General features: G+C 39.1%; 5 protein-coding genes and 1 pseudogene across 10 annotated transcripts; 2 read left to right on the top strand and 4 right to left on the bottom strand.

The window, feature by feature from the left end:
* Positions 1-5,002: 5,002 nt before the first annotated feature.
* PRPF38B (pre-mRNA processing factor 38B) lies at positions 5,003-12,815 on the bottom strand. Its single transcript, XM_007169488.3, has 6 exons — positions 12,253-12,815; positions 9,350-9,418; positions 8,866-9,017; positions 8,725-8,785; positions 6,460-6,683; positions 5,003-6,212 (listed from the first exon to the last, which is right to left on the bottom strand). The coding sequence occupies exons 1-6, from the start codon at positions 12,526-12,528 to the stop codon at positions 5,360-5,362; spliced, it is 1,635 nt and encodes a 544-aa protein (XP_007169550.2). The 5' UTR covers positions 12,529-12,815; the 3' UTR covers positions 5,003-5,359.
* A 30,445-nt stretch (positions 12,816-43,260) lies between these two features.
* HENMT1 (HEN methyltransferase 1) lies at positions 43,261-54,006 on the top strand. 4 transcript variants are annotated; one of them, XM_007169489.2, is made up of 9 exons: positions 43,261-43,387; positions 43,691-43,767; positions 44,346-44,436; positions 46,240-46,368; positions 48,098-48,210; positions 49,926-50,060; positions 52,016-52,195; positions 52,758-52,932; positions 53,458-54,006. In XM_007169489.2, exons 3-9 carry the CDS (start codon positions 44,416-44,418, stop codon positions 53,866-53,868), a joined length of 1,164 nt encoding a protein of 387 aa, XP_007169551.2. In that variant the 5' UTR covers positions 43,261-43,387; positions 43,691-43,767; positions 44,346-44,415; the 3' UTR covers positions 53,869-54,006. The 4 variants fall into 4 exon arrangements, with proteins under 4 accessions (XP_007169551.2, XP_007169552.2, XP_057412165.1 ...); XM_007169490.2 differs by lacking the exon at positions 43,691-43,767; XM_057556182.1 differs by lacking the exon at positions 43,261-43,387 and having other exon boundaries at positions 43,454-43,767.
* Positions 54,007-54,506: 500 nt separating this feature from the next.
* On the bottom strand, positions 54,507-162,593 carry EEIG2 (EEIG family member 2). Of its 3 annotated transcripts, none has more exons than XM_057528333.1 (11): positions 162,082-162,593; positions 124,952-125,072; positions 112,809-112,838; positions 107,062-107,178; positions 103,849-103,895; positions 77,702-77,805; positions 74,288-74,383; positions 73,656-73,845; positions 73,426-73,553; positions 72,549-72,618; positions 54,507-54,989 (listed from the first exon to the last, which is right to left on the bottom strand). In XM_057528333.1, exons 1-11 carry the CDS (start codon positions 162,219-162,221, stop codon positions 54,908-54,910), a joined length of 1,125 nt encoding a protein of 374 aa, XP_057384316.1. In that variant the 5' UTR covers positions 162,222-162,593; the 3' UTR covers positions 54,507-54,907. The 3 variants fall into 3 exon arrangements, with proteins under 3 accessions (XP_057384316.1, XP_007169554.1, XP_057384323.1); XM_007169492.2 differs by lacking the exon at positions 54,507-54,989 and adding an exon at positions 63,377-66,540 and having other exon boundaries at positions 162,082-162,589; XM_057528340.1 differs by lacking the exons at positions 54,507-54,989; positions 72,549-72,618 and adding an exon at positions 63,377-66,540 and having other exon boundaries at positions 162,082-162,592.
* On the bottom strand, positions 117,272-118,854 carry LOC103018252 (pleiotropic regulator 1-like; annotated as a pseudogene).
* A 36,700-nt stretch (positions 162,594-199,293) lies between the features above and the next one.
* On the top strand, positions 199,294-203,318 carry LOC103013861 (mitochondrial adenyl nucleotide antiporter SLC25A24-like). The gene is made up of 2 exons (XM_007169632.2): positions 199,294-199,483; positions 203,170-203,318. Exons 1-2 carry the CDS (start codon positions 199,294-199,296, stop codon positions 203,316-203,318), a joined length of 339 nt encoding a protein of 112 aa, XP_007169694.2.
* A 43,959-nt stretch (positions 203,319-247,277) lies between these two features.
* LOC130708749 (mRNA cap guanine-N7 methyltransferase) lies at positions 247,278-249,074 on the bottom strand. Its single transcript, XM_057551850.1, has one exon. The coding sequence runs from the start codon at positions 248,994-248,996 to the stop codon at positions 247,563-247,565; it is 1,434 nt and encodes a 477-aa protein (XP_057407833.1). The 5' UTR covers positions 248,997-249,074; the 3' UTR covers positions 247,278-247,562.
* Positions 249,075-273,243: the final 24,169 nt, after the last annotated feature.

Here is a 273,243-nt window from a genome sequence, read left to right as displayed (position 1 = left end):
TGTAGGGGAAATAAAAAGAATTGTTTAGTGATATAGAAGGAATACAGAGTAGACTTGATTGTCCAGGAAAAGACTGGACACTGAGATTTATGGTTGCCCTCATTCATACTCCATTCTTCCACTATACCTGTACCTCCCCCTTTTGCTTTTGGGGAGACCATTTCTACCAAGGAAAAGGAATTGTACCTAGGACTTCTTTTTTGACTTCCTTGCCAAGTCCATTCAAGTAGATGACATTTTCTTACTGGTGTCGAGCGCAGATAAGAATTAAATGTCAAGGAAATTGACAGGAAGACCTTCACTGATCAGGGATCCCTGGTGGTTACAATAAAACAAACTAGAGTTAGGCTCATGGTTCCAAGGAAGAGAAACTCAGGCTATCTTATGGGAAACAGAGAAATTGCAAGAATACCCACTGACCATACTGGAAAACAAAAAACATTAGAAAGCCAGCAAGAAGCGAGGCAGCTTCCGGGTAGTTATTTATCGTGGTATCTCTTTCACATGAGCCTCTTCATATCACAACTATACAAGTCTTGTCCATTCTTCTAAGGACTGGACAATTCTTAGCTCTCAGTCAAAATTCTAGAAGGGGCCAGTCTGATTCACTTACATAATTCTCAACAAACTTACTGGGTTGAGTCCTTTATACCGGACTACATCAGGGGTTATCAACCAAACTAATGAAGTGGCTTCCTTATGATTGGTATCTTAATCCACTGTATCAGTCAGGGGGGGATACAGAAAACACACAGTAATTTGAACAAGGAAAATTTTATATAAAGCATTACTAACCAGCAACAGGGGATTAATTACTAAGGGTAAAGAAAGCTCTTAAGAATACAGAAATAGCGGCTATAGGAGCAGCCACTACCTCTAGGACTGAGGCAGAGGACCCAACGAAGGAGCAAATTTTGAAGTTTCCATTGCAAGGCTGAGATTCAGATTTTGTTGGAGAGGGTGTGGCTGTGACCCACTGAAGCCCAGGGCTGGAGAGGAGGGCGTGTCAACAAAACTAGTTAGGAAGCCACCCCACTGGGTGTGCCGAGACTTATTGGGAAGTTGCCAGCTGGTGCACCAGCAAGACATGCTGGGAAGCTGGCAGGGGGACCAGTGGACCTGCTGGGAAACACCCTCTTTTGAGGTGCCACTGGGTGTCCTACATGCCACTGGCCCCTACACACTGCAAAAGTACGAAAAAAATACACCGAAAAGAAAACACACAAGAACCAGGAAGAGAAGCTCCTTTCTTCTGCAGCATCCCTGCAGCATCTTCTGACAAGCTTAACAAAACTTGCCAGCAAGCAAAAGAGAAATATTTAAAGGGCTCAGCTCCTGTATCACAAAGCAGAGCAATGAAGGGTGGACTTAGGAGCCAAGAAATAGATAACCGGCACATCCACAAATCAGTGGTGGTCCCTACACAAGGCTCAGTATAATGCAATTTCCCAGAACAGGGGTCAGAGACGGAGCACTTCATTCCGGAAGAAATGTTCACTGGATCAATACTTGGATTGGCTTAGATGAGTCCAGCATCGAAGAAATTTCCTCTTTTGGTACTATTGAATATCAAGGACACTGGTGATTACAGAATTTCTAAATTAGGAGGGAAGGAGAGAGGGCAAGAGTACTTCTCTTGCCAGCAAGCACTGTCATTTTTTGTTTTCACTTAGTTTATTCAAAATGTTAGGAATTTATTTGTGGGTGGTGGCTAAATCCACTGACTCAATAGAGAAATAATTTGGCTTCAGAATGGCTAGAAAAAGTACTGACAAAGGAAAACAAGCTTTATAGACGAGCGGACTTTAGGTGCTTGCGTTATCAGGGAAGCTTACATGAGGATTTTCCTGATTTTTTTTTTTTTTGGCCACACCACGCGGCTTGTGGGATTTTAGTTCCCCGACCAGGGATTGACCCCAGACCTTCGGCAGTGAGAGCAAGGAGTCCTAACCACTGGATTGCCAGGGAATTCCCTACTTTTCCTGATTCTTGTAATAAAACATCATGGCTTATATGTTACATGAAATGCAAAAAAGATCAGCTGTTTATCTTGAACAAGTGTAACTCATTTTTCCAGTAGGCTGAAAAGACACCACCCCCCAAACCTGAATACATTTTACCTGTGCAATACATTATGGATCATGATTATGTAACAGAAATTCAACTATCAATGCTCTGAGAAACAGAATAATGGATTTCAAGTCAGCTACAATGGTAAAGATTTCCAGTTGATTGTATTCATGCTGTCATGTTTCCTACAGTTGGCAAATGTTGATGGCCAATGATCCTAAAGTGAAAAATGCCACTTCAGAACTATTTGCAAGGTTCAAGGAGATCTCACAGGATATGATGAAGGAATTTCAGAGACTATCAAGAAGTGTTCCTTCCCTATAAATTCAGCTCTACCTTAGATGCTGTCATTGGGTTAGCCATTCAAGGCTGAATCCAACATTAACAAGATGATAGAATCAGATCAGGACCAGAACCAACTTAAAGTCCACCAGCTGAACAATATAATCAGTGAGAACTGACCAACTAGTCAGTTTATATCGAGGCTGCACACTGGAAATCAGCTGAAAAACTTTTAAACTGCCAGTGTCTGGGCCTCATTTCCAACTGTTCAAATCAAAAACTACTTCTATTCATGAAGAATAACTTTCAGGGGGAAGGGAATTAAGTGAATTACATTAGCTTTTTTTCCCTCCCACTTTGTCTTTTAAGTAAAAAACACCCCAGCAGCTATTGCCTTTGGGACACTCTCAGGTCCCAAATTTGCTGTTTATTCCTAACTACAAAATACCTAATCACAGATTGAAAAATCTGTAGCTTTCATTAGATTCCTAAATAGGGGCCTATAACAGGTTAAGAACCACTACCTTAGAAGAACTAAATCCAACTGATAGATTATAAATTGGGGAGTATTAAAATGCAAATTTTGTATTTAAATCTCAAGACTGATAATATACTAGCTCATGTATAGGATTTAATTGTAAATTGAACATTAGAAAACAGATGAAACATACTGATACATGGAAAGGTGAAATCATTTTAATAAGTTGAGAAAACTGGATGGAGGCTGCTAGTTATATTAAACTATCAAAAGCTTTTTAAGTTTTGTCAGATTGCAAGAAACAATCCTGAGACATCTTTCAGAGCCACTTATTTTTGCAGTCTCTTAGAAAGCTACTCTCCAAATTAAGTCATGCATATAACCGGCATTAACTAGTATTATTTACATGTTCTATATACCAAAATGCTCCTCAAAAGCAAACTTTAAAAAAAAATCATAGGAAATCAAATGCTGTGTGATATTTTTGCTTCTATTTAAAATAGTTTCCACTTTTTACCAAAACACACCACTGAATTAATTATATTTCAGGTAGAACTATATTCAAAGGAGTAGCACCATCCATTCAGGTATGCTAAGATTTTCAAAGATAAATCTATTGGCTTTCATCACTCAGGAACAGTTTCTAATTTCTACATGTGTAGTGTTAATTCACTTGATGCTCAGTTTAAAAGATGACTGAATACTCTTAAAAGAAAAAACATAGCATTTTCATAGAAGAATTCCTTCATTTAATGAGATTTTTCTGGAGTTAGGTAGGTACAAATGTTAAGCCCACATATGAAGGACTTTTCCAAATGTACTCCTTTGTTCCATTTAACACTTTTTGCAAGGTGGCTTCTGGGTGCCCATCAGTTGGCCAATATGAACAGTGAGATAAAAAAAAATGTTAATATGGTATACACTGCGAGGAGACTCACTTTTAGTCCTAGCAATGACTGAACAAATCACTTTGGACCTCTATTTCTCTGTTCAAAAAAGAAATGGATGAGTTATCTTTTAAAAGTTCCTTCAAGTCCAAATTTTAAATGATTCTAATATGTAATCCAAGTGCACAGTCCCTCATTAAGGACCTCTGATGTGAAACTAAGTAATCATCCAAAGAACAACCTAGTGACACACATAACACCCAAGGACAAAGGGAACTGCTATTAAGAACTGTAGTAAGGATTACTGGCTATCACATACATCCAATTCTATCTACACATTTAAAATTCACTTGTCATCTGGGCACTAAGATATCCCTCTACACAAAGTGTGACTCTACTAACATTCTATTTCCACAGTAAAAATACCTTATAAATGTTAACAAATGGGGGAAAGCCAACACCCAGGATAAAGGATTTAATCCAGTATTTATTCCACACTCATGATCCTTCTCTGTAATCAGAATACAAGTCATAAGAACAATCTATCAAATAATTTGCTGATTATCTTAAATAATGCAGCATAGCATTACTTTTAATACTTCTCTGTTCTAGATTAAGTTTAAAAACTCAAACAGCAAACTTCATTATCAATAAAAAAAGTTTTGAATTTAAAAAAAGGACACTATATCAAGCTGTTTCATAATTTAAGTATTTTCCATTTATAAAAATGCTTTGGAAGCTTGAGGCTTACATCTATTTCTCTACTTATCTGCCCCACCCTCTCCCAATTTCACGTTAGTATAGGGTTGCTGCAAGAATGCTAGGCTTTAGACATTAATTTCTCCTTTTATATAGTACTTTGAACTCTGAAAAATTCAAGAAAAAGATTACATGTCATGTATTTTTTCAAATAAAAAAGGAAAACTAAGTGAATAAATTTTAGGCATACTAATAGTGTCCCTCTGAGGTAGAATGCTAAAAGGACTTTTGATCAAATCACAGCCTAATTGAAACCTCTGCATCAGAAACTAACTTCTAAATTCTCTCTAAAGTTAACTGTGGAGAATATTAGGTTTAACATATTAACAAGAGCCTTCCAAGATAATATACAGTGGACAAGAATGTTAATCCTACAACTGCTGCCTTCATGTACACTGAAAGCACGAAATTCTCCTGTAATAGACATCCAAGATCCATTTTCATAGTTTTTAGCATTCTATTATGAAAAGCACAGTCATGCTAACTTCAGTACACAAACCATAATCCCACACCTACAAAACAAAAATAGAATTAGTGGCATTTTATTGCCTTATACAAATTTAACCAACATGGCAACCATGCCAACGGAATTAAAACATTTTCAGGACATATGTACAGACTGTACATCTCAAAAACAATTAAACAATAAAATGCAGGAACAATCTGTGCATCATGTATCAAACTCAACAGTTGGGTGAAAACATCAATGCAATAAATGGGATTACAAAGGCACTTCCCTACACAAAAGAGGAAATGAAAATGCAGCCTACAGGGAGCTTGAAGAGTGTGTAACTACTGCACAATCTCAACTTGGGAGGAAAAAAAAAGCAGATTTAACCCAACATTTATAGGATTCAATGTGATCCACTTTTACAAAAAATTTTCACACAGTCTCATCTTTGTTTTTATGTTGTTTTTCTTGGCTCTCTGATTCTATACTTTGGCTCCTTCGGGGATCATGTTTGTCAGACTGGTCCTTACTATCACTGTGATCTCGTTTGTGGGAACGTTCTTTGCTTCTGCTACGCTTCCTAGACTTTTCTTTGCTGGGGCTATGTTCCCGTTTTCTTGATTTTTCAACACTGTCAGTTCTTCCTTGACTGCCACTTCTACTCCGTTTATTTGATTTTTCTTTACTTTCATTTTTATGTTTACTTGATTTCTCTTTGCTCCTGCTTCTACTTCGTTTCCCTGCATTTCTACTTCTACTCCTACTTCTATGTTTTCTTTCTCTGCTTCTACTTCTACTATGTTTTTTCTCTTTCTTGGAATCTTTTTTGTCATCTCTATGCCGCCTATCATCTTTGTCTTCTTTATATTTCTTTTCTTCTACCTCACCCCTACTTCTCCGTTCCTTGGACCGTTCTCTTGATCTCTCCTTTTCTCGGTCATTACCTCTTTCCTTATCATAGTCACGATCTCGTCTTCTACCTCTCTCATTTTCTTTCTCTCTTTCCCGATCCCTGTCCCTTCTATCCCCTTTCCTATCACGACTTCGACTACGGCTTCTATGTCTTTCCCTACTCTTGCTATGCCTGCGTTCTAGCCCCCGATCAATACTTCGGGATCTTCGCCTTTCTTTTTCCCTTTCTTTGGCTTCACGCTCTAGTCGCTGGCGTTCTTTCTCTCTTTCTAATTCTCGGTCAAAACTAGAAGACCCATGGCCCTCCCGATGATGGCTTCTACTTCTGGATCTTCTTGGGGACCTCCGTGGACTCAGTGATCTCCTTGGAGACCTAATATTTGGGAAAGTGGGGGAGGGGGAGAAAAAAACTTGAATGAATGAAACATACCATAAAAATTTAACTTCCATCATTGTTACATGTTAAGAATAATTAAAGCAAAATATTTGCCTGTTCTCATTTACAGATGCATAATTTTGTTGAAAATGCCCTGAAGGGCAGAAACTGGGGAAAAGGTGACAAATAGAACCTTTGTGTAAGGCATATTTTAAAAATAAGTGTAACTCAAGAGTTACATCACCTTGAACGCCTGCGTTCAACATGTCTGTCTATTTCCTCAGCACTTTCCTTTCCATCTTTCTTGATTTTTCTTGGTCGGGTTTTAATCTGTTGATCGATATTCTTCTGAACTGGAACCGGAATTCTTGGAAACAAGGTAGAAAACCACTCCAGTTTTGTGAGAAAAGACCGTAGCATTTCTCCAATGGTCATTACACAGCCTCCACCAGCCTTCACATCTAGGTCCTACAGAAACACAAAAGATACCCTGGCCGTCAAAAAAAATTATCTCAATAAACACAAGAATACTATAAAAATATAACCATCTTTGGAATCTCAAATACAAAAAAATTCTAACAGAAAAATTTCAATTTGTGTACCTTTCTAATCTGGTAATGAATGATACAGAGAAATATCTGGGCTTAGTGTGTGCATGCAGGTGAGAACAAACCCTGCAGCCTCATGGACAGAAAGAGAAGTGACTTCACTCAGTTAACAAGAATATGAAACACCCCCCTACATTACTAAACTATTTGGAACAATCAACAATTTACATTCCACATACCTACTAAGTATATACTTTATTTCTGTGGACACGTTTGCACACATCATTCCTAGCAGTGTAACCTAGCTACATATGAACTACTTCAAACAATTCCTGTCTAAAGATTATCTTTTAACAGCTCTAATATAAAATGAAGCCCTAATAAAACTGGAAGCAATAGCAAACCAACTGCCATGAAGCAGTGAGGTTTCTAATTTAGAGTTATGTAGAAAATAAATAAATGAACAAATAATTGGAAACGCATAATCCATGATGACCATTGTCTCTGAAAAGGGTCATTACCGCATGAAGGCCTTCTTGCTATGCCCTCTCACAGCTCAGGACATGTTAGTCAGCTATTGTCAGTCCCAAACCTATAGTGCAAGCACACAAGGAAAGTGAGATTTGTTATCTAAACAGGAAAACAAGAGCTAAAGGTAAAACTGCTTGCACTCACACACATTTAAGTGTTCAGATATACAGTATTTCCAAATATAATCGCTGCAGATATCTAAGGAAGAAAACAATAAGTTAGCTTAAACAGAGAGCCTCAGGTTTGTAAACACAATAAAAAACAGATTAAACAGAAGCATTCAGAAACAAGCCTAATACCAATTACGAAGCGGGACATGCTTTTTAAATATAGAAGGGAAAAGTGCCTCAGCCTGAAAAATCTCATCTAAAAAGAAAAAAACTTTATAGATTGTGATTTATCACCTAACACACTTTTGGCCTCTTCTGAGATATTAAACAGCTCGTAAATAGGCCAAAAAAACGCAGAGAAAAATTCTCCATGTCTACATGAGTGAGATTTTTTTAGCTATGCATGTAATAATAAAAACACACCAGAAAGATTTCCATTAGAACTATCCTTTAATTCAACCAATTCTTTGGATAAACGTTTTAAACAGGTCGACTAAAACACCACTCAGTTTACTTTATGAACCTTAAAACATAAAGTAGTGGTGGGGATTGATATATGGACAACAGTGCTCATTGTTAAGATCCTTTTGAGATCTTGGACTTTAATACATGTATGATTTAAATCTGACACAGTAATGTTTTCTAACGTAACTTTCTGAACATATGTAACAAGCTCAACCTTATTAAGCTTGAATGGCAAGCTAGTTTCATAATTTAAAAAAAATTCTAAACTATTAAAGAAGGTTTCCTTCTAACTTTATAAAAATGTATACTATAAAAGAGTTAGAAAGCTGGAATTGAAATATTTTGATCACCTCAAACAAGTCATCTAAACCCTCAGCCTATTTAAGTTCCACCCAGCTCCTCAATTCTGCATCCTTATGCAAGTGGGAGTATTAATGTTTGGAAGAAGTTACAGGATAAAGAACTGAAAAGTTCCAGGAAAAAAACCAATAATTAATATTTCTATGTGCATGTCTTACCATCTCAATCTTGAGCATGGCCAATTTTAAAAACTCACTATCAACTGTACAAGTCAAGATCGGTACAATACACAGAACACAATTAGGAAGAGAAAATTTTTAATAGTTACCAAAATACATCTAAACAATTTTGAAATGTGAAAATCAAACTTAAGAAATTTAACCTAAGACATATAAAATCCACCCCAATCTTAGTAACAGGACATTAATTCCAAAAGTATGTGAGTGAAATAAATTTAAGCACAGAAAATTCTGGAAGATGTTAAACCACCAATATATAAAAGATTATTAAAAAATGAGAGTAATCAGAAGAAAACTATTACCCTTGTTGACATACCTCTTCATCATCAAGGAAGGATTCAAACCAATCCCATAGATCTGTAGGGGGCTGTGTGTACCTAGAATTATGAAAGAGTGATTAAGCTTAGGTCAATTAAAATGAGATATTTATTGAAAATGTAGAGAAATGCAGGCTCACCTTATATACATAAATCCAAGGGCTCTAATATATGGAGAGTCTGTGTGTGTTATAAGACCCATCACTTGCTTGCGAGTTAACTTCAGAGTAAATAATTTGTATAACAGGCAAAAAGCTGTAGAAACAATTCCTCCTGTCCCAACGCCTCGAACCTTTAAGGAAAGGAATTAAGAAAGAGTTGTAAAATAATTAACAAAGATACTTAAAACCAACTGATTAATCCTGTTAGGTATTAATAACAAGAACTGAAATATAATATAATAAATATTATATTATAATCCAGAACTGAAAATAAATATAATCCAGAACTGAAAACAGAGCATAAGAAAATGTTTTTCTAACCCCACGGAACACTTGAATTTAGATTTTTAAAAAACACAAACTAATTGTAATTTGGTATGAAACTGAAAGACTTTCAGTTTTCTGAACATAAACTTAATTATCAGACACAGAAAAACTGAAAAATGCACGTACTTCTACTTACCCCTCCGCACATCCCTGTTTGGCCAGCTGTTTTCCTGCTTCCTTTCTCCCATGGTTCAACATGTGTGACCTGAAAATAGAAAAGAGAAACACAACAAACATTCATACTTCGAATTTTTTTAAACAGTATGATTCGAGTAAACCCCAATCCATAATAGAGCAGCTCTTCTAAAAGTCTGTAAGTTGGGTATTTTGACATGATGTATTTTGTTTACACACATTAAGTATGTAAACCATCTTTGAAAACTGCTTATTTAAATAGCATCAATAAAGCTACTAGGGTTTAACAAAACCTCAACAGGCTTACAGCAGAAATCCCATTAAAGTAGCTTTGTAGAGAGCAGATACATGTGGAGACAGGAAACGTCTAGTCTCATACACTTGTAAAAAAAAAAAATGATAATAATCAATTTTGTATTTTATTATGAATTGCTTAAAAAATAATTCTCATTTTAAAATGGATTTAATGCTCCAACTTAAAGCAAAAAGTATTAACAAAGTTTAAGTATTTATTCCAAAAAAACCTTTCAAATAAGCTTAATATTTCAATTTTATGGTGATTTAAAATTCCACATTATAAAATAAGGAAGAAACTTGAAGAAAGCATGCTAGAACAGTACCAGAAATTACTTCTGATGTAAAATCATGGAATCTTATTCACACATTTTTTTAAAACCACAATCAGGCATTATGTTCATTCCTGATTGAAGATGAAGTTACAAAGGCCATACCTACACATGTCATTCTTGTTACTGTATACTTTATTTTCAGCCTAATTATAGGAACTAATTCAATTTTTTCCCAGAATATAAACTGTATCAAAAACTGAGTAACTGTGACTTGTTATGTTGAGTATACTCAAAAATACAGGTCTTTGCTAAGGTGGGGCACCCTATAAAAACCACATACTTCACCTAAAAACAGCAAAGAAAGAATATTAGCTCTACAACAGATATGACAAAGGTATTTTAGAAAGATAAGATCCATATTTGTTTCTCAACTTGAAACAACAAAAATGAAATCCTGTTTGTTCATTATGTATTTCTAAAACCTTATTTCCACCCACCCATGATTACACGCCATAGTCTTTTTCAGTGGCTTCAGACAGAAAAGCATGCACTTAAATGTAAGCACTACACTATTTTGTTCAGTGTACTACTGCACTGCTTTACTGTTTCATCTTCTTCCCCCAGCTTGCTGTAAAAAAGATGTTTCAGTTCCTTAAAGGCTAACCAAAGGGGTGGATGCCATACAAAATCGAGTTACAAAATTGGAAGCCTACGTATTTCAATGATTATTTGATATGGACAACAAAACCCGAGTCTTTAGTTTTATAACTAAATTTAAGTAATTTGTAGTAGAATCTTAAGTGTTTCAAAACACAGTATGTGAAATTTGAAAACAAGCTTTTCCTCTATCGCATTAACACCTGCCTACGTTATTAAACAGAACCTGCCACAAAAAGAGCTGGAACCCTATTTTCAACTGATTGAAGTTTACTACATAAATAAAGCTAAGGGTTAAATATTCGCCATATTGTATCCATTCTGAAAAAGGCCTTACCTTTTAAAAAAACTAGTTCCCAGTATTACAATTACTTACAATACTCTTGTAAGAGAACACCAAAATTTCAGTTTACTTTATATACCCAAAGTTGAACTGTATTCTCAAAATAAGATCTTCTATCAAAAGTAACTAATATCTCAAAATCCCTCAGTAGGCCTTAATTGGGGAAAAGGTGGACAAAACAAAACCTAAAAGCAAATAAAGAAAATTTCCTTAACACCTCTACAGATATATTCAGGTCACGGAAAATACTTTATGTGGTCTGTCAAGTGTTTTTAAGAGTCAATACAGGCAAAACGTATTGTATTACATCAGATGTCCTAGTTTAAGTATTTAAAGATTGTTAAGACTTATTAATATCCTTTAAAATATAAATTTACCTTAGGAGGCCTGGAATATATTTTTAAAACTACATAATTTGCAGGTAAGTGGAGAAAACCTACCAAATTCGTGAGGAAAAGACCAAAACCAATGGCCAAAAAAAAAAAAAAAAATCTAATTAGCCGTTCATTTAACCAGGGAAATGCATTTATGGCGATTGAGCATGATTAATAATGCATACCTCTACCTGCGACCCTGGGCTGCTCCGAGCCTCGCTGCAAGACTGAGTCAATCCTGCTAACGAAACAAGAACTGAGACAAGAGTGCAGTGAGGAGGCGCCAGGTGAGCTCCCCAGCACAGCCAAGCCAGCACCGACCCTGCCGCAGAAGCCCAGGGCCCAGATAATTCTAAATAAGCCCAATGCACAGGTGACTGAGACCACTTACTCCTGACTTCCTGCAGCGAAAATTTCCAGACCTTCGGTACATCTTTTTCCACTTGTACCTCTCCACCCTCAACCCTCCCACCCCACCCGACAAACACACTGACCATTTCCCTGTCTGGATCGGATAGTGAATACCAACAACACGAGGCCAACACTGAAGTCAATACACGCCCTGGCCCGGGGTGAGCGGGAGAAGCACCAACAAGTTGGCGCCGCCGAGTAGATCCACGTCAAAATAAATAAATTTAAAGCTGTAAACTGGAGAGACTTCAGTTACTCGTTTCTCCTCTCCCCCACTCCTCCCGTCCAACTCCCCCCCAGGGGCGGGCTGGAGATTGGGGGAGGAGAGATCAATGGCGGCGGGCTCTCCCGGCCCTAAAAATCTGAAAAGGAAATGAGAGGGCGGCCCCAGTTTGACCCCTCCCTGGCGGACTACTGGCCACAGCTTCCCCCTCCGCCCAACCCTCCCCCACCTACAAATGATCAGACCTCGGGGGCCGCCTCCGCCCGTTTCCTCCGTACCCCCTCCTCGGAACTTAGTCCCCACCTCCCAGGTCCAGACGCTTCGTACCTTAAAGTAGATCTCGTCCACCACCTCGTGGTAGGTCTTGAGCTCGTAGAGCTGCACTTTGAAGTAAGGCGACGACAGGATATTGGTCAAGATCATGGGGTTGAGATTCATAGTCTTTTCGTTGCCCCACAGCGGCAGCACATTGCCCTGCTTGCCCGAGACTGCCGGCTTGGTGGCGCCACCGCCGCCGCACTGCTGCTGCTGCTGGGCCGCGGCTGCGGCCGCCTGGTGCTGCGGCTGCGAGTTGCCTGTCAGCGCGGGGCTGTTGTTAGCCATGTTGCGGCGGAAGGAAGGAGGGAGGGAGAAGGGAGGGGGAGGGGGCCAAGCTCAATCTCGCTCTTCGGGACAACGGTCCGGGACCCTACTCCATGGAACGCCGTCGGAAGATGGGGCCTCCTCGCTGTGCCCCAGCCGGGTGAGGGAAGGCAACCAGGACACCGACGAATGGACCCCGGATCGAGAGCAGAGGCCGAATCGCGGGCCGCGAGAACTCCAAGCAGAAAGCGAGCCGGCGGCCTGGGAGCGCGATCTCTTCCGCCAACTGCCCCTGGGAACAAGATGGCGACCCCGGCGGATGTGACGCCACACGCCCCAGAGTTCCAAGCTTAGCCGGCGGCCAATCAGTGACGCCCAGGGGGCTGGCGATTCCTCTTCCTAGTTCCGCACGTTTAGTGCAAGCTGTGGTCGCGGCGCTGGCCTCAGCTGCTTAACTCTTAGGACGTTTGTGCTCGGAATTTGGGGGCCGGGGTGGGGTTTTTGGGTCCAATTTGTATGTTTTAATGTTTGGACTGCGGCCCCGGTTTCTCCTGTCGGAAGCCGAGCAGGGAAGGCGTTCGCATGGCTGTGTGCTGGCAAATTCGTGACTCTTGACTCCTGTGGAGTAACCGAGTCTCCTGGGTTCACAGTTTTCGTATTCTCTGGAAGGGCTGATAGGACCTCACACCTTCATGTGATTCCAATGCAAAGTCTTTCTGTCCTCCGCTAGGCTGTAGTGTCCGACTGGAGATCTTATTATTTGAGCCTAAATTTATTCAACAGTAAGGGGATAACGTCTTGCTTGGCTGTTAAAAAAGCATTTTAGCATTAAAAGAGCCACTGTACCTGTAGCGCCATTTGTTACATGACTTCTTTTTTTTTAAAATTTATTTATTTATTTATGGCTGTGTTGGATTTTCGTTTCTGTGCGAGGGCTTTCTCCAGTTGCGGCAAGCGGGGGCCACTCTTCGCGGTGCGCGGGCCTCTCACTATCGCGGCCTCTCTTGTTGCGGAGCACAGGCTCCAGACGCGCAGGCTCAGTAATTGTGACTCACGGGCCTAGCTGCTCCGCGGCATGTGGGATCTTCCCGGACCAGGGCTCGAACCCGTGTACCCTGCATTGGCAGGCAGATTCTCAACCACTGCGCCACCAGGGAAGCCCATGTTACATGACTTCTTTCCTCCCTACTCGAGTACTTCCATTATGCGGATGCACTCTGAGTGAATGGGGATAGAGGAGGTGGAAGAAGGTGGTGGGTACGAGAATGAGTCAGGATCGGTCTCATCTCTCAAAAGCTACTGTTAACCTAGAGAAGATTCATGGTGTTTGGGAGCTAAGAGGAGGCTACAAAAGGCACTGAAGTTTCTGCAGGTATTCATGGACTGGGCAGTTTTATTGACAGCAGCCTGAGTATATATAGAAGGGAAGATCAGGCTTGTTAGAGGGTAAATAGTCTGGTTGACAGGAGCCAGGAAATATGCTTATGGGGGAGTAATGACTAGAGAGGAATTGGGCCACCTAAGTGCCTGGAATGCCAAGATGAAACATTAGGAATTTAATGACATTTAAACCCAAGGGTTACATCTATGACCCCAAAGTCACTTTAAGATGCTAATATTCATAACATTCTCTGGCTCCAATTCATTCTTCACAGAGTGTTGCCAGAGTCATCATTCCAAAAGTGCAGAACTCCCTACTCAAAACCTTGGATGGCTCACTCAGTGTTATCCTAATTGCCAAAATCCAATGACGTTTTTCATTCTCCATCCTATTTGATTGCTCATCGTGGCACTTTCAATCATTTATTCTTGCCTAGGAACTGTTGAAGTAGGAAGTTTGAAGGTAGAGATCTTAATTTGTGGCTTATACACAGAGGAGGGGAAAGGGATAAGACAGAAACCTTAGGGAAAATCCACACCTGCTGAACTTGAACCAGCAGGAGAGAAGAGACAAGCAGAGAGGTAGGAGGTAAACCGGGAGACAGTGATATGACAATGCAAGGAAAAATAAATGAGAAATAAATGAATGATTGGAGTGATTAATATTTATAGCTGGGCAGTACAGAAGTGATCATCCTGTTTAGTTCCTTTTACATTGGAGAACTAAAGCTTTCAGAAGTGGTTTTTAACTTCCTAGTAATTTCTTGTTGTTCTATACATTAGTTTATACCAACTTACTTCCCAAGGAAAATAGATGATCCAGCCTCTAATGAGTTACTAAGTTAAAAATACAATGAAGGGTCTTCCCTGGTGGCGCAGTGGTTAGGAATCCGCCTGCCAATGCAGGGGACACGGGTTTGAGCCCTGGTCCGGGAAGATCCCACATGCCGCGGAGCAACTAAGCCCGTGCGCCACAACTACTGAGCCTGTGCTCTAGAGCCTGCGTGCCACAACTACTGAGCCCGTGAGCCACAACTACTGAAGCCCGCGCGCCTAGAGCCCGTACTCCACAATGAGAAGCCACTGCAGTGAGAAGCCTGTGCACCGCAACAAAGAGTAGCCCCCGCTCACCACAACTAGAGAAAGCGTGCGCAGCAACGAAGACCCAACACAGCCAAAAATAAAAATAAATTAATTAATTAAAAAAATTTTTTTTGAGCTAAGTTCTTCTTCCTTTATGTGTATTTTTTGCCTTGGTAATAACTTTATTGAGTTTACCCAGTGACACTAATTGCCAAATCCTACTAATTGCCTAAATCTTTAAAAATTCATTTACCCCTACACTCTGAGTGAAGAGCTTAGTAGAGAGGTTGAATTTTGATATCTAAGTTTCAGTGGCATCAAACTATGTATCAAACCAGGTAGTAGGATAAAGTGTTTGACATATTCAATGAATCCCTAAAACATTCTGAATATATAACTATTATCCCCATTTTAAAAAGTTATATTTAACTTAAGAATACTACATTGTACATAGATAAAGCTGGGAAGTTTTGGTTTGCTTTGTTTTGACGCATGTACCCTCATTGTCTTAGTCTTTTTGGGCCATAACAAAATACCACAGACTGGGTAGCTTATTAACAACAAAAATTTATTTTTCACAGTTCTGGAGTTCTGGAGAGTCCAAGGCCAAGGGACAACTCTCTTCCTGGTTCATGGCTGACCCCTTCAAGTTGTGTAATCACAAGATTATAGGGATGAGGAAGCTCTCTGAGGCTTCTTTTATGAGAGCACCAATCCCGTTGGTGAGGGCTCCACCCTCATGACTTAAGTACCTCCCAAAGGCCCCACCTCCTAATACCATCATCTTTTGGGGTTAGGGTTTCAAATTCTAACTTCAGGGGTTAGAATTTTGAGGGAGGCTCTTAGGTCTATCTCAGTACACATTAAACTATCACCACAATCAAGGTAACAACCATACATCACCCCCGAAAGTTCTCTTGTGCTCTTTTGTAATCCAATCTCTCCTTCCATCTCCATCCTCAGCAACCACTTTCTGTCAATATAGATTAGTTTGCATTTTCTTGAATTATAATAAATAAATGCAGTCATACACTAGGTTCCCTTTTTACCTGGTTTCTTTGACTCAGAATAATTTTGATATTCATACTTGTTGCTTGTATCAACAAGTTGTATGTGTGTTTGTTTTATTTTATTTTTTAAAAATATTTTTGAATTTTATTTTATTTATTTTTTTATACAGCAGGTTCTTATTAGTTATCCATTTTATACATATTAGTGTATATATGTCAATTCCAATCTCCCAATTCATCACAATTGGGAAATTTTTTTACTGAGTAGTATTCCATTGTATGGAATTACCACTATTTGCTTATCCAGTCATCTGCTGGTAGGCATTTGGTTTTCCAATTTTCCGCTATTCCAAATAAAGCTTCTATGAACATTTGTGTACTAGTCTTTGTGCAGATGTTTTTGTTTCTCTTGGCTAAATACCTAGACATAGGCTAAATACCTAGATATATGATAGGTATATGTTTAACTTTTTAAGAAACAGCCAAACTGTTTTCCAAGGTGATTGCACCATTTTACATTCACACCAGCAATGTATGAGAGTTCCAATTGTTCCATATCCTCATCAACACTTGGTATGATGAATTTTTTTTTTTAATTTTAGTCATTCTTAAGGGTGTGCAGTGGTATCTCACTGTGGTTTTAATTTACATTTCCCTTATGGCTAATGATGTTGAACAACATTTCAGGTGCTTACTGGCATTAGTATATCTTCTGTTGTGAAGTAACTTCAAATCTTTTGCCCATTTCCTTATGCGTTTGTTTGTCTTATTGAGTTGGAAGATTTTTTTACATGATCTGGATATAAGTCCTTTGATACATGTGTTGCAGGATTTTCACACAATCTGTGCCTTGCCTTTTAATTTTATTAATGGTATCTTTCAAATAGCAGTTTTTTATTTTAATGAATTGCAAGTTATCAAATTTTTGTTTTGCTTATGATTTGTGCTTTTTTCGTTCTAAGTGCTGCCAGCCTTAACGTTACAATGATATTCTCTTATATTTTCTAAAAGTTTTATAGTTTGGGATTTGACACATTTTGAGTTAATTTTTGCCTATGATGTGAGATAGAGTTGATTTTCATTTTTTTTTCCACATGGATATTCAGTTGATCCAGCACCATTTGTTGAAAAGACTTATTTCCCTATTGAACTGCTTTAGCACCTTTGTCAAAAATCAGTTGACCCACCATGTATGGATCTACTTCTGGATTCTACTCTGTTCCATTGATCTTTATCTTTTCACCAATTCCAAACTACCTTGATTACTGCAGCTCTATAGTAGGTTTTTTAAAAAATTTATTTTATTTTTGGCTGCGTTGGGTCTTTGTTGCTGCGTGTGGGCTTTCTCTAGTTGTGGCAAGCAGGGGCTACTCTTCGTTGTGGTGTGCGGGCTTCTCATTGCAGTGGCCTCTCCTGTCGTGGAGCACAGGCTCTAGGCGTGCAGGCTTTAGTAGTTGTGGCTCGCAGGCTCAGTAGTTGTGGCACACGGGCTCTAGAGCACAGGCTCAGTAGTTGTGGCGCAGGGGCTTAGTTGCTCTGTGGCATGTGGGATCTTCCCAGACCAGGGTTCGAACCCATGTCCCCTGCATTGGCAGGCAGATTCTTAACCATTGCACCACCAGAGAAGCCCGCTGTAGTAGGTTTTGAAATCAAGTAGGTTAGGTCTTCCAACTTCATTCTTTCTTTTAAAAATATCTTTGGTTAATCTAGGTCCTTTGTGTTTCCATCAACTTCTTTCTTTCTTTCTCTCTCTCTCTCTCTTTTATTTATTTATTTATTTATTTATTTATTTATTTATTTAGGCTGCACCAGGTCTTAGTTGTGGCATGCAGGCTTCTTAGTTGTGGCATGCATATGGGATCTAGTTCCCCCACCAGGGATCGAACCCAGGCCCCCTGCATTGGGAGCACAAGAGTCTTACCCACTGGACCACCAGAGAAGTCCCTCCATCAATTTCTTTAAAAAAAAAAAAAAAAAGCCTGGCATGTAGAAGGTGCTTGATAAACATGTATCATCTATGACTAAATGAGTAAAGAATTAAAATAATTGCCATGTGTAACTAAAATAACATAAATTAGATGTTCTAGTGTTTTGAACATTTTATTGTTCAAAACAAACCACAATTCTAAAGTAACAAAAGAAGCCATTGACTAAAGTACCCCTGAACTAAAAATCTGAAACAATTCGTAGGTTGTAATAACAACAGTCAAAGATGTTAGACAAATCTACCCCTGTTTCCTTGGTTATGATTTCAAAGTACTGAATCAGATGAGGTATGAGTTGAGATTTAAGAACTTTAGGTGTTAGCTGAACCTATTTTAATCATTTCACAATATATGTAAATGAAACCATCATGCTGTATGCCTTAAACTTACACAGTGATATATATCAATTATTTTTCAACAAAACTGAGGGGAAAAAAGAATTATTAGGAGTTATCTAGGCAAAAAATTATATTTTAGTTAGAGCTAGCCTATGCAAAGGCTTCTGAGGCATGAAAGAAAAAAGTGTGTTTGGGGAATTGTTTGTCACCATTATAGTACTTAAATTTTTTTCCAGGGTGATATGAAAAATCAGTACAGCCATACAAATGCATACTGGCCAAATGCTAGTCCGAATACACTGTAATTATCTGTTTATTTGTCATCTTCAGTGACCAGAGAGGGTCTAAGTCTTTCAACTAATTATTCCCAGCAGTAGGCAGTGATTGACACCTTGAGGGTAGTAAGTAAATATTTAAAAGAAAACTGACTGCTCACAACACATTTGACACCAAATGTTTGAGGTTTCCCCTGCCCCAACCAATCAATTTTCCAGCTCTTTGGACATTAACTGCGTCTCCTATAATTTAATTAAATCCTGACACTAACTACTCGGAGTTAGTACACACTGCACAGGTGAAGGGCTCAGTCCCACAAAACTGCCCAACTTCAGGCACCAGTCACAAGCAGTGGTGAAGTGGAGCAGGACGCTGCGGGGCCCTCCTGGCTGCAAGTCCTCTCTGTGCCCCCTGTTTCTTGTTTGTAGGAAATAGGCTTCATTCAGCCTCCTTGACCTTCCCTGTGTTCCTATCGCAGCTCACAGAACTCAGAGAAACACTTTACTTACTATTACAAAGGATATTATCCTTTATTATAAAAGACTAGCCAGATGAAGAGGTACATAGGGTGAGGTCTAAAAGGACCGCAGTGCAGGAGCTTCTATCCCCGTGGAGTTTGGGGTGCACCAGCATACGGGCACATGGATGTCTTCATCAACCTGGAAGTCCTCTGAGCTCCATTACTTAGGGGTTTTGTGAGGTTCTATTACATTGGGATGCTTGATTAAATCATAGGCCAATGAGGTCAGGGGTGGGGCTGAAAGTTTCAACCTTCTAATTACCTGATTTGGTTTAAATGACAACCAGTTAGAATCTGAAGCTATCTAGGGGCCCACCTAGAGTCACCTCACTAGCATATAAATGACACTCATTACACACACACACAAAAGACGTTCATCATTCCAGAGATCTGAAGGATCTTAGAAGCTCTTGTTTTTGGAACTGAGGACTAAGACCAAATATTATACAAAAGTTCTCCTATCACCCCTATTACTCAGGCAATTTACAAGGGTTTAAGAAGCTCTAGTGCCAAGAACTGGGGATGAAGACCAAATATATATATTTCTCAATATATACAATATTCTTTTTTTTTTTTAATTTTATTTATTAATTTATTTATTTATAGCTGTGTTGGGTCTTCGTTTCTGTGCGAGGGCTTTCTCCAGTTGCAGCAAGTGGGGGCCACTCTTCATCGCGGTGCGCGGGCCTCTCACTATCGCGGCCTCTCTTGTTGCGGAGCACACGCTCCAGACGCGCAGGCTCAGCAATTGTGGCTCACGGGCCTAGTCGCTCCGCGGCGTGTGGGATCTTCCCAGACCAGGGTTCGAACCCGTATCCACCGCATTGGCAGGCAGACTCTCAACCGCTGCACCACCAGGGAAGCCCTATACAATATTCTTGAATGAAGAAACAAATGAATGCATTATTGGTTCTACTTGGTTGGAGAGTAAGACTGATCCAAAGTCTTCAATGAATGTGAGGACAATCCAGGAAGTCAATTTATGCCATGTCAGAGAAAGGTAGACATGTCTCTCAAAGATGCAGCAGTTTTATTCAAGGGTGGAGGAGTAACCACAATGTAAGATAACATATTCATAAGAATGAACCTGAATTATTTAAATTATGGTTATTAAGGCATGGGATTATTTTAGAAAAGGCATGTAAATTTCAGAAAAATTTACATAAAATTATTAAAGTTATTTAAGTTTTAAATTATTAACTCCTAGTTATCTGAAAACACCTTATCTTCATCATTTCACATAATTGGGATGTTGCTGTTAAAAAAGGAGCATAGTCAGTATAACAGTTGCTAAGAGCACAGACTCTGGAGTCAGAATACCTAGATTTAAATTCTGGCTCTATCATTTTAATTTGGACAAGTCACCTCATTTTTCTCTGCCTTCAGTTTTCTCTACCTTTTCTCATCTGTTTAGATGAGGATGTTATTATTGCCTACATCATAGATTTTTTTTTTTTGAGTGTAAGCAGCTTTGGGTAGGAAAAAGCTCTTTGCAGGAAAGAGCTCACTCCAGGAGGCACCCTTTTGTCTTGTCACTAGCCGTAAACCAGGCACCCCCATGCTATACTCATCTCTGGCCCTAGCACACCTTTCAAATCTTTTGATCGCACAGTACTTTGCCTAACCTGTTGGTTCTTTCTGTAGATCAAAGAAGTAGAAATGAAGAATAAGTGATTAACAGATGACCAGATCTCTTCCCTACCTTCCCCTTCAGTAATCTCGAGAGAAAACTGTGTGAGCAAGATAACACCTAAAGAAAGATCATGAGGCGTTGACAAGCCTGCACACAGTGGGGGATGGCAACGACTCTGACCCCCTATCTCAATGATTAACTGAGGTTACTTCCCTGTTTTCCCGTTAAAAGCTTTCATGGCCGAGCAGAATGTTTGGAGGTGTTTTTTGGGGGGACGTTGAGTCCACCATCTCCCCAGATTGCTGGCATTCTGATTAAAGGCAACTTTCCTTTTTATCAACACTTGTGAGTATTGATTTTGTAAGAGTCGAGCATTGGGACCCGATTCAGTAACATGAGGATCAAATTTCTTGATATCTATGTAAGTGCTCAGAACTGTAGCGCATTCTGTGGCATTAGTGTTTGCCATTACTATTTTCTAAATAGCATATATATATTTTTTAATATTCTGAATTCACCTTGAAAATGTTATTGCAGTCTTACTTTCTTCCTAAGTCTCTAAGTTAACTTTTTACTTCTCATTAGGAATCTAAATTCTGATACAATGTTTTGTCAGAGACATTTCTGAGTGGTTGCCAACCATACAGCATGGCCATGGTTACAGATGGGAATGATCTACTCAGCAGATGGGTCATAAGCTTGTTTTTTTATTTGTAATAACTTTTTTTTTTAGAATTTCCAGTTGCCTTTCTTCTTGCAACATCTTTTTTTTTTTAATATTTATTAATTTATTTGGCTGTGTCAGGTCTTAGTTGTGGCATGCGGGATTTTTTTTTCATGCGGGATCTTTTCGTTGTGGTGCGTGGGCTCTTCATTGTGGTGCACGGGCTTCTCTAGTTGTGGCGCGCAGGTTTCTCTCTAGTTGTGGCATGCAAGCTTCTCTCTAGTTGTGGCCCATGGGCTCAGTAGTTGCGGCCCAAGGGCTCAGTAGTTGCAGAGTGCGGGCTGAGTTGCCCCGCAGCACGTGGGATCTTAGTTCTCCAACCAGGGATCAAACCTGTGTCCCTACGCTTCCCTACACTGGAAGGCGGATTCTTAACCACTGGACCACTGGGGAAGTCCCTCATATATTTGTTGATAGCAGATTTGTTTTAAGCTGTTAACAAGAAATAGGAATACTTAGGTTTTATCTCAAACCTTTGAAACTCATACAAGGGGTAATAACTGTCAGGATCAGTCCTTTCCCTATTTGGTCTTTGCACACACATTGCCCCTTCTAAGTGAAATACTCTCACTCACAGTGCTATTGATGGGGCAACCACATATGGCCATGATTTATACCCAGCACCCTGGCTCTCTGGCCACAGCCACTGGACCAGAGGTGGTACTGATCCACATGCAGCCCAGTGACCCATGACATGGCTCACTGTGAGTGAGATGAGCTGGGGCTTCCAGATCCTCCTAGGAATTTGAATGGGGAACATGGAATCAAGCGGTTGGTGGTAGGCACTAAAGCAAAAGGAATGGAATGAGATAGGGAAAAAGCCATGTGGATTCACCCAAGTTCATACTTAGGTTCTGAGAGAGCAGTAACAAAGAATGAGCAAGGACCTATGAGGCAAAGATTAAGTATGCAGTGGGTGTACCATGGAAATGCAGTATAATCAATATTACCCTTTAAAAATCCCTTTAGTCAATAAATATGCAATATATCAATACATGGTTTTATGAGGTATGCCTGCATACAGGACATTCATATTGTTTTAAGGGATTTGCTTTCCAGATCCTCAACTTCTATATCTGTACTTTCCTAAAACCAATCTGCTTGAGATCAATGGTGTAATACTGGTTCTCTCTTCCCTTCTCTCCCTGTTCCATAATAGGACTCTTCTCCCAGTTTGCAAAAGAAAGGTACAGTGGGGGAATTCCCTGCTGGTCCAGTGGTTAGGACTCAGTGCCTTCAGTGCTGGGGCCTTGGTTCAATCCCTGGTCAGGGAACTAAGATCCCACAAGCCACGTGGAGTGGCCAAAAAAAAAAAGAAAGGGTACAGTGGTCCCTCAATATCTATGGGGGATTAGTTCCAGGACCCCCTGCAGATACTGAAATCCACGGATGCTCAGGTCCCTTTTACAAAATTGCATAGTATTTGCATATGCTCTGCACATCTTCCCTTATACTTTACTTTTTTTCTTCCCTTATACTTTAAATCATCTCTAGATTACTTACAATACTTAATACAATGTAAATATTATGTAGAGTTGTAAATACAATGTAAATGTTCTGTAAGTAGTTGCTGGTGTTGCAAATTCAAGTTTTGCTTTTTGGAACGTTCTGGATTTTTTTTTTAAAATAATCAATTTCATTTATTTATTTCATTTTGGCTGCGTTGGGTCTTTGTTGCTGTGTGTGGGCTTTCTCTAGTTGTGGCGAGCGGGGGCTACGCTTCATTGCGGTGCACGGGCTTCTCACTGCGGTGGCTTCTCTTGTTGCGGAGCACAGACTCTAAGTGTATGGACTTCAGTAGTTGTGGCTTGTGGGCTCAGTAGTTGTGGCGCACAGGCCTTGTTGCTCCGCAGCATGTGGGATCTTCCCGGACCATGGCTCGAACCCGTGTCCCCCACATTGGCAGGCGGATTCGACCACTGCGCCACTAAGGAAGTCCTTTCTGGAATTTTTTAAAGAATATTTTTGATCCATGGTTGGTTGAATCCACGGATACAGAACCCCTGGACATGGAAGGCCGACTGTATATATATATCTCACCCATCCAAATCTTACAACAGTGCATTGACCTGGGGTGTAAAAACCTCAGGGTGCCTAACAAAGTGCCATTTCTAAATAATGATGTTGGCATTGGGGTTCAGAAAGTGAATGATTCTAATGACTAGATAAAAATTCCTTTTGTAAGTTAAGTGGTTTCCAACATACTGCTTTCAACAAAGTAGGAGGAGGACCTAATCAAATTATCTACTTAGAGAGCATTAAAAATCATTTTTGATGAAAAATCACCAAGTCAATTTGGCATATAACTTGGAAGAAGTTCAAAGAATCAAGTTACAATGCTATAACAAAACTCCTTTCAGATACATCTACTCATTTACATGAATGAGGTTTTTCAGCACTTATGTATATAAAAATGCAAAAATAGTGGGAATTCCCTGGAGGTCCAGTGGTTAGGACTCGGTGTTTTCACTATGGTGGCCCGGGTCGGGGAACTAAGATGCTCTGTGGCGAGTCCAAAAAAAAAAAGGGATAATATTGATACGATACTGTATCTCATCTTTTTTTTTATTATTATTTGGCTGCACTTCGGGAGACCTTAGTTCCCTGACCAGGGATTGAACCTGCACCCCCTGCAGTGGAAGTGTGGAGTCAACCACTGGACTGCCAGGGAAGTTCCCTGTGTCTCCTCTTAGAAATCAGTAATATTCATGAACAACTATATGTACTAATTGTTTAAAAAGATATATATCATTAAAAGATGTATTTCCAATAAAATGTTACTTTTGTGTTTAATAATCATTTATCAATATTTATAATATATACTATTTTGATCAGTTGTGCATTAATAGTAACTGTTAAAACAGTCATATAGAAGAAAAAAGTTAATACTTAGAGGCTTATAAACCTCTAAAGGAAAAAAAGGAAATTAAACCTTTTTTTCCTTAACATATATTGTTCTGTTTAGAGAGAAGTACAATAATGTGATCACTAGGAGATGTGTGAACATAAAAATATGTCATTCAGAAAAAATTTTGTAAGTGGAATGAGGGACTTCCCTGGCAGTCCAGTGGTTAAGACTCCGCACTTCCACTGCAGGAGGTGTGGGTTCGATCCTTGGTCAGGGAAATAAGATCCCGAATGCCTTGAGGTGGGGCCTGAAGAAAAAAAAAAAAAAAAAGACTTGGAGCCTTTCATATAAGTGGAATGAAAATACTGGATAAAGGAGGAAAGAATAATATAAAACTTCTCACTTCAAATGGAGGTTTTTCATGTCTTTTTAAAATGACTAGTTGTATCAGCTATAGTATTAAATTTCATTGAATATATTTTTAAAAGTGGTGTAAATATTATTTTCAAATGTAAATATTTATAATACATAGCAAATTACATCCGTTACAACCACTTAAGCATTTGATGAAAAATTTGACATCAATTTAAAAATGTGTGAGATCAAGAGAACAAGAAGACAACATGAAATTTCTAAAAATCTTATATGTTCTGGTATAATGTTATAAGTCATAATTCTAGTTATTACTTTAAAATGTATATCTCAGAAATAACTAAATTTCCTTGTCAATTGCATTATTATGAACTTTCATCAAATCTTTAACTGTGGTCATTTTTAAATCTTTTGTCATTTACAGACAGTTTTGGGTGTACTCTGATGCTTTTGCAAATATGTTCCTATAAAAGCGTTTCATCTTCAAGGAATTCATGGAAAAGACTCTGACAAGTACAGGTTTCTGGTAACTGATTGTACTGCTGAACTGAATGAATAAGCATTTTCAGAACTCTAATTAAAAACTGATGAACTCATAAAAGTGCTAATAAAAGATCAAGATTAAAAAAAAATTAATTACATGGGACTGAGTGAACTGATGAGGATGATTATAATTTTTGTGACTTTTTGTTTGAATTAAAAAAAAAATCCCACAAGGACTCAGAGGCAAAGAATATACAAATCAATTTTCACTGCAAAGTAAAGGAGCTGTTACAGTGGAGGATTACTGGACTGAATGTCTATATTATGACATAGTATGAGTGTGTTTCGTGTTTGGTAATTGCAATCATTGTTGCTTTTGTTGTGGTCATCCATTTACAATGCTTGGTGTCAGTCTACTTATCTCTTGTAAAAATAAAATACAGTGTGTGTGTGTGAAAAAATATATATATTTTTGAGGTATCTGAACCAAAAATGGCAGAAGTTTTTAAACTCCTGGTAGTCAGTAAAATGTGATTGTTGCGTGATTTTCTAGATAGTTAAAATAAATAACAAAATAAGAGAAACAAAAGAGAAACAACCAAGGAAGATTTATACTGGCATAATATTGTTAAAAAAAAGTTTAAATCAGACCAGCCATGTTTATCCATCTAATGTGACGACTGTCAGTTTCTGGCTGACTGAAAGTCTGTAACCTGCTGTTGAACCTCTCCACTTGTTCTGTCTGTGGGAATACTCGTCTGTGGGAATACTCTTCTGTAGGACAAGCCAAGGCAAGTCTAGGGGATTCCTGTACGAGAGTTTAGGACTGACTGTAATTTAGGAAAGTCCGAACTCCCAGCCAGGCAGTGCAGTGCATGCCCGTTAGGAAGGAGAAGCATGGCATATGATGGATGTTCTCTGTTTCTCCTCCCTAGTAACTCGTTAGCCTGCTTCTCCGTACTTTCATGCCCCAGAAGGCAGCCCTTGTAGTGAACTTAAACAACTGGAGCACCGTTGTCCTCTGGAAAAGTCTATTAAGTCAGAAACTCAAGTATCCTATTAAATTTGATAGTTCTTGTAAGGTGACTATATCCCCAACAAGGCTCAAAGATATTCTGCAGCAATACCTTTAACTTGGGACTTAAGCCATGGAGAGTGTGAGGTCCAATTACTGAAAGTACTAATTACCTTCATAAACTAGTTGGGGTTCGGGGCGGGAAACCTAAGGGTAGATATAATTTAGTTTCTTTCCATTGGCGCATGTAAGGCCCAACCTGGGAAAATATAAGCTAGGCATCAAGTCTCAGTGGGTCTTAATATTTCTTTCCTGATCCATAACTGCTAATTCACTTAAGTAAAAACAATATTTGGTCTCACAGGTGCCAACCCAAGTAAGCTATTGCTTTGCTTGGAGTGGCTGAAAAAGTACAATTACATTACTGTCATGAGCATTTCTCCTTCTTGAAAGAATGCAGTTAACATTGGAAAATGACTTGCTGCTGGATAATCTCTGTCTCTTAGGTGTAGGAAAAAAATGTCAATAATAAGACATACGTCTCTGAAAGCACAGAACCATATCACATAGAGACCTGGTCTAGATATAAAAAAATCAGTATTAATCATAACTTTGGCCTGTTTTAACTGAAACATCCTGATACCTCCTACTGCAGTAATTTGTGAATGCATTGTGTCTGCTCGTCCACTCGGTCCAAAGAAACATCCACTCTTTTAGGAAACAATTTCCCTCAAACAACAGCTGCTCCTATTAGTACTCTTACGGTAGAAGGTGTTATATTGCCTTTAGCACATGTCCCTAAAAGTCTGCATTTTATAAGTTGTATCACTTCATATGATAATTGGATCTGAAGTAAGATTGAGCAATAACACTAGTATTAGTTCCTGGGTTAATAAAGCCATTTTGGAATTGGCATTCACAGAGAGGGAGCCAACATTTTAAAATAAGAATGTTTAAACAAGTTTGCTTGCTCTATTTTTAGACTAATACAGTTATGTCTGTATTAAAACTGCATCTCTCATTTAAAAAAAAAAAAAAAAGAACAAGAAGACAAGCTACAAACTGGGAGAAAATACCAGACACATCTGATAAAGGACTATTATCCAAAATACACAAAGAATGAAAATCTCAGTAAGAAAATGAACAACCTGATTAAAAAATGAGCAAAAGACCTGAATAGACACCTCACCAAAGAAGATATACACATGACAAATAAACATGAAAAGATGTTTAACATCATGTCTTTAGAGAATTACAAATTAAAACAATGAAATACCACTACACACCTATTACAGTGGGCTAAATCTAGAACACTGACAACACCAAATGCTGATGAGGATGAGAAGCAGGAACTCTCCTTTGTTGCTGATGGGAATGCAAAATGCTACAGCCACTTTAGAAGACAGTTTGGCAATTTCTTACAAAACTAAACATACTTAAGGATTCTGATCACCCATTACAGTGCGTGTGGGGTGGGTATTTCTCCACACCATCAAGCAATGCTCCAGACACCAACTTCGTGTCCTACAATTCAAGTTAATTGTGACACTATCTACCTGGAGATAATATCAGATCCCACAGGTTAAGGGCTCCATCCTACAAGACTGCCACCACTCCCCTCAGTAAGACACTGGTCAAAAGTCTGAGCTGCCCCTGTGCTTCTGACCAACCAGCTATATAGACTGTAGGCTCCAATGACCCCCTCCTCTGGTTCTATTAATTTGCTATAGTGGCTCATAGAACTCAGAGAAATATTTTACTTACTAGATTACCAGTTCATTACGGAAGAATAGAACTCGGGAACAGCCAGATGGAAGAGATGCATAGGGCAAGGTATGGATAAAGGGCATGGAGCTTCCATGCCCTCTCATAGCTCGTGAAGTCTCCTTGTGTTTGGGTTTTTATGGAAGCTTCATTATACAGGTATTTTGATTAAATCCTTGGCCATTGGAGATCAGTACACCTTTCAGCCCCTCCTTCCTCTCCCTGAGGTGGGAGGGAGGAACTGAAAGTTCAAACCCTCTAATTACACAGTTGGCCCCCATGGCAACCAGCACCTATCCTTAGGTGCTTTACAAAAACTACCTAATTAACATAAAACCAGCTTCTGTGGAAAGGAAAAACAAGACATCCAATTCACCCCTTATGGCTCTACAGGGTTTTCAGGAACTGAGGACAAGAGACCAAATATTATTGAAACTACACAACTCAGATGGGATTTGAACCCAGCCAAAATTCAGATTGGAACTCGAACCCACTGTTTTTGTTTTTTTGGTGTTTTTGGTCACGCTGTGTGGCTTGTGGGATCTTAGTTCTCCTACCAGGGAGAGTCCTAACTGATCTCTAATAGCCTTGGCCGGCAGCATCTTGAAGCAGGATTTCCGTTCCATGGCCAGAGTCAGGCTGTGGCAGTGAGAGCGCTGAATTCTAGCCATTAGACCACCAGGGCCAGTGTCCAGTGTCAAGGCCCTGGCCCGTTGGCTTTGTAGAAATGAATTCCCACAAAGAGACAGAAAGTAGTGAAACAAATAAAGCGTTTATTAGGAGGAAAAAGGGTACGTGTGAATAGACTCACACGGGTGGGCTCAGAGATAGAGTTGCGCCCTCGTGGTAGTTTGAATCACTTATATGGGGCATTTCTTCCAGGTTTCCTCTGGCCAATCATCTTGCTTTGCCTGGCTCTGAGTCTGTATTTGGTATACCTCAGGGTTCTCCCACGTGTGCGGACACATCCCTTAGCCAAGATGGATTCTAGCGAAGAGGTCTATGGGTAGGTTGACAACACCTACTATGGGGTGGTGCCCCCTCACTTTTTTTTTTTTTTTTTTTAATATTTTATTTATTTATTTATTTATGGCTGTGTTGGGTCTTCGTTTCTGTGTGAGGGCTTTCTCCAGTTGCGGCAAGTGGGGGCCATTCTTCATCGCGGCGCGCAGGCCTCTCACTATCGCGGCCTCTCTTGTTGCGGAGCACAGGCTCCAGACGCGCAGGCTCAGTAATTGTGGCTCACGGGCCTAGTCGCTCCGTGGCATGTGGGATCCTCCCAGACCAGGGCTCGAACCCGTGTCCCCTGCATTGGCAGGCAGATTCTCAACCACTGCGCCACCAGGGAAGCCCCCCCCTCACTTTTTGACCTTCAAGGAGCCTTTCTGTGCATGTGTAGTTGGGAAGGTCTCCTTGACCTTGAGAATGAGAAATATGTGGTCTCTTTATCTCTTACCTGGGCAGGGCTCAGCTTCTCTCTCTTGCTATTGTCTTCACACTGGAGTCTGTCCACAGGGGACAAACTCCAGCTGCTCAGTCTGGGCCCATCTATCTCCTGCCTCATAACCACTGACCACCAGGGAATTCCCTCGAACCACTGTCTTTTAATTAAAATCACTCATGGGGTGTCAGGACTTACTGAAGTTCAGGTTCTTTATGTCTCAGTGCAGAAGGAATTCAGTGAGAGGCAAAGTGATAGGTAAGAAGTGAATTTATTAATGTAGCATGCTTGTGATGGATACAAGTGAGCAGGCAAGAGGCTCTGCCCCAGGGCTAAGTGGGAAAGCAGGTTTATTTAGGGAGATACACACTCCAATAGTCAGAGTTTGGGCCATCTCGGAAGGCGAGAGGTCCTGGGAGATACACATTCCAAGGACAAGGTTGTTAGGGGAACCACTGACCAAAACCACCCGCCCTGGCCAGGCACGACAGTAACCACTTGCATGAGTTATCCTACAACAGGAGGTCCTGGTAAGGAATGCGGAACTAACAAGCTACCACCAATTGGAAGAATTTGGGAAAGGTCAAAAGGAGAGAGGCGACGCCAGTCCATATTTCCTACCAACCTCCCAGAATCCTTCTTGCTGGAATCCATCTTGGCCAAGCAATGCGCATGCTACCAGGAAGGACCCTGAGTCAGAATGACTGGCCAGAGATAACCCGGAACCTAACCCCATTACCATAAAACCTGAGACTGTGAGCCACGTGGCAGAACAGTTCTCCTGGATTCCCTTACCCTCCTGCTCTCTGCCCGGGCGACCCTTCCCAGTAAAGTCTCTTGCTTTTTCATCATGTGTGTCTCCTTGGATAATTAATTTCTTTTTTTTTCTTTGAATTTTTGAATTTTATTTTATTTATTTTTTTATACAGCAGGTTCTTATTAGTTATCTATTTTATACATATTAGTGTATATATGTCAATCCCAATCTCCCAATTCATCACACCACCACCCCTGCCGCTTTCCCCCCTTGGTGTCCATACGTTTGTTCTCTAATCTGTGTCTCTATTTCTGCCCTGCAAACTGGTTCATCTGCACCATTTTTTCTAGGTTCCACATACGCGCGTTAATATACGATATTTGTTTTTCTCTTCCTGACTTACTTCACTCTGTATGACAGTCTTTAGATCCATCCACGTCTCTACAAATGACCCAATTTCTTTCCTTTTTATGGCTGAGTAATATTCCATTGTATATATGTACCACATCTTCTTTATCCATTTGTTTGTCGATGGGCACTTAGGTTGCTTCCATGACCTGGTTATTGTAAATAGTGCTGCAATGAACATTGGGGTGCATGTGTCTTTTTGAATTATGGTTTTCTCTGGGTATATGCCCACTAGTGGGATTGCTGGGTCACATGGTAATTCTATTTTTAGTTTATTAATGAACCTCCATACTGTTCTCCATAGTGGCTGTATCAATTTACAGCACCAACAGTGCAAGAGGGTTCCCTTTTCCCCACACCCTCTCCAGCATTTGTTGTTTGTAGATTTTCTGATGATGCCCACTCTACTGGTGTGAGGTGATACCTCATTGTAGTTTTGATTTGCATTGCTCTAATAATTACTGATGTTGAGCAGCTTTTCATGGGCTTCTTGGCCATCTGTATGTCTTCTTTGGAGAAATGTCTATTTAGGTCTTCTGCCCATTTTTGGATTGGGTTGTTTGTTTTTTTAATATTGAGCTGTGTGAGCTGTTTATATATTTTGGAGATTAATCCTTTGTCCGTTGATTCGTTTGCAAATATTTTCTCACAATCTGAGGGTTCTCTTTTCGTCTTGTTTATAGTTTCCTTTGCTCTGCAAAAGCTTTGAAGTTTCATTAGGTCCCATTTGTTTATTTTTGTTTTTTATTTCCATTACTCTAGGAGGTGGGTCAAAAAAGATCTTGCTGTGATTTATGTCAAAGAGTGTTCTTCCTATGTATTCCTCTAAGAGTTTAATAGTGTCCGATCTTACATTTAGGTCTCTAATCGATTTTGAGTTTATTTTTGTGTATGGTGTTAGGGAGTGTTCTAGTTTCATTCTTTTACATGTAGCTGTCCAGTTTTCCCAGCACCACTTATTGAAGAGACTGTCTTTTCTCCATGGTATATCTTTGCCTCCTTTGTCATAGATTAGTTGACCATAGGTGCATGGGTTTATCTCTGGGCTTTCTATCCAGTTCCATTGATCTATATTTCTGTTTTTGTTCCAGTACCTTATTGTCTTGATTACTGTAGCTTTGTAGTATAGTCTGAAGTCAGGGAGTCTGACTCCTCCAGCTCTGTGTTTTTCCCTCAAGACTGCTTTGGCTATTCAGGGTCTTCTGTGTCTCCACACAAATTTTAAGATTTTTTGTTCTAGTTCTGTAAAAAATGCCACTGGTAATTTGATGGGATTGCACTGAATCTGTAGATTTCTTTGTGCAGTATAGTCATTTTCACAATATTGATTCTTCCAATGCAAGAACATGGTATATCTCTCCATCTGTTTGTATCATCTTTGATTTCTTTCATCAGTGTCTTATAGTTTTCTGAGTACAGGTCTTTTACCTCCTTAGGTAGGTTTATTCCTAGGTATTTTATTCTTTTTGTTGCAGTGGTGAATGGGATTGTTTCCTTAATTTCCCTTTCTGGTCTTTCGTTGTTAGTGTATAGGAATGCAAGAGATTTCTGTGCATTAATTTTGTATCCCGCAACTTTACCAGATTCATTGATTAGCTCTGTAGTTTTCTGGTGGCATCTTTAGGATTCTCTATGTATAGTATCATGTCATCTGCAAACAGGGACAGTTTTACTTCTTCTTTTCCAATTTGTATTCCTTTTATTTCTTTCTCTTCTCTGATTGCTGTGGCTAGGACTTCCAAAACTATGTTGAATAATAGTGGCGAGAATGGACATCCTTGTCTTGTTCCTGATATTAGAGGAAATGCTTTCAGTTTTTCACCATTGAGAATGATGTTTGCTGTGGGTTTGTTGTATATGGCCTTTATTACGTTGAGGTAGGTTCTCTCTATGCCCACTTTCTGGAGAGTTTTTATCATAAATGGGTGTTGAATTTTGTCAAAAGCTTTTTTCTGCATCTATTGAGATGATCATATGGTTTTTATTCTTCAATTTGTTAATATGGTGTATCACATTGATTGATTTGCATATATTGAAGAATCCTTGCATCCCTGGGATAAATCCCACTTGATCATGGTGTATGATCCTTTTAATGTGCTGTTGGATTCTGTTTGCTAGTATTTTGTTGAGGATTTTTGCATCTATATTCATCAGTGATATTGGTCTGTAATTTTCTTTTTTTGTAGTGTCTTTGTCTGGTTTTGGTATCAGGGTGATGGTGGCCTCATAGAATGAGCTCAGGAGTGTTCCTTCCTCTGCAATTTTTTGGAAGAGTTTGAGAAGGATGGGTGTTAGCTCTTCTCTAAATGTTTGATAGAATTCACCTGTGAAGCCATCTGGTCCTGGAATTTTGTTTGTTGGAAGATTTTTAATCACAGTTTCAACTTCATTACTTGTGATTGGTCTGTTCATATTTTCTATTTCTTCCTGGTTCAGTCTTGGAAGGTTATACCTTTCTAAGAATTTGTCCATTTCTTCCAGGTTGTCCATTTTATTGGCATAGAGTTGCTTGTAGTAGTCTCTTAGGATGCTTTGTATTTCTGCGGTGTCTGTTGTAACTTTTCCTTTTTCATTTCCTGTTTTATTGATTTGAGTCCTCTCCCTCTTTTTCTTGATGAGTCTGGCTAAAGGTTTATCAATTTTGTTTACCTTCTCAAAGAACCAGCTTTTAGTTTTGTTGATCTTTGCTATTGTTTTCTTTGTTTCTATTTCATTTATTTCTGCTCTGATCTTTATGATTTCTTTCCTTCTACTAACTTTGGGTTTTGTTTGTTCTTCTTTCTCTAGCTCCTTTAGGTGTAAGGTTAGATTGTTTATTTGAGATTTTTCTTGTTTCTTGAGGTAGGCTTGTATTGCTATAAACTTCCCTCTTAGAACTACTTTTGCTGCATCCCATAGGTTTTGGATCATTGTGTTTTCGTTGTAATTTGTCTGTAGCTATTTTTTGATTTCCTCTTTGATTTCTTCAGTGATCTCTTGGTTATTTAGTAATGTATTGTTTACTCTCTATGTATTTGTGTTTTTTATGCTTTTTTCCCAGTAATTGATTTCTAATCTCATACTGGTGTGGTCAGAAAAGATGCTTGATATGATTTCAATTTTCTTAAATTTACTGAGGCTTGATTTGTAACCCAAGATGTGAGCTATCCTGGAGAATATTCCATGTGCACTTGAGAAGAAAGTGTAATCTGCTGTTTTTGGAAGGAATGTCCTATAAATTTCAATTAAATCTATCTGGTCTATTGTGTCATTTAAAGCTTGTGTTCCTTATTAATTTTCTGTCTGGATGATCTGTCCATTGGTGTAAATGAGGTGTTAAAATCCCCCACTATTATTGTGTTACTGTTGATTTCCTCTTTTATAGCTGTTAGCAGCTGCCTTATGTATTGAGGTTCTCCTATGTTGGGTGCATATATATTTATAATTGTTATATCTTCTTCTTAGATTGATCCCTTGATCATTACATAGTGTCCTTCCTTGTCTCTTGTAACATTCTTTATTTTAAAGTCTATTTTATCTGATATGAGTATTACTGTTCCAGATTTCTTTTGATTTCCATTTGCATGGAATATCTTTTTCCATCCCCTCACTTTCAGTCTGTATGTGTCCCTAGGTCTGAAGTGGGTCTCTTGTAGACAGCATATATATGGGTCTTGTTTTTGTATCCATTCAGCGAGCCTGTGTCTTTGGTTGGAGCATTTAATCCATTCACGTTTAAGGTAATTATTGATATGTATGTTCTTAATACCATTTTCTTAATTGTTACGGGTTTGTTTTTGTAGGTCCTTTTCTTCTCTTGTGTTTCCCACTTAGAGAAGTTCCTTTAACATTTGTTGGAAAGCTGGTTTGGTGGTGCTGAATTCTCTTAGCTTTTGCTTGTCTGCAAAGGTTTTAATTTCTCTGTCGAATCTGAAGAGATCCTTACTAGGTAGAGTAATCTTGGTTGTATGTTCTTCCCTTTCATCACTTTAAATATGTCCTGCCACTCCTTCTCGCTTGTAGAGTTTCTGCTGAGAAATCAACTGTTAACCTTATGGGAGTTCCCTTGTATGTTATTTGTCGTTTTTTCCCTTGTTGCATTCAATAATTTGTCTTTAATTTTTGTCAATTTGATTACTATGTGTCTCGGCATGTTTCTCCTTGGGTGTATCCTGCCTGGGACTCTCTGCACTTCCTGGACTTGGGTGGCTATTTCCTTTCCCATGTTAGCTAAGTTTTCGACTATAATCTCTTCAAATATTTTCTTGGGTCCCCTCTCTCTCTCTACTCCTTCTGGGACCCCTATAATGTGAATCTTGTTGTGTTTAATGTTGTCCCAGAGGTCTCTTAGGCTGTCTTCATTTCTTTTTATTCTTTTTTCTTTATTCTGTTCCATGGCAGTGAATTCCACCATTCTGTCTTCCAGGTCACTTATCCGTCCTTCTGCCTCAGTTATTCTGCTGTTGATTCCTTCTAGTGTATTTTTCATTTCAGTCATTGTATTGTTCATCTCTGTTTGTTTGTTCTTTAATTCCTCTAAGTCTTTGTTAATCATTTCTTGCATCTTCTCGATCTTTGCCGCCATTTTCTTTTGAGGTCCTGGATGATCTTCACTACAATTATTCTGAATTCTTTTTCTGGAAGGTTACCTATCTCCACTTCATTTAGTTGTTTTTCTGGGGTTTTATCTTGTTCCTTCATCTGCTACAAAGTCCTCTGCCTTTTCATTTTGTCTGTCTTTCTGTGAATGTGGTTTTCCTTCCCCAGGCTGCAGAATTATAGTTCTTCTTGCTTCTGCTGTCTGCCCTCTGGTGGATGAGGCTATCTGGATAATTCATTTCTGATTGTTAGACAAGAGCCCACTCTAGGGCCCTGGAAGGTGTCCCCCTTCCTGCAACAGAATGAGGTCCATCTCAAAAGGCTTGAGACTTGCCTGAAATATGGGGGTGGTTTGTTTTTATGGGCTGGGTAATTTCATAGGCTAACAAGTGGGAGGATTATTCCAACTCTTTTGGAGAAGGGGGGCAGTTCCAGGAATTGGGCCACTGCCCACTTTTTGGCCTTTTATGGTCAGCCTCAGAACCGTCATGGGGCTTGTGGGTGTGTCATGTAGCTAATCAATTACACTGAACAGTATAATGAGGCTCAAGGTCTACTGGAAGTCAAATCTTCTGCGATTTTGGGCCTAATTGGTTCTAAATGGTTTTTGTCATATCCTCAAAGGATAAGTCATTCTTTTAAAGGTTGTGCCCTGCCCCCTTCCCTCCTGTCTCATTATGACAAAAGATGCTCCCATTGCTCAGGAAATTCTAAGTGTTTTGTGAACGGTGAGCCAAGAACCCTGGACACAGACCATATATGTAAGCATGTAGAGTGGGGGGGGGGGTCCCTGGAGAAAGAGAACCAGGCATGGCTTTCTTAACATAAAAGAAGCCATTTTTGGCCTAAGCCATTTTTGGATCTAAGTCTGGCCACAATGCTTGCCCTTGAACAGTTCTCAGTAATTAATGACCTTAAGGGAAGTGAGGGAATGCAGGAACAAAGGGAAAACAGTCAAGAAATAATAGTTCAAGGTAAAACAGAGTCCTAGTTCCTCCTCAAGGATATACATTACAATCTGATGCAGTCTTTGAGTTCTGCAGGAGCTAAGGCCCCCACCCAGGTGGAGGACAGAATGATGGTGTTGACATTCCTGACTTTAATCAACTAAAGTTTGGACTCTGCTGACCTTTGCCCCAATTCTATGTTGAATTCTCCTCTGCTCAAGCCCCTTCATGAATATGCATGCGCCCTTAGCTTAAAACTTCCCCAACTTTGCTGTTTGGGGAGACACAGCTTTGGGAAAGGTCCCCAGTGTTCTCCAAGTAATAATAAGTCCCTCCTTCTCCCGATCTTTGGCTTCATTGTGTCTTTTGGCTCGACAACCACCAAGAGGCAAACGCAGTTTTTGGGTAACAGCCTGGGAAATGATATCATTCCTTAGGTTCTGATCAGTCTGGGGTCTCAGCCTGCAGTTACCGTCCTCCACCTGCATGGGGACCTTAGTTCCTGCAGAACACAAATATAAGTAACAAGCCTCTTAATATGGGAGGTCTGGGGAGTGGTAAAAAGATTGGTGGGTTTTGGATTATTTCTGGAACTACACCTCTGGTCCTATAAAGACTAGATTTGTAAAACAAGGAGAGTTGCTTTTAATTCCTCAAAGAATTGGGTGGCCACCTCAATCATATCAAAAGACTGACATACCTTTCACCTATGTTGGAATGTTTTACTTTCCCTCATTTAGCTTAATATATTCCTGTTGACCTGGGATGGGCACCCCACTGTAAGATACGTCATCAATCCTGTCACCACCAAATGTTCTCATAGACCTATGAGGGGTGCAGGTGGTGCTTAGGGATTCCCACACAAATAGAATTCTGGCTGTCTGAATGATACCCAGAACAGTTCTGGGATTGGTGAGTAAATAAGAATTCTCTGCACTCATGACCTATATGTCTTTTTCCTTTTAAAGAAACACTGGCATTTTATCTCCTCATGTCCTGGAAACTGTCAACAGACTCCCAGGGCAAGAGTGCATTCCAAAGAGACACAAAGGAAAGAAGTTGTTTTAGGCAGTATGTTAGGGGTCCCCAAGGTCCCCCTCAGGTTGGGTATCTCACTAGGAGCACTCACAGGACTCAGCATATGGTGGTACTCATGGCTCGTCCTTATTCTAAAAATGTTCGCCCTCAGTGCAGCAAAGCCAACCTACTAACACCAGGTTGTGCTGAAGGAAAGTACGGAGTTTTATTGCATGGCCCCATGCAAGGGAGTAGGAATGTTCATCCTCACAGCATGGCATCTGGATTCCAAGAGACAGGAAGTAGAAGTTGCCAGTTTCTTAACACCTGGGCCTGAAACTGACACTTCAGTATTCCATTCATTGGCGAAATCACAAAACCCAGCCAGATTCAAAGAGACAATAGACCTCACTTCTCAATAGGCTTGTCAAAGAATTTTGTACACCTTAATCTGTCACAATCTTCCTCCTGGCCACAAACTGTTTACATTCCTTTTACATGCGAAATACAATCACCTTCTTTCAAAACCTTCAAATATTTCAGCCTGTTTTGAGCATCAGGCTCAAACTGGCATCCAGGATAACTTTTGGTCATTTATTTCATGTCAGACATCTATACCTGCTGGAATAGAAGAGCCATAAAAGGGACTTCCCTGGTGGCGCAGTGGTTAAGAATCCGCCTGCCAATGCAGGGAACATGGGTTTGATCCCTGGTCCAGGAAGATCCCACATGCCGCGGAGCAGCTAAGCCCGCGCGCCATGACTACTGAGCCTGCACTCTATGGCCCACGTGCCGCAACCACTGAAGCCCCCGCACCTAGAGCCTGTACCGTGCTCTGCAACAAGAGGAGCCACTGCAATGAGAAGCCTGTGTATCGCAAGGAAAAGTAGCCCCTGCTCACTGAACATAGAGAAAGCCCACGCGCAGCAACGAAGACCCAAGGCAGCCAAAAAATAAATAAATAAATAAAAATTTTAAAAAAGAAGAGCCATAGAGAGGACCTTTAACTGTCTTTTTCATTCAAACCAGTACTTGGTGCACAATAGGTACACAATATATACTTATTGAATAGGTAATCTTATTTATTTTTCATTGTTCAACTGAAAAAATTGACAGAGAGGGTAAGTAAATTTCCAAAGTTTAGAAAGTAATAGTCAAATTAGGATTTAAGGTCTATTTGACTTAAAACTCATTCTAAAAAGGTATAACGTGGCCTGTGTCTCAGTGGTACTTAGAATCTAGTGGAGGAAGGTAAGATTAGGTATGATGAGAAAATGAGATGACAAAGGGTAAGCTACAATATTGGCTGTGGGAAGGAACAGATGCAACTGACAGCTTGAAGAGGTCAAGGTTTGGTGATTGTCCAAATGTGGGAAGGGTGGAAATGGCTAGAGCCAAGTATGATGTTCAGGCTCTGAGAGAGTAGGAGACCAAGAGAATGATGAAATAGGCAAATGTGGAGAGGGAGCTGAAGCTGGACATAAGAATTCAATTGTATAAATGAGCTAACCAGTAGGCAAAGCAACACCTCTAAATCCGGGAATCCTATACAGACCATTTATTAACTTAAAAATTTTTTTTCTTAAAATATTTTAAAATTGAGGTAAAATACACATGAAACTTATCATTTTTAAGTGTATAGTTCAGTGGCATTAAGTACATTAACATTGTTGTGGGACTTCCCTGGTGACTCAGTGGTTAAGAATCCGCCTGCCAATGCAGGAGACACGGGTTTGAGCCCTGGTCCGGGAAGATCCCACATGCCGCGGAGCAACTAAGCCCGTGCGCCACAACTACTGAGCCTGCGCTCTAGAGCCCGTGAGCCACAACTACTGAGCCCATGTGCCACAACTACTGAAGCCCACGCGCCTAGAGCCCGTGCTCCACAACAAGAGAAGCCACTGCCATGAGAAGCCCGCGCACTGCAACAAAGAGTCGCCCCCGCTCGCCGCAGCTAGAGAAAGCCCACATGCAGCAACGAAGACCCAACACAGCCAAAAATAAATAAATAAATAAATAAATAAATTAAAAAACCGAAAAGAAAAACAAAACACCCCACATTGTTGTGCAACCATCCCCATCATCCGTCTATAGAACTTTTCCTCATCCCAAACCGAAACTCTGTTCCCATTAAATAGCAACTCCCAATTCCCTCCTCCAGCCCCTGGCAACTACCATTCTTTTAGGTAGCTAGTCAGACGTGAGCACGTCCCCACCCCGTCCTGGACGGGGTCATCTTTCCCTCCCCGACCTGGACACTGGTGATCAGAACATGCCCAGAGATCCTCCCTTCTATGGTCAAGGACTGCTAGGTTTCCAGCCTTATTAGGACCAAGCTAGATAAAATCTGCCAGCATAGGTTGGCACAGGAGCACCAAGACCTAAAACATGACTCAAAGTAACCCGGGTTCATTATGCCTTATTTGTAATAAATTAGCATTGCGATTTTTGCCCCCCAACGCCCCCCCGCCATGAGTTTCACTTGGGTGCTTAAGTGTAAGCACCTGCACACAAGGAGAAAAGTTGTATAACCTAAAGCTGTCAATCAACTTGTCAGTCAAATGACACAGGACACAGGGAGCGACTTTCCACCACTCTTAGAAACAAACTCTACCCCCATTGTGGGCTGCTTCTGGTTTCCAGACAGTCTTCTCTCATCCTTTCCTGGGAGTGTACTTTCACTTTGCTTAATAAAACTCTTGCTACTTAAAACTGCTTTATGTCTCTTGTCTGAATTCTTTCCCTTGAGAGGACAAGAACCAAGGAAATCGCTGTTCCACTGGTGACAATTCTACTTTCTGTCTCTATGAATTTGACTATTCTAGGTATCCTGTAAAAATAGAATCATACCAAACAGGAGGAAAAATAATTTCTCCTTTACGCTTCTTGAGTTCTTGGCTGAGATTCCCTGTAATAAAAGATGGATTAACAAGAGAAAAACAGATAGAAGTTTATTAACCTGTATACCTCCTGTACACTGGGCTATACCCAGAAAGAATGAGTTACTCTCTGAGAAAGCCCAAGCTACCATCTTACCTACTGTCTTCTGTAAAGACAAAGGAAAGATGGAGTGGGGGTGGGGAGAGGCCAGTTATGGGAAGTTACCAGGAAAAAGCATGGTAAAAAGGGTAACATTTGTTTTGCAGATTTAAATCAGTGTCTTCTCCCCCACCACCGTGGCATGCGGGATCTTAGTCCCCCAACCAGGGATCGAACCAGCTCCCCTTGCAGTGGAAGCATGGAGTCTTAACCACTGGACCTCCAGGGAAGTCATTCAAATCAATGTCTTCTTTCTCCAATGATAAGATTTCATGTGATTTAGTCATCTTTCTGTGCCAGGTACAGAGAGGGAGACACCCTTACAAATGGAGCTTTACTTTATAAACGTAAATTTCCATTTCAAAAGGGTAACTTCTACTATGTTTTCAGAGATTCTCCTATGTCTGCTGTTTCTTTAAACAATCAGCTCAAAACAGTCCTTATGCCAAAGAGGCATATTTTGGGGTGCCATATTCGTCTACCCTTCATTCCTGCCTTTGAAACTTCCCCAGAAGCTGAGTTGGTAGACTGTTCTATACTCACTGAACTAGTCTCTTAATCCTGAGAATAGGTCAGTTGAATTGAAGAGCTGTATCTCATTTCAAGGCAGTGATGCAGGTGGACTCCCGAAGTCAGGTCTATATGGTGCAAGCAGTCATGTATTTAATCAGAGGCATTACAATGGAAACAAAAGAAAAACAAGGTTAATGGTTAGAACAGACTATAAACAAAGGTTTTGAGTCCAGGGAGTAGTTAATCGAGAAGATTTCTAGATGTTAGGCTTGAAGCATCTTCAGTCAGAGTGAGGAGAGGCAGTGGCAATCTGATAGATTTTCCTGTCATCTCTGGTTGATGTCATAAGGTGTTCCAGTGAACTTGCTGAGTGGCTCACAGAGCAAAAAGCACAGTTTGTCTGGACATGAGCTGTTGAGGCGATTTCTCTGAAGTTTGTATCAAGTCATCCAGCTTCAGCTTTCAGAGCTTTGAGAAAAGGGCAGTTTTTGTTCTTAGTGATTCCAAGTCAGAAGAGTCGGAGAAATGTGGAAACGTTAGCTTGATGACTCAGATATTGGAGAAAACTAGAAGAATTCAGGATCCAGTCCAATTTGTAGGTAGATGACAAAACCTCAAAGGCAATGAACAGGACTAGAATCCAGTATCCATAAAAGTGCTCTACTGAAAATTATTTTTCAGGGAAGGCTTTTATAGGGAAGACACCAAAGCAAAGCAAGGAAATTACCTGATTGGCTATAGCTTGTTGACAAAGCAATGCAGAAGGTTGCAAATACGAAAAGAGTTTATTTGGGGTCTTAGAAATTGCAACGCAGGAGACACAGATTTGGGAGTTCCCTGGTGGCCTAGTGGTTCGGATTCCCGGCTTACACTGCCACAGCCTGGGTTCAATCCCTCGATGGGGAACTGAGATCCCCTACAGTGTGGCCAAAAAAAAAAAAAAAAAAAGAAAGAAAAAAAAAAGAGAAACACAGATTCGGGTAAAACCCAGTGTTTTGGGGAAGAGAGAGTCACACACAACCACGAAGTTGTTAAAGTCGTCTGGCAAGAATTATGATTGACTGGACACAAGAAAGGAAATATTTGTCCTTAAGGGATACTCTTTCAGGAGTTATTTTAGGGTAAGGGTCCAATAAATATCTTGAGTTTCTGGAACATTGGGCAGATGTCTGGTTGCCTGTGTTAAGACAATAAATGGTCTAAGTTCAGATTCCACCCAGGCTGAGATGTGCATTAGTTATACTTCTTCAGTGGCCTCCAGGCTCCATTTTAGAGAGCTCTCTTAGCAAGACCCACACCATTTTTTTCTTTTTTTAAATTTTTATTTATTTATTTATTTATTTTTGGCTGTGTTAGGTCTTCGTTTCTGTGCGAGGGCTTTCTCTAGTTGCGGCGAGCGGGGGCCACTCTTCATCGCGGTGCACGGGCCTCTCACTATCACGGCCTCTCTTGTTGCAGAGCACAGGCTCCAGACGCGCAGGCTCAGTAGTTGTGGCTCACGGGCCCAGTTGCTCCGCGGCATGTGGGATCTTCCCAGACCAGGGCTCGAACCCGTGTCCCCTGCACTGGCAGGCAGATTCTCAACCACTGCGCCACCAGGGAAGCCCTACCCACACCCTTTTGTTTTTTCTTTCACAAGCTTAAGCTGGTGCCTTATTTGGGAAAGTCTGCTTGCTTATGATTGGTTGACCTTAGGTTTCCATTTCTTAACACTGAGGCATTTGCACAATTTGGCTTTGGTTTGCTTATACAGGCTTTTCAGGGCACAAGAACCACCTCATCTAATGGCCTCCTTATTTAACTAATTTAAAAATACAAAGAAGTGGAATTAGCTTACTAACGTTTGAAGGTCCTGTTTATATATTCTGTAATAAGGAATATGCTCCCTCATGGAAGGCTCTTGGTTAAAACTTTTGTTTCCTAGGGCCAGCAGGAACCTCTCAAACATTGACGCTTCCCTAAGTTACAAACTTTTTCCTATGAGACTAGATACCTCAACATACCAAAAATAAAAACTTTGCAATATATCTTTGTGATACCCCAAAGGGGTCAGCATTGTGCTTTGCACGTAGTAGGGATTAAGTGTTTGAAAATATATTATTTCTGAATATATTATTTATGGTATGTTAATGGCTTATTAATTTATTAGTAAAACCCGATTGATTCTTTTAAAATAGGACTAAATCCCCCCCCCCCCCAAAAGGCAGCTTTGCTTCTTCTCCTCTCCTCATTAAACTCTTCCCTCACATACAACAAAGAAAACTTATTTATGAAGTGTTAATCTGAATCTCTGCAAGGGACCGGGGACCTGATACAGTAACTTTTCTAAGAGATCAATTACTTGCGTGCCCAGCATGCGGTAGTGCGGCCTGAAAGGTCTGAAGGTTTTTCTGAGTTCAGATGTTATTGGCCCAACTTCAGGCAGACCAGGGTCCGCTTTAAGGCCCTTGTGGATTGTTCTGGGGATGGGAGCGTTGGCTGATTCGGACACGAGCCGCTCTGCGGCTCGCGCTCAGCCTGGCCGCTCCTCTTGCCACCTTCCATTGGCCGGGACTGTTTTCAGCTCTTTGACGCGCACGGGGAGAGCCACGAATCCAACAGCCGCCGGAGCCGGGGGCCCTGCTCGCGACCGCGGACACGCCGAGCGAGGCGCCGCCTCGATCCAACAGTCGCGGCTCCTGGGCTGCTGGGGCGGGTCGCAGCCGCTCGCGAGGAGGGACGTGGCAGGGACCGTGGTCCCCCCGCCAAGGTGAGGATGAAGACGTAGAAATGGCTTTGGGGCATGCGCCACAGCGGTCGTTAAGAGACACAAAACCGACGTCTTGGAGCCGGGAGCCTAGAGGAATAGGGCTGGGCCCCGGGCTGGGCTCTGGACGCCTCGGGCGGAGGAGTAGGATACCCCTGCGCCAGGCCGACGGCGCAGGTGCGGAGAGCGCCGGCGTGGCGGCGGGCGGGTAACGTCACGTGGCGAGGCGGCGCGTGCGCAGGTGTCAAGGGCGGGGCCCGGAGTTAGATGCGGCCGCCGCTCTGAGGGAACCGCTCTTCTCTGCAGAGCTCAGACGTCTCTGCAGTATCTGCTGGTCGCCGCCGCGCTTTGCTTGTGCATTTGGAGGTACTTCTTACTCGAAGGTAATAGTTGCATCGACCCATGCTCTATAAATGCCTTAACGCTGTCTCGCTTGAGGAGGGTTTCGGAGTTAGATTTAGAGAATAACTCAAAAGTTAGATTGACATGGCTACTTTTTAGACTGAGTTCTAGTTGATAGAGGCAGATGTGTAATAGAGAACTAAAACTTAAATTCAAGGCCAGTAGTGAATTGGATATATGCTGGAGCATCTTTAGTTTATCACTTGCTTAGGACACTTTTCTCTTTAAATTTCATTTCGACCATGTGTGAAAGAGTAGTTGAAAGCAATTTGAGTGAGGTTGAGGGCTCTAATGAGTCACAACTGATAGAATTGCTCAGTTTGTATTAAACTAATAGTAAAAGGAAAGAATGGGTGTTATTGCATGTGTTTGGCGTGGCGGAAAGTTACTTAGGCTTCCTGAGCCTCTTTGATATTGTCTGAAACAGAACTTCCTGGATAAATTCTGTGGATTAAATGTAAAGAGAAAGAAGAAAGCTCGCTCTCTTCCTTCTTAGTGATCTAGGCAGCTATTCAGTCCAGGCTTCTCTTCTACAAAAACTGATATATTGTATTTACAGCCTAGTCGTTGCTGATTCCTAGGGATTGAAGGAGACATCTGCATTTTTGTCTCAACGAAACTTGAAAACAATGGCAGAAAACAACATAGAGGTAAGGCTTCCCTTCGTGACCTGCTGCATGACTCGGAAGAGTCATCCCCGCGATGTACTGTGAGGTACAGCCCTCCCTTCGTATCCCTGGGGTATTGGTTCTAGGACGCCCCGTGCACACCAAAACTCGCGGATGCTCAAGTCCTTTTTACAATATAAAATGGTTATATTACACATGGTTATTGAATACTTGAGATGTGGCTTGAACAGCTGAGGAACGGAACTTCACTTGACTTCAAAATTAGTTTTAAAAAATTTCATTATTAGAAAACATTTAATATGTTTGGAGTAACTTGGGTATGTGAATCTTTTTAAATGTACCTTTTTTTTTTTAAATTTTTTTTTTAAAATTTATTTATTTATGGCTGTGTTGGGTCTCCATTTCTGTGCGAGGGCTTTCTCTAGTTGTGGCAAGCGGGGGCCACTCTTCATCGCGGTGCGCAGGCCTTTCACTGTCGTGGCCTCTCTTGTTGCGGAGCACAGGCTCCAGACGCGCAGGCTCAGTAGTTGTGGCTCACGGGCCTAGTTGCTCCGCGGCATGTGGGATCTTCCCAGACCAGGGCTCGAACCCGTGTCCCCTGCATTAGCAGGCAGACTCTCAACCACTGCGCCACCAGGGAAGCCCTAAATGTACCTTTTTTTTGAAATTCAAATACAGATCAAGCATTTCTGATTTTATCTTGAAATATTTCAGATATATTGGTAATATAATTATACCTTCTTAAAAACATTAAAAATAGGCTATGAGAAGGTTGCATATTTGCATATTTCTATTGGACAGCAATGCTCTAGTGCCTTTTGGACTATTCCTTTATAAGACTAGTATTTAGGAACACCAGTAACAGCAGTTATGGGTTAATCATGACATTATTTTCTACTGGGGTCATGTCAAGGAAATTTTGACATTTGTAAAAGGCTCCGAATAACACTATTAAAAAGGAAAACTGCTTAGGACTATTGCAATAAGAGCATTGCAGTAGGGGAGAGGGGTGGGGCCCAAATCCATGCAATAGACGGTGAGGGGGGGATTTATAGCATATGAGCAGAGTGAGGGAATCAGTGGATGGAAAAGAGAGGAGAACCCCATCAAGGGTATGGGGTTCTTGCTAAACCTACTTGATAGGCTTCTGAAGGTGGGCCAGCTTGATCATACATTGAGGGCGGGGGATGAGGTGTTTGATCAGATACAGATTGAGCACATATCAAGTGTGGGTGACTTAGCAGGATTCCTGCTAAAACTGGGCCAGGCCAGCCAAAGATAGGACAGGGTCCAGGTAGGTGTAGTCAAAAGAGGGCCCATGATTCACTTTGCTGTACAGCAGACACTAACACAACAGTGTAAAGCAACAATACTCCAATAAATATTAATTAAAAAAAAAAAGGGCTCAGTCTGACTTCAGTTTGGTTAAGGAGAGTCTTTGTCAGTTATACACAGCTTTTAGCCTCCTGCCGACCTGGACCCCAGGCTTTGGCAGTTCACTCCACTAAAAGTCCCGTGTGGCTAGGAGATGTCCAATTGTCTTATTAAGTGCATTCATAAGTAATTTTCTCTTCAGCCAACTCTAGGCTATAGGGAGAATTAAAGCCAGATAATCACTTAAAAGACATGAGAGGAGGCTTAAATGAAGTGTGGAGGAAGCACAGTGCCACCTGATCTTAGGACTTGAGATGGTTCAAGGGCCTATGTGTTCTATGAAGTGGTTGGGGGACATAAAACGTTCTTATTTAATTCCTGAAGTCATGAATGATCAGAACACTTCCCCCACCCCCACCCCCACCTTTTATTTTGTTTGTAAACTTTCAGTGCAATATTGTGGTTGACGGTAATGTTGAAGAAGTCCCCAACAAGAAGATAATTAAGTTTAATCCTCCATTATACAAACAGCGTTACCAATTCGTTAAAAATTTAGTGGAGCAACATCAACCCAAGAAGGTAGGTATTCTCTTTCCAAACATTTGTTAATAATGCCTTATGTCATGCTTTGTCAAATAAAAAAATCTTAGTAAGGACTTAGCAAGTAAGCAGAGACTATGCAAAAAGACTTTTGCAAGGAGGGAAAGGGTTGCATAGGGAGAGCATCTGTCTTAATGGGCAAAAAGGATTTTTCTTTTATAGAGAGGAGGATGAGCGGAAGTGGGATACAAGGGTGGTATGATTGGACAGTGGAATGTGTGAACCCTGAAACCAGCCTATTTTCTGGGAGGGATCCTTAGCTAAATACAGTCCAATGTTCAGGGGCCTGGAGGGAGGAGAATTTTGGGACAAGTAGTCAAGGTAATCATTCAAGGCAAAGAGTGGGAACACTAGGCAGCATCTGTGAGTGTGGGGGGAGTATGGTACCTTCTGAAAGCCCTTTCTGGAAATACAAAGCATAGGTGGATACCTTTAACCTGTTTACCAGGCACACAGAGCTCCGGTAAAATTCAACATTGCCAGTTTCAGATGTGAAGAAAATCTTGACATTTTACCATTGGATGTGATCTTTATGTGTTCCACATTTCTAGAGCATTTAGTCCAAACATCGAGCAGACTAGTCTTGTGGACATAGGTACTGTGGTTCTTTTTAATTAGATAATAATGGTGGGGGAAAGGCAAGGAGCCTTTGGCATTTATTCGCTTTCCCTTTGTAGCAAAGGTTCATGATCAGTGCTGGCACTGGATTCTGTCTGGGTAACACCTCCCTTCTGTGTCAGTATTTGGATTTCATAGGACCAAGGGAGCTGGCTAGGCCCAGTGAATATCTGAAGTCTATAGGGTCAGTTACAGGCTAAAGGATGATAGACTTCTTAAGGAAAATGGTGGTTTCTCTCATGAGTTTTGTAAAGTTAAACTCTACAAACTTCTTTTCGCTATGTAGTTTGTAGGTAGTGATGGGGCTCATGTATCCTTAGTATAGTTTCAGCTCAATTCCTGCTTGGAAGAAAATTGGGTATACTGTTTAAAAATTAGTACAGTTCATTGCTTCCAGTGATTTGCTTTCTGAAACTAGATTTTCATTTTTCAATTCTGTGTTCCCCTTCTTCCACCATCCCATAAATGTGCCTGCCTCAAAGAGGAAAATTACTGAATAACCATGGGTGCAACTTAGATTGCACATCTTTTTGGGTGTGGGTACTTTTAAGTGTCTGTCATGAGTTATCTTCATTTGCCCTTTTCACCTAAAGTGGGGTTCAGAAATATATAGGTAACTCACCTGTGGTTAATGAAGACTGTTGTGTGATGAAGAAAACAGATTTAATAAAAATCTTTAAGAATGTGTGAATATTTATTAAGGGGATTAGATTAACAAGATCAAGCTATATCCTGGTATGTTTGGTCAGCATCCTTTTCTAAGTCTTGTTGAAGCTTCTCAGAGGCACAGATTCCTCTTAGCACACTTGCCTGTCAAGTGTGCTCTCCCTGTGCCAGGCCCCTAGGATATACCTTGATACCTGAGTTAGTTTATTGTCCACTCTAGTAGGTCATGGGAGGTTAACAGGCCTTATTTTTTTCCCCTGGGGTTTACAATGTTTCCGGTTAATTTCCTTTTTGTTTATTTTTTCTACCAAAAAGATACTGTATAATTCTTTTGATACCCACTCCTGGAAAAAAAAAAACATGCTTGAGCATATGTGACTTCTGGCTATAATGTCTTTGAAATAACATTCTTTCTCATCTACAGGTTGCAGACTTGGGGTGTGGTGATGTTTGCCTCCTAGTGATATTAAAATACCAAAAGTGCATTGAAGAGCTTGTTGGAGTGGATATCAATGAAGGGAGACTTAAATGGAATGGGTAATACTGAGTTTCTAAAATAATTATGCATTAGTCTAAAACTAGTGGCACTTTTTAAAAAAATTAATTCTTATTGGAGTATGGTTGCTTTACGATGTTGTAAAACTAGTGGCACTATTAATTATCGTTAGATGAAGTGGTTTTTTTTTTATGGCCACGCGGCTTGTGGGATTTTAGTTCTGCGACCAGGGATTGAACCTGGGCCCTCGGCAGTGAAAGCACAGAGCCCTAACCACTGGATCGCCAGGGAATTCCCAGATAAAGTGGTTTTTTTTAAAATTTAATTTATTTTTTTATACAGCAGTTTCTTATTGTCTATTTTATACATATTAGTGTATACGTGTCAATCCCAATCTCCCAATTCATCACACCACCACCACCCCCCTGCCACTTTCCCCACCCTTGGTGTTCATAACGTTTCTTCTCTACACCCAGATGAAGTGTTTTTTATACAAGTTCTTTATAACTTGTTTAAAGGGAGGCACTATGAGAGCCCCAGGCTCACCAAATAATGCCTTTACCATGACAGTGATTTGCCTGTATGTTGTGAATAATACCTAGAAGTTTTGCTTCTACCTATGTAGAAAGTATAGCTTCAATTCAGTAATTATAGCAATCAAAGCATTGCAAATTCAATTTCAAACGGCAAAGTCTAATGCTGAACACCAAGATAACTTATAGCAGAGGATTTAAATTGCCACAGCACTGGGGTAGAAGCCTGAGGCCTCCTTCAGTTTGAATGAGTCTCACTCATATATGACTTCCACAGATTGTTTTAAGAATGTTTTTCTTCTAAAGAACAAAAAATTGAAAATCACTGATCCAAAGTGAGGTGAGAGAACCAAAAGTATTAATAATGAGAGGAATATCAAATATTAAAAATCTTGTTCTCATTGGCCATTTAATGCCCTATGAGATAATTCAAAAAGAGTCATGTACCACAATGTTCATTGCAGCACTATTTACAATAGCCAGGACATGGAAGCAACCTAAATGTCCATCGACAGATGAATGGATAAAAAAGATGTGGGACATATATGCAATGGAATATTACTCAAGCCACAAAAAGAAATGAAATTGAGTTATTTGTAGTGAAGTGGATGGACCTAGAGTCTGTCATACAGAGTGAAGTAAGTCAGAAGAGAAAAACAAATACTGTATGCTAACACATATATGTGGAATCTAAAAAAAAAAATGGTACTGATGAACCTAGTGGCAGGGCAGGAATAAAGACACAGACATAGAGAATGGACTTGAGGACACGGGGGGCTGGGGAGGAAGGGGAAGCTGGGGCGAAGTGAGAGTGCATTGACATATACACACTACCAAATGTAAAATAGATAGCTAGTGGGAAGCAGCCGCATAGCACAGGGAGATCAGCTCAGGAGGGGTGGGATAGGGAGGGAGGGAGGGAGGGGATATGGGGATATATGTATGCATATGGCTGATTCACTTTGTTGTACAACAGAAACTAACACAACATTGTGAAGCAATTATACTCCAATAAAGATGTATTAAAAAAAAATGCCCTATGAGAGAGGAAGTTACCCTATGACCTTGTGCTTAATACAGCAAGTCATGGAAACAGGCCATGTCAGACTTACCAATGTAGGCAGAAGATAATTTATCAGAGGATCCGAGTTTCTGTAGCTGGTAAGGTATTCCAAATAGATTATATGTGTTCAAATGTTCCTTCTGCAATAATGCTTCTGCAGGTCTAGGCTGTCCCCATGCATGGGGGATCATCTGGATCCTCGAGAGCTGGACTTAGTTATTACCTTGTATCACGGCTCTGTTTTGGAGAAAGACTGTCGTTTGCTTGGATTTGATTTGGTAGCATGTATTGAATTGTAAGTATTAAACTGATTCTTACTGTATACACTCATTTGAAAAATCGGAATAAATTAGTCTCAGTAAATTTAGTGTCCTAAATATTTGCCATAATCTGAGTTATTTGTAAATAAAATTGCTTGTCAGCTGGGATTGGCTTTTTACTGGCCTTTTTCAACTTTTTGTTTGGAAATGATTTCAAGTTTATAAGTAAGATGCAAAATGTATAAAGTACCAGGAACACCCATATCCTTTATCCTGATTCACAGATTAACATTTTCTTCTTTTTTTTTTTTACATTTTCTTTATTTTATCTTGTGTCTATGTGCTCTCCTGCTGTCTCCCTCTCCCTCCACACGTTTTTTTTTTTCTGAACCATTTAAGGGTAGGTTTTACCCTTTGCCCCTAATAAATTCAGTATTAAATAACCAGTTCCTGTTTTTTTCTTTTCTTTTCTGGCCACGCCTCGAGGCTTGCGGGATCTTGGTCCCCTGACTCTGGATCGAACCCGGTGAAAGCTCTGAGTCCTAACCACTGGCCCACCAGGGAATTCCCCAGTTCCCTTTATTTTTTTTTACTTTTAAAATTTATTTATTTATTTATTTATTTATTTTTGGCTGCATTGGGTCTTTGTTGCTGCGCGCGGGCTTTCTCTAGTTGTGGCGAGTGGGGGCTTCGTTGCGGTGTGCGGGCTTCTCACCGCGGTGGCTTCTCTGTGGCGAAGCACGGGCTTCAGTAGTTGTGGCGCACGGGCTTAGTTGCTCCGCGGCATGTGGGATCTTCCCGGGCCAGGGCTCGAACCTGTGTCCCCTGCATTGGCAGGCGGATTCTTAACCCCTGCGCCACCAGAGAAGCCCTTCCCTTTATTTTTAATAAGAATATTTTTCATTTTTGGCTTTTAATGATTAGACTCAGGCTATGCATTCCTGGAACACAGTAGAGCACTGAAGATGTTATTTGGATCCTCGGGTCATTCCATCTGGAGGCACCAATATCCGTTTGTCCTTGGGGAGGTTAATTTTGATCTTCCCAGTCAAGGTGTGGTTGCTTAGCTGTACAATTACTACTCCCCCTCATCCCCCTCACCCCTGACAACTGATAAGCAGTCTGGAGACTGCAGACCATAAACATATCTTGTTACTCATCCGTATTTCCCCCCAAAATTTCCCTATATTATATGGTGGCAAATGTTTTTTGCAATTTCAGCACTTCTCTGTATTTACTAGTCAAGAGCCCTCCCACCTCACTTATTTATCATCAGTATGAACTCATGAATTTCTATTTTTTTTAATGGTTTGTAACTTACTGTATTTTGCTGCTCAGATCTTCCCAAGATTGGTCAGTGGGGGTCCCTTCAAGCTGGCTCCTGTGTCCTTGTGATATGTCTGTCCTTTTTTGAGCACTTTATATCTGGTGTAGCAAGATGTACCAAGCTGGTTGTCTATTTTTCCTTCCCAGTCCGCCATTTCTGGTTCCTTTTAATGGGAAATGGTATTCAGAAACCAAGATGTCTCTTAATGACCTTTTAATAGTAGTTAAGGGTCTTATTCTGGGGTCAGTTTAGCTGGTACTGTGTTCAGATTTCCAGTTTTTAGTAATGTGTTCTCTAGAGCAGAGTGTTTCTCTTTTGTATTTCCTGTTGCCTGGCACGTAGTAGGTGCCTAATGTTTGAAATTACTTATGGAGAACATTAGAGCATTGGTTAAAGAGACAAGGAGCAATGATAAGTGTCATCTGTGTGCAGCCCGGGTCTGAATTTCCTTTTTAAGTCTGAATATTCCATTGTATGTGTCACAGTTTGCTTATCCGTTCATCTGTTTACAGCCACCTTTTGGCTATTGTGAATAACGCTGAACCATATTTCTCTTATCTGGTCTGAGAGGTCCATGCTTAGAAGTTGTTTTGCAAAATCAATTAGGAAACTACTTGCAAGTGAAGCTAGGTTTCCTTATATCTTTCTCACTTACTACTTTAGAATAGAACATTTTGATTCAGAAGATCTGGCGAAGTTTCCTGAAGTCGTATTTGGGTACATGTCTCCAGCCATGATTGTCATCAGCACACCGAACTCTGATTTCAATTCCCTGTTTCCATCTACAGTCTTCAGAGATTCAGATCACAAATTTGAGTGGAGTAGAATGCAGTTTCAGACCTGGTGAGTTCTTAAGTGTTTTTGTTTTTTTGTGACTGTGCTGGAGTTTTAAACCCTATGAAGTAAATCTTATTATCTACAATTATTTCTTATTTTATTCCAATAAAATTGATTCCCAAAGTGCAACTTCGCATATAATCATTAAGAAACCACCACATTTGGGCATTATTTTCTCTGTCAGGTCCCACAGGCAGGCATGTGTGGAAAGGGTGTGTGGGCAGCAGGTACCTTTCATGTGAAGGCGTCAGGAGTTATCTCCCAGGAGCATGACAGATGGTCATGTTCTGGCATAATTGCAAACCCAGATAGGAGTTGGGATTATAGCCCTTCTGGTTTCCTTGTCCATCCCTGCATACTGCTCCATATTCTTGTGGTTACTGGGAAACTGACACTGTCATTGCCTTAATGCTCTTAACAGAAATAAGCAAACCCCGTGATATGGCATTAGGTGGTGTTGTAGGAATTGCAGCTTGTTTTGTCTTGTAAGTTTCATGTTCTATTCTACTGGACATGGTTGTTTAACAATAGTTTAGAAAAATGATTTTTCTCTTTGTTTTGACTTTAGGGCTTTAGACATGGCCAATCGCTACAGTTACTCTGTGGAGTTTACTGGTGTGGGAGAACCACCAGCAGGAGCTGAGGATGTTGGATGTTGTACCCAGATAGGGGTCTTCCGGAAAAAAGCAAAGGCAACTGAATCTGCTGTTTTGGAGCACCATGGCGAACATGTTTATGAAGTTGTGAGTATTCTCTGTGGCTCTGAGAGCAAGTTCATTTATTGGGATGGTGAAATGAGTCCCTACTATTGAGAAGTGTAAGTGACCTTTTTTGAGGAGAATCCCATGCCCCACAGTGTCTCAAAGCATGTTACAGAGAATGATCTGCTGTTGTCTTAGAAATACTTCCAGGCTGTTTGCTCCAGCAAATCACCCTCCCGCTTTTGTAATCTGTTAGGATTAGCAGTTTCTCTGTAGCTTGGTTAGGGAAATGACATGAAATTGAGCCTCCAAGCTTGTCAGACCCTTCTGGTTTTGGGAGGTATGTATGATGAAGAATATGGTGAAGAGTGTCTATGTCAATAGTTTTGGACTCCCATTATAACTGTAGCATTCACAACGGGTAGGGTTTGTCATGTACATATGCTTATCTGTATGTACAGTTAATTCTAATGTGGTAACTAGTTACTAGGTTATGTGGTAACTAGGTTACTAGTGGTTTTGAAAATTTTCTTCTATTTCCAGTCTTTTGCATTTTTTTCTCTTCAGATTTATACGACCTCATACCCGAGTTTACAGCAAATGAATTACTGTAGACGTGTAGTGACTTATCTAGTGTACCGAGAGGTGCACAGAATGAAACGGAGATGTCAAGTGAGTCTGAGACAGCATGAGTTGGAACCTGAGTCTGCAGACCCTGGCAACCCAACAAGAAAATTCATCTCAGACCTTCCAGTTCCAGTACTCACAGAGGCAGACAAAGCCATGGAGATGACTCCCCAACCCTTCTGTATTGGAGATAAGTTTTATGTACCCCTGGAGAGAATCATTGCTTGTCCCAGGCTGCGGCACATATGTGGTAATGTAGAGAAGCTGAGAGAGTTCCTTGCTGATGTAGTAGAACTGAACTGCGATGGTTCTGCAGTGAAGGTTGACTTGCATGATTGTGGTGACTACTGAGCCTTCTTTATTTCCTGACATTCAGGGTCTTAGCAATAATGGGGCTCATTTAGAATTAAACTTTGTGCAGCCATAATTCAGGTAACTTTTAAATTAAAAATCACCTAACTTTTGTTTTCTTGTGTGTTGAATGTGACATTAAAGAGTTTTTAAAGAAAACTGAATTATCTAGTAGTGTTTAAAATCTTTTCCCAGGGGGTAGAGTAGCTTTAAAACCTCTACCTACTCTGGGCTAAATTCTAACCTGTAATACTTAGCCTAAAACACATACAAAACAGGAATGCAGGTATTTGAAAGGAACAAAACTTCATAATTAAAACATTGCCTGTGGTTTTTGAGTTTTGCTCTCTGGGAGCTTACTGGCTGGAATTGGGGTGGTAGTAGCAGTAGGAGAGAGGGAAATACAGCTTCTTGTAATGGGGAAAAAAAGTGGTCCAAATGAGACATTATTTATTTATTTATTTATTTATTTATTTTTGTTTTTGGCTGCGTTGGGTCTTCGTTGCTGCGCGCGGACTTTCTCTAGTGGCAGCAAACAGTGGCTACTCTTCGTTGCGGTGCGCGGGCTTCTCATTGCGGTGGCTTCTCTTGTTGCAGAGCACGGGCTCAGTAGTTGTGGCTCGTGGGCTCTAGAGTGCAGGCTCAGTAGTTGTGGCGCACGGGCTTATTTGCTCCGCGGCATGTGGGATCTTCCCAGACCAGGGCTTGAACCCGTGTCCCCTGCACTGGCAGGCAGATTCTTAACCACTGCGCCACCAGGGAAGTGTCGAGACATTTCTTTCTAAGGCGTGGGAGTGCAGAGGTTAGCCAACCAGGTATGGCAGCTGTACTATCAATCACAGGGACCCCTATGGACCCATATGCCCATCTTGCCTTTCCACTGTACTTCCTGTGCACCTTGGGGACAGAGATGGATGTTTGAGCTTTAGCTACCACTTGTGTATTCCAAACCAGCAGAAAAGGGAAAGGATGAAGGGCATGTGCCAGCTGCCTGGTAAGGTCTGTTGCACTGCTCCTGCTTCTTGGCCAGATGGAAACCTCATGGCCATACCTTACAGCAAGGGATGCTGGGCAGTGCAGTCTTTTTTTCCTGGGATGCCACGTGCCCATTTGGTGGGCTTCTGTCAAGGAACAAGGGGGAGAGAGAACATGGTGACCACCTGCCACAACTGGAATGTCCTGAAACAGGCTGTGGCTGGGCAGGGTGGGTACCTGGGAAGGGCTTCCTTGGGGCTGTAATTCTCAAGCTGAGTTTTGAAGGGTTAATAATTAAGTCAATGGAAAGTGGATTTGGCCAGGGGGGTGAGTAGAAAAAAGGGGTTCTGGAAGAGAACGGTATTACTCAGACTGCTCCGTCAGATCCCCTCTGTGTACTTGCACTGATTTTACTCCTGAATGCATGCAATCTAGAGTTTTGCATCCCCACCCTGCCCAAAGGGCCCTCTGTCCTCACCTTTCTAGGCCTGTGCAACTTTCTAGGGTTTTCTTCCCATTGCTCTTCTGTTAGGGCCAAGATCTTCTAGCCAAGTCTCCAAAAATTAACTTTGTTCAGGCTTAAGCACCTCCCAGAAGTGTTTAAATGCTCATAATTGCCATGGGTGATGGGGCCACGCTCCCCATGGCTCCCCCACGTCTCTGCAACTCCTGCACCTACATTCTTCTTAATCTGTCTTTACCTCCCTGTCTTGATACAGGTCTTTATTTACATGTTGAATGGTTCTAAGCTGGGGGTCAGCAAATGCTCCTGTGGGGACAGAGTAACTTTCAATGTTGCAACTACATGAGTTGAATGGAAAAGTGAACACAATAATTCTACATACAAGAGTCTTTCTGAGACCAAATGATCAAATATCTGATTTAAAGGAAACAACGCTGGCAACCCTACCCATATCTGTATACGGAACAGGTTGTATAGTACCTAGCCAGATTTCAAGTGTCTCAGATACTCGTGGAGTGTCGGGACCTGCTGAAATGCGGTATAGTCCCCTCCAGCCGCTGCCTCTGTTACACTTGCCTCCAGCTCCCTTTACTGCCACCCCTAGCTCATTGGAAACCAGCTCCCCAGGGTGCAGTGCTGGATGGCCTGTGGCTTTTCATCACTACTGGGTTTCTGAGAATAATTTGCCAGGAGGTTCCTGAGAAGGGATATAATCTTATCTGAAATTTCACAATCATGCCTTGCTGGGAGTGGGTCCCTCCCTTCCCAGTTTGGCGGGCTGCATATTAGTAGGCCCTTTGTATCTGGGGAAATGATTTTTATTTTGGCTGCATTGGGTCTTCGTTGCTGTGTGTGGGCTTTCTCTAGTTGCGGTGAGCGGGGGTACTCTTCATTGCGGTGCACGGGCTTCTCATTGCGGTGGCTTCTCTTGTTGTGGAGCACGGGCTCTAGGTGCGTGGGCTCAGTAGTTGTGGTGTGCGGGCTCAGTAGTTGTGGCATGCGGGCTCAGTAGTTGTGGCATGTGGGCTCAGTAGTTGTGGCTCATGGGCTCTAGAGCGCAGGCTCAGTAGTTGTGGCGCACAGGCTTAGTTGCTCCGCGGCATGTGGGATCTTCCTGGACAAGGGCTCGAACCCATGTCCCCTGCATTAGCAGGCGGATTCTTAACCACTGCGCCACCAGGGAAGTCCCGGGAGAAATGTTTTACATAATTTAAAAATTTTTTCAGGCTTCCCTGGTGGTGCAGTGGTTGAGAGTCTGCCTCCCAATGCAGGGGACATGGGTTCGAGCCCTGGTCTGGAAAGATCCCACATGGCGTGTAGCAACTAGGCCCGTGAGCCACAATTACTGAGCCTGCGCGTCAGGAGCCTGTGCTCCGCAACAAGAGAGGCTGCGATAGTGAGAGGCTTGCGCACTGCGATGAAGAGTGGCCCCCGCTTGCCGCAACTGGAGAAAGCCCTCGCACAGAAACGAAGACCCAACACAGCAAAATAAATAAATAAATAAATTTTAAAAAATTAAAAAAAAAGATTAAAAAGAAAAAAAGATAAAAAAACAAACAAGGGCTTCCCTGGTGGCGCAGTGGTTGAGAGTCTGCCTGCCAATGCAGGGGACATGGGTTCGAGCCCTGGTCTGGGAAGATCCCACATGCCGTGGAGCAACTGCGCCCATGAGCCACAATTGCTGAGCCTGCGCGTCTGGAGCCTGTGCTCCGCAGGAGGAGAGGCCGCGATAGTGAGAGGCCCGCGCACCGCGATGAAGAGTGGCCCCCGCTTGCCACAACTAGAGAAAGCCCTTGCACAGAAAACGATGACCCAACACAGCCAAAAATAAATAAAATAAAATTTAAAAAAAGACAATAGCAGTAGAAACAAGGTGATTAGAAGTATGTTTAAAAAACAAACAAACAAACAAACAAACAAAAAAGTCCACCACGGTCAGCCCTACATCTCCTTTTTAATAAAACGGTAATAGTAATGCAAGTTCATGCTAAAAACCCAGACTGCTCATAAGGATGTAAAGGAGAAATTAAATCTCCCTCAACAGTTTTCCCCCAAGTCTTCCATTTCACTCCCTAGAAAACTATTAAAGGTTTCTTGTTCCCAGTTAAGTACAAGTAAATTCAAATTTTGCAAGAACTAGTGGCCTTTTGGGGGGCAGGTTGTTCCAGTTTTTTGGAAAACCACCTGAATGGGCCAAGTTTTCTAACTATAAAGGCCTTACGAGTAGCAAACTTTGCTCCAAGGAGTTAAAGTGCACTGTATGACGACGAAAAAATGTGGTTCTGTAAGGGGGCAGAGTTCTATCTGCAGATTTTTGTGGGAAAATTACCACCACTGGCACCACCATGGCCCACCCACCAGAGCAGGTTGAAATTTGTGTTGCCAGGTATTAGGTGGAACTTCCCTCCCCCTTGTTCTGAGTAAGATTTGCCTGTAATTCCTATTTCCACGGTCTGGGCAATTCCAAAACCCCTTTATGAATTTCTGAGAAGCTCACAGCACTCCTTCTGGTGCAATTGCCACACAACTGAGATGTGAAACCCCTTCGGTGTCTCCACAAGACTCACAGAGCACTTCTACACAGCGCCAGTCTCCACATCCTTCCCTTAGCTTCTCACCTCCCAACCCCCTCTTGCCTTTCTAACCCTCCTGTCTACAGCATACCCAGCAGTTCAGCTCTCTTTAAAGTATTGCTCTCAAGCTCCTGGGGCTCATTTCTGTCAGGAAATTATTCCAAATGAAAGTAATGCCCTCAGCTAGAGTTTGGGTGCCAACAAAATCACCTCATTACAGCTGGTACCGTGGAGACTGAGCTGAGCAGTTGTAGACAGGAGGTCAGGGACTGAGCACTGCCAGCGGTGCCATGGTGGAATCTTGATTATACGTTCATGCAGGATGCAGGTGTTAACTATGGTCACCATGGTTTATCATTGAATATGGTGCACATCTTTGGGGATATCCTGAAATAGGGAACATTTAAGAGTATTGGTGAGATCTAGCAAGCCAGCTTGTAGGAGCTGGAAGTCAAGTTTGTTCAGTAAATGTTAATTTCACCTCTTTTGTGACTAGTTTTTGAAGCCAGGGGCAGGCTAGTTATAAATCTGTCTTTTGAAAGTTAACTGTCAAGGGCCTATGCCCATTTATCTGTTGGTTTCTAAGTTCCTGTCAAACTGTACGTACTCTGTGCCAGCATTGCTGCAGTTACTGCTACCTACTCCATTTCATCCTGTATGCTGTGACCCTACCTGGAAATTAAACTCTGGTCATTCTATTCTTACCTGGAAACACTGCATTGCTCCCTACTTTCACACCTCATCCTTGACTCAGATACTTTGCTTTCATTGAATAGGCTGTGTTTTCCCATTGCTATGTCTTTGTCCAGCCTTGCCCCTCTGTCTGGAATCCCTTTATCATGCTGAACACCCAGTCTTTTCTAGGAGGAGTCATCGTGTCACTGAACTTACAGCATCTTTCATTAATCCCATACTAAAAACAATGTTGCCTTATTTAAGCAAAGTATGCAATGCTTTAAAATCTTTTTAAGTATTTCAAATTTTTAAAATTTAGTACTGAAAAAATATAAAATATGTTTTTCCTTTGGTCTTAATTCCAAAGAATATAGGGGAAAGAAGAGCCAGACACAGGATCATGTGGGAGCGGTAGATTTGAACTGAATCATTGAAGTTCAGTACCAGAAGGTGGCACACTTTCCCCACTTAAATGCATTCATTTGCTTTGAGGACTCCCTGATATAAATAAGATGCAAAAAAAAAAAAAAAAAATCCTAGTTATGCCCATTTTCTTTAGAGGTTTGAAGCTCTTTGCCATGCATACTCAGGAAACTCACCGCTGAAATGGTTTAAAGATCTAGCGGTGAAGTCAATTTCTTAAGAGAAATGACTAAGGAGATATCTCAACCTAGCTGAGCTGTAATTGCATAGGAATGGGGTCTAAACTAATTCATACAGGATGGTCTCAGACGTTTCCTTATTAGATTTGAGATCACTGACTCAGGAAATGTCTAAATTTAAGCCTTTTCTGTGTGTTTCCTAAATTTGTGTTACATTTTGTGTAATGTGTGACGGATTAGCTCCATCAAAGATTTCATATCATGCAAATGGAAAGAAAGGTTTCATTTCCTTAAATGTGCAGCAACCAGGTATGTGCTATGTATGTTCAGGAAGGAAAAGGTAAAATAAGGTAAAGGAAGGGAGGGGATGTAGGGAGGAAGGGAGAAAAAAACACTAGGTGTTGAAGAAAGATGGGGTAAGTCATAAGAAGGCTGGGCCTGGGAACCCCATGCCTGAGACGTGGGCAAGAAGGTCTGAGGGGACAGGACACAAACAGATGGACTGGAATAATTAATATTGTTAAAATTACCACACTACCCAAGGCAATCTTCAGACCCAATGCAATTCCTATCAAAATACCAAGGACAGGGATTTCCCTGTGGTCCAGTGGTTAAGACTCTGTGCTTCCACTACAGGGGGCATGGGTTTGATCCTTGGTCAGGGAACTAAGATCCTGCATGCCATATGGCACTGCCAAAACAAAACAAAACAAAAAAAAACAACCCCCCCCCCAAAACCAAACAAACAACCAAGGACATTAGTCACAGAACTAGAACAAAAATTTAAAAATTTGTATGGAAACACAAAAGACCAAGAATTGCCAAAACAATCCTGAGGAAAAACAGCAAAGCTGGAGGCATAACCTTTCCAGAATTCAGACTATACTACAAAGCTACAGTAATCAAAATAGTGTGGTATTGGCATGAAAACAGACAAACAGATTAAGGGAACAGAATACAGAGCCTAGAAATAAACCCACACACCTACGCTCAATTAACCTATGACAAAGGAGGTAAGAATATATGATGTAGAAAAGACAGTTTCTTCAACAAGTGGTGGTGTGCAAGCTGGACAGCTTACCTATCAATCAATGAAATTAGAACTCCCTCACACCATGTACAAAGATAAACTCAAAATGGTTTAAAGATCTAAATATAAGACACAATGCCATAAAACTCCTAGAAGAGAACATAGGTAAAACATTCTCTGACATAAATCATGGCAATGTTTTCTTAGGTCAGTCTACCAAGGCAACAGAAATAAAAAGCAAAAATAAACAAATGGGACCTAATCAAATGTAAAAGCTTATGCACAGCAGAGGAAACCATCAATGAAAAGACAACCTACGAATGGGAGAAAATATTTGCAAATGATATGACTGATAAGGGGTTAATATCCAACATATATAAAGAGCTCATAAAACTCAACATCAAAAAAACCCCAAACAACCTGATTAAAAAATGGACAGAAGACCTGAATAGATGTTTTTCCAAAGAAGATATACAGATGGCCAAGAGGCACATGAAAAGATGCTCAACGTTGCTAATCATCAGAGAAATGCAAATCAAAACCACAATGAGATACCACCTCACACTTGTCAGAATGGCTATCATCAAGAACACAAATAACAAATGCTGGAGAGAATGTATAAAAGGGAACCCTCGTACACTATTGGTGGGAATGTAAATTAGTGCAGCCACAGTGGGAAACAGTATGGCAGTTTCTCAAAAAACTAAAAATAGAACTACCACATGACCCAGCAATTCCACTCTTGGGTATATATATGAAAAAAATGAAAACACTAATTTGAAAAGATAAATGCACCCCAATGTTCAAAGCAGCATTATTTACAGTTGCCAAGATATGGAAGCAGCCTAAGTGCCCATCAACAGATGAATGGATAATGAAGACATGGTATACACACACACACACACACACACACACACACACAATGGAATACTACTCAGCTATAAAAAATGAAATCTTGCCATTTGCAACAACATGGATGGACTTGGAGGGTATCATGCTAAGCGAAGTAAGTCAGACAGAGAAAGACAAATACTGTATGATATGACTTATATGTGGAATCTAAAAAATAAACTAGTGAATATAACAAAGAAACAAACTTACAGAGAACAGACTAGTGGTTACCAGAGGGGAGAGGAAAGGGGGGAGGGGCAAGACAGGGGTAGGGGATTAAAATGTACAAACTATTAAGTATAAAATAAACTACAAGGATATATTGTACAACATAGGGAATATAGCCAATATTTTATAACTATAAATGGAGTATAAGCTTTAAAAATTGTGAATCACTATGTTGTACACCTGTAACTTACGTAATATTGTACATTAACTATATTGAAAAGTCAAGTCTGAGGGGACAGATCAGAAGCTCCTGCTAGGTTCTGCTGTGATCGGCACAAAGTTGTCCCAGATGATCCCGTACGATCCTGTGTACTGGGGAGGAGGTTTGAGGGTTTCCCCTAGAGTGGCCATAATCCCACCCTGCTTCTGCCAGCAAGTGGGGTACTTTCTCCTTAACTTATGTAACCTTTCTTAATCTGCACTGTCCAGGGAAATCATGACAATCTACATATAAAGATCGGGTTCAAACTCATATTGAACCATAGTTCTTTATTAACTTGAAGTTGCGGCTGTAATTTGAATATCAGCAGAGAGAATGCGTTGGCATTGTTTTTCCTCTCTGTGAGGACATTCTAGTCAAAAGGAAAAGCAGTCTGTACAAGGGTGTGGTGACAATGAATATCATTTAAGTCATGATTTTAACCTCTAATAGTGCCACATTTATTGACCATCTTCTATATGTCTAACACTAGAATTAAGGTATGTATGTAGATGCTACACAAAGACAAATTTTGGCTTGATCAAACACTGAGTGCCTACGGCATATTCCTTACATTAGCTTTTGTGTTCTTCATCACAACCCAAAAGAGTTGGTGGTATTATCACCATCTTAGATTAGAAAACAGGTTCAGAGGTGAGTTTGAATTCAGACTCAGGTCTGTCTTACCCCAAAGTCCATGCCCACAGGATGGCAGGGGCTGCCTCAGGTCTCAGAGAAAAGTCTTTCACTGGAGGCGTTCAAGCCTGTAAACTGGCTATACTACCTGGTCATAAATAAAGGGAAGCCCTCAGGGAGAAGTTACATGCTGGTCTTTTCCCTTCGGTTTTCTTTCCTTGGCAAGCAACTGACAGATTTCTGACAGAATCTTAACTGAAATTTTAAAGTATAAACAACATTCTAAAGTTTAAGATATGATTTTTATTGAACATGTATAAGATTCACCTTTACATTACTCAAATATTTTACAATAAAAAATTTTGGCAAAGAAAAGGAAAACATTTCCTGGATTAATAGTTGGGCGGTTAAAATAAAGAAATATATAAATATGAAGGTCATTCTCCATGTATTAGAGATCAGAATACTAATGGAATCACTTCAATAAAAATTTTTTCATAAACATTTACATGATTACCCACAACTGTTTCAATTTCCAGAGGACCAAATAAATGTCTAAGAGGAAGGTGATCCCCCAAGTAAGATGTATTTCCAAAAAAACAAACTGAATATACCCTAAATGTCTTCCTGTATGTGGGATTTGGTCAATGAATATCAGCAAGAGAATTCATTGTTATATACATAAGATGAACATGAATATTTGTAAATGTGGAGTTTGTTGTCCACGTAAATTAAAAATTTTGCCAGTTTTGTCATATGGAGAGTAGCTAGAGACCACCCACATGACCATTTAGAATATACTGTGTATATATTGTCTTCTGAAAAGTCACATATATATGGGAATAAGGCCTTTATATCTAAAGCAGTCTGAAAACAGGTTAATATAGGCATGTTTCATCCTTTGTATTTTTAGACTTCATCTTCTTTAACATCTCAGCTATTAAGACTATGTACAGTACCTAAGCCAACACATGGGTAACGGCACAACACAATTTCAACTACAGTACTAGGTTACATTAACATGACATACCATCCAAGAGAACTGACCAAGCATAATTTCTGAACTGCCCCAGTTAAAGATCTGTTAAAATAAAATGCAACCCTGTCATATGAGCCCAGTCTCTTTTAGAGCATTATCATATATAATGGAAGCCTAACACTTCGGAGAACTTCAACGAAGTATTTAATAATACCATCAGCTTGAACTTGTAAGGTAGTCTAGTTAGCATGGAAATCTTAAATTCTAAAAATACTTCTGGATGTTTTAATATATTAAAACTCATTGATACCTGAATGTGTGGGTGACTGGAGGCTATTAGGAGATTTTTTTTCCCTCCTCGCAACAAATAGGCTAAGTGGTGGACCTCTGTAGCTCATGGTTTACATTTAAAAAACCAAAAAGCACATATACAGAAGAATCTAGTTAGGACATCATTACTCTGATAGTATTTTGCTGAAATGGGTTGGTGGACTTTAGGATTCTTGGTGAAAGCTTTCTCAGATTATAAGTACCCGTCCAAATTAGTTGTCTGTATACAGAAGCCTTCACCACCATCATCGCAAAGAGGAGTCAACCATCAGAATGTAAACTAATGGCCCAGGGCCTTCTCTGCCCTTTGCTACCCTTCACATCCTCTCTAGTCTTGGTCACCAGCACAAGTCACAGGAAGTGGGCTCCTGACTGGTCTCTGTGTTTCCCCCAAACAAGGTATTTAAGACACTTCATTATCTGATCAGAAATAGTTAGCTTTAAAAATACCATGAATCTTTTTCTCTAGGGTAAGATTAGAAAAAGAAAATGTTATACATCTGCAAATTCTCCAGGACTAGGTGATTTAAAATTCGACTTTAATATTAAAAAAATAAAATATTTAATATTTAAAAGTTGAAAATGTATTAAGATTTAATTTTTCAGATTTATTTTTGAAACTCAAAATGGAACCAAAAGTAGACTTGGTATTTAATAAGCAGATTTTTTTCAATAGCTATATGGTTAAGATATTACTAGTACATACTCTAAGAAAAACTAGAAAGTAAGACACTTAGGTCCTTTAACAAATATTTTCAAGGACTGTAATGAAATCTGATTGCAAAGTATGCTGACAGAACACAAAATAGAATAAAATAAATCCAGACTTTCACTGAAGAAAGTGGACACTGTCATCTTTTTTCTTCCTAATGTTTCTACTTATCAAAACATATGTTATACTTACTAGTACCTTAAGCAAGATGTATCTGGTGGTTGCTCAAATTATAAAGGCACAATTTTCAAAATCTCTCCACATTTTGTTCTTAAAAAATAATGCTATATCATCTTAAATACCAAGAGCCAGTCTTGTATAAAGGTACTGGGCCAAGGGCAGCCAAGGATGAGTAAGATGGGGGCAGTGCCCTAATCACAGCATCTTTTACATATCTGAAGAATGTCCTCACTGAACCTAACTTACAATCTAGTTTTTATTATCACTTTCAAAACTGCAAAATCATCTGCAGAAGTGCCAATAAAAAATATAGCCTAGAAATAATACTTTGAAAATAGAAAAATATGCTTTTAAGACATCATAATAAATATCTCTCTAAACAATATCTTTACATCTCTATTAAAAACTTTCTTTGATTGTTTTTTTCTTCCCATGACATATAACGAATGGATCAATTCACCTGTTTATTCGCAGATGGCAAGTCTTTACCATTAAGGTAATATTTTCCTTGGTTAGACTAAAATGTTCAGGTCAATTTTTTCTTCAAAACAAATCTTAAAAAATAAGAAAGCAAGACTAATGAGTCAGAAAATCCTATCTTTCAACATTCAAGATATTCTAAAATGGGGTGTTATCTCTTTAAAAAAATATCAGAATCTATTTATAAAAGTAGTATTGAATTAATGTGGAATACCCAATCCTTGAAATATTAAGAAAAAAAAAACCTAACATGAACTATTCAAAAATTTTCAAACCTCTAAATCTGGATATTAAAAATAAATTAAAAAAATAATATATTTTTCCCTCTTACTTTGCCAACATGGAAATATTAGACCAAAGTAATTCTAACACACCACATTTCTTGGATACGGTTTTGAAAGTAAGGACTGGGAATTACTGGTTCTACAGAATCAACATTTTTCTTCAGTGACTGACTGATTCCAAGAAAATTAAGATCTTTTCATACAGACACTGTCATGTAAGACCAGAAAAACTCTTAAGGTTTATCTGCTGTGCTATTTAACTGGATCCAGATCAGATATTCTTATTTTAAAAGCTCTATTTGATGTATGTTATATTCTATTCTTGCCTCAAAATAACTAATTTCTGATACAGTAAAGAAGAAAACAGAAAACCATGGGTCCATGTCAGTGATGTCAAGCGGCTGTCCCCTGTCCTTTATCCACTACCTCCTTGGAATAATTTTCAGTTTCATGTAAGCCTGAACTTACAGAGAAAAGGCAGCTCTGTTTCTGACCATATCACAATTTTCCTCCTGTTGTTCTAAATTTTGACTCCTGAAACCATCAGATATTATTCTGTTAGTTAACAGAGCTCTTACATTAGGGTGCCTTATGGTAGCCTAACATATGGAGTCTTAAACTTCGGTCTCTCATATAGTGCTAGTGGGAGTTCTGTAGCTCATCTAATATTAACAAGTAATGATACATACTGCATAATAATAGCATTATACCCATTCACGTATCTCAGACTTAAATAACTCACACTTGTTATTCAATTTATGACTAATACATTTAGAATTAAGCATTTTACATGTTTAAAATGTAGTATAACACTTTCCCAAATCACGAACACCCACATTTTATATCAAATATTGCATCAAAAAGAGTGAATGAACTTAGTACAATACCGTGATAGTATAATATGGAAGATTTCCTTCACAGGAATTATATCTATTCATGGCAAAATTTATAGAGTTTAAATTATTTTCACTTATTGTCTCTCAAACATAAAATTAAAAAATTAGAGCCCAAATCAGTCAAGCACTTCTATCATAGGTTTTACACTTCAACACTAAAATTATAATCAGATGTATAGTGCTGTTTTTCCCACTGGATGTTTTGAAAAAAGAAGCAGGCTTTTCATTATTATGTGCAGTGACCACAGAAGCTGTGTACCTATAAGCACACTGCCCTGATACTACCATTCCGATGTTCCCTGTTGGTGGGTGAGAAAGGAGAGTGGTGGGCACCTTCAGAGAAGAAATCAGTGTTGGCTTTCCTCTTGATAGATGAACATGCTTCATTTTTTTTTAATAGGTTCACTTTCTCATAAGTGCTTGAATAAAGTGCCTTGACAGCTCAACTGCCCACATCTTAAACCCCCAGGGAAGCTTCAGTTCACCAGCTTGATTTCTAGCGTTTGATCACAACTTGTTCATAAGCTCCAGACCCCACCCTAAAAGTAGGGAAAAAACAAAACAAAACTTCAAACTTGTGAGCTGTAGTGTTTGAGATTGTTCCAGTTAACTTTGTCCCCAAAGAGATAGTGCATTAGGCATTTTCTACTTGATTTGATATCCACAAGGTTTATATTAGATATCACAGAGAGAAAGTACTTGAAGTATTGAATGTTTATAATTGATACACTGGGATTAGTCTAGTCCCTGATCACCTCATACTTATTCCCACAGTAATCTAGTAACGTTTCCAGATTCTTACCTATCAACACACTGTGGCAAACATGTTTATATATAAATCCTAAAATCGGTCTTATCCAGGAGCATATATTGACTCTAGCAGTTCAGGTCTTGTGCTGACTTAATGGATGATGGTTTTTAGTTGCATTAGTAGTGTGGCGTCTTAATGTACTTAACTAGGAAGCGCAAAAATTATTTTAGTCAAATGCAAGTGTCTTTATAAGTGGTCAGTATTGTAAATTATATCTATGCTAATGCAGATTAAAAGGGAAGATGATCTTGAAGAGGGCTTTATTTCTTCACGAGCTTGGTTTGTCGGACTGCTGGCTGTCCTCCCACATCTACTCTCCCCTTTCCCATGGTTTTAGCTAGGGACAGCCTGCTTGGTTAGAGACCACATTTCCTGAACTCCTTTGTCTACAGGTGTGGCCTTGTGACTAAGTTTCACCCCCAGGGAATGTGAATGGAGATATGCCAACTTCTGCCTCACCTGCTTTAAAGGGACATTGCTTGCCTTGGACTGGTAGCAATTTTGATAACACAGGTGAGGAGGGTGGTAGAGGACAAAATGGACATCATTTTGCCTGCATCAGTGAATCATTTCTGGGGCAAAGCGGTCCCTCCAGGCTGGCCATTTTATTTTTGGGTCTCTTCATGATAGCAGCTTAGCCTTTGCCCTAATATGCCAGGTACTAACTGACCTCTATTAATGAAATATGGAGAATACTAAAAGACTTAAAATTTGCAAGCTTTGTGAATAAAGTACTTAGAAATACTTAAATTAAGTAAAGACCTCATCAACAGGGTTTTTTTTTTTTTTCTATTGTCGATTCACCTGGTACCTTGGCCTTACGTTATAATGGAATGAACACATGTTCCGTCTATTGTTTCTTGGTCTGGGAGGATAAGGTTTTTGTTTTTGTTTTTTTGGTGCTGAAGGAAAGTGCAGTGTTTATTGCAGGGCACCATGTAAGGAGTCCAGGGCAGGTAGCGCTCAAAATATCCAAACTGGGAATTCCCTGGCAGTCCAGTGGTTAGGACTCCGCGCTTTCACTGCCAAGGGCGCGGGTTCAATTTCAATCCCTGGTTGTGGAACTAAGATCCTACAAGCCTTGCAGCACGGCAAAAAAAACCCAAACAAACAAACAAACCAAAAAAAACACCAAACCAAACCAAACCAAACCAAAAAAACCCCCGAACTCCCCTGATAAAGGTTTTCGATAAGCCTGTAAACACAGTGTCTTTTTGAGGGAGCTGGATTTATTTTTGGATGAGGATCATTCTACCCTTTCACTGACCCCTCCTGAGTGATTACGAGGAAAGCGAAAGTGGTATTGCATGGTGGGAGGGTATTACTGCTTAAAGTTATCACCAGGCACCTATCTCCTCATTTGTCAAGATGTCAGGGACTACTACCTGACGTTTCACTCTGAGTATGCCAGAGATCAGTAAGACCAGATACAGCTAGGTGGTCTCTGTCAGTGGAGGACTCAGGTCAGAGCTCAGGGATGCAGGAGCTACAATTTTTAAGTCCGGGGTACCAGAAAGAGTGGAGAAAAATAATGGCTGCAGAATTTCCAATTTTGATGAAAATTGGAAACCCACAGATTCAAGAAGCTCAATGAACCCTAAGCAGAATAAACACAAAGAAAAACACGCCAAGGCACATCATAACCAAACTGCTAAAAACCAGAGGTAAAGAGAAAAGCTTAAAAGCAGTCAGAGATGAAAGATAAATCACAGAGGAATAAAAGCAGAAATGAAAGCAGACTCCTTGTCAGAAATGAAATGTCCCAAAGGCAAGCAAGGAGGTGCATGCAGGGTTCTGTAAGCAGCCCTGAGCTGGCCAGGCTGTATCCACTAGACTTAAAATGGATTACTGCAAACAGTCCTCCCCAAGTCTCTATCACTTGTTGCCCTGTTCTCTTCAATCTCACAGGTTCCCTTTTGGAACTGTGGTTCTTGTGCCTCTTCTGTGCCCTAGGTAAATGATTCTGGTTTCATCCTGTGCTACTTGTTTATCTTACATAATGGATCTAACACTAACACATTAGCTTCTCTGATGAATACCCACTATTTATGGAGAGCCTATGTGTACAAATACTTGCTGGACAGTTCAAATTAACTGCCATATGAACTCTGAAAGACAGACCTTTAATTAGTATATATAAAGTACTTGAGTGTTTACTGCATACCAGATTTTGTCCCAAGCATTACCATGTCTTCCCTCGTTTAATTTTAACAGTATTAACTCTTATGAGGTGGGTTCTATTATCATCACTATTTTACAGGTGAGGACACTGAGGCAGAGAGAAGTGAAGTAACTTACCAAAGACACACAGCTAATAAATGGTGGAGCTTGGGACTGAACTCAGGCAGCCCACTCCAGAGCGTGTGTTGTTCTCCCAGGGATGCAGCTGTCTTTTTGGTAGCAAGTGAGAGATGCAATATGTCAAGATCATGGCTAAGCTGGGTAATTATGGCTAAGCCAGGAACAGAACCCATATCTGACTCCATGGCCTATCCTCCTTTCACCATGACACATTGTTTCTGACATTCTTCAGCATGTAATATGAATCTACTTCAACCCCTAATTGTCCCTTTAGGCTTTCATGTATTGGGTGATTTTTTTTAACATTCATTTGGAAGGAGGACGGGAGCCAGAATTCTTAACTACATAAATGCCTTTATATCCTAGGTCCTAGATTCTCTCTCAACTAGAAATTATCTTTCTTTTCTCTGAGTAACAACACAAATAGCTAGCATATATTGACAACTTTTTATGTGCCAGGTACTGTGCTAAATAACTTTACATAAATGATCTAACCTAACCCTCACAAAAATCCTGAGTTACGTAACTTATTTATCATTCCCATTTTACAGGTGAGGAAAATGAGGCTTACAAAGAGTTTACTAACACTGTAAAGTCAATAGTGGAAGAGCTATGACTGGACCCTGAGCAGTCTAATGAGATAGCCCATGCGTTTCTTACTTTGGTTCCTTTTGGTTGGAACTGTAGCTTTTGCTGTTTCTCCACCTAAAATAATAATAGCTAGGGCTTACTGAGTATATCATGTCATTTATACTTTAAAACAACTCCATGAAGTAGGCATATGATCACATTTTTCAATAGAGTTAAGTTCAACTGAAGTTAAATGATTTACTCCCAAAGTGGTCTGGTTAAGATGTGAACCTGTCTCTTTAACTCAAAAACACATTTTCTCTACCATACATATCACTGTCCTTATAAATGTCATTCTTCTACCTGTTCCCTGCTACTAGCCTTTCCCTGCTCCTATCTACCCTCAAAATTATGTCCAGTTACTTTTCTAAAATGCCAATCTGATAGGTCAGTTCCCTGCTGAAGAATGACCAATGGCTCCCCAGTGTACACAAGAAGGGTAAACATTTTGTTATGGTGACGGAGGCCCTTTACAACCTGTCTTCAAGATACTTCCCAGCCTCATGTCCCACAACTCCATTTCACATGCCCCACCTCCTTAGAAAAACCTGTTTATGGGCATTCTCTAAGTAGGTGATATTATTCATAAGCCAGTAAGATAAAATGATTAAGTGCAATGAATGGGCTTTAGACTCAAGAGACATGTGTATAACCTTGGTTTTAACACTTACTAGCTTTAAGGCCTTCCTTGGGTAAACGTCCTTAACCTCTTTTTGTCTTTGTTTCCTCTTTTAAAAAACTAATAATAGGGGCTTCCCTGGTGGCGCAGTGGTTGAGAATCTGCCTGCCAATGCAGGGGACACGGGTTCGAGCCCTGGTCCGGGAAGATCCCACATGCCGCGGAGCAACTAGGCCCGTGAGCCACAATTACTGAGCCTGCGTGTCTGGAGCCTGTGCTCCGCAACAAGAGAGGCCGCGATAGTGAGAGGCCCGCGCACCACGATGAGGAGTGGCCCCCGCTTGCCGCAACTAGAGAAAGCCCTCGCACAGCAACGAAGACCCAACACAGCCAAAAATAAATAAATAAATTAAAAAAAATAAAAATAAAAAAAGAAACTGCCAAAGTGTTTAAAAAAAAAACAAAAACAAAAAACTAATAATAGTATTTTTTTGAGTATTGAAAGAGATGAGAATTGAATGAAACATACACATGGTGCTCAGCACATAACTAATAAAAGTTCAATAAGTATTGCCTATAATTATTATATATTATATTATATTATATAGTTATATATTATAATTACTATGCCTGTTAAGTTCCTTCTATTTGTTTCTACTACCAGGAACATCTGTCTTCCACATACCCCCTTCGTAACCACTCACTTATCTTTTATTCTCCCAAAGACCCTCTTCAAGTGTCAACTTTTCCAGGAAGCTTTCTCTGTCTGAGGTGCCATCTCAGCGTTTCCTCTACTTCAATATATTATAGAATTTATCATACTACTATAAAATTTAGTTTATTTGTCTATCTCACCTGCTAGAAAGGGTCAGATAACAAATATCTTAGGAGGGCCACACAGTCTCTGTTATGTTGCTCATGGCTCCCACTGTAGCACAAAGCAGCCAATTCAGACAATATGTTTAGACAATGCATAAACGGGTGGGTTGTATTCCAGTAAAACTTTGTTTACAAAAATAGGCAGTGAGCCAACAGGGCCCACGGGCTGTAGTTTTCCAAACTCACACGCTAGACTGTAATCTAGCTGAGGGTAAGAGCTGGGTCTTTCTTCTTTGCACCCTTACCCACAAGTTGGCCCAATAAATTGTTACTGAATTTAATAAGTGGATAAGTAAATGAAAGTTACAGAAGGTCTAAATTGTGTTACTCCTCATAAACCTCTTTTCAAATTAACTCCTCCTCCACAGCACCTTTTTATTCCCACCTATCACATCTGAAGGTAGTTAGTTGCTGACGTAGGTGTTGGCTCCTTTGTATCCTTTGGGCCCTGCAATGCGCTGGACGCATAGGAGGTACGCAATAAAATGAGTATTGGTAGAAGAAATGAATTAAACGTTCTTTCTGGTTTTGAGCATTAGAGAATAAAATAACTGTCTTGGACCAAGGGGGCTCCCTCCCCCTGCAACTCTGACTTAGACTGTCGCTGTGCTGGAATTCTACATAAATACTCCACAGAAATACTGGGTACTGGGTGCAGAGGGATCAGGCTGTGGGGAGGCAGTGGAGTGATCAGAATTTCTCAGGTGTCCTCAGCATCTGTGCTCACTATCATCTGCTGCAGTGCTGGGAACCGGAATGCTAAGTCTGGCAGCTGCCTTTTCCTCATCTGAATCTAAATAACTACCAACATGAAGATTAGTTTTCCGAACTTATTTTTCTTAATATGTATGTTAGGCTCTAGTGGGGCGCAGAAAAGAGAGTACAAAAAAGATTAATATCAGTGTCTGCTACTGAGTGGTTGTGTAACTGCTCATAACAGACAAGATCCCTGATTGAAAATATAATTTTGCTTTGCTCTAAGATATCAGACTAAGAACGCTTTTCTAAATGTCCTTTTTATACTGCAGCTTGCCCGGTGCTCTACCAGTTCTCTACTAATACATTCTAAAAATACATCTAAGGAAGTCAACAAATAAACTTATAAAATACAATTTCAAACATATTCAGGATAAGGAAAACTAAGAGCTACACTAAGAGCTGTAATTCTTCTCATGGAACTACTAATATTGTGCTTTCTAGCCTCAATCTAATACAAACTTTGTAACCTTCATCTTCCACTCATGAGTATTTAAAAGAAAAAGTCAGTCTATTCTTTATTTTAGTAAGATACTCTTTGGACTACATACCTGTTTGGAAGATGATGACTGCCAAAGGTTGTACTTCCCCCAGGACCCACAAATAACCTCAGTCCTTCTTCTGCAATACACATTTACAATATTTGTTACAGGTACAATTATTAGATTATTGTCAAATAATATTCATATTATAATAAATTCACATTTTACATTTCAGTTTTGTTAAAGAAATAAAAACTTAAAAAAAGAACTACATACATGTTTTAAAGCAGGCAGTTTAAAAGATATCCTAATAGTTACTTCTTGCTAACTTTCTTAAAGCTGTTTTTCTTAAAGCCGAGTAAAGAAGACAGCTGTTCCTACAAATTTCCTCAAGTAGGGTTTAATTATTTATCTTTACAACCAGTTACATAACGAAACTAAGTCCATTGTTAACTGCTCTCTATTCACACCAGCATGAATAATTATAACTTTCAAATTGGTGGCATGTAAATTTTCAGTTTCAGTGAAAATGCTAAGGAGGGAATGAGGCATTCTGTTACTCACTATCACTTTAAGATCACCACCTAACCTTCCAAATTGCAACAGTGACTTGAGGTACTTATGCCCAGTTATGACAAAGCAGATGTAGATATCTGTCATAAGGTATATAATCATGGCAGACGTTGATGCATAGTTAAAAAATACAATAAAAGTTTTCTTTAAAATTCATATTTTTAAACTAAAGTTAATTCTTTTCCAAATTTAATATCCATTAACAAATGAACTAAAAAGTTATCTTCAGATTTTTATGGGTGTGAAATTTATTTTACAAATACCCAACACTCAGTATCATAATGTACTGACTCTTTACTGCTGACCACATTGATTATACAAACCCGGGTCATGGTCACGTACATCCATATATACTTAATGGTTATCTACACACCTTCTGCACTGGAATCTAGGCTGAAGTCTTGACTTTGTAATATTTTCTCCACAATATCATCTGCATCCACTCTGGTGTCATCAACTCGCTTCAGCTGAGATTCTACAGAATCTTGTTTCACTGGGCATCTTTGAAAATAATTTTTAAAAATTTCCTCCTTTTTTATTATGTTATGAAAAAAAAGTGTTTTTTTTTTCTTTTTTCCATTTAAACTGAGACCAAAATGATACCTGTTGAGTGTTTCCGAAGCTGCATCTTCTTTATCAGCTGTATCAAGATTTGGTCCAGCTATCTTTTGCTCAATTTCATCACATGGCTCTAGAATACTTTCAATTCCTGTTGATGTACTTCCCACTGAGGTATTTCTCCTGTGGCAGAGCTCAGAGAAACTAGATGACCGGGAGTGGCAAGAGCTATATCCTGTGAGAGAAAATCACTCTGGATGTAACACTAGTATCAAACACACACTGCAGGGCTTCCCTGGTGGTGCAGTGGTTGAGAATCCGCCTGCCAATGCAGGGGACACGGGTTCGAGCCCTGGTCTGGAAAGATCCCACATGCCGCGGAGCAACTAGGCCCATGAGCCACAAATACTGAGCCTGCGTGTCTGGAGCTTGTGCTCCGCAACAAGAGAGGCTGCGATAGTGAGAGGCTCGCGCACCGCGATGAAGAGTGGCCCCCGCTCGCCGCAACTAGAGAAAGCCCTCACAGAGAAACGAAGACCCAACACAGCCAAAAATAAATAAATAAATTTATTTAAAAAAAAAACAAAAAAACCCACACACTGCAACCAAACATTCTCCTCCCGCACCATAGCAATTCCAAGTCCCTTCAGAGCAATTCAACTTCACTCAGCCTCTACCTGATACTTTTGACTGCTGGCTTGCATAGCTTGATGTTCTAGAATGTCCACAGGCACCAAGTTCATCTGGAACAGAGGCACTCTTTGCTGAGAGATCTGCAATACGTCGTAACATAATGTTACTATTACTGTCAACAAGTCAATGGTTGATTTGTATTCTAATCTATGTATTTTAGAAACTAAGTTCATTATCAAGTTACAGAGTGAAAGAAATCCCTTTAAATCAGTACAATGTAAACAACTGTGCTGCAAGAAATACTGTGCAAAGAACTTAAATACCTCAGTTTACTGAAGTGCTATAGTACTTTTCATAAGATTTAATAGCATTCTATCTTAAATAAAACTATTTCAGTTTTTATATTTAGTATTTCTCTTATAAAAAGGAGTCAGATGGATTCTTATAAATTCTCACAAAATTGCCAGGTTTTTGGTTGGTTTTTGAGGAAATCTTGCTCCCCAAATCCATCACGACAGTAGACTAAAGAGCACTTTGGTACTTTTGTGTTAGTGATGCTGGTGCTAGGCTATAATTTGGACAGATGTCTGTGGTTTACATCAACACAGCGTGTGATGTAGCACTGAGAATAAGGTTCTTCAGAAGTTGATTATAGTATTCAGTTTCAAAGTAAATGTACAAAAAAAGCAGTGTCAAAGCTATTTCTATTATTTTCCTAATAATGTGCATATTCCAGATGCCAATTATGTACTTCCAGAACTAGGCTTCTTCCACAGAATGCAGAACTGTGACCATTTTCATTAGGGTGAAATATTTGGAAACTAGAACTGTTTTTCACTTAGAGGCAAAAGGAAACCAACTGAGTAACACAGCAATTATAGCAGCACTTCTATAAATGATATTGAACACAGATGGGCCAACAAATGCTGCCAAATAAGTAAGCTACTGGAGCGACCTGGCCCTTCTGCAAAGGGTTTCTCATTTCTGGACAGACTGTAAGGTACAAATCCAAACCAGCATCCCTAGCCCTGCTTGACAGGGGTCCTAAGCCTAAATGTTTGGCCACAGCAAATTCTGAATTAAAAGAGTTGGTTCATATCAAGAGTTATATACTTTACTCCTAGCATTGGCTCAGATCTTAATTCACCCATTTATTTACTGGTTTTCAAAATGTATTCATTCAATAAATATTTATTAAGCTCTTACCAGGTCAGGGCCCAATACTGTACAAGATATAAGGGTACAAAATAAATAAGATAAAATATATGCTTCACAGTTTAGAGTAGAAGCAGTTATAATACAACGTGGCAAGTACCAAAATACAAGCACCAAAATGAAGCTATCAAGAGCTCCAAAGGACAAATGCATCGAACATTACTTGGTAATGAAGGAACGACTTCATAGAGGAGGTTAACTCCAGGTCTTTAACAATGCATAGGAATTTCTCGGCTAGCCTAGGCAGGGAAAAGCATAGGGAAAAGCATGCCTTGTCTGTAGGAAAGCAAACAGTTTGGTAAAGTTGGCATATAGGGTAGTGGTGTAGATGACGGAAGGAAAGAGAGAGACGAGCAGATGCCTGATAATGAAGGACCTTCTCCTATGGGTTTAAGGAAGGAAATAATTCAATGGCTTTAAGAAAGGGTGTGACTTGACCAGATTGACATTTTGGGAAGATCACTTTGGCAGCAGGATGAATAGGGGGTGAAGGAGGGAAGATTTTCATACTAATTCAGCTGAGAGATGTTGAGCAGGCACAAGTGACAGTACTTAATTACTAACTAGAAGTGTGTGCCAGGATAACTGCAACAGAAAATACAGGGGCAAGAGTTAGGAAGACGGCGTGCTGGGTATGTGGAATCTGAGACACCTGAGGACACCCATTCACTATTCATGGAATTTCTACTGTGTCCCTGGCCATCACGCTGTTGATACAAAGAAAAATTAAGACCTGATCACGAAGAACTTAGAAGCTTGCTGAGAAAAAAAAGATAAACAGATGGGTTTCAGTCTAATGTGACATAAAGTGGACCTTTCCAAAAAGCATTTGGAAATATGTGCCTGTGGTCAGGATGGAGGCCTGGAGGCAACACGAATTTGTAAATCAAACATATTAACTCATATTTACATGATCACATTTACATTTGTGTGACAGTTAAATCCCAGGTACAGATGCCATCACCCATGGAGAGTGAGTGGAGGGAACCAAATCCTGGAGAGTATCAATATTTTAACAGGAAGGTGGAAGAAGATAAAGAAGCCTCTGAGAAGCTAGAGCAAAGAGGTGGGAGCCAAGGGAAGAGAAAGCTTCCAGAAAGAATAAATGGCCAATTTATTCAGATGAGAGCAGAAAAAATGCCCACAGGATTTGACAGTCATGTTCTTGGAGACATCATCAAGAGAGGGCAGAATGCAGAAGCCAGACCACACATGTGTTTAGGAATAAATGGGCAGTACATTCTTCCTAGAAGTTTGGTTATAACAAGTCTGAGAGAAAGAGGGCGGGGGATGGTGGGGGAAGGAGAGTGCGAGCCTATGGGAGAGCAGTAGATAGAGAAGGATGTAGGGCTAATGAGTGTTTGGTTTCCAACATGAGAAAGAATTCATAATATTTAAATACTGAAGACAGGGAGCTAATGGAAGAGTTAAAAGTACACAAAGGATTCACTGATCCCAAATCAGGAAATTTGAGAATCCTTATTATGCATAAGAAATCTTATCTTTGCAATCTGAAAAGTGGTGAAAATGTGAATCACATCACTACACCTTTCTTTTCATTCTTTCAAATAATAAACCCGGTCACACGGCGTGGGAGAAAAAAGGAAGCTCATAAATGCTTTTTTCCCCAGCCAACTTGACATTCCCTCACCTGCTTTTAGCTCGGGGAGCAGCCTATGACCGGGTGTTTGCCTGGAGAAGTGGCCCCCAAGGTGTGGCCTGGCGCCCAGCAGCATCACCTGGGAACTTAGTCATGCAGTTTTCAGGCCCCAACCTAGATTTACTTAATCAAGAACTCTGGCTGCAGTGTCAGCAATCTATGGTTTAACAAGCCACCAGGTGATTCTGATGTGCACTAATGTTTGGGAACCAATGACAGAGGGTACGTGATTCATGGAAGAGAAGCACCACCTGAGAGGTGACTGGCAGAAGTTGCTGGGCATGTGGAACGGGAACAATCCTGTTGTGTCCTGTCGTTCTGTGGGGAGTAGAGGCATACAGTGGTGGGGGTGGGAGTGTCACTGCAACATTTAGCTTTTAATCGGTCAGAGGATAACACGCCCTTTAGACAAAATGAAGCATTGGCTTAAACAAAAATTGCATAATTGAAACTGCTGATAATTATTGGCCCATTTCAAGTCATATATACCCACAGAATTTTAAATCTGGGAGGGACGTTGGGAAACTTTTAGGGTAGTACTGTTTCTCACAAACTGAAAAACCAGTAAGCGACACATCCATACCTGCTATCCCAAGATGAATTTTGAGAGTCTCTCCACCTTTTCTATCTTCTTCCAGAGATTCAGATTCACCAGCAATTGGTATAGACATTGATGTAGAAGGAGGCCTGTAAATAAACATTTCTAAGGGTCAGAACTTGATTTCTGGTGAATCTGAAAGTTCGAAATATTGTTAAGAGACTGGTTGTGTAGTTACTACACAGCCTTAGTAAGGTGCCTGGTGATGTTGCCTCCTTGAGGATGAAAGTGACAAAAATCAACAAATAATGTATGAACATCCTCAAAACCTGAATAAAATTCACTGGGGAAAAACGGGTTTTTACACAACAAAAAAAGTGAGACCAGAAAGGGCACTGCTTCGGGAAAAGAGAGGAGGTATGTTCTCAGCAGTGTCGGTGGAGGGCGCTTCGTCAGCTCTACTCTCAGGCCAGGCAGGGATGTTTCTGTGAGATGGAGGTGGTGGCACAAGCCCCTTGGCAGCTGAGGCTGGAGGGGATACCTCATGCCTCCGGCTCCGGTGCCTAAGATCTCTTGTTGGCTCCGTTAACTTAAATTATCCATGATTTTATCTTTTTCCTTCTTCCCTGTAAACAGTCCGCCTGCCCCAGGGAGAGTCTATAAAGAGCCGCAGTTGTTTAGATTTGATATTTTGGGCTGGATTCTCTGGGAGTAGATGATGGATAGATTTTCACTGGCTCATTCAAGACTCCCATCTCCATGTAGAAGGTGTGAAGCAGGGAGGGGCAAGATTGAGTTCTAAGAACTTTTTTTTTTTTAAGAGAACATCCTTAATCTTTTGAGTTGGTTACTGAGAGGAAAATCACATCTTCCTAGAGACTATCCCTTGGTCACCTGAAATAAAATAGGAAGGCGGTTGAAGGGGGATCATGAAGTTGATCCATTTATGTGGCAATTCTTAAAATCTTACTGTATTAGTTCAATTCAGGCTATTCAGGTCCTTGGGAATATAGACATTTAAGACTGCCATTAAACCTATTTAATTGATAGATTATTCCTATCCCAGGGTCTCCTAAATTTCAAAACTGCGTATCCTATGGGGATATGCAGGCTATTTATCCTGCAAGTTTTTGTCCAACTAAACTCATACTCTTTCCCCAAATCTGTTTTCTTCCTATATTCCCCTTCTCTGCGAATGCCATTATAATCCAAAAGTCACCAAAACTAGAATCCTAGATATTGCCTCTGTCTCCACACAAAAACTATTAGAACAAATAAATGAATTCAAAGGTAGCAGGATACAAGATTAATATACAGAAATCAGTTGTGTTTCTTTACACTAACAATGAAATATAGGAAAGAGAAAGTGAAAAAAACAATCCTGTTTAAAACTGGGTAAAAAGAAAAACAAAAAAAACAACCCTAGGAATAAATTTAACCAAAGAGGTGAACAACTTATATGCTGAAAACTATAAACATTGATAAAGGAAACTGAAGATGATTCAAAGAAATGGAAAGACATCCCATGCCCTTGGACTGGAAGAATATTGTTAAGATGGCCATACTACCCAAAGTGATCTATAGATTTAAAGCAATCCCTATCAAAATACCCATGACATTTTCTTTCTTTTTTTTAATGGATTTTTAAAAAATTAATTAATTTTTTTGTATTTTATTTTATTTATTTTATACAGTAGGTTCTTATTAGCTATCTATTTTATACATATTAGTGTATATATGTCAATCCCAATCTCCCAATTCATCCCACCACCACCCACCCTGCTTTCCCCGCTTGGTGTCCATATGTTTGTTCTCTACATCTGTGTCTCTATTTCTGCCTTGCAAACCAGTTCATCTGTGACATTTTTTAGATTCCACATATATGCGTTAATATATATTTGTTTTTCTCTTTCTGACTTACTTCACTCTGTATGACAGTCTCTAGGTCCATCCATGTCTCTACAAATGACCCAATTTCGTTCCTTTTTATGGCTGAGTAATATTCCACTGTACATATGTACCACATCTTCTTTATCCATTCGTCTGTTGATGGGCATTTAGTTTGCTTCCATGACCTGGCTATTGCAAATAGTGCTGCAATGAACATTGGGGTGCATGTGTCTTTTTGAATAATGATTTTCTCTGGGTATATGCCCAGTAGTGGGATTGCTGGGTCATATGGCAGTTCTATTTTTAGTTTTTTAAGGAACCTCCATACTGTTCCCCATAGTGGCTGTATCAATTTACATTCCCCCCAACAGTGCAAGAGGGTTCCCTTTTGTGCGTTGGGTCTTCGTTGCTGTGCACAGGCTTTCTCTAGTTGTGGTGAGCAGGGGCTACTCTTCGTTGCGGTGTGCAGGCTTCTCATTGCGGTGGCTTCTCTTGTTGCAGAGCATGGGCTCTAGGCACGCAGGCTTCAGTAGTTGTGGCACATGGGCTCAGTAGTTGTGGCTCGCAGGCTCTAGAGCACAGGCTCAGTGGTTGTGCTGCATGGGCTTAGCTGCTCCGCAGCATGTGGGATATTCCTGGACCAGGGTTAGAACCCGTGTCCTCTGCATTGGCAAGCAGATTCTTAACCATTGCACCATCAGGGAAGTCCCACCCATGACATTTTCCACAGAACTAGAACAAATGCTCCTAAAATTTATATGGAACCACAAAGACCCAGAATTGCCAAAGTGATCCTGTGAAAAAAGAACAAAGGTGGAGGCATAACCCTTCCAGACTTCAGACTATACTACAAAGCTACAGTAATCAAAACAGTGTGGTACTGGCACAAAAACAGATATACAGATTTAATGGAACAGAATGGAGAGCCCAGAAATAAACCCACACACTTATAGTCAATTAACCTGACAAAGGAGACAACAATATATGATGGAAAAAAGGCAGTCCCTTCAACAAGTGGTGTTGGGAAAGCTGGACAGCTACATGTAATCAATGAAATTAGAATACTTCCTCACACCATATACAAAAATAAACTCAAAATGGTTTAAAGACCTAAATATAAGACATGATGCCATAAAACTCCTAGAAGAGAACATAGGCAAAACATTCTCCGACATAATAAGCACCCCAAAGTTCACAGCAGCACTATTCACAATAGCCAAGACATGGGAACAACCCAAGTGCCTATCAACAGATGACTGGCTTAAGAAGATGTGGTGTACATATATATATATATATAATAGAATATTACTCAGCCATAAAAAAATGAAATATTGCCATATGCAGCAACATGGATGAACCTGGAGAATATTACACTTAGTGAAGTAAGTCAGACAAAGACAAACATTATATCATTTAAATGTGGAGTCAAAAAAATAATACAATGAATCTATATATAAAACAGAAAGAGACTCACAGACATAGAAAACAAACTTATGGTTACCAAAGGGGAAAGGGAGGGATAAATTAGGAGTATGGGATTAACAGACACAAACTACTATACATTAAATAGATAAGCATCAAGAATTTACTGTATAGCACAGGGAATTATATACAATATCTAATAATAACCTATAATGGAAAATAACATGAAAAAATATACATAACTGAAGCACTCTGCTGTATACCTGAAACTAACATAATATTGTAAATCAATTATACTTTGATTAAAAAAAAAAAAAAAAAGGAGTTCCCTAGTGGCCTAGTGGTTAGGATTTCACACTTTCACTTCCATGGCCCTGCAAGCTGCATGGCGTGGACCACAAAAAGAAAAAAAAAAAAAAGTCACCAAAACTAGAATTCTAGATATTGCCTCTGTCTCCTTCCTATTCACTTTTCTTCATATCCAATCAATTTCCACACCCCACAGATTCTCTCTTAACATTTTTCCTATTCATGATCTCTTCTCTGCCTCCACCAATTAATTGAATTTGGCCTCTGTAACTGGATGAGTGCAAGAGTCTCCTAGCTAGTCTGCCTACCTCTATTCCATGCTACTCTTACTGTGGTCTTTCTGAAATGTGCATATGAACATGTTACTGTCTGATTTAAAACACTTCAATAGTAGGGGACCTTCAAGATGGCAGAGGAGTAAGACATGGAGATCACCTTCCTCCCCACAAATACATCAGAAATACATCTACATGTGGAACAACTCCTACAGAACACCTACTGAACGCTGGCAGAAGACCTCAGACTTCCCCAAAGGCAAGAAATTCCCCACATACCTGGGTAGGGCAAAAGAAAAAAGAAAAAACAGAGACAAAAGAATAGGGATGGGACCTGCACCTCTGGGAGGGAGCTGTGAAGGAGGAAAAGTTTCCACACACTAGGAAGCCCCTTCACTGACGGGGACGGGAGGTGGGTGGGGGGGAAGCTTTGGAGCCATGGAGGAGAGTGCAGCCACAGGGGTGCAGAGGGCAAAGCAGAGAGATTCCCCCACAGAGGATCAGTGCTGACCAGCACTCACCAGCCTGAGAGGCTTGTCTGCTCACCCACCAGGGTTGGGGGCTGGGAGCTGAGGCTCAGGCTTCAGAGGTCAGATCCCAGGGAGAGGACTGAGGTTGGCGGCGTGAACACAGCCTGAAGGGGGCTAGTGCACCACAGCTAGCCAGGAGGGAGTCCAGGAAAAAGTCTGGACCTGCAGAAGAGGCAAGAGACCATTGTTTCAGAGGGCACGAGGAGAGGGGATTCCTTCCCTGTCTGCCCACAGAAGGCAGAGCACCACCTAAACGAGCTCCAGAGATGGGCGTGAGCCACGGCTATCAGCTCGGACACCAGAGACAAGCATGAAATGCTAATGCTGCTGCTGCAGCCACCAAGAAGCCTGTGTGCAAGCTCAGGTCACTATCCACACTCCCCCGGGAGCCTGTGCAACACACCACTGCCAGGAACCTGTGATCCAGGGACAAGTTCCCTGGGAGAACACAAGGTGCACCTCAGGCTGTTGAAACATCACGCCGGCCTCTGCCTCCACAAGCTCACCCCGCATTCCAATTATAACTACCGTATGCCTCCCTCCCCCCAGCACGAGTGAGCCAGAGCTCCCTAATCAGCCGCTCCTTTAACCCCATCCTGTCTGGGCTGGAACAGATGCCCGAGGGCAGCCTACACACAGAGGTGGGGCCAAAACCAAAGCTGAACCCCAGGAGCTGTTCGAACAAAGAAGAGAAAGGGAAATCTCCCCCAGCAGCCTCAGGAGCAGCGGATTAAATCCCCACAATAAACTTGATGCACCCTGCATCAAACCTGAATAGACAATGAATCATCCCAAAATTGAGGCAGTGGACTTTGGGAGCAACTGTAGACTTGGGGTCTGCTGTCTGCGACTGATTTTTATGTTTATCTTAGTATAGTCTTTAGTGCTTGTTATCATTGGTGGATTTGTTGGTTTGGTTGCTCTTTCTTTTTTTCATTATTATTATTTTTAAAATATTTTTATTTTAATAATTTTCTTTTCTTTCTTTTTTTCTCCCTTTCTTCTGAGGCGTGTGGCTGACAGGGTCTTGGTGCTCCGCCTTGGTGTCAGGCCTGAGCCTCTGAAGTGGGAGAGCCAAGTTCAGGACATTGGATCACCGGAGACCTCCCGGCCCCATGTAATATCAATCGGTGAGAACTCTCCCAGAGATCTCTGTCTCAGCGCTAAGACCCAGCTCCACCCAACGGCCAGCACGTTCCAGTGCTGGATGTCCCATGCAAATCAACTAGCAAGACAGGAACACAACCCCACCCATTAGCAGAGAGGCGGCCTAAAATCATACTAAGTTCACAGACATCCCAAAACACACCACCAGATGTGGCCTGCCTACCAGAAAGACAAGATACAGCCCCACCTACCAGAACACAGGCACCAGTCCCCTCCAGCAGGAAGCTTACACAACCCACTGAATCAACCTCACCCACTGTGGGCAGACACCAAAAACAAAAGGAACTACGAACCTGCAGCCTGCGAAAAGGAGACCCCAAACACAGTAAGGTAAACGAAATGAGAAGACAGAGAAATATGCAGCAGATGAAGGAGCAAGGTAAAAACCCAACAGACCAAACAAATGAAGAGGAAATAGGCAGTGTACCTGAAAAAGAATTCAGAGTAATGATAGTAAAGATGATCCAAAATCTTGGGAATAGAATGGAGAAAACACCAGAAACATTTAACAAGGACCTAGAAGAACTAAAGAGCAAACAAACAGTGATGAACAATGCAATAAATGAAATTAAAAATTCACTAGAAGGAATCAATAGCAGAATAACTGAGGCAGAAGAACAGATAAGTGACCTGGAAGATAAAATAGTGGAAATAACTACCGCACAGCAGAATAAAGAAAAAAGAATGAAAAGAACTGAGGACACTCTCAGAGGCCACTGGGACAACATTAAATGCACCAACATTTGAATTATAGGCGTCCCAGAAGAACAAGAGAAAAAGAAAGGGTCTGAGAAACTATTTGAAGAGATTATAGTTGAAAATTTCCCTAACATAGGAAAGGAAACCATCAATCAAGTCCAGGAAGTGCAGAGAGTCCCATACACGATAACTGCAAGGAGAAACATGCCAAGACATATAATAATCAAACTATCAAAAATTAAATACGAAGAAAAAATATTAAAAGCAGCAAGGGAAAAGCAACAAATAACATACAAGGGAATCCCCATAAGGTTAACAGCTGATCTTTCAGCAGAAACTCTGCAAGCCAGCAGGGAGTGGCAGGACACATTTAAAGTGATGAAAGGGCACTATGGAGAACAGTATGGAGGTTCCTTAAAAAACTAACAATAAAACTACCATACGACCCAGCAATCCCACTACTGGGCATATACCCTGAGAAAATCATAATTCAAAAAGAGTCATGTACCACAATGTTCATTGCAGCTCTATTTACAATAGTCAGGACATGGAAGCAACCTAAGTGTCCATCAACAGATGAATGGAAAAAGAAGATGTGGCACATATATATAATGGAATATTACTCAGCCATAAAAAGAAACGAAATTGAGTTATTTGTAGTGAGGTGGATGGACCTAGAGACTGTCATAGAGAGTGAAGTAAGTCAGAAAGAGAAAAACAAATACCGAATGCTAACACATATATATGGATTCTAAAAAAAAAAAAAAAGGGTTCTGAAGAACTTAGGGGCAGGACAGGAATAAAGACGTAGACTTAGAGAATGGACCTGAGGACACGGGGAAGGGGAAGGGGAAGCTGGGACGAAGTGAGAGAGTGGCATGGACATATATACACTACCAAATGTAAAACAGATAGCTACTGGGAAGCAGCCACATAGTACAGGGAGATCAGCTCGATGCTTTGTGTCCACCTAGAGGGGTGCAAAAGGGAGGGTGGGAGGGAGATGTAAGAGGGAGGGGATATGGGGATATATGTATATGTATAGCTGATTCACTTTGTTATATAGCAGAAACTAACACACCATTGTAAAGTAATTATACTCCAATAAAGACGTTAAAAAAATAAAATAAAGTGATAAAACCAAGATTACTCTACCCAGCAAGGATCTCATTCAGATTCAACAGAGAAATTAAAACCTTTACAGACAAGCAAAAGCTAAGAGAATTGAGCACCACCAAACCAGCTTTCCAACAAATGCTAAAGGAACTTCTCTAGGCAGGAAACACAAGAGAAGGAAAATACCTACAATAACAAACCCAAAACAATTAAGAAATGGATATAGGAACATACATATTGATAACTAACTTAAATGCAAATGGATTAAATCCTCCAACCAAAGACACAGGCTTGCTGAATGGATACAAAAACAAGACCCATATATATGCTGTCTAAAAGAGACCCACTTCAGACCTAGGGACACATACAGACTGAAAGTGAGGGGATGGAAAAAGATATTCTATGCAAATGGAAATCAAAAGAAAGCTGGAGGAGCAATTCTCATATCAAACAAAATAGACTTTAAAATAAAGACTATTACAAGAGACAAAGTAGAACACTACATAATGATCAAGGGATCAATCCAAGAAGAAGATATAACAATTGTAAATATTTATGCACCCAACATAGGAGCACCTCAATACAGAAGGCAAATGCTAACAGCCATAAAAGGGGAAATCGACAGTAACATAATAATAGTGGAAACTTTAACACCCCAATATCATCAATGGACAGAACATCAAAATGAAAATAAATAAGAAAACACAAGCTTTAAATGACACATTAAACAAGATGGACTTCATTGATATTTATAGGACATTCCATCCAAAAACTACAGAATACACTTTCTTCTCAAATGCTCATGAACATCCTCCAGGATAGATTAAATCCTGGGTCACAAATCAACCCTCGGTAAATTTAAGAAAACTGAAATCATATCAAGTATCTTTTCCAACCACAACACTATGAGACTAGAGACTAGATATCAATTACAAGAAAAAAAAGTGTAAAATATTACAAACACATCAAGGCTAAATAATATGCTACTAAATAACCAAGAGATTACAGAAGAAATCAGAGGAAACCAAAAAATACCTAGAAACAAATGACAGTGAAAACACGACAACCCAAAACCTATGGGATGCAGCAAAAGCAGTCCTAAGAGGGAAATTAAGAGCAAAACAATCCTACTTCAAGAAACAACAAAAATCTCAAATAAACAACCTAACCTTACACCTAAAGCAATTAGAGAAAGAAGAACAAGAAAACTCCAATGTTAGCAGAAAGAAAGAAATCATAAAGATCAGATGAGAAATAAATGAAAAAGAAACGAAGGAAACAATAGCAAAGATCAATAAAACTAAAAGCTTGTTCTTTGAGAAGATAAACAAAAATAATAAAATAATAATAATAACTATTTAAGAATAATTATTTATCTTATTTGAGAAGATAAACAAAAAAAAATAATAAACCATTAGCCAGACTCATCAAGAAAAAACGGGAGAAGACTCAAATCAATAGAACTAGAAATGAAAAAGAAGAAGTAACAACTCACACTGCAGAAATACAAAGGATCATGAGAGATTACTGCAAGCAACTCTATGCCAATAAAATGGACAACCTGGAAGAAATGGACAAATTCTTAGAAAAGTACAACCTTCCGAGACTGAACCAGGAAGAAATAGAAAATATTAACAGACCAATCACAAGCACTGAAATTGAGACTGTGATTAAAAATCTTCCAGGAAACAAAAGCCCAGGACCAGATGGCTTCACAGGCGAATTCTATGAAACACTTAGAGAAGAGCTAACACCTATCCTTCTCAAACTCTTCCAAAATACAGCAGAGGGAGGAACAGTCCCAAACTCATTCTATGAGACCACGATCACCCTGATACCAAAACCAGACAAAGATGTCACAAAGAAAGAAAACTCCAGGCCAATATCACTGATGAACATAGATGCAAAAATCCTCAACAAAATACTAGCAAACAGAATCCAACAGCACATTAAAAGGATCATACCCCATGATCAAGTGAGGTTTATCCCAGGAATGCAAGGATTCTTCAATATATGCAGAGCAATCAATACACCATATTAACAAACTGAAGGATAAAAAACATATGATAATCTCAATTGATTCAGGAAAAGCTTTTGACAAAATTCAACACCCATTTATGATAAAAACTCTCCAGAAAGTAGGCATAGAGGGAAGCTACCTCAACAAAATAAAGGCCATATATGACAAACCCACAGCCAACATTGTTCTCAATGGTGAAAAACTGAAACCATTTCATCTAAGATCAGAAACAAGACAAGGCTGCCCACTCTCACCACTATTATTCAACATAGTTTTGGAAGTTTTGGCCATAGCAATCAGAGAAGGAAAAGAAATAAAAGGAATCCAAATCGGAAGATAAGAAGTAAAACTGTCCCTGTTTGCAGATGACCTAATACTATACATAGAGAATGCTGAAGATGATACCAGAAAACTACTAGAGTTAATCAATGAATTTGGTAAAGTAGCAGGATACAAAATTAACGCAAAGAAATCTCTTGCATTTCTATACACTAATGATGAAAAATCTGAAAGAGAAATTAAGGAAACACTCCCATTTACCATTGCAGCAAAAAGAATAAAATACCTAGCAATAAACCTAAGGAGACAAAAGACCTGCATGTAGAAAACTATAAGATACTGATGAAAGAAATTAAAGATGATACAAACAGATGGAGAGATATACCATGTTCTTGGACTGGAAGAATAAACATTGTGAAAAACACTATACTACCCAAAGCAATCTACAGATTCAGTGCAATCCCTATCAAACTACCAATGGCATTTTTCGCGAACTAGAACCAAAAATTGCACAATTTGTATGGAAATACTAAGGACCCCAAATAGCCAAAGCAATCCTGAGAAAGAAAAATGGAGCTGTAGGAATCAGGTTCCCTGATTTCAGACTATACTACAAAGCTAGAGTAATCAAGACAGTATGGTACTGGCACAAAAACAGAAATATAGATCAGTGGAACAGAATAGAAAGCCCAGAGATAAACCCACGCACATATGGTCACCTTATCTTTGATAAAGGAGGCAAGAATATACAATGGAGAAAAGACAACCTCTTCAATAAGTGGTGATGGGAAAACTGGACAGCTACATGTAAAAGAATGAAATTAGAACACTCCCTAACACCATATACAAAAATAAACTCAAAATGGATGAAAGACCTAAATGTAAGGCCAGACACTAGAAAACTCTTAGAGGAAAACATCGGCTGAACACTCTATGACATAAATCACAGAAAGATCCTTTTTGACCCACCTCCTAGAGTAATGGAAATAAAAACGAAAATAAACAACTGGGACCTAATACAACTTAAAAGCTTTTGCACAGCAAAGGAAACCATAAACAAGACGAAAAGACAACCCTCAGAATGGGAGAAAATATTTGTAAACGAAGCAACTGATAAAGGATTAATCTCCATAATATACAAGGAGCTTATGCAGCTCAATATCAAAAAAACAAATAACCCAATCCAAAAATGGGCAGAAGACCTAAAAAGACATTTCTCCAAAGAAGATATACAGATTGCAAACAAACACATGAAAGGATGCTCAACATCACTAATCGTTAGAGAAATGCTAATGAAAACCACAATGAGGTATCACCTCACACCAATCAGAATGGCCATCATCAAAAAATCTACAAAAAATAAATGCTGTAGAGGGTGTGGAGGAAAGGGAACCCTCTTGCACTGTTGGTGGGAATGTAAATTGATACAGCCACTATGGAGAAGAGTAGGGAGGTTCCTTAAAAAACTAAAAATAGCACTACCATATGACCCAGCAATCCCACTAGTGGGCATATACCCTGAGAAAACCATAATTCAAAAAGAGACATGTACCACAATGTTCACTGCAGCTCTATTTACAATAGCCAGGACATGGGAGCAACCTAAGTGTCCATCGACAGATGAATGGATAAAGATGTGGCAAATATACACAATGGAATATTACTCAGCCATAAAAAGGAACGAAACTGAACTATTTGTAGTGAGGTGGATGGACCTAGAGTCTGTCATACAGAGTGAAGTAAGTCAGAAAGAGAAAAACAAATACCGAATGCTAGCACATATATATGGAGTCTAAAAAAAAAAAAAGGTTCTGATGAACCTAGGGGCAGGACAGGTATAAAGATGCAGACTTAGAGAATGGACCTGAGGATACAGGGAGGGGGAAGGGTAAGCTGGGACGAAGTGAGAGTGTAGCACTGACATATATACACTACCAAATGTAAAATAGATAGCTAGTGGGAAGCAGCCGCATAGCACAGGGAGATCAGCTTGGTGCTTTGTGACCACCTAGAGGGGTGGGATAGGGAGGGTGGGAGGGAAACACAAGAGGTAGGGGATATGGGGATATATGTATACAGATAGCTGATTTACTTTGTTATACAGCAGAATCTAACACAACATTGTAAAGCAATTATACTCCAATAAAGATGTTAAAAAACAAAGAAACAAAGAAACAGAAAAATGCTTCAGTAGCTTCCTATGGGATAAAGCTCAAACTCCTCAGAATGGCAATACAAGGCCCTTTGCAGTCTGGCCTAGACCTACCTCTTCAATTACCAAAATGCATATTTTTAAACAATGTCAAACAGCTTGGTGAAAAAACCTCCTGCATTCAATACTGTATAAGAAATACTAACATGTAAAGGAAATACAAAGAATGGAGTCTGTAGTCACAGTCACTAATCACTGATGGTGACGCATTTCTGCCTGTCTAAATTCTTATTTTTACTTTTTTGGCCATGCCGCATGGCTTGTGGGATCTTAGTTCCGCGACCAGGGATTGAACCCGGGGCCACGGCAGTGAAAGCGCCCAGTTCTAACCACTGGATGGCCAGGGAACCTCCCTAAATTCTTATCTTTTTCATGCCACTACCTTTTGTTTTTCCTTTCACAGCTGGCCTGCTTACAGCGTCTCCAACCGTCTACCTCTTAGACCTGTTTTCCAACCCTTCAGAACTCCCCCCCCCCCCGTGTGGCCTCTTCCCTTTCTCCCTCTCCAGCAGTCTCCCCCTGGCTCCGCTCTTCCCTGTCCAGCCTGACTTCACAGCCATAACACTTTGAGCAATACCTTCAGTTTGGCGCTACTCATTCTGCAATCTCAAAAAATCTGAAGAACACCAACCCTTGATAATTTCAGCCATCTGCACAAACTGATCTAACACTGGGGCAACTAAGCATTATGGAGAAAATTCATTAACCACAGGGACTGATATTAAGGCAAATTTAGAATCCAAAATCTTAGCAAATTTAGAATTTGAAATCTCCTAACAGCTGTTAGGAAATATCTCCTAACAGCTATTAGGAGAAATCTCCTAATCTCCTAACAGCTATTAGGAGAAATCTCCTAATCTCCTAACAGCTATTAGGAGAAATCTCCTAATCTCCTAACAGCTATTAGGAGAAATCTCTTAATCTCCTAACAGCTATTAGGAGAAATCTCCTAATCTCCTAACAGCTATTAGGAGAAATTTCCCAATCTCCTAACAGCTATTAGGAGAAATTTCCCAATCTCCTAACAGCTATTAGGAGAAATCTCCTAACCTCCTAACAGCTATTAGGAGAAATCTTCTAACAGCTACTAGGAGAATTTCAAATTGTTGAATAAATAATCACTGAGTGCCTATCACGTGCCACTTTTTTATTCTATTATCCCTTTTGTTCTGAAAATGTTTTTATATCTCTTATCAGAAATTGTTTAATGTAGTTCAATTTCAGAATGAAAGGGATGGGATTATTTTAATTTCATGTAATGTTAAGACTACGTGAAAAATGACCTCCTAAAATGACACTACTACCTACTTGGTATTTCATAAATATTCTCTCCATGCCCTGTAACAATGCTATAAACTTGTGCAAGCTGTTTTCTCTTCCTGGAATGTCTCTACCCACCTCCCCTGCTTAGTGATTTCCTATTCATCCTTTAAAACTTAGCTTAGCGTCGCCCCCTCAGGGAAGACTTTCTTGGCTTTCAAGGAAGAGTAGTTAAGGACTCTCCTCTGTGCCTCAATAACATCATATGTTGTGCCTCTGTCTCCCATATAAATAGTGAATCCTTCAGAGCAGGGGGTTGGTCTTATTGAGTTTGGTAAATGTTAGCACATGGTAGGCGATCTATGCACATGTACTGAATGAGAGAATACTGGGGAGTTGGACAAATTAGTTCTGTAACCTCTGAGCCTCAATGTTCTCACACCACAGAGTTGTTTCAAGAATTAAATTGGGACACAGTAATATTCATTACATCATTTTGACAAGTGGTAATTTCCTCCTTTCTAGAATATGAATGCTCCAGAGCCCTAGCTATTCAGGAGAGTATATCATCCCTAGATCTGCTTTACCACCAAATCATTAAATGCCAGTACATAGAATTTCTCCTTCAAAATATCCTTTTCATAAGCATTCGTGGTTGGCTTTCTCTTCAGAGTCAGCTTCCTTCTTTTATGAGAGCTGGTGGATATTTGACAAATTGTAGAGAACTATAAAGCAGAGTTTAGGGCAAGTGGTTAGAGGCTGATTTACCAGCTGTCTTCTTCGTTAAGTACTGGCTTTAGCATAAAATTTGTGTTCCTGAAAAATTGTTCCATCTAAGTCACAGATCTTCTGTTCATAAAATATCAAAACTAGAATTTAACTCAGAGTGCTAAGAATCTGCTACACTCTTGTCTGTTTCTCTAGTAGGTTTTTGAAAACTTATATCATGAAAAATTAAAAGACAGACAAAAGCAGAGAGAATAGTACAATGACCCTCTCCAGCAGTTATTTACATCTTTGTCTTACAGACAAATACTCAGTCAAGTCCCTCAATTGCTCTGTGCCTTAGGGTCCTCATCAGTAAAAAGTGAACTTGCATTATACCCATACCTTAAAAACTGGCTTCATGAAGCTCCCTTAGGGACTTCAGGGGTAGTAGGGTACTACACCTTTTTTCTCCCTCAATAGACAAATATTATATACAGGATTCATAATGTATTTGTGCAAAGGGATTCTGTGGCTAAATATTCTGGGAAAAAAAGTCACCAGACTAGACAACTTCCAACACTCTTTTCAGCTTTTAAGTACTGTGATTTTTTTTTTTGGGCCACACCACTCGGCTTGCAGGATCTTAGCTCTCCGACCAGTGATCAAACCCGGGCCCTTGGCAGTGAAAGCATGGAGTTCTAACCACTGGACAGCCAGGGAATTCCCAAGTGCTGTGATTTTACATGTTTGATATACACTGAAATACAACCTGGTAAAAATAATTTACTTTTCACATCAGCAGTTCAAACATTTTTCTATTCAATCCATACTCAGTAAGTACATGGATGTGTTAGAGCTGTCCCTTTTCTACTGACAGTTGCACAATTTCAGATACTCAAAGAAAAGAGAAAACAAATATTGGGAGTTTGATTCTCCTGAGAAATACTTTCATGTATCTGGGGATTAGGTAAAGTTTGTTTATTCTAATGAGTTAGAAAAGTCTTTCTCTAGCCACCCCGCTGTGTGTGAATGGGTTGTGCTGGGGATTCTTAGCTCTGATTCGGGGGATTTGCTGATTCCTTTGAGCCCCCTGAGGAGAGGTGACATGGAGAGCAGATAATCAGCATGCAGCGCTGAGATGAGTTGCATATGGGATAGATTATAAAACGGCACAGGAGAGACCTTCAAGATGGCGGAGGAGTAAGACATGGAGATCACCTTCCTCCCACAAATACATCAGAAATACATCTACATGTGGAACAACTCCTATAGAACACCTACTGAACGCTGGCAGAAGACCTCAGACTTCCCAAAAGGCAAGAAACTCCCCATGTACCTGGGTAGGGCAAAAAGGAAAAAGAAAAAACAGAGACAAAAGAATAGGGACAGGACCTGCACCAGTGCAAGGGAGCTCTGAAGGAGGAAAGGTTTCCACACACTAGGAAGCCCCTTCGTGGGCGGAGACTGCGGGTGGCGGAGGGGGGAAGCTTCAGAGCCACGGAGGAGAGCTCAGCAACAGGGCTGCAGAGGGCAGAGCGGAGAGATTGCCGCACGGAGGATCGGTGCCGACCAGCACTCACCAGCCTGAGAGGCTTGTCTGCTCACCCACCGGGGCGGGCGGGGGCTGCGAGCTGAGGCTCGGGCTTCAGAGGTCAGATCCCAGGGAGAGGACTGGGGTTGGCTGCGTGAACACAGCCTGAAGGGGGCTAATGCTCCACAGCTAGCCGGGAGGGAGTCCGGGAAAAAGTCTGGACCTGCAGAAGAGGCAAGAGACCATTGTTTCGGGGTGCGCGAGGAGGGGATTCAGAGCACTGCCTAAATGAGCTCTACAGATGGGCGCGAGCCGCGGCTATCAGCGTGGACACCAGAGACGGGCATGAGACGCTAAGGCTGCTGCTGCAGCCACCAAGAAGCCTGTGCGCAAGCACAGGTCACTGACCACACCTCCACTCCCGGGAGCCTGTGCAGTCCGCCACTGCCAGGGTCCCGTGATCCAGGGACAACTTTCCCAGGAGAACACATGGTGCACCTCAGGCTGGTGCAACATCATACTGGCCTCTGCAGCGCAGGCTTACCCCGCATTCCGTACCCCTCCCTCCCCTCCGGCCTGAGGGAGCCAGAGCCCCCTAATCAGCGGCTCCTTTAACCCCGTCCTGTCTGAGCGAAGAATAGATGCCCTCAGGCGACCTACACGCAGAGGTGGGGCCAAATCCAAAGCTGAACCCCAGGAGCTGTACGAATAAAGAAGAGAAAGGGAAATCTCTCCCAGCAGCCTCAGGAGCAGAGGATTAAATCTCCACAATCAACTTGATGTACGCTGCATCTGTGGAATACCTGAATAGACAATGAATCATCCCAAAGTTGAGGCGGTGGACTTTGGGAGCAACGATATATATATATTTTTTCCTTTTTCTCTTTTTCGGAGTGTGTATGTGTATGCTTCTTTGTGTGATTTTGTCTGTATACCTTTGCTTTTACCATTTGTCCTAGGGTTCTGTCTGTCCGTTTTTTTTTTGGTCACCATATTGTGTATTTTTATTTTTTTCTTTTTGTAGTACCATGCAACCGGCCTTAATACTAGTCACCTGCTAAGAGTACTACTTTTGAAAAATTCGGAATTACAGGTTTAATAGTAAATGTGACTATTTTCTCTGTAATAAAGGTTTGGTTGTTAAGTCCTCCTTTCTTCTAGATTCCATTTTTGCTCTCTATAGTTTATCTTGTCTCTTCAGTTTTTCAGATGTCAGGGGAGATTATTTTCTTTTTTTCTTTTTTTTCACACACACACTGTATTTTATTTTTACAAGAGATAAATAGACTGACACCAAGCATTGTAAATGGATGACCACAACAAAAGCAGCAATGATTGCAATTACCAAACACGAAACACACTCATACTATGTCATAATATTGACATTCAGTTCAGTAATTCTCCACCGTAACAGCTCCTTTACTTTGCAGTGACTTTTTTTTTTAAGTATAGTTTTTAGCGCTTGCTATCATTGGTGGATTTGTTTTTTGGTTTGGTTGCTCTCTTCTTTCTTTCATTTTATTCTTTCTTTTTATTACTTTTTAATTATTTTTAAATAAATTTTTATCTTAATAACTTTATTTTCTTTTTTTCTTTCTTTCTTTCTTTTTTTCTACCTTGTCTTCTGAGCCATGTGGCTGACAGGGTCTTGGTGCTCTGGCTGGGTGTCTGCCCTGTGCCTCTGAGGTGGGAGCGCCGAGTTCAGGACATTGGTCCACCAGAGACCTCTCAGCTCCACGTAATATCAAATGGCGAAAGCTCTCCCAGAGATCTCCATCTCAACGCTAAGACCCAGCTCCACTCAACGGCCAGCAAGCTACAGTGCTGGACACCCTATGCCAAACAACCAGCAAGACAGGAACACAACCCCACCCATCAGCAGAGAGGCTGCCTAAAAGCATAATAAGGTAACAGACACCCCAAAAACACACCACCGGACGCGGTCCTGCCCACCAGAAAGACAAGATCCAGCCTTATCCACCAGAAAACAGGCACTAGTCCCCTCCCCCAGGAAACCTACACAACCCACTGAACCAACCTTAGTCACTGGGGGCAGACACCAAAAACAACGGGAACTACAAACCTGCAGCCTGCGAAAAGGAGACCCCAAACACAGTAAGTTAAGCAAAATGAGAGATAGAGAAACACACAGCAGGTGAAGGAGCAAGGTAAAAACCCACCAGACCAAACAAATGAAGAGGAAATAGGCAGTTTACCTGAAAAAGAATTCAGAGTAATGATAGTAAAGATGATACAAAATCTTGGAAACAGAATGGAGAAAATAGAAGAAACGTTTACCAAGGACCTGGAAGAACTAAACAGCAAACAAACAATGATGAACAACAAAATAAATGAAATTAAAAATTCTCTAGAAGGAATCAATAGTAGAATAACTGAGGCAGATGAACGGATAAGTGACCTGGAAGATAAAATAGTGGAAATAACTACCACAGAGCAGAATAAAGAAAAGAGAATGAAAAGAATTGAGGACAGTCTCAGAGACCTCTGGGACAACATTAAACACACCAACATTTGAATTAAAGGGGTCTCAGAAGAAGAAGAGAAAAAGAAAGGGACTGAGAAAATATTTGAAGAGATTATAGTTGAAAACTTCCCTAATATGGGAAAGGAAATAGTCAATCAAGTCCAGGAAGCGCAGAGAGTCCCATACAGGATAAATCCAAGGAGAATCACGCAAGACACATATTAATCAAACTATCAACAATTAAATACAAAGAAAAAATATTAAAAGCAGCAAGGGAAAAGCAACAAATAACATACAAGGGAATGCCCATAAGGTTAACAGCTGATCTTTCAGCAGAAACTCTGCAAGCCAGAAGGGAATGGCAGGACATATTTAAAGTGATGAAAGGGAAAAACCTACAACTATGATTACTCTACACAGCAAGGATCTCATTCAGATTCAACGGAGAAATTAAAACCTCTACAGACAAGCAAAAGGTAAGAGAATTCAGCACCACCAAACCAGCTTTACAACAAATGCTAAAGGAACTTCTCTAGGCAGGAAACACAAGAGGAGGAAAAGACCCACAATAACAAACCCAAAACAATTAAGAAAATGGATATAGGAACATACATATTGATAACTACCTTAAATGTAAATGGATTAAATGCTCCAACCAAAAGACATAGACTGGCTGAATGGATACAAAAACAAGACCCATATATATGCCGTCTAAAAGAGACCCACTTCAGACCTGGGGACACATACAGACTGAAAGTGAGGGGATGGAAAAAGATATTCCATGCAAATGGAAATCAAAACAAAGCTGGAGTAGCAATTCTCATATCAGACAATATAGACTTTGAAATAAAGACAAGAGACAAAGAAGGACACTTAATAATGATCAAGGGATCAATACAAGAAGAAATTACAATTGTTAATATTTATGTACCCAACATGGGAGCACCTCAATACATAAGGCAAATGCTAACAGCCATAAAAGGGGAAATCGACAGTAACACAATAATAGTAGGGGACTTTAACACTCCACTTTCACCAATGGACAGATCATCCAAAAGGAAAATAAATAAGGAAACACAAGCTTTAAATGACACATTAAACAAGATGGACTCCACTGATATTTATAGGACCCTCCATCCAAAAACAACAGAACACACTTTCTTCTCAAGTGCTCATGGAACATTCTCCAGGACAGATCATATCTTGGGTCACAAATCAAGCCTTGGTAAATTTAAGAAAATTGAAATGGTATCAAGTATCTTTCCCGACCACAACGCTATGAGGCTAGATATCAATTACAGTAAAAAATCTGTAAAAAATACAAACACATGGAGGCTAAACAATACACTACTAAAGAACCAAGAGATCACTGAAGAAATCAAAGAGGAAATCAAAAAATACCTACAAACAAATGACAATGAAGACAAGACGACCCAAAACCTATGGGATGCAGCAAAAGAAGTTCTAAGAGGGAAGTTTATAGCAATACAATCCTACCTCAAGAAACAAGAAACACCTCAAATAAACAACCTAACCTTACATCTAAAGCAATCAGAGAAAGAAGAACAAGAAAACCCCAAAGTTAGCAGAAGGAAAGAAATCATAAAGATCGGATCAGAAATAAATGAAGAAGAAATGAAGGAAACAATAGCAAAGATCAGTAAAACTAAAAGGTGGTTCTCTGAGAAGGTAAACAAAATTGATAAACCATTAGCCAGACTCATCAAGAAAAACAGGGAGAAGACTCAAATCAATAGAACTAGAAATGAAAAAGGAGAAGTAACAACTGACACTGCAGAAATACAAAGGATCATGAGAGATTACTACAAGCAACTATATGCCAATAAAATGGACAACCTGGAAGAAATGGACAAACTCTTAGAAAAGTACAACCTTCTGAGACTGAACCAGGAAGAAATAGAAAATATAAACAGACTAATCACAAGCACTGATATTGAAACTGTGATTAAAAATCTTCGAAGAAACAAAAGCCCAGGACCAGACGGCTTCACAGGCGATTTCTATCAAACATTTAGGGAAGAGCTAATGCTTATCCTTCTCAAATTCTTCCAAAATACAGCAGAGGGAGGAACCCTCTCAAACTCATTCTACAAGGCCACCATCACCCTGATACCAAAACCAGACAAAGATGTCATAAAAAAAGAAAACTCCAGGCCAATATCACTGATGAACATAGATGCAAAAATCCTCAACAAAATACTAGCAAACAGAATCCAACAGCACATTAAAAGGATCATACACCATGCACAAGTGGTGTTTATCCCAGGAATGCAAGGATTGTTCAATATACGCAGATCAATCAATGTGATAAACCATATTAATAAATTGAAGGAGAAAACCATATGATCATCTCAATAGATGCAGAAAAAGCTTTTGACAACAGTCAACATCCATTTATGATGAAAAACCACCAGAAAGTAGGCAAAGAGGGAACCTACCTCCACATAATAAAGGCCATATACTACAAACCCACAGCCAACGTTGTTCTCAATGGTGAAAAACTGAAACCATTTCCTCTAATATCAGGAACAAGACAAGGTTGCCGACTCTCACCACTATTATTTAACATAGTTTTGGAAGTTTTAGCCACAGGAATCAGAGAAGAAAAAGAAATAAAAGGAATCCAAATCGGAAAAGAAGTAGTAAAACTGTCACTGTTTGCAGATGACATGATACTATACATAGAGAATCCTAAAGATGCTACCAGAAAACTACTAGAGCTAATCAATGCATTTGGTAAAGTAGCAGGATACAAAATTAATGCACAGAAATCCCTTGTATTCCTACACACTAATGATGAAAAATCTGAAAGTGAAATTAAGAAAACACACCCAATTACCATTGCAACAAAAAGAATAAAATATCTAGGAATAAACCTACCTAAGGAGACAAAAGACCTCTATGCAGAAAACTATAAGACACTGATGAAAGAAATTAAAGATGATTCAAACAGATGGAGAGATATACCATGTTCTTGGATTGGAAGAATCAACATTGTGAAAATGACTGTACTACCCAAAGCAATCTACAGATTCAATACAATCCCTATCAAACTACCACTAGCATTTTTCACACAACTAGAACAAAAAATTTCACAATTTGTATGGAAACACAAAAGCCCCCGAATAGCCAAGGCAATCTTGAGAAAGAAAAATGGAACTGGAGGAATCAGGCTCCCACACTTCAGACTATACCACAAAGCTACAGTCGTCAAGACAGTATGGTACTGGCACAAAAACAGAAATTCAGATCAGTGGAACAGCATAGAAAGCCCAGAAATAAACCCATGCACATATGGCCACCTTATATTTGATAAAGGAGGCAGGAATATACAATGGAGAAAGGACTGCCTCTCCAATAAGTGGTGCTGGGAAAACTGGACAGCTACATGTAAAGAATGAAATTAGAACACTCCCTAACACCATACACAAAAATAAACTCAAAATGGATTAAAGACCTAAATGTAAGGCCAGACACTATAAAACTCTTAGAGGAAAACATAGGCAGAACACTCTATGACATAAATCACAGCAAGATCCTTTTTGACCTACCTCCTAGAGAAATGGAAATAAAAACAAAAATAAACAAATGGGACCTAATGAAACTTAAATGCTTTTGCACAGCAAAGGAAACCATAAACAAGATGAAAAGACAACCCTCAGAATGGGAGAAAATATTTGCAAATGAAGCAAATGACAAAGGATTTATCTCCAAAATATACAAGCAGCTCATGCAGCTCAATATCAAAAAAACAAACAACCCAATCCAAAACTGGGCAGAAGACCTAAATAGACATTTCTCCAAGGAATATATACAGATTACCAACAAACACATGAAAGGATGCTCAACATCACTAATTGTTAGAGAAATGCAAATCAAAACTACAATGAGGTATCACCTCACACCAGTCAGAATGGCCATCATCAAAAAATCTACAAACAATAAATGCTGGCGAGGGTGTGGAGAAGACGGAACCCTCCTGCACTGTTGGTGGGAATGCAAATTGATACAGCCCCTATGGAGAATAGTATGCAGGTTCCTTAAAAAACTAAAAATAGAACTGCCATACGACCCAGCAATCCCACTACTGGGCATGTACCCTGAGAAAACCATAATTCAAAAAAAGTCATGTACCACATTGTTCATTGCAGCTCCATTTACAATAGTCAGGATTTGGAAGCAACCTGTGTCCATCTACAGATGAATGGATAAAGAAGATGTAGCACATATATAGAATGGAATATTACTCAGCCATAAAAAGAAACAAAATTGAGTTATTTGTAGTGAGGTGGATGCACCTAGAGTCTGTCATACAGAGTGAAGTAAGTCAGAAAGAGAAAAACAAATACCGTATGCTAACACATATATGTGGAATCTAAAAAAATAAAATGGTTCTGAAGAACCTAGGGGCAGGACAGGAATAAAGACGCAGATGTAGAGAATGGACTTGAGGGCACGGGGAGGGGGAAGGGTAAGCTGGGACGAAGTGAGAGAGTGGCATTGACATATATACACTACCAAATGTAAAATAGATAGCTAGTGGGAAGCACCCACATAGCACAGGGAGATCAGCTTGGTGCTTTGTGACTGCCTAGAGGGGTGGGATAGGGAAGGTGAGAGGGAGATGCAAGAGGGAGGAGATAAGGGAACATATGTATATGTATAGCTGATTCACTTTGTTATAAAGCAGAAACTAACACACCATTGTAAAGCAATTATACTCCAATAAAGATGTTTAAACAAACCCCCCAAAAACGGCACAGTCCAAAAGGAAAGGAAGGGATGGGTAATGTTATATGAAGATGTGCTGATATATATGCATGTCTAGGAAAGGAGAAGGCTAACATGTGATATCCTGTTTGTTAAAAGTAATAAAAATAGCAAAGTTTACCAAAAAAAAAAAAGTCTTTCTCTATAACTATAATCTCTAGATTATCAGAATTACATTTGTGGAGATAGTACAGGACATAAGATAATCTACTTTTTGAGCTCTTCAGTATTTGAGTTTCACAGATAGAGAGATAAAATGGCAGAGAAAGGGCCAGAAAGGGAACATTCATAAAAAGCTCCTAAGAAGGAATGATGAATACATTTTCTTCTACTAAATTTTAATGCTCATTTTCTCATTTCACCCTAAACTGATTCCAGTAGGAAAATATATTGTTACCTAAGAAACCAAAAATTGTTTACTCTCAGAAGAGCAGGAAATAAAGAAAGAAGCCAGGAAATTATGGTTTGAGAGAAAGCAGCACAGGAAGGCTAAGTTTTACGAAAATGCATAATTTTAATCAAGAATTGATTTGTGTTAAATATATATATTTTCATCTTTATAAAGTAGTATGTAAATAGAGAACTACATGGATGTTGCTACATGGAAGTTGATGCATAGGGAATTAATTGTCTTCTTTTCTAGATGTATTTTTTTCTCAGATATTTAAATGATATCTGATTAACTATTTTTTGGTATGAATTTATTTATGTATTTATTTTTGGCTGTGTTGGGTCTTTGTTGCTGTGCGTGGCCTTTCTCTAGTTGTGGTGAGCGGGGGCTACTCTTCTTTGTGGAGCGTGGGCTTCTCATAGCTGTGGCTTCTCTTGTTGCGGAGCACAGGCTCTAGGCTCCTGGGCTTCAGTAGTTGTGGCACACGGGCTCAGTAGTTGTGGCGCGCGGGCTCTAGAGCACAGGCTCAGTAGTTGTGGTGCACGGGCTTAGTTGCTCCGCGGCATGTGGGATCTTCCCGGACCAGGGATCTAACCCGTGTCCCCTGCACTGGCAGGCGGATTCTTAACCACTGTGCCAACAGGGAAGTCCCTAACTTTCATTTTTAACTATTAAGTGTCTTCAAGATTGCTGACAGGCATCCTACTGCCTTTTCCCATTCAGCTCACTCTCTTGGTCTCTGAGAAGACTTTTACACATTTTTTCCTCTTTGCTCAAACCCCCACCTCCATCTTTCCCATCCTCGCTCTTCAATGATTACCTCGTTTCCTGTATCACTAAGAAAAGGAGCAGTTTGAAAATAACTTCTATGTTTCCACTTCTCATATATATGCATCTGTATCCACACTCTCTGCCTTCATCCCTCTTGACAATCCAAGGACACTGTTCTAGCAGTTGGCCCTTTTGTCTTCCGCACCACATTTCTCCTTGTCTCCTGGACCATTCATATCAGGATACAAGTATGCTGTGCTATCTCCCATCTTAAAAAAAAAAAAGATAAAAAGCTGCCCTTAACCCCACATCCTCTTTTTATTTAGGACCCCGTTTTTCTGTTCCTTTTTTGTAGCAAAATTCCTCACAAGAATTGTTTATACTCACTGTCTCCAATTTTTCTCCTCCAAAACTTTCTTTAACCCACACCAATGTGGCCGTAGTCTAAAAGCATTCCACCAGTGCTTGTCAGAGTCACCAATGGTCTCTATACTGCAAAATTCACAGATCAATTCTCAGCCCACGTCTTCCGTGACCTAATTCCGTAGTGTGTGACACAGCTGATTACTCCGTCCTTTTTGAAACACACTTTACCTGGTTTCAGGACAGTAGTCTCCTTTGGTTCCTTCCTCCTATCTCACTGGTTGCTCCTATGCTGGTTCTTCCCTATCTCACCGACCTCTAACATGCGGGAGTGTCCCACACCTCAGTCTGTGGTCCTTTTCTTTATTTATACTCATTCCCTGTAGGTCATTTAATCAAAGCTCATGGCTTTAACCAGTACCTATGTGCTGATGATGTCATGATTTCCAAATTTATATCTCCAGTCTGGGCCTCCCCACTGAACCCTATAGTGATATATCCAGCTGCCTACTCAAAATGCCTGGCTGGATGTTAAATAGACATCTCAAACTTAACATGTCTGATACCCAAGCTCCCAACCTGTTCCTCTTATAGGCTCTCTCATTTCAATAAATTTACACCATTCTTTACTCAGGCCCAAAACCTTGGATTACAAAACAGCCTCCTAACTCATCTACCTATTTCTGCCCTTGGCCCCTTCACTGCTCCCACAAATTGTCTATCCTCTACCTAGCAGCCAGAAGTTTGATAATTTTACATTTTACTCCTCTGTTTTAAACCCTCCAGTAGCATGTTTTTTTGTTTTTTGTTTTGGCTGTGCCGTGTGGCACGCAGGATCTTAGTTCCCTGACCCGGGATCCAAGCTGGGCCCTGGCAGTGGAAGCACAGAGTCCTAACCACTGGACTGTCAGGGAATTCCCAACACTCCAGTAGCTTTTTATCTCACTCAGATTATAAGCAGCCTATGAGACTATTACTATAATGGCCTACAAGATCCTTTATCATCTGGTCCCATCTCTTATCACCCTCCTCCTCACCCACTCTGCTCTAGACACACTGGTCTCCTGGCAGTTACTTGAACATGCCAAACACCCACCTCTCTCAAGGCCTTTATCCTTGTTACCGCTGTCTCAAATGCTCTTTCCCCAAATAACTGCATGGCTTGCTTCCTACCTCCCTCAGGTCTCTGCTCAAATATCACCTTTACCAGGAAGGACTTCCTCGACTATATAAAATAGCAACACTTCTCGCACCATGCCTCTCCTACCCTGCTTTATTTTTCTCCAAAGCATTCATAACTATCTTTATAGTATATATTTACTTGTTAGCTTGTTGTTTGTTTTCCCCTTACAGTACAAACTCCAAGGTGTCAGGGACTTGATCTATTTTTTTCACTGCTGTTTCTCTAGTGCAGTGGTCGCCTACCTTTTTGGCACCGGGGACCTGTTTCCTGGAAGACAATTTTTCCATGGACGGGGATGGGAGGGTGGGGGGTTCAGGCGGTAATGCGAGCGATGGGGAGCGGCCGATGAAGTTTCGCTGGCTTGTCCGTCACTCACCTCCTGCTGTGCGGCCCAGTTCCTAACAGGCTGCTGACCGGTACCGGTCCGCGGCCCGGGGGTTGGGGACCCCTGCTCTAGTGTCTATAGATTAGGGCCTAGCACATGGCACTTAATAGGTATTTATTGAAGAAATGACAAATCCACAGAGATCAAATTAAAAAGTTAAATTTGTATAATTTCACCCAAAACCTGAAGACGACAAAAGACCCATGGCTTAAATAATTTAGAGCACGGAGAGTTTCTTTGGTAATAAGTAACTTCTGTGAGGGTCAGGTCAGTCTCCTAAAAGAGGAACTATTCCTTCACTGGTATTAGCCTACAAACACTATATAATATGAATGTGAACATTTAAACAAATAAATCACTATTAAACTTTCAGACAAATAACTCATTTACTGAGCATCAACTTACGTTTTAAAACATGGGTCACCAGACATCAGTTGCATACTGATTAAAACCTAAACATAAGAAAAAGAAATATTGTAATTATAAAAATCTTGAGAGGAGAAGCCACGTTCTGCTAATCTATGCACCTTCCACATCACCTAGTCCAGTATTTCCTATTTATAAATAAAATGATTACTGAATTGGGTTATATCCAATATTGAATTGCTGCTTTATACAGACATAGGTTAAAAATCATTTTTAACATTAACAACTTTGTCACTGCAAAAATAAGAGTGGAAAAGATGGAAACAAAAAGCAAGGGCTTCACCAGTAACAATCTTCTGGGTGTGTGCTGTTCTGGTCTATTTTATCTGTCTTTCCTCCCAGACTCCTGTGGTGTTTAAGTGTCTGGAATGTTTTCCTCCAACATGTTTGCCATAATGATGCTTTCAGGGGTGCCTGCTGGTGGCCTGTAAGAGTAGAATGCTTCTGGCCTTTGCTCTAGCTTTGGACCAGAATGAATGAATGAATTTATTTTTTTAATCATTCATGATTTTATTCATTCATGAAGCAATTATAATATTTTGTAAAGATCAGGCTTAGAAATATCTGATCTTCCTGACACCCCGAGCTATTCAAGACCTTTCACCCACAGAAAGAGGCATTTTCCTCTGGAGGATCTCTATATGTGTTTATCCTGAAGACTAAATGCTTAATTCAAGTCTCCACATACCTATTAGCAGCACCTGAAATATGAAATGCACAGGGTTATCTATGCAGTTCCCCATTCTAAGAAGCTAAAGAATAAAAGGACTCAATATTTGGAGAAATGTGAACTCTCATACACTCTGCTGATGGGAATGTAAAATGTTTCAGCCACTTGAAAACCAGTCAGGTAGCTCTGCAAAAGGTTAAAAGCAGAGTTGCTATGTGACCCAAGAATTCTGCTCCAAGAGTACTTACTCTTGGATACATGCCCAAGAGAAAAGAAAATATATGGTCACAATGAAACTTGTATATGAATGTCCATAGCAGCATTGTTCATAATAGCTAAAAAGTGAAAACAACAAGCCAAATGACCATTAACTGAGGAATAAATAAAATGTGGTATAGCCATACAATGGAATATTATTTAGCCACAAAAAGGAGTGTAGTACTGACACATGCTACACCATGGATGAACCTTGAAAACATTATGCTAAGTTTAGAGAAGCCAGACACAAAACATTACATATTCTATAATCTCATTTATATGAAATGTTCAGAATAGGTAAATCCATAGACAGAGAGTAGATCAGTGGTTGCTTAGGCTGGGGGGAAGGGAGGAGAGTTGGGGGAAAGTGGGAAGTGACTGCTATCGGGCTCATACGAGGTTTCTTTTTTGGGGTGATGAAGATGTTCTAAAATTGATTACGGCAGTGGTCGGACACACCTATGAATATACTAAAAACCATTCCGTTGTGTACTTTAACTGAGTAAAATGTATGGTAAGTGAATCATAGCTCAATAAAGCTATAAAAATTTAGAAGTACTCAATGTCCTTCTCTACCTACCAAATGGATCAGCTTCTCTCTCAAGGTACTTACTATGTGACTTTAACTAATGTTCTTGCCACCTTCTAGAAAGAAGGAGTTAGCATCTGTAGAACATCCACCCTGCCCCAGAGTATACTAGGCTCTGTGAGGATACTACTGCAAACACATTCTGGGAAACCTACCAGGCCAAGACCTTTTAGAGAAGGTCTCTGGAAACAGCCTCCCCCGCCTCCCAGATTCTGCTGACGTCATCGCAAGCCAATGCCACTTAGCAGCTGAAGTTCTAGGGAGGGCAGGGAAGCTGTGAGTAAGCACAGGAAGTCGGTCTACAGACAGAATGATAATGCAGAGAGCCAAGAACAGTCCCTGAGAGGCCTAGAAAGCTCCTTTAGTTCTTGGGAGTTCAGGTCTGGTTGTAACTTCCCATCCTAGGGCTCTATGAAACGTCCTTGTGTTCGAACTAAAGTTCCCTTTTACATGAGCTAACCTGAGGGATTTCTATTCCATACAACTAGTGTTGGCAAAATCACATACAGTAACTCATTTAGGCCTCAAGAACAGGTCCCTGGGGCAAGTACTGAAATTCCCCTTTTACAGAGGAGGAAACAGTGGGGCAGAGGTGAAGTGCATACACAGGGCTCCAGAGATCTAAGAACAAACACAGAGCCCTGATGCCATAATCCACGCTCCTGCCACGTGGCTGGGATTATGCTCCTTAAGCTCCCTAAGCCTATGGCTACTCAAAAAATTCTGGTTGAATGAATGAATGAATGAATACCTAGAGTACTATTATTCAGAAATAGTATTTTTTTGTTGGACCAGAATTTAAAGCTTTGTTAATGCTTTCTGAAATGCTGTTATTCTCTAGGTGCTGATTGCCTTTTAAGAAGCAGCCATAGGATCTTATTGTGTTCTGGGAATAATGATGATAATGGTGATAGTAACAAAAACCTTAACAGTAGTCATGAATTAAGAATCTATTAAGTGCCAGGCATAAGCTAAGTGGGTTTGAAAACTGTTAGATATAGGGTAATTCTTTTGTCCACTAACTTCTGACCATTCAGTTTTTATTCAGGATTATTTTCCTTTCTTATCGTTAGATAACTTACCATAATGGGGTAAACCTAACTAAAACACAGCAAAAGGTTTATCCAGTGAGTTTTACTAGATGCAAGGTACCTTACAAACATTTTCTCTATTGGTTTCATTTAATACTCCAGCTCTCTGAAGTGTGTATTCCCTCTGGGTTCACCAGAATACATGGCTCCTGAAGGTACTTGGAAACAGTAGGGCAGATGCCCAAAGTGAGTTTCACCTGTCATTTCACTTGTTGCGAGAGAACCCAGTGACTTCTATGTGCCCACCACAGCTGCTTTGGAAATCACGTCTTGGGAGCTATAAGCATTGTAAGGTATTCATTTAAGATGCTCCTTCTGCTCATTGAGCCCTTATGCCGTAGTGGTTGTGTGCATTCTTCCCTGAATGTTTACAGCACCATGTGATCATGAAGGTGAACATTTGTTACTTTTCAGTGCTTCTGTGATTTGGACAGTTTTTTCTTCTACATGGTGAGTATTTCAGTGGTATGTTCAGCTTATGATCTCAATACTGATTCCCATCTTGCCCTTGACAGTATATACCTACGATTATTTAAAGGCAGAGAATCTCATTTGTTGACATGTAAATCTAGAAACGTGCTTACTTTAAGAATGGAATTATCCTGTCTTGTATTTTTGGTATCATAGCCTTCCAGTAAACAGCGACGAGTGGTATTTCCTGATCCAGCAAACTCTGCCAGGTTTAGATCTGCAAAGCCCAGCTATGAAAAGAAAGATAATTATATTAATAGAATATCTCCTAGGCTTCTATCATATTATCTTTAAAATAAACATTCAACCCATGCTCTAGCCAAGTGGTCTCAAACTTCAGTTATTTGCAGTTTTTGCCAACTTAACAACACCTGTTCTATCCTTTGCTTAATATTGGGTTGGCCAAAAAGTTTCTTCGATTAATGAATACGTTGTTCAATCAAGTTCTTGGTGAAAATGAAAAATGTGTCTTATTTTACTTAAAACCGAACGAACTTTTTGGCCACCCCAATGTGTCTTAGAAAATTGGCTCCCTTTTTGTAAAAATGTATTACCTATTCTACTCTTGTCTTAAGCAATACGATCTCTGAAATCACATGTTTGATTGCTAAATGTATTTTTCTGCACACATTAAAATATATAACTTAACGTAAAAATAATGTATATTAAACAACTGAGGGGCTTCCCTGGTGGCGCAGTGGTTGAGAATCTGCCTGCCAATGCAGGGGACACGGGTTCGAGCCCTGGTCTGGGAGGATCCCAAATGCCGCGGAGCAACTAGGCCCGTGAGCCACAATTACTGAGCCTGCGCGTCTGGAGCCTGTGCTCCGCAACAAGAGAGGCCGCGATAGTGAGAGGCCCGCGCACCGCGATGAAGAGTGGCCCCCGCTTGCCGCAACTGGAGAAAGCCCTCGCACAGAAACGAAGACCCAACACAGCCATAAATAAATAAATAAATAAATAAAAATTAAAAACAAACAAAAAAAAGCAACAGTCTTTAAAGATTATCTTTAAAAAAACAAAAAAACCCAAAAAACCCCAGAAAAACACAACTGAAATCACTGCAAGTAGCAGTGGTGCTCACACCGCTCTATGGGAAATACTAGCAGACCAGTCATGGTCATTTGCACACACATAGAAAAAACCATTCAGACTCTCCTCTCCCTGTTCTGGTCTGGTTCTATTCCCAGTTAACCACTGGTGACTGCGGATAGTTGCAAATTATTAAGTTCTCACTGCCCACCCAAGAGCGAAATGATTTAAGTGTATCACATACTCTCTTTGGTACAAGCTCCTCCTCCTTTACCACCTTCATTTGCCTTGCTGGTAAAGGTGGTAAAGGTAAGCTCTATATCCACAACATTTGCCTTGCTGGTCCCCCGTGAGCTGAATCTCTCTTTATGAAGCCTTCTTCCTTCCTTCCCCACACCAACCTGCTCTGCTGTTACCCAGAAGCTCAGCTCAAACACATTCCTCCCTCTTATTACTACTCGCGTTTGGTCCCCATTTTCTGCAGCTACCAAAGATGACCCTATGGTCTTTCCTCTGATGTTGCTCAACCCTACTTCTCATTTCCAAGTGGTACAAAAAATCACTCCCTTATATCATTATTTTTTGAACAGTCTATTCTATATGACTAAGTGTATATAGTCTTTTATTAACAAAAAAATGTTTTGAGCTTGCAATTGATTAAGTACATCTCCCTGAATATATAATAAAAAGTATTATACACGTCAAACCCTGCTGTGATTTTAAGTTGAGTGCTGTGATTTTAAGTTGCCTGCTTCAATGCTTTAAGACATGCAGTGAAGAACATATGAATGGCATTTAAGATGAAGATTTTTATTGTAGGATGGAGCATTATTTTAGTGGTTTTTAATTGGTATAAGAAGAATGAAGAATAAGAACTTAAGAGACCAGTTGAAGGACCACAAGCTCCAAAAGCAGTAAGTCAGGAACATATCAAGCCACAGGTAATATCTACCTAATCTTCACATGATTACTCTGGTCTTACTGCCTCTTTTAGGGATTCAAGAGATCAGCAAAAAGCCTGGATATGTCCAGGGCAAAGCCACATTCAAATGAATATGGGAAGACTCCTGGGGCTGTGTGATCACACATCATCCACATGCCTTATTTCATACATTATCCTTTCTCTTTGAACCTCCAATACCTTTTCCATCCACACTCTTTGCTGATGTCTTGCTTCCTATTTCACTCAGAAATAAAAGCAATCAAAAGAGCATTCAACTTCCACAAGCTCTTATCACCAGCCACATGCACTCGCCTACCTGAATCTGTGCCCACATATTTACCTTCCCACTTACTGTAAGTGAGCTGGCTGTGCTCCCATCCAAGGCCAACCACTCTCCTCTCGCCTATTCAAGTTCATCCCTTCAGGGATTCTTCCCTCTCTATGGATCATTCCCAGAACACAAACATGCTGGATTTTCTCCCATCTTAATGAACTAAAGAAAACAAAACCTCATGCCACACCTCTCTCCAGTCTACTGTAATATTCTTCTACTCCCCTTTGGAGCAAGACTCCTCGAAAGACTTGTCTATATTGACTGTCTCTGATTCCTCTGTCCATGGCCACCTCGTCAACTTCATTTCCCCCTCTCCTCCTCAACCACTCTTCCAGCCACAAGGTCCTTTTCCTTGAAAAATGCCAAGATCATCTCAAGGCCTTTAGCACTTACTGTTCTTTTGCCTGACACATTCTCTTTTAGATCTTCTCACAGCTTTCTTCCTCACTGCATTAGGGTCTATGTTCAAATGTCATCTCTCTAAAGGGGACTCCCCTGACCATTCTAGAACATGCCTCGCTCCCCCCACCTCCCCTGTAGCTGTCACTGTCTACCCCTTATCTGCTTTATTTTTCTTAGTAGTTATCATCACATCACGTACATACACATTTCATATTTATTTTATTGTCTGTCCCCCTCCCTCAATCTCCTATTAGAATGTAAGCTCCCCAAAGTCACGGATTTTTGTCTGTTTTGTTTACTGCTGTATCTCTAATACTTAAAATAGTGGCAGGAAATATTTTCTCCCTGAATGAGACAGACTTTCTAGGACCAGGCCCAGGCTGGGACACAGGTGCTCCTGTACTTGGCAGATAGTGGATCAGAACTCCTGTCTCTGGCAGACAAGCTCAACTCCTTGCAACCTCACCAGTCAGGTACCTCCCTCCTCTCCTGGGATGAGGGGTGGAAAGAGACAACAGGAGTGTTAATAAAATGTTGAAAGAAAAAATATATATATAATGAGGAAAAAGATGAATTCTTAAGGGTTCAGGTACATGTCAGTATAGTTTAAAAATACTTTTAGTTAGGGCTGGTATACAAAGTATTTTGAAATTTTTAAATAAACATTTTTCTCTGCAACAAATTGAAAAAAAAATAGTTGCAGGAACAATGCTTGGCACATAGTAGACAGTTAACACGTATTTTTTGAATAAAAAACAGCCCTTTGGCTTACCATCCACTGTTGGAATGCTGGTATTACAGTCACTAAGCATACAACAAGTTTTTAAAAAAAAGAATCTGGTCAGTCCCCATTAAGAAAGCATGCTAAGGTCAACATTTACTGAGCACCTTTTATGTGCCAGGCCCTGCTTTAAATACTGGAAAACAGTGATGAACAGGACAGATAAGAACCGTCTTGCAAGAGCTTAAATTGTAATGAGGTACAAGAGAGTCCATATTTCCTTATGATTTTCTCTTTGGTTTCACTGAGATAACTGTCTCAATAAAATGGCATATATACATATATATATACATATATATAAATTGTAGGTATAACTGTGGTAGAGCTTCCTTCAATTGGCAAATAATTTTGAGCATCTTCATTCCAGATAATGTTAGGTATTAGGAATGTATATTATTCCTATTCTCAAGGAACTCATAAGGGAAGATAGAAAAGGAAATAAATTCCCATAAAAAAAGTATAAGTGCTGTGATAAAGGAAGGCACAATTATAAGAAAGAGAGGAAAAAAAATTTCTCAGTGGGGAGGGATGACTAAGCTGAGTTCTTAATGATACATGAGTCGACAGAAGCACATGCATGGCAGTAAAAACATCAAGTCACAAGGCAACAAGGCTAAAACAGCACGGCACACTCCAGGAATGTTCTCTGGGCAGTATGTCTGAAGCATAAGGATGAGTGAGTGAGTGGGTGAGTGTGCAGACAGATGATTTGCAAACCAAGATGGGTCCAATATGCTAGGTTAAAGACTTTTCATTTCATTTTCCTTTACAGGCAATAGAGAGCTGCTGAAGGACTAAAAGTGGGGGAAGGATATGATCATCTTTGAATTTCAGAACAATCCCTCTGGCAATAATATAGAGGATGAACTGGTGGGAGACGACAGAGGCAGAGAAAAGATAGGAGGCCAATGCAGGTTTGAAATAAGAAATAATGAAGGCATAACCTAGGGCAGTGGTCTTGCGACTGGAGAGAAGAGATGGTTTCAAAAGCTTTTTAGAAGGGAGAAATCAAGATCTGTCAGTCATAGCAGACCGTTTTTTGCCTACCCACCATTCAATGCCCTGATATTCCTTGCTAGCAAGTCCTGATTTTATTCAAGTGTCCACTCTTAGCTCATCCATGTACACAAGGAAAGTAACCCAACCTCTAGCTGACTGTTAAGTTGTGATTAGTCTAAGCTAACCATGGCAATCCATTCCTCCTGCCCATGACTAGTTTAGGAGTGGGCATATGATCCAGTTGTGTCCAATCAAAGGTCAGGGAAATCCTCTGGGGAACATGTAGGAAAAGTTTTCTCACTTGAAAAAGTCATAAATGGGGAAGCAGCTGGGCTTTGTCATATGTGAATGTGTTGACTAAAACTTGAGCAGCTACCCACCTCCTGACCATGAAGGGAGCTAGCCAAGGACAAAGCCATCACATACAGAATGTAAGAAAAAAAAGAGAATGGTAACATGGATTCTTGATGATGTTCTTTAGTCAGTGGATTAACCAATCCTGGAGCAGCTCTATCTCACATCTACAGCTCTATCTCATATCTACCTGTTTTGTGAGATTAAAAAAATCTCTAGGTGAGGAGGGTTTTCTGTTACTTGTACCAAAGAGCATCCTAACTGATATTGCAGCCAACTAGTTTTAGAAGGGTGGGTAGATTTGATAGTTGAAACTAGTGCCCTGGTTCTTGGCTTAGATGCTTAGATGACTAGATTGATGGAGCTACCATCACAGAGAAATACAAGAGGAGTATGTGGGGAGTTCCCTGGTGGCCTAGTGGTTAGGATTCCTGGCTTTCACTACCGTGGCCCGGGTTCAATCCCTGGTCAGGGAACTGAGATCCTGCAAGTGACACAGCGTGGCCAAAATAAAAAAAAAAAGTGGTTTAGAGATTAAAGAGGTTTAGAAATAAAAGAGTTGGGTTTCTGGTAGTATTATTAATTACTAATTCCTTCTATCCAGCAAAAAAGTGAGCACATTCATTAGTAATTCCATACAGCTAGTAAAAGTATAAAGGATAGTAGTGATCATGTATACAGAGTGCTAAGAGAGCACAGAGGGGGGAGTCCTATTCCACTGGGGGTTGGGTGGGACTGAGAATACTGAATTAACAGTTGCTATTGTTTAATGCAAACCAGAGATTGCCTCCTAGTAAGGAAACTGAAACTTAAGAATAACATCCCATAATCAACATTTAGAAAGAATATGCCTATAATTTATTGTTGGATCCAACTATTCAATCTCTGAGTTGCTTTATTTAAAAACAGCCAAGCTTAAACAGCAATTAGAAAAGCAAACCATCTAATTTTTAAGCTTATAAATAGCAATGAATGATATTATAAATTCCAAAGGTGTTAAAGAACACCAACTTACCTTTGCATAAGCTTTTCCACCTTTTAATTCCTGCCAAAGATAAAAAACACTATAAGGATATCATATGACTAAAGATTTAAAATTAAATATATGTCAAATAATTTTGAGGTAGATATTTATAGGCTAGCAAATATAGAGTAAAATTCTGATGATCTTAAATCCAACTGTTTGGATGTCCCCTGCCCCCCTGAAAATAACCAGAATTTTTATTTAGAATTTAACTTAAATCTGAAGGAGACAAATGGTGAGAAGACAAGCTAATATTTAATCTATTTGCTGAAGAAGAAACTGCCAAAAATGTCCTGGACACATTGCAAGAACATGAATCATCAAAGAAAGGTTAAATTAATTACTGAGTTAAGCATATTAATAATATATTGTACAAAGATTTCAACAAGAGTTGAAACCCCCACCCCAGAGACAACCACTGTTATCAACTTTTAGGAATTGTCCAAAAGATGTGTATATACATTTCTGCTTTACTCAAATGACAGCACACTACATATACTGTTCTATACCTTACTTTTTTCCACTTAATATATATGGCATTGTTCTACGGTAATACAGTAGAAACTCCCTTATCTAAGTCTTATCTAAGTGAAGGAGACTGGCAAAAGTGAAAAGTAAAAAAAAAAAAAAAAAAAAATATATATATATATATATATATATATATATCTTAACATTTTACTTTAAAATATATAACTACATTAATTTGCCAAATCCCTCAATTTAGGACATCACACAGATGCAAGAATTAAGTGTAAAACACTTAGAACACTGCTTAGTATACAGTATACGTACTCTGTATTATGTTTTTGCCGTTAAAATTAGGGCCAAATTCTCCTCTCCTCACTCACTTTTTTTTTCTAGTGGGTTTTTTTCTTTATTTAAGTTTACAAAATACATGCTTATAGAAAATTAAAACATTATAGAAATATATAAACCCAATCATGAAAGTTCTCCCATAATCCCATTCTCACAAAGCCACTGATAACAATGTGGTGTTACTTCTCCATTATTTTTTAGAGCATAAACAAGTTACTCTACCAAAAAAAAAAATGCTTGCACAGCTTCCTTTTTTATATAAGAGTAAAATTTGGACATATTATTCCAGATATTTCTCACTCTTAATGGAGAGAAACTACATGAAGATACCATAATCTATTATACCAGTCCCTTATTGTTAGGACATCTGGGCTAGTTTTTTTTTTAATAAATTTTATTTATTTATTTATTTTTTGGCTGCATTGGGTCTTCGTTGCTGGGTGCGGGCTTTGGGGTGAGCAGGGGCTACTCTTTGTTGCGGTGCGTGGGCTTCTCATTGTCGTGGCTTCTCTTGCTGCAGAGCATGGGCTCTAGGCGCATAGGCTTCAGTAGTTGTGGCACGTGGGCTCAGTAGTTGTGGCTTGCGGGCTCTAGAGCTCAGGCTCAGTAGTTGTGGCACACGGGCTTAGTTGCTCTGTGGCATGTGGGATCTTCCTGGGCCAGGGCTCGAACCTGTGTCCCTTACATTGGCAGGCGGATTCTTAACCACTGCACCACCAGGGAAGCCCAGGGCTAGTTTTAATTAAAGACGAAGGTGAAATAAATTTGCTGTGTACAGTTGTCAGATTATTCCCATTAGGCAGTTTCCTAGTAATTTCATTTCTTTTTTTTTTTAAATTTTTATTTTTTTATTTGTTTTATTTATTTATTTAATTTTGGCTGTGTTGAGTCTTCTTTTCTGTGCGAGGGCTTTCTTTAGTTGCGGCAAGCGGGGGCCACTCTTCATCGCGGTGCGCTGGCCTCTCACTGTCGTGGCCTCTCTTGTTGTGGAGCACAAGCCCCAGACGCGCAGGTTCAGTATCTGTGGCTCATGGGCCTAGCTGCTCCGCAGCATGTGGGATCTTCCTAGACCAGAGCTCGAACCCGTGTCCCCTGCATTGGCAGGCATATTCTCAACCACTGCACCACCAGGGAAGCCCAGTAATTTCATTTCTAATGAAGAGTTAGCCAAAGATTCCAAGCATCTTCAGTATATTCTGGAAAACTACCAAAGGTTGTAACAACTACACTCCCACCTACAGCATGCAAGATAGGATATGTATATTTGGAAATGCTTATTCAAAATTATGGTATAATTTCTTAATTTGAAACAAATTTTAAACTGATTGTTCCTGTAATTTTGTTTTCTAACTATAGAAAGTGAAGTGTGACAAATTTTCTTGCCTGATAGGGAATCAGGATCCTAAGGACAGGGTTTGTAAAACTCAGTATATGCCAGAAAGAGGCACAGGCATCAGAAACTTAAGTAACACTTTTCTATGAAGTCTTCACAAAAGACTGCAGCCCTTGCTATAGCTTCAAATACGTCCACTGGTATCTCCAGTTATTTCTCCAGGGTTTGATACCTATATTGGTAACCTACTGCTTGTGGAATACAACTGAAACTCAAAACATAAACTTTCCCTGCCACCACCAGCTGTTCTCATTCAACTGCAGCAGACAACTCTCTACTCCTGGGACACACACCTCTCACATGTCTGGTTTGTCACTTCACACCTCATTTTAGAGTACCCTTTTTCTTCTCTGACCTCTCTCAAGACTCAGCTCAAACACCACTGACTCTTATGAAGTCTTCCATAATCCTCCTCAGGGAAAATAAATGGGCTTTTCCTCTGTGTTATTCTGGCTTTTTAAAAAAATAAATTTATTTATTTATTTTTGGCTGTGTTGCGTCTTCGTTTCTGTGCGAGGGCTTTCTCTAGTTGCGGCGAGCGGGGGCCACTCTTCATCGCGGTGTGCGGGCCTCTTACTATGGTGGCCTCTCTTGTTGCGGAGCACAGGCTCCAGACGCACAGGCTCAGTAATTGTGGCTCACGGGCCCAGTTGCTCCGCGGCATGTGGGATCTTCCCAGACCAGGGCTCGAACCCGTGTCCCCTGCATTGGCAGGCGGATTCTCAACCACTGCACCACCAGGGAAGCCCTATCCTGGCTTTTTGCTGGTACCTCTATGACAGCATTTCTGTAATAAGGTACTAAAGTGGAAGTCTTAAAGCAGCGGTCCCCAACCTTTTTGGCACCAGGGACCAGTCTCATGGAAGACAATTTTTCCACGGACTGGGGCTGGGGTTGGGGGGGGATGGTTTCGGGATGATTCAGGTGCATTACGTTTATTTTGCACTTTATTTCTATTATTATTACATTGTAATATATAATGAAATAATTATACAACTCACCATAATGCAGAATCAGTGGGAGCCCTGAGCTTGTTTTCACTTGCCACTCACTGATAGGGCTTTGATATGAGTCTGCAAGCAGTTGATTTATTATGGTCTCTGCAGTCAAACCTCTCTGCTAATGATAATCTGTATTTGCAGCAGCTCCCCAGTGCTAGCATCACCGCCTCATCTCCACCTCAGATCATCAGGCATTAGATTCTCATAAGGAGCACACAACCTAGATCCCCCGCGTGCACAGTTCACGGTAGAGTTCGCGCTCCTATGAGAATCCAATGCTGTCACTGATCTGACAGGAGGCGGAGCTCAGGCAGTAATGTGAGTGACGGGGAGTGGCTGTAAATACAGATGAAGCTTCGCTCACTCACCCGCCGCTCACCTCCTGCTGTGCGGCCCAGTTCCTAACAGGCCACGGACCAGTACTGGGGTTGGGGACCCCTGTCTTAAAAGACAGACACACCTCACCTGTCTACTTCCTGAACAGTATCTAGTGCAGAACTTTATAGAACATGCACTCAAAAACTGTGGAATAGGGCTTCCCTGGTGGCGCAGTGGTTGAGAATCTGCCTGCCAATGCAGGGGACACGGGTTCGAGCCCCGGTCTGGGAAGATCCCACGTGCCGCAGAGCGACTAGGCCCGTGAGCCACAATTGCTGAGCCTGCACATCTGGAGCCTGTGCTCCGCAACAAGAGAGGCCACCATAGTAAGAGGCCCGCACACCGCGATGAAGAGTGGTCCCCGCTTGCCGCAACTAGAGAAAGGCCTCGCACAGAAACGAAGATCCAACACAGCCATAAATAAATAAATAAATAATTAAAATAGCTTAAAGAAAAACCCCCAAAAACTGTGGAATAAACATACAGAAGACTTCAAATCCTCTAATCCCAAATTATCAGTCACAGATATCACTTTTTAAAGGATTAAAAAGAAAGACTGCTCCCCTCAAAACATGTCCTACTACAGTAAGCAGTTTTGTAAGTTAAAAAAAAAAGGTGTGCTTTAATAAAAGTGATAAATCATTCTATCTTTAGGAGAGTTATGTTCAACAAACCCACATATGCTTGATATCTGCATCTTACCTCCCAGGATCTCAAACTGTTTATTTTAGAAATAAAAACATGGGGAGAGGACAGTTCACTGTAAAATATGAAAAAGCAATGATTCAGGCATGTGAGTTTTTGCTTTATATTCCTAGCCAGAGCACAAATGACTGGATATTCTCATCAACACCAAGCTTAAAGAGAAACAAAAAACAAAACTGGAACCACCATGAAGACAACGCCACATTAAAATCTCTTTCTCTTGATAATTTCTGGCTTCCAGCTGACTGGATGAGTTTCTTCTGTTGCTGTATCATCCTCTCCGTACACTTTAATGGTTTTATCAGCTTCAGCTGTTAGTAACCGACTTTCAGACTGATCAAAAGCACAAGTAAATATTCCTGACTCACTGTCCAAAGACCCAGGCTGCACTGCTGCATAAACTCTCTGGAAATTGTAGCCAGTTCTCCAGTTCCAAAGATGCATAGTGCCATTGTCAGCTCCAGATACAAATACTCCATCAGAATTTACTGTCAGTGTATTAATAATAGCATTGTGACCAGAAAGATTTTGAATGAAACTTCCATCAGGGAATTTCCACTGTTTTATGTTATCTGGAGAACCAGATGCAAATGTGTAATGTCTTGGATGTAAAACCACAGCCCTGACTGATTTTTTGTGATTTGTTAATGTGACCCTTGTTTTTCCAGCCACCAAATCCCATAATCGTATTGTAGTGTCATGGCTTCCAGTAATAATTTGTGGTTCTGCAGCTTGACACCTCACTGCAGCCACCACGTTAGTATGTCCAGATAACGTGTGTACGCTGGCTTTAGTTCTCACATCCCAAATCCGTGCAGTTGAGTCTCGGCTACAGGTCACTGGCACGTTGATTGTTGGGTGCAGATCCAAACCATACACTGTACTCAGATGTCCATGAGAGTGCCTTATAACCTTATGATACTCAAGATCCCAGCAGTTGACTAGTTTGTCTTCTCCACAGGAGAACAGGTACGCGCTCCTTGTGCTCACTATCACACCACGCACTGTACTGACGTGCCAAGTTAATGACAGTTTTAACTTGCCACTAGCCAAGTCCCAGATCTTTATAGTTCTGTCAGCAGATCCAGTAACAAACCACTGATTTCCAGGTTCCACAGCAATACATCAAACCTAGGCAGGATGCCCACTGATCACTCTGTAGAGTTTCCACGGTGGGTGCCACTGAGGTTTTGGCATCGTAGGGGCTTTTTTAGCCATCAGTGTGGAGTTCTTGGCATTGCCACCATCCATAACAACCGCCCCTGCAGGCTGTGACTGGTCAGAAGCCCCAGGGTGTCGGTGTTCACCTCCAGCAGGTGCACTACGGTTTGCATCGACCCTGGCTTGAGAAGTAGGTAATGCCACAGCTAAGGACTGTGCAGCTGATTCACTCAGCATTCTTTGGATCTTAGTATCTGCTGTCAAAGCAACCCCGGGTCCTGGTGGATATGGATGTGTACCTGTCACCAAACACTGAACTTCTTGTCCTTGATTGGCAGGATACTGTTTGTGTCCATATGAATCTGATGCATTCTGAGGGCCTTTCTCTTTAAGATTTTCTTTTGAGGTAGGCATATGCAACACAGGACCATACTCATTATGCAGCTTGATTGCCATTTCTCGTTTGTGACTGTTCATCCAAAGGCACAGGTTTTCCATTATCAGCCACAAACATGACATGGGTTCTCTTCAATGACCTGAACACAAGCGAGTGCACAGAATGTTTCTGTACCTCCTCAACCATGACGCCATGGTTTATGTAGTCGCTCCGGCAGGGAAGAAACACTAATCAACAGGATGGAAACCGCCACCACAGCTCTCCTCACTCACTTTTAAAAATGTGTTTGCTGAATGGAGCTGTCTCTTATCTTTCTTTCATAAACCAGATACACAACACATTATCTACCATTTCCATCTTTAAAGAGGAGAATTGAAATAAGCTGAAGAGTAATCTATGGTAAATTCTATTGTTCATGAATATTTGCTATCCTTCCCCTTCCCTGCCCGTTTAGTGAGGCTGTGGCCATGCCACCAGATCTACTCCATTATGAATTACCAAATTTTCCTTCTTTATTAGGTCACTGTCATATCATTAATAGCGCCTTTCATCAAACAAAGCAAAACAAAACTTTCTCCAGGTGATCCGTGTCTCTACTGGCTAATTCTTTTCTTTGCTCCCCTTTACAGCGAAACTCTTCAAAGATTTACCCAAATATGCTGTATCCCACTCTCTATTCAATCTACTCTAATTGGGCTTTTGCCCTCATTTTTCCCTCTGCAGTGGCTCTAAGGATTGCCAATGATCTCCATTTTTATTAAAGCCAAAGGCTTTGTCTTATCTTACTTAATTTCACAACAGTATTTGACAGGCTTGGCCACTCTTCCTCCTTCCTTATACCATTTTGCTCTTTAAACTTCCAAGGTGCCACCATTGCCTAGTTTTACTCCTACCTCTCTGGCTGCTCCTCACTCTCCTTGGCAAGACCTATTCCTTTATTCAACCTCTGTGGAAAGAATGCTAGTTGTATCTCAACTATCTATCCTCCCCCTCTCCATAGTAATAGAATCCTCTATTTTTAGTTGGGCATTGGCTACCCAAAATAAAGTAACTGACTACATTTTCCACTTGCTTTTTGTACTATAGCAGTGTAACTAAGATCTGGCCAAAAGTATACAAGAAGTGATATATATGAATTCTTCCTCCTTTCTTGTACCTGCTAAGTACTTTTATACTACCTCTAAGTGTTTGGTCTAGGCCTCTTGTCTTCTCTATCTACACTTTCTCCCTGGTTTATCCCATTCAGGTCTATGGCTTTAAATAAAGATTGTATGCTGATGACTCTCAAATCTTTATTTCTAGTCTGAACTTCTTCCGAGAGTAGTATTTTAAATGCCTACATGACATGTCCACTTGATGTCTCATAGACACCTCAAATTTAACATGGCCAAAATAGGCCTACTGATCTCTATTTATCTGCCCCCAAAATTGCTCCACTTTGAGTTTTTGCCATTTCAATAAATAGCACAATCATCTACCCATATGCTTAGGCAAAAGGTCTAAGAGTTATTCTCAATTCAGTTTCCCTCATTCACTATATCCAATCCATTAGCGGCGGTCTACCTCCAAAATACATCCTGAATCATACCACCTCCACTGTTATAACTCCATGCCAAAACATAAGCATTCCTCACCTGAACTATTCCACTCAGTTAAGTGGTCTCTGTAATTCATCCTTCGTATAGCAGCAAAAGTGATCATAAAAGATCACGTCTCTCCTTATTAAAATCCTCAAATTGATTCCAAATCTAATTGGAATAAAATCTAAACTCCTATAAGGCTCTACCTGATCCAGTGCCTCCAACCTCATTATCAAGGACTTCCCTTTCCATGTTTTCCATGTTCCAGCTAGGCTGGTCTTCTATCTTTAAACATGTCAGATTTGTTGTTTATCCTGAATGAGGTTCACAGTACTTTTGAATCTGTGGCTCAGTATCTTTCATCAGTTTTAGAAGATCCTCAGCCACAATCTCTCACGTCTCCTTCTAGGGCTCCAATTTTATGTGTGTGTGTGTGTGTGTGTGTGTGTGAAACCTTTACACTGTTTCCCATGTCTTACACTCTGTTCTGTGTATCCCGCCCTTTTTCTCTCCATGATTTAGTCTGGATATTTTCTTTTGTCTTATTTTCCAAGGTTTTCTTCAGTTGTGACAAACCTGCTGTTAAATACATCTGTTGAGATTTAGTTTCATCTACTTAGCTTTAAATATCAGTTATTGTATTTTTCAGTTCTAGAATTCAATTTGATTTTTTAAATAGTTTCAAGTTCTCTGATGTCCTGTATTGCTGACTAATTACAATTGTTGTAAGAAGTCTGTCTTAGATCTTCTCCAAATCTGTATCTTCCATGGGTCTGTTTTTATTATCTATTTTTCCTTTTGATTTTGGTCATGTAGTCATGTCTTTTAGTATGCTTGGTAATTTGTGTGTGTGACAACTTGAAGAAATAATTTTAGGCTCAGAATAATGTTATTCTCCTCCAGAGAAGATATATTGATACATTTGCTTCTGGCAAGCAGTAAGGTCAGGGACTGAGCTAACCTTCATCCAAGCAGCGACTGAGCTGATTGGAAGTTGAATTTCAGTTTTTGTAAGGGTCGATCTATACCCACTATATTCCTTCTTCTGGGCTGAAACTCTTAGTAAGAGTCTTAGACTAAAAGCTAAGAGAGTCCTAACTTAAAGCTTAGAGAGTCCCAACTAAAAGCTTGGGGTATTTACCAAGGCTCCTTCTGCTGGTGGGCCCTGGACTCCATTTTTGTACCCTTAGTCCTGTAAAATTGTCAGAATCTCAGCTCAGCTTCTTAGCCTCTCCATCACTGCTTTTGGCTCAGCTCCTTAGCTACTGCTTACAAATGAGCAAATGCTTTGAGGGTAAAAGCAATGCCAAATGTCAGGCTCATCTCTTTAAGCTTCCCTGGTCTATGATTCTAAGCCTCTTAAATCCTTACTGAAGCAGCTTCTGATGCCTTCAAGCAGCTGTTTTTAATATTTTGTCTAGCTTTTCTGGTTGTTCTCAGAGGGAAGGGTGGCCTGTAACAAGCCAGTCCATTAATTTCAGAAGTATAAATCCCCAGGTTTATTATAATCTTAGTGCCTGTTATGGAGTGAATTGTGCTCCCCGCAAAAATATGTTGACATCTTAACCCACAGAACCTCAGAATATGACCCTACTTGGAAACAGAGGAGTCTTTACATAGGTAATCAAGTTAAAATGAAGTCCTAATCCAATATGACTGGTGTCTTAATAAAAAATGGGAAATCTGGACATAGACATGCACTGGAGTTAGACAGCTACAAGTCAAGGAAAGCCTTGTCTTCAGAGGGAGCATGGCTCTGCTGACACCTTGATTTTGGACTTCTGGCCTCCAGAACTGTAAGACAATAAATTGTGTTAAGCCACCCAGGTTGTGGTGCTTTGTTACAGCAGCCCTAGCAATCTAACAAAGGGCTTTTTAACTTTCAGGTCTGTGACAGTTAATTTTATATGTCAACTTGACTGGGTCATGGGGTGCCCAGATATTTGGTTAAATATTATATATTAAGGTATTTTTTGCAATGCAGAAAATATTTATACAGTTGACTTTACTAAATTTTCTTTATGGGTTCTCACTTTTACATAATAATTAGATAGGATAGGTAGAGTAAGTTCGGTAAATATTTCCATTTACCAAGCATGGTAAGAGAATGCTAGTGGTTCACCAATATCTCTTCTCTCCTTCTTTAGTGTTGGAATCTGACAGCCACTCAGTTAGAGACTACATTCACAGCTTTTCTTCCAGTTTGGCACGATCACATAACTAAGTTCTAACCAGTAGGACATGAGCAAAAGCCATGAGCACCACTTTTGAGTCACGCACTAAAAAGGAATACATTTGTTCTCATGTGGCTTTTTCTTCTTTCTCACTGGTGGAGAGGTAACAAGACTAGAGCAACTTCCTTGGATCTAAAAATGGGCACCATAGAGTGAAGATGGCAGAGCTGCTCTACCAGCCCTGGATCCCTTGGCTATTATGCTAGAGAGACATACACTTCTATTTTGTTTAAGTTATTGTATATTTGGGTCTCTGTTTTAGCAGCTTATCATATATGCCTTAACTAATACACCAAACCATTATAGTCTGAAGAACTGGTTTATTTCAGTTGAATAAACCCTACCTTAAGTAGCAAAAAAAAAAAAAGTTAAAAAAAAGGAATTCTGAGTTATCCTCTACTATAAATTGGTTACATATTTTCCTTTTCTTAAAATTCAAAGACAGATCATCTTTCAAAAATCATGATTTAAACTCCATTTAGAAAAAGTTTCTAAAAAACTAAAGATAGAACTACCATATGACCCAGCAATCCCACTACTGGGCATATACCCTGAGAAAAGCATAATTCAAAAGGACACATGTACCCCAATGTTCATTGCAGCACTATTTACAACAGCCAGGACATGGAAACAACCCAAATGTCCAACAATAGATGAACAGATAAAGAAGATGCGGTACATATATACAATGGAATATTATTCAGCCATAAAAAGGAATGAAACTGGGTCATTTGTAGAGATGTGGATGGACCTAGAGTCTGTCATACAGAGTGAAGTAAGACAGAAAGAGAAAAACAAATATCGTGTATTAACACATGTATGTGGAATCTAGAAAAATGTTACAGATGAACCTATTTGTAGGGCAGGAATAGAGACGTAGACGTAGAGAACGGACATGTGGACACGGGGGGAAGGGGAGGGTGGGACGAATTGGGAGATTAGGTTTGACATAAATACACTACCATGTGTAAAACAGACAGCTAGTGGGAACCTGCTGTATAGCACAGGAAGCTCAGCTCGCTGCTCTGTGATGACCTAGATGGGTGGGATGGTGGGGGTGGGAGGGAGGTCCAAGAGGGAGGGGATATATGTATACATATAGCTGATGCACTTCATTGTACAGCAGAAACTAACACAAGATTGTAAAGCAATTTTACTACAATTAAAAAAAAAAGAAAAAAAGAAAAAGTTTCAATGTAAGAGTCACAGCAGGAATTAAGGTAGCAAGGGAAGAAGGCAGAATGATTTACTTATATCTTGGTTAATCCTAATAACTCAATGAGGAAGTTATTATACCCTTATTTGGATGAGGAAAACTGATTTTTAAGTCAGGAGAACTGCCTAAGGTTTCACAGTTAATAGATGATATATCTGGGATTCAAACCCAGGTCAGTATGATGCCATACACACTTTGACAGCACCATCCTTCCCTTGAAGCCTCCATTCAACTATTGCTGCTCCAAATGACTATTTTAGAGGTCTATTTTCATTAAAGGCTTAAAACCTATAAAACGTATGTATGTGCTTGTGATATATTTTAACTGAGTAAATTAAGCAGTATAAGAGAAATTAAAATATAATTATATACATCATAGTGCTATCAGTTCACTCAAAAAACAGAATAAAAAAGCTAAAAATACAACTTTTTATCCGATACAGAAGGATGCAAAACTGGAGTGGAAAAGAATGAGGCAAGGGACTCTTGCTTTTCATTCTAAATAGTTCTCTATTTAATTTCTGAACATGTATATGTTATTACTTTGGTAATTTAAAAAATGTATATAAAATGTAAAACATGAAGTTTACATTTTAAAGCCAGTAGTTTAATTCACCAGTAGTGGCTTCCTAATGGATTTCTCTTTTTCACCCAAAAGAGGTAGGATATATATATATGATATATATTAAGTTGAAACAATCTGAGATTGCAATTTTTTTAGATTATTGGTAATATGCTTCCACTTAATAAGTGGAAAAGGAACTATATAAAAAGGAAAACATGGACTTAGAATCAGAAAGATTTGTGCTTGAGTTCCTACTTTGTCAGTTATTAGCTAAGTGAATTTGGGCAAGTAACAACCTCTCTGAGCCTTGGTTTTCCTGAAAATGGAAAAAATAACACATATCTTCAGGGTTGTTATTAGACACAAAATATGTAAAGTCCCTAAAACTGGTGCCTAATAAAGAAGAGAAACTTAATGAATGGCAGGATAGAGACATTTACAGCCCCCAAACTAATACAAATAATTATATGTTTAGTGATAATGAGATGAAGGTTCTTGAATAATATTTTAATTTATAACTTCAGATTCCTCATCATATTTGTCACAGTAATTTAAATTATGCTGCAAGTGTGAAGTGAAATTACATATAACAGTTCTAACAATAAAGTACAGCTAAATAAAGTGAGTCAGTGACTATGGAACTTATCATGGTTTCTGAAAGGGGAGAAATACTAGGCTGTTTTTATACCTTCCTCACAGATACTCTGTAGATACAAGGGTCTAGGATGCCTGTGGCGGCACTTGCACTCATTTTGCACATAAATGAGAACTTCTTTCTCCAGTGAACACAGTTTGCTTGCACCACCTCCCTGAGGGAAAAAAGAAAAGAACCAGTTAATTAACTAGTATTGATGACACGTTAAAAAATAAAAAGCACACACACTCTTTCACTCAAGTCTATAATGCAAACATGACATATTAAAAACCAATATTTGGAAACAGTGAAACTTGAAGAAAACAAATTCCTAACAATGTGATCTGAAAATCTTTAGAAAGTTTTATTATCCACATTCATTCATTCAACACACACTACACATTTGTTTGTATTAGATGTGATGATTATGTGCTAGGTGATTAAAATACGAAGATCAGAATGACAGTGTTTCTAACCTTATAGGGCTTATAGTTTAGTTAGTGTAAGAGACAGAAATATAAACAATACTTATTCTAAAATGAACTACTGTCACAGTTTCACTCCTATTCTAGCCATAAGAGCAACAGCAGCTACCATTTATGGACAGTTTACCACATGCTATTTAATCTCACAACAAGCCTAGGAGGTAACCGGCATTATCCTCAGTTTACAGGTAAGGAAGCTGAAGCACAAGGAGAGAAGATAACTCTAGGTCATTTAGGTAGGAAGTAGCATAACTAGCATTTAAACTAGGCTCATTTAACTCAAAAGTCCACTTGTCTATTTTTTCCAACAACTCTGCTCTTTCAAGTTTCCAGGCCTCTGTACATGCTGTTCCCTCTACCATTCCCTTAGAAAGGAAGGATAATTATTCCTCTAACATCAGAAGAAAAGAAAGACAGTGGGCAAAAATAAAGACAAAGCCGGAGAAAGCAAAAAGGACAGGCAAGAGAGCCCAGGTTAGTTTCCATTTTCTTAGGAAAGTAATAAATGAGGTTACTTCTACAGGATGATAGTAGCTGATTGGCGAGTTGTAAGTTTAGATAAAGGCTGAAGACAGTGAATGTGACAGGGAGTCAATTTAGTAGCTGCCTCAGTGAATAAAATGAGTTTGTGTTGGGACAAATCAATTTGGTTTTATGGATTTCTCCATCAATGCACAGAAATCCAAGAACAAGAAGTGCAAAAACAAATATAATTTAAAAACCAAGTATGTGTTTGTGTGTGGTACGTGCATGTACATTTACTTATATACACTTAAACAGACATGCAAACAGAGAGGAGGGTGTGTGGTTTATCATAGGTTTAACTGTCATAACTTTAGCTTTTTTTTTTTCATTAGGAAGCTTTAGGTGTTTTAATGAATTACGATATGACGAGAACGTATATGTGTTCTTAGGGGAGTTTCCCTATAAATCCAGCAGGGGTGCAATTTATCGGTATGGTCACAACACAGGCAGATTGAGAGTTGTTTGGCAAAGGACAGATCTGAAGGTGTTTGTCAGGCAACCTAAGGCATCCACAGTAAGATGAGCAGTAGCTAACCTGTATACTCAAAAATAGTGAATTAAAAAAAATTATTGAATAATAATGAAAATAACAAGCAAGAAAAAATAAAACCAGTATTTTTTTTTATTGTTGCTTCCCTCTCAACATCTCTTGGCCTCAAGACTTGGTCAAGGCATCAGCCATGGCCTCTGGAGCTTCCCAAAAAAGGTATGCAGATATAACAATGTCCCAATACTCCTGGACCCTTCAAGAGTATGCTGAGCTTCAAGGCACTTTGTTGTTCCTGTTACTGAGACCACCGATATAATGATCAAGAATCAGAGATAAGATTAAAAAAAAACCTGTTATTTTACTTTTCTGATAAAATTACATTAAAACTTCTGGTTAAGGATGGCAGTTTGGGTACCTGTATTAGCCTCTGCTCCCTCCCCAAAATCTTGTAAATTAAAAAAAAAAAAAAATTTGAAGTCACCATCACCAAGGACAAAGAGAACCAGACAGGAGACAAAAAAAAGTGGACAGGGACAGACAAGTGATAACTGATTAAGCAAACTGAAGAAAGCTGAACCTTAAGCTGGTAATAATGAAAGCCATGAGAAGGAATCTAAAATTGATCTTGAAGTAGAATGAAGGAAGCACAAAAGGCAGAAGGATTGATCGAAAACTGTTTTAGAAACAGAACCTCAGATCCTGTGACTTCTGCAGAAGACTGAGATCATTCTCCTGACAAGGTAAAACAAAGGGATCTCTGAAACACCTGACTTGAGGGCAAGGTATTGAAAATGGAATGAGAGCATGACCATATTGGGGGGAGGTGGATGAAAGATGACTCACTGAATGCTGAAGCCTCCCATCTTCTCCCTTAACCTGCCTCCTCAGAATGCTGGAGCCAGGGCATATTCTTCAAGATGTGGAAAGAATATTCCCTGGGGAAGCCAAGCAGCCCCAAAGAAAATGAGACGGATGTTGAGGGTTCCCAACAAAACAATCTACAGTGAAAATCTGAATCAATGAGCACCCGCCATATGCACAAAGCTAATCAACTTTTAGTGCTTCGTAGTAAATGAGCAGACACTTAGAGTCTCTTAATGTGAAAGACAGAGATTAAAAAATAGCAAAAAGCAACTTGAAGCAAACAAAGTCTATGCTGGAAGAAGAAAAGATTCTCAGAGAGAAAGAAAGTACATCTACCATACAGGAATAGGATGCTGTTACATTTTAAAAAAGGAACATACAGGAAACTAAAAAGTACTCATGGAAATCAAAACTACTGGGCTTGATATTCTGTTTGTCATTCCAGATCCACTCTACCCTTTGCTGTGGCCCAGGAGGCTGGCTTTTACGGACTATATCAACCAGGCTCCCCGGCCCTCTGCCTCTGCATGTGCTAAAGGGACAAACAACGCAAAGATGGAGCGCAGGGGGAGAGAGAAGTTGGTGTATTTTCCTCCTGCTCTTTCCCTGTCAGGCCACGTGAAAAATAGGGAAGTGGTTGGGGACTGCAATTTTCCACAATATACCTTGTAGAACTTAGACTCTAAACTATATACGTTTAGAGACTTTCCTGGAGATCCAGTGGTTAAGACTCCATGTTCCCAGTGCAGGGGGCATGGGTTCGATCCCTGGTTGGGGAACTAAGGTCCTGAATGCCGCACGATGTGGCCAAAAAAAAAGCCAAACAAAAAAATAGACTATGTGTATTTATAACTTGGTTAAAATAAAAAGCAAATTTAAAAAGTTGTCTAGTATTGAATAATCTGAAAATGGGAACAAAAGTATATAACATTGCAAGCCACTTTTTTCTAACTGCTTTAAAAAAAAACCCCAAGAACCTTCTTTATTGGCTAATACATGAAAATTAAATGGTATCTTAAAATGTTTTTCAGCCAATTATTCTAGAAATTATGTCATAAGTATAAAAATATCCATTAATGCTCAGTGCAAAACCCTAAAACTTCGCTTTATATTCTGCTACTTTTCATTAATTTGTGAAACAATTCCTCAGCAATATTAATTACAGAAATACATCTTTAGATTTGTACCTAGTTTAAAATGCCCTTATAATGTAGCAGCCTTTACATACCAAATGGTATATGCTATCACAAATGGAGGGCAGCTTTGGCCTGAGTAATAAAAATAAGAGAAATCAAGCAAACTTCATATGTGGGTATTTCTCTTTAAAAACACATAAGTAGGAAAGGAGTATTTACAGAAACATTGATCTAGTTTGGCTAGAGAGTGGAGGAAGGCAACATTAAGTCTGGTAGACTTGGGAAGAAACAAGAGATTAAAAAACTTTACCATTACAAATACAGGTAGATAATTGATATCATAGTATAGAATAGAGGTTAAGAATAAGTTTTCCTAAAGGATATAAGGTTAAATCTTAAGGGAAAAGAGTAGGCTTCTATAACCCTATGTTCCCATCTACTTACTACCACTCTCTTTCCCTTCAGATCCAAGCTCTTTGAAGATGATGACGACAACAATGACAGCATTTATCGAGTGCTTATTATACAACAGGCATTGTTGTAAATACTTTACATGTATTAGCTCATTGAGACCTCAAAACAACTTTATGAGGAAGGTACTATTAGCTCCATTTTATAGATAAAAGAAAAGGGGAAAGTCAGTGACTTGTTTGGAACTGGAATTTGAAGACCTGTCTACAGTGTAGACATTTTCCTTCCATTTCCTCACCTCTCAGTTAATTTTCCATGCCCTCAATCAGGCTTCTATCTTCCACCACTCCCCTGAAACTGCTCACCAGTGAACAATTAACTGCCAAATCCAATGAGTTCTTTTTTATTATTGTAGTTGACTCCTCTTATTCTTGAAATACTCTAGTCCCTTTCTACTTCTGTGACTAGTTCTTCTCAGCTTCTTCTGTCACCTAAAAATGCTGATGTCCACCACTTAAAATGTTGATGTCTCTATCTCTAGCTTTCTTTTCTTTTTACTTTTATGGCCTTAACTACTATGTATACACTGAGAATATATAAATTTAAAGTCTTCTACTTTAGTCACTGGATTAATATATCCACCAATTTACTAGCAATCTCCACCTAGAACTCTTAGTCTCTAGAAAAGGCTTTAGGCCTCTGACCTCTGTCCATAATGGTACTCACCAGTAGGCTGGTTACCCACCAGCTTAACTAGTTAGCTAAACTAGTCAATGTATTGGCCAGGTGCATATGTGATAGAGATTGCCAGTTGCTTATCCAATATCCAGTCTCATCTCTTCTCTAAAAACAGAAACCTGGGACTTCCCTGGCAGTCCAGTGGTTAAGACTTTGCCTTTCAGTGCAGGGGGTATGGGTTCGATCCCTGGTCAGGGAGCTAGGATCCCACATGCCTCATGGCCAAAAAAACCAAAGCATAAGACAGAAGCAATACTGTAGCAAATTCAGTAAAGACTAAAAAAAAAAAAAAAATCGTCCACATTAAAAAAAAAAAAAATCTAAAAAAAACCAAAACAAAGAGAAACCTGCTTTTATTCAGAATGGCAATGTGTCCAGTTAAAAGACTGCATTTTCCCATTCTTCCTTGCAGCTTGGGGTAGCCATGGGATTGAGTACAAGCCAATGATATAAATGGAAGTTACTGGGTGTAACTTCTAGAAAGGCACAAGAAAAGAAATATAGTTAAGATATGTCCTTTTACCTTTCCTCTTTTCTTCCTTCCTCTACCTAGAAAACTGTAATGACAACAGTTAGAGTGTCAATAGCCATCTTGGACCATAAGTTTACCTTGAGGAAAAGCAATGTGATGATAGTGCACAGAGACAGAAGAAAAATGGGTGCCAATAATCATGCAGCCCTGTCTCCCTCCAAACTTACACCTTATTATTTAAAATGCTTATTTGGGGTTTTGTTATATGCGGCTTAACCAAATCCTAATTGATATAGCCTAAGACTGATCATTCCCAAATAAAGGAATCTGTAAAATTCAAATGTTATTCTCATCATGGTAGGTGCTCCAGGAATCCCAGAGTCCTGTTCTCCTCATTTAAAATTACTGTATGAAGCAAGACAGAGTAAGAGGTTCCTAGCCCTCATCCTCTTACAGAAACAACTATTTGACAGACATCCACAAACAAAAGTGGCTTTGTGGGAACCTTGGGTTCCAGGTAGGAGGCTGTGACACTCTGACGGAGCCCAAAAACTAAGGAGGGCTGCTTTGAGAAGGCAGGCCTGCACCTCAGTTGGTACTAGATTTATTAATTTCCTTTGGTGATATCATGTTTACCTGACTCTTCGTGATCCGTGTAGTCTTGCATGGTGTCTGTGTGTTTGAAAGAGAAGACACCTCTTCCAGTCTTTACAGACTGGTTTTGGCAGGTAAAGACCTTCTCCTGCCAGAAGACTTCAAAATCTCACTCACTATAATGCATAGATCATCCAGACAGAAAATCAGTAAGGAAACAGAACTGGACAACACTATGGAACCAATGGACTTAACAGATATATACAGAACTTTCTATCTATCAGCAGAAGAATACACGTTTTTCTCAAGTGCCCACAGAACATTCTTCAGGATCAATCACAAGTTAGGTCAAAAGAAGTCAACAGATTTAACTAGATCTAAATCACTCCAAGTATCTTTTCCAGCCACAATGGAATGAAACTAGATACGAATAACAGTAAGAAGATGGGGAAATTCATAAATATGTGGAAAGTAAACAACATACCCCTGAACAACCATTGGTTCAAAGAGTAAATCAAAAGGGAATTAAAAAAATATCTCAAGACAAATAAAAACAAAACCACAACATACCAAAACTTATGGATTGTAGCAAAAGCATACTAAGTCTACAGCAATAAACACTTCCATTAAAAAAGAAAGATCTCAAATAAACCTAACTTTATACCTCAAAACCTGAAAAAGAAGAAACTAAGCACAAAGTAAGAAGAGTGAAGGAAATAATAAAGATTACAGAGGACATAAATCAAATAGAAAAACAATAGAAAAAAATCAGTGAACATAAGAGTTGCCTATATAAAAAGTAAACAAAATCAACAAACCCTTGACTAGATAAATTTGAAAAAAGAGAGAAGACTCAAATAAAACCAGAAATGAACGTGGAGATATTACAACAGATGCTTCAGAAATAAAAAGTACCATCAGGGGCTATTATGAACAATTACATGCCAACATATTGGATGACCCAGAAGAAATCAATAAATTCCTAGAAATACACAACTTATCAAAACAATCAAGAAAAAGAAAACCTGAACAGACCAATAAAAAATAAGGAGATTGAGGCAGTAATCAAAAACCTCTCTACAAAAAAAAGCCCAGGACCAGCTAGCTTCATGGGTGAATTCTACCAAATACTCAAAGAAGAATACCAATCCTTCTTAAACTTTTCCAAAAAAACAGAAAAGGGGGAACACTTTGAAACTCATTTTATAAGCAGCATCATCCTGATACCAAAGCCAGACAAAAACACCACAAGAAAATAAAACTACAGGCCAATATCCCTGATAAAGATAGATGCAAAAATCCTCAGTAAAATACTAGCAAACCGAATTTAACAAAATATTAAAAGGATAAACATATGCAAAATCAATGTGATATATATACCACAGTAACAGAATGAAAGATAAAAACCACATGACCATCTCAATAGGTGCAGAAAAAGCATTTGACAAAATTCAACATCCATTTATGATAAAGACGCTCAACAAAAGAGGTGTAGCAGGAGCTTACCTGAACACAGTAAGGACCATATATGAAAAGCCCACAGCTAATACCATAATCAATGGGGAAAAACTGAAAGCTTTTCCTCTAAGTTCTAGTACAAGGTCAGAAAGTTCAGTCTCACCACTTCTATTCAACATTGTACTGGAAATCCTAGCCAGAGCAGTTAGATAAGAAAAAGAAATAAAAGGCATCCAAATTAGAAAAAAGAAGTAAAATTATTTTTATCTGCACGTGACATGATCATATATGTAGAAAACCCTAAAGACTCAACAACAACAAAAAAGATTAGAACTAATAAATGGATTCAGTGAAGCTGTAGGATACAAAAATCAACATTAAAAAAAATCAGGGTATTTTCTAGACACAAACAATGAACTGCCCAAAAAGGAAATTAAGGAAACAATCTCATTCACAATAACAACAAAAAGAATAAACTACTGAGGAATAAACTTAACCAAAGAGGTAAAAAACTTGTAAACTGAAAATTATAAAACATTGATGAAAATTAATGAAGACACAATGGAAAGATATCCTCTGTTAATAGATTGGAAGAATTAATATTCTTAAAATGTCTGTACTTCCAAAAGTGATCTACAGATTCAATGCAATCCCTACAAAAATCCCAATGGCATTCTTTACAGAAATAGAAAAAACAATCCTAAAATTCACATGTAACCACAAAAGACCCTGAATAGCCAAAGCTATTTTGAGGAAGAACAAAGCTGGTGGCATCACATTTCCTGATTTCAAAATGTATTACAAAGCCACAGTAATCAAAACGGTATGGTATTGGCATACAAACAAATACAGACCAATGGAACAGAACAGAGAGCCCAGAAATAAATCCACCTATGTACACTCAACTGATTTTTGACAAGGGTGCCAAGAACACACAATGGAGAAAGGAGAGTGGTGCTGGCAAAACTGGTCATCCAATGCAGAAGAATGAAATTGGATCTGTAATTACCTCACACCATAAGAAAAAAAAATCAACTCAAAATGGATTAAAGACTTAAACACAGGACCTGAAACACTAAAACTATTAGAAGAAAACAGAAAAAAAGCTTCTTGACATTGGTCTGGGAAATGATTTCTTGTATATGATATCAAAAGCACAGGCAACAAAAGCAAAAATAGACAAGTGTGATTGCATCAAACTAAGAAGCTTCTGCACTGCAAAGGAAACAATCAGCAGAGTGAAAAGCAACCTATGGAATGGAAGAAAACACTTGCAAACCATATTATGTGATAAGGGGTTAATATCCAAAATATATAAGGAACTTGAACAACTCAATAGCAAAAAATCCAAATAATCTAACTAAAAAATGGGCAAAGGACTTGAATAGACATTTCTCAAGTGAATATATACCAAAGGCCAACAGATATATGAAAAGATACTCAACATTGCTAATCATCAGGGAAATGCAAATCACCACAATGAGGTATCACCTCACACCTCTTAGAATGGCTATTATCAAAAAGACAAAAGATAAATGTCAGCAAGACTGTGGAGGAAAGGAAACCTTTGTACACTGCTGGTGGAAATATAAATTGGTAAAGCCAGTATAGAAAATACTGTGAAGGGTCCTTAAAAATTAAAAATAGAATTATTGGGCTTCCCTGGTGGTGCAGTGGTTGAGAATCTGCCTGCCGGTGCAGGGGACACGGGTTCGAGCCCTGGTCTGGGGGGATCCCGCATGCCGTGGAGCAACTAGGCCCGTGAGCCACAATTACTGAGCCTGTGCGTTTGGAGCCTGTGCTCTGCAACAAGAGAGGCCGCAACAGTGAAAGGCCCGCGCACCGCGATGAAGAGTGGCCCCCGCTTGCTGCAACTGGAGAAAGCCCTCGCACAGAAACAAAGACCCAACACAGCCAAAAATAAATATAAATAAATTAATTAAAAATAATAATAATAATAAGATCCAAAAAAAAAAAAAAGAATTATCAGGGGAAATATCAGGGGATATATGTATATGTATAGCTAATTCATTTTGCTGTACAGTAGAAACTAACACAACATTGTAAAGCAACTATACTCCAATAAAAAAATTAATTAAAAATAATAGAATTATCATATGATCCAGCAATCCCACTTCTGGGTATACATTCAAAGGAAATGAAATCAGTATCTTGAAGAGATAGATGTATTCCTATATTTACTGCAGCATTATTCACAACAGCCAAGATACAGAAACAACCTAAGTGTTTGTCAGTGGATGAATGGATAAAGAAAATGTGAAACACACATATATATATATATATATATATATATATATATATATATATATATATATGAATGAATATTATTCCACCACAAAAAAGGAAATGCAGTAACATGTGTGGACCTGGAGGGCATTATACAAAGTGAAATAAGCTAGACATAGAAGGTCAAACACTGCATGATCTCATTTACATGTGGAATCTAAAATAGTCAAACTCACAGAAGCACAGAGAATGGTGGTTGCCAGGGTTGGGAAATGGGGGAAATGGGGGAATGTTGGTCAAAGCATATAGAATTCAGTTAGGCAAGATAAGTAAGTTCTGGAGATCTAATGTACAGCATGGTGACTATAGTTAACACTACTGCACTGTATACTTGAAATCTGGTAAGAGAGTAGATCGTATAGGTGAGGTGATGGATATGTTAATTAGCTTGATTATGGCAGTCATTTCACAATGTATATGTATATCAAAACATCAAGTTGTACACCTTAAATATAAACAATTTAAATTTGTCAATTATACCTCAATAAAGCTAAAAAAAATTACTGTTGAATGAAATGCTTTGGAACCTATCCATATTTTTCATGACTTGTATAGCCTCACCTCATGAAGTCACAGATAAACTCAGGCCCACTTGCTAGGGATTAAGACACTATCTAGACACATGAATATCGCCTCCCAAGCAGCAGACTGACGTGTGAGCTAGGACTTTGGAACAGGTTCTTATGTGAGAGTAAGAAAGTCTAATGAGCCCAGAGATCAGGCTGGGATGAATTGGGCTATGAAAAGTATACTCATCTATTAATTAACTCACAATGTGGCACAGTAAAGAATCCTTACTGGAGGAGAAACCCAAAAATGATGAAGGCAGAGGATACGAACCCAGCATAATATTCTGGACAATACACTGCCAACCATAGTAAACAATAAATATTTGTGGACTGAACACAAAAATGTCATTCATGGGTCACAAATGAACAGTCCCAGCTACCAATTCCTGCCTGTATTACTTCACAACTATTCCTAAATCAACCTCCTTCATGTGTCTAGCCCCACTATCCTAATTCTGTCCCTCAATAGTTCTTCCCTGAAATACAGCAACAGTTTCCTAAATGGCCCCCATGCAAACCTACCTTCCTCATGTTACCAGAGAGCTTCTTCTAAGATACAAATTTGGTAATGTCGTTCCTCTGTTTAAAATCCCTCACTGCTTCCCCATCTCAGATTAGGTCCAACCTCCTTCACATGGCATCTGCATGATTAGGCCCCTGACTATCTTTAGTCTCATCGCTTGATGCTTTCTGTCTCATACTAATTGTCATTCTCCATTTACTTCACACTATTTCTCATTTGTATGCCTTTGTTCATGATGTTTTCTTTCCCTCGTACACTATCTACTCTCCCTTTCAACTACTACATTCACCAGTTTAATTTTAACTCATTTAGATTAGTTATTACCCCCTCTACGAATCTTTCCCTGACTCAGCCTCCAGGTGAAAGCCTGGTGTCCTGTATGACCTGGCCTGCCTTGGTCCCCTGAATACCTCAGCATCTGCCATTCCCTGTCCTACAGCCCTGCCACCCAGGGGAGGGGCTGACAAGAACTGACTGAGTTGGCCTCCTCCATCATTACATTCAGTCCTCATCCCCCAGGATGTGGTCCTAATTTCCTTTATCCTTGCCTTGTTTCTGGCAGATTCTCCTATGATTATATATTTCAAATGAACAAATATTGTAAATAAAAAATTTATAAGCCTAAGATATTCCTGACTATGCTCTTTCTTAACAGGAACTCAAGTAGAAATAAATACGTTAATTTAAATAATCTTTTAGATTTTGTACTATCAAAATAATAGCCCTGGAGTTTGAAACAATTTATCCAAATAAAAAAATTTTTGTGTGCTTAAGGCAATTACTCAGAATTTTTTTTGTGGTAATCTTTAATGCATACACACACACACACACACACACACAGCTGGCAGAAGGCTGTCCAGACAACACAAACAAACAAAGTGGCCAAGTTACTTTGTGACAGTTTGTTATACTGATAGGTTACCATGGAAACAAACTCAGACTACTTGGCAACCGAGACAAAAGTCACATTAGTAAATGCTTTCCGTTATGTGACTCATTGATTTCCTATGAGTCTTATACGGTTGCTTAACCATTTTCAAGCAACAAAGGAACAGAATATGATTCATGTTGGTACTGTGGAAAGCCAAGTATTTGTAAGATAAAATGATAAAGTTGCTGATTGTGACATATATAAGCAGGGGACTTAACAGAAGATAAATATTGCTATTGCCATTGTTTATGCTTCAAAGAGTCAAAGAAAATCTAAAAAGTCTTAAAAAAATAATATAAAATGAAATGAAAATTATGGATCCATTTTTTATGACTACTTAGTTACTGTACCAGCAAACTGCATTACTTAGTATTCTAAGAATAACTTGCACATGTATACTCTAGGCACATACTAAAATTATGCCATACCTTGGTAACACAAAGCAATTTTTTTTCTGGACTTTTTTCTTTCTATTTAATATTTTTTTAAATTAATTCTTATTGGAGTATAGTTGCTTTACAATGTTGTGCTAGTTAAAGCATTTTTAACTTGTTAAAAACAGTGATAAAAAACTGCTATGAGGAATGCAAGCTGTTTTGCCAGACAGCATTATTGCATGCATGTTAAGAGCTTGTATCCAGAGCCAGTCTGCCTGCGTTCAAATCCTGCTTCTGCTACTTGCCGGTTGTCATTCTGGACACAGTCCTTAAACTCTCTGCATTTCCGTTTCCTCCTCTGTGAAACAGGGATGGTAATAGTACTTATACCTCATGGGAATTTTGGGAAACCAAGTGAATTATTACACTCGGTATTTGAAACAATGCCTGGTTTATAATGGACCTCAATAATAAATGCTAGAAATTATTACTATCAAGGATATAAGTAGTTCTAAGTCCACTTACATTTGCCCTCCACAGAGAAATAATGGTTAAATTTATGAGTAGAGAATTTTCTTCAACATTAATGGAGATTTCTATTTTATGAAAGATATATAGATTCCTGAAAAAATGAACCTTTGGAAACTGAGGCAAAAACAGTATTTTGAGACTCCAACGATAAATTAGATCTATAAAGTTGTGACTTTAAAATACAACACTAAGGATTAATGAATCTCTCATACCCCAGAGGTTATTTTTGGCTTGAGGAACTCAGTGGACAGTACCACCATTCAGTGGAAAAAACTGAACACAAGATTTTTTTCATTCATTCATTCACTCAGTTGTACATTCATTCATTTTACTGGTAGTGTTAGTGAGAGAAATGATAATCCAGTTTTGGACATCTTGAGGTTGAGGAACCTGGGAGTCCCTGTGATACTGTAACTTATCAGAAATATATATTTGTTCACTCAGATGACCAAAATATACTTCTCATATATATTTGGTCTTCATCCACTATTCCTGGCTCACAGCTCCCCAAACCCTTGGAATGTCCTATGTTGATATTGATAAAGATGTCTTTTGTTATGTGAATGATGTGACTTTCGGATCACAGGAGGTTGGGGGCTGGTAGCTAGGAAAACCAACCATGTGATTAGAGGATTGGAACTTTCGGTCCCACCCCCTGATTTCTGTGGAGGGGAGAGAGACTTTAAGGTTGAATCAATGGCCATTGACCAATGATTTAGACAATCCAGACTATATAATGAAGGCTTCATAAAAACCCAGAAGGATAGTGCTTTGGTCCTTTTCCTGAGAGCTTCCACATCAGGGAACCAGAATGTTTCCACGTGCCACCATGCTAGAGTCTGGAACTCTACGGAACACTGACACATAAGATATAGAAGAAGGGGGCAGGCAAAGGAGACTCAAGTGTAACAGAGAGAAACAAAGGAGATCATGTTATCACCAAAAGATTTTAAAGAAGGAATTGCTCAACAAAATCAAATGTGGCAGAGAGATCAAGTAAGATAAAGATGAAAAAGAAGCAACAATGAAGTCACTGATAACACTGACAAATGTAGTTTCGGTGAAAGGGTGGGGGTGAAGGCAGATTACTATGGGAAGTAGAGACAGGGAACACAGACAATTGATTTCAAATATTTTAGTAATAAAGGGGAAAAAATTAGGGTGGCAGCCAGATGGGGATATGGAGTAGAGTGAGGATTTCATTTGAACATGCTTTAGTGTTACAGGAGAGAACCAGGAAAGAGAAAAAGTCAAGGATCTGAGAGGGTATGAATGATGGTACCAGAGGGGACCCACTGCTGTGAATGTCAGATGGGATGGGATTCAGACAGTAGCTGGGGGGACTGGCCCTGGACAGAAGGGGCTCCTCTTGCATCATGAGGAGGGGAAGAGAAAGGGCCAAGCTCCAAAGCAGGTGAGTTTGTCAACAGATTGCTGTTCATTGCCCAGAACTGTTCTAATGAGAAATTTCATATAAAAAACAGTACTGCTTGCTATATAGTAGGTCCTCAAATAAATGTTTGCTGAATACTTGCTTGTTAATAATCTGCTGTACATATTACAAAATAATGTTTGAAGGCTCATGTAAGAAAGACTGCTGTTCAGTGACTTGGCAGATGTCCTAATGAGAAATTTCATTTTTAAAAAAGTATGTAAAATTATGCCCATTTTTATAGTATAATTGACTAGTTAATAATTGTTTTTATGAGTAAAAATGTTTAAACTCAAATATGAATTTATGTTTACCTAAAGAGACATGTATTCTTTAAGTTCCCTCATATATACTCACAGATCACTCTTTCTATATACTTTTGGATCACATTTCTAAACATTTAATACAATTAGAACATAAAAAAGAAAGACTAGCACCCAGGTCAGTTAACATATAGTTTAGTTTCTTTCTATTTTTTAATAGAAGTATAGTTGATTTACTATACTTGTGTTAGTTTCTGGTGTACAGCAAAGTGATTCAACTATATATATACTTTTTCATATTCTTTCCATTATGGTTTATTATAGGATATTGAATATAGTTCCCTGTGCTATACAATAGGACGTTGTTGTTTATCCATTCTATATACAATAGTTTGTAACTGCTAATCCCAAACTCCTAATCCTCTGCACCCCCACCCCGCCGGCAACCACAAGTCTGTTCTCTAATATACAGTTTTCTATTCATAACTTTTCAGCTTATCAGCCAGTCAAAAGGAAAGCAGGATGGCATAAAAGAAAGAGAAAAGGACAGAGAATCAAGATGTTTTCTAGTATAAACTATGTAAGTGACTTTGGACAAGTCACTTAACCTGTTGGGACCTCAATTTCCTCATTGAGTAACAAGTGTTGAATTAGGAGCTATGCAGAATCAAAATGAATATTTTTGACAAATATTTTATCATACATGAAAATTAATTTATTTTTCTGTAACTATACACATTCTACATAGCATCACTTCTTTAGTTTCTAGAAAGGACAGTACAGATGAAAACATCACAATAAAAAATGAAATAACAGGGGCTTCCCTGGTGGCACAGTGGTTGAGAATCTGCCTGCCAATGCAGGGGACACGAGTTCGCGCCCTGGTCTGGGAAGATCCCACATGCTGCGGAGCAACTAGGCCCGTGAGCCACAATTACTGAGCCTGCGCGTCTGGAGCCTGTGCTCCACAACAAGAGAGGCCATGATAGTGAGAGGCCCGCGCACCGCGATGAAGAGTGGCCCCTGCTTGCCGCAACTGGAGAAAGCCCTCGCACAGAAACTAAGACCCAACACAGCCATAAATAAATAATAATTTAAAAAAAATGAAATAACAGGAAAAAAATCCTAATCTAAGAAAAGACCCATACTAAAAATTTAAGAATGCATATTATAGTCTAGGAAATTTTAATGAAAAGAAAACTACACAAAGCTTCCCAGCTTTCATCAGGTAAAAGTCCTTCAAGATATCGAAAATTAAAATCAGGTTATACACACAGGAATGAAAATATGTCCTCCACAGCCCTTAAAAACAAAGGGACAAGGGACTAACTACAGAACTCAGAAGCAGATGTGAACTATGGATTCCGTATCTAGCCAAAAAATGTATTGTGTATGAAGGAAAAAGAAATATTTTGTGAGGTATGCAAGGACTAAACTAAACAAAGCAAAAAACTATCACAGGTACCCTTTCTGAATAAGACACTTAAAGAATTGTGCAAGAACAAGAAAAATAAATTACAAGTTAGATCTTAAGAATCAAAAAAAGGCAAGAAACCAATTCAGTAGGTTACCTGTTCTCTAAAAGATATTTTAATTTTGAACAAGAGGACTTTTTTTCCCTTTCCTTTCTGAATTGTCTAAAGGCATGTGTGAAAGTAACAGCTGTAAACAGTTTCTTCAATCACTTATTCAATCAGCCAGTTTCCAGATCAAGAAATGAATGGCCCCTTTTTTGTCTGAAGACTAAAGGCCAAATTCTTCAACTACGCATTTACCCCTCCAAGGTCTGCCCTCAGCCTCTCAAATTTAACCCCCTCTGATTACCTTCGGTGACTTCACCAAACTGAATTATCCATTACTCCCTACCCAGACTCTATGCACACCTGCCTGCATGCTGTTCTTTTCCTTTAGGATGCTTTCTAACCTTTTCCTATGATCCAACCTCATCCACATGATATAGGAACGGGAACAAATATTAAGACTCAGAGGACCTGTGCTCAAGTCTAATTTCAACAGTGAATGATGTTGCACAAATTACTTTCCTTTACATAAGTTTCCTCTTTTATGAAATGCTTTGAATTCAGCTAAATGTATTAATATAAATTATATGTATAGATACTTATATACCATATAAGTTGGTAAACATGTTGCCTGAATCCATAAAATCTATAAAAACTTACTGCAAAGGGTAATTTAGAGACGCAAAGGGTAATTTAGAGACACAAAGGATGCAGGCACACAGAAAAAAGACACAGCAAGAAGGCAGGGATCTGCAAACCAGAACCAAACTCAACCACACCTTGATCTTGAACATCCAGCCTCCAGAACTGTGAGAAAATAAATTTCCATTGTTTAAGCCACTAAAAAAAAGGGTAATTTGAAATTAAAAAAATATATATATGTACAAACATACATATATCACTGTGTAAATATCTATATATATCTATATAACTGTGTAAACTACAAAGAGTTACGAATCAAGACTTCACTCAAAAGCTTTTTCTATGATGCGTTTCCTGAGCCCCTGGGCAAAATTATTCTCTTGTTCCTATAAACTCCTGGGACGTTTTACATGCACATCTGGAGCTGCCTTGCAAATGAAAGATACTGAGAGCAAGAGAAATAGGACTTTACAAACTTTTGCTGTGTGTTAAAAAGTACTCCTTTGCACAACTAGGGCACCCACCAGGAACTGGTGGGGGACCACGGACACCTAAGGGGACGGGAGGAACCCCCAGTGACGGGGTAGGATGTGGGGTGTGGGGGGAGTGAAGGGGGAGGAGAAGTGGAGGCCGGATGGGACTGAGCCCCTGAGGGGCGGCTGGGTGAGACGAAGGGATCCCACACCCAAAGGGGGAAACTGGGGAACCACTGGGAGGGCAGAGCATCAAAAGGGAGGGTGGCCAGGTTCCCCTGCCCACTTGGACTCCCAGGGACCTGTTGGGATCCCAGGCCTGATCCTCTGCCCACCGAGGCCCCCTCCAGTGGCGTGGGTCCTGAGGGAGTGAGAGGGAGGGAAGGGGGAGCAAAAGTAAAGGCCGGACCTCTGGGACCAGCACCCCTGAGGGGTGGCTGGGGGAGGGAAGGAGTTCCTACACCCACTGGGACCCACCCACAGTTAGGGGTCCAGTGGTGAGGGGGGAGACCCTGGGGGAGATGGTGGGAGAGGGGCAAGAAGGAACAGAACAAGGCCAGTGCTTTCCCTGTGAACTGAGGCACCAAGAAGCCTGTTGGACTCCCAGACCTAATCCTCTGCCCTCGGAGCCTCCCTCCTGCCACACAGAGCCTAAGCCCCGCCCCTACGCCCCCACCCAGGGCCCTACCTCTACACTTGGAGACCCCCTCTGAGACCCCCTCCAAGGAGCTGGGCCTAAGCCCCACCCACACACCCTCACTCAGCGCCCTACCTCCAAACTCCGAACTCCACACACCAGAGGCCCTCCTTTCCAGATGCTGCCTCCCCCTTCTGCACAGGTCCTAAGCAGAGGCCCCGCCCCACACTTGAACATCGCCCCATCCAAAACCCCACCTCTGCCTAAGTTCCACCCCCTGCCTAAACTCCGTCCCTATAGCCAAGGCTTTTATTTTCTTTTCTTTTTTCCTCTTTTAGATTGGGGTTCTGTTTTACCTTGTTGATTCACTGTTGTTGATTCTTTTATATTTTTATTTTTCCTAATAAATCTTTCATTTTTCTAACTTTATTTTATTCTTTATACTTTGTTAGTGATCTCTCCTTTTGGCTTGTTCCACTCCCCCCACCCCTTTTTATATTTTTATCTTTTCTATTGAGGTTTTATTTTACCTTGTTGCAGTTGTTTCAATTATAGTTTTATTTTTCCTAATATAATTTTTATCTTTCTAATTTTATTTTGTTTTTTATTCTTTGCTACTGTACTGCTCCCTTTTTCTTTCTTTCTTCTTTTTCTTTTTTTTTTTACCATGCCACGAAGCTTGCGGGATCTTGGCTCCCAGGCCGGAGGTCCAGCCTGAGCTCCTGTGGTGGGAGCTCCAAGTCCAAACCACTGGACTAACAGAGAACCTCAGACCCCAGGGAATATCAATCAGAGTGAGGCCTCCCGGAGGTCTTCATCTCGGCACCAAGACCCAGCTCTATCCAACTGCCTGCAAACTCCAGTGCTGGATGTCTCAGGCCAAAAACCAGTAAGACAGGAATACAGCACCAACCATCAAAAAAAAAAAAAAAAAAAAGAAATGACAAAAAAATTTGATACAAACGGAGGAGCAAGGTAAAAACCTACAAGACCAAATAAAAGAAGATGAAATAGGCAACCTACCTGAAAAAGAATTCAGAGTAGTGATAGTAAAGATGATCCAAAATCTCAGACACAGAATGGAGAAACAACAAGAAACATTTAAAAAGGATCTAGAAGAACTAAAGAGGAAACAAACAGATTGTGAACAACACAATTACTGAAATTAAAAATACTCTAGAAGGAATCAATAACAGAATAACTGAGACAGAAGAACAGATAAGTGAGCTGGAAGATAAAATGGTGGAAATAACTGCCAGGGAGAAGAATAAGGAAAAAAGAATGAAAAGAATTGAGGACAGTCTCAGAGACCTCTGGGCCAACATTAAATGCAGCAACATTCGAATTATAGGGGTCCCAGAAGAAGAAGGGAAAAAAAAAGTCTGAGAAAATATTTGAAGAGATTATAGTTGAAAACTTCCCTAACATGGGAAAGGAAATAGTCGATCAAATCCAGGAGCCACAGAGAGTACCATACAGGATAAACCCAAAGAGAAACACGCTGAGACACACATTAATCAAACTTTCAAAAATTACATACAAATAAAAGGTATTGAAAGCAGCAAGGGAAAAGCAACAAATAACATACAAGGGAATCCCCATAAGGTTAAGAGCTGATCTTTCAGCAGAAACTCTGCAAGCTGGAAGGGAGTGGCAGGACATATTTAAAGTGATGAAAGGGAAAAACCTACCCAGCAAGGATCTGGGTTACTCTACCCATGAAGGATCTCATTCAGATTCGATGGAGAAATTAAAACCTTCACAGATAAGCAAAAGTTAAGAGAATTCAGCACCACTAAACCAGCTTTCCAACAAATGCTAAAGGAACTTCTCTAGGCAGGAAACACAAGAGAAGGAAAAGACCTACAATAACAAACCCCAAACAATTAGGAAAATGGTAATAGGAACATACACATTGATAATTACGTTAAATATAAATGGATTAAATGCCTCAACCAAAAGACATAGACTGGATGAATGAATACAAAAACAAGACTCGTACATATGCTATCTACAAGAGACCCACTTCAGACCTAGGAACACATACAGACTGAAAGTGAGGGGATGGAAAAAGATATTCCATGCAAATGGAAATCAAAAGAAAGCTGGAGTAGCAATTCTCATATCAGACAAAATAGACTTTAAAATAAAGACTATTACAAGAGACAAAGAAGGTCACTACATAATGATCAAGGGATCAATCCAAGAAGAAGATATAATAATTGTTAATATTTATGCACCCAACATAGGAGCACCTCAATACATAAGGCAAATGCTAACAGCCACAAAAGGGGAAATCAACAGTAACCCAATAATAGTAAAGGACTTTAACACCCCACTTTCACCAATGGACAGATCATCCAAAAGGAAAATAAATAAGGAAACACAAGCTTTAAATGACACGTTAAACAATATGGACTTAATTGATATTTATAGGACATTCCATCAAAAAACAACAGAATACACTTTCTTCTCAAGTGCTCATGGAACATTCTCCAGGATAGACCACATCTTGGGTCACAAATCAAGCCCTGGTAAATTTAAGAAGATTGAAATCATATCGAGTATCTTTTCCTACCACAACGCTAGGAGACTAGATATCAATTACAGGAAAAAAACTGTAAAAAATACAAACACATGGAGGCTAAACAATACGCTACTAAATAACCAAGAGACCACTGAAGAACTCAAAGAGGAAATCAAAAAATACCTAGAAACAAATGACAATGAAAACACGACGACCCAAAACCTACGGGATGCACCAAAAAGCAGTTCTAAGAGCAAGTTTATAGCAATACAATCCTACTACAAGAAACAAGAAATATCTCAAATAACCTAAACTTACACCTAAAGCAATTAGAGAAAGAAGAACAAAAAAACTCCAAAGTTAGCAGAACGAAAGAAGTCATAAAGATCAGATCAGAAATAAATGAAAAAGAAATGAAGGAAACAATAGGAAAGATCAATAAAACTAAAAGCTGGTTCTCTGAGAAGATAAAATTGATAAACCATTAGCCAGACTCATCAAGAAAAAAAGGGAGAAGACTCAGATCAACAGAATTAGAAATGAAAAAGGAGAAGTAACAACTGACACTGCAGAAATACAAAGGATCATGAAAGATTACTACAAGCAACTCTATGCCAATAAAATGGACAACCTGGAAGAAATGGACAAATTCTTAAAAAAGTACAACCTTCCGAGACTGAACCAGGAAGAAATAGAAAATATAAACAGATCAATCATAAGCACTGAAATTGAAACTGTGATTAAAAATCTTCCAAGAAACAAAAGCCCAGGACCAGATGGCTTCACAGGCGAATTCTATCAAGCATTTAGAGAAAAGCTAACACCTATCCTCAAATTCTTCCAAAATATAGCAGAGAGAGGAACACTCCCAAACTCATTCTATGAGGCCACCATCACGCTGATACCAAAACCAGACAAAGATGTCACAAAAAACGAAAACTACAGGCCAATATCACTGATGAACACAGACGCAAAAATCCTCAACAAAATACTAGCAAACAGAATCCAACAGCACATTAAAAGGATCATACACCATGAACAAGTGGAGTTTATCTCAAGAATGCAAGGAGTCTTCAATATATGCAAATCAATGTGAAACAACATATTAACAAATTGAAAGATAAAAACCATACGAACATCTCAATAGATGCAGAAAAAGCTTCTGACAAAATTCAACACTCATTTATGATAAAAACTCTCCAGAAAGTAGGCATAGAGGGAAGCTACCTCAACATAATAAAGGCCATATATGACAAACCCACAGCCAACATCGTTCTCAATGGTGAAAAACTGAAACCATTTCCTCTAAGACCAGGAACAAGACAAGGTTGCCCACTCTCACCACTATTAATCAACATAGTTTTGGAAGTTTTAGCCACAGCAATCAGAGAAGAAAAAGAAATAAATGGAATCCAAATCGGAAAAGAAGAAGTAAAACTGTCACTGTTTGCAGATGACATGATACTATACATAGAGAATCCTAAAGATGCTACCAGAAGACTACTAGAGCTAATCAATGCATTTGGGAGAGTAGCAGGATACAAAATTAATGCACAGAAATCTCTTGCATTCCTATACACTAATGATGAAAAACCGGAAAAAGAAATTAAGGAAACACTCCCATTTACCGTTACAACAAAAAGAATAAAATACCTAGGAATAAACCTACCTAAGGAGACAAAAGACCTGTATGCAGAAAACTATAAGACACAGATGAAAGAAATTAAAGATAATACAAGCAGATGGAGAGATATACCATGTTCAGGGATTGGAAGAATCAACATTGTGAAAATGACTCTACTACCCAAAGCAATCTACAGATTCAATGTAATCCCTATCAAACTACCACTGGCATTTTTCACAGAACTAGAACAAAAAATTCCACAATTTGTATGGAAACACAAAAGACCCCGAATAGCCAAAGCAATCTTGAGAAAGAAAAACGGAGGTGGAGGAGTCAGGCGCCAGGACTTCAGAGTATACTACAAAGCTACAGTAATCAAGACAGTATGGTACTGGCACAAAAACAGAAATATAGATCAATGGAACAGCATAGAAAGCCCAGAGATAAACCCATGCACATATGGTCACCTTATTTTTGATAAAGGAGGCAGGAATATACAATGGAGAAAAGACAGCCTCTTCAATAAGTGGTGCTGGGAAAACTGGACAGCTACATGTAAAAGAATGAAATTAGAACACTCCCTAACACCACACACAAAAATAAACTCAAAATGGATTAAAGACCTAAATGTAAGGCCAGACACTATAAAACTCTTAGAGGAAAACATATGCAGAACACTCTATGATATAAATCACAGCAAGATCCTTTTTGACCCATGTCCTAGAGAAATGGAAATAAAAACACAAATAAACAAATGGGACCTAATGAAACTTAAAAGCTTTTGCACAGCAAAGGAAACCATAAACAAGACGAAAGACAACGCTCAGAATGGGAGAAAATATTTGCCAATGAAGCAACTGATGAAGAATTAATCTCCAAAATTTACAAGCAGCTCATGCAGCTCAATATCAAAAAAACAAACAATCCAATCCAAAAACAGGCAGAAGAGCTAAATAGACATTTCTCCAAAGAAGATATACAGATTGCCAACAAACACATGAAAGGATGCTCAACATCACTAATCATTAGAGAAATGTAAATAAATAAATTTATTTTTTTAAAAAAAAGGACTAAAGTGAAAAATAATAGAAATAGTTCAAATGCCTGGAACAGTGCCTGGCACATAGTAGACACTCAACAGATATTTGTTAAATAAAAGAATAAAGTGGTATAGAAAATTATCCAAGGAGTTAATTAGATTGGCTTAATGGAGTTTTGTCAGAAAATGCTTTTTTAGATAGCCTTATTGAAATATAATTCACATACTATACAATTCACCCATTTAAAATGTACAACTCAATGGTTTTTAATATATTCACGGAGTGTGAAACCACCACCACAATCAATTTTAGAACATCTTCATCACCTCCAAAAAAAAGCTCATACCATGAGTAGTCACTCCCCATTTCCCTCCAACCTCCCAATCCTAGGCAACCACTAATCTATTTTCTGTCTCTGTAGACCTTGCCTATTCTGGACATTTCATATAAATGGAATCATAAAATATGTGGTCTTCTGTGACTGGCTTCTTCCACTTAGCATGAAGTTTTAAAGTTTCATCCATGCTGTAGCATGTATCAGTACTTTCTTTCTTTGTATTGCCAAAATATTCCACTGTATGGATATTCCACATTTTATTTACCCATTCCTCAGCTGACAGACAATGGGGTTGTCTCGGATTTTTGGTTATTATAAATAATGCTATGAAAATTCATGTACAGTTTGAACAACATGGTTTTGAACCACACGGGTCCACTAATACACGGATTTTTTTTCAATAGTAAATACTACAGTACTACACAATCCATGGCTGGTTGAATCCTCGAATGTGGAACCACAGATACAGAATTTCTGATAAGGAGGGCCGACTAAGATAAGTGGACTTGACTGCATGGAGAGTACTCGTGTAATAGGGAAGAACAAATCTGACTCATTAGATTTATTCCTTTTGCTTTAACCTTTGTGCTCTGTTGCCTGTGCTTAGTCACGGGGGCTCTGAATCTTTTGTAAAAGAATGTTTGCCTATAGTCTGAAATATACAGGATAGCCTATTCTCAGGGCTCTGACCTTTAATAAGAGTCCATTCATACAGAGATAGAAAGTTGTAGAACAGAGAATAATATTTGTTTTGTTGCAGGTTTACAGGAAGATCATGACCTGACCTACCCAGACAGCTGCAAGAACAAAGGATTCCTTCACCAAGAAGTTTGCAACAACTGACCACGCTCCTCCCTCACTTTGCCTTTAAATGGTACTGAAATAAACCTTTCTCTGCTCCAAATGCTCTGAAGTCTGACTTTTCAGTTTGTTTGGCCTCACTGTGCGTCAGGCAAGTGCTCCTACCCCCCACCCCTGTGTTGTTCAAGTGTTAATTGAACAAGTTTTTGTGTTATGTTTTCATTTCTTTTGGGGTATATTAGTGGAATTGCCAGATCATATGGTAACCGTTTAACATCTGAGGAATTGCCAGTCTGTTTTCTAAAGCGTTGCACTAGAAAATGCTTTCTAATGGAGATACAGTATTGATGCACCACTCTTAAAAATAGTTTTTGATAATAAACACAAGTCAATACATTATCAGAGTCAAAATGTCTGACATTTTCATCCCATTTGCCCCCTACTGGCTAAATCCTACTAATCTTTCAAAGCTCAGCTCGCATGCCGCCTCTTCTAAGGAGTCTTCCCTACTTTCTCAGAATTAATAGCTCCATTCCTCCTTTCAACTGCCATAACAATTTTATTTGTACACTTACTATATATAGCCTTTGTCACTCTACCCTATACTGCATTTAATATATGTCAGTATCTCCCAATAAAGTGCAGGCTCCTGGATGGTAAAAATTATATTTTATACCAGTGTTTACAGTAATGATTATTGTGAAGAATATATCATTTGAGATGATGAAAAGAGCTCATGCAAAAGATGTAAGTAAGCATCATACATACTATTTTCACAGAACAAACTTATCTTCAAGGTACTATACTTAATAAAAGATAAACTAGAGATAATTTTATCAATAAATGCTGACATTTGTTGATGAGCAACAAATAAGATATATCTCAAGACATATAATGAGCAAAAATAATGACTTAAATAAGCAGAAACACAAGTAGGGGGAAAAAAGAGGGACTTTTTCTTAAAACTGTTAAATAAAAATTAATTACCAAATAAGCCAATATGTCTATATTTTGTTAAATCATATTAGTTGGTAGAATGACTGAATGGACTCATCAATGCTCATTTTGCCCTGAATTTTTAGAAAATTCAGGGCAAAATGTCTCTAAATTACGAAGTTAAAAAAAAGAGCACTTTCAGGACTTCCCTGGTGGCACAGTGGTTAAGAATCCGCCTGCCAATGCAGGGAACACGGTCTCGAGCCCTGGTCCGGGAAGATCCCACATGCTGCGGAGCAACTAAGCCCATGCACCACAACTACTGAGCCTGCGCTCTAGAGCCCGCAAGCCACAACTACTGAGCCCCTGTGCTGCAACTACTGAAGCCTGTGCACCTAGAGCCCGTGCTCCACAACAAGAGAAGCCACGGCAATGAGAAGCCCTCGCACTGCAATGAAGAGTAGCCCCCGCTTGCCACAACTAGGGAAAGCCTGCACACAGCAACGAAGACCCAATGCAGCCAAAAATAAAATAAATAAAATAAATTAATTTTTAAAAAAAGAGAGAGAAAACTTTCTTTTTAATACTAATTCACTTTACTTGAATACATTAACATGTAAATAATTGGCTTGGCCTAATAAAAATTGGAGGAAGAGTGTAAGATATTTATTCATTTTTAATAATTGTGGAAAAATATAACAAAATTTACTATCTTAGCCATTTTCAAGTGCACAGTTCAACAGCTTCAAGTACATTCATATTGTTGTGCACCAAATCTCCAAGAACCCCTTTCATATTGTAAAACTGAAACTCTGTACCCACTGAACAACAACTCCCCAATGCTCCCTCCCCTGAGCCCCTGGCAACCATCATTTTACTTTCTATCTCTGTGAATTTGACCACTCTAGGTAGCACATATAAGTGGAATCACACAGTGAATGGTAGGTGAATGGATAAAGTATGGTACATCCAGATAACAGAATATTATTCAGTGTGAAAAAGAAACGAGCTATCAAGCCATGAAGACATGGGAGAAATCTAAATGTATATTACTAAGTGAAAGAAGCCTATCTACTGAAGATGGCTACCTACTGTATGATTCCAACTATATGACATCGTGGAAAAGGCAAAACTATGGAGACAGTAAAAATAACAGTAGTTGCCTGGGGTTAGGGGGAGGGAGGGGTGAATAAGTTGCACCCAGAAGATTTTTATGGCACCGAAACTATTCTGTGTGACACTATAATGGTGGGTACACATCATTATACATTTGTCACAGCCTATAGGATATATAACACCAAGAGTGAACCCTAATGCAAACCACAGACTTTGGGTGATAATGATGTGTCAATGTAGGTTCATCAATTGTAGCAAATGTACCACTCTGGTGTGGGATGTTAATAACAGGGGAGGCTCTGTGCGTGTGTGTACACACACGCAGGCAGGGGTACATGGGAACTCTCTGTGCTTTCATTCAATTTTGCTGCTAACCTAATACTGCTCTAAAAGTAAAGTTTATTAAAAAAAAAAAAAAAGGGAGAGAGGGTGTGTAGAAGTGCCCTCAGAGAATTCAGTGAAGGAATCAGAGAAGTGGGAGGGTAAAGTGGAGAAGAAAGTTCTTGGAAGCCAAGATAGGCAAGTTTCAAGAAACAGGTAATGATCACAGAATTCTGAATAGAGCACAAAGGCACAAATGAGAAAATAATGACTAGATATTAGAATGGCTGATGATATGAGCAAGGACAGTTTCCGCTGAGTGGTGGGGTGGAAGTCAGAGTATGAATTTGAGGGGAGAGGAGGAATGTTTAAGAGACAGCAAATGCAGATCATTCTTTCATAAAGTTTGGATCAGAACTGTACAGAGAGAGAGAAAGGGAAGTTAGATGGATATGGGATCAAAGATAGGGAAATGGGTTGGCACTGAACAGAAAGAAGAATATTTTGTTCTCCAAAATGAGTGTGAAAAGATTAGTGAGGATGAAGATTAAATTTGTAGGTGGAGGGTGTGAGACAGAAAGAGACACAGCCGATAAAAGGAGGCAAGGACTCCTAGGAAGTGAAAGGCATGACTTAACATGATCTCATTCTTGCTCTCCTAGAAGTAGCAGCTGGAGAACCTGTCTTGTATTACCTGCGCCTTAGATATGACACCATATTATTTTATATCCATATTGGAAATCTTAAGGCCATTCAGTTTTGTGTATACTTTTCATCCCTGTAATCCACAGGAAAAGACTATAGTGCAAGTCCTGGTCACCTATTCTCCCTAAATCTCCAGACTGCTCTTTCCTACAGTTCTTTTCTTCCTCACCCTGATTTATTCTTCTGTTGCTGCTCTCTTTCCCAACTCATTCTACTACACCACCTGAAACCCTGGTTCCAGGGTTGAACAAACTCTACATTCTCAACCTCTTCACCTAACAGTCTACTCACTGCCTAAGTGAAACCTGGCTAGCTCGTGAGCACACTACTTGTGTTGAAGCTCTATAGGGGGTAGTGTTCTCCACCTCCATCTCCCACAGGAGGCAGCGATGGCATTTTCCTAACTCCTCAGTGCCACTTACAGGCTGTTAACTCTTTTACTTTCAGCTTGAGGCACATGACATATGGCTATGTCACACTCTTCTTCTCCTAGTTAATGTCACACAGAAGTACCTTTCCCTCTCTCTCTCTCTCTTTTCACTCCATCACCTGCAATCATACTGGCTATTTTAACACCGTGCAAATAACCTAACACCCTAGACCCAGAGTTCTTTGCCCTATGCCTATCTTCATACCATTTCAGTAATACCTATACCCTGGACCTTGCCTACTCTCTAGACTTTCACTAGAAAAAGATGCAGGAACATGCATGTTGCCATCACTAAAATTCATGTTCTAAATTTCAGTTAGGCCTTGTCTTTGGTCAGCTGCTTCTCTCATTCCTTATAGAAGCTTTCCTGATTTTTTATCATTATCCTCATATCCCTCACTTCATCTTTTTTGGCTCCTGCTGAGAAAGCTAAGGTCATTGGATGAGAATTCTCTTAAATTCCAGCCCTATCTAGGCTAACCTACTAACTTTGCATAAGTCACTCCTTTGCTCTTGGTTCCCTAGATGCCTGAGTATCCAAGCAAGCCCAGACTCCGCGAAATGACCACTCTCTCCTGCTCTTTATGTGGCAGCAGTAATACACCACTATACTCACAGTACTTCTAGCACACACCATGCTGCTGTTCCTTGCTGCTGTGTGTACTGTTCCTTCTACTGTTCCATCTCCTTCTCCAGCTAGACTTTTTTCGAAACCTTGCTAAAAAATTATCTTCCATGACACTTCCCCTGACCCACCCCCTCCGAAAAAAAAAAAAACCCAGTTAAACACTTCTTCCTACCTTTTCTTGTATTTATTTCTACTACTGTAAATTTTACACTGCATGGAAAATTTTTATAGGTAATTAAAAGAACAAATTTGGGTGAAATGAATGATAGAAACAAGAAGTACAGTAATTGGGGCTTCCCTGGCGGCGCAGTGGTTGAGAGTCTGCCTGCCAATGCAGGGGACACGGGTTCGAGCCCTGGTCTGGGAAGATCCCACATGCCACGGAGCAACTAGGCCCGTGAGCCACAACTACTGAGCCTGCGCGTCTGGAGCTTGTGCTCCGCAACAAGAGAGGCCGCGATAGTGAGAGGCCGGCGCACTGCGATGAAGAGTGGTCCCCACTTGCCATAATTAGAGAAAGCCCTCACACAGAAACGAAGACCCAACACAGCCATAAATAAATAAATAAATGGATTATCACGTTTTAAAAAAAAAAGAAGTACAGTAATTGAGTAAGAGGTGAAATCATAGTAGGCACGATGAAAAAAGATTTCATTCATTCAACAAACAACGAATATTTATTAAGGACATAGTGCGTGAAGTAAGCGTTGGAGGAAAGCAGTAGGTGGATTGTAGGTTGGGACAGATGTGGGCATAAAGCTGATGAGACATTTGCTCTAGATCTTGAAGAATGCTTGGAATTTCAATCAACTAAAAGAATGGTAAAGAAGAGGTGGAAATAGGAGAGAGTAACAAGGAGACAGAAATGCACACATATTTGGCTAATATAAACTGACCAGTCTTGGCTAAAATGGGAGGTTTAGAAAGAGCAGTATTAGGAAATAAAATTGAAAGCTTAATCATAGAAAACCTAGAGTTAGCAAGGGCCTTAAGAATCACCTAGGTCACCCATCCTTCTAATGAAGGATAATATTCCTGACAAATGGACAAGGTAGCCTATTCACTAAGTACCGTCTTCTTTTAAATGTTACAGATTATCTTTTCTGTTATTATACTGAATAGAAACATGTCATCTTTAACATTTCCCCACTGGTCCTGTTCTCTCCTCTGATGTACCCAGGGTAAGTCTATTCCCTCTTTATGGGACAGTCTTTCAAATATCTTTCATTTAATTGATGTGTGATCTTGAACAAATTGTGTTGCTTTTCTGCAGATCAACTTTCTCTTCTCTAAAAGAGAGGAGTGGCAGAGGCTAACTGTCCTCTGATAACCGTCTTCCCCTTCTCTTTATCGTAATTGAATCTTTTGCTGGGCACATGGACAGCCTGCAAAGACGACATTTCTCATCCTTCCTTGGGGCTGGATGTTTCCTCATGCTCAAATTCTGGTCAACAGGCTGTGAGCAAAAAGGACCTCCCCTTCCCCTTTCCTCCTTCGCAGTGGCTGGAATTCGGACGCGGGGTGAGCCAACTTAGTCTCTGGGGATGAGAACAATATCTGGTTGGGCATAACAGAGCAACCAGATAGAGAGTCAGGGCCCCTGATAACCTGACGGGTCAGAGCCACCACATCAGCTTGGGCTTTATATGTGAGAGAAATAAATTTCTACCTAGTTTAAGCCACTTGTTATTTTTCAAATATATGTGTTACAGAACTTGATCTCTATCCTAACCCAACAGGAGGTAACACGTCTATAAAAAGGATTTTGTAATACATAAAATTAGGAATGTAAAATATATATGTATACATGCTCAATTTTTAGTATTTGAACACCATCATCTTCCCTTGAGACTCACCCCAGTCTCCTGTTATGAACACAATTCGGGATTCCTCAGAATCTTAACACAGTTCCCTGCATCTCTACTTGATAATATCCCTCAAAGGCTGACACCCCAAATTGAACATTAATTCTTTATAAGCTGTGTACATAGAACAGCATATACTTCCCCATATGACTTCCCCATGTATTTAATTTGGGAATCTCTGTGTATTTGTCATTCTTAGCAAAGCACAACAGATCCTTTCTCCAAATATCTGCATTCTTTCAATAAATATTTATAAACTGCCTAGTGTGCAAGGCTTAGACATACAATAGTGACTATTAACTTACTAGTGTAAAATGGCATTAATAACAGTTTTACAAGGTACAACAATCCAGTAATGAAACAATTTTGAGGACTTACAACTGGAAAGTCACACCTTGAAAAAAACAGTACGTGCATGAGTTCTATGTTTCTCATCTTTCATATACAATAACTTTGGGCAAATCTAGGGGCCAGGTCTAATGACTCGTTTAGTGGTGTCACACATTGGAATCAGTTTTCTGAGACTAGCATTCAGAAAAAGTCATACTATATATATTTATCTACTGTTTTGTTAAAACATAAGAACGAGAAAACATGTAACATAAAATTTGAGAGGCAACAGAGTTTTGTGATTAAGAGCATACCCTGGAGCCAGACTGCCTCCCTGCCCTGCCACTTACTAGCTGTGTCACCTTTCAGTACCTCTTTGGGCTTCTGTTTCCTCCGGTATAAAATGAGAGTAATAGCAGTAGTAATAATAGTGATAATGTAATAATAGTACCTTCCTCCTAGGATTATTTTGAGGCTGTAAAGGCTTAGAAAAGTTCCTGACGCATGGGCAAAGTGCTAGCTACTTTTTAAAAAGTACTAGCTCAATTAAGTGTTAGCTACCATTTTTATAGCTATTATAATAATGTTAATAGATGACCTCATTTCTGGTCAGGGTATAAATAATCTTGTGCCATATGGTCAAACAGCATTATTTTTTGTATTTGCTACTTATTAGTAATTTTTTCATCTTAAAAAAGTCAATTTAATGTATCAAAGGGCAAGTTAATAATATACATATATCAAAAGCCTTAAAACTGCCCTTTGACTCAATAATTCCATTTCTAAGTGTGAATCCTAAAAAAATAACAATGATGTGCACATCTTTAAGGATGCTCAATTTAGTGTGTTTTAAAAATGTTAATAAAAAAGAAAGCAAAGAAGAAAGACTATTTCAAAAGGGGCTTTGTTCAGCAAACCATGGAAATCCATACAATGGAATAGTATGCATCTATTAAAAGTAAGTCTGTAAATGAATACTTAATGATATGGGAAGATACATTAAATGAAAAAAAAATAAGTATAGTATGATCCCACTTTGGTTTTTTTAAAAAAAGTATGTGATAAGTGTGTGTGGAGGGTGTGTGTGTATATATATGTGTGTGTACGGATCAATAAAGACTCCAAGGTTATACATCAAAATAATAATAGTGATTATCTCTAGCTGCTTCATTTATATGCAATTTCTGTTCTTTTTGCTTTTCTATTTTGTAAGTTTTCCACATGAATATGTGTTATTTTTGCAATAAGGAAAAAAGTTACTAAAAAGAAGTACACAATGTGCAGTGAACTAAAATCTTGAAAACATGAAGATACTCTGGCCAAAGAGAAAAAAATGCCTTCAACTTGTTCACAAAGTAAAAGATCCAACACAGATATGCTCATAAGCTTCCCAGATACTCCTTGAATTCACATGTGGTTTTCTGCCACAAGCTCATGTGAAACTTAGAAAAGTATTTAGCTATGAGCACAAAAAAAGATGAAAAAAATAAAGCAAACTTGGAAATCCTAAAAAAAACAGGACAATTTTCTCATTATATTTCTTTATTAAAGCAGACCAGAAATTATTAAACTTGTTCTTAGTAAACCTCTAAAGTGATTTGAATGCTTTTACAAAGGAAGAGTGCTCTGAAAAGATTTTAATGTAACATTATGTCTTTTTGAAAGGTCTTCAAAAATATTTTATTAGGCAATAATTTGGCTTCAGTTTATTAGATTATCATAATCATACAATGTATTTTCTGAGTGTTTTATTAACTATCGTATGTAAAAATCTGACCTTTTTAATAACATTTATTACATATAAATACCTTTTTTTAAACATCTTTATTGAAGTATAATTGCTTTACATCGTTGTGTTAGTTTCTGCTGTATAACAAAGTGAATCAGCTATATGTATACGTATATCCCCATATCCCCTCCCTCTTGCGTCTCCCTCCCACACTCCCTATCCCATCCCTCTATGTGATCACAAAGCACCGAGCTGATCTCCCTGTGCTATTCGGTTGCTTCCCACTAGCTATCTATTTTACATTTGGTAGTGTATATAAGTCAATGCCACCCTCTCCCTTCGTCCCAGCTTACACACCCCCTCCCCGTGTCCTCAAATCCATTTTCTATGTCTGCGTCTTTATTCCTGTCCTGCCCCTAAGTTCTTAAGAACCATTTTTTTTTTAGATTCCATATATATGTGTTAGCATACGGTATACAAATAAATACCTTTTAAGTCTTTATTTTTTTTCTAACATCTTCACTGGATACACCTTCCCAGAAGAAACTGGATCCTTCTAAGATTAATTTTCATTAATAATCTTTAAAAGGGCAAAACAGTGTAAGGAAATTTTAGATGAAAAATCCTGTAAGCAGGCTTACTTACAATAGACCAGAACTAAGAAATCCACAGTAAATATGTCTCCAACTGCTTATCAGGCTGTCACTAAATGTAGTATGTTAAACATATAACTGACCTCCTTGTATCTCCCCAACGATATGTATATTCCCCTTGCAAAACAAAACAAAGATTCTTCCTGACTTCTTTACTCTGTCATGTCATCAAGGCATCTGTCATAGCATTTTCATTTCATCACTTACTTCCATGAGAAGCCTCCAAGTTCAGGTTCTTATTCACTTCTGCTGGGTTATTTTAATAGACTCCTAATTTGTCTCCTCATTTCTAATCTATCCCCATTAGAATCCAAACAGCATCAGCCCATCAGCCAGCTTAAACACCACTTTAATTACATTACAACCTAGCGCAAGAATCTTAGATTGACTTTTTTTTTTTAACATCTTTATTGGAGTAATTAGATTGACTTTTATCCTATAAGCAGTGGAAAGTAAATCTTTATAATTGCATTCAATGTCTCTATCTTCTGCTAGAAGTTTAATGTGAACTCTCTCAGCAGTCAAGCTGATCTATCAACAACTCCTATTGCCAACTTGCTCAGTCAGTCCTCCCACCCACACTTCGTTGTCAACGCCACTTCATCCTTCCAGCATGCACAACTGAAAAGCTGATGTGGTTTTCAGTAACCTTTACAGCTGTAAACAAACTCTTTACCTTCAGAATTTCAACGACACTCACATATTGTGTGACCCACTGATTAGGCACTAAATCATACTGTCTCCTATCACCAAGCAATTATCCATGTATGATCTAATTTCATTAAGTAGAGGTAATTGCCTTATAGGCCTTTACATTTGTTGCCCTTGACAGGCAGCTAGAAACTTGGTAAATGCTCAATTAGTATTTGGTAAACAATGAATGATCTTCATCTTTAGTTTTTGCACAAAACAAAATATATTTAAATATATTTATAATTTGCTATGTACCTCCCAGGCTTTTCTTTAACAAAATGAATTATTCTTTTACGTAGGTTCATGCATCAGCGGTCCCCACAACCACCCCCAGGTTCAGTGATCCATTAGGAGGACTCATAGGACTCAGCATAGAGTCATACCCATGTCTAAGATGTATCGTACAGGTACTATAGCAAAACGATACAAGGCAGAATCAGCAAAGGAGAAAGGGGCACAGAACAAAGTCCTCAGAAACCAAGTGCAAGTTTCCAAGAGTTCTTTCTCAGTGGAGTCATCCAGAACACAATTTCTCCAACATCAAATTGTGACAACACACGTGTCTACCAAGGAAACTCATTAGAGATGCAGTACCTAAGGGTACCCTCCCCCCACATAGGCACCTCCGGGCTGGTCACATAGGCACCCTCTGCCTAGAATAGGCCAAAATTCCAGACTCCCAGAAAGTATTCAGCACAAATCACACTGTAGTCTAGGCACAATGAGCCACTCTAAAGTTTGATGTCAGTGTAGGCAACTGCTGAACATTCAGGTTCCCAGATGCCAGCAAAAACACTGTAAACAGGCCTTTCTCAGGAAAGCAGTCTTGGGCCTGCTAGTTAACCCTTTTCTGTGTAGTTCATTGCATATTTTTATGGGAGAAATGTTAAGTGTTAACTATATTTGATTTATGAGAGGTACAGGTGATTTTTTAAAAAATTAAAATCTAGCATTTATTTAGAGATGCACTGCCGAGACTGGTACCCAAGAATGAAAAGTTACACCAATTTTTTTTTTTTTAACACTTAAATGCCTTTAAAAAAATTTTTTTTATTGGGGTATAGTTGCTTTATTTTTTTACTTTTTTAAAGATTTAATTTTATTTATTTTTGGATGTGTTAGGTCTTCGTTGCTGCACGTGGGCTTTCTCTAGTTGTGGCGAGCGGGGGCTACTCTTCGTTGCGGTGTGCAGGCTTCTCATTGTGGTGGCTTCTCTTGCTGCGGAGCACGGGCTCTAGGCATGTGGGCTTCAGTAGTTGCGGCACACAGGCTCAGTAGTTGTGGCTTGCGGGCTCTAGAGTGCAGGCTCAGTAGTTGTGGCCCACGGGCTTAGTTGCTCTGCGGCATGTGGGATCTTCCCGGACCAGGGATCGAACCCGTGTCCCCTGCAATGGCAGGTGGATTCTTACCCACTGCGCCACTGGGGAAGTCCCAGAATAGTTTCTTTACAAAGTTGTGTTAGTTTCTGCTGTACAGCGAAGTGAATCAGCTACATGTATACATATATCCCCTCGTTTTTGGATTTCCTTCCCATTTAGGTCACCACAGAGCACTAAGTAGAGTTCCCTGTGCTATACAGCAGGTTCTCATTAGTTATCTATTTTATACATATTAGTGTATATATGTCAATCCCAATCTCCCAGTTCATCCCACCTCCCCTTTCCCCCCTTGGTGTCCATACATTTGTTCTCTACATTTCTGCCTTAAGTTATGCAATTTTTAAATAATTCACATCCTTAGGTATTTCTGGTTTTCTTTCTTTTTTCTTCTAAAATGAGGTATCTTTTTGAAATCAATACTTTCATAGTTGCCAGGAGAAAAAAATTAAGTATAACATGTAAAGGAAACAAACTCTTTCAGACAAGCTCCTTGTCTTCTTTTTAAATGTCAGTTGGTGCCAGAGCACTGTGGTAGCTGTTTTAGATGCATCGTCTTACTAAGTCCTCACAACACCCCCATAAGCCAGTGATGGTTTCTATTTTATAGATGGAAGCTTGGAGAGGCTAAGTAACCGACCCAGGTTTGTCATGGTGGAGTTAGGATTTAGGTTCAGATCCACCTCATTCCAAAATCTTGGTCTTAGCTTTACACCAACTACCTGTACCTAATAAGGAACATGCTCCTTCTTATGAACCACTTCCCTCCAAACTATATGGGTGTTGTTTGGTTGGTTATACAGAGCACTACTCTTAACCTAACTGACTTTGATTAAAGTCACATTTTAGTTGGAAGAAAAAGGGGTAAATTTAATACAGGATACTCTGCTTTTTCCTTTCCAATCTTGAAAATTCCAAATCAAATTACACCCCTTGCTTGTGAAAACCATTGGGAAGCTCCCTCTTCAGCACAACACACAATTTTCTCCTTTACATGGCCTCAATCTGCTTGAAATTAGAGAGACCTGTATTAGAATTTTGGCATTTCACCTACCAGATGTGGGGACCTTGGGAAAGTCAGTTACACTGAATCTCAGTTTATTCATCTACAAAATGGGGATCCCTACCTCATAGGCTTGCTATGAGAATTAAATATGATATTTAAAGGGTTTAGCCTATACCTATTTGCTGAATAAATGACTGTGCAACACCAGAATAACTGATTTACAAGCAAGCCAAACCAATAATCTGAGGGAGAAAGGAGGGAGCAGGGAAGTACCCTGACCACCAGGTGTCACCACTGGCCCAGGAGAGCTGGTCTAACTGCCAGAGTGGTGGGTGGGACTTTGCCACAGAACAGGGTAAGGCTGTCATTTGCACCTACAGAACATTCAAGAATTGGCTTTGGACTTCAGCACCTTAAGAGCTGGTACAATATTTGCTCAACCATTCTGAGTTACAGTGTTCTCTTACCAATGTGTTAAAAATGACTGTGTAGATGTGTCATCATAGTTTAATCTAAAAAACTATACTCAGCTGATCTTTTTTTTTTTTTTTTAATTCTGAGAATCAGTATTGCTTCATACGTCCTTTGCTTTGGCCAACTTGACATTTACAGTTTTTGGCTCTCATAGACTTCAATATTGCCACTGCGGACAATTTTCTGGTCCCAATTCCACAACCCATGGACATTATTTCGTTTACATTATTAATAGGGATGACAGACAAAAGGAAAGCAGAATATTTTTTAGGGTAAAAATGAAGTGCATGAACAGCACATCTAAGCAAAATAAGCATTAACTATGAGCCTTATTCCTTGATCTCAGGAACTTAAAAGTTCATTTTTTAAAATTCCGCAAATTTTCTCTTTTCTTAAGGAACATTTACCCCAGGAGAGATCTGTCAACCTACAAATACCCCTGAAATGACTCAAGGAACACTACCACTCCTGACTTCATTCTGTAACCTGCCAACGACACTCCCTGAGAGTGCCCAGGGGCTCATTTCAAAATGAGAGCAGGGCCTGGGCTCTCCTTCTGGTTCTAAGTCCTCTCCACTGAGAGCCACTAGCGGTCACCTCAAGACGGGTAATTCAGTTTGTGTTAGGGCGTAACTGGACACGCAGCTCTGAGATGAGGCACAAACTGTTGTCCTGTCTGTGCCAGGGAACACTTGACTCAAGCCTGACCAGGCCTACCCCGGCCTCATCCTGGACTCCAGCGCCCTCCAGTAACCAACACGGAGAAGAAGAAAGGCTAAAAGCACAGGCTTCGGTTTAGAGCGGGCGCTCTTGGAACTCGAGCAGTTTTGGGTTATTTTTGTTTTAACAACAGCTCAAGTTCCACTTTGCATCTCACAAACATGGAGAGGTCTGAAGAGAAACCAGAAGCATCCTCTCCCTTCTGACCATCGCTCCCATTCCAAGAGAATTTAGGAGGGAAGAGCAGATACCAGGAACCATCTGGAATCACGAGCACAGGTGGCTTACCCCAGCCAAGAACCCATTTGCGAAGCACTTTGTGCAGATCGATACACTCCTGACCGATCTCAGACGGGTCCCTAGAGAAAGAAGAGCTCACGAGGCTGGCCGCCCTCCTGGAGCAAATGGGCCACGGAAAGAGATGCTGCCCATCCAACAAGCCCCTGCGGGGCAGGCGAGGGCGCAGCTGCTCGGGAGCAGCGGCCGGCGCGTTACCTGGGGGACTCGGCGGTGAAGCTGCCGCCGTCCAGCAGCCGCATCTTGCAGAAGAGGACCCCGTTGACGAAGGGCACCGAGGAGAGCTCCTCGAGCTCGAAGTCCACCTTAAACTTAAACTTCTTCTTCTTCATCATCATGAGAGCCAGACGCCGGCGAGCGGGGTGCGGGGGCGGGCCCAAGGGGCGCGCGGGCCGGCGCCGCCGCTTCAACTCGGCCGAGCCACGGGCCCGCCCAGCCCCATGGCCGGGGCTGCGAGCTGCGCGTGGGGGCGCCGCCGGGGCCGGTGCCGCCGCCGCCGCCGCCTCCTCTCGCGGCAGCCCGGGCCGGAGCGCGGTGGCTGCCGCGGCGCGGACCCCGCCCACCCACGGGGAGCAGTCGTGCTGCAGCTCGCCTGAGCGGTGGGCGCCCTTTCGGTGTGCAGCTTGCAACCGCCGCCACCGCCCGTCTGGGAGGAGGGGAGGCGAAGCTCCGAGAACCGCCGCTGCTGCTGCCGCCACCTCCTCAGCGCCTCGGGGTCGGAGGCGCCCCCAGCGGCAGCGGCCAGCAGCGCACTGCCGGGCGGAAGCGGGAGGGCGGGCGTGGAGGTTCGGGGCGTTAGGGCGTCACGCCTCTCTGGGGTTAAAAAAAGACAAATCCTACCAAAAACGAACTTCCTTCTACAGCTTCCTCTCCGCCTTTCTTTCAGTTTTTGCTCCGCCCCCTTTCTTCCCCTTCCCCTCCACTGATATTGTTTTCCCTTGAGTTTGAGAGTCATGGGTTAATAGGGTTAATCAGAATCTCCACGACGTTGTTTTCGTCAAATTGAAATCCTAAAACTAAAATTTCTTTTAGGTACTCTAAATTCATGTGCCTCCTAATATAAAACGAGGAAGGACAAGGAAAGGATTAAAATGTGTTGAGGACTCAGGCACTGTGCTGCTACAGGCGTTTTCTCTTGTTTCTTCTTTAATTCCTGTCATCCAGGATAAAAGAGTACAGACGGGATGAAAATAGTACCTTCCTTGCTAAAATTTGTCTGTCTATACCGGGAACTGAAAAGCCTAAAAATAGTCTCCATAGATGCATAGCAATTACCTGCCCTCTATAGGCAGGTAGGTGTATGTTGTTACAATGTATGTTGCCTACTTGGTTACATAATGTTCGTGTTTTCAGTATGAGTTATAACCCTCTCCGTAATCTCTCTGAAAGGCTGCCGTCGAAGAGATTCTCGTTCCCAGTTCACTCATTTATTCATGCATTCATTCACAAAATTTTTTTTAATCGCCTAAAATGTTAGTCATTGTCTAGACCCAATGATTTATTTTAAAAAACTGCAGAAAGCAGAAAAACCCTGACCTCAAGAGTTTTACGATTTAGTGAGAGACATAAACAAATCTGTCGTTAAAAAACAAACCTAGCATGTGTGTTTGTTTAGAATGAAGAAGCAGTTTGTCTCGAACTCAGAAGAAGCGGCAATTAATTGAAGTTAACCAGTGTTCTAAATTTCAAAGAATGAATAGGATTTGGGACAAGGTGGGGTGTGGGAGGAGGGGAGGTGTTCCAGGTGGAGGAAATGAAGGTAAAGACCCAGGGACAGAGTTTAGGAGTTTGGAGCTGGGGGTTTGGTAGTGAATATAGCTGGTTGGCCAGCAGGACAAGGGGAAGAGGCAGTGAGAAGAGTTAAACGGGACTTTGAGGTAGGTAAGTTGGAAAACTAGTTGGATGGCTGGAAGCAGGAGGAGGGCAGGTTGGAAATGGAAGCGATAATGAACCTTTATTTGAACTGTGAGACATCCAGGGAGAGAAGGGCAGCCTTAGGTCAGGGGAGAGATTAAGACTGAATATATGCATTTGGGATTTAGAGCATTTTCCCTGATGGCTGAAGTCCCAAGAATGGATAAAAATGAGTTACTCTGAAGAATATTTAATGGGTAGATGGAGGAAGAGGAGCTTATGAAGGCGCCTGAGAACAAACAGAGAAAGAGGAGATCAAGGAAGATAAATGGCCTGGAAACCAAGAAAGAGTTTTAATCATTTAACATTCGTATTTATTAATACCTACTGTGTGCCAGGCACTGTGCTGGGGACTAGAGATACAAATGAACAAGACACACAGGGGCTTATAATACAGATACGCAAGCAGATCAATTAGAGAGGGGGAGAGAGAGGTAGGTCTGTGATCTATGGAGAGTAGAGGAGGGTAGTCTGTATTGCTGCGGAGCAATCCTGGAGGATTTGGACTGAAAAGAAGCTATTAAATTCAAGTTCTAGGAGGTCATTGGTAATCTTGGCAAGAGAAGCCTCCATAAAAGGTGATGACAAAGTAAGATTAAAATGGTCTTGTAAGCAGATAGGGTAGGGGGTCCCTGGAGAAAAAGAACCAGGCATGGTTTTCTTGACATAAGAGAAGCCATTTTTGGCCTAAGCCATTTTGGGATCTAAGCCTGGAGACAATAATTGCCCTTGAACCGGTGTCAGTAATTAATGATCTTAAGGGAAGTGAGGGAATGCAGGAACAAAGGGAAAGCAGTCAAGTAACAATAGTTCAGCAATAAAACAGAGTCCCAGTTCCTCCTCAAGGGATATACATTACAATCTGATACTTATTTTTGAGTTCTGCAGGAACTAAGGCCCCTCACCCAGGTGGAGGAAGGTAACTACATGCTGAGACCCCAGACTGATCAGAACCTAAGGAATGATGACTTTTTCTGGCTTTGACCAACTAAAGCCTGGGCTCTGTCCACCTTTGCCCCAATTCTATGCTGAATTCTCGTCTGTTCCAGCCCCTTCATGAATATGCATGTATCCTTAGCTTAAAATTTCCCGTTTTGCTGTTGGGGAGATACTGCTTTGGGAAAGATCCCCAGTATTCTCCTTACTTGTTGCAAGTAATAAATCCTTCCTTCTCTTTGTGTCTTTTCGCTCAACACCCACCAAGAGCAAACCCAGTTTTGGGGTAACAATCTGGGAGGTGAATGGTAGGTAGTCATGAGGGGTAGGTGACTAAATTTTTTTTTTCTGATTTTTGTCAGTGAATGAAAAGAGAAAGGACAGTAGCTAGAGGAGGAGGGTTCAAGCTTTTTCAATGACATTCAGGAACTATCCAAGATTTACTGAGTGCCTAACATGTGCCAAGCACCTTGAGTGCCTAACATGTGCCAAGCACCTTGATAAGTCCTAGAGATCTAAGATGCAGTCTCTGTGTGGAATCTTAGGGTCTATCGGAGGACACAGGTAAGTAAGCAGGCAGTTGTGGTGCAGTGTAACATTGAATTCTATCTTGACATGACAGTGGGTGAATAGAGGCTGCTGGGGGAATACAATGCATTTAACTAGGATAAGTAGGGTTGTGGAAAACTTTCTGGGCTTATGTCTGAATGGCGAGAGTGGGGTGGAGAGCAGTCCCCAGGAAGAAGGTACCGCGTGTGCAAAGGCTCAGAGGAAGAGAGACCATGTTGCAGGAGGAACTGAAAGTAGTTCAGTCTGGCTGCAACTTAGAGTGGGGTGTGGTGACGCGGATATAATAGGGAGCCATTGAAGTTTTAAAACAGGAATGATCTACTCAGATTTGAAGTATATAGAGATCTCCAGCTTCAGTACAACTGAAGGAAGGGAGTCTGGTATTCTTTTTTTAGACTCGTGGTTTGATTATTAAACAGAGTGTATGAGTCAAGGTCCAGGCAAGAAACAGACATCATACTCAAAGTGTTTAAATGAGGAAATTTTAATGAAAGGATTCTTTACAGAACTGCAGAGCAAGGAACCCATAGTCTGGTGGGGAGTTGAAAGGAGGGGGGATAAATATCCTGACCTTTCTCACCTCCTGCTTTCTGATCTCCTGCTGGTACCTCGCATGATCTAAAACCAACCAAAGCGAGAGGGCAAAGGAACCTGGAAGATGCAGCTGGTAGAGGATGGCCTCCTGAGCAACAGGAGGATGGAGAGTGATGGAGTTTAGGGGACAGAAAGCTACCAGCGCACACCTGATTCAGCCAGGGTTCCCTGTAGAAACCTGAAACAAAGGGATATCAGTCAGGCAATTCAGTGCTTCTGAAACCTTTGGAAGGGCTGGTAGAGTAGAAGTCAACAGACTACTGAATTCAAGTCACATCATTTGTGGAGAACATTATCAGATGCCACTAATATCTGGTCCTTCTTTACTCCTTGGGCATAATGGGAGTTTACATTTCCCAATCCCCTTGCAGTTCAGTAGGGCCATGTGACTAGCTCTACCCAATAAAATGTGAGAAGTAACATGTCATTTCCAGGATGAGACAGTGACAAGCTTTTGAGCAGTTCTCTAGACTTTCTCTTCCCTGCTACAATTATCATGGAGGAAACCTTGTGTTAAGATGTGGTAGCCACAAGATTGAAGGAGCCCAGATCACTGAGTCAGCCCCTGGAGAACAATGCCCACAGCAGCAATAAACTTTTGTCCCCTAGTTTTAATGAGATATAATCAACACATAACATTGTATTAGTCCAGGATGTACAACATAATGATTTGATGTAGGTATATATTGTGAAATGATTACCATAATAAGTTTAGTTAACATCAATCACCTCACATGGTTACAAATTTTGTGCGTTCGTGATGAGAACTTTTAAGATCTACTTTCTTAGCAACTTTCAAATACACAGTACAGTAAATCTATAGTCACCATACTGTACATTACATCCCCAGAACTTATTTCTCTTATAAGTGGAAGTTTGTACCTCTTAACCCCCCTTCACCCATTTTGCCTAGCCCTCCATCCCCTGCCTCTGTCATTTACCAATCTGTTCTCTGTATCTCTGTTTTTTTTTTAGTTTGCACATATAAGTGAGATCATATGGTATATGTCTTTCTCTGTCTGACTTATTTCACTTAGCATAATGCCCTCAGTGTTCATCCATATTGATGCAAATAGCAAAATGTCCTTCTTTTATATGGTCGAATTATATCTATATATAACATTTTCTTTATCCGTTCATCCATTGGTGGACACTTAGTTTCTTTCTATGAGTTGGCTATTATAAATAATGCCGCAATGAACACGTGAGTGCAGATATCTCTTGAGGATGGTGATTTTCTTTCCTTCGAGTATATACCCAGAGGTGGGCTTGCTGGATCACACGGTAGATCTATTTTTAATTTTTTGAGGAAACTCCATACTGTTTTCTGAAGTGGCTGTATCAATTTACATTCCCACCAACTGTGTACAAGGGTTCCCTTTTCTCTACATCCTCGCCAGCACTTGTTATTTCTTTTCATATTGATAATAGCCATTCTAATAAGTGTGAGGTGATATTTCAGTGTGGTTTTGATTTGCATTTCCCTGATGATTAGTGATGATGAGCACCTTTTCATGTACCTGTTGGCCACGTGTATGTCTTCTTTGGAAAAATGTCTATTTGATTCCTCTGCCCACTGTTTTTTTTGGCCGTGCCTCGCACCTTGCGAGATCTTAGTTCCCCGACCAGGGATTGAAACCAGTCCCCAGCAGTGAAAGCACCGAGTCCTAACCACTGGACTGCCAGGGAGTTCTCCCTCTACCCATTTTAAAATTGGATTTTTGTTGTTGTTGTTGTTTGCTATTGAGTTGTATGAGTTCTTTATATATTTTGGATATTGACACCTTATCAGATATATGATTTGCAAATATTTTCTCCCATTCCGTAGGTTGCCTTTTCATTTTGTTGATGGTTTCCTTTGCTGTGCATGCAGTTAACTTTTGTCAGTGAGAAAGAAACTTTTGTTGTATTAAGCCACTGAGGTTTGGGGGATTGCTTTTTACTAAAGCATTAGGCTAGCCTATTCTGACTAATTTACAATGTAGCTGGGATGAGAAACTGACAATAGGACATTGCTGCTGCTGTTGCCACCACCGTGGAGCCCGTATGAAGGGTCTAGATGCCACAAACATGTCATCACACCTTGCTTGCAAGGTGCTCTGTACTTCAAAGAAAAGGAAATAAGATTGAAAAAGCTTTTGAGTACCCACTTGCCACAGCAGCTGGAAGATAGCCTGAATTTCACTTGCACCTATTTTTTTCGTAAGTGCATCTATTTGGCTGACCTTATTTGCATCTAGAATTCAAGTGGCAAGGGAGTCTGAGGAATATAATTTTTAGCTTTCCAACTTCTTCAAATAGAATAATGGAATGGAAATTGAGGCAGCAGATCTAAATATCTACCCCAATACCTATAATAAATTTCCTCAAAGGCAGGGATGGTTTGCTAATCATCTTTGTATCTCTTGTATGTAGCCCAATACCTGGCATTAGTGGTATTCAATAAGTGTTTCTTGAAATGATATGAATTTATGGACCAATCCTAAGTGCTTTACTTCTCAGGTAAAACAATAAAGGTGCTAGTCATGTGCTAAGACTACTTGTATCAGAGTTTTGACAGATCTTATAGTACCCCCTACTGTGAGAAGGAAGTATAAGTGGTCTCCAGCTAAGAGGAGTGGGCAGAAGAAAAAGTAACCATACCAAACAGTTAGAGAATAGTTATGTAAGTTAAAGTTAGGTTCAGCTCCAAATAAAAGAAAACTTAAAACAACGGTGGCTTAAATATGACAGAAGCTCATTTCTTTCTTTTTTTTTTTTTTTAATGTCTGAAACATTTATATTAACATATTTCCATACATATTTCCATACATATTTCCATACAAATACAAATATAAGATTTTTAGAAATTTCATGTAATGTCTGAAACATTTATATTAACATATTTCCATACAAATAACCCAATGAAAGTTTAGTATTAGTTGTTTTGTTTGTTTGTTTGTTTATACTGCAGGTTCTTATTAGGCATCAATTTTATACACATCAGTGTATACATGTCAATCTCAATCGCCCAATTCAGCACACCACCATCCCCACCCTACCGCAGTTTCCCCCCCTTGGTGTCCATATGTCCATTCTCTACATCTGTGTCTCAACTTCTGCCCTGCAAACTGGCTCATCTGTACCATTTTTCTAGGTTCCACATACATGCATTAATATACGATATTTGTTTTTCTCTTTCTGACTTACTTCACTCTGTATGACAGTCTCTAGATCCATCCACTTCTCAACAAATGACTCAATTTCGTTCCTTTTTATGGCTGAGTAATATTCCATTGTATATATGTACCACATCTTCTTTATCCATTCCTCTGTTGATGGGCATTTAGGTTGCTTCCATGACCTGGCTATTGTAAATAGTGCTGCAATGATCATTGGGGTGCATGTGTCTTTTTGAATTACGGTTTTCTCTGGGTATATGCCCAGTAGTGGGATTGCTGGGTCATATGGTAATTCTATTTTTAGTTTTTTAAGGAACCTCCATATTGTTCTCCATAGTGGCTGTATCAATTTACATTCCCACCAACAGTGCAAGAGGGTTCCCTTTTCTCCACACCCTCTCCAGCATTTGTTGTTTGTAGATTTTCTGATGATGCCCATTCTAACAGGAGTGAGGTGATACCTCATTGTAGTTTTGATTTACATTTCTCTAATAATTAGTGATGTTGAGCATCTTTTCATGTGCTTCGTGGCCGTCTGTATGTCTTCTTTGGAGAAATGTCCATTTAGGTCTTCTGCCCATTTTTGGATTGGGGTGTTTGTTTCTTTAATATTGAGCTGAATGAGCTGTTTATATATTTTGGAGATTAATCCTTTGTCCGTTGATTCATTTGCAAATATTTTCTCCCATTCTGAGGGTTGTCTTTTCATCTTGTTTATGGTTTCCTTTGCTGTGCAAAAGCTTTGAAGTTTCATTAGGTCCCATTTGTTTATTTTTGTTTTTATTTCCATTACTCTAGGAGGTGGATCAAAAAAGATCTTGCTGTGATTTATGTCAAAGAGTGTTCTTCCTATGTTTTCCTCTAAGAGTTTTATAGTGTCCAGTCTTATATTTAGGTCTCTAATCCATTTTGAGTTTATTTTTGTGTATGGTGTTAGGGAGTATTCTAATTTCATTCTTTTACATGTAGCTGTCCAGTTTTCCCAGCACCACTTATTGAAGAGACTGTCTTTTCTCCATTGTATATCTTTGCCTCCTTTGTCATAGATTAGTTGACCATATGTGCGTGGGTTAATCTCTGGGCTTTCTGTCTTGTTCCATTGATCTATGTTTCTGTTTTTGTGCCAGTACCATATTGTCTTGGTTACTGTAGCTTTGTAGTATAGTCTGAAGTCAGGGAGTCTGATTCCTCCAGCTCCATTTTTTTGCCTCAAGACTGCTTTGGCTATTCGGGGTCTTTTGTGTCTACATACAAATTTTAAGATGATTTGTTCTGGCTCCGTAAAAAATGCCATTGGTAATTTGATAGGGATTGCATTGAATCTGTAGATTGCTTTGGGTAGTATACTCATTTTCACAATGTTGATTCTTCCAATCCAAGAACATGGTATATCTCTCCATCTGTTGGTATCATCTTTAATTTCTTTCATCAGTGTCTTATAGTTTTCTGCATACAGGTCTTTTGTCTCCCTAGGTAGGTTTATTCCTAGGTATTTTATTCTTTTTGTTGCAATGGTAAATGGGAGTGTTTCCATAATTTCTCTTTCAGATTTTTCATCATTAGTGTATAGGAATGCGAGAGATTTCTGTGCATTAATTTTGTATCCTGCAACTTTACCATATTCATTAATTAGCTCTAGCAGTTTTCTGGTGGCAGTTTTAGGATTCTCTAAGTATAGTATCATGTCATCCGCAAACAGTGACAGTTTTACTTCTTCTTTTCCAATTTGTATTCCTTTTATTTCTTTTTCTTCTCTGATTGCCGTGGCTAGGACTTCCAGAACTATGTTGAATAATAGTGGTGAGAGTGGACATCCTTTTCCCTCTTAGAACTGCTTTTGCTGCATCCCATAGGTTTTGGGTCGTCGTGTTTTCATTGTCATTTGTCTCTAGGTATTTTTTTTATTTCCTCTTTGATTTCTTCAGTGATCTCTTGGTTATTTAGTAACGTATTGTTTAGCCTCCATGTGTTTGTCTTTTTTACGTTTTTTCCCTGTAATTCATTTCTAATCTCATAGCGTTGTGGTCAGAAAAGATGCTTGATATGATTTCAATTTTCTTAAATTTACTGAGGCTTGATTTGTGACCCAAGATGTGATCTATCCTGGAGAATGTTCCGTGCGCACTTGAGAAGAACGTGTAATCTGCTGTTTTTGGATGGAATGTCCTATATATATCAATTAAATCTATCTGGTCTATTGTGTCATTTAAAGCTTCTGTTTCCTTATTTATTTTCATTTTGGATGATCTGTCCATTGGTGTAAGTGAGGTGTTAAAGTCCCCCACTATGATTGTGTTACTGTCAATTTCCTCTTTTATAGCTGTTAGTAGTTGCCTTATGTATTGAGGTGCTCCTATGTTGGGTGCATATATATTTATAATTGTTATATCTTCTTCTTGGATTGATCCCTTGATTATTATGTAGTGTCCTTCCTTGTCTCTTGTAACAGTCTTTATTTTAAAGTCTATTTTATCTGATATGAGTATAGCTACTCCAGCTTTCTTTTGATTTCCATTTGCATGGAATATCTTTTTCCATCCCCTCACTTTCAGTCTGTATGTGTCCCTAGGTCTAAAGTGGGTCTCTTGTAGACAGCATATATATGGGTCTTGTTTTTGTATCCATTCAGCCAGTCTATGTCTTTTGGTTGGGGCATTTAATCCATTCACGTTTAAGGTAATTATCGATATGTGTGTTCCTATGACCATTTTCTTAATTGTTTTGGGTTTGTTTTTGTAGGTCCTTTTCTTCTCTTGTGTTTCCCACTTAGAGAAGTTCCTTTAGCATTTGTTGTAGAGCTGGTTTGGTGGTGCTGAATTCTCTTAGCTTTTGCTTGTCTGTAAAGCTTTTGATTTCTCCATCAAATCTAAATGAGATCCTTGCCGGGTAGAGTAATCTTGGTTGTAGGTTCTTCCCTTTCATCACTTTAAGTATATCATGCCACTCCCTTCTGGCTTGCAGAGTTTCTGCTGAGAAATCAGCTGTTAACCTTATGGGAGTTCCCTTGTATGTTATTTGTCTTTTTTCCCTTGCTGCTTTCAATAATTTTTCTTTGTCTTTAATTTTTGCCACTTTGATTACTATGTGTCTCAGCATGTTTCTCCTTGGGTTTATCCTGTATGGGACTCTCTGCACTTCCTGGACTTGGGTGGCTATTTCCTTTCCCATGTTAGGGAAGTTTTCGACTATAATCTCTTCAAATATTTTCTCTGGTCCCTTCTCTCTCTCTTCACCTTCTGGGACCCCTATAATGCGAATGTTGTTGCATTTAATGTTGTCCCAGAGGTCTCTTAGGCTGTCTTCATTTCTTTTCATTCTTTTTTCTTTATTCTGTTCCACAGCAGTGAATTCCACCATTCTGTCTTCCAGGTCACTTATCCGTTCTTCTGCCTCAGTTATTCTGCTATTGATTCCTTCTAGTGTAGTTTTCATTTCAGTTATTGTATTGGTCATCTCTGTTTGTTTGTTCTTTAATTCTTCTAGGTCTTTGTTAATCATTTCTTGCATCTTCTCAATCTTTGCCTCCATTCTTATTCCGAGGTCCTGGATCATCTTCACTATCATTATTCTGAATTCTTTTTCTGGAAGGTTGCCTATCTCCACTTCATTTAGTTGTTTTTCTGGGGTTTTATCTTGTTCCTTCATCTGGTACATAGCCCTCTGCCTTTTCATCTTGTCTGTCTTTCTGTAACTGTGGTTTTTTTCCCACAGGCTGCAGGATTGTAGTTCTTCTTGCTTCTGCTGTCTGCCCTCTGGTGGTTGAGGCTATCTAAGAGGCTTGATGGGAGGCTCTCTCATTTCTTTCTTAATTGAGTAAAGACAGGAGGTAAAGAGTCCAGAGCTGGTAGGAGAGCTCCATGATCATCAGGAACCCAAGCTCTGTTGCTCCATCATCTTTAACATGTGGTTTTTACCCTATGGTCTAAGACGGCTGCTCTAGCTCCAGCCATTTCTCAATTCCAGCCAGCAAGAAGATGCAAGGCATGCTCAGAAGGAAGAAAGGTATGCTCCCTCCCTGTAAGAACACTTCCTGGAATATGCACGCTCTACTTTTACTTACATTCCATTGGCCAATGGAATGTGATCAGAAATGATGGCACCAATTCCAGGCCTGGCCCATAAAACCTCCCACATGTGGTCCTCCCTCTCTTCTGGCATCTACTCTTTGGAATTTGATGTCAAGGGAAACTTTTGAAGTTACATGTTGAAGATGACAGAGCCTGTATAAGCTTGGGTCCCTAGGTGACTGTATGGCAAAGGGTTATTCTCTCGCTCCTCCACCCCTAACCAGGAACACTAATATTGAACTGTTATGTGACCAAGAAACAAACTTTTACTGTGACTTTTTGAGGTATGTTTGTCACAACAGCTAGCTTTACCTTAATTCAGAAATTGTTACAGAGGTAGAGTGCTATTGTAGAAATCTAAAACTAGTCAGACAGGCAGTGGGCAACAAGGAAACTTATTAGGAGCTGGAAAATGGAAACCCATGGCAAGATGTTTGGTGAAAGAGTTGCCTGTGATAATTCAGAAGGCAAATAAGGTGCCTACAAAGCCCATAGCTCTAGAAGAGGTTGGAAGTTATGTCTACTGGCTGCATTTAGCAAGATATTAGAAAATGAGATGAGCTCATGCAATAATGAGTAGGTTTGCAAGCATAAATGAAGAGGAATATAGAGAGTACAGCAATTTGGAGACTCAAGGGACTGGAAAAACCTACTGCTCTGTACTTCAAAGAATAGGAAATAAGATTGAAAAAGCTTTTGGGCAACAAGGGCCCATTAAAACTCAGCCATGCAGCAAAGATTAGATTTAGGGTGTGGCCTTCACATTTAAGTCTGATGGACTTGTAAGTTAAGAGGAAGAGAAGCATGGGGTGAAAAAGCAAGGAAATAAATTAGGATCAAGAATTATCTCTAGGAAAGAACTTTAGTGTTATTGGCATTATGGAACTGACTGGATGCAGATAGATCAGAAGTCTTTCCATTTTTGAGGGACTGTATTGCTACAGAAATCAGGAGTCTGTATTAAAAGCTGTACTTTCCTCAAGGAAGTCATGATTCCCGACACCCACTTCACATGTGGGCTTAGAGGAAAAACTCCCAGAGGGCAGAGTCAGTGACCACAGAGGACAACGTACAAGGGGAAGGGGGCTCCTTGCAGAAAAGAGTAATACGGTCTAGCCTAGGAGCTTCCGCCACTACCAGTTCAGGGCCATCACAAAGCCTCCATGCAGAATTTCATCTTTGCAGTGGGCCAGTGTCTCCCTTTCTCCCCTGTCCCACCTGGAAGTATCTACTGCAATACATTTGTTCCATCATTATATACTGGGTGTGACTGGGGAAGATATCTTATTAGTCCATAGGTCACAATGAGTTTCTCATCCTTGACACTATCGACGTGTTGGACCAGACAGTTCTTTGGGGTGGGGGTGGGTCTGTCCTGTGCATTGTACAACGTTTAGCAGCATCCCTGGCCTCTACCCACTAGATGCCAGTAGCATCGTCCTCCTTCCCAGCTGTGACAATCAAAAATTTCTCTACAACTTGCCTAATGTTTCCTGGGGGACAAAAATCACCTGTGGTTGAGAATCACTAGGTCACAAGATGATGTGGAATTATATCCGGACCTGATGGAGAAGCCCATGTGGTTACCTGGAGATCATGTACTTTGAACTTGATGAAGTAACTGAGTGAGATTTTTAGATTATCTCTCTTGGGGATTATCTATTTGGGGAAAAAGGGTGAAATGGGTATCTTATGACCAAACGGTGGGACTATGGCATAGAGTGCTAGGTCACCACCAAACCTGTTTTCTCTTCTTCCTGAGTACACAGATTATATTTCCCAGTCTCCTTTGCAATTAGGTGCTGCTGCAAGCCTGAGTTCCAGCCAATGAAATGCATGCATCTTCCAGGCCTAGTCCATACAAAACTCCCGCGTGTGATTCTTTCACTCTTCCCCCATCTGATGGCTGAATGTTGATGTTAAGATCTCCTTGGAAGCCAAGTGCTGAAGATGAGAAAGGCTCTATCAGCCTGGGTGTTTCTATTAGCAGCTTATAGCAGAGTCCCTCACTCACTCTCCCAAACCCACTCACCAAGGTATTGGTCTGTGAAGTGAGTGAGAAATTAGCATTTAATTTTTTGTGTGATTTAAAAAATTATTTTTAAAATTGTGGTAAAATACATATAACATACCACTTACCATCTTAACCATTTTTAAGTGTACAGTTCAGTGATATGAAGTATATTCACATTGTTGTACAACCACCACCACCATTCACCTACAGGACTTTTCTGTCATCACAAACTGAAACTCTTTGCCCATTAAATAATATCTCCGTATGTTCCCGTCCCCCAGCCTCTGGCCACCACCATTCTACTTTCTGTATCTATGAATCTGACTATTCTAGACACCTCATATGAATGGAATCATACAGTATTTGTCCTTTGGTGAATGGCTTATTTCACTGCACTTAGTTTTTAAAACCACTTAAATTTGGCGTGTGTTTGTTGTACCAGCTAGTATTATATACTCTGTGCCTGGAACAAAGTATATCCTCAAATAAATGTTTGCTGAATGAATGAATATTCAACTATTGTCATTAATTTGAGACATTTGTTTAGAATATTATGATACATTTAATTTGTAAATTGTACTGTTTTAGAGTTATATAAAAGTTATAAGATCTAATTTGATGTTTAAAATACATTTATGAAATCTTATAATAATTTAAATTAACATTGGGAGTTCATGGCTTTTTTTTCTATATGTTATTCATTTTGGGGAAGCACTCCTATACTGGGTTGTTTGCAAAAGCATATATTCTAAGAATGGTAAATCAAATACTTGCCTTAATTTTCCATTGTCTAAAACCGAACTATACTAGCTTTATTGAGGAATGATTATAGGAGAATGACACAGGAGTTTGAATAATAACATTCCCAGCCAAGCGAAATCTTTTTAATTTCACATCAAAGGAAATATGGCAATAAAAACACATCCTCCTTTTTTGGTTCTGTGGTTATTGATACCTAAGTACTGACATTTAGTTGTCTTGAATACTAGTCTGCCTGGATAAAAGGATAAAAGCTTTCAATGAAAGAACCAGATTACTTTCTGAGGCACCTCCTTTAATTCTGAAACTTGATCTCTTCAGTACTCCTTTTTACCTTTTTTCAAATTTCTATGGAAAGATAGCAAATTGCCTTTGTGATTCTTAAAAACAAACACTAGATTGTACACTTTTCTATCAGAAACCACAATGTTTATTCAACAACTTCTTTCCAGTCGGGACATAACTAGAGTGGATTAAGAAGTGTTCTTTCACTGGGCGAGTGTGATAGCCTAAGTGCCCTAGGCTGATAGCACTTGGGGGATCCTTAAATTTTGATTTGGTCCTTCCTTTCCATGTCTCCTTCATGGTCTAATGTAAGGGTAGCCATGGGAATGATTACTTCCTTACCCTTTATAATTATTCCTATTGGGCAGAACCAGATTTCTCTTTCCAGAGAACACTAAATACTAATTTCATAAATAAATAGATTATGGAAGTCGTAGAAAATGAGGCTCTTTCTCTAAGAGCATTTTAGAAATTACTGAAGCTCTCAAAAGCAGGTGAGAAAATCTTCTAAGAATTCAAACCAAATCAACCTTGAATCTCAAATCTGAACAAACCTTATTAATTTGTTGATTTAGATCCAAGTAATTTTTATAAATTAGTAAACCAAAGAGGAATGCTTTAAAGAAATGAAACCAAAAAGCAACCATTAAACCAGAACCTATTCTATGCATTTTCTAATTAAATTGGCACAGTAGAATATTATAATATTTTGTGTAGCTAGGCACCTGGAAAGCATTTTTAAAATTAGTGTTATTTTCTCCTTTACGCCAGAGGTACAGAGAACTTCTTGTATATAACACCTGCAAATTGATCAATTACAATACAAAAATTAAATAGCTTCTATGGCAATCATAAGATAAAGACCACGCTTCTCATCATATCACTAGCCCTAAGTTAGAATGAATCAGAGTTGCGACTTAACAACAATGAACACTGGCTTAGGAGTTCCAGGTTTTAATCCCAGTTCTGCTTCTGATGGTTTAATTTTGAGCAGGTGACAACTTCCATTAGCTCATTTTGTTCTGCAAAATGAGGGAAATAGTCTAGACCAGCACAGTCCAATAGAACTTCCTGCAATGATGGAAATATTCGCTGTTCTGTTCAATGTGGCAGTCACTAGCCACATGTGGTTACTGAACACTTGACATATGGCTGGTATGATTAAGGAATTGAATTTTAAATTTTATTTAATTATAAGTAATTTAAATAGCTACATGTGGCTAATGGCTGCCATATTGGGTGTCAGAGGTCTAGACTAGCTCTCACTCACTCAGCAAGCATTTGAGTGCCTACAATCTGCCAAACATCAGGCTACCTGGGGAAGGTGGGTCATCACAATGTCTTTGCCTTCAAGGAGTTAACATGGAGAAAAGCTAAATAAATACTTGCTAATACTGTGCTTCAATAAACATATGCAAAAGCACCGTGTACAGATAGAGGAAAGAGAAAGTAACAGAAGGCAAATCATCTCTAAGATCCTCTCCAGCTCTAAAATTATATTAATTAAATTCAAAAAATATTTACTGAGCACCTATTTTCTGTCCAGCTCATTATTGGCTTGATTTCTGAGTACAGCATTATTACTCAGAGTTAGTTGCTGACAAATTCTGTCAGCACTCTTATTTTGTAGATTCATTCATTCAATATTTAGTGACTGTTTCTCTATGTACTAAGCTCTTTGCTGGGCATGTGTGAAAAAAATGAATTTGATGATGTTTTAAAGGTGATCTCAAAAGTTTAGAGTAAAACAGAAACAGACTTTGACTCTATTTTTCAAGAAATAAATCACCAGGTGATGGGTTTGGTTATATTTGGATTGATGGTGTTTCAATTCAATTTTATATTTGTTGGCCTAAATATGAACTGATGATGTTTCAAATGTTATTTCAACTACCTAGAGCCAAATCAGCAGCATCGGCTAGTATTAATAATAAAGAAAGTAGAAATGAAAGGATTAGGCATGTCTGTCCATTAATAACACCTGGTAAAATTTTTCATGAGTTAGAATAAATACTCTGAGGAGATATTTCTCAGAAAAGATTATTTTATATTATTACCTAGATATAAATATTTATTCATTTCCAATGTTCTTTTTTTTAAACTGGTGACTAGCTATAATATCGTTCACTATTTTTCTGTGCATTAGATCATGTCTTCTTTTACATGAAACTCGTACTTGCCTTAAATGCCTCTTGTTTATTGGATTTATTTATTTATTTATTCATTCAATTCTTATTTGTTTAGTTGACCAAAATGCAAATATTCAATTCAAGGATACAAGAGCAAATAAGAGTTGGATCTTCTCAAGGAGTTGAGAGTAGGGAAAATAAAACAGAAGAAAGTTGAGAAAGAGGCATTTACATAACTACCAGTGTACCTCAGAAGAAGCAGTTACTTCCAGATGAGACATTAAGAGAAGGCTTTGTGGAGGATGTGGCATCAGGCTGGACCTTGAGCCTTGAAGGAAGCGTAGGATCTGCAAATGCAGAGGAGGAAGGAAAGGCATTTCCGACTTGAGCCAACAGAGAGAGGCAGGAAAGCACGAAGTTAGGGAGGAGAAGAGTCTGAGTTGAAACAAAGGAAAAAGTAGCTATGAAAAGGAGTAGAAAAAAACAGATTGGAAACATAGACTGTGGCCAGAACCTGGTTTTAAATGCTAGGCTGGGTAGTCTAGACTTTATTTTGTAGATTGTGAAGTATTTGAGCAAGGGAATGAAAAATCAGAGTTGTTCATTAGGAACATTAATCTGACAGGCGTGTTTAAGATAGATTGGGCTAGGGAGAAGCTAATGCAAGGGCCAGTTAGAAGGCTAGTTATTACAGCAGTGCAGACAATAGGTTATGAGGCTCTGAGTTAGGATATTAGCAGAGTTGTTAGAAAAGAGAAGACTCATGAGAGGTTATCGTAAAGCTAGAATCAATAGGCCCTGGCAACTCATTGCATATGGTGATGGAATAAGGAAAGAAGTTAAAAAAGAAAAAGACTCCAATATTATAAACCTCCATGACAGAGAGGATGGTGGTACTTCAAGCAAATTTAGGGAAGGAGGGATTAAGATTGATACAGAAAATATGCTCTTGTAGGGAAGAAATATATTTATACTATATTCTGGAAATTTATATATTCTTTTCACTTTAACTGATGCCAGTGATGAAAATGTGAAGTGTGCTAGGGGACACCTTGAATTTTGCACTATGGTAATAATGAGTGTCCAGGTTACTTATATTCAATGTTGTTTCCTTTATTACTTGAGTATATTTATGGTCTCAGACTGAGAAGTTGGAGAAATGCCTCTTGTAACCTTAACCTGACCTTCTTGGTTAGCCCAGTGTCTGAGATGTATAGATTTTTCACTGTGTTCAAAATCTTTAACCAAGGAGATTCTTAAAATAGCAAAAAGATCTTTATCTTTAACAACAAAAAAAGCATCCATCCGTGGATGGACTGGATTTAAGCTTTTAGCTTACGTATTCTTTGAACACTTAAACTCAGGGGCTTTCTAGTTTAAATCTGATGCAGTTAATATATTTCAAATAAATAGCCCATAGACAATTACTCTCATTATCATGACTAATGCAATCCAATATAATTTCACAGTTGGAAAGTATAATTTTTATTTGTATAATCTTTCTAACAAGGAATATTTAGGTTTCAGTAGAATTGGTTAAGATTAAAAAACATTTTTTAAGGGTTTAACAATTGTTTTACCAGAGTACTTCCTAAATAAGTGGATAGGGAAGATCTCTTACGAAAAGTGAGTCCATTTATAACACAAATTGTTCTAAGCAGAACCTTAGTCCATATCTGTGGTTTTTCACTTTCAAACTGAAAAGAATTACAGTAGTAATATGCGGTGGGCCCATTTAGTCTGATATTTTAATGCTACATTTAATTTTACTCGTGTAAAATTATCCTTTAAATCCTAAGAGCTATCTTTATAAAAATGCTTTTTATTTTGAGGTAGAGTGGGGTCAAGACTTAAGATATGTCGAGACAGCCAGTATCATTTCCTTTCTTCGGCACGCTTCAAAATACTAGCTAAGAAAAGATGGGAAGTTGCTTTGTGGGAACAAGAAGACCACTACATGCGCGGCAAGTCAGTTTGGCCAAAGGAGATTGTGTCAAAATCTCACCCTGATGGTTTTACTATGAAGCAAAGCAAACAAAAACAAAAACAAAAAAACACAAAAAACAAGACAAAAAAACTCCCAAAACAGAATAATAATGTGGATGATAAAAAATAAAGGAAAAAAATCTTTTTCCAGTAACACGTAAGAAAGGAAACTGAGGTAAATGCACAAGCAACAGATTTAAAAGCAAGTTTTATCAAAGTTATCCAGTGACTTGCTTCAATTTTTCATTTTATCTTTAGAGCAGACTTGATTTCTTAACACATATCTTAGCTAATCAAGCACCTGCAGTTGTGGAAACTTTTTTTGGGGCCAAATATATTGGCCTTGCACTAGTTTGATAAGCCTGGGCTACAGTATGAGTGATGTTGCTGACTCCCAGATAGAAGTCGTCAGTAAAAGGGGGATATGGTGGTTATGCGATGTAGAAGGGGCAGGGGAAGGAGGAAAGGGGTCCCATCTGTCTTTGCTGATTAGGTGGGTGTTTGGTATTGAAAAATACAGATGTGCTTTAACTTTACACTGATGTGTTCTTGAAAAGTGGTATATAAACTGATTTTTTTGGTTTTTAATCAAATCTGAATGGCTATGATATATTTTCAGAATTCCTTTACTTTCATTGCTGATTGATCTTTAATTGGCAGAGGTTTCTAAGCCTTTAATTCTAAATTTCTCTGCTACTTCTTAGCTCTCACATAGTCAAGTCCTGCTCTTTTCATCTTAATACATGTTTATTGGTTATGATTTTTAAAATCCTTTATAATGTGAAAAAGGTCTGTTTTCTCTACCTTATCAATTTAAGCCTTGCGAATCTGTATTTCTCTTATTTCATATGTTTGCTGATATCATTAGTTATTCCATAATAATAAAATTCCATTATAACAATATTATCAGCATTTATTGAGCACTTACTATGTACTAGCCATTGTTCTAGTCTAAGCACCTTCATTTATTCATTTATTTAAACCTCACCCTTCAATGAGGTAGATATTATTCTTCTACTTTACAGATGTAGAAAGTGAGGAACAGGGAGATTAAGCAACTTTCTCAAGGTCACACAATCAGTAAGTGGCAGAACCCCTGTCCCCTGGGGTTTCCTAGATGAGGTTCACAATGGTAATTGAGTCAAACTTGCAAGGCTTTCATGCCTGGAAGTGGTCTTTTTCTGCCTCCATTCCATTGGCTAGAACTTGTCACATGGCTGCCTCTAACTGCAGGGGAGGCTGGGAAATGCAGTCCAATCGTATGCCCAGGGGGAAAATGGAAATGCTTGGTAAATAAGTAAGCAGTCTGTGGCCATATGGCCACAAACTAGTAAACACACAATTAAATAACTTGTGATAAATGCTGTAAAGTAAAATAGTATATATAAGAGAGAATAATGGATTGGGGGTGGGAAGCTATTTCAGGAAAGTCGTTTGTAATGAGGTAATAATTAAACTGAGACCTGAAAAATGAGAAGACAAAGAATGGTAGGAGAAAGAACATTCTAGGCATTTATGAAGGCTGTGAGGTAGGAAAGGCTTAGAGAATCTAAGGACCTGCAAGCCCAGTGTGGCTGAGCCCAGGGAAGAGTGACAGGAGACAAGGCTGGAGAGGTAAGCAGGGGCCACGTCACGCAGCGCTCCATAGAACGTGTTAAGGAGTTGGCATTTACTCCTAATAGCAATGGAAAGACATAATATTTTAGTATTTCTAACCAGATGTTAAAACAGGACTCTTTCTAACTTACTTTCAGCTGAGGGCCCCACTTATCCCCATATTCCAGAGTTCAGCGTTAGAATCAGATCATCAATGCCAGAATTACAAAGAAGGTCTAAACACCAGTTCTGTGGGTCCTTACTCCCCTGCCTATCTTAAGGACTAAAACTGAAGGGGCTGAGGAGCTAGTTGAGATTTGGAAGATTCTCATGGAAAGAATCTTCAATGTGTCGTGCGTCTTGCCTACACCCCTGGGAGACTGGTGGGACAGGTGGTTTTACTTTGCCTCAGGCCTAGTAAGGAAGGCTTTAGGGAGACAACATGGAGAATTTGACTTGCATCCTCTGGATTCCATGGGACACAGAAATACTTGGAAAAGTTTGCTGGCATTAGAATAAGGAACTGTATTTGGAAAGTAACTTTAACCCTTTCCTTGGCATCTTAAAGGTATGAAACCCTTAGTAGGAATATATGCCTGGGGTCATTTAAAAAGAATCATGCCCAAGAAGCCTTCTGCCTAAACCAGTCAACCTTAGCACAAAGAGGTGGGAGATGTGGCCTCAGATTGAGAGGCTGAAGGTGAGGCTGGGAGTCGGGTGGGGGCAGAAGTGTCCAGCTAAGGTGGAGGTCTTGCCTGCTTCAAGGAAGCTGTGGTCAGAGGAGCCCCCAGGGGAATACCCAAGGTGCTCATAAAAACAACCCTGAGAACAAGAGTCAATTTGAAATACCTGCCACAGCCAGAGTATACGGATGCTAGGTTACATCTGTGCCTGTCGAACAAGAACTTTCCTTATCTCTCTTCCTTCTCTGGCTCCTCAACCTGTGGCTGGCCCAAGGCCAGCTGAGAGAATGAAGAGGAAAAGGGCAAGAAGAGAGGAGCTGATCCCCACCACCAAGGCCTCCAGCCCAAGCAGTTTGAGTGGATGGTGGGAGGAAGCATTAACTGTAATGAAATGCAAGTTTTGACAAACACACTGGACTGGGCATTTTTATTATTGAAATGGGACTACTTTGTGACTAAAAAGAAGAATTTTTATTAACTGAGAGCACCAAAAAAGTCAAGGGACTTCTCTTAGGCACTAGGAAAGAACCTGTCCTGCAGAACTGGTTTGATCAGGCTTTTGGGAAGAAAAGAATAAAGCTGTTTTCTGTTCTCACCTTATGAGAGTTTCTGGTTCTGGTGAGAGTTAAGTGTTTCAGACAATCACACTGGCTGCGATTGGACATCAGATAAAAGGGTGACAGGTGTGAATGTGGAGTATGAGTTAGAAGGTGATTGCTGGCTTCTCCACATCGCAGATGTGTGACTTTGGGCAAGTCACTTAACTTCCCTGTGCATGCTTCTTCATCCTAAAGTGGTGATGTACTAGAACACCTTATAGGGTTGTGAGAGGAATAAATGAGCTAATATATGAAAAGTGCTTAGAGGGGTGCCTGACCCATAGTAAGTATTATGAAGTGTTTGTTACTATTTTCACTTCAAAAATTATTATTGTAGCAGCCCAATTGAGAGATAGTGCTGAGTAGGAATATGTTTAACTAGAGAGCATGAAAAGGTCAAGATGTATTTTAGAATTGTAGTCTAGGACTTTGTAGGGGGTGATTGGATAGGGAGAATAAGGTAGAGGGAGAGGGCAAGAATTGCTCCCAGGGCTCTAGTTTGGACACCTGGATGGCATTGAGATCACTGAGACTGAGGACAGGAATTGCATATATGCTTAGTAGAGATTCCTGGTTACTGACGCTTTAAAAAGTCTACATTTTAACAGCATTGAAAGATTTGGGCATCACAGGAATATTTTTTCCTGAAATTTAAAGTACTTAAAAGCAGAGTCAACTTCTGATCTTTTGCCCCACTATTTGAGAAAATGGGGGTGGGTGGGTAAGTAATTATGTGATATTATGGTTTTTCTTTCAAGAACCAAGACTGACCTCAACTGACAATCAATCCTTGTATAATAAACATTGTTAGGAAAAAAATGGCATAATATTAACACTTCTAAAACAAATATTGTCATCTTTGATAGATGTCCTCCAAAATTTAATTGTCCTAAGTGTAATAAACTTAATAAACGAAATAATAAATTTACCCAATGGGGACTGCAATATAGTCTTCAGACCTTTTCTCAAAAGCACACACACACAAATGCACAGATACAATTTTAGCACTTATTGGTTTAAATGCCTTGAATGGCTTGTCAACTAACCTCTGCTGTAGTAAGTTGATCTTTAACCAGGGTAACAGCAAGATTGCCATCCTAAAGATAAACTGTGGAGACAAAGGAACACTTTGTTCTTTGGTATTAACTCCTTGTGTTCTCCCCACACCTCCCCCCTAACCCCACCCTCCGGTGACACAATCAGCGTTGAGAACCAGAATTTCTCTTTTGCTTGAGGTCTGGCCAGGAGCTATCTTTATCACTCCCTCCAGGCTTGCTAGGAATTGGGAGAATATTGGTATCAGATACTAGGGCTGACCATAACGACCATTTTTAGTTTCAGCCCTTGAGTTTTGCAGAACTCTGTGTAGATGTGTATATCCCCTCATCATCAGAACCTTCCTCCCAGTTCTCCTTCTTGACAGCACTACAGAAGGAGAGGCTGCATCCTTCAGGGCTTTGCGAGAATGGGAAGAAGCAGGTTGTTCCCTGAGACCTTGAGGTCTAAGGTTACACCATCACTGGGACTGGGCCTCATCTTTGTTTAATGATTACAGTATTTCTGTCTAACAAACATTCTTTTAGGTAAAAGTAAGAAATCTCCTGCTGTTTAGTGACAAATGTTTGGTTTGGCGTGTTACTTTTGCTTCGGCAAACCCACGAAGAGGCAAAGCCAACCCATATGATCCAGAAAGAAGAAAATAAGGTCAAATGCTAAAATACTGGACTAATTTCTCTAGCAGCTGACAGGTGGATACGAGAGGAGGCCTTTGTTTTCAAATAGAGACTATTTTAGATAATAGATGAACATTTTGAAATCCATACAGGTATATATCAGAAAGTTAAAGTGCTTAAAACCAAATGTTTAGTGTTATTTCATCTCATTTTATTTTTTATAACCGTGGTGATCAATTGGTAACACTCACTTTGAAAATTTCCAAGCCAGCATCATCTTGGCCATGATGGTATTTGGGGAATCTATTGGGTATTTGTTTATGTGCTAGAGTGAACCTAGACCTGTTTATTCTTTTCCTTTTTTTTTTAAAATTAATGTTCTCTTTCAATTTTATCACAGTAATACATGTACGTGGTAAAAATAAAATATTATTGAAGAATTTATACTGAAAAACAACAGTGCTTTGCCCCACTTCTCAGTCCCACTTTCCAGAGGCAAACGACCTCCTTTATTTGGTAAAAGGATTAAAATCATTATAATTACTGATTTTTACCCTTTTATTCCTTTTTATTTTATACCCCTTTATGTCCTGAGAATTTACAACAGCAGGTAATCTGGTGTGTATCCTTCAAGTCTTTGTTTCTGTGTTTATACCAGACATATATATATACACATGGAGGTAGCAGCCACTTCTTAGTAACTTTTTCTTTTTACTATGCTATTAATCATCTCCAAGCTTTCAGTTATATGCTATTGCTGTCACTTCTTAGTTTCTCAATTTAAAAGACATTATCTATTCACTGCCTATAATAAAAATAAGAATTTAGCTATCCCCTCTGGATTTTAATAGTTATTATTATAGTTTTATTTTCCATTTTTTTATATTTCTAAATAATATAATTAAAGCTTTAGGTTTTGTCCCATCGGCCTTATATAATCTCTTGACTCCTAAGCTATATTTATTCATTTAAAGATTACTTACGGAACACCTGCTATGGTGATAGGCATTATTCTAAGTGCTCAGTGAGCAAAACAAAGATCCCAGCCTCATTGGCACTTACATTCAAGCGAGGGGAGGGATGTTGAGACATTTACATTATACTGTAGACCAGCGGTCCCCAGCGTTTTTGGTACGAGGGACCTGTTTCATGGAAGACAGTTTTTCCAGAGGGGCGGGGCAGGGGGATGGTTCAGGCAGTAATGTGAGCGATGGGGAGCGGCAGAGGAAGCTTCTCCCTAGCCCGCTGCTCACCTCCTGCTGTGCGGCTGGGTTCCTAACAGGCCACGGACTGGGGGGTTGGGGACCCCTGCTGTAGGCGTTGATACGTTCAAGGAAAAAGAAAAGTAGAACAAGGTAGAAAGGGATCAGGAGTCAGGGAGGTGGGAGTAACAATTTTAAACAGTGTGGTCAGATTTGGCCTCATTGAGAGCTGACATTTGAGCAAAGACTTAAAGGCAGGGAGGAAGTTATCCATGTGAAATATTTTCGGGAAGAGAGTTCCAGGCATATGAAATAACAAAAGCCCCAAAGCTGGAATGGGCCTGGCACATTTAAGGATTGCAATGGAGGCTAGTATGGCTGGAATGGAGTGAGCAAAGGGCCTTGTGGTGGGCAATGAGATCCGAGAGATGACAGAGGGTGAGATGATGTAGGGCCATATGAACCAATATAAGGACTTCCTCTGTACTCTGGGTGCAATGGGAAGCCATTGCAAGGTTTTAAGCAGAGATATAACATGGTCTGACTTGTATTTAGGAGGATTTGTATAGCTTCTATGTTGAGAATAAGTGTAGGAAGTGTAGGAAGGCATTGGTGGAAGTAGGCAGGCTAGCTAGGAGGCTATTGCAGTAATCCAGAAAGAGATGATGGGAGTTCTGAGCAGGGAGTGCTCATGGAATTGATGAGAAGCAGTCATATTCTGGATATACTTTGATGAAACTAGTAACTCCTTTTTTCCACCTTCCACTCTTCTAGGTGCCATATTCTGTCAACTATACTTTTGTTTTTACATTTTCAAGGTTAATGTTAAATTCATTTTTTTAGATTAAAAAAAAATTTATTTATATTTTATTTATTTATTTTTGGCTGCATTGGGTCTTCCTTGCTGCACGCGGGATTCCTCTAGCTGCTGAGAGCGGGATTCCTCTAGTTGCTGAGAGCGGGGGCTACTTTTTGTTGCGGTGCGCGTGGTATAACCCACCTTTCATGTAGTGTTTGTAGGTTGATTCTGAAAGTTAAAAATCAACCTTTTCCCCAATTTATATTATTATGATTATTTAATTATTGTTCATTGCAGAGCCAAATAATGTTCACAAATTGTTTCTTTTTTTTAGAGGTCCAAGATCATGACCTCTGGGCTCCTTAAAGAATGTTCTAGTGTCCAAATTACGTTCTTTTATAATTTCATAAATTGCTTAAAGTTATGCCACATTTTAGCTGACTTCATATTTGTATCATGAGTTTTTAGAATGCAATTCTTGTTTGTCTCTCCTGGAATTGCCAATTGTCTTTTATCTTGTTGAAAAAAAATGTTTTCTTTACCATATAGTTGATATCATCCATTTCCATAATCATTCTATCTTTCGCAAAGACTAAATTTCATTTTTCTTCTTGAAAACATTGTACTTGAGGCCCACTGACTTCTTATTCTGATTTAGATGGTTTTATAAACCCAATGCGCAGCCTCACCCTGGAATCGTTTTTCATTAGACTCCTGGGTTAATTCCACTCTTTTTTATATTGCATATCTTCCTCTTTGTTCGTTTGCACCTCATTTCTCTGGAAAATATTTTTAAAAACCTGCATCATGAAAAACAGATGGGAGATGAAATTTCTGAGTACTTGTAAATCTGAAAATGTCTTTAGTATGCCTTCACGTCAATTTATAGTTTGGCAGAGCATGGAATTCTATATTCACACATTTTCCCCCCCCCTCAGAACTGTGAAGGTATTGCTCCACTATCTTCTAGCACAGAGAATTACTGATAAGAAGTTAGATGTTAGTTTATTATTGTTCCTTGGTTAGTGAACTTTTTTTTTCTTCCTCTCTAAAGGCTTTAAAAAAACCTTCTCTTCTCACATTCATTGCAGCATTATTCACAATAGCCAAGATTTGGAAAGAATCTAAGTGCCCATTGATGGATTCATGGATTAAAAAAAATAATACAATGGAATATTATTTGGCCATAAAAAAGAAGGAAATCCTGCCATATGTAACAACATGAATGAACCTTGAGGACATCATGCTAAGGGAAATAAGCCAGTCACAAAAAGGCAAGTGCTGCATGATTCCACTTATATTAGGTATCTAAAATAGACAAATTCATAGAAGCAGAGGGTAGGATGGTGGTTACCAGGGGCTGGAGGGAGGGGAAAATGGGGGGTTGCTCTTCAATGGGTATAAAGTTTCTGTTATGTAAGATGAATGAATTCTAGAGACCTGCTCTACAACAGTGTGCCTATAAGTTAACAATTTGCTGAGAAGGTAGATCTTGTGTATGTGTTCTTACCACAGTAAAACCCATTAATTAATTTAAAAAATCTCAGTATTTGGTGTTCTAAAATTTCATGATGTTGTGTCTAGATGGTTTTTTTTCATTCATTTTTCTTGGCACTCATTTATCTCCTTTACTAGGAATACTTATGAACTTATGATTTTATTTAACTCTGGAGGAGACATATATATATATGGAAGCAAAACTTTAATTTTACACAACATATGCTATGATGAGCTAAGAGAATTTAAGGACTACTTGTTTTCTATTATTTTTTTTCCTTAACAAAATGGAATTCACTGTGTTGAAGACTTGATACTACGTGATTATCTAAACATTTAAAAAAATTAGAATGAAATGTAGTGTGATCATGGTTATTGAATGGATTTGTTTGGAAAGTTACATTTTATTTGTATTTTTTAAAAATCAGGGTAATTATGAACTTGACTGGTTTATTCAACTTTTCTTTATATTGTTTTGTCCTTAGCTATAATAAAAATTGTGACCCATGGAGAATTACATTGACTAACATGATAAATGCCCAGTGCATTTTATTTCCAGGTGAATTGTGTAAACTTTATTTTTGTTGAAGATTGTATGTTAAATCAACATTATATCCTCATACCACTTCTTGAGAAGGAAGTTCCTATTTGAAATTGTATCATTGCCTTTAAATGAAGGGCAGTTCTTAGTTAAATGAAAGATTGATGACATCTTTTAAACCATTTCCTCTTTACTGTCTTATTAAAATAAAATCTGTTAAGTTCTTTTGAAAAACTCTGTGAGGGGTTCCAATAAACCATATATTAAAGTTAACTGAATTAATATATTTTTTCTACTTGTATATCTTTCCCTGCCATCTTTGATCCAAATCCAAGCTACTCAGCCTAACTGCAATTTTTTCTCAGAATATTAGTATGTATCATCTTTACCTTGCTCAGTAAACATTTTAATAAGTTTATTTAGTGACTGAAAGCCCTCCTTGCATTTACTGTGTGAGAATTAATCATCCATTGCTTTTAGGCAAATATATACATATATATTTTTTGAACTTCTGTTTGCTGGATATTGGACCTTCTGGATTTTGTTTCATCTTTTCTCTAAAGTTTTCTCTCATCTTATCTTTTGCTTTATGTTCTATGAGAGATCCTAGACTTTGTTTTTCAACTCCTACTGATTTTTAAAATTTCAGCAATCATATGCTTAATTTCCAAGAAGTCTTTCTCCTTTCGGATTTTTATTTTGGTGTGTGGGGGAGATCAAGGTGAGCGGGAGGAGCATCCAATTCTAACTTTGTGGAAGCAATATCTTTTCAAATCTCTCTGATAATGCTAATTTAAAAAATTTAAAGTTTCTTTGTCTATTCTGTAGATAATTTGTGCCTTTCCCCTAAGATCACTACTATTTATATTGGTCTTTCTCTTTTAATGTTGCTTGTTTTCTTTTTTGTGATCTTGTGATCTTTAGTTGCCCATTATATTTACGAATGGGACTGTTCTAGATAGCTTTTAGGAGTTTCTTACTGTTGTATATATAGGTCTGTCTTCCTGTGGGATAGCTCTGTACATACATAAAGGACAATTGATTATTGGATTACCCAATAACCGTTATTGGGTTACCCAAACAAACCTCCAGATTGCAATGGCTTTATGGAATAGATGTTTGTTTCTCATCTGTCACAGTCCAATGCAAGTTTTTCTGATTGGCAGGTGGCTTTCTTTCATGTGGTGATTCAGAGCCCCAGGCTCCTTCCACTGGTACTTTCAGCATCACCTTGGGTCTTGGTGCCTTCTGCCTCCTGCTGCCAAAGGTTAAACAAGAAACTGAAAAGGCACACCAGCTTTCTCAAAAGCTCTGGTCAGGAAGTGACACATATCAATCACTTCTACCCACGTTTACTAGTTAGGTGACTACACCAGAGTGCAAGAGAGGCTGAAAAATGAAGTCCCTGGCTGGGCAGTCACTACCCCAAAGAAGCATCACAGTAAGGAATGAGGAGCACAAATTCTTGGTGGACAGCCAGCCGCTGCTTCTATAAATAGACTTATCCACTGGTTGCCTTCATTTTAGGGTAAGAATGCTACTTTTAGTTTTTGTGGGGCAGATTTGGCACTCCAAAATGCAAGAATGGGGAGAGCTTTACTTGCGGCACTAGCATCCAGCCTTAGCATTCTTAATTCTCTGCAGTCGGTTTATTCAATTTTTCAAGATAAAAAAACCTTTTTTTTTTTTTTTTGGTTGGGGGGAGCAGGAGTCAAATGCTAGTTGGTATTCCAGGTATTTAGGAATGGGAGGAGAGGGTAGGGAGTGTAGGCAGGTGTCTGGGGCAGTCAGGTGCTATGTACTAGACACATTTTCAAACAGCCCTCTAGTGTAGCCTCCCGTCTGCCTCCTGCCCCCCGAGGTATCTGCTCACTCCGTGTAAAGCTTCTGCGGGTTTCTGCCGTGGAGACTGACCTTCTCTTCCACTGATATTCCCTTCCTGCATATTCTGAGCTACCCATTCTTTCTTATCTAACCACAGGTTTCTAGTTTTTTTCCCATCTTCCACATAATTGTTTTAATCCCGCACCCACTGGCAACTCTCCTGTTCTCTCTATCGTTCTGGGTTTGTTCCTGTGTTATCATTAGGTCTCAGAAGGTAGGGAAGTAGAGAAGACAAAGGTTTTCCCTGGGTTTACTGTATTGAATTTGAAGCCCCCAGAACTGTTTCTTGAGGAAAATCCTGAGTTTCCTTACAGGAACCATTGGAGTATTTGTCCTGTTTTCTATATAGATTCTTTAATTTTCTTAAGAAATGTAACTTTACTATCTGCTCACTTGTTTTTAAAACGTGCATAGATCTAGCAGCTCAGAATATTAGCTTCCTGGATTCTCATCAGTCAGCATAAGCTGGGAGGCTCTGCCATCCCGTACCAACCTAAATGCCAAGTGGGAGGGTGGTATTTAGGGAAGCGTGTTTGAAGGATATTCGTTTCAGTTACTCTTCCAGTAACACTAACCTCTATCCTTGGAATATGCTGGAACAACCAACCACTGTGATTGTGTTATCTTAGCCCTTCACAAGTGCCTTGGCTGAGTTGTGTTTCAGCATTTTGGCCTCCACTGTAACAAAACAATTGACAAGAAGCAGACTTTCCTGTTATTGCAATTACTTTAGGAGTTTTTAAAGGACATTATTTTCTCCCTTCATTTACTCAGTGAGACATTTTTAAAAACAACTCTCTGCTACAAGATACTTGGGTTCTCCAGAGGAGCTGACGTGTTTTCTCCTTTCTGATAATGAGAATGGTGCAAGGGACCATATTTCCCTTTATCATCTGTGTTTTAGCATTATCTGGTCTTGATTTTCTATCTTAAAAATGTGACAATGTCTCTGAGATAATGTGAATTCAGATAGAACTCAATTGTCAATTCATTCCCATCCTCCACCTGGCTGCAATTCTCAACTAGGGATCAATTAAAGGTAGTATCTTCTGCAGAGTAATGGGTCAGAAAATGACTACTTTGTGATTATTTGGGGCTTTCTCAGTTCAGTATATGGTGCACATTTTCTAATAATTGGTTTATTTCTTACACATCTTATAAATGAAGACAAATAAATTAAAACACATAGTAACTGGAAAATTAATTGAGAAGAGATGTTTAACATTGCAACGTGACCATGAATTTCATGTGATGGAAATTTTTGGATTCCATGTATAGAGAGGGTTTTTCTATATCTTCCTTTATTGCTAAATCTCTAATTCTACTGGGTTTCAGTAAAACGTGTACACTGTTTATTAACAGTGAACCACATATATTTTATGTTGTGCACATTACTATCTAAATGTTATTATAAGACAGCTCAAAACCATTACAGAACAAGACAAGGTATAAATACATGAACATGAAAATAAAGTAAAAGTAAAAAATAATAAAAATAAAATTAAAAGATTCGGTTGAGTGGACTTTGGGATATGTCTATTTTGAATATAGTATATTCAGTTTCCATATTATTTCCATAACAGAAAACCGTATTATTTTTTTCTCTTTTAAGATGTGTTTGAAGATATACAAGATAGTGTTACTACTTGTACTGGGTTGAATAGTGCCCCCGCCAAATTCATGTCTACTCAGAATCTCAGAATGTGATCTTATTGGGAATAGGGTTTTGCAGATGTACTTATTTAAGATGAGGTCATAGTTGATTAGGGCGGGCCCTAAATCCGATGACTGGTATCTTTATAAGAAGGCCATGTGAAGACACAGAGACATGCAGAGGAGAAGGTCACGTGAAGGTGGAGGCAGACATTGGAGCAATATAGCTACAAGCCAAGGACTGCTGGCAACCTCCAGAAACTAGGAGAGAGGCAAGGAAAGGATTTTTCCTCAGAGCCTCCAGAGGAAGCCAACCTTGTTAACATCTTGATTTCAGACTTCTGGTCTCCTGAATTGTGAGAGAGTGAATTTCTGTTGTTTAGGCCACTCAGTTTTTGGTAATTTGTTAATTTGTTCTGGCACATAAATTGAGCAGCTAATGGGTGCTCCATAAATAATTGCCAACTGATATCCTTCAAAAGGGAGAATCAAATTTTATAATAATCCAAACAAGAGAGACACTTCCACAATAATTTTAAACAAAACACATTCTGATGAAGAAATCTTTGTTTTGTTTTGTTTTGGTAGAAAACACACTGGTTTAACATAAAATACTTTACTATAGTTGCGTTTTGAAAAGTTTCAATCTCATTAATATATGAATTATAGCCAAAGTAACTGACTTAAACGAGGGGAATCAAATTTCATGCTTTAAAATATTACTCACAGGGGCTTTCCTGGTGGCACAGTGGTTAAGAATCTGCCTGCCAACGCAGGGGAACACGGATTTGAGCCCAGGTCTGGGAAGGTAAAATAAATAAAATAAATTAATAAATTAAAAAAAATACTCACAGATAATATAAAGGTTATATTTTATTTTTTATTTTTGGCTGCGTTGGGTCTGTTGCTGCGCGCGGGCTTTCTCTAGTTGCGGCGAGCGGGGGCTGATCTTCGTTGCAGCGCGCGGGCTTCTCATTGCAGTGGCTTCTCTTGTTGTGGAGCACGGGCTCTAGGCACACAGGGTTCAGTAGTTGTGGCACGTGGGCTCAGTAGTTGTGTGTATTTTTTCCAAATCATAAATTTATTTTATTCAGAGTGAATTTATTTGCTTTGTATGTTCATAGCGAACTATGAGTCTGGGAAACAGTCTGGGAACAACGAGTCTGGGAAATGGTATTAATTGAATAAATTATAGAAAAATGCCTACAACCTGGTCCATAAAGGCATTCTTAAACTGTCATTCTGATGTTCTATCACCCTCTACTGGTCAGCGAGCCAAATTACATTTAGCTTTCTCCCCACTCCAAAGTGTATCTCTTCTTAAAAGACAAAAAAAAAATTTTTGTTTATTGCTAAATCTACAAAATCTGTTCATTAATTTAAAAAAATATATTGAAATTAAGTATATCAAATATCATCTGTTTATGTCTCTATCATTAGTCTGTAAGCTCAAGGGAAGTTAGAGACTCTTTCATTTATCTTCACATTCCTAGTAGTTAGCATACTGCTTAGCATAGTATATACACTCAGTAAATGTTGGATAAATGGTATGTTGAGGCAATTTGCACAATTATAGCAACCTTCATTTATCATTATTTTATAAATTTGTTTCATAAATATCATTATTACATAGATTTATATAAAATTAGTAAAACATTTTTGCAACACATTGATTTCATTTAAAATGCTAAAGTTATTTTAACTTCAATATATTTTAACAGTTCTAAACCTATGTTCATCGTCATTTAGATTGTGATTTAACCTGGGCCTTTTTCTGGTTACCTGTTATTCTCATTAGTTGTGTATTATTAATTGAGGATTTTTTTGGTTAGAATTAGGATCAGCTGTGGGGCAGAAGGGCTGAAATTATGATGTCTGAAGGGCTGAGTTTATTTCTCTTTCACATAAATACAGGTAGTCCAGGGCTGATATGAAGGCTCCAGGATCCTGGCTCCTTTTGTCTTACTGCTCCATCATGCATAAGCATGAATAAACTGTGTATATTAAGTGGAATAAATAGGTGCAGAGCCTTTGGGAGAGTAGACTAGAATAAACTCCATGGCATGGCAGAGTGGAGCTGGTATATTAGTAGTTCTGAACAAAGGTGCTGATGTAATGCGCTGGGTCCATTACAACTATAACGAGACTGGTGCCCAGTTCTGGGCTTCATGATATGCACAGTAAGTTTCACAAATGATATTCCATAAATTCATGGCTACAAATTGGTACCCAAAGTGCCCCCAAATCTGACCCAGTTTCTCTTGTAACATAGCCTTCCCACTCTCTATAACAACTATGCTATCCCTTCTTCCATCTCTTCAAACTTCTGACCCTCACATCCTCTTTTTCTGACCCTCTCTCCCTCACATCTTAACATCCTCATTTTCACTATTTCTTCATTCATTCATTGAAGAACTGGAAGCCATCCTTCAAAGAGCCTGGGCCCCCTTCATCTTTCCACCATTGTATCTCCAAACTCTCAACAGAATTTGTACTTTTTTTTTCTATTGCATTGTAGGAAGGGCGTCTACAGCTGTAGTCAGCCATAGATAGGGGTGAAGCTGCAGAGAACATGGAGTTGAATTGACTCAAGGTTACGGTTTTCCCAAATGAATTAGGCAAAGAAAAAGGGACCAGAAATTTAAAGGGATATGAAAGGTATTGATTGAGGTGATGGATTATGGAATCTAAGTGGAAGTAAAGAGAGAAATGACATGAGGAGGTGAGGACACTGACAAGGTGAAAATATTAATAGATTGTAGGTCCTGGTGAGATCCCTGTTCATGTTATTTGTGCATTTATTAGGTTGTCTTTTTCTTATTGATTTACAGGATTCCTTACATATTCTGAATGTTATTTTTGTTGTTTATAAGCTTGTATTTTCCTTCCATCTGTAACTCATCTTTTTCACCTTTTAAGTGATGAGTGCTGATGCATAGATGTTTTCAATTTTATCACATTTGTGCTTTCTGGTTTATGCTTTTTCTATCTTGTTTTGGAACTCCTTTTCTACACTGAGATCACAAAGATATTCTTCCATATTTTCTTCATAACATTTTAAGGTTTCTCATTTTACTTTTATATCTACTTCACCTAGAATTTATTTTTGTGCATAGTATGAGGTGGACATCCATTTAATCTTTAACTCTCCCCAATCTGGTTTCTTCCTCACCAAGTCACTAAAAATGCTGGTGCGTTTCTTGCCAAATCCAAAAGACAATTTTCAGTCCCAGCTTTTAATTTTACTCAGTTTTTCAGTAGACTTTGACACTTTTGGCAGCTCTCTTTTTCTAAAAACAGCCTCTTCTTATGGTTTCTTTAACACTTGCCTGTTTTCCCCTACTTCTCTGAAGGCTCTTTCTCAGTCTCCTTTAATAAAAATAAAAATAAAAACAACTATCATTTATAAAGTGCTTTTTTAATGTGTTAGGCCCTGCGTTAAGTATTTTTTTCTACTTAATCCTTACAACAGACTGTTGAGACAGAACTGGTACTGATGAGGAAACTGAGGCTCCGAGAAATTATGTAACTTGCTCCAGATGATTCAGATGCTGGCAGCTTGAATTTGAGCCTGAGCTTTGTACCACTATGCCATGCTGGCTCTGTTGCCTGCATTTGACATCTACATTTTAGAGTTTTCCAGAGCTTGGTCTAGGGCCTTCTTCTTACTCCATACTTTCTAAGTGATGTTCTCCTTTCCTATAGCTTTAAAAGCTACCTGTATGCCATTGACTTACAAATTTATATTTCTAGCCTGGACCTCTTTCCTGAGCTGTGCATGCAATTTTGCCACTTGCTTGATTCACAGTCATCTTAAACTTAACATGTCTAAAATTGAACTCTTGATCTTATCCCCAAACAATCTCCTCCACCTCAGAGATCGGCAATCCCATCTACATGGTGTCTCATGCCAGAAACCTAAAAGTTATTTTTGGTACTGTCTCAGTCCGAGAGTGTTGCTATAACAGAATATTGTAGACTGGGTGTCTTATAAACCACAGAAATTTATTACAATCTGGAGGCTGGGAAGTCTAAAATCAAGGCACTGGCAGATTCAGTGTCTGGTGAGGGCCCACTTCCTGGCTCATAGATGCTGGCTTCTTGCTGCACAAGGAGGAAGGAGCGAGGGAGCTCTTTGGAATCTGTTTTATAAGGGCACTAATCCCATTCATGAGGCTTCCTTTCATGACCTATCACCTCCTAATACCATCACTTTGGGGGTTAGCATGTCATATGAAATTTTGGGGGACACAAACATTCAGTCTATAGCAGGATCATTCTCTCCTTCATCCAGTCATTCCCAAAGTTCATTCAATTCTACCTTTAAAATATATCATGATCTGTCTGCTTCTCTCCTTCTCCACTGCCACCACCGTAGCTCAAGCTGACAGCTCCAAGAGTCTCATGACCGATCTCATTTCATGGCTCTTCCCTTATTTCTTGTTCTCCACATAGCACCTAGAGGGATTCTTTTTTTTTTTTTTTTTTTTGGCTGTGCCATGTGGCTTGTGGGATCTCAGTTCCCAGACCAGGGATTGAACCCGGGCCATTGTAGTGAAAGCCCTGAATCCTAACCACTAGGCCATCGGGGAACTCCCTAGAGGAATATTTTACATTGTGAATTAAATCATGTTTATTCTGTTGACCAAAATTCTGAAATAGTTCTTAGAGTGTAATATTGTTCACCAATATTCAGCATCCTTCCCTGCAGGAGGACTTAAAGTCAGGAGAGCATGTGACTTGCTTTGGCCAGTGAAATGTACACAGAAATTGAATATGTCACCTATAAGCAGAAGTTCAAGAGCCACAGCATGCTTCTCCATTTTCCCTTTTCCCTTTGCCATGGCTACCAGTTATGTTCCAGATAGTAGCTGCTTCGGACCCAGAGTAAGGACAACATCCTAGGAGTAGAGCCCACAGCTGACTTACAACGGGTATTTGTACAAATGAGATATTTACCCTGTGGGTCACTGAGATTCTGGAGTTGTTATCACAGCATAACGTAATTTATCCTGACTAATATAGCTCTATATTGCTCTTGGGATAAAAGGTAGGATTTTTAACATGGCCTGTGTTTTTAATCTGTTTATGCCACTCTTTCTGTTGTTCATTATTCTCCAGTAACAGTAGCCTTCCTTTAGTTCTTTGAACTTTTCAAATTCTTTTTCTTCTCAGCAATGTTAAAAGTGAAGAATGCTATTTTCCTCAGTCATCACTGGCCAACTCCTACTTATCTTTCAGGTCTTAGATTTAATATCTCCTAACCTCAGGATGCCTTCCCTCATTCCCTGATATGTATATATATTAGGGTCTCTGTTATGTTCTCATAGAATAATCACAAACTGAGAGTAATAAAGAGAATCGCACTCCCTCCAGTTTGTAATTATTACATGAGTTACGATTTTTCTATAAGTTATGATACTTTCAGCTGTGACAGACTATCCAACAACAACTGGCTTAAATAACAGAGGTTTAGTTTGTCAACTGTCCAAAGAGGTTCAGCGGAAGCTGATTCTAGAAGTGGTTCACTGGCTTAGTGATGCAATCAAGAATTTGGATTCTTTCCATCCTCTGCTTTGTCATCCTAAGGTGTTGGCTTTCAACTTCAGTTTTGTTGCCCAACATCAGTAGAGATCATAAAGAAACAATCAGCAGTATCAGTGTACTGAGAGAGGACTTCAAAACATTGGTCCAGAAGAATACTAATGGGACAAAGGCTCCTAAATCTCAGCTCGTATTAAATTCAGATATGTAGAGAAAGTGTACTTTATTTGCCTAAACAGGGCTTTCTCCTGAGCCCCACCTGTTAGATATTAGGGGAAAAAGTTAAGCCAATACCTAATTAGTTTTAAAGCTTAAGCTTAGAATTAGCTCCTTTAGATAGTATTTACTTCCTTTTGCTCACTGATTGCTCACTAATTCTCTCCCTAAGAGAGCGTCCAGGGGTCTGAGGGAGGGATGTGGCTTACTTGTGACTTCTGTAGCATTGGGACTAAGGAACAAACTGCCTGAGCAGATTATTAGAGCACGCCGTTTGGCATCAGCTGGTCTCCTGTCTGTGTTCAGTGCTGGTCTCCATTGTTCCACTGCTGTGACTGGTCTGTTTGGTTTGAGCAGTGCTTCTGGTGGCTTTCCTTGACTGCTGCTGATTTTCTCGCCAATTTTTCAAGTAGCTCACTGACCCACTGACCAGGTGATCACTTCCATTACACAAGAGTAAATTTCTTTGTTCATCCACCCTCATTTTGGGTACACTTATTTAAATATTGTATATATGTGCAATTGTCAATTCATGTTAAATATTAGAAAGTTTATTTTTTCCCTTACTTTTATAAATATAAAAAGAAGTCCTAATATTTTCTCCCTTTGTTACTAAGGGGTTTGGATTTCAACAAACCATGAAAAGAGGAGATGAAGCTTTGGTCTAGTAAGAGGAAGAGAGAGAACTGGTCCAGGGTAGCTTCATGGAGGCTGATCTACACCAACCTTGGCTCTGAGCACAAAACTGAAAAAAATCTCCCCTAAAAATTCACAACAATGGGACTAACCTCAGCCACTTTGGAGTTTGAATTAAGACTGCGCTGTCTGGGAATTCCCAGCCAAACGTTAACCTTAAAAAAAAAAAAGAAGGTGGTTCCAAGCAGCCCCCAGCCAAGTCTGGCAGAAGCAAATCCGGAACCAGTGTTGTTGCCTATGAAGGGGGCGTTCCTCGCCCGCTGGCCCCGAAGCCGGAGGCATAGGACCGCGCGTTCCAGGGGCAGCTGCTACGCTGCCCGCTGGCAGCAGCCGCTCCCGCGGGGGCTCCGCAGCGGCTCGGCCTGCGGGTGGGGCTCTCCCACTTTTCGGGGTCCCTTGGCGCTGCGTGACCATGCCGCGCGGCATAGGGGGCTTCCTGCTGCCCACCGTGGCTGGCCAGGAAAACGAACCCGATAGCCTTTTTGAAGAGCTCTTCCAGAAGCTGGACCGCCGCGGGGACGGGATGGTGGACATCGTCGAACTGCAGAAAGGACTGGAAGCTATGGGCATCCCTCCCGGCCAGGACGGGGAGGTGGGCCGCGGTGCGTTCACGCCGCAGGGAGAGTGCGAGGCTGGAGGCCCTGCTGGGGTGATATGGGGGTGGGGGCGGAGAAGACCCCTGCAGCCCTGTGAGCACCCTTCGGGGCCCAGACGTTCTTTCCGTGTGAACTGCTTCACTCAGAGTTGCCCCGCTGTTGGAGCACTTTCCACACGCTTGTGTCCTGTTAGTGAGCTGCTGCGGTGAGACATATAGAAGCCGTTCCCATCTTGCCTAAAAATGGGGTCCAAGCCGTCGAAACGTAAAAGGCCCGCTTGGCGTTCCTGCGGTGTTAACGAAACCCCCGCAGTGAGCCGACTGCCTAGGCTTGGGCCCAAATTCGTTTTTGCCTCGTGGAAACCCCAAGGGTCTCTCTCGATGGCTCCTCCTGAGCGCTGCCCAAGGGCATCCCATCGCTTGGGAGATGTGGCTGGCACGGCAGGGCGAGTGCTCACCGCGGAGCCCTTTTGGGGCTTTCCAGTGTGTGCACTTGCTACTCCGGATGCAGGGAGAGGGAGATGCTCTGATACTAACACACTAATTACAACCACGTAGTTTCAGTTTAACCTAACACTGTAGAAATCGCTATACTACGCTATAACATTATACCCTACACTGTAGTATAGAGTTATCCTTAAGCTTAACACATGACAATATCAATACTCACTATTATGTTTTCAGAGGATCCTCATTTCCACAGCTGTACATTTAACCAACTGACCCAGTAGAGTGAAAAAAAAAAGTGTTTGTTTTACTTAAAGCTGCTCTGAGAGACTATCAGCTTCATCAGCAGCGTGTGTGCTCGTGTGTTTGAAAAGGGGACGGGGACACCAGGTTTTGTAGAAACCTTTTCCTTGTGAGGTGACTGAATTAAATTCAGTAAGAGAAAATAGTATTTAATAAGTTTCCATCTGGAAGGCTTGAATTGAATGATGGATGTGAAAGCACAGAACACTGAATCCAGAAAAACCATACAGTTAGCACAGTAACGTGTAGTGTTCAGTCCATATTTCTTAGGATTTATAAAGTGTATGTCAGAGAAATGGGGGGTGGGATAATGCTATTTCCAATGTGATGGAAATTGATGGTTTGTTCCCTGAGGCCTACCCAATCGCAGATGCCAGTCTTAATTATATATAACATGTATTGATTTCACTGGATTCTGTGTGTCCAAGGCTTTTTCTTGCACTTGCTTTGCATTATACAGAATTAGCAAAGGAACTGATGAAATTATGCTTTCCTTCAGAATGCAGCTCCAGAATCTTATTATTCCATCTCTGTTCTCAGTAAAGAGCTGGGTCTTCTGCTTTATCAGCCTGTCAGTTTTATCTTCTATTTATCCCAGTGGTTCTCAACCAGGGGTGTTTTTGTCCCTCAGAGACATTTGATATTTTTGGTGGCTGTGACAGTGGGGGATGTGTGTGTGTGATGTGAAGGATGTAGTGAGTGAAGGCCAGGGGTGACGCTAAACATTCTACAGTGCATGGCATAGCAAAGAAATATCTGATCTCAAGTGTCAGTAGTGTTGGTGTTGAGAAACCCTACTTATCCCAGCCACAAGGTCCTTGCTCCTGCCTTCCAGTAGCTGACCATGCCCTTTACGTCACTGTGTAAATAGAGGTGAACTGGCATGAACTCCCTCAGATTTCTGGCGCTCTCATAATGTGTCCTAAGCTGTAATATAGGGATAATATGAGTCTCATAGGATCGTAATGATGACTAATGACCAAATAAATGAAAAATGCTTAAAATTGTTTACAGAGCTTAAGGCAGCCTCAGTAAATTTAATACATCAACTATAATCTTACCTTTATTTATACTCATGCTCACTTTCTTTCCTCCAGTCTCAGGGAGAGAGGTGTTTTTTGTCCTTTTCAGAGTTGGTTTTTCCACTTATATTTCTGTCCTTTTGTCCTCTCATCTCCTTTAAAGTAGGAAAAGTACAACTTCTACTATTCCCTTTCTTTGTCCTGTATTTTCAAAGTTCTCCTCTCTAATAACAGTGGTTCTCCTGTTGGCTCCCCACACCCCCTCCCCATCTAGATACTGTCCTATCAGTCTCCTTCCTGTGCAGTCAAGGTCTTTGATGGAGCCAAGCCTACCCTTTCTGCCTTGACTTCTCTCACTCTTCGGTTGTCTGTCTGACGTGAGGCTTCTGCCTCCATTCTTTCCCTCTGTGAAAGGTCACTAAAGACTTCTGCATTGCCGCACCCAGAGGGCTCTTTCCAGTTATTTGTTTTTTGGCCTTTCTGCAGTATGGATCACTGATGAAGTCCCCCATATCTCCCCTTTGGGCACTTGATCTCAGCTCTCCCACTGCTGCTTTTCAGATCCCTTTATGACTCTTTTTTGGCTTACCTCTCAAATGTGGGTGAGCCCCAAGATTACTTTTCAAGGCTCTAACTATCATCTTAGTGGGTGACTCACAAATTGCTAGCTCTCCCCACCTCCTGAGGCTCTCTGCTTCCCTCTGTGATCAATGTCTTGGATAAGTGCTCCACTACCAAGTCATTCCAGATGCCTCCTTTGTTTTACCCCAACATCCAGTTAATCACAGGGTCCTGTGTAATTCCTTAATATATCTCATAACCAGTTCCCTTCCCTCTATACCCATTGCTTCGGGTAAGCCCTGGCCTCTACCATGTCTCAGCTAAGTTACTGTAACAGTCTTACAACCAGTCTTCCTGCCTTAACTTCTCACCATTTCTTCTTCCACACTGCCACCATATGACGTATCTAAAAGTATATCATGATTATTTCATAACCCTTCTTAAAGTTCTTCAGGGACTGACAATGTCGATGGGAAATGTCCAGACTTCTTAGCATGGTATTGAAAGCTCTTCATGATTTCTTGGTGGGTGTTGAGGTTGGTGGGGGCAGTTCTTCACCTTGCAGTTATTCAGGGATCCAGGTTCTTTCTCTCTTGTGGCTTTATCCTCCTCAAGGGTCTCATCATCATCTGCATTCAGCTGTGAAAGGAATGAGCATGCAGGATTACATGAGAGAGGATTTTATTAACTAGGTCTAGAAGTGGTACACATTACTTTCACTCATATTTTGTTGATGGGATCTTGGTCACACAACCATGCTTAACTGCAAGGGAGGCGGGAAATGTAGTCCAGCTGTGTGTCCCTACAAGGCGATGAGGAATTTTGGTGGACAGCTGGTAGTCTCTGCTACATTTCTCATACCCTTGTTTCTTTGTTTGCTCACCTTTTGCTATTCATCATTAAAATATTCAAGTCCCTTCTATGAATATTTCCTTCACCTCCGTCCCTCCTTCAGAGCGCTCACATTTTTGTTGCCCACTGATCCTTGAACATTTTCTATCACAGTGGTTTTGGTGTCTTCCCTATTAGCCTGTAAGCTTCTCGAGGGCTGGGGCTATGGCTGATTCATTTCTGTTTCTCAAGCATTCAGAACAGTTCCTTACATACTTGTTGAGTGAATGAATAAATGCATGATGGCTGAGTAGAAGAGAAGACTAGTCAATTGCTAAAGTTCTCTAAAATTCTAATACTCAGAGTCTATGTTTTCAGTATTAGAAATTTTACTCTAAAACTAAGGCAGTAGTAATTTATGGCAGACTATCTAATTTACATATGATAAATATACAAATGTCTAAACACTGTAATTTGTAATCTATCTTGTCCGAATCTGTGTCTCTAATATCATTTATTTCCCTCTTAGAGGTAATTTTAAAATCTGCTGATATTAACAAGCATAATCTGCTGGACCTTGGCACATTTATGCAGTACCTTAAAGATAATGAGATAAAAATGAAGTTGACTTTTAAGAGTTTGGACACAAATAATGAAAGTTTGTTTTTATACAGTTAGCAATTTTATCCAAAACTTAACTATGTTTTAGTAAAGGTTTATTATTAAGTGTTTGGCTTCCTTGAAAGGTTATTAAAAACTCATTAACTTAATTCTGTCATTTGTTTTACTGTGATTACTTCTAAGGAATATTTTAAAATGATGTAGTTTTTATTTACATACTATCTTTCAAAAATGAAACCACCAACAAAAATGTTATACCCTTTGAATAATATGTTTTTTAGCTAAGGATCTGAGAAATATTTATAATATTTTAATAAGGTTTTTACATGAAGCTCCATGTAGCAATGGTGGTGAAGCTGAATCTGGAAAGATCAATAAAAGTTAGCTAAGTGAAGGGTGGGGAAGCGTGTTCCAGGCAGAGGAAATAGCTTGTTGGGAGGCCGTGTTCACCTTAGAGGAGCAGATCATGTCCGAGGAACTAGAGGAAGACCAGTGAGGCTGAAGTGAGAGCAAGGGGAAGTGTCAGAGGTGAGGCTGGGAGGCTGGCACAGGCAGAATCATGGAGGGCCTTGGGGGTCTGTGAAGGTTTCTGGACTTGATCCTAAGGGGGAATGAGGTGGGAAGCCTCTGAAGAGTTTCAGTAGGGATGTAGTGACACCAGCATATTTGTGTGGAGCATGGACTGGCATGTAAGCCACGATGGGACTGTGGTGATGGGAATAAATGATTTGGGAGGTATTTAGGCACAGAACAGACCACATCTGGTGGTTGAATGTGCAGGGTGAAGGAAAGGAAAGAGGCAAGAATGACTGATTTGAGCAATATTGGAGGGTAAATATTTTATTGATAAAGGAAATATTATATGGGCTTTCCAGTCTTTTCTTTTTATCTTGGCAAGTAGAAGAAATAATTGGGATTTTGCTGTTTTATGAAATGTTGTGATAATGCGCTAAATACTGCTTGACTATTTGCCTCTGCATCTTTTCAAACCTTCCAGCTGATACTTATTTTCTTTATTCTTTTAAAGGAGTGATTGATACTTCAGAAATTATCAGTACTCTCAACTTAATAGGTATACATATTTCTGAAAAAGAGGCACTGAAGATTCTTGAAAGGTCAGCTCTTACATATGTATATACGTTTTAAAATTAAGTTTTATCCACTTTAAAACCTTTTTTGGGACTTCCCTAGTGGTCCAGTGGTTAAGACTCCGTGCTTCCACTGCAGGGGGCGTGGGTTCGATCCCTGGTCGGGGAGCTAAGATCCTGCATGCTGGGCGGCCAAAAAACCCAAACCAAAACAAAGCAAAAACCTTTTTCATTATGAAAATGGCAACTATGGAAACTTTATGGAAACATGAATAATAGCCCATAATCATCTGTTTGCTAGCACCCTTATAAGTACTTCACATATATTATATCCTTTAATTCTCACAAGACTTTAGAGGCAAAGTTTATTATTTTCCTAATTTCACAGATGAGGAAATTGTTGAATAGTGAGGTTAAGTAACTTGCCCAAGGTCACCATAATCCATGAAGCAATGGTGGTGAAGCTACATTCATACATTATTATTAACCCACTGATATAATTTTATATCTATTTTATATTTATGCATGTATCTGTTGTTTTTTTGTAAGATTATATACTTTGTACTGTTAGTCAATCCACCAATCATCCAATCAATCAAGTTACCTATTAATCAGATATTGATTGATGCTTTTTGCCAGGCATCTAGTAGCCAGTGAGGATTAAGTGGTAAACAGGATGGTCCTGGTGCCCACCCTTGCAGAGACGATGGGGCTGAGGGGAGTGCAGTTGCAGTGAGGCAAAAGTTATGACAGGAACACATAGGAAAACATTGAAGAAAAGTATCTTTTATTAGGAAAGAGAGCTGAATTTTATCAAACTATACTGCTTTTTTCACTTGACCTATTTATATAATGTATGGTAGTAGTAGGTTTTCTGACATTAAACATTCCTGAGATAAAGCTAACTTGTTATGAACTATTTCATTCAAGAAAACATACAGACCAATAAAGAGAATTATATTACAAACAACCATACCATCACTGGGTTTGTCATAGTTAACAGTCTGTCATATTTGGTTCAGATTTTTTCAAATAAATAAAACATTACAAACAACTGAAGTTTTCAATGTCTTTAAACCCATTTCCTTCTTTTCTGCCAGAAGTAACTACTATCCTGAATTTATCATTCCCATACAAATTTTTATCTCTGTGTATATTTTACTACAGACGTATTCTTAAAATATGATATTGTTTCTCATGTTTTAAGACATTATTTAAGTGGTGGCATACTGCATATTTTTAAAATTACTTTTTCCAAACCTTCTATTTTTGAGATTTGTTGAAGTTGATGCATATAGCTGTAGTTCAATCATTTTAGTCAGTGTACAGCTTCTATTTAATGAATATAATTCAATTTACTTATGAATTCTCCTGATGATGAGAGAATTTAGGTTTCTAAAAAACTTTTGTTTTGTTGCTAGTACAAAAAATGCTGGAATGAATAGTCTTGTATACATCTCCTTGTATATTATTTGCAGTTAAGTTGCTTGACTACATTTAACTTTACTTACGTATTCCAAATTGTTCTCCAAAGTGGTTGTACCAATTTAGTATTCTACTAGAAATGTATTTCCTTCCTTTTACTTGATACTGTAGTCTTCTAATATTTACATATTTTCCAAACCCACGGGTCAGAAATATGGTCCTGTTGTTTTAATATACTTTGATTTAATTTACTTATATCCCTCATTACTAGTGAGTCTGAATATCTTTTCATATATTTGTTGGCCATTTGGATATTACCTTCCTGTGAATTACCTATGTTATGTCTTTTGCCTACTTTTCAGCTGAATTGGTCATCTTTTTCTTAATGGCTTGTAGGTATTCTTTCTAAATTCTGGATGTTAATCCTATGTTGGTTATATGTACTGCAAATGTTTTTCCCCAGCTTTTTGCTTATTCTAAATTCATTTTTAGTTTTTTTGTCATTGTGCAGAAAATTTAAATTTTAATGTAGTCATATTTGTCCATCTTTTTCTTTTATGGATATGCTTTTAACATCTTGAAAATTCTTCCTTACCCTGGGATATAAAAATGTTAATCTATATCTTATTTTAAAATTTTTGTATTTTACATTTCTTTCTTTAATTCATCTGTAATTGATGTTTGTGTATGTTATGAAATTAGGTGTCCAGTTTCATATTTTTCTATATGGTCAGTTGTTTTATCACCATTTATTGACTGGTCTCATCCTTTTCCCACAATTTGAAATGCTTACCTCTGTCATATATTCAATTTCCATCTGTATATGGATGTGTTTCTGGTCTCTTTATTCTGTTACATTGGTTGTTGTCTATTGTGCATCATTCCCACATGTTTTAATTGCTATCACCTTAGAACACATCTTGATATCTGCTTTTACTTTCTTCATCTTCAATAATGTCAATGCTATTCTTGGACCTTTGCTCATCTATATAAATTTTAGAATCAGCTTATTTGGATACATACACAAATATGCACATGTGCATACACACACTCACATACCCCTTTTGGAATTTTGATTGCAATTGTATTTAATTTATAGATTAATTTGGGGGAGAAGTGATGTATTTATGATGTTACATTTTCTGTTCCATGAATATTATATATGTCTTCATTTTTTTAGATTCTCTTTAATGTCTTTTAATAAAGTTTTATATATTCTCTATAAAGGTCTTATGTAACTTTTGTTGGATTTATTCATAGAAACATGGTTTTTGTTGCTCTTCTAAGTATATAGATGAATTTGATTTGCTATCACTTCATTTAGAATTTTCATATCCATATTAATACTCAATGCTATTCCGAGGGTTAAGATGGAACATTGGCTCCTTTCCATGGTCTACAGGGCTCCGCATGGTCTGGCCTACCTCTCTAGCCTCATCATCTTGAACTCTCCTTCCATTCTGTGCTCCAGGCCAACTGAGCTTCTTTCAGTCTTTAAAAAAAGCCCCAAAAAACCATGGTTTCTCATTCCTCCAATCCTTGTATAAACTATTCTCTCTGTCTGGGACAGCCATCCCAGCTCCTTCACTTGAATATCTTCTACTTATTCTGTAGGTGTTAGTTTAGATGTGACTCTAACCTCTGAAACTTTTTTGGTTTTGCTGGTATTTGCTTTTACAACAACTTTACAGTCTGTTCCCACTAGACTGTAAGCTTCATGAAGACAGAGACCAAAGTATATTATCCATTATTTTATAGTCAATGCCTAGCACAGTGTCTGGAACATACTAACAGGTCAATACATGTTTTCTGACATTTAATGTTGTCACAAAAGCCAAGGGTGGAAAGTATCAAGTTTAAAAGGAAGGACCAGTAACATAAACATTGAAAAAATCCACTGGATCTACTCATTTGGGAGATTTCTGGGCATCTCAGTGAAAGCAGTTTCAGTAGGGTGGTAAAGGGTTAAGTCAGATTGCATAAGGCTATTGAATGAATGGGAATTGAGGATGTGGGTACTATGAATGTGGTTTACTGATTTGGGAAGTTTAGATAAGAAGGAGAAGACAACTAAGCAAGTCTCTTTTAATTTTATTTTTATTATTTTTTGAAGGATAGGAGAGATTTGTGGAGAAGCAGCCATCAGAGGCAGAGAGAGAGATGCTGGATATGTTGTAGGGAAAGGAGATTAGTGATTGAGAGGGAATGGGACCAATAGCTCAAGAGAGGGAGAGGGTCCTTGAATAGGAGTCAACATTTTGTTCTCAGAGTCTAGAACATAGGAAGTAAGGATAAAAGTGGGTAGAGAGAAATTTATTCATTCATTCTACAAATACTTATCGAGTGCTTGACATTCATATAGGTGCTAAGGATGTAGTATTGAAGGAAACAGGCAAAAAAGTCCTGCTCTGTGAAACTCATGATAAACAAGAGGAGAAAACAGTAAGCTAGATAAACAAATTATGTTAGATGGTGATAAGTGGAAAAATAATGCAGGGGAGGAAAACAGTATGGGTATGTGAGTGGTAGGGAGGCTGCAGTTTTAGATATGGTGAGTTGGGAAGGCCTTGAAGGTGACATTTACGTAGAGATCCGAAGAAGTGAGGAAGGAGTCATGATGGTCTTTGGGCAGTCTAGGAGCAGTCTAGGCAAAGGAAACATCATGAGCAAAGTCCCCAGGAAGGCAGTGTATCTGACAAGGTTAGGACGTTGAGAGAAGGCCAGTGTGTTTGGAATAGAGTGAATGAGGAAGAGGGTGGTAGGAGATGAATTCTAAGAGTTAACAGGAGTCAGATCACATATGATCTTGTGGGAAATTATAAGGACTTTGGCTTTTCCTCTGATAAGTCATTGAATGGTTTTAAACAGAGTGTGATATGATATAACTTAGATTTTAGCAGTCTCATTCTGGCTGACATGTTGAGAATAGTTTGTAGGGAACAAGGGTGAAAGCAGGGAGGACAGCTAGGCAATAATACAGACAACATTTGAGAGTGGCTCGTACCAGGATGGAGGAGGTATGTAGCGATTGGATTCTGGATGTATTTTGAAATGCTGACAGGATTTACTGCTGGGCTGTGAGTGGGGTGTAAAAGAAAGAGAGTAGTCAAGGATAATGTCAAGATTTTTGGCTTGAGCATCTAGAAGAATGGAGTTGCCAGGTACTGAGACGGGTAAAACTGTGAGAAAGGCAGGTTTGGAATGGGGTAGATATCAGAGTTCAGGTTTGTTCTTGTTAAGTTTCAGATGCTAACCAGATATCTAAGTAGAGATGTGAAGTGGACAACTAGAAATAGGGATCTGGAGTTCAGAGGAAAACTCAGGCAAGGGATTTGGGAGTCATGGGCCTATAGATGGTATTTAAAGCCATGAGACTGGAAGAGATAACCAAGGAGAGAGTATAGTACACTGAGTCCTGGTATTGTCTAATGTTTAGAGGCAGGGGAGATGAGAAAACCAGTAAAGGAGACTGAGAAAGAGCAGCCAGAGAGAAGGGAGGAGGGCCAGGAGAATACTCTGTTCTGGAAGACAAGTGAAGAAAATATTTCAAGGAGAAGACAACTATCTTTGTCAAATGCTGCTGATAGGCTAAAGAAGATGAAGATAGAGAATGGACCACTGATTTAGTGCTGTGGAGGCTATCAGTGGGATAATAGTGGTGAGAACCTGATGGGAGGAGGGTCAAGAGAGAATGAGGAGAAATTGGAGACAGAAGGTAGAAAACTCTTTAAAGAGTGTTACTGCAAAGGCAGAGAGAGATAGGGGGTGATAGTGCGGAAGGTAGGGTTAAGAGATTTTATTTTAGGGTGAGAATGCTTAAACACTCATGTTTCAGGGAGAAATGGGGGAAAACATGGCCCTAGAATAAGCGTCAAAAATTGATTTGGTGGCTTGAGGAGATGTATGAAAATTAGCAATAGTCACTGAGGAAAATGAGAAAGGGAGCTACCTGAGACAAGTATGAATAACTTGAAATTTTGGGAAGCTCACATTTCAAAGCAATATATTTCATTATCTTTCTTCACATTGTTAATTTCATTCAAGGATTTGAGAAATTCCCTGATGAGAATTCTTAAAATTCTTTAAAATTCTTAAAATTGGTTTGATTACTATTATTTCATATTAATGAAAATTATATTTCCATGGATATTTGAGTTTCTTATGATATTTTTGATATGAGATATTTGATATCCATAAAAGTGAAAATTGTCCTTTAAGATCTATAACTAAAAAGGGTAATTGTCAACCATCATTCTGATTGCTAGAGAAGTTACAAGATGAAGTTACAAATGGGAAGAAGGGGAAATGTTTAAAGGAGAAATACTAGAAGATGGGGTTGCCATAATTCTGACTTACAGCTTGGAAGTTCTTTATAATTTACAAGGCCTTTGTGCATATAATCACTTTTAATACTCTAATAGCTCTGTGTTGTAGGAATTATTCCTATATAAACTGAAGTTTAGAGATGTAAGATGCACTCTCTACATCACAAAAGTAACAATGGGCAGAGCTCAGCTATATCCCCAATTTTCTGACTTTGAGATTATGAGATGTCATTTTGATAATGCTCTTTAAAATTTATGACTCGTAATTTGTATTTGAGCATATTCTTTGTTTTAATATACAGTATGGATACTGATGGGTCACTGACAGTGGATTGGTATGAATGGAGGAAGTATTTTTTATTTAAACCTGCAAGAAATATTGAAGAAATTGCCCATTACTGGAGCCGTTTTACTGTAAGTGGTCTCTTTTTAAATATTTGTGTATTTTATTCCATGAATCATGGGTGTAAATGTAATGCATTGTGTACTGTTAGAAAATTATGGGGCCAGAAACTTATCTAGTGAAGATTTCCTGATTTAAAAAGTGATGCTATAGAATGTTGTTTCCTCAGAAATTTGTATGATGCTAAAAATCTGAATTGACATACAATATGTACTTCAACCAAAGTTTCAACCTGCAAAAGGCACACATCTGTTGAGAGTAACTACACTCTGAAGAGTTGATTACTCCTACTCAGCACCATCATTTTGTATTATAGTTGCTTATTTTCTTTCCTGAATAGTAGGGAGTGTGAGTTGCAGATTGCTGTGTCATATAGTACTTTACTGATACATATTTGTTGGATGAATGAATAAACTATAAGCAGAATTTTTTGAAAGAGTGCCAAAGTTCTAGTTTTTTTCATATTCAGATATACCTCATAGTTGGCATAGTACTTGTCTCTCAGTGCATGTAAAAATCTATGCTTCATAATTTCCTAAAATTCTCAAAATTTCTTAAAATATCTTAAATTTTTTGCTTAGTAACTACAAATTATAATCTGCACTGTTCTATGTCCCATGATTATATGTATACAGTTGAACCTTGAACAATGCAGATATGAACTTCACCTTGAAGGTCCACTTATATGCAGATTTTTTCCAATAAATACGTACTAAAGTACTACATGATCTGTGGTTAACCTAGGATATGGAGGGCTGACTGTTAAGTTATACATGGATTTTCGACTGTACCTGGGGATCAGTGCCTCTAACCCCTGTGTTATTCCAGCGTCAAATATATACATGCATACATATGTCCTGTCTCTCTGAGAAAGGGAGATGACCAGTAGGATCACATTACAATTGACAGGTAGAATAACCTTACTGCCTTAACTGTAATAGTGTACCTTCTTTACTCTTAACATGACCCTTATGAAACTCTTTAGTTACCAACATTCTTTTAGTAAATATGTAATCATTAAGAGGAGATTTTATCCTTTTGGTAGTGTTCATTCTGCACCTTCCTTTTAGAGATGATTAAAGGAAATTCAAGTCAATGAAAAATACATTTATTTTATGCCTACTATAGGATAAGTTTTCTGTTTTATAATGAGTTAAAGAGCAAACAGGCATGGAAAATACCTATTTTGAAAATTAAATGATACAGTGTTTGTGATAACCTAATAAAGTAATTTAAAATGAACTCAATGAACTTCCTTTTTGGGTATAGTGCTAACAAACGGCACTTCATTTGTTCCAGGGTCAGGTCCACTGTTTGGCTTACAGTAATTTCACAGGAAACAAATATGCTTGGCACTATAACTGTACAGCCCAGAGGTGGGAAGCAGCCAGTTCTGCAGAGTGGAAACAGAGTGCTGGCTCTGGTTCAAATCCCAGCTCTGCCATTTACTATCTGGGTGAGTTGGGGTAAATTATTTAATCTCTCTGGGCCTCAGTTTTCTTAACTGTAAAATTGGGATAATAATACTTTTCTTAGAGTTATTATGAAAATTAAAGACGACACATATAACTGTTCAATGCAGTGCTGGCTTAGCTCTGTAAATGTTAATTTTTATTTCTTAAACAGATATTGAGCTATTTCATAGTCACATTATTGCTCATGACTAAGCACAGCCAAGCACTTGGAGGCCAAACTGCTATCAAGCAATCTATGTTTTACAATTGATAATATCAGTAGCTAACATTCACTGAGAACTTTTTAGTACCAAGCATTATGCTGAGTGTTTTTTATGCTGTAAGTTATTTAATCTTAACAAGCCTATCCGGTTAGGTATTAGTATTGTTCCCCTTTGCATTTGAGGAAACTAAGTCCCAGAGAGTTCATTCAATTAGGAGCTAGGGAAGTCAGGATTTGAATCCCACCTGACTCCTGATCCAAGGTCTTTAGTCATGACATATGTGATCAAACTTCTAGACTCTCGAAAACCTCCTACTTGTGATATATATACTGCAGAGTTTATTACCTGCTCTGAGAACTACGTGGGAAGGCCCAGGTTTTGTTCAATTCCACTGTAGGTAAAGATGTAAAAGGAAACTGCTTTTAAAGGTATGTCATATACTGATATTTTATATTTGTTTTGTTAGAGGTAAAGAGTCTGACTGAAGATAACTGGAGGATCCACTAGATCTTGAACACTGAAGATATTATACTTTTACATTATTGCCAATTAAATAACTATTATCTCACTAGTAGTTTATGTAGCCTGTATTTCACTATGGCTAAAAATATTTCTTAGAACTTGGCAGGTTGTTCTTTTTGTATTCAATCTCAGACAAAAAATTTTATACTGAAAATTGTATAGAGATTTTAAAATGGGAAATGTAAAGATTATCCTAAACGTGATACAAATAGTTATTATTAATTTATAGTTGATAGTATTTCAAGCTAATTTATGAGTTATTTAAAATTACACTGGTTGATAAAGTACAAAATTCTGGGAGAGGCTGATATTAATTTGCTGTGGAGCTGAGATATATAAAACATTATTTAGATCTTATAAGGAGATAACACTTTCATCTGAGGTCATCTAATTATAATGTTACTTATTTTAAAATTTATTTTGTTTTAATAGGGAATTGATATGGGAGATAGATGGACTTTTCATAGTTTAATTGATGAAAAGAGAAAATCTGGCCATCTATGGAAATACCTGTTGGCCGGAGGCATAGCAGGTACTTGTGCTCAAACATGCAGTGTCATCAGAGCGTCTGAAAACCGTAATGCAGGAGTGTTGCGTAGTTCATATGCATGTTTTTGAGTAATGTGAATAATATTTGATGCTTTTAAAAAGAAAGATTTCAGAAGGATTTCAATACTTATTGATATTCTCATGGGCAAATTATTCATTGCCTGTAATCTCCTGGACTCATTTATTCAATAAAGCTCCCAGGCACTCAACTCACCTTGAGGGTACAACAACCAAATAATACACCATCCTCATCCCTATGCATTTTGGAGTTACTGATGGAGACAGATATGTAAACAAATAATTAAACATAACCTAATGATCTAGTTCTAGTGTTCTAGGGAGGGCAAAAATTAGGGAAATCTCCTTTTTTTCCGGGGCCAGGGAAAGGAAGGCTACACAATACTCTTGATTCTCTACATGGGTTGGAAATCATGACAGTAAGAGACAGAGACTGGTCAGAGTGGCACTCCTTTAGTCCTTATCAAATGCAGGGCTCTGTAGGTGGAATTCTGCAGTTTTCTGAAAAGTTTTGGGTCCTTTTCAAGTTGGTGCAGGCAATGAAGAAATTGCCTGAGCCTGGTGGCCAAGTCTCTGGGTATGAATGTACAACTGAAACAAGATGAGAAGGGTGTCCACTCTTTTCATTGTTCTATCCAAGGCAGAAATGATGGCCTATGACAACATTCAGTCACTATCTCTTTTTACCTTTTTTTGGGTCACAGAGGAACAAATATCTCTCTAATTTTTATAGAAATATACAAAGCAAGAGAGCCTGTCTGGCTGCTGGTATTCTGGGTACAAAGCAGGGGAAAGGGGCAGGAGGCCTACTGTCCATTGTGCAAATTTATTCACTTAATCCATTTGTTTTCAGTCCTATACCTCACTGAAGTCTTGAATTCTGTATTCCTGAGTCAAGATACTTTATTCTCTGCTTTCTCCAGAGAATAAAGCTTCATGGGTTTTTAAGGGAAAATTGACTTCTATGTTCATTCCCCTCCACAGACACTTAAGTTATAAGTTTTACTCTGCTAAATGAGTTATCACTTTTCTATTTGCTTTCCACCTCCCCCAAACTTGTTGAAATCACTAGTACACTTTTTCCTTGCAGATTAGTAATGAGGTGACCATATAATTTTCGTTTGAACTGAGATACTTTTAAAAGTGAAAGTGGGGTGCTTAATAATCATGGAGGGACCTAGTTATTGCCTTCTTTGTTACTTTACTACCATTTTTGTGTGGTTTTGGGAGGAAGAGGGAATAAACATGTGTGGTCATTGTACCACTTTTACTGAAAGTCAATTTCTTGCGTGTCTAAAATTATTTTATTTTTCTTTTCCCCTTGATTGGCAGTTTGGCTGAATATGGACACCAAGGTCAAAAATGCTTTCCCTCAGAACTTTTATGGCATTACCCTATTATTTTCTAGCATCTAGTGTTACTCCTGAGAAGTTTTGATGCCATTTTGATTTTTTGTAGAAAACCCGGTTTTCCTTTCTGGAAGCATTTAGTCATGCCTCTACCCTGGGTGCTCTGAAATTGTACAATGTGAGTTTAGGTAGGTTCTTATTTATCCATTGTTCTTGACACTTGGTGGGCTCTTCCTTTTTTTTTTTTCTTGGCCGTGCCGAGGAATGTGGGATCTTAGTTCCCCCACCAGGGATTGAACCCAGGGCTTCGGCAGTGAAAGCGCAGAGCCCTAACCACTGGACCGCCAGGGAATTCCCTGGATTTTATTATATTTTAACCTGGAAGATTTATTCCATTTACAGTTAATGTACTTATTGATATTTTTGGTCAAAGCTACCATCTTATTTTATGCTTTCTATTTGTCCTGCAAGTTCTAAGATTTTCCTTTTCCTTTCTCGCCTTCTGCTATCTTTTAAAAAGTCATTCTACTTTTCTTTCCTCCATTAATTTTTGCTGTTGTTTTTAAAAATATCACTTGCAGTGATAAGTTGAGGACTAAGATGATGATGTCCAACTTCAGACTAGATTTTTATTTGTTTCTCTTAGGTGCTTGGGATCACTGTCAATCTGGGATCACTTTATTTAATTCAAATTCGAGTCCTGAAGTTCCCTGGACCACCCAGGTGATACAAAGCCATGCTGTAAGTCCTTGCAGAGGCTGGTTTCTTCTACTGTGAGGGGATAGACCTGCAAAGTCCCAGTTTTAAGTGGAGGTGGTTTGTCAGACCGTTACCTTCCATGAGCCCTGGGCTTTGTCTTTTGTTCTTTGTTAATCCCGAGAGGTCACAAAACAACAACTAATTTTTCAAATAATTTCACAATTGTTTCTTCTGGGTCCAGAAGTACACTTGAGTGTTAATCTTACCTTTCTGGATTTTCTCCTTCTCTCCTAGATATTGGCCCTGGAATATGTCTCTGTCTTATTAGCTCATGGATACCTTTAAGAAACTTTAAGAAAAAAATATTTCATCAGCTTTTTCAGTTATCCTTAGTAGGATGTGCATTCCTAATTACCCAGCTTGCCATTACCACAAGTGGAATTCGATACATATTTTAAGGCTTTTGATATGCTGTCATATTCCCCTCCAGAAAGGTAATACCAATTTATCATACATTACTTTTCCTAGTAATGTATATTACCTGTTTCCCTGTATCCTCCCAAACACCAGGTAGCATTATTTTATAAAAGATCTTGTTGGCAAGAGAGATAATAATTGGTGCACCAAAATTTCCAAAAGGATCTAAATACTGGAATGAATCTTGTCACTTGTATTTTTATCATACTAATGCATTTTTGACAAAGTATATCCTTTTCAAAACTATCAAGTTTGTTAATATTACTTTCTGTTCTATAATCATATTTACATCCTCTACGTCTTGTCTTAGGATGATTTTAAAAGTTTAAAATCAAATAACATTTACATTCTCATGATGAAATAAATGTTATTTATTGTAAAGCCAAGTGGTGTGCTAGAACCACATTCCTTTCTCAATGGATCTAGTGCCATACACCCTTGTGGTAGATTGTGTGCAAAGATAACTCCATAATTCTTCCTATCCTTGAAGGCACACCCCTTTGCAATGTGACTTTGCTCCTCCTCACATCAAGAGGTCAAGTTTATTTCTCCATCCCTTGAATCTGGGTTGGCCATGTCCAGTGACACTGCGGGACTTCCAAGCCTCTTCTTCAAAGCAGTCTTGCAGTTTTTGCTCTTGCTTTCCTAATGCCCTGAGACCATCATGTAAAGAAGCCTGGATTAACCAACTTGAAAACCCTGAGACCATCATGTAAAGAAGCCTGGACTAACCAACTCGAAAATAAGAAACCACATGGAGAGAGAAAGGCTCAATTAACAGCCAGAACCAACCACCAGCCATATGCTTGAAGACATCTTGGACCATCCAACCCCAGCCAAACTGCCAGATGACTGATGACAGCCACATAAGTAACCACAAGAAAGAGCAGCAGAAGAACCACCTAGTTGAGTTCAGTATACATTTTTAATCCATAGAATCACAAACAAATAAATTGGTTGTTTCAATCCACTTAGTTTTGTAGGGTGGTTTGTTACACAAATAGTTAGCTGATTTATCAATACCTTTTTATGTCACTCAAAGGAGAATATTTGAGAAAAACCAAATTACATTATGACTTGACTCTATAGTAGGAGTGATTTAAAAAATATTTAACAACCTGTGTAGACTAAAGAATGCCACAGAGGGCTTCCCTAGTGGTGCAGTGGTTAGGAATCCACCTGCCAATGCAGGAGACACGGATTCGAGCCCTGGTCCAGGAGGATCCCACATGCCACGGAGCAACTAAGCCCATGGGCTCTAGAGCCCGCGAGCCACAACTACTGAAGCCCGCGTGCCTGGAGCCCGTGCTTCCGCAACAAGGGAGCTGCCACAGTGAGAAGCCTGGGCACCGCAACAAGGAGTAGCTCCCCTCGCCGCAACTGGGGGGAGCCCCCGCGCAGCAACGAGGACCCAACGCAGCCTAAAACAAATAATTTATATATATATATATATATATATATATATATATATATATATATATATATATATATATATATAAAAGTATGCCACAGAGGCTGCAGTACCAATAAATGTGAAGGTAATGTGAGGGTAACTTTTGGAGTGCATTGGCTGGTGGTAGGCTGTCACAGCCTCTGGGGTAAGATGGATACCTAGCATATGCCTGTCTGATGCAAATGTTACCATCTGTCTTCCCTGTCTTGGTCTGGACTTGCTCTGAACAGAGAGGCCTAGGGATGACACAAGAGGGCAGTCTGCTGGTAGGAGGGCAGGTATGTAGACTGGTTAATGGTCACCTGGGCAGGCACCCCTTTAATGTGGAGCCCACCTGGGACTCCCTAGAGCTGGAGTGACTGGTGCAGTAGGGGGTGGGTATGCAAGGGCTTAGCTCAGTGACTATGTACTAGCTTGTTCAGAAATATTTCCTTATTTTATATATTGGCTGAATATCAGCTCTCTTTTATAGATTTATTGCACAGTTAAAGCAAACATTTATTACTGTGGCTGTAAAATACAGGTATCATTCTGAGTGTGCTATCATTCTGAGTGTAAGTGTCTTTTTCTCCTCAATAGAGAGTTGGTAATTGTCTTCTAGCTGCAACTGATTTGGTGATTATCCTCATACTGGTTCTTGTTTTTTTTTTTTGATATTAATTAATTTATTTCTATTTATTGACCACATTGTATGTGTATTTTATGACAATGTTCCAGATGAACTTTTAGAAAGAATGAGGCTATAAATATACATAAATATAGATGCCACTGCCTCCTAACATATCTACTAAAAGTGTCAACTTTCACATACTTTTAAGAATATTTAACACTATGACCATTTAAATATAAGTATTATATATACCATTATTTGTTCTTGGGTTTTTTTTGTTTGTTTGTATTTTCATTTTTTGGTCAGTTTTCCCCTCCTTTTCTCCTCGTATATGTATTACAATGAACCTGCTGATTCCCTCCACATTTACTAAGTATCCAGTCATCATACTGCAAGGGCTGCCGGTCCCCTAAAAACAAATAGCTCTTTAATACCTCTTATTTTTAAACCAATTTGTAGCTTCTCTCACTGGACTATATTTGTTGAATTTATCCTTTATTTTTCCTGTTATCTTCATTCACATGCTGAATCACATTGTTCTGGGTTTAATTTTTCTTATGCTGTATGCAATATAGTCAATGTTCAGGGCTCATTCTCCGATACTGTCTTAAGGCTAAACTGAATATCTCTTTTCTAACACATGCCCTGGAGAAAGGTCTCAGGTCTCGGCCACAGAATTAGTTGGATTCCACCTTTTTTCTCTGCTCTCACTGACCATACTGATCACCCTTGTTAAAGGCCTCATAGTCACTTGTTAGCAATAAATTCTCTGAGTTTCAGTTGCCTTAACTTTTCAGGAATGTTGCTTCCCTGATCCTTCAGTTGAAATTTACACCTGATGCACTCTTTTCATGATGGGAGAGCCATTTGCTCATCCCCTTGAGGAGGAGGAAACAAAGCAACCATGTCTGTGGCATGTCTTTCTGTGTTCCATGTGTAAGGTGTCCCCTTCTTAAGCTATAGTGCAGGGATTAAAATAAACATGCTTCCAAAGCTGTCTAATCACCCGAACAGTTGCTGCTTCCCCAATAAGAGAGACTTTCAACATTTTAGGAATCTTAACTCTCTCCTGCCAATCACATGAAAATTATAATATGTGATTTTCAAAGTTTTTCCTTTCCTTTTCAAGGCTCAGAGTTTAGAAACAAAGAATGTGAAGATAATAAACCATTTAATTGGGCTTCCCTGGTGGCGCAGTGGTTGAGAATCTGCCTGCCAATGCAGGGGACACGGGTTCGAGCCCTGGTCTGGGAGGATCCCACATGCCACGGAGCAACTAGGCCCGTGAGCCACAATTACTGAGCCTGCGCATCTGGAGCCTGTGCTCCGCAACAAGAGAGGCCACGATAGTGAGAGGCCCGCGCACCGCGATGAAGAGTGGCCCCCGCTTGCCACAACTAGAGAAAGCCCTCGCACAGAAACGAAGACCCAACACAGCCATAAATAAATAAATAAATAAATAAATAAATATAAAAAAAAATAAAAATAAAATAAACCATTTAATAGAGATGATAAAAGAGGGTGGTGTCATTTCTTTGTGGAGAGGAAATTGTGCGAACATTCTCAAGCTTGCTCCTGAAACGGCTGTTAAGGTCTGGCCCTATGAACAGGTAAATATGCACTGCCTATGACATTTATTAACAAAGGGAAGTTATTCAATTTTATTTTTAAGAAATCACTTGGGGTTATTACAAAACAAAGGGAAATAGTTGTTAATACCTATGTTGGAACATTATTGTAAAGTTATATAATTATTACTATATAATTATAATGCTGTTATCTTATCTTAATGCTGTTTTTAAAAGAAATTTCCTCTTTATGGTCTTAATATTTCCTCCATAAGAGCTTTTTTACATCATTCATTTGGGCTTTTACATGGAACTTCACAATAGTTTACTAAATTCACTGAATTCTAACAAGAATATGGTTGAATCAAGGGAGACAAAATGAAGAGATGGACAGAGCAGGGCTTTAGAGACCACAGACTTGTGTTTGGCACATTCTAGTTGTGTGGACTTGGCCAAGTTCCCATAATGTCTCTGACCTTCAGTTGTCTCATCCATACAATGTGGAAAACAGTATCTACCTTGCAAGTAGCTTGGCGCATTGTAAGCCCTCAATAAACAGTGGTCCCAAGTATTGCATAAAGTGTAATACAGGATACTGTGGGAAAATAATACAGAGGGACCCTAACTAGGTTGAAAGGCTAGGGAAGACCTCCTCAAGGAAGTGACATTTAAGTTGAAATCCAAAGGGTATGTGGAAAATTTCTAGTGGAAAGACAGAGGAAAGAATTTTCCAGGTAGAGGGAGAATTACGTTTAAAGCCCTGGAGGTAAAAGAGTAAGGTGTATCTGAGGCATTAAAAGCTCAGTATGGCTACAGTGGAGATTGTGGTTAAAGATGAGGCTGAAGAGACAGGCAAGCAGAAGGGAAGAAGGGCATGAGCTTGTGCAGGGAGAACCGCTGGGACAGCATGCTGTAACCCAGGTGGGAGGTGAGAGTGATGTCAGTGGAGAGAGACAAGTGGACATATCCCAAAGATATTTAGGAAGTAGATAAGATTTTGTTATAATTGTGGAGCATAAGAGAGATACAGAAGTTTCTAGTTTGTTTAACTGGGGCTGTTTGTCACACATCCCTAGGGGCACCATTCACAGTGTACTATTTTTGTAAATAGCATCTGTCCTTTAGGAAGATTATAAGATTTTTTGGGGGGAAGATGTGTGTTTAGTTTTGGGCATGTGGAGCTTGAAGTGACCATATTAGTCAGGAATCTTTAGGTCATAAATAACAGAAAGTGTGACTCAGGCTTACTTAATAAAGGGAATTTACTATCTCACATTCAGAAATAAGGTGTACTTCTGATGAGGCTTTATTTAGCAGTTAAACAGTGTCACCAAAGACTCAGTTTTCCCCCATCTATTTCCCTCTGACTTCCTCCAAGTGCGTTATCCTACGACTTGCTTCCTTTGTGATTGAAAGATCATTGCCAGAATCTTCTAGGGGTTCATGTTTCTTTATTTGCATGCAGCAGGAAGAGAGCCGACTCTCCTTGTAGTTCCCTCAGAAGAGCAAAGAAGCTCCTTTTGAGAAGTCGCCCTAAAACATTTCCTTGGGTCTCACTGGTCGGGATTATATCATATATTCATCATTGAACTAATCACTATTTGCAGAGTGATAGGATGTACTGATTGGCTTGGAATGAGAAGCTAAAATAAAGATCACAGAGGCCAAGGAAATATTCTGCTGAAAATCCATTCTATAAGAAAAAATTTATTATCATTAATATATGCAATAATAAAGACCACTCCCTTAGTTTCTACATGGCAAATATTTTACATGTGTGCATTATTGTGTTGTTTAATCTTCATAACAATCTTGCAAAGTAGGAACTGCAGGTATAATGGTGACCAGCACAGACAAGGCTCTTGCCTTCATTTTCCAGATGAAGAAACTGAGTTATTAGAGAAGTTAAGTAATTTGTCCTGGATCACTGAGTAAATGACCAGGCCAAGGTTATCCTGGGTTTGTTTGTCATGTCGTGTTGCTTCATTAAAATTTGACACGGTTGCCATCAGAACTTATTGCATAAGGTTCTCAGTTGTTTCCATCTCAAAGTTCTCCATTTTCATGATATTTATTCCTTATCATAATCAACACTTGTTGAATGTCTGCTGCATACCAGGTCTTATTCTAGGCAAAAAGAGGTACAAGATGAAGTCTCTACTGTTAAGGTTGAGGCCCCCTATCTAATGTACATGACTATATTTAGGTACTAGGTAATGTGCATTCTGGCTTTTAACTATAAATTAAATGCCCAGGTATTCATTGATATTGAATAAATTGCATGCCCTCTGGGACTTTTGAGTGCTAACATACCTTTGAACTCTTGTTAATATAGTATAAGAAGTGTTTTTCTTCTGAAGGAGCCAAATTAGGAACAACTGAGAAATTTGCTTCTGCTTCTTTGGCTGGTGCCACTGCTCAGTCTTTTATTTACCCCTTAGAGGTAAGTGCTGTTGAAAAAAGATTTGTTATCCTTAATGAAAATTATGGCTAATTTTTTTTCAGATGAGCTACAATCCCCTTATCATTAGTAGTTACTGAGTAGGGAAAATCTATTGCTTGGGCAGTGTCTCCAGAGCTGTGATATCTAAGCTGGCATTTCTGTTGCTGTTCTTTTTTTTTTTTAATTTTATTGAAGTATAGTTGATTTACAATGTTGTGTTAATTTCTTCTGTATATCAAAGTGACTCAGATATATATATATATATTCTTTTTCATTATGGTTTGTCATAGAATATTGAATATATTTAGTTCCCTGTGCTATACAGTATGCCTTGTTGTTTGTCCATCCTATATATAATAGTTTGCCTCTGCTAATCACAAACTCCCATTCCTTCCCTCCCCTACCCCCTTCCCCCTTGGCAACCACAAGTCTGTTCTCTATATCTGTGAGCCTGTTTTTGTTTCATAGATATGTTGATTTGTATCGTATTTTAGATTACACATATAAGTGATATCATATGGTATTTGTCTTTCTCTTACTGACTACTTCGCTTAGTATGATAACCTCTAGGTCCATCCATGTTGCTGCAAGTGGCAGTATTTCATTCTTTTTGATGGCTGAGTAATATTCCATTGTATATACATACCACATCCTCTTTATCCATTCATCTGTTGATGGACATTTTATTGCTCTTTTTTTTTTTTGCATTTTCCCTTCCATATGAACATTAGAATTGGCTTGCTAAGTTTCTGTAAAAAAACCCCAAACAAACCGAATTGGGATTTTGAATCTTAGTTGTACTGAGAGAATTTGGGGAAGAAATGATAATTACAATATTGAGTTATTTTTGCCCAGGAATGAGATATGTCTCTCTCTCTCTCTCCATTTAGATATTTCCTTGTAGTCTTTGATAAAGTTTATAATTTTCTTATACAGGTCTTACACATTTTGAGGCTTTTACATTACTAGACATGTTGTGATATTTGTTGCTATTAACGTATTCCATTAGATTTTGCTAATGTTTATTGCTGGTATATATGAAAACTCTTGGATTTTTAAGTTAAACTTGTATCCAACCACTCTACATTACTCTTATTAATTCTAATAATCTGGAAGCACTTAAGATTTTCTTTCTTTTTTTAAAAAAATATACTCTATTTATTTTTTAAAATAAATAAATTTATTTATTTATTTTTGACTGTGTTGGGTCTTCGTTGCTGCATGCAGGCTTTCTATAGTTGTGGCAAGCGGGGGCTACTCTTTGTTGTGGGGAGTGGGTTTCTCATTGTGGTGGCTTCTCTTGCTGTACAGCACAGGCTCTAGGTGCGTGGGCTTCAGTAGTTGTGGCATGCAAGTTCTAGAGCTCAGGCTCAGTAGTTGTGACACATGGGCTTAGTTGCTCTGCGGCATGTGGGATCTTTCCGGACCAGGGCTTGAATCCATGTCCCCTGCATTTGCAGGTGGATTCTTAACCACTGTGCAACCAGGGAAGCACAAGATTTTCTTTTCTTGTTTTTCTGAAATTTTACCATGAAATGTGTAGATCTGGACCCTTTTCTTTCATATTACTCTGTTAATTTTGTATCTTTTTTTTTTTTAACATCTTTATTGGAGTATAATTGCTTTACAATAGTGTGTTAGTTTCTGCTTTATAACAAAGTGAATCAGCTATACATATACATATATCCCCATATCTCTTCCCTCTTGCGTCTCCCTCCCTCCCACCCTCCCTATCCCACCCCCTAGGGGGTCACAAAGCACTGAGCTGATCTCCCTGTGCTATGCAGTTGCTTCCCACTAGCTATCTATTTTACGTTTGGTAGTGTATATATGTCCATGCCACTCTCTCACTTTGTAACAACTTACCCTTCCCCCTCCCCATATCCTCAAGTCCATTCTCTAGTAGGTCTGTGTCTTGATTCCCGACTTGCTACAAGGTTCTTCATGACCTTTTTTTTTTTCTTTTCCTTAGATTCCATATATATGTGTTAGCATACGGTATTTGTTTTTCTCTTTCTGACTTACTTCACTCTGTATGACAGACTCTAGGTCCATCCACCTCACTACAAATAACTCAATTTCGTTTCTTTTTATGGCTGAGTAATATTCCATTGTATATATGTGCCACATCTTCTTTATCCATTCATCTGATGATGGACACTTAGGTTGCTTCCATGTCCTGGCTATTGTAAATAGAGCTGCAATGAACATTTTGGTACATGACTCTTTTTGAATTATGGTTTTCTCAGGGTATATGCCCAGTAGTGGGATTGCTGGGTCATATGGTTGTTCTATTTTTAGTTTTTTAAGGAACATCCATACTGTTCTCCATAGTGGCTATATCAATTTACATTCCCACCAACAGTGCAAGAGGGTTCCCTTTACTCCACACCCTCTCCAGCATTTATTGTTTGTAGATTTTTTGATGATGGCCATTCTGACTGGTGTGAGATGATATCTCATTGTAGTTTTGATTTGCATTTCTCTAATTATTAATGATGTTGAGCATTCTTTCATGTATTTGTTGGCAATCTGTATATGTTCTTCAGAGAAATGTCTATTTAGGTCTTCTTCCCATTTTTGGATTGGGTTGTTTGTTTTTTTGTCATTGAGCTGCATGAGCTGTTTATAAATTTTGAAGATTAATCCTTTGTCAGTTGCTTCATTTGAAAATATTTTCTCCCATTCTGAGGGTTGTCTTTTCGTCTTGTTTATGGTTTCCTTTGCTGGGCAAAAGCTTTTAAGTTTCATTAGGTCTGATTTGTTTATTTTTGTTTTTATTTCCATTTCTCTAGGAGCTGGGTCAAAAAGGATCTTGCTGTGATTTATGTCATAGAGTGTTCTGCCTATGTTTTCCTCTAAGAGTTTGATAGTGTCTGGCCTTACATTTAGATCTTTAATCCACTTTGAGTTTATTTTTGTGTATGGTGTTAGGGAGTGTTCTAATTTCATACTTTTACATGTATCTGTCCAGTTTTCCCAGCACCACTTATTGAAGAGGCTGTCTTTTCTCCACTGTATATGCTTGCCTCCTTTATCAAAGATAAGGTGACCATATGTGCGTGGGTTTATCTCTGGGCTTTCTATCCTGTTCCATTGATCTATATTTCTGTTTCTGTGCCAGTACCATTCTGTCTTGATTACTGTAGCTTCGTAGTATAGTCTGAAATCAGGGAGCCTGATTCCTCCAGCTCCATTTTTTGTTCTCAAGATTGCTTTGGCTATTCGGGGTCTTTTGTGTTTCCATACAAATTGTGAAATTTTTTGTTCTAGTTCTGTGAAAAATGCCAGTGGTAGTTTGATAGGGATTGCATTGAATCTGTAGATTGCTTTGGGTAGTAGAGTCATTTTCACAATGTTGATTCTTCCAATCCAAGAACATGGTATATCTCTCCATCTATTTGTATCATCTTTAATTTCTTTCATCAGTGTCTTATAATTTTCTGCATACAGGTCTTTTGTCTCCTTAGGTAGGTTTATTCCTAGATATTTTATTCTTTTTGTTGCAATGGTAATTGGGTGTGTTTTCTTAATTTCACATTGAGATTTTTCATCATTCGGGTATAGGAATGCAAGAGATTTCTGTGCATTAATTTTGTATCCTGCTACTTTACCAAATTCATTGATTAGCTCTAGTAGTTTTCTGGTAGCATCTTTAGGATTCTCTGTGTATAGTATCATGTCATCTGCAAACAGTGACAGCTTTACTTCTTCTTTTCCGATTTGGATTCCTTTTATTTCTTTTTCTTCTCTGATTGCTGTGGCTAAAACTTCCAAAATTATGTTGAATAATAGTGGTGAGAGTGGGCAACCTTGTCTTGTTCCTGATCTTAGTGGACATGGTTTCAGTTTTTCACCATTGAGGACGATATTGGCTGTGGGTTTGTTATATATGGCCTTTATTATGTGGAGGAAAGTTCTTTCTATGCCTACTTTCTGCAGGGCTTTTATCATAAATGGGTGTTGAATTTTGTCGAAAGCTTTCTCTGCATCTATTGAGATGATTATATGGTTTTTCTTCTTCAATTTGTTAATATGGTGTATCATGTTGTTTGATTTGGGTACACTGGAGAATCCTTGCATTCCTGGAATAAACCCCACTTGATCATGGAGTATGATCCTTTTAATGTGCTGTTGGATTCTGTTTGCTAGTATTTTGTTGAGAATTTTGCATCTATATTCATCAGTGATATTGGCCTGTAGTTTTCTTTCTCTGTGACATCTTTGTCTGGTTTTGGTATCAGGGTGATGGTGGCCTCGTAGAATGAGTTTGGGAGTGTTTCTCCCTCTGTAATATTTTGGAAGAGTTTGAGAATGATAGGTGTTAGCTCTTCTCTGAATGTTTGATAGAATTCGCCTGTGAAGCCATCTGGTCCTGGGCTTTTGTTTGTTGGAAGATTTTTAATCACAGTTTCAATTTCAGTGCTTGTGATTGGTCTGTTCATATTTTCTATTTCTTCCTGGTTCAGTCTCGGCAGGTTGTGCATTTCTAAGAATTTGTCTGTTTCTTCCAGGTTGTCCATTTTATTGGCATAGAGTTACTTGTAGTAATCTCTCATGATCGTTTGTATTTCCTCAGTGTCAGTTTTTACTCCTTTTTCATTTCTAATTCTATTGATTTGAGTCTTCTCCCTTTTTTTTTGGATGAGTCTGGCTAATGGTTTATCAATTTTGTTTATCTTCTCAAAGAACTACCTTTTAGTTTTATTGATCTTTGCTGTCATTTCCTTCATTTCTTTTTCATTTATTTCTGATCTGATCTTTATGATTTCTTTCCTTCTGCTAACTTTGGGGTTTTTTTGTTCTTCTTTCTCTAATTGCTTTAGGTGGAAGGTTAGGTTGTTTATTTGAGATGTTTCCTGTGTCTTAAGGTAGGATTGTATTGCTATAAAGTTCCCTCTTAGAACTGCTTTTGCTGCATCCCATAGGTTTTGGGTCATCGTGTCTCCATTGTCATTTGTTTCTAGGTATTTTTTGATTTCCCCTTTGATTTCTTCAGTGATCACTTGGTTATTAAGGAGTCTATTGTTTAGCCTCCATGTGTTTGTATTTTTTACAGATCTTTTCCTGTAATTGATATCTAGTCTCATAGTGTTGTGGTCGGAAAAGATACTTGATATGATTTCAATTTTCTTAAGTTTACCAAGGCTTGATTTGTGACCCAAGATATGATCTATCCTGGAGAATGTTCCATGAGCACTTGAGAAGAATGTGTATTCTGTTGTTTTTGGGTGGAATGTCCTATAAATATCAATTAAGTCCATCTTGTTTAATGTATCATTTAAAGCTTGTGTTTCCTTATTTATTTTCGTTTTGGATGATCTGTCCATTGGTGAAAGTGGGGTGTTAAAGTCCCCTACTATGATTGTGTTGCTGTCGATTTCCCCTTTTATGGCTGTTAGTATTTGCCTTATGTATTGAGGTGCTCCTATGTTGGGTGCATAAATATTTACAATTGTTATACCTTCCTCTTGGATCGATCCCTTGATCATTATATAGTGTCCTTCTTTGTCTCTTGTAATAGTCTTTATTTTAAAGTCTATTTTGTCTGATATGAGAGTTGCTATGCCAGCTTTCTTTTGATTTCCATTTGCATGGAATATCTTTTTCCATCCCCTCACTTTCAGTCTGTATGTGTCTCTAGGTCTGAAGTGGGTCTCTTGTAGACAGCATATATATGGGTCTTGTTTTTGTATCCATTCAGCCAGTCTGTGTCTTTTGGTGGGAGCATTTAATCCATTCACACTTAAGGTAATTATCGATATGTATGTTCCTATTCCCATTTTCTTAAATATTTTGGGTTTGTTATTGTAGGTGTTTTCCTTCTCTTGTGTTTCTTGCCTAGAGAAGTTCCTTTAGTATTTGTTGTAATGCTGGTTTGGTGGTGCTGAACTCTCTCAGCTTTTGCTTGTCTGTAGAGGTTTTAATTTCTCCATCAAATCTGAATGAGATCCTTGCTGGGTAGAGTAATCTTGGTTGTAGGTTTTTCTCCTTCATCACTTTAAATATGTCCTGCCACTCCCTTCTGGCTTGCAGAGTTTCTGCTGAAAGATCAGCTGTTAGCCTTATGGAGATTCCCTTTTGTGTTATTTGTTGTTTTTCCCTTGCTGTTTTTAATATTTTTTCTTTGTATTTAATTGTTGATAGTTTGACTAATATGTGTCTTGGCGTGTTTCCCCTTGGATTTATCCTGTATGGGAGTCTCTGTGCTTCCAGGACTTGATTAACTATTCCCTTTCCCATATTAGGGAAGTTTTCAACTATAATCTCTTCAAATATTTTCTCAGTCCCTTTCTTTTTCTCTTTTTCTTCTGGGACCCCTATAATTCGAATGTTGGTGCGTTTAATGTTGTCCCAGAGGTCTCTGAGACTGTCCTCGGTTCTTTTCATGCTTTTTCTTTATTCTGTTCTGCAGTAGTTATTTCCACTCTTTTATCTTCCAGGTCACTTATCTGTTCTTCTGCCTCAGTTATTCTGCTATTGATCCCTTCTAGAGTATTTTTAATTTCATTTATTGTGTTGTTCATCATTGCTTCTTTCCTCTTTAGTTCTTCTAGGTCCTTGTTAAATGTTCCTTGCATTTTTCTATTCTATTTCCAAGATTTTGGATCATCTTTACTATCATTATTCTGAATTCTTTTTCAGGTAGACTGCCTATTTCCTCTTCATTTGTTAGGTCTGGTGTGTTTTTACCTTGCTCTTTCATCTGCTGTGTGTTTTTTTGTCTTCTCATTTTGCTTATCTTACCATGTTTGGGGTCTCCTTTTTGCAGGCTGCAGGATCTTAGTTCCCGATTTTTTTGGTGTCTGTCTCCAGTGCCTAAGGTTGGTTCAGTGGGTTGTGTAGACTTCCTGGTGGAGGGGACTAGTGCCTGTGTTCTGGTGGATGAGGCTGGATCTTGTCTTTCTGGTGGGCAGGTCCACGTCTGGTGGTGTGTTTTGGGGTGTCTGTGGCCTTATTATGATTTTAGGTGGCCTCTCTGCTAATGGATGGGGCTGTGTTCCTGTCTTGCTAGTTGTTTGGCATAGGGTGTCCAGCACTGTAGCTTGCTGGTCGTTGAGTGAAGCTGGGTCTTGGTGTTGAGATGGAGATCTCTGGGAGATTTTCGCCGTTTGGTATTACATGGAGCTGGGAGGTCTCTTGTGGACCAGTGTCCTGAAGTAGGCTCTCCCACCTCAGAGGCACAGCCCTGATGCCTGGCTGGAGCACCGAGAGCCTTTCATCCACACGGCTCAGAATTAAAGGGAGAAAATATAGAAAGAAAGAAAGAAAGAGGATAAAATAAAATAAAGTAAGATAAAATAAAATAAAGTTATTAAAAAAATAAAAAATAATTATTAAGAAAAAAAATTTTTTTAAGTAAAAAAAACCAAAAATGGACGGACAGAACCCTAGGACAAATGGTGAAAGCAAAGCTATACAGACAAAATCTCACACAGAAGCATACACATACACACTCACAAAAAGAGGAAAAGGGGAAAAAATAATATATCTTGCTCCCAAAGTCCACCTCCTCAATTTGGGATGATTCATTGTCTATTCAGGTATTCCACAGATGCAGGGTACATCAAATTGATTGTGGAGCTTTAATCCGCTGCTTCTGAGGCTGCTGGGAGAAATTTCCCTTTCTCTTCTTTGTTCGCACAGCTCCCAGGGTTCAGCTTTGGATTTGGACCCGCCTCTGCGTGTAGGTCGCCTGAGGGCATCTGTTCTTCGCTCAGACAGGACGGGGTTAAAGGAGCAGCTGATTCAGGGGCTCTGGCTCACTCAGGCCAGGGGGAGGGAGGGGTACGGATGCTGGGCGAGCCTGCAGTGGCAGAGGCCAGCGTGACATTGCAACAGCCTGAGGTGCACTGTGCTTTCTCCCAGGGAAGTTGTCCCTGGGTTACGGGACCCTGGCAGTGGCGGGCTGCACAGGCTCCCGGGAGGGGCGGTGTGGAGAGTGACCTGTGCTTGCATACAGGCTTCTTGGTGGCGGCAGCAGCAGCCTTAGCGTTTCATGCCCGTCTCTGGGGTCCGCGCTGATAGCCGTGGCTCGCGCCTGTCTCTGGAGCTCGTTTAGGCAGCGCTCTTACTTCCCTCTCCTCGCGCACCAGGAAACAAAGAGGCAAGAAAAAGTCTCTTGCTTCTTCAGCAGCTCCAGACTTTTTCCGAGACTCCCTCCTGGCTAGCTGTGGCACACTAACCCCTTCAGGCTGTGTTCATGCCGCCAACCCCAGTCCTCTCCCTGCAATCCGACCGAAGCCCGAGCGTCAGCTCCCAGCCCCCGCCCGCCCCAGCGGGTGAGCAGACACGCCTCTCGGGCTGTTGAGTGCTGGTCGGCACCGATCCTCTGTGCAGGAATCTCTCTGCTTTGCCCTCCGCACCCCTGTTGCTGTGCTCTCCTCCATGGCTCCGAAGCTCCCCCCCTCCGCCACCCGCAGTCTCCACCCGCGAAGGGGCTTCCTAGTGTGTGGAAACCTTTCCTCCTTCACAGCTCCCTCCCAGAGGGGCAGGTCCCGTCCCTATTCTTTTGTCTCTGTTTTTTTCTTTTTTCTTTTGCCCTACCCAGGTACGTGGGGAGTTTCTTGCCTTTTGGCAGGTCTGACGTCTTCTGCCCGCATTCAGTGGGTATTCTATAGGAGCAGTTCCACATATAGATGTATTTCTGATGTATCTGTGGGCAGGAAGGTGATCTCCGCGTCTTACTCTTCTGCAATCTTCTCCTCTCTCCCCTCAAAGGCGTTTTAAGAGAAAGGATCAGAGTATCTTGATAGACCAAAAGGCTACAATGAGGAAAATGGTTCAGTTAAGAGTTAGAACCATAACCAGTACTAGGAGCCATCAGTTTTATTGCTGCTCTTTTAAGACACTGTATTTTCTTTCTCTTTTTTTTTTTTTCTTTTTTTTTTCTTCTTTTTTTTTTCTTTCTTTCTTTTTTTTTATTTCTTTTTTTTTCTTTTTTTTTTTCTTTCTTTCTTTTTTTCCTGTAGATGCTTTTTAAGATTTTTCTCTGCCTCTGGTTTTCAACGGTTTGACTATTATGTGCCTAAAATGTCATTTGCTTTATATTTATCCTCCCCCTGGTTTAAAAATATGCGATTTGATGGCTTTTGTCAGTTTTGGGAAAATTCTGAGCCAAAATTGCTTCAAATATTGCTCTATCCCATTGTCTCTCTTTTTCTGACATTCCAATTACATGTATGCTAGATTTTGTTCCCCATGTCCCATATATCTATTATGTTCTTTTCTGTATTTTCTGTTCTTTATTTTCCCCTCTCTGTGCTTCAATCTGCAGTTTTTTTCTCTTACTGAACCTATCTTCTAGAGTTCACTAACCCTATGTTTTGCTGTGTCTAATCTGCTATTAAATTCATACATTGAAGTCTTTAGTATTTGTTTTCAAATTTAGACTTTCCAGTTTTTATTCTTAAAAAAATAGATTCCATGTTTCTTGTGAACGTCTCCATCTTTTTTTCTAATTTCTTAAACATATTAATCACAATTATTTTAATTTAACATATTAATATTTTTTAGTGTCTGTTTTTCTTTCTGGGTTTTCAGTTACTTGATCTTTTTTTTTAAATAGCATGTCTCATTATTTTGAATTGAATGATGGGCATTTTGTATGAAAAATCGTAGACTCTGGATGATATTTTTCTCCTAACAGGGTTAAGCTTTCTTCTGGTAGGTAGCTACAGTATAGGTGGATCATCTAAAACCTGTTTAGACTTGGTCAGGAATGACCTATTTCAGCTTTGCCTTTCCTCCCAGGAACTCTCAGAGTATGGTCCTTACCCCTAGACAGTGAATCTTCCTGGGCATTATTTGAAAGACTAGAGTGGTTACCACAGCCCCCCACCTTGTTGGGCTTGAAATCCAACCTCTGTTATCCAGCACTGTGTTACTGCTAAAATCTTTTCCTACACCTTTAGCCTTCCAAATGCTCTTTTCTGCTGGCTTTATTGAAACCTCATTTGGCGCAGGTTTAGAGTTGGCAATCCTCCAAGGGAAAATTGCACAGAGATTTTTGGACTCACTTCACTGGTACTAACTCTGTTTTATGATTTTGCTCCTCAAGTATCTGGCACTTCTGTCCTCAGTTCAGTAACATTGCTGTTTTTGCTTGAACCCTGTTCTCTAATGCTGAAAATGGCCAAATGGCTTAAGGGAAAACACCAGAGTGAATGTAATGCTTACTTGTATACTTTCCTTCTCTCAGTGATCTTGTCTTGCTTGCATTGATTGCTCTCAAACAATGATTTTATGTATTTGGTTCATCTTTTAATGGTTATTTTTATTTGGAGGGTTAGTGGACACAAACTACTCTTTTACAATTGGAACTGAAAATCCGCCTTTGTTTTTTGGACATGTCCACGTTCATTTCTGGGCTCTTCTGTGTTTTTTGGAAAATTATGTTTCCTGGTCACTTGTATTGATACTTTCCCTGCCCTCAAACCTGTAATCAACTATTTTTCTTTTTAGTATACAGAGTAATGATATTTCAAAATCAATATATGAATCATAGGATCATCAAGGAATGTTAAAACTATTAAGTTAAATGGTATTGGGGAATAGTATATTCACATAATGCCTAAGTTTCATCCATTAGATTTCTTGCTAATTGCAAAAAGGAAAACATACCTTTACAATGGAGAGAATGGGTAGCCATCACCCTAACCAAGTGATCAAACTTGGCATTGGTAACAGTAAAACAACCTGACATATATGTCTCCTGATGTAATATGAAGTTCATGACTTCTGCTGTGAAGTACCCTTGCCAAAAAATGTTTTACTGGCATTTGGGTATGCTTTCAGACCTCAAGTACATACAGGGGATTGAGAAATAAGTTAAATGATACTATTAAGAATCAATCAGACAAATCTAGAATGTGAAATATTCTACAAGACAATTGGCCTGGGCTCTTCAAAAAGTCATTGTCATAGAAAAAATGGTGGTGGTGGGGGACTGGCACTAGTCTTGATTAAGAAACTAAAGAAACATAAAAACCAAGTGCAATGAGTGAATTTTGTTTAGATTTTAGTTTGGAGGAAAAAACAACCTATAAATGACATTTTTGGGATAATTGGGAAAATTTGAATAAGGAGGTATTTGGTAATACAGGGAATTATTTTTAATTTCCTAAGGCATAATCATGGTATTCTGGTTACGTGGACTAATGTCCTTGTTTTTAGGAGATGTTGCAGTATTTAAGAAAGAAGTGTCATAGTGTCTGTAACTTACTTTCAAATGGCATACACTCACATACATACACATATTTATATGTATGTACAGAGAAGAGAAAAAGAGAGGCAAAAAATAAGTATGGCAAAATGTCAAATTTTGAAACTAGGTGGTGAGTATACAAATGTTCATCGTACTATTCTTTTCATAGTTTACAATTTTTACAATAATCAGTTGGGGGAAAATCAATGGGGAAAATAGGCTTAACATTAGGGAAAAAAGTAAGCATGTTCTACAAATGGGCAACAGGCACATGAAAAGATGCTCAACATCGCTAATTATTAGAGAAATGCAAATCAAAACTACAGTGAGATACCACCTCACACTGGTCAGAATGGCCATCATTAAAAAGTCTACAGGGGGGCTTCCCTGGTGGTGCAGTGGTTGAGAATCTGCCTGCTAATGCAGGGGACACGGGTTCGAGCCCTGGTCTGGGAAGATCCCACATGCCGCGGAGCAACTAGGCCCGTGAGCCACAACTACTGAGCCTGCGTGTCTGGAGCCTGTGCTCTGCAACAAGAGAGGCCACAATAGTGAGAGGCCCGCGCACCGCGATGAAGAGTAGCCCCCACTTGCACAACTAGAGAAAGCCCTAGCACAGAAACGAAGACCCAACATAGCAATCAATCAATCAATCAATCAATAAATCTTTAAAAAAAAAAAAAGTCTACAGGGGCTTCCCTGGTGGTGCAGTGGTTAAGAATCTGCCTGCCAATGCAGGGGACACGGGTTCAAGCCCTGGTCCGGGAAGATCCCACGTGCTGCGGAGCAACTAAGCCCGTGAGCCACAACTACTGAAGCCTGCGTGCCTAGAGCCCGTGCTCCGCAACAAAAGAAGCCACTGCAGTGAGAAGCCAGCACACCACAACGAAGAGTAGCCCCTACTCGCTGCAACTAGAGAAAGCCCGCATGCAGCAACGAAGACCCAACGCAGCCAGAAATAAATAAATAAATTTATTTTTAAAAAAAGTCTACAAATAACAAATGCTGGAGAGGGTGTAAAGAAAAGGGAACCCTCCTACACTGCTGGTGGGAATGTAAGTTGGTGCAGCAACTATGGAGGTTCCTCAAAAAACTAAAAATAGAGTTGCCATATGATCCAGCAATTTGACTCCTGGGCATACATCCGGACAAAACTATAATTCAAAAAGATACATGCAGCATTATTCACAATAGCCAAGATATAGAAACAACTTAAATGTCCATCAACAGATGAATGGATAAAGAAGATGTGGTATACATATATACAATGGAATACTACTCAGCCATAAAAAAGAATGAAATAATGCCATTTTCAGCAACATGGATCGACCTAGAGATTATCATACTAAGTCAGAAAGAGAAAGACAAATACCATATGATATCACTTATATGTGGAATCTAAAATATGACACAAATGAACTTATCTATGAAACAGAAACAGACTCACAGACATAGAGAACAGACTTGTGGTTGTCAAGGAGCAGGTGGGGGTAAGATGGAGTGGGAGTTTAGGATCAGCAGATGCAAACTAGTATATATAGAATGGATAAACAACAAGGTCCTACTGTATAGCACATGGAACTATATTCAATATCCTGTGATAAACCATAATGGAAAAGAATATAAAAAGAATGTATACATATGTGTAACTGAATCACTTTGCTGTACAGCACAAATTAACACAACATTGTAAATCAACTATACCTCAATTAAAGAAAATAAAGTATAAAACCACAGATAGAAAAAAAGTAAGCATGTTCTCCATATTCCTTTATAAAATTATAGAAACTGGGAGAAATGTTATTAGCTTCTATTAGAAAAAAACACACATACACAAAATGCTTCTAGTAATAAAACATTCTCCAAGAAATTCCATGGCGAGTAAATATCTTCTAAAAGTTCAAGGGACTTTCTCTAGATTTCAAAGGAATTATATTTTGGGGGGTGGGTGGAGAGAGGTAATGCTTAGATTAAAACTAATAGAGAAAGACATATTTTTCTCTACTGCTTTTTTTAAACTCAATTCAGCTATGCCAATGTTGGGAAAATGATATAATGATTAGGGAGAAAAATGCTAGCTAAGGAGTTTGAGAATGTTGCCAGGTACTGTGCAATGTGCCAGGCACATGGGGTTTGAGTAAGGAAAAAATATATTGGTCCCTGCTCTCATGGAATTGATAGCCTTGTAGGGAAGATGCTATTAATTACAAATTTACACAAATGTGTAAACTTTGATAAGAGCTACAAAAGAAAAGTGAAGTTCTCTAAAGACTATAATGGGGGGAATCTAAAGGCAGTTCTGGAAAACTTTCTTCGGGAAGTGATGCTTGGACTGTGAACTGAAGGCTGAGGAGGGGTTAAATAGACAAAAGTAGGGGGAGTTACTTTCAATCAAAGGGAAAAGCCTGTGCAACTAGCTTGAAGAGGGAAGAAGCAAAAAGACATCGGAGAAACTGAAAAGTAGGATGTAAGGCTGGAGTGCAGAAAGCAAGGGAGTGGTACAAGTTAGGTGGGAGGAGGAAACAGACACCAGAACATACTGTATTTAAGCACAATGGAAAATTACTGAAGCAGGACAGTAACATAATCAGATTTGCATAATTAAAAGTTCTCTCTGGTTAAAGTATGGAGAAAAAAATTACGGAGGTGATAATATGGTAAAAGGCTGTTGGCATAGTCTAGGCAAGAAATGATGGTAGTTTGAAGGCTGGAGGCATGGCAGTGGACATGGAGGTAAATGGATGTATCTGAGAGATATTTAGAGGGTAGCACTGATGGGCAATGGTTTGGATATGTAAGATGAGGGAAATGCCATGGATACCTTTCAGGTTTCCAGTTTCAACAGCTAGATGAGCGGTGGAGCCATTCCCTGAGAAAATAAATATCGAATGAGAAACATATTTGAGTTTGTTTCTGAGTTTGAGATGTTGAATAAGGTACCTCTATATGTCTGGATAGTCTTTTAAAATTATAAGTCTACGATAATTATAAGTAAATTTCACCACCAGTGCACAGAATTTGTTCCTAAAATGAAAGAAACTTAAATAGAGATGAGCATCAAATCGTTCCGTTAGAGTGATTATGTACATAATATGATGAACCACAGATGTTCCCTTGGGGCTGCTTGTAAAATAATTTAATTAATTGTATTTTATTATCTGTTTTAGCATATGTTTTACCTTAGTCAGTGTCCGAAAGAAAGCTAAAATATCAAATTAACTTGAATTTTCCCTTCCCTTTCATTTTCTAGGAGTTCCACAGCTAAATATGATTAGTGTCTTCTGTAAAATTTATAAAAGAGGTGGAGTGACAGGATTTTTCAGAGGCATGACTCCGAATTTCTTAAAGTTGTTTCCTTCAGTATGCATAAGCTGTATGGTTTATGAATCAGTAAAACCACCCTTGGGAATAGCATAAAAAGGAAATCTTGAACTATCATTTTATGTACCTTTATAAGCATGAGAATGTCTTGGCTTTCTCGTTAAATTTCAAGAGGTCTGTATGAAAATATGCTATAGCCATTCTCCAAAAAGATAAACATACAAATTAGACTTAAATATTGAATTTTAATTTTATGTAAGCCAGAATTAGTTTATTAAGTTCTTTATGAATTAAGATGTTTAATATTCATAAAATCTATTTAAGCTTCTCTACATTTTAATGAACACTCAGAAAATTGCATTTAAATGGATTAAAATGCAGTTTATGTTACCTAATATAACCTAATTATATTATTAACCTAATATAATTTTATGTTATAGAACAAAATTGGAATATTTTGGAGTTTTTCAGCATTTTCTACTTTATAGTTTAAAAAGCTAACATTGCTTTACATACATATTTTAAATCTGAGAGCATTAGAGAAAACCAATGCATTAAAAATTATACTTAATAGGAAAACAGTGGTGTTTGAGCTTCATTTCTTTCTTTAGACTGAATAAAACAAAATAGAAAGTCCTAAATAGTATTACATGGCATCAGAATACCTCAGTGTTCTAATGGAATACTTGTGACCTATTGCTCCCTTACTGAGCACTCTTATTTGTGGATACAGTGTATTTGTGGATACACTCTTATTAGTTTACTCTTGGTTCTTAGCATTGCCAAATATTACAGGAAAGTTACCAGTGTGAACAAAGTAAATCAGAAAAACTTGAGAGCTCTCGTACTTAAATCTGTATTTGAAAAAAAAAAGGCAAGAGGATCCCGGAATGAGTTAATGTGTATTTCCTATCCTTTATACTGCGTTTTTAAATTCATTTCAAGAATAAAGAAAGGTTGGTGCAGTATGGAGGTTTCTTTAAAAAGTAAAAATGGAGTTGCCATATGATCCAGCAATCCCACTCCTGGGCATATATTCAGAGAAAACTCTAATTCGAAAAGATACGTACACTCCAATGTTCATAGCAGCACTATTTACAGTAGCCAAGACATGGAAGCAACCTAAATGTCCATCGACAGATGAATGGATAAAGAAGATGTGGTATATATATATATATATATATATATATATATATATATATATATACACACACACACATACATACATACATACGGTGGAATAAAAAAAGAATGAAATAATGAAAGAATGAAAAAATGCCATTTGCAGCAACATGGATGGACCTAGAGATTATCATGCTAAGTGAAGTAAATCAGACAAAGACAAATATCATATGATATCACTTATATGTGGAATCTAAAAAAATGATACAAATGAACTCATTTACAAAACAGAAACAGACTCACAGACATAGAAAACAAATTTATGATTACCAAAGGGGTGGAGGGATAAATTAGGAGTTCGGGATTAACAGAAACACACTACTATATATAAAATAGATAAACAACAAGGACCTACTGTATAGCACAGGGAACTACATTCAATATCCTGTAATAAACCATAAAGGAAAAGAATATGAAAGAATATATATATATATATAACTGAATCACTTTGCTGTACACCAGAAACTAACACAACATTGTAAATCAACTATACTTCAATTGAAAAAAAAAAGAAAAAGAATAAAGGAAGGCTGACTGGAACCCCCCCTTTGAAATTTTAAACTTATGTGAAAGATGAATAGTATTCTTATTTTCCCTTTGGTTCTTTTGTATTTTGCTTCTTTTTAATTTCTACTGAAAGAGTATAGGCCAAAGATATTTCAAGATTTGTATATATAACTATATTTTAAAGACAGTATTGACTCTAAATTGTGATTTAATGAGATATAATTATAAATTACACAGTATAATTTATATTACAGCCAGTAACTAGTAACTATATTGGACCAATTCTCTTCTCAAGTGTTCTTTAGGACAAAGATATTTCTGCCATTTTATAGCAGATTTTATTACAGATTTTCAGTTACTCTAATATTTGAAGTTGTGTCTTACTCCCCAAGGTTATTAAAATTTAGTTAAAATGTGCTCTTAGTGGGAAGAGTGTTAAAATTCAAAAGAATGATTGATACCGTTTTTTTCTCTCTTGTTAAATGGCGTGATTTAATTTTCTGTGAAATTAGAGGAATTTAATTTCCTTATTATAGGAGAAGGATGGGATCCTTGAGACAGGGCACTAATAAACTAGTAATGATTGAATTAAATTTTTAAGTTAAATTTCCTAAAAATTAAAATTAATATAAATACACAATGAACATAAGTTTAAGAAAAACAAGCCAGTTTTTTTAGTCATATTCCCATTTTTTTCTTAATAGAATTTATTAATAGGATTCTAATCAATAATTCAGCTTCTAAAGTTCACATAAATAAGATTAAAATAAAGCAAGTGCCTCATGTGAAATACGGTACCATGCTTTATAATTAAAAACTATTAGAAATTAAGTTTTTTTGGTGAACTTTTAAAATATAGGGGAAAAAATAAATGGCAAGTTGGATCCCTCAGTAACCCTACAGATTATAAAGATCAGGTATTGATTTAAAATAATGGCATATGGCAAAATACTTTAAATGCTTCAATGGATCTGAAGCATTTTGCCAGTGGATCAGATCCGCTGAAGCATTTAAAGTATTTTGCCATTTATTTTTTTCCCCTGTATTTTAGAATAAGATTTATGAATAGCAACATAGCATATAAATTGGAACTGTTGTTATGTGCATTCTATATTCCTGGATTTGGAGAAATGTTCTGATTTTAAACTGTGAGTTTATGTATCTTCCCTTTATTTTGTTTATTAATACAGCCAGAACTATTTCTATATACAACCCAATTAATATCTATTGGGTTGGCCAAAAAGTGCCTTCGGTTTTTAAGTAAAAATAAAAGACACATTTTTCATTTTCACCAAGAACTTTATTGAACAGCGTATTCACCGTTTCGTTCCACTACCTTCTGCCATTTTTCAGGCAACTTCATAATTCCATCTTCCCAAAACTTTTTATCTTTTTGAGCAAAGAACTGTTCCAGGTACCTTTTACAGTCTTCCAGGGAATTGAAATTTGTTCCATTTAGAGAATTTTGTAAAGACCGAAATAAATGGAAATCTGAAGGTGCAATGCCTGGTGAATATGGCAGATGAATCAGAACTTCCCAGCCAAGCTGTAACAGTTTTTGCCTGGTCATCAAAGAAACATGAGGTATTGCGTTATCCTGATGGAAGATTATGCGTTTTCTGTTGACTAATTCTGGATGCTTTTCATTGAGTGCTGCTTTCAGTTGGTCTAACTGGGAGCTGTACTTGTTGGAATTAATTGTTTGGTTTTCTGGAAGGAGCTCATAATAGAGGACTCCCTTCCAATCCCACCATATACACAACATCAACTTCTTTGGATGAAGACTGGTCTTTGGTGTGGTTGATGGTGGTTCATTTTGCTTGCCCCATTTTGCTTGCCCTGTTCCACATTATTGTACAGTATCCACTTTTCATTACCCATCACAATTTGTTTTAAAAATGGAATGTTTTCGTTACGTTTAAGTAGAGGATCTCATGCAGAAATACAGTCAAGAAGGTTTTTTTCGCTTAACTTATGTGGGACCCAAACATCAAAGCAATTAACATAACCAAGCTGGTGCAAATGATTTTCAATGCTTGATTTGGATATTTTGAGTATGTCAAAATATCTCCCATGTGGTATAACATTGATTGTTCTCAATTAATGTCTTGATTTGATTTTAACAACTGGTGTACCCAACCGTGGAGCATCGTCCAGCGAGAAGTCTACAGCATGAAACTTTGCAAACCACTTTTGACATATTCAATCAGTCACAGCACCTTCTCCATACACTACACAAATCTTTTTTTGCGTTTCAGTTGCATTTTTACCTTTCTTGAAGTAATAAAGCATAAAATGCCAAAAATGTTGCTTTTTTCTTCCATCTTCAATATTAAAATAGCTACACAAAAATTCACCAGTTTTAATGTCTTTTTTTTAAATGCACACTGATATGACAGCTGTCACATACAATCTAACAAAATTGTTTCAAATGAAGTTAAAGACAACTAAGTGCTACTAGAGTATGTTACAGAAAAAAATGAAGGAACCTTTTGGTCAACCCAATAAAAGATTATATATGACTACAGCCAACATTTTAATAACTATAAATGGAATATAACTTTAAAAATTGTGAATCACTCTGTTGTACACCTGAAACTAATATAATGTTGTAAATTAACTATACCTCAATTTTTTAAAAAAGGCTACATATGGACATGAAAAGTCTAATCCCAGGCTGGCCAAAGTAGGTTTAATCCCACTAGGTTGCCTATAAAGGACAAGGAACAAAAGGAGAAGAGTGCCTGCGAATTAGATGTGTGGATCTACTCTTCCAAGGATTCAACAAATCATTGAATTGGCTTCTTAAGAGCTTTGGGAGTAAAGGAAAAAAATGTAATAAATGCTCTATAGGCAGTCATGTGTTTTATTCCACTTAACCATAAAGTAAGACAATAAATATTTACATGTATGTATACATAAGGATGCCAATATGTTATATATATACACACACATACATGCATAAATATGATGCACACAATATATACACATATGTATATAAAGTCACAATTTTTTCAAGCATCAAAGTTGAAGAAGAGGGATAGATAGAGATGTAAAATGTTGATAGTAGTTAAATATTTGGGTACCCACAATGTGATAGGTGTTATACGCTGTCTTCCTATTTAATATACAGAAGACAAAGCACTCCTCCTTCTCTTGTTACTAATAAAATAAATTAGAAACACTTCCAAAACTGCCATTTAATTCAAGATTGCCACAACTACAAATTCCCTCAGAAATCTTGACTTGTGTCTCTGAATTTCCTTGATTATCAGGACTAGGTCTTTGTTAAATAGTAGAAGTTTTGTTTATGTTCTCTGTCCTGGATACAAATAGTCAAACATCATTTAAAATTGTGGGCTATTTGTGAAAGTAACATTATTAAAACATGACTATCTGAGATGGGAACAATTATTATTGAATTAGTATCTTTCATTTATTGAATGCTTCCATGATCAGTTTTTGCCAGTCTGAGTAAAAAAAGAGTAAATTGGTTCCACCTTTAAGCATATATATGTGTGTGTCTGTGTGTATGCTTAAAAATTAAATATGTAGCATTTCATGAAGAAAATAATAAATGTCAAGTAATCACCATACTATTATATTTGACTTTCTGTCATTTTTGCTTCTAACACCACCTTTCCTTTTCTCCTCTCCTGAGAAGTAATCCTTATCCTCAAGTTGGTGTGTTTCATTCCCATGCAAAATATTTTTTCTATATATGAATGTATCCATAAATATATATCATAATTATATATTTTATACATCTTCTAAAACTTGCTTTTTCACTGAACATTGTTAGATTTATCTATGCTGATACATGTAACTTTATTTCATTCATTTCTACTCCTACATGGCATTCCATCATATACATAAATGTGAGTATATTTATCTAATCTTCTACTGATGGGCAGTTGTGTTGTGTTAATTCAAATGAAAAACAGATTCTCAAACTATTTTAATAAAAATTCAACCACGTTAGAGGTTTTTATACCTTTATGAACAAAGGATGGAGGAAATTCCAAAGGTCTCTTCTGAATTACTAAAGAAACAAAGAAGCTTGAACAAGTACTTTTACATTTCAGAAAACAGAGAAGTCAATTTAAATATTATTACCAGAGCGATAAATTACTATTTAAGACTTATAATTGCAGACTTTCAGGGCTTAAAAACATAGTGTAGCCTCTGGAATTCACCTTTGATTATCTTAAAAAGACACCTTTGTTTAGAAGCCATTGGAATATGGTTACCAAGGGGGAAAAGGGGGGGAGGGATAAATTGGGAGATTGGGATTGACATATACACACTACTATATATAAAATAGATAACTAATAAGAACCTAGTGTATAGCACAGGGAACTCTGCTCAATACTCTGTAATGACCTATATGGGAATAGAATCTAAAAAAGAGTGGATATATGTATATGTATAACTGATTCACTTTGCTGTACAACAGAAACTGACACAACACTGTAAATCAACTATACTCCAATAAAAATTAATTAAAAAATAAAATAAAATCATAGAAAAGAAGCCATTGGATAGTCTTTCTTTGAAGTGCCTGTACACGTTAAAAAAATTTTTTTTCTAGATATTTAATTGTATTGTTTGCCTTTTTCTTACTGACTTATAGTTCTTCAAACTTCTGCACAGGAGTCATTTGTTAGCAATATGTATTGTGAATAACTCTTTTTCAGTTTGTGACTTGAATATCAACTTTTATTTTATTTTTTTTGCTGCGTCAGTTCTTAGTTGCGGCACGCGGGGTCTTTGTTGAGGTGTGTGGGATCTTTCATTGCTGTGCGGGCTCTTCGTCGTAGTGTGTGGGCTTCTCTCTAGTTGTGGCATGTGGGTTTTCTCTCTCTAGTTGTGGCACATGGGCGCTGTAGTTGTGGTACGTGGGGTCCAGAGCACGTGGGCTCTGTAGTTTGCAGCACATGGGCTCTCTCGTTGAGGCACGAGAACTCAGTAGTTGTGACACGTGGGCTTATTTGCCCTGCGGCATATGGAATCTTAGTTCCCTGACCAGGGATCGAACCCATGTCCCCTGCATTGGAAGGCAGATTCTTTACCACTGGTCCACCAGGGAAGTCCCAAATATCAACTTTCTTAATTGTGTCTTTTGATGAACAGATATTCTAAATGTTGATGAAGTCTAATTTCTCAATTTTCCTTTCATGGTTTGTAGTAAAAACAAAGAATAATAAGACTGTATGTTGCCTACAGAGCCTAAAGTATTTACTATCTAGTTCTTTATAGAAAAAATAAAGATAATCCCTGAACTACACTGAGTTGAACATAGCTGCAATTCAGAGGTCAGAAATTTGTTGTAGCTGCCATCACCACTGTCAGATCTGCTTCAAGATATCTATGAAATTGGTGAATAAACATTGGAATGCTGAGTCCAGGCACCAAAACTTATCTAAACTCTAATATTCATGACCTTGCTTGCCTGCTGAAACAACAGGAGGAAGCAGTCTTACTTAACTCTTTCCAAATTCTGTGTAAGGTTTTTGGGGGAATCTAATTTTCATACAGAACCCTCACTTCAAAGGAGTTTAGAAATGCAGTTTTGAGCATTCCACAGTCTCCAAAGAGCAATGTAGAATGAAGGTTGGAAGAGCCAGTCCAAAGTATCTGCCATAGCCCTAGGAATTTTTTAAACAACTGATACTATTAAACCAAAATAGCCCACTAAGAAAATTTCCATACTGCTTGTTGTAAGGATATGGTTTCTAACAACGAAAGTAGTAATAGCAAACTTTTAAATGCTCACCATGGGCCAGTTGTAAACACTCTGTATCATTATTTTTTTTTCACTTTGATAATGATCTTATGAGTCAGGTATAATTGTTACAGATGAGGAAATGGAGTCTTTGAAGAGTTAAGTAGTTTGCCTAAGGTTGCATAAGTGGTAAGCAGTAGAGGTGGGATTCAAGCTCAAGTGTGTCTTCTAGCGCTTTTAATCTTATGGTTGAAAGAAGTTAATAAAGGAATAGAGAGATGGGAAAGAAAAAAAAACAACAACAAACTATGGAGAGATTTTAAGTCCCACGCCAAACACTAAATACTAGAAAAAGTTAGGTTTACAGGTCAATGGAATTAAAATCTCTCTGGAGAGTCTAACCTTGTTTATAGATTTAATTATTCCATACTTTAAACATATACGGAAGTCTTTTTCTGTCTAGAACTCTGCTACACTCCCGGGAGACTGAGTAAGACTCTGTTCCTGTCATCAGATAGAAACATAACTAGCCATAATATGATAAATGTAATTTTTTTCCTGAGCAGTTTGATTACATTCCTACTATAGTTTCCCTTAATATCTATAACTAACCCAAAATGTATGGAATACTGTATGTATGTGAAAATATTCAGCAATATTTAGTTAGTAATAGCTAGTGGCTTAACTTTAAAACTCAACTTTGTTGAGGCATAATTTACATTTAATAAAATGCACTCATTTTAAGTATTCATTGTGATGAATTTTTATGAAAGTATATATTTGTGTAACCACTATCACATCCTGATTTCTATTGTTTCCCACAATGTATTTGAGTTTTATCCATGTTGTATCTATGAGGAGTTCATTCCTTTTGAATGCTGAGTAGTATTCCATTGCATGAGTATACCACAATTTGTTTATCTGCTTATCTGATGAAGAATGTTGCTTCTAGCTTTTGGCTATTATAAATAAAGCTGCTGTGAATATTGGTGTACAAGTCTTTTTTTGGACACATTCATTTCTCTAAAGTAAAAACACAGAGATGAAATTGCTGGATTATATACTAAGTGTATGTTCAATTTATGAGAAACTACCAAACTATCTTTTTGATTATACTATTTTCCATTCCCACCAGCAACATATTAGAATTTAAGTTGTTCTATATCCTCAGCACCATTTAATACTGTTAGTGTTTTTAATTTTATCCATTCTAGAGTGGTATCTCATTGTAGTTTTAATTCATATTTCTGTAATGACTAAAGATTTTTGAGCATCTTTTTATGAGTTTATCAGTCATTCACATATCTTCTTTTGTGAAATGTTTGTTCAAATCTTTTGCTCGTTAAAAAAATTGGGTTGTTTGTAATATTTTATTTTAAGTGTTCTTTAGTATTGTGGATACAAGTCCTTTGTCAGATATGTGTATTGAAACATTTTCTTCCAGACTCTGTCTTGCCTATTTCCTTAATGGTGCCTTTTCAAGACACAAAGTTTCAAGTTTTTTTTTTCCTTTATGGATATCCTATTGTTCCAGCACCACTTGCTGCAAAGACTACCCTTTCCCCATTGAATTGTTGAAAATAAATTGATCATGTATGTGTAGGTTTCTGGCCTCTGAAACTTACTCTTTTTCAAAATGGCTTTAGCAATTCAACATCCTTTGCATTTCCATATAAATTTTAGAATCAGCTTTTCAGCTTGTATAAAAAAGTCTGTTAGGACTTAGTTTGGGATCACAATAAATCTCTAAATCAAATTGGAGAGAACTGACCCAATCTATGAGCCTTTCAGTCTATGAAGATGATGTATCTCTCCATTTATTTAGGTATTTTCTTCAACAATATTTTCACATTTAGTGTCAGATGTTGCACATATTTAATTAAATTTATTACTAAGTATTTCAGTTTTTGACACTGTTGTAAATGGTATTAGATTTTATTTTCCAATTATTGTTATATATAGAAATATAATTTTTTATATTGACATATCTGGCAATCTTGCTAAATTCACTTATTAATTCAAGGAGCTTTTTTGTAGATTCCTTGTGATTTTCTATGTAAATGATCATGCCATCTGAGAACAAAGAAAGTTTGACTTGCCTCTTTCCAATATGTATGCTTTTCCCTTTTTCTTGCCTTACTGCACTGGCTAGAACATCCAGTACATCGTTGAATAGAAGGGGTGAGAACAGACATTCTTACCTTGTTACCTTGTCTTAGTGGGAGAAGACACTTAGTCTTTCACCATTAAGTATGAATGTTAGCTGTAGTTTTACATAGATGGCTATTCAGGTTTACTATTTCTTCTTTTGTCAGCTTTGACAATATGTCTTTCAAGGAATGTTTCCATTTCATCTAAGTTGTCAAATTTATTGCCGTAACGGTGTTCATGTTCTTATTATGTTATTATTATATTATTATAATATATATAATATATTATTATATTATGTTATTATTGTTATTAATAATAAATGTTATTATTATTTTAGCATGTGTAGCATTTGCAGTGATGTTTTCTTGATATTGGTAGTTATTTTTCTTTATTGGTTTAGTTACAGGTTTATCAATTTTATTAATTTCTTCAAATAAACTAGCTTTTACTTTTACTAATGTTCTTTATTGTCTTTTATTTCATTCATTTCTTTACTTTAAAATCCTCCTTGCTACTTATTTGGCATTAATTTGCTCTCTTTTTCTAATTACTTAAGGTGGAACCTTAGATTACATATTTAAAATTTTCTTGTTTTCTAATACAAACATCTAAAGCTATGTTAATTCTAGGCACTATTTTAGCTGCATTCTACATATTTTGATATGCTTTATCATTCAGTTCAAAATATTTTCCAATTTTTCCTGTGATTTCTTCTTTGATCCATGTGTTATTTAGAAGTATATTATTTAATTTCCAAGCATTTGTGTATTCTCCACTATCTTTTTGTGATTGATTCCTAATTTAATTCCATTGTGGTCAAAGAACATACTCTGTATGATTTCAGTCATTTAAAATTTATTAACTTTTTTTATGGTCCAGCATATGGTCTTTCTCAGTCTTTCAACTTTACATGTGCAGTTGAAAATAATGGGTATTCTGCTGTTATTGGGTGTACTGTTCTATTAATGTCAATTAGTTGATCATGTTATTGAAACATTTTATACCCTATTGACTTTGTTTCCTCATTCTATCAATTGTTTGACTCTAATTGTGTACTTATCTATTTCTCTTTGCAGTCTGTCCATTTTTACTGTATGTTATTTCAAGCTTTGTTATTAGGTGGCATACACCTTATGACTGCTATATCATCTTGATGAATCAACCCTTCTAATATTATAAAATTTCTTCCTTGTCTTAAAGTCTTCTCTGGCTGATATTAATATAGCTACCCCAGCTTCCTCATGATTAGTGTTTGCATAGTATTTCTTTACCCATCCATTTACTTTTTTTTTTTTTTTTTTTTTTTTTTTTTCATTTTATAATTTTTATGAGCTAAGAGAGTGGAGGCAAATGGAATTCTTAGAACATTACTTAAAAATAGATTTTTAAAGACAAAGGTCCCGACTCACTCTTATATACACACACAAAGTTCATCTGTCACAGACAGCAAATGTTGAATTTATACACTGTAGTTTCCAGCAGCATCCTGCACGTTGAGAATAATTAAATTAAACAAGGATGTCAGATCTATGGAAGATGGACCGTTCAAATCTGTACAAGAAAGAACACAGCTGTTCTGGTGCTACTGCATATGTGATGTGCTCACTGCTGCTTCTCAAATGCAAAAACCAAGTAAATACTTGTAGCTTCCCATTCTGATTTACTTAAGGTTCCCAATGGCAACCTCACTTGACTGTTCTTCATGTACTTTGCTGCATGTTCATAGTCATCCGCCTTCTCAGATGCAAGTTTGGAATTCTCGTTTGCAGGATATGGCTCCAGGGCCTGCATTCGTTTTAACAGCATTTTATTTTCACTGTTCTTAATCTTTTCCTCATAGAATTCCAGAAATGTTTTTTTGTAGACTAGTTTCATATTGTACTTCTTTGCCATTTCATTTAGCAATGGAAAATAGACCAAGAATTCAGGGACATCCACAACACCTTCCAAGTTGAAGTCATATTTGCAGCCAAATAAAGGATAAGCTCCTTTCTTCTGAAATTTCACAGTATATATTTCATTTCCAAATGATTCTGTTTCTGAAGCTTCAAGACGTCTTATCAATTCAAAGCTATTGGGAGTGGTACCAATAAAATAGCCTCCAGGGCTCAGTCTCTCACATGCATTTCTGAGCATGACATCAGCCTGCTCATAGGACTCGAATGAGTAATGGCAGACAAACTGACAACTGCAGATGTCAAAGCACATTTCTGGGTCACGAAACTTATCAATCAAAAGTTCCTTTGAACAATCAGCAGTTATAAATTCTGCACTGAAAATATACTCATTATCACGACAACGATTTTTCATGTCCTCGTACCGCTGCTGACACTGTTTGACAGAAACATCAGCAATATCAGTACAAACTAGCTTGTCAATTCTTCCCTTTTTCCACTTGAGCAAATCTCCACCTTTACCACATCCCAGGTCCAAAACAGTGATATCACGTTTTTTTTTCAGTCGCACCTTTTCTAAAAATTCTCCAATGAGGACACTTTTCATCCAATTATTAAAGTTTCTTAGGTAAAAAATTCTACTTTGGCTACGCTTCTCCAAACCAACTTCCTGGAGTTCATTGTAGTGAGCGGCCACTGCTGAGCTGTGTCCTTCCTCCAAGTTCTTTTGCTTTTCAGGAACATCTTCAAGTTCTATTTTTCTCCTTTTCTGAGTGCCATCTCCAGTAGGTTCATCTTCTGGAAAACCATCAGTTTCCATTCTTCTTTTCCTTGAAATGCCTTCATCATCACCAGAACCTTTTTCCTCTGGGGCAATTTCAGCATCAAGTTTTCTTTTCTTGGATGGAGTGTCTTCCCCACAACTAGAACTTTCCTTTACAAGATCATCTTCAAACTCCATTTTTCTCTTTTTTGGAGTGTCTACTTGCCCACAAGTAGGAGCCTTTTCAGAAAGCCCAGTCCCAGGAGAGGTTGTGTTTTCATTAACAATGAATGAAGACTCTGTTTCTGAATCTATTGATGTTTTTGCCTCTTCATGAGAGATCTTTTCACATTCCTCTGCTTTTGCAGAATTTTCCATTTTTGATTACTTAAATAGATGGTAAAACTTCATGAACTAACACGTCCAGCCATCCGCGACTCTGTTTGCGGAAGCGCCTCCGCGCCACGCGCACGCTGTCCATCCATTTACTTTTAACCTATCTGTATCTTTATATTTCATTTTTGTAGAAAGTATATGGTTGGGTCTTGTTTGCTCTGCCTTTTAATTGGAGTGTATAGAATGTTATGCTTAATGTAATTACCTACATGGTTTTAAGTCCCACATCTTTCTTGTCCTGCTTACCTCAACGGTTTTTTTTCCTTTTCCCCTCTTATATTCTTCTGTATTAATTCAGTATTTTTTGGTATTTTATTTTATCTCTTCTATTGTTTTATTAGCTACACCTCCATGCTTTTTTCAACGGTTGCTCTAGGGTTTCTAGCATGCAGTTTTAAATGTATACTACCTCACATATAATGTAAGAACCTTTTAGCAGTATACTTCCATGTCTCCTCTCACATCGTTTTTACTATTGCTGTCATACACTTCACTTCTACATGTTTTAAGTTCCACAATATATTATTGTATTTGTTTTTGACAGTTAATTATTTTTTAAAGAAAAAAAGTCTTTTGTACTTATAAATGCCTAGCACTTAGAATATTTTCTAAAAGCTTTATTAATAGCTTTCTGTATTGTTATTAATCCCTAAAACTCATTCATTTAAATAACATATTTTATGACATTTGGTCATATCTGAATTATAGCATATTTTTATTAAGTTGAATTTTGTTTATAAACCTAGAGCACACTAGATAGTGAGCTTCTATGAGAGCAGATTCAATGTTCTGTATCTTTATATCTCTAGCATTTAACAAAATGTCTGGTATAAAAACTACATGTAATAAATAACATCTTAAGGTTATTATTATTAAATAATATTTATTAAATAATAAATAAGGTTATTATTTTATTATTAAAATCGTTATTTTGAGAAATAAGTGAACTTTATTCTGTGGTCTGTGGAATTTTATGAGAGAACTTTTCAAAACATTGGTGGGCCTATCATTAGACTGTGCCATTGACTTTCAAAGGACATGACTAGGGATTGAGGACACAAAGCTTCAATGCAACAAATTACAGAACTAGGTTTTTACCTAATCCCTCAACCCTATCTACTGCAATTTTCTAGAGCCTCTGTTTTAGAAGAATTCAGCCTCTTTTTGTGGGAGCCTGTAAGAGAGTTTGAGGAATGGCAGAAATATGTGGTGTTCCATAAAACAAAGGAAAAGGTATTTCAGGATGGAGGGCGTGGTCAGCGGTGTTTAAACAGGATTGGGATTAAATAAGGCAAGGATTTTTAAGTTTCCTGTGGATTTTGTGACGAGGAAGTTCAGTGAGGTAGGTGGTGGTGGCAGAGATGAGACTGCAGTGGATGGAGGGGAAGTGGGAGGTGAGGAGGAGACGGGTTCTTGGAAACAACCCCAGGTTCCCAGGGAGGGGAAGAGAGACCGAGACCGACGGCTGGGGCACTGGACGCTCTCGTCAGAGGTGCTGGTCAGAGCAACTTACCTGCTGCCGCAGGCCCGCTGCGTTTGCCCGGAGAGATCCTCGACGCCCGAGCGCTCTCTCGACGCCGGGGTAGGCGTTCCTCTCCCCAAACTCCCCTCAGCTCCCGGGTCGACAGTAGGCTGGAACGGTCCGGCCATCGCGTTTGACGCCTCAGCTTCCAACTTCCGGGAGGGCCGACTCCAGCGCGGCGCCTGGGCCACGGCCTCCCACGTGGCGGGCCTCCCGAGGCTCCCCTGGCGCCGCCCGAGAGCCACAGGCGCGGGGCCCCTCGCCTCAGGCGGCTCGGAACCGCGGCGGCTCGCGTCCAGCCGCGGCCGCAGCCGCGCTGACCGCACGGACCCGCCGCCCTGCGGGAGCGCGGCGTCGAGAAGGCGGCAGGTGGCGCGGCCGCCGGCGGGACGCCCTCGCTGGGACCAGAAGGAGAGGCGGCCTGCGAGCGCCGGCAGGGCCATGCTGCGCTGGCCGCGGAGCTTCGTGCTGCCCGCGGCGACCTGCCACACCGACGACGACGACTACTTCCGCTACAAGATCCTCTTCCAAGACCTGGACCACAACGGGGGCGGGGTAGTGGACATCGTGGAGCTCCAAGAGGGCCTGAAAAACTGGAGCTCCTCTTTTGGCCTGTACTCAGGGAAGGTGAGTGGCCGGGAGAATGTGGCCCCGCCAGCCCAGAGAGATGCTAGGCAGAGGGTGAAGCTGTTCCCCACCAGGGTTCTTGGCCTTCCTTAATCAATAAAAATTGATAAGCGGCCAGACAAGAAATTCAGGCAAGGCTTTCTTGGGGCCCTTGCTGCAACAGGGGGTAGTGAAACAACAGCTTCCCTTGCTTGCTCCTTCGGGGGAGGGGGGTGGGATGAGCTGGCTCCTAATGTGGGATGAGGGTAGGCCTGTGTGTCCAGGCATGAGGCGGGAGGCGTGGCTTAGGTAGTTTGCCCACCCCTTTTGTGGTGTTGCGTTCTCGGGGCATGCGCAGTACCCTGCTTGTGCTCCCAACATCCTGCTTTTGCTCTGGGCTCTCCAGAATTGGCAGTTGTGTTTTTGGTCTTTTTGTACCTTGTTGTTCATAATTTGCCCCAACTGTGCATGTAAGCAGTTAGTTTTAGTCCCTTATAGTTTCTTTGTATTTTGTTGCTGGAGGAGATGTTTGTCCAGGTGCAAGCACTGCAGCAAAGGGTCCCAGGTCCCAGCCTGTCTCAAATCCAGACTCGCCCTTTCCAGACCTGCTCCCAAGGGCCCTGGGTGGGCTTCTCTTCCGTGAACCCCTCACGAGGGATAAGGCAGCCTAGCAAAACACCTTCTCCACCTTCTCAAAACGGTCACTTTCCACAAACACCGCAGCCTTCTCTTGGGCTTTTTGGGAGATGCTGAGTGGGTTTCTGATGACTCGTTCACCATTTACTGAACTGGCACAGAATTTCAGGGGCCACATTAGCCTTTGTGAATGCAGGAGTCAAAGACCTTATCTTTTCTCTAAAGGTTCACGGCCCAGGAGTCACACTTCAGGGTCTTCTAAAAATGACAGGCACACATTGGGTCCCCAGAGCTGCTCTCCCACATCAAAGACGGACGGGGAGTCACACCTTGATCCATGGGTTTACACTTTAGCTGATCGTTTTAGTACTTTGCCTAAATTAGGGATGTCTTTCTTCTCTAGATGAGTCTTGATTATTTAAAAACTGTTTAGATGGAAGTTTCAGAATACCAAGAGAAAACAATTATTCTATTTACACTTTATCAATGCAAAACAGTCTTCTGATATTACTGTACTTGTTCAGCTGTATCGTGAGGGTGTGTGTGTGTGTGTGTGTGTGTTAGAGATCCAAACGGTTCCCATGGCTCAGGAAATTCCTTAAGAGTTCTGTGCTCCAAAATGTATTGCTCTGATTTGATTTTTATCTCATTATCTCAATCCTATATCCTCCCACTCTGCTTAGTCCCTTCAGATTGATGACTTAATGAAACCATCTGCATGACTTTATTTTTCTTTTGTCCCTGGGTCCTGTCTCTTAGGACAGTCTCTGGTTATACATCCTTCTTTTAGGTCAGAATTCCAGGACACTACACCTCAGTCTGTATCTTAGGCTTCTGCTTACCTGAGAAGGAATATCAGAGAATAAACCTGACAGAGAGGTAGGAATCAGAGAGGAATGGTAGGGATATAGGAACATTAGCATGAATACTGATTTAGCGTGTATACTGTGTCTTCGAGAATGGTATTCCATTCATGAAGGGTATTATCTTTAAGCTGTCACTTGGAAGAAAACCACTTGTTTGTTCTGTCACTATAGCAAACCAGCAGCTTCCGGATAGTGCTTTATGTGATAGGACTGGTGGGTCCTGTCGTCATTATATGGCCCCTTTGCAGTATAATAGGACTTTTGGTCCAATGCAATGTACTGTATAGACACATGTTGTAAGATCAAACACTCTTTAACTGTTGGATTGTTCTGCTAGCTGAGGCTCTGCAGGCAAATAAGGCAAACACATGCTCAGAATATGTGTCAATTCCAGTCAAGATGAAACACTGTATCTTTCAGAGTAGAATAGCTTCAGAGTAATCAACTTGCTGCTCAGTGTCTGGTAAATTCCCTGAAAGGATGGTGTTGTGTCAGTGGCTCAGTATTAGTCTCTGTTGATAGTAGGTTGGGCATTTGGTAGCAGCAGTAGCTATATTAGGCTTGGTAAGTGGGACCCATACTGGTTGGTCCATGGATAGCATCTATCTCCACTACCATGGCTGCTGCATTCCAGAGCCCATTGTGTCAGCACTGCTGTTCATTATGTCAGCTGATGAGACAGTCTGGCTGACTTCAGCTGGCTGGGTCACTCTATCTACTTGGTTGTTTTGTACCTCTTCCATGGTAGCAACCATACAATATGAAAATATTTTTACTTTGTGTTCACTCCCATATATCCATCCTCATGCATATTCCCCAGACCTCTGTGTCTCTGATCTTCTAATCTTTTTCTTTCCAGGCTACTGATCATCCAACCAAGCTACTCACCACTGCCCATGAGTCTCTATATATTGCTATTTCTGGCCACTTCTCTTTCTACATAAAGTGAATGATCAGGTACATCACTTGACATTCTTCTCTCCCCTTATTGCTGTCTTTCTGGACTATTCCTGAGTGGTGTTGTAGTGCATATCAGGCTGTTTTCAGTTTGCATTCACATACTCAGAAACCCATCCATGGACCAAGCTTATCCTTTTTCCTTTTTCCTGCTGTGTTGGCTGGTCATAATGAACTTCCAAATCGTTGTAGGAGTGAGTTTAAGGAGAGGTGATGGTATAACAGTGGTGGGGCCTGGAGATCTGAGCCATTCTTTGTTTTGTTTCTTTGTGCTCTGATTCTGCTTGTACTTGATCTCAGATGCACTGTTCCATCACATGGATTGCTGCTCGGCTCACCAAAACTTATGACTTGGTGGGTCTGACAGAACCCAATTCGTGATAGTCAACCCTGGCTGTATGGTCATTTGATGTCCCATATTTAAGCAATCTGTTTCTACCAGGGCCCCATAGCATGTCAGGAACTGTTACAGTTTTCTGCTGCAGCCTCTCCTTTTGGGGCTTGCTATAAACTCCACACAATATCTTTTAATACCTCTGATACTTTCAGTACCATAGAGTTTGCTGGGTTAGGTGGCCCAAGAGGCAGGGCTGCTTGCTCTATGACTAGGACAGGTTGAAGAGCTCTTTCCCACTATGGTCCCCATTGAAAGCTATCAGCCTTTCCTGTTTCTCAGAAATGGGTCAGAGCAGTGTACATATAAAGTGCTTAGAAGTAAGTGCTCAATAAATATTAGCTGTTATTATTATCATTATTATTGTTTTTTCTAACTAACATATGTTCTGCCTGCTTACAGATACTGTCACATATTCTTGGAATGCCCTGTCCCATTTGTCTGCCCAGCTAATGCCAGTTTTTCTCTACAATTCTCAATTCAAGTCCTCTCCCTCTGTGAAGACTTTCCTGAATCCCCCCAAACTCCACTGTACCTTGAATACATTCCCATCACATCACCTAACAAATTCTCTTTGGTTATGTGAATGGTCTCTACTAGTCTGTAACTTCCTTCAGGGCAGGGACTGCATCTTCTTTTCTTTTAATCCCTACCTCCTAGTCCATTGCCCAGTTCACAGTATTTATTAATTCAACAAATATAGATTAAGGACCTTTGAATGTCATACTTTATGCTAGCCATTGATGGTACAAGGATGAACAAGACATGGTCTTTGCCTTTGAGGTAGGAGTCTGCTAGAAATATATATGATGTGCATTTAAAAATCATGATTATTAATTTTTTATTTAAAAAAAGCAGAACACCCCAGTGAGATTTGAACATACACTCTTACTTCATAAGGCTAGGTCTCAAAGCATTAATTTGGGGGTCATACTAGAATTTCACATATTTTATATCATCTAGTTAATAGAGTGTGAGGTCTCTGATGGCAAAGACTATGTACCTTCATATCTTTATTGCCTCAAGGTACTTGACATTCATTGTTTACCTCAGGTAAATACTTACATATAAGACTCATAATTATTTGGAACGACATGATGGCTTTTGACTCCAGTACTGCACAAATTAAAAATCACCTAATATACTTAGCTTTGTAGCTGTGATTGAAAAACTAGGACAATGGGTGCTGGTAGAAATCATAATTAGCATGAGTGAAATGTGCCAATGTTAGCATGGTATAGTAGCTTTACTTGCAATACATATCTGTAAAGAGTTTCTTCTTTCTTGTAGGATATTTTTAAAGCTGTAGATGCTAATGCTGATTCTGGATTGGACTTTGAAGAATTTATGCCTTAAAGACCACGAGAGAAAAATGAGGCTGGCATTTAATAGTCTGGACAAAAATAATGATGGTGTGTGTGTGTGTTTTAGTTTCTAATTTATCCACAATTAGATTAATATGAATAATAACTATGAGTACTAAAGGATATTTTTACTGGCTTTTAACTTACTTCTACTATCAAAGATTCAATTATGTCTATTGTCTAGCAGTAATTTTTTAATTTCTAAGAATAATATGTAAACTATACTTATTAGTATTAAAATTTCTGTGTGTTTAACCACCTTTTTTTTTAAACATCTTTATTGGAGTATAATTGCTTTACAATGGTGTGTTAGTTTCTGCTTTATAACAAAGTGAATCAGTTATACATATACATATATCCCCATATCTCTCCCTTCTTGCGTCTCCCTCCCTCCCACCCTCCCTATCCCACCCCTCTAGGTGGTCACAAAGAACCAAGCTGATCTCCCTGTGCTACGCGGCTGCTTCCCACTAGCTATCTATTTTACATTTGGTAGTGTATATATGTCCATGCCACTCTCTCACTTTGTCCCAGATTACCCTTCCCCCTCCCCGTATCCTCAAGTCCATTCTCTAGTAGGTCTGCGTCTTTATTCCCGTCTTGCCCCTAGGTTCTTCATGACCATTTTTGTTTTGTTTTTTAGATTCCGTACATATATGTTAGCATACGGTATTTGTTTTTCTCTTTCTGACTTACTTTACTCTGAATGGCAGACTCTAGGTCCATCCACCTCACTACAAATAACTCAATTTCGTTTCCTTTTATGGCTGAGTAATATTCCATTGTATATATGTGCCACATCTTCTTTATCCATTCATCTGTCGATGGACACTTAGGTTGCTTCCATGTCCTGGCTATTGTAAATAGAGCTGCAATGAACATTGTGGTACATGACTCTTTTTGAATTATGGTTTTCTCAGGGTATATGCCCAGTAGTGGGATTGATGGGTCATATGGTAATTCTATTTTTAGTTTTTTAAGGAACCTCCATACTGTTCTCCATAGTGGCTGTATCAATTTACATTTCCACCAACAGTGCAAGAGGGTTCCCTTTTCTCCACAACCTCTCCAGCATTTACTGTTTGTAGATTTTTTGATAATGGCCATTCTGACTGGTGTGAGATGATATCTCATTGTAGTTTTGATTTGCATTTCTTTAATGATTAATGATGTTGAGCATTCTTTCATGTATTTGTTGGCAATCTGTATATGTACTTTGGAGAAATGTCTATTTAGGTCTTCTTCCCATTTTTGGATTGGGTTGTTTGTTTTTTTGATATTGAACTGCATGTAAATTTTGGAGATTAATCCTTTGTCAGTTGCTTCATTTGCAAATATTTTCTCCCATTCTGAGGGTTGACTTTTCGTCTTGTTTATGGTTTCCTTTGCTGGGCAAAAGCTTTTAAGTTTCATTAGGTCCCATTTGTTTATTTTTGTTTTTATTTCCATTTCTCTAGGAGGTGGGTCAAAAAGGATCTTGCTGTGATTTATGTCATGGAGTATTGTGCCTATGTTTTCCTCTAAGAGTTTGATACTGTCTGACCTTACATTTAGGTCTTTAATCCATTTTGAGTTTATTTTTGTGCATGGTGTTAGGGAGTGTTCTAATTTCATTCTTTTACATGTAGCTGTCCAGTTTTCCCAGCACCACTTATTGAAGAGGCTGTCTTTTCTCCACTGTATATTCTTGCCTCCTTTATCAAAGAAAAGGTGACCATATGTGTGTGGGTTTATCTCTGGGCCTTCTATCCTGTTCCATTGATCCATATTTCTGTTTTTGTGCCAGTACCATACTGTCCTGATTACTGTAGCTTTGTAGTACATTCTGAAGTCCGGGAGCCTGATTCCTCCAGCTCCGTTTTTCTTTCTCAAGATTGCTTTGGCTATTCGGGGTCTTTTGTGTTTCCATACAAATTGTGAAATTTTCTGTTCTAGTTCTGTGAAAAATGTCAGGGGTAGTTTGATAGGGATTGCATTGAATCTGTAGATTGCTTTGGGTAGTATAGTCATTTTCACAATGTTGATTCTTCCAATCCAAGAACATGGTATATCTCTCCATCTATTTGTATCATCTTTAATTTCTTTCATCAGTGTCTTATAATTTTCTGTATACAGGTCTTTTTTCTCCTAAGGTAGGTTTATTCCTAGATATTTTATTCTTTTGTTGCAATGGTAAATGGGAATGTTTTCCTAATTTCGCTTTCAGATTTTTCATCATTAGTGTATAGGAATGCAAGAGATTTCTGTGCATTAATTTTGTATCCTGCTACTTTACCAAATTCAATGATTAGCTCTAGTACTTTTCTGGTAGCATCTTTAGGATTCTCTATGTATAGTATCATGTCATCTGCAAACAGTGACACCTTTACTTCTTCTTTTCTGATTTGGATTTCTTTTATTTCTTTTTCTTCTCTGATTGCCCCTAGGTTCTTGGCTAAAACTTCCAAAACTATGTTGAATAATAGTGGTGAGAGTGGGCAACCGTGTCTTGTTCCTGATCTTAATAGAAATGGTTTCAATTTTTCACCATTGAGGACGATGTTGGCTGTGGGTTTGTCATATATGGCCTTTATTATGTTGAGGAAAGTTCACCCATGCCTACTTTCTGCAGGGTTTTTATCATAAATGGGTGTTGAATTTTGTCGAAAGCTTTGTCTGAATCTATTGAGATGATCATATGGTTTTTATTCTTCAGTTTGGTAATATGGTGTGTCACATTGATTGCTTTGCGTATATTGAAGAATCCTTGTATTCCTGGGATAAACCCCACTTGATCATGGAGTATGATCCTTTTAATGTGCTGTTGGATTCTGTTTGCTAGTATTTTGTCAAGGATTTTTGCAACTATGTTCATCAGTGATACTGGCTTGTAATTTTCTTTCTTTGTGACATCTTTATCTGGTTTTGGTATCAGCATGATGGTGGCCTCGTAGAATGAGTTTGGGAGTGTTCCTCCCTCTGCTATATTCTGGAAGAGTTTGAGAAGGATAGGTGTTAGCTCTTCTCTAAATGTTTGATAGAATTCGCCTGTGAAGCCATCTGGTCCTGGGCTTTTGTTTGTTAGAAGATTTAAATCACAGTTTCAATTTCAGTGCTTGTGATTGGTCTGTTCGTATTTTCTATTTCTTCCTGGTTCAGTCTCGGTATGTTGTGCATTTGTAAGAATTTGTCCATTTCTTTCAGGTTGTCCATTTTATTGGCATAGAGTTGCTTGTATTAATCTCTCATGATCCTTTGTATTTTTGCAGCATCAGTTGTTACTTCTTTTTCATTTCTAATTCTGTTGATTTGAGTCTTCTCCCTTTTTTTCTTGATGAGTCTGGCTAATGGTTTATCAATTTTATCATCTCCTCAAAGAACCAGCTTTTAGTTTTATTGATCTTTGCTATTGTTTCCTTCATTTCTTTTTCATTTACTTCTGATCTGATCTTTATGATTTCTTTCTTTCTGCTAACTTTGGGGTTTTATTGTTCTTCTTTCTCTAATTGCTTTAGGTGTAAGGTTAGGTTGTTTATTTGAGCTGTTTCTTTTTTCTTAAGGTAGGATTCTATTGCTATAAACTTCCCTCTTAGAACTACTTTTGCTGCATCCCATAGGTTTTGGGTCGTCATGTTTTCATTGTCATTTGTTTCTAGGTATTTTTTGATTTCCTCTTTGATTTCTTCAGTGATCTCTTGGTTTTTTTTTTTTTTAACTTATTTATTTATTTATTTATTTATTTATTTATGGCTGTGTTGGGTCTTTGTTTCTGTGCTAGGGCTTTCTCTAGTTGCGACGAGCGGGGGCCACTCTTCATCACGGTGCGCGGGCCTCTCACTATTGCAGCCTCTCTTGTTGCGGAGCACAGGCTCCAGACGCGCAGGCTCAGTAGTTGTGGCTCACGGGCCCAGTTGCTCCGCGGCATGTGGGATCTTCCCAGACCAGGGCTTGAACCCGTGTCCCCCGCATTGGCAGGTGGATTCTCAACCACTGTGCCGCCAAGGAAGCCCCGATCTCTTGGTTATTAAGTAGTGTATTGTTTAGCCTCCATGTGTTTGTATTTTTTACAGATTTTTTCCCGTAATTGATATCTAGTCTCATAGCGTTGTGGTCGGAAAAGATACTTGATACGATTTCAATTTTCTTAAATTTACCAAGGCTTGATTTGTGACCCAAGATATGATCTATCCTGGAGAATGTTCCATGAGCACTTGAGAAGAATGTGTATTCTGTTTTTTTTGGATGGAATGTCCTATAAATATCAATTAAGTCCATGTTGTTTAATGTATCATTTAAAGCTTGTGTTTCCTTATTTAGTTTCATTTTGGATGATCTGTCCATTGGTGAAAGTGGGGTGTTAAAGTCCCCTACTGTGATTGTGTTACTGTCAATTTCCCCTTTTATGGCTGTTAGTATTTGCCTTATGTATTGAGGTGCTCCTATGTTGGGTGCATAAATATTTACAATTGTTATATCTTCTTCTTTGATCGATCCTCTGATCATTATGTAGTGTCCTTCTTTGTCTCTTATAGTAGTATTTATTTTAAAGTCTATTTTGTCTGATATGAGAATTGCTACTCCAGCTTTCTTTTGATTTCCATTTGCATGGAATACCTTTTTCCATCCTCTCACTTTCAGTCTGTATGTGTCCCTAGGTCTGAAGTGGGTCTCTTGTAGACAGCATATATATGGGTCTTGTTTTTCTATCCATTCAGCCAGTCTGTGTCTTTTGGTGGGAGCATTTAATCTGTTTACATTTAAGGTAGTTATCGATATGTATGTTCCTATTACCATTTTCTTAATTGTTTTGGGTTTGTTATTGTAGGTGTTTTCTTTCTCTTGTGTTTCCTGCCTAGAGAAGTTTCTTTAGCATTTATTGTAAAGCTGGTTTGGTGGTGCTGAATTCTATTAGCTTTTGCTTGTCTGTAGAGGTTTCAATTTCTCCATCAAATCTGAATGAGATCCTTGCTGGGTAGAGTAATCTTGGCTGTAGGTTTTTCTCCTTCATCACTTTAAATATGTCCTGCCACTCCTGTCTGGCTTGCAGAGTTTCTCCTGAAAGATCAGCTGTTAACCTTATGGGGATTCCCTTGTGTGTTATTTGTTGTTTTTCCCTTGCTGTTTTTAATATTTTTTCTTTGTATTTAATTTTTGTTAGTTTGATTAATATGTGTCTTGGCGTGTTTCTCCTTGGGTTTATCCTGTATGGGACTCTCTGTGCTTCCAGGACTTGATTAACTATTTCCTTTCCCATATTAGGGAAGTTTTCAACTATAATCTCTTCAAATATTTTCTCAGTCCCTTTCTTTTTCTCTTCTTCTGGGACCCGTATAATTTGAATGTTGGTGCATATATGTTGTCCCAGAGGTCTCTGAGACTGTCCTCAATTCTTTTCATTCTTTTTTCTTTATTCTGCTCTGCAGTAGTTATTTCCATTATTTTATCTTCCAGGTCACTTATCCATTCTTCTGCCTCAGTTATTCTGCTGTTAATCCCTTCTAGAGAATTTTTAACTTCATTTATTGTGTTGTTCTTTATTGTTTGTTTGCTCTTTAGTTCTTCTAGGTCCTTGTTAAACGTTTCTTGTATTTTCTCTATTCTATTTCCAAGATTTTGGATTATCTTTACTATCATTATTCTGAATTCCTTTCAGGTAGACTGTCTATTTCCTCTTCATTTTTTAGGTCTGGTGGGTGTTTGCCTTGCTCCTTCATCTGCTGTGTGTTTTTCTGTCTTCTCATTTTGCTTAACATACTGTTTGGGGGTCTCCTTTTCACAGGCTGCAGGTTGGTAGTTCCCGTTGTTTTTGGTGTCTGTCCCCAGTGGCTAAGGTTGGTTCAGTGGGTTGTGTAGACTTCCTGGTGGAGGGGACTAGTGCCTGTGTTCTGGTGGATGAGGCTGGATCTTGTCTTTCTGGTGGGCAGGTCCACGTCTGGTGGTGTGTTTTGGGGTGTCTGTGGCCTTATTATGATTTTAGGTAGCCTCTCTGCTAATGGTTTGGGTTGTGTTCCTGTCTTGCTAGTTGTTTGGCATAGGGTGTCATCTGCTGTAGCTTGCAGGTCGTTGAGTGAAGCTGGGTCTTGGCGTTGAGATGGACATCTCTGGGAGATTTTCGCCGTTTGGTATTACGTGTAGCTGGGAGGTCTTTTGTGGACCAGTGTCCTGAACTTGGCTCTCCCACCTCAGAGACACAGCCCTGATTCCTGGCTGGAGCACCAAGAGCCTTTCAAACACACGGCTCAGAATAAAAGGGAGAAAAAATAGAACGAAAGAAAGAAGATAAAATAAAATAAAATAAATAAAGTAAAATAAAATAAAATAAAGTTATTAAAATAAAAAATAAAAAATAATTGTTAAGAAAAAATTTTTAAAAAGGAAAAAAACAAAAACAAAAAAAACCCCAGACAGATAGAACCCTAGGACAAATGGTAAAAGCAAAGCTATACAGACAAAATCACACACAGAAGTGTACATATACACACTCACAAAAAGAGAAAAAGGGAAAAATATATATATATCTTTGCTCCGGAAGTCCACCTCCTCAATTTGGGATGATTCGTTGTCTATTCAGGTATTCCACAGATGCAGGGTACATCAAGTTGATTGTGGAGATTTAATCCTCTGCTCCTGAGGCTGCTGGGAGAAATTTCCCTTTCTTTTCTTTGTTCGCACAGCTCTCGGAGGTCAGCTTTGGATTTGGACCCGCCTCTGCGTGTAGGTCACCTGAGGGCGTCTGTTCTTCGCTCAGACAGGACGGGGTTAAAGGAGCAGCTGATTCCGCAGCTTTGGCTCACTCAGGCCAGGGGCAGGGAGGGGTACGGATGCGGGATGAGCCTGTGGGGGCAGAGGCCGGCGTGACATTGCAGCAGCCTGAGGCGCTCTGTGCATTCTCCCAGGGAAGTTGTCCCTGGATCACGGGACCCTGGCAGTGGCGGGCTGCACAGGCTCTTGGGAGGGGAGGTGTGGCTAGTGACCTGTGCTTGCACACAGGTTTCTTGGTGGCTGCAGCAGCAGCCTGAGCGTTTCATGCCCGTCTCTGGTGTCTGCACTAATATCCGTGGCTTGCGCCCGTCTCTGTAGCTTGTTTAGGCGGTGCTCTGAATCTCCTCACGCACCCTGAAACAATGGTCTCTTGCCTCTTAGGTAGGTCCAGACTTTTTCCCGGACTCTCTCCTGGCTATCTGTGGCGCACTAGTCCCCTTAAGGCTGTGTTCATGCAGCCAATCCCAGTCCTGTCCCTGGGATCTGACCTCCAAACCCAAGCCTCAGCTCCCAACCCACACCTGCCCTGGCGGGGGAGCAGACAATCCTCTCAGCCTGGTGAGTGCTGGTTGGCACCGATCCTCTGTGTGGGAATCTCTCCACTTTGCCCTCTGCACCCTTGTTGCTGTGCTCTCCTCTGTGGCTCCGAAGCTTCCCCCCTCTGCCACCCTCCCACTTCCCCCACCCCCCCGTCTCCGCCAGTGAAGGGGCTTCCTAGTGTGTGGAAACTTTTCCTCCTTCACAGCTCCCTTCCAGTGGTGCAGGTCCCGTCTCTATTCTTTTGTCTCTGTTTTTTCTTTTTTCTTTTGCTCTACCCAGGTACGTGGGAAGTTTCTTGCCTTTGGGAGGTCTGAGGTCTTCTGCCAGTGTTCAGTAGGTGTTCTGTAGGAGTGCTCCACATGTAGATGTATATCTGATGTATTTGTGGGGAATAAGTTGTTCTCGATGTCTTACTCTTCTGCCATCTTGAAGGTCTCTATTTGTAGATTTTTTGATGATGGCCATTCTGACCAGAGTGAGGTGATACCTCACTGTAGTTTTGAGTTGCATTTCTCTAATAATTAGTGATGTTGAGCATCTTTTCATGTGTTTGTTGGCCAGCTGTATGTCTTCTTTGGAGAAATGTCTATTTAGGACTTCTGCCCATTTTTTGATTGGGTTGTTTGTTGTATGGAAACACAAAAGACTTCGAATAGTGAAAGCAATCTTGAGAAACAAAAACGGAGGTGGAGGAATCAGGATCCCTGACTTCAGACTATACTACAAAGCTACAGTCATCAAGCAAATATGGTAGTGGGATGAAAACAGAAATATAGATCAATGGAAGAAGATAGAAAGCCCAGAGATAAACCCACACACTGATGGTCACTTAATCTATGACAAAGGAGGCCAGATTATACAATGGACCAAAGATAGCCTCTTCAATAAATGGTGCTGGGAAAACTGGACAGCTACATGTAAAAGAATGAAATTAGAACACTCCCTAACACCATGCACAAAAATAAACTCAAAATGGATTAAAGACCTAAATGTAAGGCCAGACACTAGAAAACTCTTAGAGGAAAATATAGGCAGAACACTCTATGACATAAATCACAGCAAGATCCGTTTTGACCCACCCCCTAGAGTAATGGAAATAAAAACAAAAATAAACAAATGGGACCAAATGAATCTGAAAAGCTTTTACACAGCAAAGGAAACCATAAACAAGATGAAAAGACAACCCTCAGAATGGGAGAAAATATTTGCAAACAAAACAACTGACAACGGTTTAATCTCCAAAATATACAAGCAGCTCATGCAGCTCAATTTCAAAAAAACAACCCAATCCAAAAATGGGCAGAAGACCTAAATAGACATTTCTCCAAAGAAGATATACAGATTGCCAACAAACACATGAAAGGATGCTCAACATCACTAATAATTAGAGAAATGCAAATCATAACCACAATGAGGTATCAGCTCACACCAGTCAGAATGGCTATCATCAAAAAATCTACAAGCAATAAATGCTGGAGAGGGTGTGGAGAAAAGGGAACCCTCTTGCTCTGCTGGTGGGAATGTAAATTGATACAGCCACTATGGAGAACAGTATGGAGGTTCCTTAAAAAACTAAAAATAGAACTACCATATGACCCAGCAATACCACTACTGGGCATGTACCCTGAGAAAACCATAATTCAAAAGACTCATGTATGACAGTGTTCAATTGCAGCACTATTTACAATAGCCAGGATGTAGAAGCAACCTAAGTGTCCATCTATAGATGAATGGATAAAGATGTGGCACATATATACAATGGAATATTACTCAGCCATAAAAAGAAATGAAATTGAGTTATTTGTAGTGAGGTGGATGGACTTAGAGTCTCATACAGAATGAAGTAAGTCAGAAAGAGAAAAACAAATACCGTATGTTAACACATATATATGGAATCTAAAAAAAAAAAAAAAAAAGGTTCTGATGAACCTAGAGACAGGACAGGAATGAAGACAGACATAGAGAATGTACTTTAGGACATGGGGAGGGGGAAGGGTAAGCTGGGACAAAGTGAGGGAGTAGCATTGACATATATACACTACCAAATGTAAAATAGATAGCTAGTGGGAAGCAGCTGCATAGCACAGGGAGATCAGCTCTGTTCTTTGTGACCACCTAGAGGGGTAAGATAGGGATGGTGGGAGGGAGGCACAAGAGGGAGGGGTTATGGGGATATATGTCTTAGCTGATTCATTTTGTTGTACGGCAGAAACTAACACAACATTTTAAAGCAATTATACTCCAATAAAGATGTTATAAAAAAAGATTGCACAGAAAAATGGTGAAAATTAAGTATTCTAAAATGTTAAAGATCATCACCTTTGTTGAGATTTTGATTTATAGTTATTTTTCTTACCTTTTTTGTTTTCTAAAAGTACTACTGTATTATTTTTCTTCATCAATTTCATTGGTAATATATATTTATTATAATCTGTAAATGGCATGGTCATTCATTCTTCACCGAGGTGGTGAAGGATAGAGCCTTGATCTTACACTTAATGCTATCAAGTGAAGCAAAGGCAGAGATGTGGGAAGGAAATATTGACACCTAAATATTTGACAAGGCAAGGTTTATTACTCACAGAAAAATGTAACAGAAAGAATACTAAGATATTGAAGGATTCCAAAAGCCCATGTACGCTTTTTGATGCAAACACTTGAGAATATTAGAAAACAATTCAAGAATGAACAAAATCAAGAATGTCAGAACAAGAAAGACCAACTATTAAAGTGCCAGGAATGAGCCGTGAAATTACTTAAACAAAAAGGTCTAAATGTGTGCAGTAAATGCCTGCCGTATTTCCAACCAACACCACACAGAAGTGGATGGAAGTTTTTTGGTAATTTTCTCTTTATATATTTTATTAATAAAATTGATGATTTAAAAATATTTCTTTAACAGACTCACAGACATAGAGAACAATCTATTGGTTACCAGTGGGATGGGGGTGGGGAGTGGGAGGTACAAACCATTGGATATAAGATAGGCTCAAGGATGTATTGTACAACACGGGAGATATAGACAATATTTTGTAATAACTGTAAATGGAAAGTAACCTTTTTAAATTGTAATTTTAAAAAAGTTAAGTTAAAAAAATTAAAATAAAAAGGATTAATCTCCAAAATATACAAACAGCTCATGCAGCTCAATATCAGAAAAAACAAACTGTCTTTTTTTAAATTAAAAAAACTGAAATTTATTTTATTAAGTGCCTGCTATGTGCCAGGCATTATTTCAAGGCACTATTAAAGGTCCTCTTGCTTAATTCTAACAACCATACTAGGTTGAGATTATTATCCCAAATTCCAGATGAGAAAACTAAGTTTGTAGAAGTAAGTGCCTTGAACATATCTCCTAACATTTCCTCTCTCATTAAGGATTGTGCTCATCCCTCACCGTCAGAGCCTCTGTTCTACATGAAGGCCTACTCTCAGCCAGAACCTTGGCTATGGCCTAGATATTTTATAAAATCTCTTAAAGTGATGATTTAACCCATTGTCCTTAGGGTACAGCCTCTCAGTTCTTTGAGATTGAGTCTAGGCCTGATCTTTGGATACTGAGGATGCCTGAGGGGTAACTGTTATGTAAAAATGGTTATCACAATGTACCTTGAACACTGAAACTTGGGAGTTGGAGTGAATCTTGAAGAAACACCAGAGATCTTTCCTGATTGCCACAAAAGACAATAACTGGACAATATTATAAGATGTGGTGTCAGAAGTTGGATTTAACACTGAGGCACCCTTCTGCATAGTTTTTCAGATACCATTAGAGCTTAAAGATCAGCCCCTTCATGGGTTACCTTGCAGAACTGTGATACAAATTAGTGAAATTATGTTTCTTGGTCTCTGGAGGGTTAGCTGCATATTATAGGATATAACTAAGATTATTGGATAGATAAGGAATAGGTTACAGAAAAGACTTAGTAGTATGAATTAAAGATAAAGATAAAGAAGGACCATAGCAGAATTGATGATCTGGAGATGCTTGAGATTAAGTGCCTATTGAAATTTTTGACTCCAAGAAATCTCTGGACTTCACCCAGGAAGGTAAAGGACTTTCCAGACAAGCACAGAGGGCTTTCAGGACTTTACTTGCAGTCAGTCCACCGGAGGAAAACAGTAAGCCCTCGGATCTCCAGAGTCCTCTAGCAGAGCACCCACCTCTCTAGCTTTGTGCAAAGCCTGTGTTCCTAAAGACACTGCAGAACTTCTTTGTATTCTCGATCTGCTCAGACTGCATGCTAAAAAATAGTCTATTATTCCGTTCACTTTGGAGAGAGCAGTTGAGAAAATTACCGCATGTTGATCACAACATGCTGAAGGGTGGTTATAAACCCTTGCAAAGCCCAAAAGCATCCATGGGTTCTCAAGGTCTGTAACACTTCAGGAAACAGACTATTTTTATTCTCCTCATTTCTAGACTAGGGTCTAATTTGGTAATGATCCAGTTTCAGATATTAGTAAATCTGTTGTAGGTATGTGGAAAAAATCTTGAATAAAGAACTTTTCAAGTTCTTTGTAATTTTTGTTCTTTTTGTAATTTTTAATCCACTAATCAATGCACGGTTCCCTAGCTCCATTTTTTCATAAAGGGTTGGGTATCCTTAGGGAGACCATGGTGTCCTAGTCCAATCTTAGATGTGCTCAGTGATCATCAGCCTTATATAAACAGCCTCACTGTGCCCCAGAACGAGAGGAATCCAGACTGGCAGAGCAACAGGATCATCCTCACCACTAGTCTCCCACCAGGGGTCAAACTGGTTTATAGTTCAAAATATATGTACCAGGTACTATGCTAAGCCAGCTGTCTAAAGAGCAATAGAGGCCTTAGTGTTCAGCCCAATAGTTCTCTAAACTGCCAGCTCTCCGCCACATACCACCATGGGAGTGGTGGGACGTGAAGGAGCAATCTGCCTATCAAGCTCCGCTCTGCTTTGGCACCTAGGAAGAGACTAGTCCTGTACTTCAGCCAACTGTCTGGGGCCTACCCTGTTGCTGGAGAACTTGATTGCCTGTCCTCCTCCTCTGAAGTTTCTGACTTCATCTCAGATAGCTAGCTATAAATTGAACCGGACTCTGCATCTGCAGATACAGCCCTTTGAGGTTTATGACTTTATCTGCAAGTCTCAGTTCTAACCCTTCACCTCATCCAGACCCAAGGTCTCATGGCCTTTTTCTGTATGGCCGTTTGCCCGCTCTTGTGAGGCTCAAATGAGAAAATAGATATGAAAATGTTTTGAAAACTACAAACCTTACATAAGAATATTATAATTTTTAGGGGAAATAGTGTATTGTGTTGAAGTAGGAAGTAAGGATACTTTGATCCAGAAAGACCTAATTTCCAGTCCTGTCTCTTTCATTCATTATCTTTGATATTTGGAGGTTCAGTTAATCTTTGAGTCTCAGTTTCCATATTTTTTAAGTGGGGACAATAACATTGCCTTTTATAAACCTTATTTACAGGATTGTTTTCAGAATCAAATGAAATAAGGAATATGAAACTGCTTCATAATGTATGAACAGCCATATAAGCCTTAGTTTATTAATCCATTCAGTATAGAGAGAATGCATGTGGACTTTGTAAGACATACTCAGACTTCAAAAATGGGGAACTGTAATGTTGGTTATCGTACAAATCATTTATGTAATGTACAAAGGTGGTCTCCCCCTGGTATGCCATTGTTTAGCAAGTTAGGAGCCAGGTATTATCTGGCAGGCACAGGGGAGAACTACACTGGAGTTGGAGCACTTTGAGGGTCCCAGCTTCATAGTGACTACTCTGCAGGCAGAGTATTTAAGCCTGACATTTCTGTCCTTCAGCTACAAGGTTCTTTCCGTCTGAGGTCTAAGTCAGATGGAAGACTTGGCACTGTTTATCCTCTGTTTCTTCTCATGTTAGGTAAACAGCAGTCAGTTTGGACAGAGAGCCTCAAATATCCTAAAGATGGAGGGAAATAAGCTGTTAGTCTGAGCTCACTTACCACTAATATCTAAGTTTTGATTCTGCATAGAGTGAACCTGTTTCTTTGTAGTCTTTGTTTCTTTGTGAACTAAAAGGTAATTGCAATTTATTGTAGCACTACTAGGTTTTTAACATATTTTGTTTCATTTAATTGTCTCAAAATTTCTATGAAATAGGTCACCACTATTTTAAAAATAAAACAGACTCAGTGAGAAGTAATTTATCCAAGGTAACACAATTAGTCATTCAAATTTAGTTCTGTTGATATAAAGCTAATGTTCTTTCTATATACTTACTATCTACAGTAGTATAATGATCTTACATAAGTCTAGGGGGATTGGTTCAGCCTCTTAGAGCAATGCTACATTGAGACAGAATGAGGCTAGGTAGCTTATCATTTGCTCTGCTACATCCAAGACAAATTTTTGTTTATAAAAGTTCTAGTCTGAAAGTCTAGAAAAAGTAGTTTTTCAAGGCTAGTGACTTTTCAAGGATGAATAATGCTATGGCCTGAATTGTGTCCTCCCCAAAATGTATATGTTGAAGCCCTAACCCCCAATGTGACTGAGATAGGCCTTTTAGGAGGTAATTAATGTTAAATGAGGTCATAGGGATGGGGCCCTAATCCCATAAGATTGGTGGCCTTATAAGAAAAGGAAGTGATCTCTCTCTCTCTTTCTCTACTGTATGAGGGCACAGGATGTCTGCAGTCTGGAAAAGAGTTCTCACCAGGAACTGAATTGGCCAGTTTCTTGATCTTAAACTTCCCAGCCTCTAGAACTGTGAGAAAATTAATTTCTGTTGTTTAAGCAACCCAGTCTATGCTATTTGTTAGCATGTCAGTGTGAGCTGACTAATAAAGGTAAAACAAAAGAGCAGAGCAGGCAGCTTTGGCAGAGAAAGCCACATAGATCTTAAAAATGCCCTTAAGCTCCTTACGTAGGGAAACAGCGTTGAGAAATCAGAACAGGCAAATCCAGGACAACAGCACTGATTTCCACTACCTCCAAATTAAAACCCCAAACTAGTCTTTTTGTTACTTTCTTGAGTTATGTCAGTTCCCACTTCACATTTTCATGTTATCTAGTCATAACCTCCTGTTGTTTGACCATCTGCTTCCCATTTTTCTGTCTGTTTTATAGTCTTGCTTTGTAATTTCAATTGCTCCATTATAGTTTTCCTTTTAAAAATATATATGGGACTTACTTCACTCTGCTCCATCCATGTCTCTACAAATGACCCAACTTTGTTCCTTTTTATGGCTGAGTAATATTGCATTGTATATATGTACCACATCTTCTTTATCCATTCCTCTGTTCATGGACATTTAGGTTGCTCTAGAGAGTATCATGCAGAGTGAAGTAAGTCAGAAAGAGAAAAACAAATATTGTATATTAACGCATAAATGTGGAATCTAGAAAAATGGTATAGATGATCTTATTTACAAAACAGAAATAGAGACACAGATGTAGAGAACAAATCTATGGATACCAAGGGGGAAAGAGGGGGAGGGAGGAATTGGGAGATTCGGATTGACATATATACACTATTGATACTATGTATAAAATAGATAACTAATGAGAACATGCTGTATAGCACAAGGAACTCTACTTAATGCACTGTGGTGACCTAAACAGGAAGGAAATCCAAAAAAGAGGGGATATATGTATAACTGTTTCACTTCGCTGTACAGCAGAAACTAACACAACATTGTAAAGCAACTCTGCTCCAATAAAAATTAATTAAAAAAAATAAAGCTGGGGTTTCCCTGGTGGCGCAGTGGTTGAGAATCTGCCTGCCAATGCAGGGGACACGGGTTCGAGCCCTGGTCTGGGAAGATCCCACATGCCGCGGAGCAACTAGGCCCGTGAGCCACAATTACTGAGCCTGCACGTCTGGAGCCTGTGCTCCGCAACAAGAGAGGCCGCAATAGTGAGAGGCCCGCACACCGCAATGAAGAGTGGCCCCCGCTTGCCGCAACTAGAGAAAGCCCCCGCACAGAAACGAAGACCCAACACAGCCAAAAATAAATAAATAAATAAATAAATTTAAATAAATAAATAAATAAATAAAGCAAATTTCCAAAGGAAAAAATATATATGTGGGAATGTTACCTTGAAATAAGCAGAGATCAGTTTAAGAGGTTTAAAGAAAGAAGTTATTTCTATAACATGAAAGTGCAAGGTGAAGCAGCAAGTGTTGATGTAGAAGCTGCAGAAAGTCATCCAGAAGATCTAGCTAAGATGCAGGTGGCTACACTAAACAACAGATTTTCAATGTAGATGACAAAGCCTTGTATTGGAAGAAGATGCCATCTAGAACTTTTATAGCTAGAGAGTAGAAGCCAGTGCCTGGCTTCAAAGGCTTCAAAGGACAAGCTGAATCCCTTGTTATGGGCTGATGCAGCTGGTGACTTAAAGTTGAAGCCAATGCTCATTTACCATTCTGAAAGTTATAGGGCCCTTAAGAATTATGCTAAACTGACTCTGCCTGTGCTCTATAAGTGGAACAACAAAGCCTGGATGATAACATATCTGTTTACAACATGGTTTACTGAGTATTTTAAACTCATTGTTGAGACCTATTGCTCAGAAAAATAAGATTCCTTTCAAAATATTACTACTCAAGGACAATGTACCCGGTCACACAAGAGCTCTGATGGAGATGTTAATGTTGTTTCATGCCTGCTAGCAACAGCCATTCTGCCGCCCATGGGTCAAGGAGTAATTTCAACTTACAAGTTTTATTCTTTTTTTAATTTAATTTTTATTTTATACTGGGGTATACTTGATTTGCAATGTTGTGTTAGTTTCAGGTGTACAGGAAAGTGGTTCAGTTATACACATACATAAATCCATTCTTTTTTAGATTCTTTTCCCATATAGGTTTTTATAGAATATTGAGTAGAGTTCCCTATGTTATACAGTAGGTCCTTGTTGATTATCTATTTTATATATAGCAGTGTATATATGTTAATCCCAAACTCCTAATTTATCCCTCCCCTTAACTTTCCCCTTTGGTAACCACAAGTTTGTTTTCAAAGTCTGTGACTCTGTTTCTGTTTTGTAAGTAAGGTCATTTGTATCAATTTTTTTAAGATTCCACATATAAATGATAGCATATGATATTTGTCTTTGTCTAACTTACTTCACTTAGTATGATAATCTCTAGGTCCATCCATGTTGCTGCAAATGGCATTATTTCTTTCTGGCTGAGTAATATTCCACTGTATATATGTACAACATCTTCTTTATCCATTCCTTGGTCAATGGACATTTAGGTTTTTCCATGTCTTGGCTATTGTAAATAGTGGTGCAATGAGTATTGGAGTGCAAGTATCTTTTTGAATTATGGTTTTCTCAGATATATGCCCAGGAGTGGGATTGCTGTGTCATATGGTAGTTCTATTTTTAGTTTTTAAAGGAATCTCCATACTGTTCTCCATAGTGACTGTATCAATTTACATTCCCACCAACAATGCATAACGGTTTCCTTTTCTCCACACTCTCTCCAGCATTTATTGTTTGTAGACTTTTTGATGATGGCCATTCTGACTGGTGTGAGGTGATACCTCATTGTAGTTTTGATTTGCATTTCTCTAATAATTAGTGATGTTGAGCATCTTTTCATGTGCGTTTTGGCCATCTGTTTGTCTATTTAGATCTTCTGCCCATTTTTTTGATTAGGTTGTTTGGTTTTTTTTGATATTGAGCTGCCTGAGCTGTTTGTATATTTTGGAGATTAATCCTTTGTTGGTTGCTTTGTTTGCAAATGTTATCTCCCATTCTGTGGGTTGTCTTTTTGTTTTGTTTATGGTTTCCTTTGTTGTGCAAAAGCTTTTAGGTTTAATTAGGTCCCACTGTTTTATTTTTGTTCTTATTTCACCTAGTAGGTGGATCAAGAAAGATATCGCTGCAGTTTATGTCAGAGAATGTTCTGCCTGTGTTTTCCTCTAAGAGTTTTATAACATCCAGTCTTATATTTAGGCCTTTAATCCATTTTGAGTATATTTTTGTGTATGGTGTCAGAAAATGTTCTAATTTCATTCTTTTTACAGGTAGCTGTTCAGTTTCCCCAGCACCACTTATTGAAGAGAATATCTTTGGTTCATTGTATATTCTTGCCTCCTTTGTCATAGATAAGTTGACCATAGGTGCATGGGTTTATATCTGGGTTTCTATCCTGTTCCATTGACGTATATTTCTGGTTTTGTGCCAGTACCATACTGTTTTGATGCCTGTAGCTTTGTAGTATAGTTTGAAGTCAGGGAGCCTAATTCCTCCAGCTCCATTTTTCTTTCTCAGAATTGCTTTGGCTATTCAGGGTCTTTTGTGTTTCCATACAAATTAAATTTTTTTTGCTCTATTTTTGTGAAAAATGTCATTGGTAATTTGATAGGGATTGAATTGAATCTGTAGATTGCCTTGGGTAGTACAGTCATTTTGACAATATGGATTCTTCCAACCCAAGAACATGGTATATCTTTCCAACTGTTTGTGTCATCTTCAATTTCTTTCATCAGCGTCTTGTAGTTTACAGAGTACAGGTTTTTTGTCTCCTTAGGTAGGTTTATTCCTAGGTATTTTATTCTTTTTGATGAGATGGTAAATGGGATTGTTTCTTTAATTTCTCTTTCTG

The sequence above is a fragment of the Balaenoptera acutorostrata genome, chromosome 1 (assembly GCF_949987535.1).
Source record: "Balaenoptera acutorostrata chromosome 1, mBalAcu1.1, whole genome shotgun sequence".
NCBI lineage: Eukaryota > Metazoa > Chordata > Mammalia > Artiodactyla > Balaenopteridae > Balaenoptera > Balaenoptera acutorostrata.
Note: the sequence above shows the minus strand (reverse complement) of the source record. Positions and strands in the feature narration are given on the sequence as shown.

What these genes read in the sequence shown, in the direction of transcription:
- PRPF38B (XM_007169488.3), bottom strand. Translation starts at nt 12,528, where the DNA reads ATGGCTAACAACAGCCCCGCGCTGACAGGCAACTCGCAGCCGCAGCAC. An exon ending in AAACAGGGATGTGCGGAGGG is followed by an intron (nt 9,018 to 9,349) that starts GTAAGTAGAAGT and finishes CTTTCCTTAAAG; the next exon opens with GTTCGAGGCGTTGGGACAGG. An exon ending in CCTTCCTTGATGATGAAGAG is followed by an intron (nt 6,684 to 8,724) that starts GTATGTCAACAA and finishes GTGTTTCTGTAG; the next exon opens with GACCTAGATGTGAAGGCTGG.
- HENMT1 (XM_007169490.2), top strand. Translation starts at nt 44,416, where the DNA reads ATGGCAGAAAACAACATAGAG. An exon ending in AGCAACATCAACCCAAGAAG is followed by an intron (nt 46,369 to 48,097) that starts GTAGGTATTCTC and finishes TCTCATCTACAG; the next exon opens with GTTGCAGACTTGGGGTGTGG. An exon ending in AGAATGCAGTTTCAGACCTG is followed by an intron (nt 52,196 to 52,757) that starts GTGAGTTCTTAA and finishes TTTTGACTTTAG; the next exon opens with GGCTTTAGACATGGCCAATC.
- EEIG2 (XM_057528333.1), bottom strand. Translation starts at nt 162,221, where the DNA reads ATGATGATGAAGAAGAAGAAGTTTAAGTTTAAGGTGGACTTCGAGCTC. An exon ending in TTCACCGCCGAGTCCCCCAG is followed by an intron (nt 125,073 to 162,081) that starts GTAACGCGCCGG and finishes TTTTTCCCTCAG; the next exon opens with GGAGGTGGTGCAAGCAAACT. An exon ending in AATTCATCTTGGGATAGCAG is followed by an intron (nt 74,384 to 77,701) that starts GTATGGATGTGT and finishes GACGTATTGCAG; the next exon opens with ATCTCTCAGCAAAGAGTGCC.
- LOC103013861 (XM_007169632.2), top strand. Translation starts at nt 199,294, where the DNA reads ATGCCGCGCGGCATAGGGGGCTTCCTGCTGCCCACCGTGGCTGGCCAG. An exon ending in GGACGGGGAGGTGGGCCGCG is followed by an intron (nt 199,484 to 203,169) that starts GTGCGTTCACGC and finishes TTTCCCTCTTAG; the next exon opens with AGGTAATTTTAAAATCTGCT.
- LOC130708749 (XM_057551850.1), bottom strand. Translation starts at nt 248,996, where the DNA reads ATGGAAAATTCTGCAAAAGCAGAGGAATGTGAAAAGATCTCTCATGAA.